Source organism: Scyliorhinus torazame, chromosome 14 (assembly GCF_047496885.1).
Source record: "Scyliorhinus torazame isolate Kashiwa2021f chromosome 14, sScyTor2.1, whole genome shotgun sequence".
Classification (NCBI taxonomy): domain Eukaryota; kingdom Metazoa; phylum Chordata; class Chondrichthyes; order Carcharhiniformes; family Scyliorhinidae; genus Scyliorhinus; species Scyliorhinus torazame.
Genome location: NC_092720.1, coordinates 25,427,429 through 25,715,786, shown reverse-complemented (window position 1 = coordinate 25,715,786; position 288,358 = coordinate 25,427,429). Strand labels below are relative to the sequence as shown.

Genomic DNA, 288,358 nt, shown 5'->3' with positions numbered 1-288,358 from the left:
ACCCCCACATTCTTGTACACTTCCGAAAGACTTTTCCCCCGAAGGTTGGAATCAATGCGCAGCTGCAGTAAGGGGATACAGAAGTGGAAGACAGAAACAGGTGGACATAGGCACTCAGCTACATTTCAAGTTTCTGACTCCCATCTCCATGAAGGTAGGCATTCAGAAGGAGGCTTCAATATCTTGACGAGTGGAAGCAAGAAGACATGCAGACAGTTCAGTGCTTTGTCTGGTGTTGATGGTGCTTTCAATGAGTTCACAATAATACTGACAACGCATGGGAGCAAGTCTCTAGCCTATTCTTCACCTAGGTAGTGAAGGAAGACATTGGGAAGGAAACAAAATAAGGAAATAAATTGAAGAAAACTGTTCTTCGGGTAATTTAGGTAGCACAGGATAGGTATACGGGAAGTATTTTACTTAAAGTACCGAATGATTACTCCCTCATACTCAATGGACAGTGTGTCATTTCGGTCCATTCTCCTGCACCCCCCCCCCCCCACCAAAATATTTACTACATAGAAACAGGAGTAGGCCATTCAACCCCTCCAGCATGTTCCAATATTCAATGGCTAATCTGTATCTCAACTCCATCTATCCATACTGACTCCATATTCTCTTCTGGTACGGCAAAATTCTGACAATCTCAAATTCAAAATTATTAACTGAGCTAGCATCTACTGCATTTTGAGAGTTCCACAACTCTACCTTGCTTTGTATAAAGAGGTGTTTCTGGTCTTCTCTCACGAATAACCAGGCTCTAATTTTAAGGTTTTGTCACTTGGTAGTACAACACTTTAGTATTGCACTGAGAAGAGAGACGTGTTGCACTGAGCAAGAGAGATGTTGCCAAAACTTTTCACCTTGCACTCACAGGGCATATGCAAGAATGCCAAATTTCAAACTATCACGACAATTTACTTGCCCCTTGCTTCAATCGCCCCCACCTGCGGAATAGTTTCTCTCATGCTGCCTTATCATTCCCTTTAAAATCCTTTTCTTTAAATTTAAAGTACCCAATTCTTTTATTTTCCAATTAAGGGGCAATTTAGCATGGCCAATCCACCTACCCTGCACATCTTTGGGTTGCGGGGTTGAGACCCACGCAAACATAGAGAGAATATGCAAACTCCATATGGACAGTGTGGATCGAACCCGGGTCCTCGGCGCTGTGAGACCACAGTGCTAACTACTGCGCCGCCGTGCTGCCCGTCCCTTTAGAATCCAAAATGCTTTGAGCAAGTCACCCCTTAACCTTCAGTATTCCAGGGAAAACAAATAACTTCATAGAATTTCTCAACAAATTTAACCCTGGGAGCCTGGATAACATTCCGATGAACTCATCCAAGGGGAAAGGTAACTGTTAGTTGGGTATGAAGAGATCTGCGAAAATGGCAGAAAGCTGAGCGTTTATTTGCAAATTATTTAATGTCGTAAGTATTTAGTTTGAAAAACAGCAAGCGAATACGTGGCAAAGCTGTTATATTGCATCCTGGACAGAGAACAAAAATATCAATAAAATAGCATATTTTGATAGGGTCAATGTGACCTTGTGTCCACAGCAGTGATGTTTGAACAGCAATGGGAAACCTCTGCCAATGAATACACATGACTGTTAAAAGGAGAACTCCTACTCTAATCACCAATGCCTCCAGCTCCTATTTTAACAGGTAAATTTTAACAGCCAAATCTTAACAGCCACTTCCTTGGTTTGAAGAAATTTGGTTTTATTAAAACACACTCCTGACAATAGCACTGACCCTTCCTTCAGGGTCTGCTTATTTCAATAGAAACTCAACAGTGGTGACACCTGCACAAATGCTCCTTCAAGGTGAGGTGACACTGCTAATATAAGTAAACAAAATATTATTAACTAAAATGAACTGAATTAACAATATTACTAGCATTGATGAGATACTATTCCCGACAATACCCACCAGTTTTATAAGGCTCCAAGAATACTGTAGGTTTCCTCTCCAATGCTACCCAAATATGAATTAGACAGCAGATAGGCAGTCAGAGTAACAATACCCCACAGGCCACATTCATCCTGAGCTCATGAATGGTGGTCTTTCGGGGTAGCACAGTGGTTAGGGCTGCTGCCTCATGGCGCTGGAGACCCGTGTTCGATCCCGACCCCAGGTCACTGTCTGTGTGGAGTTTGGACATTCTCTCCATACCTGCGTGGGTCTCAACCCCATAATTCAAAAGATGTGCAGGGTAGGTGGTTTGGCCATGCTAAATTGCCCCTTAAATGGTAAAGAAAACAAAAAATCCCCTCACACACCACCCCCACCCCAGTTCTTTCACAGAATGTGAGCATTGCTGGTAAGGCCAGGATTTGTTACCCATCACTAAGTCGGCATAGCTGAGCCACCTTTTGAGTCCATCGGGTGCAGGTAGACCAACAGTCCTGTTAGGAAGGGAACCCCAGGATATTGACCCAGTAACCGAGGATCGGTGATACAGCGCCAAGTCAAGATGGTCTGTGGCTTGGACGAGATTTTGCAGGTGGTGTTACAAGAAACAAACCAGAGAACACAGATTTAAGTAAGTGCAAAAGAATCAGCAGGGTAAAGTAGCATTTTTTTTAATGCAGCAAGTTATGATCTGGAATGTATTGCATGAAAGAATAGCAGAAGCATATTTAATAACTTTTCAGACAGGAAGTTTGACGAAACTTAGAAGAGGATAAACTAACAAAGCTACTGGGAAATATCAGGGAAGTGGAACTAATCAGACAACACTCTCCCTGCACTGGCAGCATGACCTCCTTATATGCTGCCTGAGTCAATGATAAATGTATTCAAAATGAAACCAGTTTGCAGTTGGTGGCAAAGAAAGAGCACTCGCCGCTGACTTCAAAGTCAGCCTCACAGAGAGATCCAGTGATCTCTGCTAAGAATGACACCCCTATTGTCATGCAATACTAGTGCAACTGATTTTGGTGTTCCGACTGGACCATCACAGCTTAGGACTTGTCCATGCAACCAACCACATTAAAGGTTTTTCCAAGGACACAAAGCCCTAAAATAAAATCACTTCAAATGTATTTAGTTTTTAGACTGAGCAATTTAAAGGTTGGAACATGGGTGAACGCTCTCAAATATCTGTGGGAGAAACAGAGTTAACGTTTCATGTTGACTCTTTCTCTTGACAGATGCTGTCTGATCTGCTGTGTTTTTGTAGCATTTTCTGTTATTTCAAATTAGCAGCAGCTACAGTATTTTGCTTTTGCATTCACCTTTGCAAACGTCCTTTAAAAAAAAAGATGAAAAATCTAAATCATCTTTCAATAGCACTCCACATTCATAAAGTTATTTTTTCAGGGCAAGCTCTGCTGTTGATCAAATTTCATTAATCACATCACCATTAAAAATCCAAGTACATCTGAAGGAATGAAGGAGGTTTCAAACAGCGATGTGAAAAGTGGGAACATTGAAATCCGCATGACTGATGGCTCTGGGGTCAGCCACAGAACAGCCCCAAGGGACAGGCTGCAACTTCAGGATTTCTGCACTAACCAGGCACGTCCAACATCCTGAAGTTGCAGTACGTTTCAGAGGGACAATGATAGATAATTTATTGTTACATGTACCGAAGTACAGTGAAAAGTATTTTTCTGCAGCCAAGGGAACGTACACAGCACGTACATAGTAGACAAAAGAATAATTGACAAGAGTACATTGACAAATGGTACATCAACAAATAGTGATTGGTTAGTGCGGAACAAGGGCCAAACAAGCAATACATGAGCAAGAGCAGCATAGGACAATGACAGATTGCCATCAATGCCCCTGGCGCCACCCAATCTCCACAAAATCAGGGATGTTAACCTATCTTTCTCTGGTCATCGACATCAAGAAGTGAAGCGTCATACACACCCGTCTGCATCAATGGTGCCGAGGGGGAGATGGTTGACAGCTTCAAATTCCTAGGTGTGCACATCACCAACAATCTGTCCTGGTCCACTCACGTCGATGCTACGACCAAGGAACCATAACAGTGTCTATACTTCCTCTGGAGACTAAGAAAATTTGGCATGTCCACATTGCCTCTTACCAATTTCGACAGATGCACCATAGATAGCATCCTATCTGGCTGCATCACAGCCTGGCATGGCAACTGCTCAGCCCAAACCATAAGAAACTATAGAGAGCCATGAACACAGCCCAGTCCATTACCAAACCTGCCTCCCATCCATTGACTCCAACTACACCTCCTGCTGCCTTGAGAAAGCGGGCAGCATAATCAAAGACCCCTTCCACCTGGGTTATTCTCTCTACCAACCTCTTCCATCAGGCAGAAGATACAAAAGTCTGAGAACACACACTAACAGGTTCAAAAACAGCTTCTTCGCCAATGTTACCAGATTCCTGAATGATCCTCTTATGGACTGAACTGATCGCTCCACGCATCTTCTCTACTGTTGTTAGCACTACACTCCGTATGCTTCATCCGATGTCTATGTATTTACATTGTGCATTTGTCGTATGTCCTATGGTTTTTAATGCATGCAACGATCTGCCTGGACTGTACGCAGAACAATACTTTTCACTGTACCTCGGTACACGTGACAATAAATCTAAATCTTTCAGATGCTGATCTGATGTCGAATGGAGGTTCAAATGCGGATCAATGCACACAGATCCACGTTAGCTAAAGCTGAAGGTTCATGGAATTGAAGGTAAATTATTGACCTGGCTAGAAAATTGCTTGAGCAGCCACAAGAGTAGGGATAGCAGACAGGCAGATATTGTAAATGGCAGGATGTGACTAGTGGTGTTCCATAAAGGTGTGTGTGTTGGGGCCTCAACTATTCACCATATTTAATAACTTTTTAAAAATTCATCTACAGATTGTGGATGCCGTTGGTTAGGCCAACATTTATTAAATAGAGTGACAAGCCACTTGCACAAGTTTGCCCATGACATAATGGGAGGTGGCACTGTAAATAGAATCACAGATGAATAGATATGAACAGATTGTGCAAATGGGCAAAACGGTGACAAATTGATTTCAATGTAGGTGAATGTGAGGTCATCCATTTTGGACCGAAGAAGAGATAGAATTGGGTACTTTCGAAATGGCAAAGCTAGAAACTGAAGCGGTCCAAAGGGACTTGGCAGTCCAGGTAAATAGATTAAAATATGCATAGGTACAAAAAAAACATCAAAATGTCTCATGGAATGCTGGGATTTCTATCTGGAGCACTAGAATACAAGTAGGAGTTACATTACAATTATGATCAGACCACACCTGGAGCACCATGAGCAGTTCAAGAGGCCACATCCCAGGAAGGATCTATAGACCTTGGAGGGAGTGTTGCATAGACTTACCAGAATGATCCCGGGATTCCAACGGTTAAATTAAGAGGACAAATTACACAAACTAGGAACATGTTCGCTGGTTCAGGGGCGATTTGATAGAAGTTCTCAAGATATACAAGAGATAGAAATAGGTAATCCCAATCTACCCCACGTTTGGGAATCTAGCACTGAGGGACATTATTGAATATAATAATAATAATCAGCTTTATTAGTGTCACAAGTAGGCTTACATTTCCACTGCAATGAAGTTACTGTGAAAATCCCCTAGTCACCACACTCCGTCGCCTGTCCGGAAACGCACGCAGACACAGAGACAACGTGCAGACTCCGCACACTGACCCAAGCCAGAAATTGAACCCGGGTCCCTGGCGTTGTGAAGCAACAGTGCTAACTGCTGTGCTGAGGTCCTAGCCTTTCAGGAGTGAGAGAAATTAGGAAAACTAATTTAAAATTGGATTTTTGTTGTGTGCACAGGTGGGTATGTGGAGTTTGGTCATTGATCAGTCACGATCTATTGAATGGCGGAATAGGCTTGCGGGGTTAAATGACCTACGCCTGTGCCCTTCGTCCTGATGCCCATCACTGGGATTTTGTATTTGTAATTAGTTGGGGCAATATTTTGTACAGCAGTTCCTGATTTTAAAGTGGATTCACTGATTAAGCAGGTATTTCTGGGAGGAGGAGCCCCTACCTTTGTGAAGAAAAACAGATGTTGTACAGAAGATATTTTTCGCAGGAACACAGAACACAAGACTAGAGCCACAACAAGTAAGCCTGTCAACATTCACCATTCCGAAACTGACTTAAGTATTTCCCCTCAAGGTCACTTTTAGATAAAGCTGGTGAAATCAGGAGGAAAAAAAGTCAAGGTGACCCATACATATTCCAAATGAAAACAGTGTCATATTTAATATCTATGTTAATTAGCCATAGAATTAGATCAGCTTAAGGAGTATTTGACATTAGCGGTGCTATCAGAAAGGCAGTCAAGCAGAAATTAAATACTTCCTCAGTGGGTTGGAATGCTGAAAAGAAAGGAATCAAATGATAAAAGTCACAGCACAGAAAGAGGCCATTTGGCCCATTACGTCCATACTTACTCCTTTAAAAATAAATCTAATTAGTCTCTCAGTCCCTTGCTCTCCCCCATAGTTGAACAAATCATTCCTTTTCACATATTTATCCAATTCCCTTTTGAAATTTACTGGAGAATCTACCACTTCTACCATCCCCAAATCATGAGATAGCGCTGCATAAACAAAATGCCTACCCTTCTGTTTTTTGTGTTAATTATCTTAAATAATTGGTTCTGATCGCTCCTGGGCAGCACAGTAGCACAGTGGTTAGCACTGTTGCTTCACAGTGCCAGGGACATGGTTTTGATTCCCGGCTTGGGTATGTCTATACAGAGTCTGCACGTTCTCCCCGTGTCTGTGTGGGCTTCCTCCGAGTGCTCTGGTTTCCTGTCATAGTCCAAAGATGTGCGGGTTAGGAGGACTGGTCATGCTTTTTGCCCGTAGGGTTACTGGGATAGGGTGGAGGTGTGGGCTTAGGCAGGGTGCTCTTTCAGGGCGTGGTGTAGACTCGATGGGCTGAATGGCCTCCTTCTGCACTATAATTTCTGTGTATACCATACGGACCTCCTGATCTAAGGGGAGGATTTTCTAAAGTCTGGTGTACCAGCCCAGCCTTTTATCCAAAGAATAGCACGTTTCCAGCTTGGAAAAATATCGAGAGGGTGGACGCCTGATAGTACAAGGGGAATAGAAGCGAAGACTCTAGGAATGTGGAGAAGGGAGGCAACTAATATCGTCACCAAACCTGTTGCCAGTTATTGCTGGTAGCTTCATTTCACAGTCCAGGTGAAAGGCTTATACTATCGAGATCTAGATAGCAAAATGGCAATCGAACAGCAATGCGTTAAAAGATGTGTAGAAGGTTCGGCAAGTTAATGGTTAAAGAAAAATTAACTGATTAAATTTTACGTAATCCTGGAACGGAACAATTTCCTCCGTTACCATTAAAACCTTTACATATTTAAAAAATGAAATGTCCATCAGCTCTAACTAAGTGCGATGTTTATCAGGATCCTCAGAGGGAAAAATGGCATGCACCAAAACCAACCTGCACTGCTGCCAAGTTTCAAACAGATTATATCATGTGTATGACCCAAGTATCCTGGTTAAAAAAATACAAATGTACTCTGTCATGCCAATTATTTACTTTAATGTCTTCCCAAGTCACATTGCAATGCAACGTGGCATAAGTCAGGAGCCAAAATAGCAAAAAAATGCAAAACAATTAAAAAATCTTAGGTCGTTTCAATTAACTTAGCTACACAGAGTTACAGGTACACAAAGATAAGTTTGGATGGGCAACAATTCCAAAACAGGCACAAACTACCACTTGAATGACTCTTTTAAACACAGAACATTTTTCCAGATAATAGCCAATGCAGGCAAAGAAGTGTTTTCCAATTTACTAGGGCGGCACAGTAGCACAGTGGTCAGCACATGTTGCTTCACAACGGCAGGGGTCTGGGTTTGATTCCGGCTTGGGTCACTGTCTGTGTGGAGTCTGCACGTTCTCTGCATGGGTTTCCTCCGGGTGCTCCAGTTTCCTCCCACAAGTCCCGAAAAATGTTAGGTGAATTGGACATTCTGAATTCTCCCGCAGAGTACACAAACAGGCACCGGAATGTGGCGACTAGGGGCTTTTCACAGTAACTTCATTGCAGTGTTAATGCAAGCCTGCTTGTGACACTGATAATGATTATCTTCTAAACTTACCTTTTATTGGTTTGCATCTATATCCCCATATACTGCAGTTATGCTTTAACTTGGAATAATGTTCAGGATTAATTTCTTACAGAATTGTAAAAGTCCTTGTTTCATACACCCCCTCCAAAGGCTCAGGGTAGAATTTTTGAATCAACCTCCGTAGCTTTGTTCACCTTTACTCTCTTTGTATCACTTCCACAGATTTTATGTTCATCTTTTTTGCCCAGACCTCAATTCAGTGTTCCTGGAATAGCCTAACTGGAATGATATACATCGCGCACGAGCACCTCAAACATTTCACTCTACTCTCAACCTCAGCTCATCCAGCATTGAAATCCTCATACAGCGCTTCGGCACCTCCAGAATTGACTATTCTAATACTCTCCTGGCCAGTCTCCCACCTTGGACCTTTTGTAAAACTTGAGCACATCCAAATCTCTGTTGCCCATATCCGATGTGCAGCAAGCCCATTTCACCCAGCGCTACAGTGCTTGCTGACCTAGGCTGGCTCCCCGTCCAGCAATGCCTTGATTTTAAAATTCTCATCTTAAGTTTTCAAATCCCTCCGTGGCCCTGCCCCTCACAACTCTGTAAACGTCTTCACAACCATCTGCAATTTCTGCTTTCCCCCCAGCCCTGGCCTCTTGTGCATCCCCAATTTTAAGTCGCTCCTCCATTAGTGGCGGCATCTTCTGCTCCGTACTAAGCTCTTGAATTCTCTTTTTAAACATTCCCCACTCTCTAACTCTTCTCCTTTAATATACTCGTTAAAACCTCCCTCTTTAACAAATGTTTATCCTAATGTCTCGTGTGTCTCAGTCAAATTTTGGTTGAAAACATTACCATGAAGTGTCTGGAAACCATTTAATACATTAAAGGTGTAATACAAATGTAACTAATTGCTGTAGATTTGGCCACATGCTCAGCATTCTGCTTGCTTTGGCAATTGCTGATTCTCGATAACTGGACATGGTTCATCTCATATCTCTTTAAGCCTCTCAATTTTTCATCACCATTCGTTAATTATGCTTCCTGTCCCCTTCTCCCCAATTTAGTACTTTCTAATACAGTGCAATATCTGAATCCAGGTGACTTATAGAGTTGAACAGCAAGACAAAAGAAAGTCCAAAATTAAAGGATCTAAATGCAAGTCAGAGACACCAATAAATGCAAAAGGAATTGAAGAGAAACTTCTTAACTACAGAGTGGTGAGAATGTGGAACTTGCTACCACAGAGAAAGAAGCAAATAACAGATGCATTTAAAAGGGAAGTTAAATAAGTACATGGAAGAGAAAGGAATGGAAGATTATGCGGATAGGATTTGTTGGAGGAGGAGTGGGAGGCTCATGTGGAGCAAAAAGACCAGGACAGACCTGTTGTGCAGAATGGCCTTTGCCCGTGCTGAAAAATTCTACTGCAGGTGCCCCTAGAAACTTAGAAAATAGGAGTAGGCCATTCGGCCCTTTGAGCCTGCTCCACCATTCATTATGATGGCTGATCATCCAACTCAGTAAGCTGTTCCCGCTTTCCCCCATATCCTTTGATCCCTTTCGCCCCAAGAGCTATATCTAACTCCTTCTTGAATACATACAATGTTTTGGCCTCAACTGCTTTCTGTGGTAGAGAATTCCACAGGATCACCACTCTCTGGGTGGAGAAATCTTTCCTTATTTCAGTTCTAAATGGTCTACCCCGTATCCTTAGACTGTGACCCCTGGTTCTGGGCACCCCCACCATCGAGAACATCCTTCCTACGTTTATCCTAATGTGTCAAGTTGGTCTCAGTCAAATTATCCTGTCTAGTTCGGTTCAAATTTTATATGTTGCATTTGGATTTTGTTTATTGTCACGTGTACCAAGGTACAGTGAAAAGTATTTTTTTGCGAGCAGCTCAACAGATCATTAAGTACATGAAAATAAAATAAAATACCTAATAGGGCAACACAAGGTACACCATGTAACTACATAGCACCGGCATCGGGTGAAGCATATAGGGGTGTAGTGTTAATGAGGTCAATCCATAAGAGGGTCGTTTAGGAGTCTGGGAACAGCGGGGAAGAAGCTGTTTTTCAGTTGGTTCATGCGTGTTCTCAGACTTTTGTATCTCCTGCCTGATGGAAGAAGTTATAATATAATCTTTATAATAATCCGGCATCTTTATTGTCACAAGTAGGCTTACATTAACACTGCAATGACGTTACTGTGAAAATCCCCTAGTCGCCACATTCTGGCACCTGTTTGGGTACAAGGAGGGGCAATTCAGAATGTCCAATTCACCTAACATCACGTCTTTCGGGACTTGTCGGAGCACCCAGAGGGAACCCACGCAGACACAGGGAGAATGTGCAAACATTCCGCACAGACAGTGGCCCAAGCCGGGAATCGAACCTGGGGCCCTGGCGCTGTGAAGCAACAGTGCTACGGGACCTTCTTCAATTCTTCAAAACTCCCAATGAATACAATCCTAACCAACTCAATTTCTCCTCATATGTCAGTCCTGCCATCCCAGGAATCAGTCGGGTAAATCTTTGCTGCACTCCCTCTACAGCAAGAACATCCTTTTTCAGATAAGACAACCAAAATTTCACACAATTTTCCAGGTGTGGTCGCACCAAGGTCCTGTATAATTGCAGCAAGACATCCCTGCTCCTGTACTCTATTCCTCTTGCTATTAAGGGCCAAAAAAAAACCATTTGACTTCTTTACCGCCTGCTGCTTCCCTGCAGTGACTGGTGTACGGGATCACCCAGGTCTCGTTGCACATTCCCTTCTCCCAATTTGTAGCTAATCAGATAATAGCCTGCCTTTCTGTTTTTGCTGCCAAAGTGGATAACCTCGCACTTACCTACATTATACTGCATCTGCAGTGGATTTGCCTACTCATTCACCTTGTCCAAATCATACTGAAGCATCTCTGCATCCGCTTCACAGCTCACTCTCCCACCCAGCTTTCAGCTGCAAATCTGGAGTTTTTACATATAGTTCCCTCAGTTAAATCATTATTATATATTGTGAATAGCTGGGGTCCCAGCATTAATTCTTGCAGTATCCCGCTAGTCACTGCCTACCACTTGGAAAAAGACCCAGTTATTCCTATTCTTTGATTCCTGTCTGTCAACCGGTTTTCTGTCCATCTAAATACACTATCCCAAATTCCATGCACTTTATTTTTACATGCTAATCTCTTACGTGGGACCTTATTCAAATAAACCACATCCACTGGCTACCCCTTACCAACTCTGCTAATTATATCCTCGAAGAATTCCAGTAGATTTGTAAAGCATGATTGTCCTTTTGTAAATCCATGATGACTGTCTGCCACTGTTTTCCACGTGCTCTGCTATTACATCTTTTATAAAGGACTCTAGCATTTTCCCCACTACCGACGCCAGGCTGACTCGTCTATAATTCCCAGTTTTCCCTCTACTGCTCTATTTAAATAGTGGGGTTACATTAGCTAGCCTCCAATCTGTAGGAACTGTTTTAGAGTCTATATTATCTTGGAAAATTACCACCAATGCATCCACTATTTCGAGGGCTAATTCCTTAAATATACTGGGATGTAGATTATTAGGTCCTGGGGATTTATCGGCCTTCAATCCCATCAATTTCCCCAACACCATTTCCCTACTAATACGGATTTCCTTCAGCCCCTCGTGCTCAGTAAACCCGGTGTTTCCCAATATTTCTGTAATGCTAGGTGTCCTCCTTTCTGAAGGCAAAACCAAAGTTTGTATCCAGTTTGTCAGCTATTTTTTTGTTCCCCGTTATAAAATTTCCCTGTTTCGGACTGCAAGGGAAATTAGTCTTCACCAATCTTTTTCTCTTCACATACCGAAAGAGGCTTTTATAGTCAGTTTTTATGTTCACCTTAAGCTTCCTCTCATGCTCTTATTTTCTCCTTCTTAATAAATTCCTTTTTCCTCCTTTGCTGAATTCTAAACTGCTCCCAATCCTCGGGTCTGCTGTTTTTCTGGCCAAATTTGCATGTCTCGTCCTTGGATCTAATACTATCTCTAATTTCCCTTGTAAGCCATGATTTTGTCAGCTTTCCAATTCTTTTTTTGCACCAGACAGGAATGAATAATTGTTGCAGTACACCCATTGTCTCTTTGAATGTTTGTCACTGCCCATCTACTATCATCCCTTTAAATAACGTTCCACAGTCCATCATAGTCAAAATAATGTTCCCCAATCCATCAGAGACAATTCGCACCTCATACCATCGTAGTTTCCTTAATTTAGATTCAGGACCCTGAATCAACGACATCACTCTCCAGCTTGATGAAGAATTCTATCATATTATGGTCACTCATCCCCAAGGGTATCGCACAACTGGATTGCCAATTATTCCTTTCTCATTACACAATATCCAGTCTAGGATGCTCTGTTCTCTAGTTGGTTCCTCAATGTATTAGTCCAGAAAACCATTCCGTAAACACTCCCGGAATTCCTCCTCTACGGTATTGTTACTAATCCTGCACCAATCCCTGACCACTCCATTCAATGTTTTTCCTCAGGCCATTGTGCCCTGACTAAGCTGTTGCAGAACAGCTACAACACTAGCATCCATTTAAAAACATGGATTCCTGCTCACGTATGTCTGATTCACGGATAAAAGGATAAATCTAACGCAGGCTGTTAATATCCTGTTAGCCGCTCCCGATGAGTAAAGAGACTGAAGGTGTCACCAACAGTCAAGTAGCTCAACAATGCTACGTTCAAGTTTCACCAGGACCACTCCACTCCAGAACTCATCCCAGCTTTCAACCAAATGTGATGCAAGAGCAGCGTATCAGAGCAAGAGGCAATAATACCTGCCGTTAACATCAAGGCCGCTTTCGACTCAGAAGCCTCAGAAAAAACAGGTCAATGGGCTTGTGGTGGCACAGCAAAGCTCTCCAGAATGGGTCAGGAAACATCACTCAGCCAAAATAATGACAAGATACTCCTGAAAACCATACGCAGGTTTCCAGGTAAAAAATGGCTGTCACCTAAATCAACAGAAATTAATTATAATTTTCTCTGAACTTTATCAATTTCTGATTCAAGCCAAGCTGCCCAAGAACAAACTACTGCCTATTAAGTACAAAACTACAATATCCAACCCAACATGCTCATCATCCATGAACACTTAATTTCATCGGCTATTTTAATCTGTCTTGTCTTCTACTCTTCTGTTTGAGGATTCGTGGCAGTTTTAGCCAAATTTAATGCACAAATGAGCAAAATTTCACACACTTTAAAATGTTAATTCAAACACCAGATGAGTTTTAAAGAATAAGGAAAGTTACCTGATCCACAAACAACAAAAATGAAAAGTGCCAATAGCCAAGGACCAACCGATGATTTTTCATCTGGTGTTGTTTTCTGTAATGACAGATACTTCACTAATTATTTCACAAAAGGGACTATGTACTCACTGAAATAAAACAGAGACTGGATAAGCTTACAATGCCAGATTCTCCGGAACAACTAGACAGGTTCAGTTACAAAACACATACTGCTAACTCATATTATTGAAATACACAGATTAGACAATAAAACAGGACAATTCAACACAGAGCATTTTGACTGCTCGAGATGATGATGATGGGCAAAAATACAAGATTACTGTCAGTTCATCGGAGAACCATTTTGGGAAGCATCAGGTTTTAACCGATGGGTATTGTGAAGAATGTGGCAGGGATGCAGCTGAAAATCTCACAAATTTTATTTAACTTCTTTCCACCCTCCTGCTTGTATGAGAAAGGGAATGCTGATGAAACAGTGACAAAAGTGACAAATGGGCACTGAGGGTCTTTGTTAGTGAGAAATTAATAACTATCTTTTCATAAGCATACTTTTCAGATGCTTTTAATTTAAATTTTTTGAATTATACTAGCATTTTTAGCCAGTACTTCAGTGCTGCCCGAAACTTCCTATGCGGCAGAAAATCCCTGTTGTGACATGGTATGAAAGGGGAAAGGAATTAGACTTAAAGCCCCAATTATTGCACAATCTAATTATTGAACCACTTTGGAGATGTAAATTTAATTGAGGCTTCTTTTATAATTAGCCAGAAATCACGCAATTCCACAGAACAAAGGATACACGTAAACGAGTGACTTAAAATCAACTTTTACGGCACATATGGAGAGAGAGACTCAAACCAATCCTTACCGAACTTTTGGGAACATTCCCTCGTTGTGTGATGTTTTTACTGTGCTTCTCATTTGCCATCCGGATTCTCTGTTTGGCCACCATTGTTTTGCAGGGCCAAAATGCCACACAAACTGACTAAAATTTAGCAAAGAAATTAATTAATTCCAAGTTTGAATGAAAGGAAACAAGGTTTAACATTTGAAGTGGTTATTTAGACTTGCAGTAGAAACTCAATGTATTTTGAAAAGGGAAATGGCAACCTCAAAAGACCCACACTAAACTAAAGTTTACTCTCATTCTGTTCTTTTCTTGGGTCCCCCCCCCCCCCCCCTTCCACTCTGAGCAGTTCCAAACATTTACTAAAGTTGCTCTAGAATCCACAATCAAATGCTCAAGGATGGTCTAATGATTTTTTTTTTCAACCCTCTTGGGAAAAGTGGCTGACCTTTTACTTGTCTTCCCCTACAGTGGCAGCAGAGGCTGGGAGCTAGGCAGGAAACAACCAAGTCTAATCCCAAAACCTATTTGCATGATGTGGAGAATTGCAGTGGGGGAGGGGGGTGGGGGACAACACCCCATCAGACTTTATTAACCTTCCTTCTACGAATGGAACCTCTCACACAATTCTGCTTCATGTCCTTTCTCGCTCTGCAGAATTCATTTGAATTTGCCCAGTTTTACTCAAGTCTACTGCACACAGGTAGTCAAATAAGTCACTGTTTTTCATGATGCAGATTGGTTAGTGTATGGAGATCAAAGGTAGCATTGTCAAAACTCAGTCTGGACATGACAAGGCAGTCAATGCGGTTGGGAAGTAGCAAGGAGGGAGGCAAATAACCCAGAATCAGTGAACAAATTACTCAAATAACCCAATAGTTTATAACAGACTGTAATTCCTCTTCCATTTTGTAGGACTGGTCTTATATGATTTAACTTCTAGAATTTAGAGAGCAAATTTAACATTAAAAAAGTCTCTAGGTGGTCAACAAAAGGTATAAAATAGGAGAAAAAAAATGGATAACGAGATAATGGTAAGAAGTAAAAAAAAATCCAAGATTTAGGGAAGAACATCACAGACTGAGCTCCAGACAGCTGGTGGCACAGTCACCAATTGAGGGGTGAGAAGAGGGTGCATGATGCACCAGAGACAAATGAGGACACTAGGGCCATAGTGAGATAACACCACAAAGGGATTTAATCATGAGAATGAAAATATAAAATGGGAGGCATGGGATTGGGAAGGGGAACCAAGAGCCAACACAGGTCACCAAAAAGAGGGTTGGGTCAGCAAAACTCATGGTAGGAAGAGTTTCGGGTGAATGAGAGGCATAGCGAGGAGCTGGCCAGGATAGCTATGAAGCAGTCAAAACTGGAGGTGACAAAGGCATGAATGAGCGCCTCGGTGACAATGTATCAGGAATTCTTATGTCAGAGGATATATGAGAAAAATACAGAGTACAGAGATTGCACTGTGTCTGGTTCAGCCTCAGTCTGTGACCGTGGAGAGGGGTGAGAAGGCAGTGAAGATATTCCACATTTTAACTGGAGGAAATTGCAGCTCATCCAGAACTGAATATTGGACAAGTGGTCAGATAACAATGGTAATGCAGGGCACAAGATTAGAAATTGGTGTCCCCAGTGTAGTTGTGGAAAGCGGGCCCGGGGTTGCAGATTGTGTTGCCAAGGGTCAGCCTGCAGCCACCGATTCATGTGGGACTCCAGAGGTAACAAAGATGGGTGGAAAGAGAAACCATTGCTAGAGATTCATTTATGATTGGGCATATGAGCGAAACTCTTTTTTTTTTTGTTCATTCATGGGATGTGGCTAGTTCAGCGTTTATTGTCAATCCCCAATTGCCTTTGAGAAGGTGGCGGTGAGCTGCCTTCTTGAACAGCTGCAGTCCAGGTGGTGTAGGTACATCCACAGTACTGTCACGGATTTTGATCCAGTGGAAACAAAGTAAGGATATCTCCACTGAGCTGGATGGATAATGAAAGAGCTGAATGAATGTTGTGTGCTCAACGATATCAAAGGTTGCAGAGGTCAAAGAAGGCTAATGCAGCATCCACAAGGGGCATAACATTTATCCTTGGTTCGGGTTGTTTCAGTGCTGTGACAAGGTCAGAAACCTGATTTGATAAGAGTTTATCCACCTTCACATGCAGCTGTTGCGTAAAAGGTGTTACATGCTAATCCATAGCTTTTTATTAAAACTCTTTATTTTGAAGCAGGTCACATTCTCTGCTTAGTGTTTATTTTAATGCCATTCACGGGCAGAAAAATATTGTCAATTTGAAAACAGCTCTTACAAACTAATCGAAGAAAGCAGGAATTAAACTTTAAAGCCAAGATCTTTCCAGATGAAGGTGGCATATTTCAATGGAGTTTAGTCACATGAGCTAAGCTGATTGACCCAAAGTAAGCATAAATCGCCAAGACTAAAAATAGGGATATACATCTCTCCAATTCCACGTGGCAAATTCCCATCTTCAATCAATTTCATGTTGGGCAGGGGAAGACATTCAAAACAGATTCCAAATGTCAGACAGACACTTTCTCCAGGTTTTCACCCTCCCACTTCCAAGCAACTGATTATAGAGCAGCAACAGCGCTCGGTGGGGAATGATACGTGGACATTTGAAGTGGGAAAGTAATTCATTTAAACATAAAATCTGCTAGCTTTCATTTCATTTGGTGAAATCTCCCCTGTTCTTCCAAAATAAAAATACCAGAAATGTGTTTCCTCTTCTGGGGAAGCTGGTTATTGTGCTAGGAGGTTCACAAAGTCGACAACCACAGACCATGTGGGCACACATCTTGGTTCAACCTCTAAACCACTGCACAGTTACAACTGACAGCTGCCGATAGCCAACTGTGTACAATACTCCATATGCGAAGAACACTCAAAAATCACACCTAGAAAAAGAGGAAATATGGTCACAACCTGATGCAGATTAACAGGTTTGGCTGAATTGGAAGGATATTTTTCCTCAGAAGCAGAAGGTTAAGACTCCAGGATCTGAGTATTTAAATACACTATTGAATAGTGCAGGTTATCAAAAGTTTCAATCATCGAGGTAATACAGTAAACCAAAGCCTCAAAGGGTTTTCTCGAGTGCCCTGACAACATTGCAACCAATACCCTCAAATAGCACTGACTGGTTATTCATCTTTTGTCATTTGTAGGATCTTGCGGTTGCCAAATAGTATTTGCTCACATTACAAGAGTAACAATCCAACAAAAACACATTCTACCTGAAACTTTCTCAAAATCAGGAGAAGGTAGCACACAAATACAAATTATTCAGTTTTGTCTTGCCTGCCTTGCCGCCTGCGCAAAAATACAGAAGACACTTATCAGTACACCCCTACTCTCAGCACTCTAATACAGAAAGATCCCAAAAGCATTGGGCAAAAGCAATTTCTAAACACAAGCAATGCAAAACAGAATGAAGATGTTAAAAAAACAATTGAACACACTGATCTCTAACCACAAACATGCTGTTAGTCAACATTAACACTGATATTAAGGAGTAAACTGGTTGACTAATTCCACTAGGAGAAAAACAAATTACGCGGATGCTAGAATATGAAACAAAAACAGAAAATGCTGGACAATCGCAGGAGGTCTGACAGCATCTGTGGAGAGAGAGCGGAGCTAATGTTGCAAGTCTGGGTGATTCTTCGTCAAAGAGTCATCCAGACTCAAAACGTTAGCTCTGTTCTCTCTCCGCAGATGTTGTCAGACCTGCTACGATTGTCCAACATTTGTTTTTGTATTTGTTGCAACTAATTCAACTATTGCACAAATAATTCACAACACGATGTCTTCATAGGCGGAGTGGGGAATTCATAAGGCATTATTTAAAAATCTGCCCAATTTTGGTTTCTATTGATTATTTGGACAGTCTCAGCCCCTGACCCTGATTTCAATTGATTATTTGGACAGTCTGAACACCTGGGCCCGGTGTCTATTGATTATTTGGACAGACTGAACACCTGAGCCCGGTGTCTATTGATTATTTGGACAGTGTGAGCCCCTGAGCCCGTGTCTGTTGATTATTTGGACAGTCTGAGCCCCTGAGCCCGGTGTCTATTGATTATTTGGACAGTGTGAGCTCCTGAGCCTGGTGTCTATTGATTATTTGGACAGTCTGAGCCCCTGACCCGGTGTCTATTGATTATTTGGACAGTCCCAGCCCCTGAGCCTGGTGTCTATTGATTATTTGGACAGTCTCAGCCCCTGAGCCCGGTGTCTATTGATTATTTGGACAGTCTGAGCCCCTGACCCGGTGTCTATTGATTATTTGGACAGTCCCAGCCCCTGACCCCAGTGTCTATTGATTATTTGGACAATCCCAGTCCCCGAGCCCGGTGACTATGATTATTTGGACAGTCTCAGTCCCTGAGCCCGGTGTCTATTGATTATTTGGACAGTCTGAGCCTCTGACTCGGTGTCAATTGATTATTTGGACAATCTGAGCCCCTGAGCCCGGTGTCTATTGATTATTTGGACAATCTGAGCCCCTGAGCCCGGTGTCTACTGATTATTTGGACAGTCTGAGCCCCGGAGCCCGGTGTCTATTGATTATTTGGACAGTCTGAGCCCCTGAGCCCGGTATCTATTGATTATATGGACAGTGTCAGTCCCTGAGCCCGGTGTCTATTGATTATTTGGACAGTCCCAGTCCCTGAGCCCGGTGTCTATTGATTATTTGGACAGTCTCAGTCCCTGAGCCCGGTGTCTATTGATTATTTGGACAGTCTCAGTCCCTGAGCCCGGTGTCTATTGATTATTTGGACAGTCTCAGTCCCTGAGCCCGGTGTCTATTGATTATTTGGACAGTCTCAGTCCCTGAGCCCGGCGTCTGTTGAATATTTGGACAGTCTCAGCCCATGAGCCCGGTGTCTATTGATTATTTGGACAGTCTCAGTCCCTGAGCACGGTGTCGATTGATTATTTTGGACAGTCTGAACACCTGAGCCCGGTGTCTATTGATTATTTGGACAGTCTCAGCCCCTGAGTCCGGTGTCTATTGATTATTTGGACAGTCTCAGTCCCTGAACCCGGTGTCTATTGATTATTTGGACAATCTCAGTCCCTGAGCCCGGGGTCTATTGATTATTTGGACAATCACAGTCCCTGAGCCCGGTATCTATTGATTTTTTGGACAGTCTCAGTCCCTGAACCCGGTGTCTATTGATTACTTGGACAGTCTCAGTCCCTGAGCCCGGTGTCTGTTGATAATTTGGACAATCTCAGTCCCTGAGCCCGGTGTCTATTGATTATTTGGACAGTCTCAGTCCCTGAGCCCGGTGTGTATTGATTATTTTGGACAGTCTGAACACCTGAGCCCGGTGTCTATTGATTATTTGGACAGACTGAACACCTGAGCCCGGTGTCTATTGATTATTTGGACAGTGTGAGCCCCTGAGCCCGTGTCTGTTGATTATTTGGACAGTGTGAGCCCCTGAGCCCGGTGTCTATTGATTATTTGGACAGTGTGAGCTCCTGAGCCTGGTGTCTATTGATTATTTGGACAGTCTGAGCCCCTGACCCGGTGTCTATTGATTATTTGGACAGTGTGAGCTCCTGAGCCTGGTGTCTATTGATTATTTGGACAGTCTGAGCCCCTGACCCGGTGTCTATTGATTATTTGGACAGTCCCAGCCCCTGAGCCTGGTGTCTATTGATTATTTGGACAGTCTCAGCCCCTGAGCCCGGTGTCTATTGATTATTTGGACAATCCCAGTCCCCGAGCCCGGTGACTATGATTATTTGGACAGTCTCAGTCCCTGAGCCCGGTGTCTATTGATTATTTGGACAGTCTGAGCCTCTGACTCGGTGTCAATTGATTATTTGGACAATCTGAGCCCCTGAGCCCGGTGTCTATTGATTATTTGGACAATCTGAGCCCCGGAGCCCGGTGTCTATTGATTATTTGGACAGTCTGAGCCCCGGAGCCCGGTGTCTATTGATTATTTCGACAGTCTGAGCCCCTGAGCCCGGTATCTATTGATTATATGGACAGTGTCAGTCCCTGAGCCCGGTGTCTATTGATTATTTGGACAGTCCCAGTCCCTGAGCCCGGTGTCTATTGATTATTTGGACAGTCTCAGTCCCTGAGCCCGGTGTCTATTGATTATTTGGACAGTCTCAGTCCCTGAGCCCGGTGTCTATTGATTAGTTGGACAGTCTCAGTCCCTGAGCCCGGTGTCTATTGATTATTTGGACAGTCTCAGTCCCTGAGCCCGGCGTCTGTTGAATATTTGGACAGTCTCAGCCCATGAGCCCGGTGTCTATTGATTATTTGGACAGTCTCAGTCCCTGAGCCCGGTGTCTGTTGATTATTTGGACAGTCTCAGCACCTGAGCCCGGTGTCTGTTGAATATTTGGACAGTCTCAGTCCCTGAGCACGATGTCGATTGATTATTTTGGACAGTCTGAACACCTGAGCCCGGTGTCTATTGATTATTTGGACAGTCTCAGCCCCTGAGTCCGGTGTCTATTGATTATTTGGACAGTCTCAGCCCCTGACCCCGGTGTCTGTTGATTATTTGGACAGTCTCAATCCATGAGCCCGGTGTCTATTGATTATTTGGACAGTCTCAGCCCCTGAACCCGGTGTCTGTTGATTATTTTGGACAGTCTCAGCCTCTGAGCCCCATGTCTATTGATTATTTGGACAATCTCAGTCCCTGAGCCTGGTGTATGTTAATTATTTGGACAGTCTCAGTCCCTGAGCCCGGCGTCTGTTGAATATTTGAACAGTCTCAGCCCATGAGCCCGGTGTCTATTGATTATTTGGACAGTCTCAGTCCCTGAGCACGGTGTTGATTGATTATTTTGGACAGTCTGAACACCTGAGCCCGGTGTGTATTGATTATTTGGACAGTCTCAGCCCGAGAGTCCGGTGTCTATTGATTATTTGGACAGTCTCAGTCCCTGAACCCGGTGTCTATTGATTATTTGGACAATCTCAGTCCCTGAGCCCGGTGTCTATTGATTATTTGGATAATCTCAGGCCCTGAGCCCGGTGTCTGTTGATTATTTGGACAATCACAGTCCCTGAGCCCGGTATCTATTGATTTTTTGGACAGTCTCAGTCCCTGAACCCGGTGTCTATTGATTACTTGGACAGTCTCAGTCCCTGAGCCCGGTGTCTGTTGATTATTTGGACAATCTCAGTCCCTGAGCCCGGTGTCTATTGATTATTTGGACAGTCTCAGTCCCTGAGCCCGGTGTCTATTGATTATTTTGGACAGTCTGAACACCTGAGCCCGGTGTCTATTGATTATTTGGACAGACTGAACACCTGAGCCCGGTGTCTATTGATTATTTGGACAGTGTGAGCCCCTGAGCCCGTGTCTGTTGATTATTTGGACAGTCTGAGCCCCTGAGCCCGGTGTCTATTGATTATTTGGACAGTGTGAGCTCCTGAGCCTGGTGTCTATTGATTATTTGGACAGTCTGAGCCCCTGACCCGGTGTCTATTGATTATTTGGACAGTGTGAGCTCCTGAGCCTGGTGTCTATTGATTATTTGGACAGTCTGAGCCCCTGACCCGGTGTCTATTGATTATTTGGACAGTCCCAGCCCCTGAGCCTGGTGTCTATTGATTATTTGGACAGTCTCAGCCCCTGAGCCCGGTGTCTATTGATTATTTGGACAGTCTGAGCCCCTGACCCGGTGTCTATTGATTATTTGGACAGTCCCAGCCCCTGACCCCGGTGTCTATTGATTATTTGGACAATCCCAGTCCCCGAGCCCGGTGACTATGATTATTTGGACAGTCTCAGTCCCCGAGCCCGGTGTCTATTGATTATTTGGACAGTCTGAGCCTCTGACTCGGTGTCAATTGATTATTTGGACAATCTGAGCCCCTGAGCCCGGTGTCTATTGATTATTTGGACAGTCTGAGCCCCGGAGCCCGGTGTCTATTGATTATTTCGACAGTCTGAGCCCCTGAGCCCGGTATCTATTGATTATATGGACAGTGTCAGTCCCTGAGCCCGGTGTCTATTGATTATTTGGACAGTCCCAGTCCCTGAGCCCGGTGTCTATTGATTATTTGGACAGTCTCAGTCCCTGAGCCCGGTGTCTTTGATTATTTGGACAGTCTCAGTCCCTGAGCCCGGTGTCTATTGATTATTTGGACAGTCTCAGTCCCTGAGCCCGGCGTCTGTTGAATATTTGGACAGTCTCAGCCCATGAGCCCGGTGTCTATTGATTATTTGGACAGTCTCAGTCCCTGAGCCCGGTGTCTGTTGATTATTTGGACAGTCTCAGCACCTGAGCCCGGTGTCTGTTGAATATTTGGACAGTCTCAGTCCCTGAGCACGGTGTCGATTGATTATTTTGGACAGTCTGAACACCTGAGCCCGGTGTCTATTGATTATTTGGACAGTCTCAGCCCCTCTGTCCGGTGTCTATTGATTATTTGGACAGTCTCAGCCCCTGACCCCGGTGTCTGTTGATTATTTGGACAGTCTCAATCCATGAGCCCGGTGTCTATTGATTATTTGGACAGTCTCAGCCCCTGAACCCGGTGTCTGTTGATTATTTTGGACAGTCTCAGCCTCTGAGCCCCATGTCTATTGATTATTTGGACAATCTCAGTCCCTGAGCCTGGTGTATGTTAATTATTTGGACAGTCTCAGTCCCTGAGCCCGGTGTCTATTGATTATTTGGACAGTCTCAGTCCCTGAGCCTGGTGTCTGTTAATTATTTGGACAGTCTCAGTCCCTGAGCCCGGTGTCTGTTAATTATTTGGACAATCTCAGTCCCTGAACCCGGTGTCTGTTGATTATTTTGGACAGTCTCAGCCCCTGAGCCCCGTGTCTATTGATTATTTGGACAATCTCAGTCCCTGAGCCCGGTGTCTGTTAATTATTTGGACAGTCTCTGTCCCTGAGCCCGGTGTCTATTGATTATTTGAACAGTCTCAGTCCCTGAGCCTGGTGTCTGTTAATTATTTGGACAGTCTCAGTCCCTGAGCCCGGTGTCTGTTAATTATTTGGACAATCTCAGTCCCTGAGCCCGGTGTCTGTTGATTATTTGGACAATCTCAGCCCCTGAACCCGGTGTCTGTTGATTATTTGGACAATCTCAGCACCTGAGCCTGGTGTCTGTTAATTATTTGGACAGTCTCAGCCCCTGAGCCCGGTGTCTATTGATTATTTGGACAATCTCAGCACCTGAGCCCGGTGTCTGTTGATTATTTGGACAATCTCAGCACCTGAGCCTGGTGTCTGTTAATTATTTGGACAGACTCCGTCCCTGAGCCCGGTGCCTGTTGATTATTTGGACAGTCTCAGCCCCTGAACCCGGTGTCTGTTGATTATTTGGACAATCTCAGCACCTGAGCCCGGTGTCTGTTAATTATTTGGACAGTCTCAGTCCCTGAGCCCGGTGTCTGTTGATTATTTGGACAGTCTCAGCCCCTGAGCCCGGTGTCTATTGATTATTTGGACAATCTCAGCACCTGAGCCCGGTGTCTGTTGATTATTTGGACAATCTCAGCACCTGAGCCCGGTGTCTGTTAATTATTTGGACAGTCTCAGCACCTGAGCCCGGTGTCTATTGATTATTTGGACAGTCTCAGTCCCTGAGCCAGGTGTCTATTGATTATTTGGACAATCTCAGCACCTGAGCCCGGTGTCTGTTGATTATTTGAACAATCTCAGCACCTGAGCCCGGTGTTTGTTGATTATTTGGACAATCTCAGCACCTGAACCCGGTGTCTGTTGATTATTTGGACAATCTCAGCCCCTGAGCCCGGTGTCTGTTGATTATTTGGACAATCTCAGCCCCTGAACCCGGTGTCTATTAATTATTTGGACAATCTCAGCCCCTGAGCCCGGTGTCTATTGATTATTTGGACAATCTCAGCACCTGAGCCCGGTGTCTATTGATTATTTGGACAATCTCAGTCCCTGAGCCCGGTGTCTGTTAATTATTTGGACAGTCTCTGTCCCTGAGCCCGGTGTCTATTGATTATTTGAACAGTCTCAGTCCCTGAGCCTGGTGTCTGTTAATTATTTGGACAGTCTCAGTCCCTGAGCCCGGTGTCTGTTAATTATTTGGACAATCTCAGTCCCTGAGCCCGGTGTCTGTTGATTATTTGGACAATCTCAGCCCCTGAACCCGGTGTCTGTTGATTATTTGGACAATCTCAGCACCTGAGCCTGGTGTCTGTTAATTATTTGGACAGTCTCAGCCCCTGAGCCCGGTGTCTATTGATTATTTGGACAATCTCAGCACCTGAGCCCGGTGTCTGTTGATTATTTGGACAATCTCAGCACCTGAGCCTGGTGTCTGTTAATTATTTGGACAGACTCCGTCCCTTAGCCCGGTGCCTGTTGATTATTTGGACAGTCTCAGCCCCTGAACCCGGTGTCTGTTGATTATTTGGACAATCTCAGCACCTGAGCCCGGTGTCTGTTAATTATTTGGACAGTCTCAGTCCCTGAGCCCGGTGTCTGTTGATTATTTGGACAGTCTCAGCCCCTGAGCCCGGTGTCTATTGATTATTTGGACAATCTCAGCACCTGAGCCCGGTGTCTGTTGATTATTTGGACAATCTCAGCACCTGAGCCCGGTGTCTGTTAATTATTTGGACAGTCTCAGCACCTGAGCCCGGTGTCTATTGATTATTTGGACAGTCTCAGTCCCTGAGCCCGGTGTCTATTGATTATTTGGACAGTCTCAGTCCCTGAGCCAGGTGTCTATTGATTATTTGGACAATCTCAGCACCTGAGCCCGGTGTCTGTTGATTATTTGAACAATCTCAGCACCTGAGCCCGGTGTTTGTTGATTATTTGGACAATCTCAGCACCTGAACCCGGTGTCTGTTGATTATTTGGACAATCTCAGCCCCTGAGCCCGGTGTCTGTTGATTATTTGGACAATCTCAGCCCCTGAACCCGGTGTCTATTAATTATTTGGACAATCTCAGCCCCTGAGCCCGGTGTCTATTGATTATTTGGACAATCTCAGCACCTGAGCCCGGTGTCTATTGATTATTTGGATAATCTCAGCACCTGAGCCCGGTGTCTATTGATTATTTGGACAATCTCAGCCCCTGAGCCCGGTGTCTGTTGATTATTTGGACAATCTCAGCCCCTGAGCCCGGTGTCTGTTGATTATTTGGACAATCTCAGCCCCTGAACCCGGTGTCTGTTGATTATTTGGACAATCTCAGCCCCTGAGCCCGGTGTCTATTGATTATTTGGACAATCTCAGCACCTGAGCCCGGTGTCTATTGATTATTTGGATAATCTCAGCACCTGAGCCCGGTGTCTATTGATTATTTGGACAATCTCAGCCCCTGAGCCCGGTGTCTGTTGATTATTTGGACAATCTCAGCCCCTGAGCCCGGTGTCTGTTGATTATTTGGACAATCTCAGCCCCTGAGCCCGGTGTCTGTTGATTATTTGGACAGTCTCAGCACCTGAGCCCGGTGTCTGTTGATTATTTGGACAATCTCAGCACCTGAGCCCGGTGTCTGTTGATTATTTGGACAATCTCAGCCCCTGAGCCCGGTGTCTGTTGATTATTTGGACAGTCTCAGCACCTGAGCCCGGTGTCTGTTGATTATTTGGACAATCTCAGCACCTGAGCCCGGTGTCTGTTGATTATTTGGACAATCTCAGCACCTGAGCCCGGTGTCTGTTGATTATTTGGACAATCTCAGCACCTGAGCCCGGTGTCTGTTGATTATTTGGACAGTCTCAGCACCTGAGCCCGGTGTCTATTAATTATTTGGATAATCTCAGCCCCTGAGCCCGGTGTCTGTTGATTATTTGGACAGTCGCAGCCCCTGAGCCCGGTGTCTGTTGATTATTTGGACAGTCGCAGCCCCTGAGCCCGGTGTCTATTGATTATTTGGACAGTCACAGTCCCTGAGCCCGGTGTCTGTTGATTATTTGGACAGTCGCAGCCCCTGAGCCCGGTGTCTGTTGATTATTTGGACAATCTCAGCACCTCACCTTAGTCTCTGCTGCCGCCGCCGCCGGAGCCCGAGGAGACTGAAAGCCGTGAGCCGCCGGAACCGGAAATATATACTCACCCTCCCTCCGCCGGGAGAAAATAGTCCCTTCCAGCCTCACTCAACATCTCCGGGCGCGTGATCGCATTTTAAAATCAACTCTGACTTATTTCGGACGGAATAATGTTTTGAAGGCTCTCCGCCTTCGGATGACGCGGACGCCGTTCCTTATCAGCCTTCCCCAAAGGGTTATCGGAAGAGGCGGATGGAGAGACAGAGAGTCGCCGCTGGAGCGACGTGTTGTTTAGCCTGGTGGAGGGGAGGCGGGCGTGACCTCTCAACCCGCGGATGGGGGGCCGGGCTTCAGGGAGGGGGCCGGGCCGCTGCGAGGGGGCGGGGCCACGTGGAAGGGGACGCGGCGGCTGGAGCGGCCGCGGAGACAGGGTGAGGGGGCGGGGCCGCGGTGAGAGGGGGCGGGGACGCGGCGGCTGGAGCGGCCGCGGGGGCAAGGTGAGGGGGCGGGGCCGCAGTCGAAGGGGCGGGGCGAAAGCTGGGCGCGTGGCAAGTCGGAGGGGAGGGCTCGAGCAGGCAAGGGAGGAAGCCGCGGAAGGAAGTCGGCTGAGGGGCGGAGCTGCGGGAAGGGGGCGGGCCGGTGGCAGGTGTGGGGGTCGCGACCTCGGAATCTGGCCGGGGGAGGGCGGGGTGAGTGACGATATTTCCGGTCAAAGATGGCGCACTCCACGCCGTTGTTGGCAGGTTGGTCATTTGAGTCAGTGCGGGTTTATTCAGCGAAACCGCCCGGCCCCAGCTTCCTGCAGTTATCTATGTCCATGCACCGTTTGTATTTTGTGAATGTCGGAGAGGTCGGCGAAAATGAAATATGTGTTTTAATTGAATATTTTTACAGCGGTTCTTCAATGCAGCGTTGTGGTCCGGGAGGTTGCAGCCTTGCAGTGGGGTTGAATCTTGATTGCGAGGCCTAAGGACCGGCTCGGGATGTCTTCGTGAATACAGGCGGGTCACTCTGGGCAGGCGGAAGGGACATCGAGTAGCCATTCAAACGTATAACGTTCTTCCAGGGGTTTGACAGGGTTGATGCGGGAGAGATGGTGTCCCCCTGGCTGGAGAATCTGGACCAGGGGGACACCGTCCCAGACGAAGGGGCATTCTCTTCAATGCTGAGATGAGGAATCTCTTTCAGCCAGAGGAGCAGTGCACCTTTAGAATTCTCCACCCGCATAAGACTCCGGGTGGCTCGGGCATTGAGTATGTTCAAGAGAGATAAATAGATGTCTCGATATTTGGGATGTCCAGACAGTGTGGGGAAATGGCATGGAGGTTGAAGATCAGCCAGAATCTTAGTTGAATGGTGGGGCCGGCTCGAGGGTTTGTATCTCCTGCTCCCTATGTTCCTATGATTAACCTGGGACAGGATGGGTGACATCTCATTTAGAGGCCTGATGTCTGGGTGGAGATTTGCTTTTTAAGAGGCAGAGGTGAGAAATAAGCTGCCTAAAGTTTGCCGAGTTGAAAAGAAAGCGGGCAACTAGAAGGAAAATAAATGCTGGAAATACGCAATAGGTCAGACAACATCTGTGGAGGGAGGGAGATGAATAAAGTTTCAAGTTGCCAACCTTTAATCGGAAGGAGAATTTTGTATCTTGGGTTAATTTTTCCCCCTATTTGTTTTTGATGTGAGTGAATTGAAATATTTTAATTCTTTCAGATCACCTGACAGAATAGTAAAGAAGCATAGCCAGGTTCTAGTTTTTAAAAATAAAATAATAAAGGCTTTGGCTTCATGTTTGCAATAAATTTCTGATCTGGTCAATCCTTTATCGAATAAAATGTCAGTCGCAATTACATTTTATGAGTCCAGCAAAGGTGTGTGTTCAGAATACATTACACTTTGAAACTAAATAAACTGTATAGGGCGTACAGGGATGCAGTGTAACCCAGAAATAAAATCAGTGTTACTGATCTATATTTAGCACACAAATTACAATGACAGGTCTACACTGATTGTGATGAAAGGTTTTTGGGCCATCTGTCTGACACTGGAACTTGCCTCTTATCACCCTCTGTCCCACTATTTAATGCTGCTTAAAATCCATCTGTTTGCTTTGGATCATCTCTTGAAATTCCTCTAATACTTATCTGCTCTTCCCTTATGTGATTCCTTGGGTTGTTTATGCTATATAAGTGTGAGTCATTACCTTTGTTCAAATGGTTTAGTGTAGGTATCACAGTTCTGATACGTGAAAAAAAACGTTTCCTGACTCCCAAATTGATAGATCACAATGTTTGTGATTTAAAAAATCATATTTGGAGATTTCCCATAGTTTGCTGGTGGTCTGGTGGCCTGCTTTGATGAAGATCAGCAAAGGCTGAGCCTTTCCATGCTACATGTTTGTGATTTTTTGTAGTCTGTAATTATAGTTGCTGTCCCACTGCCAGTAATGTCTGTACTCCAGAGACACTGGGTGGGATCTCTTTAAACATCAGGGGACCAATTCACTGACAATTGGCAGCAAGTGGTTTGAAGATTCATGTTTACTAGTTATAACCAGGCTCCCAAAGGTCCTTCGATTCTCTCTCGCTTCCCAGTCCAGATCCTTCAGGATCAGCTGATAAACCACAATGTTATTTTTCAAGAATGGGTGTAAAAATCAGAGGAACAGGTAGTATTGAGGAAGCAGGGGGGCTGCAGAAGGACTTGGACAGGCTACGAGAGTGGGCAAAGAAGTGGCAGATGGAATAAATGTGGAAAAGTGTGAGGTTATGCACTTTGGAAGGAGAAATGGAGGCATAGGGGGCAGCACGGTAGCATTGTGGATAGCACAATTGCTTCACAGCTCCAGGGTCCCAGGTTCGATTCCGGCTTGGGTCACTGTATGTGCGGAGTCTGCACATCCTCCCCGTGTGTGCGTGGGTTTCCTCCGGGTGCTCCGGTTTCCTCCCAAAGATGTGCAGGTTAGGTGGATTGGCCATGATAAATTGCCCTTAGTGTCCAAAATTGCCCTTGGTGTTGGGTGGGGTTACTGGATTGTGGGGATAGGGTGGAGGTGTTGACCTTGGGTAGGGTGCTCTTTCCAAGAGCCGGTGCAGACTCGATGGGCCGAATGGCCTCCTTCTGCACTGTAAATTCTATATCATCTATGACTTGGGAGTCCATGTTCAAGATTCTCTTAAGGTTAACGTGCAGGTTCAGTCGGCAGCGAGGAAGACAAACGCAATGTTGGCATTCATGTCGAGAGGGCTAGAGTACAAGAGCAGGAATGTACTTCTGAGGCTGTATAAGGCTCTGGTCAGACCCCATTTGGAGTATTGTGAGCAGTTTTGGGCCCCTTATTTAAGGAAGGATGTGCTGGCCTTGGAAAGGGTCCAGAGCAGGTTCACAAGAATGATCGCTGGAATTAAGAGCTTGTTGTATGAGGAACGGTTGAGGACTCTGGGTCTGTACCCCGAGTTTAGAAGGAGGAGGGGAGATCTTGTTGAACTTACAGAATACTGCGAAGGAGTAACCTTTAAAACAGAAATAAGGAGGAATTTCTTCAGCCAGTGGGTGGTGAATCTGTGGAACGTTTTGCCGCAGCAGGCTGTGGAGGCCAAATCACTGAGTGTCTTTAAGACAGAGGTAGATAGGTTCTTGATTAATAAGGGGATCAGCGGTTATGGGGAGAAGGCAGGAGAATGGGGATGAGAAAAATATCAGCCATGATTGAATGGCGGAGCAGACTCGATGGGCCGAGTGGCCTAATTCTGCTCCTATGTCTTATGGTCTTAAACATTGAGAGTGGTGTGATTTACCTCCGAAGTAGTTTGTATGTGACTGTTACAGATGTAGTAAAGAGGAAGTGGCAGTTGTATTGTTTTCGAGATAACATTTTGTACACTGCTTTCTTTAAAGAAAACAGAATTTGTAGAAGTGGTATTTGTACACACCTTAAGTTTCAAACTTTTGCATGCAGTGACTTATTTTCACAATCCAAATAAATAAATATTTTACGTCGACTGTTGAGGCAAGTTGTCTGTAGATAGTTTACAGTCATGTATTCATTCTGGTGAAGGGTCTGCATAGATGCTAACTGCTTCTGAGGAGCATGTGAACCCACAGTTAAGCAGTAGCTGTGCTCAATGTGGGCATAGGTTTCAAGCCATTTGATCACCTCAAAGTTTTTTTGACCAACTATAATTCTTTTGCAGGAGAAAGCTGTATTTTGGGGGAAAAAACACATGTCCCCTGGTGTGTTCGAGACAAAAATAGGTTTCTCTGCAAAGATTACCTGTCCTAGATGCAACCTGATTGATATTGAGCAACTTTAGAGAGTTTTTTTTGTACTCTTGAGATAAGAGGCTCATAATAATGCTCCTAAAATTGATAAGTTTAATCTTTTTTTGTATGTTTCTGTTGACTTTTTTTATTCGTTGGAAGTGTGCAGCTGACCTCATTGATTTTTAAAATAAATTTAGAGTACCCAATTCATTTTTTCCAATTAAGAGGCAATTTAGCATGTTCAATCCACCTACTTTGCACATCTTTGGGTTGTGGGGGCGAAACCCACGCAAACACGGGGAGAATGTGCAAACTCCACACGGTCAGTGACCCAGAGCTGGGATTGAACCTGGGACCTCAGCACCGTGAGACTGCAGTGCCACCACTGCGCCACCGTCCTGCCCACTGACCTCATTGATAAACTGAGTGGTAGGAACTGTCGCTGTTAGTTAAATGACTCCCAGTGAATGACTTAATTTTTACTGAAACTAATCCAGGTTCTGTACACTTTTGCACTTTTTGTCTTTAAAGATTACCTACAGTGCAGAAGGAGGCTATTCGGCCCATCAAGTCTGAACCAAACCTTTGAAACGCCAATCCCCCACTCTATTCCTGCAACCCCACCTGAGGGGCAATTTAGCATAGCCAATTCACCTAACCTGCACTGGGAGGGGGAGCACCCGGAGGAAACCCACGCAGACACGGGGAGAATGTGCAAACTCCACACAGTCACCCGAGGTTGGAATCAAACCCGCCCCATGCACTATGAGGCAGCAGTGCTAACCACTGGCACCATGCCGCCCACCTCCTTTGAATTAGTTCTTCCAGTGAGGTACTAAAACATTTTTTTTTATGAAACTGCAAAAATAGACTTGACTAGTCCAAAGCTCTCCTGGCCAACCTCACATTTTCCACCCTCTGTGAATTCGAGCCTTTCCAAAACTCTGCTGCCCACACCCTAACTCGCACAAGCTCGCTCACCTGTATTAGCTTCCTTATAGGCAACACCTCAATTTTACAATTCTCATACTTGTTTTTGAATCCCTCCATGGTCTTGCCTCTCAAGGCACGCATCAAACCTACTTGTTTGAACAAGCATTTAGTCACTTACCCTGTTATCTGCTGGGTGTCAAATTTTGTTCAGCAATCATTTCCACAAGGCACCTTGGGGTATTCTCCTACATTATGGGTTCTAATATAAATACAAGTTGTGATTGGAAAGTTGCTCCGGTTTCACCACAATTCTTTAGTTTAACCAACAAGCTGTTTAAAACAATATCGTGGATGGTGGAAATGCAGTGGATATAATGTACGTCGAGTTTCAGAATGCCTTTGAGAGGTTGCCACACAGAGGACTTGCGGAGAAGATTAGGAGTGGTGAAGCAAAGTAGATTAAAAACTGTTTTGAAGGGAAGAAATGGGTTGCAGTGATGGTCAGTTTCTGAGAGTACGTAGAAATGAGTAACTGTTGTTTAAGATTGCACCGTGTAGTGTTTTCCCATCTGGCTGGTTTAGCTCAGTGGGCTAGATAGCTCGTTTGTGGTGCAGAACAAGGCCAGCAGCGTGGATTCGATTCCCGTACCAGCTTACCCGAACAGACGTTGGAATGTGGCGGCTCTGGGCCTTTCACAGTACTTGTGACAATAAAAGTTTATTATTATGTTATCATAAACTGTATTCCTATAGCGTGAGAGGCTTACCCTACATTCATCTCACGCTATCTTTTTCCTCAAATCTGTTCGTTTTCCGTTTCCAATTTCCTTCCCTTTTCTACATTCCACAGTGCACTAACCCATTATGAGGTGTCTTTCCATGGGGACATGACTGGCCCTCCAATAGTTATACACTAGACCTCTGGGGGCATTATAAGTCTTTAGATTGATTTCTGGAAAGAGTGGATTATCCGATGAGGAGAATGGGTAATATTCTGCAGACTTTAGAAGAATGAGAGGTGATCTCAATGAAATGTATGGCATTTTTAGAGGGCTGCTTTCCCTGACTAGAAGGCTAGAGTCACAGGATATATTTAAGATTGAGGTAAGGAGAAAATTCTTCATTCACAGGGTTGTGAATCTTTAGAATTCACGATCCCAGTCGGCTCTGGATGCTCAGTTGGTGACTATGTCAAGATTGGTAGATCCTTGGACATGAAGGGAATCTAGACACAGTTGGTGGCACAGTGGTTAGCACTGCTGGCTTGGAGCACTAGGCACCTGGGTTCAATTCCGGCCTTGGGTGACTGCCTGTGTGGAGTTTGCATGTTCTCCCTATTTCTCTGTGGGTTTCCTCCCACAGTCAAAGATGTGCAGATGAGGTGGATTGGCCATGTTTTTTTTTTAAAAGCTGGAAACCGGAGCAGCCGGAGAAAATCTACGCAGACACGGGGAAGACATGCAAACTCCACACAAACGGGATCGCCTAAGGCCGGAATCGAACTGATGTCCCTGGTGCTAACCACTGTGCCGGCGTGCCACCCAGAATGAAAAAGTGGACTTTGTCACTGGAAACCATCAATGAATTATCCATAACTGATGAGCTGAACATCTGCAGTGCTAGTTTATTCTGAAATGTTGGATTAGGCCAGGAGGAATCATGAAGGTGAGGCTAATGTTCAACTGGAGTCAAACACTGCATTGACAACACTTTTACTATAGTCACTGCAGCCCAGAAGGTATGAGGTGGTTTGAGATGCTACAAGAAAATATATATTTTTATTTTCTATTTCCTCTTTACAATAATATTCCTAAAAGCAGAATACAATTTGCAAATGCTTTTTTGTTTTTAACCATATTTCCATCAGGATTTAGAGAACATTAATTAGATTACATAGAACATACAGTGCAGAAGGAGGCCATTCGGCCCATTGAGTCTGCATCGACCCACTTAAGCCCTCACTTCCACCCTATCCCCGTAACCCAATAACCTCTCCTAACCTTTTTGGACACCAAGGGCAATTTATCATGGCCAATCCACCTAACCTGCATGTCTTTGGCCTGTGGGAGGAAACCGGAGCACCCGGAGGAAACCCACGCAAACACGGGGAGAACGTGCAGACAGTGATCCAGCGGGGAATGGAACCTGGGACCTTGGCACTCTGAAGCCACAGTGCTAACCACTTGTGCTACGCGCAGATTCTAGTGAATGTTATTGGTTTGCTATTTTTCCACGCCTGGCTGATTTCCAGGTTATTGGATTGTACACATGCCTCTGAACAAATGTTTCTCAGAATTCACTTAGTAAAGCACAAGTGGTGAAAAGTAGAGATTGCCGGGGGGGGAGGAAGGGGGTCGTTGACAAGGGTTGCTTAACTGCGTCGAATATTATGCTGTTTAGTTTCTGGTAGAGTACCATCTTTCAAAGACACAAATCCACATTTTCTTTTGAAACCAATGGATAAAGTGCCAGACGTTGTTTTAAAAACAAAACTATGAGCAGGAGTTGCAGTATTCTGAAGAGAAAAAGTTTGAAATGAATACGTTTCAGAACTGGAATGACTTAGTGCTGCCCTGAATCTCCCAATCAATGAACCTCATATTGATAAATGACACGATCCTTGTCCTGTTAATGATCTTCTGACCAAACATATGTTATCACTCGACTTGAGGCCATATTGATTGCCAGTTTTCACCCTTTGCAATAGTTAAGCCATCATTTTACGAATGGAGTGTGAAATACTTTTACAGTGGATCTTTCTGATTTTGTATTACAGTTCGAGGCTCTGAAGGAATATATATGCTCAATGGTCCTCCAACGTACACAGAACATACCTCTTTCACAAGGTATTTTGGATAGCTTTCTCATTACACTGGTGAATCGCTCATGGATTGTGGCACATCTCGATGAAAATTGTAGCAAGCAAATGGCTTCAGTGTCAGCTGTGGGGCAGCACTCTGAGTCAGCTGACTGTGGGTTGGAATCCGCACTCCCAATGGCTTGAGCACAAAAATCTAAGCTCAGAGAGGACTGCACTGTCAGCTGTCCCATCTTTAACCGAGGCCTCATCTGCCCTCTTAGGTCCCTTGGCACTGTTTTGGAGACAAGTAGGGGAGTTCTTCCCAGTGTCCTAGCCAATATTTATCCCCACTTAAACATCACAAAAATGGATCATCAGATGGGGATAATCACATTGCTGTTTTGTGGAAGCTTGCTGCCCGCAAATTGGCTGCCCCATTTCCTACATTACAGTAGATAGAACAGTGATAACAGAAAGAAGTCTTACAACACCAGGTTAAAGTCCAAAAGGTTTATTTGGAATCACTAGCTTTCAGAGCGTAGCTTCTTCTTCAGGTGTGATTCCAAATAAACCTTTTGGACTTTAACCTGATGTTGTAAGACTTCCTACTGTGTTCACCCCAATCCAACACAGACATCTCCACATCAGTGATAACAGAGACAACACTATCTAAAATTACAAGTCTCCCTGTCTAGTTTTTTGAAGTTAAAACTTTGCCCAGTGGTACAGACCGTTTGTGTGCTTTAGCATCAAATAACTGGATAGCGGGAATTTTTTTTTTTTTTTTTCCAATTAAAGGGCAATTTCACATGGCCAATCCACCTACCCTGAACATCTTTGGGTTGTGGGAGTGAGACCCACACAAACACGGGGAGAATGTGCAAACTCCACATGGACAGTGATCCAGGGCTGGGATCGAACCCGGGTCCTCAGCACTATGAGAAAGCAGTGCTAATCATGCTGCCCCAATATGAGGAATTATAACCGTGGTCCCAAGCCACAAATTCCTAATAATGTGGGGACAGGGATTGCGCGGAAGATTCAGAGGGTGGTTTGCTCTACATCTCTTTGACCTAGTTACAGTCAGATAAATGACACAAGTTCACTGGCGGAAAGCTAAATTGGCGGGGCACTTAAACGCAGCCGGACTCGAAGAGGAATGGGTGACCGACAGGAGGAGGTGCAGAAGGGTGATCAGCCAACATTGTGGCGACGACGAGTAAAATTGGCGAAACCAAAAGTATGAGAAGAACGACAGAGGTCCAGAAGTAGACCAAGTGTCTTCCTGCCCCTCGGGCAGAAAATCATGGATTCTGTGGAATGCCACGTCCCGCTTTTGATCACAAGAAAGCCAGAATTAAATTAAGTTTGAGGATACATTTGTATTGATTGCTTATCATCTTACTTACAGCAAATCTGTGGAACTCTTTGTCGCAGAAGGATGTGGTGGCCAAATCACTGTCTTTAAAGCAGAGGTAGACAGGTTCTTGATTAATAAGAAGATCAGGAGTTATGGGGAGAAGGCAGGAGAATAGGGATGAGAAACATATCAGCCATGATTGAATGGCGGAGCAGACTAGATTGGCTGAATGGCCTAATGCTGCTCCTATGTTTTATGGTCTTATGGTCAAAATCATACATCGCCTTCCAGATGGCACTTCAATTGATTCCCTATTTTTTCAAATATATTGACATTTTAATGAATTTTCTTGGGAAAAATTGTTTCTCTAGAGGAGGAACTTGGGAGAATATTTTCAATGTGTCCCATTTTGAATTCTCCCGGTAATTATGTTTCTTTTGTATTTTGCAGAGATAACAGGAAGAATTGCAAAGGCTTCACTTTCAGCAAAGATGGTTCTTTGTTTGCTTGGTGCAATGGGGAAACGTTAGTAGCGACCTTCAATTTCTAGTCACAAAGCCTTCTGTCTGTAAAATAAGTCACATACTTCAACTGTCCTTTCTTTAACCATGTTCCAGCCGCACCAAAATAAGTACGAAAACTGTTGAGCCTTATGCTGATTAAACGTCTCAATTTTTGGGGCGAGCGCCGCTTGATCATGCCGCAAGGTTTTAAGGTGCTGTGTTGACATCTGAATGAGTAGAAGAAAATGAGACGTTGGCGAACTGACAGACAAGATAACATTAGATGGACAAGGAAACCACTCCGCATGCATGTAACACTATTGCATTTATATATTTCAACATGTTGTAAGCATCTACCAAACCAATTGGCCAAGCCCTTTCCTTTTTCAGTACCGTGTTATATTGATCACACTGCAACTAATTGTGATCATCTTTCTTTGACAAATTTCTCCTCTTTTTCTCCAGTGTCAATATCGTGGGTACCCTAGATGGTCAGTTGCTGCACACTCTTGACCTACCTCGAGTAGCTTTGCTGGCATTCTCTCCTCAGAGCCACGTCTTGGTGACATGGCAACCTTATATTAGTGAGTAATTCAGTCTACCAATAAGCCTGTGTTTGGCACTTTGTTGTGCCAACTAGATATTTGACATGATTGCTTGAAGGGAGGTGGGTTTCTTCAAAGGTAATTTTTCTTTTAGTTTCGGGAAGTGTCAAAGCAACTTTATTTCGATGCTGTCATGCTCCACCAGAATGGTAGAGTGTGACTGCCCCTTGAGGTGAATTCCTGACCTGTTGGGGAGAAAGTAATAAGCCAAGTGCTTCCACCAAGTGAGAGTGGGCAGCCAGAGAGCAAACGCCCTTGGCCACGGCTGTCCAAATATTTTGTTTCCATCGACCACATAAGTGGCTTGGGAGGGATATATAAAGTTGAAACCCATGTTCTCGTTAACTTGCACATGTCTCGGGGAGGCACGGTAGCGCAGTGGTCAGCTCTGCTGCCTACGTCGCTGAGGATCCGGGTTCGATCCCAGCCCTGGGTCACTGTATGTGCGGTGTTTGCACATTCTCCCAGTGTATGTGTGGGTTTCACCCCCCCCAACCCAAAGATGTGCAGGTTAGGTGGATTGGCCATGCTAAATTGCCCCTTAATTGGAAAAAAATTATTGGGTACTCTAAATTTTTTTTATTTTTTAAACTTGCACATGTCTCAAGTTGTCTGAGCTGACACAAATGGATCTGACTTCAGATTTGTGCAGCAATGAAACAACAATGTTTAAAAAAAAAAAAAATTTAGAGTACCCAATTCATTTGTTCCAATTAAGGGGCAATTTAGCGTGGCCAATCCACCTAACCTGCACATCTTTGGGTTGTGGGGATCGAACCTGGGACCTCGGCGCCGTGAGGCAGCAATGCTAACCACTGTGCCACCGTGCTGCCCCTTTGAACCAACAGTTTTTAAGAGCAGCACCTATCAAAGCCCAAAAAGTGCAGAACAGGGTTAGGATCAGGCTCAGCTGTGGTGGTGCCTGTAGTTGAAGTATCCACTTGTACACCCTTCAAAGTAAATGATTATAATGTTCAGTTGAGTAAGGCACTGTGGAATATATGTGAGCTGAGGAACTATACTCGAGCCCAAGGAATCCATGCCTTGAAGAAAGAGAAACCATTAACATGAAAATGAGAAACTTATTTTTGCTCTTCGTAACATGAAAGTATGAAAACATCACACCTGAGTCACCATCTAACAAATATTTTGAAGTCCAAACCCTGAGAAATGAATTGGTAACATTTTCAAAATCTTGTCAAAATTAAATGTATATGGCAAAGTGGCAACCTATTTATTAAGTGCACAGTACAGACTTTATCTTCTTGTGAAATCCAGTGTCCCTGAGCATTTCCAAGGTCATTTAATGGAAAAACAAACATTAGTTATAATTATTCACTTTAGAGCTGCTAAAACTTACAGCTTTTATATTTTGCGGGAATAGCATTGTTTACAGCACATTGTTATTTTAGATTTACCTTGTCAAGTGGCCAGACAGATTGTGCAATTTTATTCCTGTTATTTATTGCATGTAGCTTTTGATAGAAATGTGACAAAGATGTGAGTAGTATGAGGGAATTCCTAAATCATGAATCATTCCAGAATGATAGCATAGTGGTAATGTCATAGAATCATAGAATTTACAGTGCAGAAGGAGGCCATTCAGCCCATTTAGTCTGCACTAGCCTTTGGAAAGAGCACCCCACCTAGGCTGCTCCCCACCCTAATCCCATAACCCCACCTAACCTGCATATCTTTGGACACTAAGGGGCAATTTAGCATGGCCAATCCACCTAATCGGCACATCTTTGGACTGTGGGAGGAAACCGGAGCACCCGGAGGAAACCCACGCAGGCACGGGGAGAAAGTACCAACTCCACAAAGACAGTCACCGGAGGCCGGAATTGAACACGGGTCCCTGGAGCTGTGAGGTTGCAGTGCTAACCACTGTCACCGTGTGCCCATTACTGAATTAGTAATCCAGAGGCCCGGGTTGATGTCTTTGGGTGATTGATTTAAATTCCAACAGTGATTCTGTTGAGCTCAGAGAGGGCGATGGCGTGAAGAGTAAATAAATCAGCAGTGATTGCTTAGTAATGGGAGCTTTAAGGTTGAGATGTTTTAAGTTTTGATTTAGCTAATTTGATTGCAGTTGGAGATAGGTCGAGAGAGAAGGCTGCTCCCACAGCTCTGCTGGAGGCAGTTGGTTTTAGAAAGCTAAAGAGGAAACATCTCTCTCAGCCTTGCTAGAAGAAAAGCCAAGCTATGGAGTAATGGTCAAAAAATCAGATACTGGAAACCTAAAGTCCTGCTAGTTAAGGAAACTAGGGAAATCAAGAGAAGTTTCCAAGATGTTTGGAGTTAAAGGAACAGAGGAAACTGGGAAGCAGAAGTTTAGTGAAGTCACAGAGAGTTAGAAAGACAACGGATCATGAGAGGCTTGAAAGATATCTGCAGTAATGGTATGGTTTGAGAAATTACTGCAATTTGGGAGACAGTATTTGAAGTAATTGGGGAAATTGGTGGCTGGACCTCGGGTTTGTGTAAAAGACAAAGGAAACCTGAAGGAAGAGGTGTAAAACCTGAAAGCAAAACCTTAATGGAAGCAGTGGAGGGAAAGCATAATTTAAAAGAAGATTTGAAAGTGTCACCTTTGAAAGTGGAATTTGAAACCACTCGTGTTGAAGCAAGCGTTGAGTGAGACAAGGTGACTCAGTATAAGAATCATCTGGGAGGATTTTGAGGAGAAATCCACAGACGCTCACGTGGGTTCAGAGAGGAATGTGTCTTACCACAGTTATCCTGTGTGCTTAAAAGGGACTTTGTGTGTTAATGAGACAATTGTAGCTTAAAATGCACTTTGTAATCCATGCTAATCTTAAAATTTGTGTGCAATTGTTAAGATAAGGGGGGAGTAATGGAATATTGTGTCATAATCCAATTTTTTCATGTTTAATTTAACAAAATTCTCGTTGACAAAACTAATTCGCGGACCTGTAATTCTGTTCCTTCATGTTTTGTTTAAAAAAAAAGTTACAGTCCTTTGAGTCAGGATTCCATTCTGGGATCTTCCTGTCCAGTTAGAACAGCAACTGGGATTGTTACAGCAAGAGACGAAGATCTAGAATGCAGTTCCTGAAGAAGGGGGAGGGGTGGGTGGGATGTGGTAGATAAATCCTTGAAGAGGAGAAGGTTTTCCAAGTTAAGAGGAAAGAGCAAGGGTGTGGCCTTAATTGGAAAGGTTTATCACTGGTCTACTGGGTTACGGAGATGGGGTAGATACATGGGCTTGAGTAGGCTGCTCTTTGTAAGGGCCGGTGCAGACACGATGGGCCGAATGGCCTCCTTCTGCACTGTAAATTCTTTGATTCTATGGTCAAAGAGCTGCCACTGTGCTGGGTCATTCTATAAGACCAAGTGAATTAGGAAATAACAGTCGGGCGACACCAATACTGGGGGAACAGGTAAGGCCATTTACTTTCTGGAGTCCCTGGGAAATAATGAATGAAGGTAGGCATTGCTATATAAATAATGAAGTGGCGTTTTGCTACTGGTAAATTACTGCTGTGTGGCCATTTTAATCTTGCTGACAAATAGTGTGAGAAATAGCCGAGCCTTGAAGATAATGTTTTTTCCATTAGTGCAGAGAAGTAAATGGATTTTTTGAAGATTTCTTAAGTGCATAACTTTGATCGAAACCATAGGAATCCCATTTAAAACTTCATGACTGCAGATTTCCACTAATTACTATTTGTGTCTGGTATTATTCCACTTCAAATTAGACATGGAGGGTAGACAGGGTAAATAAATATTGAAATGATAAATCTAACTTTTTAGATTGTTCCATTTATTTGTTATTCGAAAATTTGTTAGGCGAAACAAAACCTGTTTATGGGTACATTATTAATCGGTTAACAACATAGTTGTTAAATATATTAATTAATGTTTCTTTGCATAGTTAGCATTTTTACCCTATCCTTGGGTAAAATAGTAACTTTATCTCGTGGCACTTATATTCATAAATATAAATTGTTCTTCTAAGTATCACACAGGAAAACAGTCAGTATATTTTACCAACTCTGCTGTGTCCTAACAGCACAGCAAAATGTCTACAATTTGCAAACCGTTCAATATTAGAAAGTTTTCCCAAGACTTTTACATTGCTGCATGTTTACCTGGGCAATTCAATTGCCATGACAACTTTTTGTAAGAGAAATCCTGAGCTCTACAGAAATTAAACGTTAAATTTGAATTCTTATATTGATATGAGATCTGTTGTATAAACTCTATGAATGCAATAATAATCTTTATTAGTGTCACAAGTAGACTTGCATTAACACTGCAATGAAGTCACTGGAAATCCCCTAGTCGCCACACTACAGCGCCTGTTCGGGGACACTGAGGGAGAATTCAGAATGTCCAATTCACCTAACAAGCACGTTTTTCGTGACTTGTGGTAGGAAACCAGAGCACCCGGAGGAAACCCATACTGACAAGGGGAGAACGTACAGACTCCGCACAGACAGTGAACCAAGCTGGGAATCAAACCCGGGTTCCTGGTGCTGTGAAGCAACAGTGCTAACCACTGTGCTACCGTGCATGTGTAGCTTGCTCCTTTCTCAGTGTTAATAAAGGTGCTTTACAAGCACACTACGGGGTGGCACGGTGACACAGTGGTTAGCACTGCTGCCTCACAGCACCAGGGACCTGGGTTCGATTCCATCCTCGGGTGACTGTCTGTGTGGAGTTTGTACTTTCTCCCCATGCCTCCGTGGGTTTCCTCCCACAGTCCAAAGATGTGCAGATTAGGTGGATTCGCCTTGCTAAATTGCCCCTTAGTGTCCAAAGATATGCAGGTTAGGTGGGGTTACAGGGTTAGAGTGGGGAGCAGCCTAGGTGGGGTGCTCTTTCCGAGGGTCAGTGCAGATTGATGGGCTCCTGCACTGTAGGGATTCTAAGATTCTCTGAATACCAGAACTAAGAGTTTATTTATCAGGATGGACTGAATTGGGCAGGGCTCATTTCTCTATAAACAAAAAGGTTGAAGGGAGCTCCTTAAAATTTGATAGAATAGATATGGCAACGGTGTTTCCACTTTTGGGAACGATCAAAATCTAGGAGCTGTAAGTCGGAGATGGCCACCAATACAAGCGAAACTATTTTACCCCAATAGTGGTAAGAATGCAGACTTCGGTGCCAGAGGACGTAGTTGAAGCAAGTGGCATTGATGCATTTAAGGGGCAGTTAGATAAAAATATGGGAGAGGAAGGAAGAGAATAATAAGTTGTGAGGGTGCAGTGTAGACCATAAATGGAGTAATATAGTCAACTCAATTTACTTGCGGTCAATATATTGAGAGTGTCCCCTGCTGTGTTAAGCAAGGGGGACTTCACAAGTATAAAAATGACTTGGAAATTTCTGTTTGCATTCATGTGTGGCAAAAGCACCGGAAGGGCCCAATATCCACTCCCCACCCTTCTATGACCAAGACTAGCTGAGTTGCACATGCAGGAAGATCCCAAACTTATTCTACGTTTGCTGAAGGCTTCATTTGGCCTCCACAGGCCTGTTTTCAGGAGAAAAACTTTGCCTGGGGTTCCTGCTCTCTCTCTCATCATTATCCAAGACACGCTTCTGGAAGTGCATGAGTGCAAACATTGATTGAGAGCAGGATCAGGCTCGATTGTAATTTACAAAGTGTATTATATTATCTCAGCATGTGCAAGGTACTTAAATGACGCCATGTGACTTAACTTGATTGCTTTCTTCAATTATGGTGGACAAATGAAAGATAGTTTATATAATCAACAAATAAGGTTATGTTGACTTCCGGTGCGGCAATGAGTGAGTGAGCTGCACATTCGGGGGCTCTCACGCCGGTGGGATTTGAGGACCTGGTTCCCCGGTTTTGCGGGGCTGTGAAAGGACGGCCACGGGGGGCTAAGGAGCGAGCAGAGCTGCATGGAACTGCGGTAGAGCAGAAAGCAGCGCAAACGGGAGAGGAAGGGACAAAGGCAAGGCGCAGGGGAAGCTAACCTGGGAGCAAAGATGGCGGACCTATGGACCTCGGACCTGCCGATCCAGCAGGCGCTGGAAAACATGCTTCAGGTGATAAAGAGCAGTTTTGAGTTGTTGAAGCGGGATAACTTGGACCCACTTCAGAAGGCAGTGGATCAGCTGAACCAGAGACTGGATGCCCAGGACGAAAAAGTTAAGGAGCTGGGGGAGGCGGTGGAGGAGCAGGCGGACGCGCAGACGATTGCTGCGCTAGAAGTCGACTGGTTGAAGGAGAGACAGAGAACACTGCTGGACAGAGCAGAGGAGCTGGAAAATAGAGCCCGTAGACAAAACCTGAGGATTATCGGCCTCCCAGAGGGGGCGGAGGGAGCTGATGCCACAGCGTTCGTGGCTGACCTGTTGATGCAGCTGATGGGGGCTGAAGCCTGTCCGCGACTGCCGGAGCTGGAGGAGGCACACAGAGTACAGGCGAGACAGGTGCGTCCAGGGGGTCCCCCCGTCCGATGGTGGTTAGGTTCCACAGGTTTGTGGAGAAGGAGCGGGTGCTGCAGTGGGCAAAGGGCGCTAAGAGCAGCACGTGGAATAACAGTGTCCTTCGCATTTACCAGGACCTAAGCCAGGAGGTGGCCAGGCGGCGAGCAGCCTTTAAACAAGTTAAGGAGGTGTTGTTCAAAAAGCACGTGAAGTTTGGTCTGCTCTTCCTGGCCCGTCTTTGGGTTGCGCATCAGGGCCAACACCACTACTTCTCCGAGCCCGAAGAAGCGATGGACTTTGTGAGGGATCGGGCTGGTCTCGAAAAAAGGACCCACGTACGCAAGCTAGGGTTCGTGAATTACTGGTTGAAGGGACGCCTACTGTGCCTGGACTGCAGGTCGACTGTTTACTGCTTTAAAGGTGCTTTGTGGTGTATTTTTTGTGGGCAGTTTTTGTCTGTGGGGGATGTGGGGGGAGTGTATCTCTCTCTCCTCCTTCTCTTCTCTCCCCCCCCCCCCCCCCCCCCCCCCCCCCCCCTCATAGTTTTTTTTTCTTCTGGTGTGGTGGGTACCTTTTGTTGGGCTCTCTGAGTGCGCTGGAGCCTGTATGGTAACAAAAGGGTGGCCGGTCAGCAATGGGGATTAAAGATGTTGGTTGGGGGCTTTTGTTTCATTTATGTCTATGGTTTTGATGTTTGTTTCGGATGGGGGATGTACGGGTACTGGGTCATTGCGGTGTTTGGTGCTCAGAAAGGGACGTGGGTTGACACTTTTCTGTGTACACAGCTGGAACTGTGTTGTACCTGGAGCAGCCTCGCGTTGCTGTTTGATGTTTACATATTGTTTGATCTTTCCCATCTTAGTGAGACTGCTCCAGTGGGTCGGAGTGGGGGATGGTGTGCTGGGGAGTGGGGAAACAATGGAAGTGAGACAAGGGGGCGCCGGAGCGATGAGTCACCGGGCTAGCAGATTGGCTAGTCAAGGGAGTGGGATTGGGGGGGGGGGGGAATACAGCCAGTGAATGGCAGGGGTGGGGTTATCGGGGGGATGTTGCTGGGGGGGGGGGGGGGGGGAGTTATTTTGCTGACGTGGTGGGGGGGGGGGGATCTAGTAGGTAATGGAAAGGAGGTCGGGGATGGAGGCAGCCAAGAGGCGAGCCAGGAATGGCACGGCGCATGGGTCGGGGGCGGGCCCAAGAAAGGTTATGGCTGACCGGTGGGGGGGGGGTTTGTGTCCCCCAACCAGGCTGATCACCTGGAATGTCAGGGGACTAAATGGGTCAGTTAAAAGGGCACGTGTGTTCGCGTATTTGCGGGCTCTAAAGGCGGATGTAATTATGTTGCAGGAGACACATCTTTTTTTTAAAATAAATATTTTATTGAAAATTTTTGGTCAACCAACACAGTACATTGTGCATCCTTTACACAATATTATAACAACACAAATAACAATGACCTATTTTATACACAAACAAAAAAAAAGAATAAATAATAAATAACAAAAATGAAAACTAACACTAATTGGCAACTGCCTTATCACAAGTAACACTCTCCAAAAATATAATTCAACAGTCCAGTATATAATTATCTGTAGCAACGACCTATACATATTATACAGTATATATTAACAACCCTGAGAGTCCTTCTGGTTCCTCTCTTCCCCCCCCCCCCCCCCCGATCCTGGGCTGCTGCTGCTGCCTTCTTTTTTCCATTCCATCTATCTTTCTGCGAGGTATTCGACGAACGGTTGCCACCGCCTGGTGAACCCTTGAGCCGACCCCCTTAGAACGAACTTAATCCGCTCTAGCTTTATAAACCCTGCCATGTCATTTATCCAGGTCTCCACCCCCGGGGGCTTGGCTTCTTTCCACATTAACAATATCCTGCTCCGGGCTACTAGGGACGCAAAGGCCAAAACATCGGCCTCTCTCGCCTCCTGCACTCCCGGCTCTTGTGCAACCCCAAATATAGCCAACCCCCAGCTTGGTTCGACCCGGACCCCCACTACTTTTGAAAGCACCTTTGTCACCCCCATCCAAAACCCCTGTAGTGCCGGGCATGACCAAAACATATGGGTATGATTCGCTGGGCTTCTCGAGCACCTCGCACACCTATCCTCCACCACAAAAAATTTACTGAGCCGTGCTCCAGTCATATGCGCCCTGTGTAATACCTTAAACTGAATCAGGCTTAGCCTGGCACACGAGGACGACGAGTTTACCCTGCTTAGGGCATCTGCCCACAGCCCCTCCTCGATCTCCTCCCCCAGCTCTTCTTCCCATTTCCCTTTTAGTTCATCTACCATAGTCTCCCCTTCGTCCCTCATTTCCCTATATATACCTGACACCTTACCATCCCCCACCCAAGTCTTTGAGATCACTCTGTCCTGCACCTCTTGTGTCGGGAGCTGCGGGAATTCCCTCACCTGTTGCCTCGCACAAGCCCTCAGTTGCATATACCTGAATGCATTCCCTTGGGGCAACCCATATTTCTCGGTCAGCGCTCCCAGACTCGCGAACTTCCCATCCACAAACAGATCTTTCAGTTGCGTTATTCCTTCTCTTTGCCATATTCCATATCCCCCATCCATTCCCCCCCGGGGCAAACCTATGGTTGTTTCTTATCGGGGACCCCCCCAAGGCTCCAGTCTTTCCCCTATGCCGTCTCCACTGTCCCCAAATCTTCAGTGTAGCCACCACCACCGGGCTTGTGGTGTAGTTCCTCGGTGAGAACGGCAATGGGGCTGTCACCATAGCCTGTAGGCTAGTCCCCCTACAGGACGCCCTCTCTAATCTCTTCCACGCCGCTCCCTCCTCCTCTCCCATCCACTTACCATTGAAATATTAGCGGCCCAATAATACTCACTTAGGCTCGGTAGTGCCCCCCCTATCCCTGCTACGCTGTAAGAATCCCTTCCTCACTCTCGGGGTCTTCCCGGCCCACACAAAACCCATGATGCTCTTTTCAATCCTTTTAAAAAAAGCCTTCGTGATCACCACCGGGAGGCACTGAAACACAAAGAGGAATCTCGGGAGGACCACCATCTTAACCGCCTGCACCCTCCCTGCCAGTGACAGGGATACCATATCCCATCTCTTGAAATCCTCCTCCATTTGTTCCACCAACCGCGTTAAATTTGACCTATGCAATGTGACCCAATTCTTGGCTATCTGGATCCCCAGGTAACGAAAGTCCCTTGTTACCTTCCTCAACGGTAGGTCCTCTATTTCTCTACTCTGCTCCCCTGGATGCACCACAAACAACTCACTTTTCCCCATGTTCAATTTATACCCTGAAAAATCCCCAAACTCCCCAAGTATCCGCATTATTTCTGGCATCCCCTCCGCCGGGTCTGCCACGTATAGTAGCAAATCGTCCGCATACAAAGATACCCGGTGTTCTTCTCCTCTAAGTACTCCCCTCCACTTCTTGGAACCCCTCAACGCTATCGCCAGGGGCTCAATCGCCAGTGCAAACAATAATGGGGACAGAGGGCATCCCTGCCTTGTCCCTCTATGGAGCCGAAAATATGCAGATCCCCGTCCATTCGTGACCACGCTCGCCATCGGGGCCCTATACAACAGCTGCACCCATCTAACATACCCCTCTCCAAAACCAAATCTCCTCAACACCTCCCACAAATAATCCCACTCCACTCTATCAAATGCTTTCTCGGCATCCATCGCCACTACTATCTCCGTTTCCCCCTCTGGTGGGGCCATCATCATTACCCCTAACAGCCTCCGTATATTCGTGTTCAGCTGTCTCCCCTTCACAAACCCAGTTTGGTCCTCGTGGACCACCCCCGGGACACATTCCTCTATTCTCATTGCCATTACCTTGGCCAGGATCTTGGCATCTACATTTAGGAGGGAAATAGGTCTATAGGACCCGCATTGTAGTGGGTCCTTTTCCTTCTTTAAGAGAAGCGATATCGTTGCTTCAGACATAGTCGGGGGCAGTTGTCCCCTTTCCTTTGCCTCATTAAAGGTCCTCGTCAGTACCGGGGCGAGCAAGTCCACATATTTTCTATAGAATTCGACTGGGAATCCATCCGGTCCCGGGGCCTTTCCCGCCTGCATGCTCCTAATTCCTTTCACCACTTCTTCTACCTCGATCTGTGCTCCCAGTCCCACCCTTTCCTGCTCTTCCACCTTGGGAAATTCCAGCCGATCCAAGAAGCCCATCATTCTCTCCCTCCCATCCGGGGGTTGAGCTTCATATAATTTTTTATGAAATGTCTTGAACACTCCATTCACTCTCTCCGCTCCCCGCTCCATCTCTCCTTCCTCATCCCTCACTCCCCCTATTTCCCTCGCTGCTCCCCTTTTCCTCAATTGGTGTGCCAGCAACCTGCTCGCCTTCTCCCCATATTCGTACTGTACACCCTGTGCCTTCCTCCATTGTGCCTCTGCAGTGCCCATAGTCAGCAAGTCAAATTCTACATGTAGCCTTTGCCTTTCCCTGTACAGTCCCTCCTCCGGTGCTTCCGCATATTGTCTGTCCACCCTCAAAAGTTCTTGCAGCAACCGCTCCCGTTCCTTACTCTCCTTCTTCCCTTTATGTGCCCTTATTGATATCAGCTCCCCTCTAACCACCGCCTTCAACGCCTCCCAGACCACTCCCACCTGGACCTCCCCATTATCATTGAGTTCCAAGTACTTTTCAATGCACCCCCTCACCCTTAGACACACCCCCTCATCTGCCATTAGTCCCATGTCCATTCTCCAGGGTGGGCGCCCTCCTGTTTCCTCCCCTATCTCCAAGTCTACCCAGTGTGGAGCGTGTATGGACATAGGAGAAATACGAGAACTCGTTACTCCTAGGTCTGCTAAATCTCCACGGGTCTACACCTCCCATCTGCTCCATAAAATCTTTAAGTACCTTGGCTGCTGCCGGCCTCCTTCCAGTCCTGGACTTCGACCTATCCAGCCCTGGTTCCAACACCGTATTAAAATCTCCCCCCATTATCAGCTTTCCCATCTCTCGGTCCGGAATGCGTCCGCCTCATAAAATTGGCATCATCCCAGTTCGGGGCATATACGTTTACCAAAACCACCGTCTCCCCCTGTAGTTTGCCACTCACCATCACGTATCTGCCCCCGTTATGCGCCACTATAGTCTTTGCCTCGAACATTACCCGCTTCCCCACTAATATAGCCACCCCCCTGTTTTTCGCATCTAGCCCCGAATGGAACACCTGCCCCACCCATCCTTTGCGTAGCCTAACCTGGTCTATCAGTTTCAGGTGCGTTTCCTGTAACATAACCACATCTGCCTTAAGTTTCTTCAGGTGTGCGAGTACAAGTGCCCTCTTTATCGGCCCGTTCAGCCCTCTCACGTTCCACGTGATCAGCCGGGTTGGGGGGCTTCCTACCTCCCCCCCCCCATGTCGATTAGCCATCCCCTTTTTCCAGCTCCTCACCCGGTTCTCACGCAGCTGTATCTCCCCCAGGCGGTGCCCCCCCGCCCATCCCCTCCCATACCAGCTCCCCCCTCTCCCCAGCAGCAGCAACCCAGTAATCCCCCCCCCCCCACCCCCCCGCTAGATCCCCCGCTAGCGTAATTACTCCCCCCATGTTGCTCCCAGAAGTCAGCAAACTCTGGCCGACCTCGGCTTCCCCCCGTGACCTCGGCTCGCACCGTGCGACGCCCCCTCCTTCCTGCTTCTCTATTCCCGCCATGATTATCATAGCGCGGGAACCAAGCCCGCGCTTCTCCCTTGGCCCCGCCCCCAATGGCCAACGCCCCATCTCCTCCACCTCCCCTCCTCCCCCCATCACCACCTGTGGAAGAGAGAAAAGTTACCACATCGCAGGATTAGTACATAAAACTCCTCTTTCCCCCCTTTTTAACCCCCCTCTTCGCCCCCCACATTCGCCCCGCCACTTTGTTCAAACGTTCTTTTTAATAACCCGCTCATTCCAGTTTTTCTTCCACAATAAAAGTCCACGCTTCATCCGCCGTCTCAAAGTAGTGGTGCCTCCCTCGATATGTGACCCACAGTCTTGCCGGTTGCAGCATTCCAAATTTTATCTTCTTTTTATGAAGCACCGCCTTGGCCCGATTAATGCTCGCCCTCCTTCTCGCCACCTCCGCACTCCAGTCTTGATAAACGCGGATCACCGCATTCTCCCATTTACTGCTCCGAGTTTTCTTTGCCCATCTAAGGACCATTTCTCTATCCTTAAAACGGAGGAATCTCACCACTATGGCTCTGGGAATTTCTCCTGCTCTCGGTCCTCGCGCCATCACTCGGTATGCTCCCTCCACCTCCAACGGACCCGCCGGGGCCTCCGCTCCCATTAACGAGTGCCGCATCGTGCTCACATATGCCCCGACGTCCGCTCCCTCCGCACCTTCAGGAAGACCAAGAATCCTCAGGTTGTTCCTCCTTGCGTTGTTCTCCAGTGCCTCCAACCTTTCCACACATCGTTTCTGATGTGCCTCATGCGTCTCTGTCTTCACCACCAGGCCCTGTATGTCGTCCTCATTCTCGGCTGCCTTTGCCTTCACGACCCGAAGCTCCCGCTCCTGGGTCTTTTGTTCCTCCTTTAGCCCTTCGATCGCCTGTAGTATCGGGGCCAACAGCTCTTTCTTCATTTCCTTTTTGAGCTCTTCCACACAGCATTTCAAGAACTCTTGTTGTTCAGGGCCCCATATTAAACTGCCACCTTCCGACGCCATCTTGGTTTTTGCTTGCCTTCCTTGCCGCTGTTCTAAAGGATCCACTGCAATCCGGCCACTTTCTCCTCCTTTTTTCATCCGTATCCAGGGGGGATTCCCTTCTGGTTTACCGCACAGTGTTTTTAGCCGTCAAAATTGCCGTTGGGGCTCCTATCAAGAGCCCAAAAGTCCGTTTCACCGGGAGCTGCCGAAACGTGCGACTCAGCTGGTCATCGCCGCACCCGGAAGTCCCGCAGGAGACACATCTGAAAGTGTCTGACCAGACTAGGCTAAGGAAGGGCTGGATCAGCCAGGTCTTCCACTCGGACTTGGATTCTAAGTCCAGGGGGGTAGCAATTATCATCAATAAGCGGGTTCAATTTGAGGTGGAGCACGTAGTCGCAGACGGCGGGGGCAGATTCCTTATGGTAAGGGGCAAGCTGGAGGGGAGAAGAGTGGTGCTGGTGAACATATATGCGCCGAACTGGGACAACGTTGACTTTATCAAAAGAGTGCTGGGGAAGATACCGGACCTAGACTCACGTAAGTTGATAATGGGGAGGGGACTTTAATACGGTCCTTGACCCGGGGCTGGACCGGTCATGTCTCAAAACGGGCAGACTCCCAGCAATGGCAAGGGAGCTGAAAGGGTTCATGGAGCAAATGGGGGCTGTGGACCCATGGAGAGCCAGACAGCCGACGGGAAGGGGCTACTCGTTCTACTCGCATGTTCATAATGTATATTCTAGGATTGATTTTTTTATCGTGAGCAGGGACTGTGTGGGGGAGGTAAAGAATACGGAATACTCGGCAATCACTATCTCGGACCATGCCCCGCTCTGGGTGGACCTGCAGGTCGGGGGGGGTGGCGAATTACCAACGCCCGCAATGGAGGTTAGATGCAGGATTGTTGTCGGAGGAGGGGATATGTGAGAGACTTCGGAAGTGTATGCAAAATTACTTGCAGCTGAACGATACGGGGGAGGTTTCAGCAGCGACCCTGTGTGAGGCCCTGAAGGCAGTAGTGAGGGGGGAGCTGATCTCAATTCGGGCTCACAGGGTCAGGGCGGACAGAGCAGAAATGGACAGATTGGTTTGGGAAATTCACTGGATAGACGAGGAGCATGCGGGGTCCCCGGGGGAGGACCTACTCAGGGAGAGACGAAGATTGCAGGCGGAACTGGGGGTGCTATCCACGAGTAGGGCCGTGGAACAACTTAGGAAGGCGAGGGGAGTGGTGTATGAGCATGGGGAGAAGGCCAGTAGATTGCTAGCGCCGCAACTCAGGAAGAGGGTGGCCGCCAGGGAAATAAGTAGAGTGGTTGATGGGGAGGGGAGCAGAGTGGAGGACCCGGCAGGACTGAATAAGGTATTTCGGGACTTCTATAGTAAGCTGTACACTTCAGAACCCCCGGAAGAGCCGTAGGAGATGAAAAGATTCCTGGATGGACTAACCTTCCCAAAAGTAGGCAGGGGACTAGTGGACCGGCTGGGGGCCCCGATTAGAGCGGAGGAAGTATTGGGGGGCCTAAAGGCCATGCAGTCGGGGAAAGCCCAGGGACCGGATGGATACCCAGTACAGTTTTACAAGAGGTTCTCGGAGATAGTGGGACCGGTCCTGACAAGGGTTTTTAATGAGGCAAGGGACAGAGGGACCCTGCCACCGACGATGTCGCAAGCCACCATCTCGCTGATACTGAAGCGGGACAAGGACCCGGAACCCTGAGGGTCATACAGGCCAATCTCCCTGATCAATGTGGATGCCAAGCTCCTGGCCAAGGTCCTGGTGATTAGAATTGAGGACTGCGTACCGGAGGTGATTGGGGGCGATCAGACAGGGTTTGTGAAAGGCAGGCAGCTGACAGCTAACTTGAGAAGATTGCTTAATGTGATCATGATGCCCCCGACGGGCAAGGAGGTGGAGGTAGTGTTGGCAATGGACGCTGAGAAGGCCTTCGACCGGGTGGAGTGGGGCTATTTCTGGGAGGTGCTTGGACGGTTTGGGTTCGGGAGGGACTGGTTAATTGGGTCAGACTGTTGTACGAGGCCCCAAAAGCTAGCGTTAGGTCGAGCAGGATAATGTCAGATTATTTCAGACTACACCGCGGGACCAGGCAGGGGTGCCTACTCTCCCCGTTGCTGTTCGCGCTGGCTATAGAGCCATTGGCAATGGCGTTGAGAGCTGCAAAGGGGTGGAAGGGAATGACTAGAGGGGGGGGGTGGGTGGATCATAGGGTCTCTCTCTATGCGGACGACCTTCTCCTGTACGTATCGGACCCACTGGCCGGGATGGAAAATATACTGGAAACATTGAGGAAGTTCGGCCGGTTTTCAGGGTACAAATTAAATATGGCCAAGAGTGAGATGTTTGTGGTGCAGGCAAGGGGCCAGGAGAATAGAGTGAAGGAGCTGCCATTTAGGCTGGTGGAGGAAAGTTTCCGGTACTTGGGGATACAGGTGGCACGAGACTGGGGCAGGTTACATAAGTTAAATTTGACTAGGGTGGTGGAACAAATGAAGAGGGAGTTTCGGAGATGGGATGCACTCCTGCTGTCACTGGCGGGGAAGGTGCAGACTGTAAAGATGACAATCCTCCCTGGATTTCTGTTCATCTTCCAGTGCCTCCCGATCTTTATCCCACTGTCCTTCTTCAAAAGGACTGGCAAAATCATCAGAGCTTTGTCTGGGCGGGAAAATCCCCGCGGGTGAAGAAGGCGAAGCTTGAAAGGAGCCGCAGCGAGGGGGGACTGGCATCGCCGAGTCTGATCAACTACTACTGGGCGGCTAACATAGCCATGATAAGGAAGTGGATGGTGGGTACGGGGTCTATCTGGGAGCGGGTGGAGGCGGCTTCGTGCAGGGGCACCAGTTTGGCAGCCCTGGTCACAGCTCCCCTACCGCTGTCGCCGGCCAGGTACTCCACCAGCCCGGTAGTGGGGGCGGCCCTGCCGATATGGGGCCAGTGGAGGAGGCACGTGGGGTGGGTGGGTGCGTCTGTCTGGGCTCCAATATGTGATAACCATCGATTCGCCCCCGGGAACATGGATGGAGGGTTTCGAACATGGCGGCGGGTGGGGGTGGGGAGGGTGGGCGATATGTTCCTGGAGGGGTGCTTTGCGAGTTTGAGGGGCTTGGAGGAGAAATTTGGGCTGGGATGGGGAAATGACTTTAGGTACTTACAGATGCGGGACTTTGTACGCAGACAGGTCCCATCCTTCCCACGCTTCCCGCCAATAGGGATCCAGGACAGAATAGTCTTTAGAGGAGAAGGAGGAGAAGATAGAGTCTCGGATATCTACAAGGTGCTCATGAAGGGGGAAGAGTCCCAGACGGAGGAACTGAAACTCAAATGGGAGGAGGAGCTCGGCGGGGAGATGGAGGACGGGGTATGGGCGGAAGCCCTGAGTAGGGTAAACTCAACCGCAACATGTGCCAGGCTCGGCCTGATTCAATTTAAGGTCATTCACCAGGCCCACATGACGGTAGCTCGGATGAGCAAATTCTTTGGGGTAGAGGACAAGTGCGCTAGATTAGATGCGCGAGAGTACCAGCGAACCATGTTCACATGTTTTGGGCATGTCCTAAGCTTAGGGGGTACTGGGAGGGATTTGCGGGGGTCACGTCCCGGGTGCTGAAAACAAGGGTGGTGATGATCCAGGGGTGGCAATTTTCGGGGTTTCGGAAGACTCAGGAATCCAGGGGGAGAAAGAGGCAGATGTTCTGGCCTTTACATCCCTAATAGCCCGGCGGCGAATACTGCTGGCATGGAGGGACTCAAAACCCCCGAAGACCGAACTATGGCTTTCGGACATGTCACGTTTTCTGGGTATGGAAAAAATTAAGTTCGCCTTGAGGGGATCTGTACTGGGGTTCGCCCGAAGGTGGCAACCATTCATCGACTTCTTCGCGGGAGAGTGAACGTCAGCAGGGGGGGCTGGGGCCGGAAGACGGGGGGAGGGGGGAGATTAGAGCAGAGTAGGAGGGATAAATAGGCGGGTAGTGTCTAGGGGAGAGGAGCGGGCATGTGCAGTATGGTTTGATTGAAGTATTGGTTTTATATCGATGTTTGCACATTTCTGTTATCTGTAACTGTTTACAATGCCAAAAAATACCTCAATAAAATTGTTTGTTAAAAAAAACACAAATAAGGTTATGTTGAACTCGTATAAGAAACTGGTTTGACCTCAGTCCTGGACACCACACTTTAAGAAGGATGTGAAGACATTGGAGAGAGTGCGGAAAAGATTCATTAAAGTGGTTTCTGGAGCGGGGAACTTTAATTATGAAGATAGATTGGAAAAGTTGGGACTTTTCCTTGGAGAAAATAAGGTTGAGAGGAGGTATTCAAAATCATGAGCGGTAGGAACAGCGTAGATAGAGAGAAACTTACCTCATGAAAAGCTCGAGCATAAGAGGGCACGCAGATTTAAAGTAATTGGCAAAAAAGCGATATGAGCAAAAAATGTTTGCACAGCGAGTGGTTAAGGCCTGGAATGCACTGCCTGAGAGTGTGATGGGGGCAGGTCCAATAGAAGCATTCAAAAGGCACTTAGATTGTTATCTGAACAGAAAGAATGTGTAGGGTTTCAGGGAGCAGGTAGGAGTATGGCACTAAAGGAATTGCTCAGTCAGAGAGCTAGTGCAGACTCAGTGGGCTGAATGGCCTCTTTCCGCAGTGTGACAATTCTATGATGCTCCCCTTGTCAACTTCCCTGTAACACTCATCTCCAAGGCAAATAATAGCCTCAACCCCAGCAACAAATCAAATATGGGGGTGAAAAGGGGGTGACAATTGGCAAAAAAAAAAAAGGTTTTTGAAAAGGTAGTACTGCTTAAAGCTTGATAACATTTTGGAGGTCTTCAGTTATGGGGAGATAAATGGTGTGCACGTGATAGAAATGTAGCTAAATGGAAGCTGTCAAAAATAGCAACATGCCTTTACACAGCAAGAGGTTTTAAAGTTCATTGTTCTGAAATGCTTTTCTTGTCTTTAGCAAGCAAAAATAATCCACAAGGAGAACCAAACCTGCAGATTTGGGATCTTAAAACTGGACAATGTCTCAAGTCATTCTTCCAAAAGAAAATGCAAGGCTGGTAAATATGATCGATTACGTATCGTAATTTAGTGTGTATTATGTTATCACAGCAGAAATTGTTGTCAATGTGCAAGGCACTTAAATGATATGGTGGGTCTTTAAACCTGATTGCTTTCCTCGGTTATGGTGTAGAAATGAAGGTTTATAATCTCCTGTGTTGATTATATGTTGAACCTCTGTAAGGCATTCCAAATTCATGCTTTGGATGACTATCTGTGTGGAGTTTCCACACACTCATGTCTGCGTGGGTTTCCTCCGGGCACCCTGATTTCCTCCCACGGTCCAGAGATGTGCAGGTTAGGTGGATTGGCCAAAGATGTGACGGTTAAGTGGATTCGCCATGATCAATGTTACGAGGATAGGCGAGGAATGGGCCACGTGCTCTTTCAGAGAGTCAGTGCAGACTCGATGGGCCAAATGGCTTCCTTTTGCACTGTATAGATATCATGAATATTCACCTGAGATTTCTTCAAGATGCGCATTTTGAGGAACAAAGGACCTGCTAGATGGAAAAGGCCAAAGCCCAAGATCCGTTTAGTTTGCCTTCTACCGGCCTGGTGGTTGCACGATTCAGTGATGGTTGAGTTGTGAAGTAATCAAAGCATTCGGTTTCAACCACGTTCCTCTATAACAGATACAGAAATTACACAGGAAAAATCTCTGGTTGTGCAGAGCTTTGGAAACCACAGGGCCTGTTTCCCCATAAACATGCTCAAATGGGGGCAGCGCGGTGGCGCAGTGGATAGCACTGCAGCCTCACGGCGCCGAGGTCCCAGGTTCGGTCCCAGCTCTGGGCCATTGCCCTTGTGGCGTTTGTAGTGATGTGCATCAATGTAAATGCATGTAGGCTAGCTTGACACTGGAGGGAGCACCAGAAACATCACACACACACGCTCAACCAATAGATCAATTAGATAGGACAGGACCAATAGACATTCACAATACACAAGGAGGTGACACAACCACAGGGGGGTATTACACCAACCCATATATAAAGGACACCACACACATGATCTGCCTCTTTCCAGTGGAGACAGTCAGTGAGTAGAGACGCAGGGTTGATTCAATATCACACCCGTGGATTGCAGCAGTTGGTTAGTCAGTCTGGGTAGCTATGGTAGGGCAGCACGGTAGCCTTGTGGATAGCACAATTGCTTCACAGCTCCAGGGTCCCAGGTTTGATTCCGGCTTGGGTCACTGTCTGTGCGGAGTCTGCACATCCTCCCCGTGTGTGCGTGGGTTTCCTCCGGGTGCTCCGGTTTCCTCCCACAGTCCAAAGATGTGCAGGTTAGGTGGATTGGCCATGATAAATTGCCCTTAGTGTCCAAAATTGCCCTTAGTGTTGGGTGGGGTTACTGGGTTCTGGGGATAGGGTGGAGGTGTTGACCTTGGGTAGGGTGCTCTTTCCAAGAGCCGGTGCAGACTCGATGGGCCGAATGGCCTCCTTCTGCACTGTAAATTCTATGATAATCTATGATTAGCAGTAGTGTCGAACCCGAGAAATGGAAGTGTAAATAGTTTAATAAACGTGTTGAAGTTATCGCCACGTCTGAACCTTTCTTTGTCAAGTGCACCACAAGGAAGCCGCTTATGTTACACCTCCAACATAACAAATCAGAGTTTGGACATTCTCCCCCTGTTTGCGTGGGTTTCGCCACCACAACCCAAAAGATATGCAAGGTAGGTGGATTGGACATGCTAAATTGCCCCTTAATTGGAAAAATGAATTGGGTACTATTAATTTTTTTTTTTTAAACATGCTCAAATTACCATATGCCATGGCTCAGATAGCATATGTACTACATTTAAAAAAAATGTACATGTGAAGTTACTTTTGTATTGGGAGGATGCTTTACATGACACTTTTGAAAGTCGCCTTTTACCTTCCCAAGTGCAATCCAGCACAAGTGCAGCACAATATAACTTGGTTGTAGAGCCTTACTTACTTGGAACATCAGTAACAATGGCTGTCCTTCCACAAGCTAAGGTGAAACTGACTGCCTGATGTGGGAACTTCAAAGTAGTGAAAGTTAGGTAGATTGCCAAAATATACATTGATTAGAGGACAATGAAATATCAACAGCAAAATCCAGATAGAAACTACATAGAGATTGCCAATTGACACACACTCTAAAACAACTTAGATAGTTTAAATTGATACCCATTCATATCTGTGGAGCCTAACTGACTGTAGCAATGTCCTTACTTACCTGGGTCAAAATAGTTGCTCCTTCTGACCGATTTGAGCATCCATTCGGTTTTGCTATTAAATGTGTGATTCTTCCACGTACTACAATAGAAAGCAAATTTTAAAAGATTTTAAAGAAATGGCGATTAGATAGCGGAGAATAATGACAGAAAAATGTAGAAAATGTTTAACAGTTCTTAGTACATAGCACTAGCTGAGCAATTTTGAAAACATAATCTCGGCTGTTTTAGCAGTCTGTGTTTTAGGTGTTAATAGCTGCTTTTTTACTGGGTTTAGGTGCCCTTGTTGGTCAGACGATGAAAATATTTGCGCTCGAAATGTGAACAACGAAGTGCAGTTTTTTGAAGGCAATGAATTTGGTATGTGACCTTCTCCAGTCGAATATTTGTGCAGAATATTAGTCAGTGAATATTATTGGTTCCTTGTAGAAGCGCCAGGTTTAGGTCCCCACCAGGGCTTATTGGCAATGGAAGAAGCATCTATGACACAGTCCAATCATTCCGCGATCCTGTCACCACTCCCACTATTCCCCAAAGGAAAACAAAGTGTGCGTGTGAAGATACTCTTAAAAGTAAATTGATGCATCTTGAAGTTCTTTTCAGAACTGTTCATTGTCGAAGATCCATTCCCTTAATTAATTGTTGGCTTTTAGATTTATTAAGAAGCACAAAGGAAAATTTGCATACTGAGATTGGTGAGCGGATCAGATGACTGAAGCTCCCAATAACGTTCCCATGTTTTGAATATTCCAATACTGCTGGGCTGTCGGAATTATTTGTACCTGATTCCTATTTTGAGGATGATGGGAAAGGACTCGTCACTATTAAACACAATGCAAGTTCTACCAATGTCTGCGTTTTTTAAATATATGTTTTTTTCCAATGATGATGTGGTCTCACTATAAAAATGCTGATATATTTAGTCATTTAATGGCCACCACCTTTTTTAAGTGTTTTTTTTCCCCAAAATATGCATTGTGAATTTTGTAAATATTCACCACTTGGCTCACTACAAAAATGGCCCAAACATCCTTAACAAAAACTATATGAGCATCGTTCCCTCAATTGTATCATCTGGTATAAACCATACGTAGCAGAAGATCGTTTAATTCAGTCCACAAAAGGGCGGCACGGTGGTGCAGTGGTTAGCACTGTTGCCTACGGCTCTGAGGACCTGGGTTCAATCCCGGCTCTGGGTCACTGTCCATGTGGAGTTTGCACGTTCTCCCCGTGTCTGCGTGGGTTTCACCCCCACAACCCAAAGATGTGCAGGTTAGGTGGATTGGCCACGCTAAATTGCCCCTTAATTGGGAAAAGAAAATGATTATGTACTCTTTTAAAACAAAATTTTGTCCACAATCTGCACCAAATTGGTTGATCGTGTTTGTCGGAACACCCTCTGGATACCTGGGTTTGAAGGAGGAACGCAAGCCATCAGCCAGGATTCCCATTGCTGTTTGAGATCCTGTTGATATTCACTGGCCGTCTCAAAGAGGACCTGGGAGCCTGAGTACCTCCACAAGAAACAGCAAACTTTAAAGCAAGGCTGGGAGAAAATGAAGATTTCTTTTAATGGTCACTCAGAAATAATTTTTTTTAATTCTAAAATTAACATGAATTTGTGTAGATAGGAGATTTGGTGGAAGCTGATGAGAGGCACATTAAAAATTATACATGTAAAAGACCTGATAATTCTCATTTGGATGGAGTAACCCATAATTCACTGATTCCCATCATCCACTCTATTCCATTTCTTCTCTCCTACAAAGTCCCTGCGGAGAATTTGAAACAATATGTATTATAAAGCTATTGGACAAAATTCACTTCTAGTAATAGTTAGCTTTATATGATTTAGTAAAACAATATTCGGTGGAGGATTTTAATTGATGTTGGTTTGCCCCCACCCAGGTAAAATAACGAACAAACTCCATTTACAGAAGGTGTCAGATTTTGCACTGTCGCTAGGACCCCAACCCTGCAAGGTACTTTTCCAGTAGTTTTGCGTGTCCGCTGTGTGTTTTGTCCTGGTATTTGTACTGATGATTGTTGCGGAAAGATATTTCTAAATAAAATAGCAATTAAAATTCTGATTGCCTTTAAGCTTGGCTGATTATTTCGATCAATTTAGCTGCCACATTCGTATTGATTAACTTGTTTATGTAGAAAATGTGGAAGGGAACTCGGGTCACCCCAGCTAAGATTACCCACCACCCCTCCCAATGCCCTCTCACCAGCCCAATCAGTTCCATCACAGCATCTAACTTCTAAGTTCATAAGATATCAGAGCAGAATTAACCATTTGGCCCATTGAGTCTGCTCCGCCATTCGACCATGGCTGATCTTATCCTGTCCTTAACCTCACTGTCCTGCCCATTTTCCATAACCCTTCAACCCATTACCAATTTAAAATCTGTCTAACTCCTTAAATTTACTCGCTGTCCCAGCATCCACAGCACTCTGGGATAGTGAATTCCACAGATTCGCAATCCATTAGGGGCTGGTTTAGCACAGGGCTAAAGAGCTGACTTTTAAAGCAGACCAAGGCAGGCCAGCAGCACGGTTCAATTCCCGTACCAGCCTCCCTGAACAGGCGCCGGAATGTGGCGACTAGGGCCTTTTCACAGTAACTTCATTTGAAGCCTACTTGTGACCAGAAGCGGTTTTCATTTCATTTCCTTTGGGAGAAGTAGTTTCTCCTCAACTCCATTGTAAATTTGCTACCTCTAATCCTAAGCCCATGACCTCTTGTTCTGGAATGCCCCACAAGAAGAAGCATCCGCTCCATGTCTACTTTATCCATATCTCTTCTCATCTTGTGTATCTTAATTTGATCTCCCCTCATTCTTTTAAACTCTAGACAATATAGGCCAAAATTCTTCATACGACAAACCCCTCATCTCTGGAATCAACCTAGTGAACCTCTTCTGAACTGCCTCCAATGCCACTACATCTTTCCTCAAATAAGGGGACCAAAACTGTGCACAATGCTCCAGGTGCAGTCTTACCAATACCTTCTATAGTTGCAACAACACCTCCTTACCGTTATACTTTATTCCTTTAGCTTTAAGTGCCAAAATATTATTCGCTTTTTTTGTTATCTGCTGTACCTGCATGCTAGCTTTCTGTGACTCATGAACGAGGACCCCCAGATCCCTCTGCAACGGAGCACCCTGAAGTGTCTCCCCATTTAAATAAGTTGCCGTCCCATTTTTCCGACCAAAGCCCTGCTGCCTCATGGTGCCTAGGTCCCAGGTTCGATCCTGGCTCTGGGTCACTGTCCGTGTGGAATTTGCACATTCTCCCCGGGTTTGCGTGGGTTTCGCCCCCGCAACCCAAAGATGTGCAGGCTCGGTGGATTGGCCACGCTAAATTGTCTCTTAATTGGAAAAAATTAATTGGGTACTCTAAATTTTTTTTTTTTAATTCCGACCAAGACATGACATGATCTCACACCTATTCACGTTAATCTCCATCTGTCACATTTTGACCCACTTTCCTAACCTATCTATATCCATTTGGAAGGTTCTTATACCCTCATTGCAACTTACTACCCCACCTATTTTTGTATCTTCTGCAAATTTGGCTATGGAACCTTCTATCCCTGTATCCATCCAAGTCATTTGTATAGATTGTAAATAGCTGGGGCCCAAGTACCGAATCCTGTGACACCCCACAAAAAAGACCGGTTTATCCAGACTCTCTGCCTTCTGTCCGTCAGCCAGACTTCTATCGAAGCTAATAAATTGCCCCTTATCCCATGAGATCTAACCTTGTGAATGAACCTTTTGTCGGCACCTTATCTTCCTTCCGGAAGTCCAGATATACTACATCTATGGATCCCCGTTATCCACTTTGCTTGTTACATCTTCGAAGAACTCAAGCAAATCAGTCAAACATAATTTGTCCTTCATAAAACCATGCTGACTCTGACGGATAGCGTTTTGACTTTCCAAATGTCCTGATATTACTTGATTCTAACAATTTCCCAACAATAGATGTTAAACTGACCGGTCTGTATTTTCCCACATTCCGTCTGTCCCCTTTTTGAATAAGGATGTTGCGTTAGCATTTTTCCAAACCACTGGAACCTTTCCCGTGTCCTGGGAATTTTGGTATATTGTAACCAAGGGATCAGTTATCTCCGCTGCCACTTTGGTTAATACTCCAGGATGTAGGCCAGCTTCCTGAAATTTTTGCCCAGGCGCTGGTCACTCTATGTGATGCATTCTCTAATGGCAATTTAATATTTTTGACAATTTGAACTTTTGTCGCCGAATGCAACTGCCACAATTTTAAAAAATAAATTTAGAGTATCCAATTCTTTTTTCTCCCATTTAAGGGGCAATTTAGCGTGGCCAATCCACCGACCCTGCACATCTTTTGGGTTGTGGGGGCGAGACCCATGCAGGCACAGGAAGAATGTGCAAACTCAACACGGACAGTGACCCGGGTCCTCGGCGCCATGAGGACCTACTACTGCAACAATTTAATGTGAAGAAGCCTTTTGTCTTTACCATTCCCATATTGTTGATATTTACAAACGTAATATTGACAGGACAGAAACAGACAATTTGGCTGAAGACATCCACTTTGTCCCCTCCAATTCAACAGCGGAAAATCCCAATTTTGCTGTTTCCCCTTATAATTTAATCTTGTAACGCCAAGGGCCAGCCTCATGGCTCTTCTCTGCACAACTGGCAGAACTTTAAAGAATCCTTATGTCTCAACAAGCAAATCTTATTCATGCTCACCTGGAAAAAGGCTAGGGTTTTTAATCAGTTAAAGAACCGAATTTGGAATAAAAATTCTATAGGTGACGTTAAACATTATAAAGCAATGCTTTTTTTTTAAAAAAAGAATTATAAGTTAGTATTAGAACTAGCCCTCATTTGGCTCTCTTTCACAAACTGCCTGCCTTTTCTTTATCTGGGCTTGAATGTTGATAGAAGTTTCCACAGCGTTTGTCAGACACATTTCAAATTGCCCATTTGGAACTGTGCTTTCCACGGCATTATTTGCCCTTTCATGATTGACATACTCCCAACACATTCACCTAGCATGACACATTTCACGTGGAGAACAAGAGGACGTTGCCTGTTGAAGTTGGTGACTTATGTCCACATGACAGAATTGCATTGAGCATAACATACTACAGATGAAAGCCAGAATGGAACGATGCTGATGTCTGTACGTGATGTGGTGATGTCTAGCATCTGTACACGAAGTAAGGATGTTTCGAAATAGAATGGAAGTGTCAAAATTGGGTGATGAAGTGGGGTGGTCTGTACATGAGATAGCAAATGCCTGTGTAGATGATACTTTGAAATACCAATTGAAGATTAACCAGAACCAACTTTTTTCTTTATTGTAAAAGGTTGCTGTTTATGTGCCTGGATCTAAAGGTGCGCCATCATTTGTTCGATTGTATCAGTACCCAAACTTTGAAGGTCCTGCCTCTGCCTTGGCAAATAAAAGTTTTTTCAAAGCTGACAAAGTGATTATGATTTGGAATAAGAAAGGTAAGGCTTACTTGAATTGGGACTAACACTTTTGAGTTGCCATCCTTGCAATTCTGGGTTGGAATAAACGCATATTACTTTAAGTTGAACTATTATATAGCCAGAATGAGTGCTCCATGTCACAGCATACAAAGTGGAGGGATAAACTCTGTACTTTAACTTCGCCCTTGAAGGAGTATGCACATAGAAAATAGCTGGATGCCGGGGTTTGCTTGATTGACTGGGATGATCCGTAGTAGTAATAATAATCTTTATTAGTGTAACAAGTAGGCTTACATTAGCACTGCAATGATGTTACTGTGAAAATTCCCGATAACTCTCAGAAGGGAGTAAGCACAGATTTTGGAAAGAATTGATAGTGTGCTTCACTTTAACATCCCCCAAGGCTTATTCTGAATATTCCGGCCTTTGTTGCGTTTCTTGAACTGCTTTGTGGCATGCATCGTACAATGAAAGAGAGGGTGGGGAAACAAGCTGTTTGTAGGTTGAGACGGCCAGCAGTAGATGTGCAGATTTGTCTTGCCCTCTGATATGACCTCCTTCATTTTTAATCACAGCCCCTCTCAAGCTGTCTTGCTGCGATTCATATCTGTGGAAATGGATCCACTTCTCCTTCCTCTGGTGCCCTGTCTATTGACCTTTTGTGGCCTCAAACCTAAATGAAATGAATTGAAAATCACTTATTGTCACAAGTAGGCTTCAAATTAAGTTACTGTGAAAAGCCCCTCGTCGCAACATTCCGGCGCCTGTTCGGGGAGGCTGGTACGGGAATTGAACCCCCGCTGCTGGCCTGCCTTGGTCTGCTTTAAAAGCCAGCTATTTAGCCCTGTGCTAAACCGGCCCCTTTTAAAGACTTAAGATTGCATCATTTTATTTCATTTTTGCCTGTGTTAATTGAGTATTGAATTTCTTAAACTAACAAAAGTTGCAGTTTTATGTAGTTACTTGTCTGGGGTTTTTGGTTTAGAGAAAGCAACCAGCAAGTGACCACTAAAACCTAATGGTGGAATAGTGGCTTTTTGAATGAAGCCATTCCCCCATTCTAGTACTGAACCACATGGACCGCAGGGTTCAACGACATGACAATGGGAGTGCTGCAATTGCCCATTGATTAGGGGAGAGAAAAACATGGCGGAATTCTTGCTGAACCTGCTCAAAAGTCCATGTGTGTAGATGGTGGATGAGAGGAGGATCAGGGTTAGGAGTTATGACTGGGATGTCTTCATTCCCTTCCCATTGTATTTTATTAGAGTACCCAATTCTATTTTTTTTTTTCCAATTAAGGGGCAATTTAATGTAGCCAATTCACCTACTCTGCATCTCTTTGGGTTGTGGGGATGAGACCCACGCAGACACGGGGAGAATGTGCAAACTCCACACGGACCCAGGGCTGGAATCGAACCCAGGTCCTCGGCGCCGTGAGACAGCAGTGCTAACTAGTGTGCCACCGTGCTGCCTTACCCTTTCCGTTGTTAAGTAGGCTGACAACACTGATTCAAACCAGAATGCCACCTTTGGTCAAGTGTTTCAGATACCCGAGTATGAGTCAACATCCTCAGTGCAGGAACAGGCTGTATTGAGCAGAGAGGAGGGAGAAATAGAGAGCAAAACAAAGTTTCTTTTGTGAGGTTTTTAACACATTGGAAGTGTCCCATGATTCCCTTTAGTCTTGTGAAAACATTGTGAAGGCTCAAAGCCATTGTCTTTGTTTCATGCCACGCACTGGGCTGTCTAGCCATTGGCTCCATTCATTGGGCGGCACGGTAGCATGGTGGTTAGCACAGTTGCTTCACACCTCCAGGGTCCCAGATTCGATTCCCGGCTTGGGTCACTATCTGTGCGGAGTCTGCATGCTCTCCCTGTGTATGCGTGGGTTTTCCTCTGGTTGCTCCGGTTTCCTCCCACAGTCCAAAGATGTGCAGGTTAGGTGGATTGGCCATTCTAAATTGCCATTAGTGTCCAAAAAGGTTAGGTGGGGTTATGGGGATAAAGGGGTTAGGGTGGAGGCGTGGGGTTAAGTAGGGTGCTCTTTCCAAGGGCCGGTGCAGACTCAATGTGCTGAATGGCCTCCTGCACTGTAAATTCTATGATTGCCTTGGTAACTGGTTGACAGTAAGCTAGACTGTGGTTGCTATCCTATTTGACAAAAAGGTATGATTTTTGCCACATACCTGCTCCGTCGCCAAGACCACCAACTTACATTTCCACAACATTGCCCATCTCTGCCACTAGCTGAGCACCTCTGCTGCTGCAAGTCGCACCCTTTGTCACCTCAGCCTGGGCAATTCCAATGATCTTCTGGTTGGTTTCCCATTTTCCATAAACTTGAACTCATCCAAAACTCTGCCACCTGGCCGAGGACCCGGATTCAATCCCGGCCCAGTGTCAGTGTCCGTGTGGAGTTTGCACATTCTCGCCGTGTCTGCGTGGGTTTAGCCCTCGCAACCCAAAAACATGTGCAGGATAGGTTAATTGGCCACCCTGAATCGTCCCTTAATTGGGGAAAAAAGAATTGGGTACTCTAAATTTATCTTTTAAAAAACTGTTTCTACCTTGCACCAAGTTTCATTCACCCATCACTTTTGTGCATTTTGTCCTACATTCATCCCGAAATAGGCAATACCTCCATGTTAAAATTCTCATCTTTATTTTCAAATCCTTCCATGGCTTCACCTCTTCCTACTTCAGTAACCTTTTCCAGGCCTACAACTCTCTCAGATCTCGTGCTCGTCCGATTCTGGCCTCTTGAGTAACCCCAATTTTAATTGTTCTACCATTATCGGTTGTACATTCAGCTACTGAGGCCTTAAACTCAGGAATTTCCTCTCTAAACCTTTCCAACTCTCTCTGTTATTTGTTTTTTAATTTAGAGTATCCAATTTATTTTTTCCAATTAAGGGGCAATTTACCTTGGCCAATCCACCTACACTGCACATCTTTTGGGTTGTGGGGGCGAAACCCACGCAAACACGGGGAGAATGTGTAAACTCCACACGGACAGTGACCCAAAGCCAGGATCAAACCTGGGACCTCGGCGCCGTGAGGCAACTGTGCTAACCACTTGCACCACCGTGCTGTCCTCTCTTTGTTATGACTTCTTAAAACTTATCTCTTTGACCAAGTTTAAGGTCACTTGTCCTAACATTTCCTATGTGTTTTAGTGTTTGATCAGGGCCATGTGAAGTTGGGATATTTTAATGGGTTACAGGTACAATATTAATATAAATTGTTGCAATTTTGAGACTTTTGTTAAGTGTTGTCTTCCTCCAGGAACTGCTGTATTGGTAATTGCCAGCACGGACGTGGATAAGTCTGGAGCATCGTATTACGGTGAACAAACCCTGCACTATATTGCATCCAATGGAGAAAGTGCATTGGTGCAGCTGCGTATGTATTCTTTTCACACACTTCTTAAATAAGTTACAAAAGCTACCGATGCCTGCCCACTGCTTGCGTAGTAAATACAATCAAGCTTTTTTATTTGCTTAAGTAAATTTTCCCAAAACTATGTCTAACATACTCTGTGAATGTCGAGTCTTCCCCTTAACAAATAAAACTTGCATGTTATTTGTAGATAACGGTTAACTTACTGGAAAAATAGGATTGTAGGAATGACAACGTTTGAGTGCTCGGACATTGTGTCCCCTCTACCAACGCACACATTTTGTCAAAACAAAATGCTCAGAGATATTTGAGCTGAGAGATATTTGGGTTGTGCTGGATTTTAATCCAATAATTAAAAAAAATTAGCGATTGCTAATTGATTACTGTATATATTCAAGTAGCATTAATATCCAGCATAAAAAGTGCAGCTTTTCTCTGAATGTATTAACATCAAGGTAAATGCCTTGCTTCACGCGCCAAGGACCCGGGTTCGATCCCGGCCCTGGATCACTGTCCATGTGGAGTTTGCACATTCTCCCCGTGTCTGCGTGGGTCTCACCTCCTGCAACCCAAAGATGTGCAGGGTAGGTGGATTGGCCACGCTAAATTGTCCCCTAATTGGGGGGGGGGGAAAGGGTAAATGCCCTGCAGCTTATTTATTTAATATTTTAATATGGTGGCAGAGTAGCTAGCCTCCTTAATTGCCTGGGAGTTTCTCAGAATTTTAAGGATTGTTCTCCCGAGCACGATTGCGTTTGTGGTCCACCACGGTTTCTTTGTAGTTAGTACTTGCAGTTCCCGCCCACAATCTGACCGTCTTCTGGCTCAGGTATTGCCTCCCTGCCTTGTGAGTGTTTCAGCGTTGTCCATTGTTTTATTTTTTTTAAATAGATTTTGAGTACCCAATTCATTTTTTCCAATTAAGGGGCAATTTAGCGTGGCCAATCCACCTAGCCTGCACATCTTTGGGTTGTGAGGGCGAAACCCACGCAAACACGGGGAGAATGTGCAAACGCCACACAGACAGTGACCCAGAGCCGGGATCGAACCTGGGACCTCGGCACTGTGAGGCAGCAGTGCTAACCGCTGTGCCACCGTGCTGCCCAGCGTTGTCCATTGTCAACAGTAACATTCACACATTGAGGTGATGTAAGTAAATTAAATCCTCCTGGTATTTGTTCATTTTGTTATGACTGCTAATGTTGCAACCTTTTAGTAATTTACTAAATGTAATAATTTAAAGCTGCTATCATCTCTGAATTAAGTTTTATTAAATTTGTTTAGTTTTTCATTACAAATAGAATGGATTTGTTGCTGATCACCAGAAATTGATATAATAATTTCCAAACAGTGCAGTTGGAATTTAATGGAAATACCTGGGCTTAGTATCAATATAGCAGATTCAATAAATTGGAGAGTGGTGGCACAGTGGTTGCCATTGTCGCCTCACAGCACAGGGACCCGGGTTCAATTCCGGCCTTAAGTGACTGTGGAGTTTGCACGTTCTCCTAGTGTCTGCGTGGGTTTCCTCCGGGTGCTCCGGTTTCCTCCCAACGGTCCACAGCTGTCAGGTGAGGTGGATTGGCTGTGCTAAATTGTCCCTTAGTGTCCAAAGGCTAGATAAGATTACAGGGGTAGGGCGAGTGAGTGGGTCTAGTTTAGGGTGCTCTTTCGGAGAGTTGGTGCAAACTCGATGGACCGAATGGCATCCTTCTGCACTAGAGCGATTCAATGAAATGTGTTGGTGATGACAAGGTGCTCAATCTTTATATAGTAAATGCAACAACATTTGCAATCTGCAGTAAAATCATGTGATCAGGTGTCACATGACCAACCCTCCAGGCATGTAACCAACCAGAGTTGGGAACCCTGTAAGTTTCCTGTGAGTGGATGGGATTAGTGCCCATGATTTCCCACTCAGCGAGTTCCCCATCCTCCTTTGCTGTCGGGGAAAACGTCAAACAAAATCAATGCACTCCCTTACAATAAGGAAAATGAAATGGAGGGCAAGTCATCTCAGTTTGACTTTGTCGACACCTAGAGGTTGGCTCAAGATTAGCATATTCAAGACCCAGTTCACTTGGACTTTAATGTTAGGGGGAAGAGGGGATTGCCCACTATTGTATTACTTCTTTAATTCAATAAAACTTGTGCTGAAGAGAGCAGTCATGCATTGGAGTTGAATGAGAAGTGAAATATTAAGATTGATTTTGCTTCATGCCAGAGGAGAATAGATATTCCTTGTTCAGCAAAAAAGTTCCTGATTCTACATCTGTATGCAAACGCCAGGGACCAGGCTATTTCGGATTATGTAAATATTATACAGTGTGGCCTGCAAAGAGCCATTTCTATGATCTGGTTACAGAGCAGTCTAGCAGAACTGTACAGGAACCTTAAATATAGAACATTGCTCCAATTAAAATGTGAGGGAAGGCAGAAGACATGTGCTCAAATGAGCAGCAGCCAGTGTTAGGATCAAGAAGCAGCTGGATGCTGTTATGAAGCTGGTCCATGAATGGGTGAGCAAGGATAGGCTGAGTGACTGTCCCTACCTGTAACTACCTTGTGAAATATGAATGACTTTACAGAAATGGTTCACCAGGATACTTTTGAGTGCAATATGTTCCATTGAACGGGCAAAAAAAAAAAGAGGAAGAATTGCCATATTGTTGGTTGTGATTTTCTTGCCCTATGCCACCGAGACAACTTGAGGCCTCCAGGAATTTACTGGTTGAGTCATGATGCCAGCTGTGCCTCTCGAACAGACCAACAGCCACTTCCTCTTCTCTGCCTCCCTTCCTCTTTAGCTGTATGGTGCCATTTGTCATTGGTTTTGGGTTGCTCTATAGCAAAGAACTTGGAACAGACCAATTTAGCCTGTTTGGGTGCTGCAAACCTCTAAAACTCGATGTACCTGTATAGCGTGTAATGCATTTTGCTGCTTCTCAAGCTGAATTTAGTAAAATGTCCCAAGATGCTGCAAAGTTTGGGCTCTGAGACACATGAGAGATAATAGGAAAATTGACCAAAGGCCCAGGTTTTAATACATTTCTTAGCGAGAGAGAGAGGTGGCGAGGCTAAGTAAGGGAGGGAATTCCAGAGCTTAAGCTCCAGCCAGCTGAAGACACAGCCACCCAAAGGTGGAGCAATCACATTCAGGGATGCACAAAAGGCCTGATTTAGAGGAGCACAAAAATCTGAGGGTCGTAGCGGTGAAGAGGGATTACAGAGATAGGGAGGGGGCGAGGCCATGGAGGAAATAAAAATGAATATTAAAATGAAGGTGTTGCCAGACTGGAAGCCAGTGTTGGCCAGCAAGCACAGGGGTGATGAGTGAACTGAACTTAATGCAAATTAGGATATGAGCAGCTTAGTTTTGGGTGAGTTCAAGTTTATGAAGAATGCAAGATGAGAGAGTAGAGAAGCATAAAAGTAGTTGTACCCAACAGGGTATAGATTGAATGATCCTTCATTTAGATTGTGCCTTCTCAAACCATTATAATGTCCCAAGGTGCTTCACAATTTATGGATTACTTTCGAAGTTCAGCCATTGTTGTTATTTACAAACCTGGGAACCAGTTAATGCAAAGCAGAAAGCCACTAATAACAACTGAATTGATGATCAGACAATCTGCTTTTCCTTACTGGTGGAGGGGTTAGTCAGAGCATTGGGAGAACTCCTTCTCTTCTGATAGCTAAATTGCCCTTAGTGTCCGAAAAGGTTAATTGGGGTTACTGGGTTAAGGGGATGGGGTGGAGGAGGTGTGTGCTTGGGTGAGGGGCTCTTTCCAAGGGCCGGTGCAGACTCGATGGTCTGAATGGCCTCCTTCTGCTCTGTAAATTCTATGAAATCTGTCATTGGATCTTTGACATGCAATTGAGCAGGCAAGACCTTTGTTCAACATTTAATCCCAATCTGGCATTTCTTTCGAGTACGTTTTTGAGGGTGTTCCAACCTCCAAATCCGTGAGTCTGCACTCACTTAATATTAATTTATTATTTTGGGACTTCCGTTCGGGCCATAGGAGACAATCTGGCGGTGCATCTCAGGAAATGTTTATTATGCAACAAAAGGTGATATTTAACAAATTTTGGCAACGATTTTCCTTGGGTCTTGCTTCCTTATTCACCATACGGTGCGAGGCAACACGTGATGCAGCATGATAAATTTGATTTAATAAGAGTCAAAGGACTACAAAGCTGTAAAAACTGATTACAGAACTTAATCCTAACTTGAAGGTGGTTTGAGGAGGAGCTGTTGTCAAGTGACACTTAAACCCGAAACACTTCTTCAGTGTTTCCCTCCCTACCCCCTCCTCTAACCCCCCAAAAAAACTGCTGTAAAGATCAAGAGGAAGGCTCGAGGGCAGGTAGCAGTAGAAAGAAGTTGAACTGCGAAGTCACAGCCTGCAGGTAAGGGATTGGCTGGTGACTGGTAAGTAGTTTTTCTTTTATTTTCCCTCAGGTGTTATCGTGCAGGGCGCAGAGGTTGCTGAGTGAGTGCTTGCTGAGAAGGGGAGTGAATAACAGGTAAGCTCTTTCTTTTTCTTTTTTTATCTAGAAGGGATGGTAGGGAAGGTAGTGCAATGTTTCTCCTGCAGAATGTTTGAGGTGAGGGACGCCGTCAGTGTCCCTGCTGATTTCATCTGTGGGAAGTGCACCCATCTCCAGCTCCTCCGAAACCGCGTTAGGGAACTGGAGCTGGAGCTGGATGAATTTCGGATCATTCGGGAGGCAGAGGTGGTCATAGATAGAAGCTTCAGGGATGTAGTTACTCTGAAGAATAAAGATAGATGGGTGACGGTGAGAGGGGCTGGGAGGAAGCAGTCAGTACAGGGATCCCCTGTGGTCGTTCCCCTTAGTAACAAGTATACCGCTTTGGATACTGTTTGGGGGGGGGGGGGACTTACCAGGGGTAAGCCATGGGGTACAGGTCTCTGGCACAGAGTCTGTCCCTCATTGGAGACTCCATAGTTAGGGGGATAGATAGGAGATTCTGTGGGAACAAGAGAGAGGTGTGTTGCCTCCCAAGTGCCAGGGTGCGTGATGTCTCGGATCGTGTTTTCAGGATCCTTAAGGGGGAGGGGGAGCAGCCCCAAGTCGTGGTCCACATAGGTATCAACGACATAGGTAGGAAAAGGGATAGGGATGTAAGTCAGGAATTCAGGGAGCTAGGGTGGAAACTTAGATCTAGGACAAACAGAGTTATTATCTCTGGGTTGTTACCCGTGCCACGTGATAGCGAGACGAGGAATAGGGAGAGAGAGCAGTTGAACACGTAGCTACAGGGATGGTGCAGGAGGGAGGGTTTCAGATTTCTGGATAATTGGGGCTCATTCTGGGGTCGGTGGGACCTCTACAAACGGGATGGTCTACACCTGGACCAGAGGGGTACCAATATCCTGGGGGGGAAATTTGCTAATGCTCTTCGGGAGGGTTTAAACTAGTTCAGCAGGGGCTTGGGAACCTGAATTGTAGCTCCAGTATACAGGAGGTTGAGAGTAGTGAGGTCATGAGTAAGGTTTCAAAGTTGCAGGAGTGTACCGGCAGGCAGGAAGGTGGTTTAAAGTGTGTCGTCTTCAATGCCAGGAGCATCCGAAATAAGGTGGGTGAACTTGCGGCATGGGTTGGTACCTGGGACTTCGATGTTGTGGCCATTTCGGAGACATGGATAGAGCAGGGACAGGAATGGTTGTTGCAGGTGCCAGGGTTTAGATATTTCAGTAAGCTCAGGGAAGGTGGTAAAAGAGGGGGAGGGGTGGCATTGTTAGTCAAGGACAGTATTACGGTGGCAGAAAGAATGTTTGATGAGGACTCGTCTACTGAGGTAGTATGGGCTGAGGTTAGGAACAGGAAAGGAGAGGTCACCCTGTTAGGGGTTGTCTATAGGCCTCCGAAAAGTTCCAGAGATGTAGCGGAAAGGATTGCAAAGATGATTCTGGATAGGAGCGAAAGCAACAGGGTAGGTGTGATGGGGGACTTTAACTTTCCAAATATTGACCGGAAACGCTATAGTTTGAGTACTTTAGATGGGTCCGTTTTAGTCCAATGTGTGCAGGAGGGTTTCCTGACACAGTATGTAGATAGGCCAACGAGAGGCGAGGCCATATTGGATTTGATACTGGGTAATGAACCAGGACAGGTGTTAGATTTGAAGGTAGGTGAGCACTTTGGTGATAGTGACCACAATTCGATTACGTTTACTTTAGTGATGGGAAGGGATAGGTATATACCGCAGGGCAAGAGTTATATCTGGGGGAAAGGCAATTATGATGTGATGAGGCAAGACTTAGGATGCATCGGATGGAGAGGAAAACTGCAGGGGATGAGCACAATGGAAATTTGGAGCTTGTTCAAGGAACAGCTACTGCGTGTCCTTGATATGTATGTACCTATCAGGCAGGGAGGAAGTGGTCGAGCAAGGGAACCATGGTTTACTAAAGCAGTCGAAACACTTGTCAAGAGGAAGAAGGAGGCTTATGTAAAGATGAGACATGAAGGTTCAGTTAGGGCGCTCAAGAGTTACAAGTTAGCTAGGAAGGACCTAAAGAGAGAGCTAAGAAGAGCCAGGAGGGGACATGAGAAGTCTTTGACAGGTAGGATCAAGGATAACCCTAAAGCTTTCTATAGATATGTCAGGACTAAATGAATGACTAGGGTAAGAGTAGGGTCAGTCAAGGACAGTAGTGGGAAGTTGTGCTTGGAGTCCGAGGAGATAGGAGAGATGCTAAATGAATATTTTTCATCAGTATTCACACAGGAAAAAGACAATGTTGTCGAGGAGAATACTGAGATTCAGGCTACTAGACTAGAAGGGCTTGAGGTACATAAGGAAGAGGTGTTAGCAGTTCTGGAAAGTGTGAAAATAGATAAGTCCCCTGGGCCGGATGGGATTTATCCTAGGATTCTCTGGGAAGCTAGGGAGGAGATTGCTGAGCCTTTGGCTTTGATCTTTAAGTCATCTTTGCCTACAGTAATAGTGCCAAAAGACTGGAGGATAGCAAATATTGTCCCCTTGTTCAAGAAGGGGAGTAGAGACAACCCAGGTAACTATAGACCAGTGAGCCTTACTTCTGTTGTGGGCAAAATCTTGGAAAGGTTTATAAGAGATAGGATGTATAATCATCTGGAAAGGAATAATTTGATTAGAGATAGTCAACACGGTTTTGTGAAGGGTAGGTCGTGCCTCACAAACCTTATTGAGTTCTTTGAGAAGGTGACCAAACAGGTGGATGAGAGTAAAGCAGTTGATGTGGTGTATATGGATTTCAGTAAAGCGTTTGATAAGGTTCCCCACGGTAGACTACTACAGAAAATATAGAGGGTGATTTAGCAGTTTGGATCAGAAATTGGCTAGCTGGAAGAAGACAAAGGGTGGTGGTTGATGGGAAATGTTCTGACTGGAGTCCAGTTACTAGTGGTGTACCACAAGGATCTGTTTTGGGGCCACTGCTGTTTGTCATTTTTATAAATGACCTGGAGGAGGGCGTAGAAGGATGGGTGAGTAAATTTGCAGATGACACTAAAGTCGGTGGAGTTGTGGACAGTGCGGAAGGATGTTACAAGTTACAGAGGGACATAGATAAGCTGCAGCACTGGGCTGAGAGGTGGCAAATGGAGTTTAATGCAGAAAAGTGTGAGGTGATTCATTTTGGAAGGAATAACAGGACAACAGAGTACTGGGCTAATGGTAAGATTCTTGGCAGTGTGGATGAGCAGAGAGATCTCGGTGTCCATTTACATAGATCCCTGAAAGTTGCCACTCAGGTTGAGAGGGTTTTAAGAAGGCATACGGTGTGTTAGCTTTTATTGGTAGAGGGATTGAGTTTCGGAGCCATGAGGTCATATTGCAGCTGTACAAAACTCTGGTGCGGCCGTATTTGGAGTATTGCGTGCAATTCTGGTCGCCGCATTATAGGAAGGATGTGGAAGCATTGGAAAGGGTGCAGAGGAGATTTACCAGAATGTTGCCTGGTATGGAGGGAAGATCTTATGAGGAAAGGCTGAGGGACTTGAGGCTGTTTTCGTTAGAGAGAAGAAGGTTAAGAGGTGACTTAATTGAGGCATACAAGATAATCAGAGGATTGGATAGGGTGGACAGTGAGAGCCTTTTTCCTCGGATGGTGATGTCTAGCACGAGGGGACATAGCTTTAAATTGAGGGGAGATAGATATAAGACAGATGTCAGAGGTAGGTTCTTTACTCAGAGAGTAGTAAGGGCGTGGAATGCCCTGCCTGCAACAGTAGTGGACTCGTCAATACTAAGGGCATTCAAATGGTCATTGGGTAGACATATGGACGATAAGGGAATAGTGTAGATGGGCTTTAGAGTGGTTTCACAGGTCGGCGCAACATCGAGGGCCGAAGGGCCTGTACTGCGCTGTAATGTTCTATGTTCTTTGGATACATGGGACTGTTATATAATTTAACATAAAGTAATTGCTTCTCTTTCAAAGCATTACAAGTTAACTACGACACTAATTGAGGACATAAGGCTGGATGTTCAACAATCCGCATCTGTTTCCTTACACGGTAGGCCTTTCTAACTCCCCTCTGAGTCGCAGGTATCGAGTACCACTGATGAGTTTTAATTACCAGGGAGTACGATGGTCGCACATTCGGACTGCTCAACCTCGATGGCTTTGCAACATTTATTATGTAATTAAACCATAAAAGTCTGGCTTGCAATGGCATGAGGCCATGTGGTGTGTCTCCCTTGTCACGACCAAGCGTCAGTCATATAGTATCTGGCATTGATTACAATTAAGCAGAACATAGTACTAGGTTAATTGATTAATATGCTTCAAGTACTTGATCCTCACACAAATCTAAGACAAAATCATTTGTTAAACATTGACTTCCGGGCGGCACGGTGGTGCAGTGGTTAGCACCGCTGCCTACGGCGCTGAGAACCTGGGTTCGATCCTGGCCCCGGGTCACTGTCCGTGTGGAGTTTGCACAGGTCGCACCCCCACAATCCAAAGATGTGGAAGTTAGGTGGATTGGACATGCTAAATTGCCCCTTAATTGGAAAATATAATTGGGTAATGTAAATTATTTTTAAAACATTGACGTTCTTGCAGACATGTCAATCTAAATTACGTGTCGAAGTAAACGAGGTGTCTTGAGCTCACAATCCTCTGATTCAAGCAAGAATGCTATTAACACACCCAAGTTTCTTCTTTAGCTCGACTTCTGTGAAGTGCCCTGGACCATGTTTTTCTCAGTTTAAGGTGCTGTGTGAATGGAAACCATTTTTACTGTCACAATGCAACTGAAGTAGAGTAACAGCATTTTATTGTTGAAACAATTCTTCTCTTTCAGCAAAAAATGGCCCAATCTATGATGTGGTCTGGAATCCAAACTCACTCGAATTTTGTGCAGTGTATGGTTTCATGCCTGCTAAAGCTACAGTCTTCAACCATAAGTGTGACCCAGTCTTTGACTTTGGCACTGGTCCTCGGAATGCGGCGTTCTACAGCCCTCAGGGACACATCCTCGTGCTGGCAGGCTTTGGAAACCTCCGAGGACAGATGGAAGTCTGGGACATAAAAAAATACCAGCAGATTTCTAAGCCCCAAGCCGCTGATACAACCTACTTCTCATGGTGCCCGGACGGGGAGCACATTGTAACCGCAACCTGCTCACCGAGACTACGGGTTAGCAACGGCTACAAGATCTGGCACTACAGTGGCGCAGTTCGTCACAAAATTGAAGTGCCGTCAGATTCTGAACTCTGGGAAGTGCAATGGCAGCCATTTGTAGAAGGCGCTTTCCCAGAAAAGGCTATCAAATATCAGAATGTTCCCAACGATGTTCTTAGTATTGACGTCAAACCTGCACAGGCCTACAGACCCCCAGCATTGAGAAACAAGCCAGTAACTAGCTCAAAATTGGTGAGTGTGATTCAATACATTGGCTTATTTGAGTTTGGGTATCCTTTTTAAAATTTGTGCCAACTTTTAGTACCCTTTTGCTTTGCTGTAAATCTCCCATCAGAAGTCTATTCTGACTTTTTTATTCTTTGGCGGAATGCGGGCACCGCTGGAAAGACCAATGTTTGCCCATCCCAAACAGCCCTCAAACCGAGTGGCTTGCTAGGCCATTTCAGAGGGCAATTAAGAGTCAACTAAACTGCTGTGGGTCTGAAGTCACATGTAGGACAGACCGGGTGAGGACGGCAGATTTCCTTCCCTAAAGGGCGTTCGTCACCGTTACTGAGGTGAGCTTTCAGTTCCAAGATTTTATTCATTGAATTTAAATTCCATCATCTGCCATGATGGGATTTGAACCCATGTCCCCAGAGCATTAGCCTGGGCCTTACCACTGTGCTGCAGTCTCCCGTATGTGTTGAAGTCAAATTAACATTTTAGAGCGTAGTATGAGAGATTCACAAAAATCTCCGGGATTTCTGGCCCTCCTGAATGTTGATGAGCAAGGTTTGAATGTAACGACACACAGGAAGCTCGACACCATTTAGGGCAAAGCAACCCTTGGCACCCTATCTGCCACCTTGAACATTGGCCTGCTGAGTTACCTGTGGGCGCGCACATCTTGAAGCCTGGAAGAAGTCATCCCCATTTCGAGGGACAAAGGACAATGATGAATGAACTAAACTTCGCTCTGAATGGGTTAAATCCATAGGATTGAGGGCAGCACGCGGCACAGTGGTTAACACTGCAGCTTCACGGCACTGAGGTCCCAGGTTCGATCCCGGCTCTGGGTCACTGTGTGGAGTTTGCACATTCTCCCCGTGTTTGCGTTGTTTCGGCCCCACAACCCAAAGATGTGCAGGCTAAGTGGATTGGCCAGGCTAAATTGCCCCTTAATTGGAAAAGATGAATTGGGTACTTTTAAAAAAATCCATAGGATTGTGTGGTGGAGGTAACGGCCGGAATTCGCCAATCGTTGCGAATTCACTTTTCCCGTCGGCACAGCCTGCAGTATGGGGTAGCTTCCTTGGAAAATCCCATTGACAAGCGGCGGGAAGACAGAATTCCGTCGCCAGAGAACCACGCACTGCCGAGAAACACATGGCTGGCGAACCTGAGAATCCAGCCCTTTATATCATGATTCTTTCAGGACATCTGTAGCAACAAGCTGGAGAGGATCAGGATAGTTTAGTATTCTGTATTATATGTTCACACATATTACAGCAATGGCAAATTAGTTCAGTTGTTGAAAAGCTTTTCACAGCCAAATGAAGTCGCCGCTCTGGTGTAGGAAGCTTGGCAGCCATTTTACGCTCCATTTTCCACAAAAGGTAACTCAACAATAGGGTACTATAACATTGTGGTCAGCTTCGTGGCGTGGTCATCCAGAGGGTGGGTGAATGCGCCAGAGACGTGAGTTCACTTCCACCATGGCAGTTTGGGAATTTAAATTCAGTTAATTGGATAAATCTGGAGTTTAAAATCACAAATTTCAGCAAAGGTGACTGTGAAAGTGCCAGGTTGTCATTTAAAAACCCATCTGGTTCACTGATGTCTTTTGGGGGAAGATAATTTGCCGTCTGCATTTGGTTTCACCAATACGTGGCGCAGACTCTCAGCAATGTGGTTGACTCTTAACTGCCGTCCAAAGTGTCCAGCAAGCCTCTCAATTGTATCAAACTGCAACAGAAAAGTCAAATAGGAATGAAACAGGATTGAAAACCCGGCATCAACCTAGGCACCGGAAGCAACAAAAGCAAGCCTGGCCAGTCAGTGCCACAAAGTCCTCCTCGTGAGCATCTTGGGACTTGTGCCAAACCTGGGAAAGCTGTCCCACAGAGTAATCGGGTAACATACCGACAGGCATACTCACCAAAACGTACCTTACAGGCAAAGTCCCTGACTCCACCATCATCATTATCACTGGATAGGTCCTGTCCCGTTAACAAGGGAGGATCACCAAAAGTGGCAGCACAGTGTATAGAATTGGGAGGGAGATCTTAACAGTTCACTCCGGATGCCATGAAGTTCATGGCATCAAACTTTGGGCATTGGCACCTCTTGCCAATCTTTTTGTTTTATTCGTTGCTGGGGTATGAGCGTCACTGGCAAGGCCGGCATTCGTTGCCCTTCTCTGATTGCCCTCGAGAAGGTGGTGATGAGCCACCTGCGTGTCCCATTGCAGTCTGTGAGGTGTATGTACAGCGCTCTCGGGAAGAGAGTACCAGGCTTTGTCCGAGAGACTGCGGGAACGATGAGCTACTTCCGAATCAGAATGGCATGTCACTTGAAAGGGAACTTACAATAGGCGGTGCCCCCATGCGCCTGCTGCCCTTGTCCTTCGAGGTTAGAGGTTGTGGATTTAGAAGATACTGTCGAAGGAAAGGGGCCAAGGTGAGGGAGAGCACAGAACTTACTCTTGGTCGGAAACTTCAATGTCCATCACACAGGGTGATTCAGTGGCACCATTACTGATGGAGCTGGCCAGTCCTGAAGCGTATACCTGCCGGATTGACCCTACTGGACCCCACATTCTCACCAGTATTTCCTCGCCTCTTGATTATCAGCAAAGTGATAGAAGTGTCGTTGACGCTACCATGAAGCGACACTTACTCACCAGAAATCGTCTCAACAGATAATCAGTTCTGCCAGGAGCAATGAATGAGCTGAATGGCCTCCTTCTGTGCTGTGAGAATCCTGTGATGGAAATCTGGGGAAAGCTCATTAACGAGCGCAAAGGAAGATGGTTGTGGTTGTTTGAGGTCAATCATCTCAGCTCCATGACATCGATGCAGGAATTCCACAGGAGAGTGGCATTTTCAGCTGCTTCAGCAATGACCTTCCTTCCAACATAAGGTCAGAAGTAAGGGTGTTTTCTGATTATTGCACAGTGTAAAACCGAATCATAGAATCACTACAGCGCAGAAGGAGGCCATTCGGCCCATCAAATCTGCACCAACTCTCTGAAAGAGCATCCTACCTAGTGGGCCTACCTAGGCCCACTCCCCAGCCCTATCCCCATAACCCCATCTAACCAGTACATCCCTGGACACTTGAGGGCCAATCCACCTAACCTGCACAACTTTGGACTGTGGGAGGATACCGGATCACCCGGAGGAAACCCTCGCAGACACGGATCCGGAAAGTGCAAACTCTACATAGTCACCCAAGGCCAGAATTGAACCCGGATCTCTGGCGTCGTGAGGCAGTAGTATTAACCACTGTGTCACTGTGCAGCCCCGTGTTCACTACCATTTGCAAGACCTCATATACTGAAGCAGTCCATGCCAGCGTGCAGCAAGACCTAAATGACATTCATGCTTAAGTTGGTAAGTGTTGATAAATATTCATGTTGCGCATGTGGCAGGCAATTCCAACAATGTAACCATCTCCCCATGACATTCGTGTGAAAGGGCAATGAGGTTCTATTCTACCGTGGTATGTCAAATGCAGAAGTTATTTTGATTCAGTCAAGTAAGATTACCTGCTGATGTGGGGTAGGCTAGCTTACTTATTACTACACAGTGTCATGCCCAGGCATGATGATATAACAAATTTTAATGCTATATTTCAATCTAGCTCAGTTGATAGAACATGCAACTCCTAATCTCAGGGTTGTGGGTTCAAGCCCCATTTAAGGAGGCATTGTTTATGGGCGGCGCAGTAGCACAGTGGTTAGCACTGCTATTTCACAGTGCCAGGGTCCCGGGTTTGATTCCCGGCTTTGGTCACTGTCTGTGCGGAGTCTGCGTGGGTTTTCTCCGGGTGCTCCGGTTTCCTCCCACAAGTCCCGAAAGACGTGCTTTTAGGTAATTTGGACATTCTGAATTCACCTTCTGTGTACCCGAACAGGTGCCGGAGTGTGACGACTAGGGGATTTTCACAGTAACTTCATTGCAGTGTTAATGTAAGACTACTTGTGACAATAAAGATTATGATTATTATCAAACACTGCACACCAAAAGCTGTTTATGGTGGCTGCTGTGTATCATGTGACTCGGCAACATTCAACTCCTACAGTCCTGAAACCCCAGCAAATACTTAATTTTAACAATGGCCTGTAGAGCCACTTGTTAAATTCATACAATCCTTTTTAATGTTACGCCCTCAACAGAATGGACTGCAACAGCAGCCAACTCATCTATGAAATGCCCATCTGAAATGCCTCTTACATTGTCGAGAATTTTGTACTCTGTCATTGAATAATTCATTTACACCTTTTTCCCTTCCCTTTTGAATTGAAGTAGCGTGCAGAAATGTTTTCCTTTGTTACAGCTTGCTGCATTTTCTTTATAATGTGAGGGTTACTGTAGCAGGCAGCTATGAAGCAAAGTCAGGTGATCACTATTAATGATAAGAAAGTAAAACCTATCGATTGAACACTGCCGGCGGAGTCAGGTGCTTTTAGCTCTTAGTTCCTGGATATCCCAACTGAGACTGATGCGAATGATCATGCCAGTGTTAAAGATTTCTGTACAACAGAGATACTCAACCTGCAGCACCTGGGCCACGTGGCCATTCAGTCCTAGTCACACTTTACTCACTGGCTTTTGACCTGTCTGAATCTGGTGTTTGTGGCGTTGTCTTTTAGGCTTGTTGCTCGTGGGTGTATAAATCCTAAATCAGAACACCCAAGATTTGTTAGTAATCCTGATTTGAGATGTATAAAAATTGATTGGAACACAAATTCGTATGTGACCCACAGAGCTCAGTGAAGTCACCGTCTCAGAATAAGGGGTCAGTCAGTGAAGCATACCCATATGGCCCACAAAAGCTTGCACATCGCTTCTATTTTAAAAAAATTAGTTTGTGAAATGAGGTGCTAAATTGTCGATTTCACTCCGAGGCTGTCTGAACGATCAGTGGGAATTGGAAAATGAGCCGGCTCGGGCAAAAGCGCTTGCTCCCAGTTTGTAATGATAATATTTTGTGTAATTAATATGACTTGTGACTCACCCTCTAATTTTAGTCCTCCTTGAGGGAAATATCAGGCCTGTGCCAATTCTGGCAAATTGAAGAGATCAATCAAAGCATAAGAAATCGGTGCAGAGGGCAGCACGGTGGTGCAGTGGTTAGCACTGCTGCCTCACGCCGCCGTGGTCCCAGGTTCGATCCCAGCTCTGGGTCACTGTCCGTATTGAGTTTGCACGTTCTCCCCGTGTTTGCGTGGGTAAGTGGATTGGCCACGCTAAATTGCCCCTTAATTGGAAAAATAAATTGGGTACTCCAAATTTATTTTTTAAAAGAAATAGGTGCAGGGGCTGGTTTAGCCCACTGGGCTAAATAGCTGGCTTTTAAAGCAGACCGAGGCAGGCCAGCAGCACGGTTCAATTTCCGTACCAGCCTCCCCGAACAGGAGCCGGAATGTGGCGACTAGGGGCTTTTCACAGTAACTTCATTTGAAGCCTACTTGTGACAATAAGCAATTTTCATTTTCATTTCATTTCATTTCAGGAGTCGGTCATTCTGCCCCTTGATTGGTGCCCTGTTAGTCAATAAGATCATGATCAACTCCACTTCCCACCTGATACCCATATCCCTTGATCCCCTTGAAATCCAAAATTCTATCAATCTCCGTCGTAGGTATACTCAGTAGCTAAGTATCCACTGCTTTCTGAAGCAGAGAATTTCAAAGATTGTAGGTTTGCTGATCTCAACTGGGACAACTGACCTGAATGCATTTGAGCCAGAACTTGGAGAGTCTCACAGGGATTTTGTGCCCCAGCGACGCCTGTTTGGTAGTAGGACAGGTGAGGACAGGTCCTGACTTAGCAATAATGCAGCCAAAGACCAAATAACCTGCCGACATTCAATGTCAAAAGTGAGGTGCTGGAGGACTACCTGGCATTTCAGCCAGCAAGAATTACCAGCAGGGGAAGGAAGGAAGTTGGGTTTAAAATAAAGTTGGTTTAGAAATGCTGCACAACCTGCTTGAGGTTGAAAAAGGGCACTGTGCTGGAACCATTTTCAGATGGAAGAATGAACATATGTTTTGACTCAAAAACTGTTGGTGGTGGATATAATAAAGGGCAAAAGTAATTACAATACCATGTACACCTGCATCTAATGCAGTGTTCTGTGAGGTTGCTGGGCTGAGATTTGATCTGGTGCATGACTTGTTTTCTTTCCCAATAGCACGAAGACGAGCTACCTCAGAACATGAAACCGCAAACTACAGATAAGCAACTTTCAAAAGCCGCTTTGAAAAATCAAAAGAAACGGGAGGCTCGGAAGGCCGCAAAGCAGGTATTTTCACATGCCAACTCAGTGTCCACAAAACACCATAACCTCCACTATTTCCCCAACTTTTCTTGAAACTGTTGCACCCAGTTTGTTGCAGTTTGTTAAACCGAGAACAGCATTGATTTACAGAGGGGGGGGAGGGGTGCGAAATGTGCTTGGAACAACTCCACTGATCGGCAAGCAAAGATTCTTGAGGTTAATGACCCTCTTTCCCTGCCTCCCACCCGCAGGAGAGCAAGTCCGAGATTATGCCGGAAGCAGCGTCTGACCAAGAACCGAGAGCTGTGCAATATTCTGAGGACCCAGAAGTCGATAAGAAAATCAAGAACATCAGAAAAGTAAGCTCGTGGGGGGAGGGAGAGAAACAGCAGCACAGACCTCTGTACATTTGTTGTCGTGTTTCTGTTTCGAAGAGCGAGTTCATTTATCACGGAAATGGGTTTCTGAAATTGTTGGTTACCTCGCAAAACCTGCGACTGTTCGCCACTTAACAAACTGATCTTTTTGTTGCAGAAACTTAAAGCAATTGAACAATTAAAAGAGCAAGAAGCATCTGGCAAGCAATTAGAAAAAAATCAGGTACTAAAAGAAGTTAATGTTTTACATCTAGGGGCTTGCATGCTGCTAGCAGGTAATACCAAAAACCCTCTGTTTGGTGTCTGCCCACATTAGGATGCTGCCTAACTCAACAAAGTGTCTCAATAATTTGAGGTGTTGAAACAGAAAACCCAGTGACATGTTGATTCCTCATTAGGGTGATCTGGGCTGCCATGAGGCACTCGTTTATCCCTCCAGGGAGCTGCAGAGGCACCAGAACAAGCTCCTTTGTGATGGCGAACCCCGCCCCATGAAGCTATTGTCCCTGTTCGGGAAGACCCTTCCAGAGAAGGGCATACCTGCTGCCTCATTCTTTCAGTTGGCCTTCCCCTGCACATCGTGTCTTATTCAGGGCCTGAGTTCTCGAGCTGTGATGACGGTGCAACGCTCAGGGGTGTCCATGAGGGTCCTAACATTCCAACTCCCAGACTTAATTTATTTTCAATTGCGTGCTTTCAAATAACCCAATAAATCCTCAGGGATGGTACAGTATAGAATAAATGCTTCCAGCGTAAATGAATACAGAAAAAGACTTACACGCATACACTTGAGAATGAGGGAAAGAGGATAAGGCCATGCAAACATGGTAAAGGGGCACACACCTTCACGTGTAGCGAATATTCATTCAGCAAAAGAAGGTATAGCGTACGAATTTATATTCAGATACGCACCAAGGCACGTCTCCCAAACCCCAATTATACCAGAGGGAACAACACGTTATAATACCTTTTTCTCGGATAAAGGCCTGCCGTACCTTTTTAGGAGCCAGTCAATGATTCTTTAACCTCAAAATAATGGGAAAATACAGAAAAAATTCGCGAAGACATTCGGTCTAAGAGGATATTTTACATATAACCGCAAGACTCAACAAATCCCCCAATATCGGCACAGTACAGATAAATCATCATCCCACATAGTTATATAGATACAGTTGGTTCAGATCAAAATCATTGTAGTCGGAGTCTTCTTTGTTAATAATCGTTTATTGTCACAAGTAGGCTTCAATGAAGTTACTGTGAAAAGTCGCCACATTCCGCCGTCTGTTCAGGGAGACCTTTACAATGACAGGGTAAAAGATACTACCAAGAGCAGCGGATCTCCGGATACTATGATCCACAAGACAAAAAAGAATAGGAAAAAGCTTCACACACACAACCTCACTCAGCCTCCCAAGCAAAGCGGAATGACAGGATACCGACCACAGTACAAACATGGTCCGGCACTGCACACTCTCTTATACACAAGCCAACCCAAGGATACCCATACCATGCCAAGATTCGCTGCACAACAGACCTCAGCCCTCTTGAGCCAAGTCAGAGGTACTGCTCCGGCTCCACCGACACTGGAAAATTGACACCATCCTCCACCAAGGAAATCCTACCAATGGGGAGAAAAATAGTCAAGGCACCCAACACCGGTGTCTCGGGAGGGTTAAGTAAGACAAAATAAACCGCATCGAAGCCCACCAGCACCCCTCCTACCTAACTAAAGAGAGGAGACCCCAACAAGAGAGGGACACCAGGATTAACCAGTAGACGCCAGACAAAGTTTTGCACCATCTACCTTCGCAAAATGGACACCAAGGACCAAACAGCATAGCCCCAGAAGAAACAAGGCACCACCTCCACAGGGGAGTCCAGGCCTCAAGAGTGAGGGCAACCTGGAAGTCCATATAAGACCACTTGGAGGAGGGCACCTCACTCTCCCGTCCAGCCCACCCTCTAACCGAATAACGTCCATACACAATACTCAGATTCACACTCAGACCTTGTAACTAACAAGTAACTACCTCCCCATCTCGAGAAGGGGACAGTCGAGTCCCCAAAAGGGTAAAACCAGGGAAATGGTGACCTGCTCGACCACCCATCATACCCTCCACTCGACCCAGCTAAACACAGGTACTACTGCCCCAGCCTACTCAATCAAGCAACCACTACCCACACAGCCAAGTAAATATTGAGGACCAACCCCAGAAAGGCTAGCCAATCAAGGCTTAAGTGACCACACCTGGGCATGCAAAATTACATATTTTCCCCTACTCCAACCATACCAGAGACACCAACAACAAAGGAATCCAGTCTTTAGGCTCCATGATCTGTCTACACCTTCGCAGGAGACACGCAAGGATTCCATAATCCCAACATAACAAAAAGACGAAAGAAAATCTCAAGACTGAAGATTATAACTGGGGGCTTTCCACATCCACAATGAGGACTTGAACATACCCACCACCCTTTTGTGGCGCTACTTATCTCTGTAAATGAAGTGAAGAGAACCTAAAATGAACTCCCTGCTTGTAAAAGCAAGGATTGCAACACATTAAAAAACCACACTAGGCAAGTATTGCACAGCCCTCGTGTCGCACTACCAACTCAGTGTGACCTTCACCATGTAACAGGACAGCAGGGCGACCATCGCCTCTGTGCTCACATATCCCACACCCTTGTCAGGATAAAAGGCAATAACATAAAAGTTCGGGATTATTGATGAACCGCAGGATAATATAACCGTCGGCTGTCCGACCTGGCGGAATTTCTCAGGCTGAGAAATTTTTCGGGGAGGGGCTTCCACACGACATAGAAGCCGTTCACCAACTTGTTCCAAGATCTGGTCATAGCCAGCAACCAGTAAGGTGTGGGTGGGGGGGGAGAGAGGCATGCAAAGAAAACGAGAGGGATAAAGAACAAGGCTGCAGGTCGGAGGACAAGCTGAAGCCCAAACTAAACTGTAAATAGACACTTTGTAAATACGTGCTCTGGCCGTACTGGGGATTATAACAGATGTATGCCGACTAAAGAGGGAACCGAGCCACAGCGGGAGGGGAGACAATTACCTGCAAATATATGTGCTGATTTCTTTTTATTTTCCTTTTTTTGCACGGAATGTAACATGTAACTTACGAGTCATGAAATATAAGGTGTAAAAACCCAATAAAAATATTTTTTAGAAAAAGAATAATATCACCGTTCTCGGAGCTTGAAAAGGCGAAAACCATTCCAGGATTGTTATTGTCGAGCCACATTCAGGATCCCTCCACCAGACCCGGCTAAAAGAGAGAATCCTCCTCAACAGGGAGGACACTGTGGAGACAAGGGAAAGGTCTTTCACACAAAGTTACGAATCTGGAAGTATCGGAACAAATTCGGCACAGAAAGTTGAAACTTTGCTGACAGCTCCTCAAAGCTGGCAAACCGCCCTCTCTTGAACAAGTCCCCAAACCTCTCCCACCACCTAAAGGTCGAGTCCAAACTTGACAGCTCAAAAAGATGGCGACCACAAATGGGGACCAACAATCGCATGGCGCTAAACTTAAAATGGTGTCTAAATGCTTCCATGTGCTCCAGGTAGACACCACCATCACCGGGTTGAAGAAAGCCTTGCAGGGGAGGGGAGAAAGGAAGCGAGGCAGTTGCCAAGGTGCCCAAACTGGAGCTTCTGCACGAACTCCCCTCCATCGGTCCCCATATGGAACCCGGATCAGGAACCCACCCCAACAGCTTCTCAATGTTGGCTGCCCAGTAATAAAACAGCAAGTTGGGTAACAGTAAACCCCCCAACTGTCTATTCCCCTGGAGAAAAGCCTTCCACAGTCTTGTGGTCTAGTCCGCCCAAATAAAGGAGGGTGCCAACTTGTTAACCCTAACAAAAAAGGACTTGCGGAGACCTTCAAAAAGAAATAAAAACCTCGGGAGGACATTAATTTTAATAGTCTGGATCCTACCCGCCAAGGACAGGGGGGAGGTTATCCCACTTTTGCAAGTCAGATTTAACCCCACTCACCAGACTTAGTATTGTTCAGATTATGAAGTGAGGCCCAATCATGGGCCCCCCAAGACTCCGTCAAATGTCTAAGACTCCACCATCTCCTCCACCGAGCAGCATTGTGATGTTGCTGAGTCCGTCAACAAATTTTTATCCGTGGTTTCTTTTCCCTGGCCATCCTTGGCATTTCTTTAATGTGGGCTCCTTATATTATCTTGTTGATCGGATTTTTTGAAAAAATAATCCCAGAAACGGGTCAGGACCCCCCCCCCCCCCTCTCTACCCCCCCCCACTTTCCCCTTCCCCCCCCCTTTCCCCTTCCCCCCCCCTAATCCCACCTTTCCCCCCTTCCCCCCCTCACCACCCTTTCCCCGCTCTCCCCCTTCCACCCGCCACCTTCTCCCCCCTCCTCCCCGCTCTCCCCTCCTCCCCCCGCTCTCCCCCATCTCCCCTTCCCCGCCCCTCCTCCCCTCCCCTCCAACGCCCCTCCCCCTCCCCTCTCCCCTCCCCCTCTCCTCCCCCCTCTCCCCTCTCCTCCCCCCTCTCCCCTCTCCTCCCCCCTCTCCCCTCTCCTCCCCCTCTCCCCTCTCCTCCCCCTCTCCCTTCCCCCTCCCCCTCTCCCCTCCCCCTCCCTCCCTCCCCTCTCCCCTCCCCCTCCCTCCCCCTCTCCCTCCCCCTCTCCCTCCCCACTCTCCTCCCCCTCTCCCTCCCCACTCTCCTCCCCACCCTGCCCCCACACTCCTCCCCACCCTCCTCCCCCCCTCTCCCCTCCCTCCCCCCTCTCCCCTCTCCTCTCCCTCCCCTCTCCCTCCACACCTCCCCTCTCCCTCCCCTCCCCTCCCTCCTCTCCCCTCCCCTCTCCCTCCCCCTCCCCTCTCCCTCCCCCTCCCCTCTCCCTCCCCCTCCCCTCTCCCTCCCCCTCCCCTCTCCCTCCCCCTCCCCTCTCCCTCCCCCTCCCCTCTCCCTCCCCTCCCCTCTCCCTCCCCTTCCCTCCCCCTCCCTGACCCCTCTCCCTCCCCCTCCCTCACCCCTCTCCCTCCCCCCTCCCCTCTCCCTCCCCCTCCCCCTCTCCCTCACCCTCTCCCCACCCCCTCTCCCCTCCCCCTCTCCCCTCTCCTCTCGCCCCTCTCCCCTCCCCTCCCCCTTCTCCCCTCCTCTACCCTCTCCTCCCCCCATCTCCCCCACCCTTTCCCCCCACCCTTTCCCCCATCTCCCCCCACCCTTTCCCCCATCTCCCCCCACCCTTTCCCCCATCTCCCCCCACCTTTTCCCCCCCTCTCCCCCCACCCTTTCCCCCCTCTCCCCCCACCCTTCCCCCCATCTCCCCCACCATTCCCCCCCATCTCCCCCCACCCTTTCCCCCCATCTCCCCCCCACCCTTTCCCCCCCATCTCCCCACCCTTCCCCCCCACATCTCCCCACCCTTCCTCCCCATCTCCCCCACCCTTCCCCCCCATCTCCCCCACCCTTCCCCCCATCTCCCCCACCCTTCCCCCCCCCATCTCCCCCACCCTTTCCCCCCCCATCTCCCCCACCCTTTCCCCCCCATCTCCCCCACCCTTTCCCCCAATCTCCCCCCACCCTTTCCCCCTCCTCTCCCCCACCCTTTCCCCCTCTCCCCCACCCTTTCCCCCTCTCCCCCACCTTTTCACCCCCTCTCCCCCCCACCTTTTCCCCACATCTCCCCGCACCCTTACCCCCCTCTCCCCCCACCATTTCCCCCCTATCTCCCCACCCTTTCCCCCCCATCTCCACCACCCTTTCCCCCCACCCTTTCCCCCCACCCTTTCCCCCCCATCTCCCCCACCCTTTCCCCCCCATCTCCCCACCCATCTCCCCCCACCCTTTCCCCCCTCTCCCCCCACCCTTCCCCCCCTCTCCCCCAACCTTTCCCCCTCCTCTCCCCCACCCTTTCCCCCTCCTCTCCCCCACCCTTTCCCCCCTCTCCCCCAGCTTTTCACCCCCTCTCCCCCCACCTTTTCCCCCCCATCTCCCCCCACCCTTTCCCCCCATCCCACCCCACCCTTTCCCCCCTCTCCCCGCACCCTTACTCCCCCCACCCTTTCCCCCTCTTCCCCCACCCTTTCCCCCTCTCCCCCCACCCTTTCCCCCCCATCCCCCCATCTCCCCCCACCCTTTCCCCCCATCTCCCCACCCTTTCACCCCCCCATCTCCCCCACCCTTTCCCCCCCTCTCCCCCCACCTTTTCACCCCCTCTCCCCCACCTTTTCACCCCCTCTCCCCCCACCTTTTCACCCCCTCTCCCCCCACCTTTTCACCCCCTCTCCCCCCACCTTTTCACCCCCTCTCCCCCCACCTTTTCACCCCCTTTCCCCCCTCTCCCCCCACCCTTCCCCCCCTTTCCCCCCTCTCCCCCCACCCTTCCCCCCCTCTCCCCCCACCCTTCCCCCCTCTACCCCCACCCTTTCCCCCCACCTCCCCCCACCCTTTCCCCTCTCTCCCCCACCCTTTTTCCACCCTTTCCCCCCCTCTCCCCCCACCCTTTCCCCCCTCTCCCCCCCACCCTTTCCCCCCTCTTCCCCACCTTTTCACCCCCTCTCCCCCCACCTTTTCACCCCCTCTCCCCCCACCTTTTCACCTCCTCTCCCCCACCTTTTCACCCCCTTTCCCCCCTCCCCCCACCCTTTCCCCCCTCTCCCCCCACCCTTTCCCCCCTCTCCCCCCACCCTTTCCCCCCTCTCCCCCCACCCTTTCCCCCCCTCTCCCCCACCCTTCCCCCCCTCTCCCCCACCCTTCCCCCCCTCTCCCCCACCCTTTCCCCCCACCCTTTCCCCCTCTCCCCCCCACCCTTTCCCCCCTCTCCCCCCACCCTTTCCCCCCTCTCCCCCCACCCTTTCCCCCCTCTCCCCCCACCCTTCCCCCCTTCTCCCCCACGCTTTCCACCCTTCCCCCCTCTCCCCCCACCCTTTCCCCCTCTCCCCCCACCCTTTCCCTCTTCTGCCCCCATTCTTTCCCCCCTCTGCCCCCACCCTTCTCCCCCCACCCTTTCCCCCCTCTGCCCCCACCCTTTCCCCCCACCCTTCCCCCCCCCTCTCTCCCCCACCCTTTCCCCCCCCTCTGCCCCCACCATTATCTTTCAATGTGCTAAATGACCATCAGCTCTGCTGTAACACTCAATGATTCTGTGATCTGTTTAATGGGATTGCATAGCTCTTAAAAATATATTATTTTAAAAAATAAATTTAGAGTACCCAATTCATTTTTTCCAATTAAGGGGCACTTTAGCGTGGCCAATCCACCTACCCTGCATATCTTTGGGTTGTGAGGGCGAAACCCACGCAAACACGGGGAGAATGTGCAAACTCCACACGGACAATGACCCAGAGCCGGGATTTAAACTGGGTCCTTGGCGCCGTGAGGCAGCAGGGCTAACCCACTGTGCCACCACGGTGCCCTTTAAAAATATATTATAATGTCCAGTAAAGAGCGGAACAATTTTAGTATATTTCCCCTTCTGATCTCTCCCCCCCCCCCCCTCTCTCCTTTTCACAACTTATCATGTGCAATCCTCAGGGTAGAGTATCCATTTTGGGCACAATTGAGAAACGGTGCTCAAAATCCTCCTTCGATTTGCTCCAGGGCTTGGTTACAGTTTGGAGTTTCTGCAAGAATTGATTTACATCACCGCAAAATGTAAAATTTTCCACGAGCCAGCTCAGTTGAACAGCGTGACCGAGGGTAATTTTAAAAAAAAATTTTAAGTACCCAATTCTTATTTTTTTTCCCAATTAAGGGGCCAATCCACCTACCCTGCACATATTTGGGTTGTGGGGATGAGACCCACGCAGGCGCTGGGAGAATGTGCAAACTCCACACGACAGTGACCCTGGGCCGGGATCAAACCCGGGTTCTTGGTGCCGTGAGGCAGCAGTGCTAACCACTGCATCGCCGTGTCGCCAAATGACCGAACGCAATTGATCATTCTTCAAACACATGGTTAAAATGGCTCTCGCTAGTGGTAGATATTTAGTTCTGCTGGGGTGCAGCTCGATGGATGCCAGGCATTTTATGTGTGACCTTAAACCGGTCAAGCTTTAATTTGGAGGTGACGTTGGTCTTCATCGAGAAGCTACAAATAAACACTTTTCAGCAGGCATCACTATCTAGCAACCAAAGATGAACTCCAGCTTACTTTTTCCACCTCTGGTCCTGGTATGTTAAGGTACATTGCGCATGCCGCCATCTTGGCTGCGACCAGTTTGTTCTGGGAAGATTAAAGATCAAATCTATCTGGTCTTTGTTTTTAATTCCCCAATTGAGCTTCTGGGGGAGCCAAATTTTACTTTACTTGAAAGGAGTTTTTCTGGCTACCTGACTATAATTGTATCATTACCATAAACTGTGATTTATTTAACTCTATCTCTGTCTATTTACAGATGGAGAAAATACAGAAAGAAGATGCTCTTTTGAAGGAGCTAGAAGACCTGGAACTGGGTCTGTAAATACACCCCAAAAGGAGCTGGTTTCACATCCCATTGGAAAATTATTTTCATTGTTAAATACTATGCAATGTAAAAGATTTGGAAAGTATTAAAATAAATTAGTATAAGAGAATAAAATAAACTGTGTCCTGTCAGTAAAATATACTTCTTTAGTCCTATGGTCAATGACTACCATTTAGGTGTTCAATATAAAAGGAACCTGTGTTTATATACCGCCTCTTGCAACGCGGCACGTTGCAGTGATTTTACAGCCATTAAAGGTTCGTCGTTGTTGTAATCCGTTTTGGTTGAGGATTGAATGTTTGGCAAGATATCAAGGAGAACTCTCCTGCTCTTCTTCAAATAGTACCATGGTCTCTTTTATATCCACTTGAGAGGGTAACTGACACCTGAGTCTAACATCTCATTGAAAAGTGGCACTGCATCAGTACTGCATTATAGTGTCAGCCTAGATGATGTGCTGATGGCTCTGGCAGTTATTGAACCCTCAACATTCTTGACTCTGAGGCAAGAGTGCTACCATTCAACTTACTGAAAAAGTAACAAATATTACATCCAATTCTTAGTATTTTTAAAGAATTCAATTTTATTTTTTTACAAGATTGCCTTATACTTACAAGCATCTGCCACTTGGTTTTTTTGCCATTCCACTGTCTTATCAATTTCCTCTTGCTGTTATGGGGGGTTTAAACTAATCTGACAGGGGAGTGGGATCCTGAGAGAAGGTTCAGTAGGGGGGAGATGCACAGCGAAAATTAGAAGATGATGTAGAGATGCCGGCGTTGGACTGGGGTGAGCACAGGAAGACGTCTTACAACACCAGGTTAAAGTCCAACAGGTTTGTTTCAATCTCTAGCTTTCGGAGCACTGCTCCTTCCTCAGGTGAGAATTAGAAGAGACAGCAAGTGAGACAGGAAGACAGAGAAGTTATAGATCAGTTAAGTCACAAGGGAGTTTGGCAAGATTGGATGGTATTTATTTCAATGCAAAGAGTCTGATGAACAAGAGTTGACGGCACAAATTAAAACATGGGGTATAATGTCATTGCTGTTATTGAGACATGGTTGAGAGAGTGGCAGGGTTGGCAGTTCAATATTCCAGTTGAGAGGATCTTTAAGCGAGGCAGGGAAGGAGGTAAAAGAGGAGAGGGTTTCGCAATTTTGATCAGGGAATCAATCACAGCAGTAAGGAGGACCGACATCTTAGAAAGCTCTTCAAATGAAGCCAAATGGGTAGAATTCAAAAACCGAAAAGGAACATTCACATTACTGGGAGTGTTCTATATGTTCCCTCAACAATCCGAGAGAAATAGAAGAGCAGATTTGTAGGCAATTATCAGAGAAGTGTAAAAGTAGTAAGGTAGTGATAGTGGGGGATTTCAACTTCCCCAACATTAACTGGGGTGATCGTGTGAAAGGTTTAGAGGGAGGGAAATTCTTAAAATGCGTCCAGGAGAACTTTTTAAGCCAGTGCGTAGAAGCTCCTACACATGAGGTGATGGCCCTGAACTTAATTTTAGGTTAGGGAGCCAGGCAAGTGGTTGAAGAATCAGTGGGGGACCATTTTGCAGACAGCGATCGTAGAATTTCTATTGCTCAGAAATAGGCTGTTCGGCCCATCAGGTCTGCACCAACTCTGAGAGATCACCTTACCTAGCCCCATGCATCGCACTAAACCTTAACCACACACAACCTAGACATCCTTGGACACTAAGGGCCATTTAGTGCAGCCAATCTACTTAACCTACACATCTTTGGAGTGAGGGAGGAAGGCGGAGCACCCGGAGGAAACCCATGCAGACATAGGAAGAATGTGCAAACTCCACGCAGACAGTGATCCAAATCTGGATGTTTCCTCCAGGTGCTCTGGTTTCCTTCCACGGTTCAAAGATGTGCAGGTTAGGTGGACTGGCCATGCTAAATTGCCCCTTAATGTCCAAAAGGTTAGGTGGGATTTCTAAGTTAAGGGAATAGGGTGGCGGCATGGGCTTTAGGGTGCTCTTTCCGAGGGCTGGTGCCGAATGGCCTCCATCAGCCCTGTAAATTCTATGATTCTACGATACAAACATTGGTGGGATGTTGCCTGGGTTGGAGAGTTTTACATATGAAGAGATGGGATTCTTTTCCTTGGAGCAGAGGAGACTGAGTGGGGACATGATTGAGATGTATAAAATTATGAGAGGCACAGATAGAGTAGATAGGAAGAAACCTTTCCCCTTGGAGGAGGGATCAATGAACAGGGGGCATAGATTTAAGGTAAAAGGCAGGAGGCTTAGAGGGGATGTAAGCGAAACCCTTTTCACCCAGAGAGTGGTGGGAGTCTGGAACTCGCTGCCTGAAAGGGTGGAGGAGGCAGAAACCCTCATACATAAGTACTGAGATGTGTACGTGCGAAGACAAGTGCTGGAAAATGTGAGAATAATTAGGTGGTTGTTTTTGGCCGACGCAGGCGTGATGGGTTGAAGCGCACACCTCTGTTCACTTGGGCTGTAGACCTCTGTGACTCATTAATCTGCAGTAATTTGGAAAAAAGTAAAATCGCTAAAGTAATGATTGATTAATTAAAAATAAATAGATTTGGGGGAATCATGATTCCTAACAACGGACTTCTGCAACATACGTAGTTTGCTTCATTTCACTGTGACTAAAGTGATGCCTCAAGGCGCCAAGGTCCCAGGTTGGATGTTGAATGAGGATTGGATTAAACTTTTCTGTACCAACTCTGCTCTTTGATAGTCCAATTGCCTGCTGACCCTGGCTGGGGATAGATTGAGAATTGCTGACATGTGAAGCCACTTAGCTGAGATACAGGATGGACATCGGCCACTGGTTGCGGAAACATGCATTGAGTCACCTAAATTCGGAGAGAAGCAGGGGGAAATATATAAAGGGTCTGCGGTTGTGCTATAGCTTCTTCCACACCATGGTAAAAACTGATTAAAGGTTCAGGGCATCTGAGGTTGAGAATCTCAGTTTTAACAATCCAAATACTACCAGCAGAATTTCTTCACATCGCTTCGAACAAAGTGTCATAATATCCACTCATGTATATAATGAGATGCAGACAGGCAGTGATTGACACACAGGATGACCAGTAAGCACACAACACAGTGCAGCCAATCACCAGACAGGACACTACCACTATAAAGCCAGAGGGCACTAGGTTTCCCGCTCTCTCGGGACCCAGCCAGAGAGACAGTCAGAGTCCACGAGCTAGCAAGTGCAAACACCATGCGGTAGCTAGTAAGCCTGGTCAGGCTACTACAAGGTCTCCACTCAGTTCAGTATAGTGTCGACCCACATCTGAATATGTATATTAGTTCTATCGTTGAATAAAAGTGTTGGATCTTCTCCAGTGTTTGACGTCTGTTTCTAGCTTCCCTGCATCGAGGGCAGTCCACATCAAACCTACCTGCCGAACATATGGTACCAGAGTGATACTGATCTTGACGGACCTACCTCGAGTGAATCAGCATTGACCAGCAAGCAGCCATCCGGTGAAATGGAAATCATCCAGCCTCCTCCGCAGCTCTGCATCTTCAGCAACCTCAGCACCAATTGGAAAATCTTCAAGCAAAAAGTTCCTCTTGTACATCGAGACCTCCGACCTCGAAGCAGCATCGGATGCCGGGAAGATCGCACTATTTCTCTCCACTGCGGGCTACCACGCCATCCACATCTACTCCCTTACGTTCGCTGACGGCGAAGACTAAACTAAATTCAAAACAGTCCTGCTGAAGTTTGACAGCCACTGCGACACTGAGGTGAATGAGAGCTTTCAACGGTACATTTTCCAGCAGAGGCTTCAGGGTAAGGATGAACCTTTTCAGTCCTTCGTGACCCATCTCCGCATCCTAGCGCAGTCATGTAACTATGACTCGACGGCTGATTCCATGATCCGGGATCAGATCGTTTTCGGGGTCCACTCCGACTCCCTTCGGCAGCAGCTCCTGAAAGTGAAACAGTTGACCCTCTCTGTCGCTATCGAGATGTGCGTTGTCCATGAGTATGCTAAGAATCGTTACTCCCACATCAGGGCGGCAGAAACTGCAAAGCTGGCCTCCCACGAGACGGAACGGGTGCAGGCCATTGCACAAATGCAGGGCCTGAGCATCGAGGAGAGTGGCCCTTGCGTGCACTCTTCCCGGGTCCCTGCGCATGCGCGCCACGACTGAGTGGGCGATGAGCCCGACAACCCAACTGCGCAGGTGCGTACGTCGACTGACCGCACTGCGCATGCGCGATGGCGCACGGAACGCGCTGACGTCGGAGTCATGCCGTGTCTGAATTGTGGCTCCGCCCATTTAAAGCGGCAATGTCTGGCAAAAGGACGCCGGTGTCTACAGTGTGGCAAGCTTGGCCACTACGCAGCCCTTTGCAGATCTCCACCGCTCAGCAGCCAGCGATCCCAGCTGCGGCGCAGAAGTGTCTGTTCAATACAATAAGGCATGCCAGATTCCGATCCCGACAGCCCAACAGACCCTGATGCTGAGTGCCTCAAGCCCCCATACCGGGTGGGCATCATAACTACACATGCGAAACGCCTCTCGCTCCTCAGTATGGATCCCGACGACGAGTGGTGTGCTGTCCTCACAGTTAACAAGGCTCGCATCCGATTTAAACTGGACACCGGCGCATCAGCGAACCTCATCTCAAAATCCGACCTTGACACTATCCACGCCAGACCAAGCATTCTTCCACCGGCTTGCCAGCTCCTTGACTACAATGGCAATGCCATAGCTGCCAGTGGCTCCTGTCAACTAGGGGTATCCAACAAGGCGATCAAGGCAACACTGCGGTTTGAAATCGTCGGGCCTGACAGAGCGTCCCTGCTCGGTGCTCGAGCCTGCAAGCTCCTGAACCTGGTTCAGCGAGTCCACACCATGTCAGAAGGCCTCGCCTGATGGAAACTTGCAAGCCGACATAGATGACATTATCACGCAGTACCACAGCATATTCGATGGAATGGGCACGCTCCCATACCGATATAAAATCCTGCTCAAGCCGAACGCCACCCCTGATATTCCTGCACCACGCCGGGTGCCGGCACCCCTCAAGGATCGTCTGAAGAAGCAATTACAGGACGTCCAAGACCAGGGCATCATATCGAAGGTCACAGAGCCAACAGACTGGGTCAGCTCCATGGTCTGCGTAAAGAAGCTGTCAGGGGAGCTTCACATTTGCATTGACACTAAGGATCTAAACCGCAACATCAAGCGGGAGCATTACCTGATACCAAAACGTGAAGAGTTGACCGGTGAGGTGGCTCATGCCAAATTCTTTACTAAGCTGGACGCCTCCAATGGTTTTTGGCAAATACAGCTGGACGCGTCCAGTCGCAAGCTGTGCACGTTCAACACCCCGTTCAGTCACTACTGCTACAACCGGATCCCTTTTGGGATCATTTCTGCCTCCGAAGTATTCACCGCATCATGGAGCAGATGATGGAGGGCATCGAGGGGGTGCGAGTATAAGTTGACGACATAATTATCTGGTCCACAACGCCCCAGGAACACATCGCTCCCCTCAAGAAGGTATTCCAGAGAATTCATGAACATGGTCTCCAGCTCAACAAGGCCAAGTGTTCATTTAGTCAATCGGATATTAAGTTCCTGGGTGACCACATCTCGCAGCAGGGCATGTGGCCAGATGCCTACAAGGTCTCGGCGATCAACGCCATGAAGACCCCGGAGGACAAGAAGGCGGTCCTCCGCTTCCTCGGAATGGTCAACTTCCTCGGGAAATTCATTCGCAATATGGCATCCCACACCACGGCCCTCCGCCATCTCGTCAAGAAGTCGACGGAATTCCAGTGGCTGCCCACGCATGAAGAGGAATGGCGTGAGCTGAAAGCAAAACTCACCACAGCCCCGGTTCGAGCGTTCTTCGACCCAACCAAGGAAACCAAGATATCGATTGATGCAAGCCAGGACTGCATTGGGACGGTGCACCTTCAGCGAGATGACTCCTCGTCCTGGGCTCCAGTGGCGTATGCCTCCAGGGCCATGACGCCCACTGAGCAACGGTACGCTCAGATTGAGAAGGAGTGTCTGGGCCTCCTGACAGGGATAGTCCCGTTTCACGACTACGTTTACGACCTGCCAAAACTCACGGTAGAAACGGACCACAGGCCTCTAGTCCATATAATCCAGAAGGATTTAAATGACATGACACCTCGGTTACAGCGAATTCTTCTTAAGCTACGTCGCTACGACTTCGAACTTGTCTACACGCCAGCCAAAGAGCTGATCGTTGCAGATGCCCTCTCCAGGTCCATCACCACACCGTGTGAACAAAGTGACTTCATCTGCCACATAGAAGCGCAAGTGCAGTTGTGTGCATCGAACCTTCCGGCCTCTGATGAACGGGTGGTCCAAATTCGTGAGGAGACGGCCAAGTATCCTCTGCTGCAGCGTGTGATGCAGCACCTTACCAATGGCTGGCAGAAGGGACAATGTCCCCAGTTCTAGAACGTAAAAGATGACCTGACGGTGGTGGAGGGAATCCTTCTGAAACTCGACAGGATCGTAATTCCTCAGAACATGCGGGCTATGGTGCTGGGCCAACTCCATGAGGGTCACCTTGAGGTCGAGAAATGCCGACGCAGAGCTCGGGAGGCAGTCTATTGGCCATGCATCAGCCAGGACATTGCCGACACAGTCCTCAACTACCCTACCCGTCAGAAGTTTCATCCAGGACTTCCGGGTGCGGCGATGACCAGCTAAGTCGCACGTTTCGGCAGCTCCCGGTGGAACGGACTTTTGGGCTCTTGATAGGAGCCCCAACGGCAATTTTAACGGCTAAAAACACCGTGCGGTAAACCAGAAGGGTATTCCCCCTGGACACGGATGGAAAAAGGAGAGGAAAGTGGCCGGATTGCAGCGGATCCTTTGGAACAGCGGCAAGGAAGGCAAGCAAAAACCAAGATGGCGTCGGAAGGTGGCAGTTTAACATGGGGCCCTGAACAACAAGAGTTCTTGAAATGCTGCGTGGAGGAGATAAAAAAGGAAATGAAGAAAGAGTTGTTGGCCCCGATACTACAGGCGATCGAAGGGCTAAAGGAGGAACAAAAGACCCAGGAGCAGGAGCTTCGGGTCGTGAAGGCGAAAGCAGCCGAGAATGAGAACGATATACAGGGCCTGGTGGTGAAGACGGAGATACAGGAGGCACATCAGAAACGATGTGTGGAGAGGTTGGAGGCACTGGAAAACAACGCAAGGAGGAACAACCTGAGGATTCTTGGCCTTCCTGAAGGTGTGGAGGGGGCGGACGTCGGGGCATATGTGAGCACGATGCTGCACTCGTTAATGGGAGCGGAGGCCCCGACGGGTCCGTTGGAGGTGGAGGGAGCGTACCGAGTTATGGTGCGAGGATCGAGAGCAGGAGAAACTCCCAGAGCCATAGTGGTGAGATTCCTCCGTTTTAAGGATAGAGAAATGGTCCTTAGATGGGCGAAGAAAACTCGGTGCAGTAAATGGGAGAACGCGGTGATCCGCGTTTATCAAGACTGGAGTGCGGAGGTGGCGAGAAGGAGGGCGAGCTTTAATCGGGCCAAGGCGGTGCTTCATAAAAGGAAGATAAAATTTGGAATGCTGCAACCGGCAAGACTGTGGGTCACATATCAAGGGAGGCACCACTACTTTGAGACGGCGGATGAAGCGTGGACTTTTATTGTAGAAGAAAAACTGGAATGAGTGGATTATTAAAAAGAACGTTTGGACAAAGTGGTGGGGCGAATGTGGGGGGCGAAGAGGGGTTTTATGTTCTAATCCTGCGGTATGGTAACTTTTCTTTCTCCCACAGGTGGTGATGGGGGGAGGTGGGGAGGGAGAGGAGATGGGGCGTTGGCCATGGGAGGCGGGGCCGAGGGAGAAGCGCGGGCTTGGTTCCCGCGCTATGATAATTATGGCGAGAATAGAGAAGCAGGAAGGAGGGGGCGTCGCACGGTGCGAGCCGTGGTCACGGGGGGAAGCCGAGGTCAGCCAGAGTTTGCTGACTTCTGGGAGCAACATGGGGGGAGTAATTACGCTAGCGGGGGGTCTAGCGGGGGGGGGGGAGGGGGGAATTACTGGGTTGCTGCTGCTGGGGAAAGGGGGGAGTGGGTACGGGAGAGGATGGGCGGGGGGGGCACCGCCTGGGGGAGATACAGCTGCGTGGGAACTGGGTGAGAAGCTGGAAAAAGATGATGGCTTACCGGCAAGGGGGGGGGGGGGGGGGGGGGTGGGAAGCCCCCCAACTCGGCTGATCACGTGGAACGTGAGAGGGCTCAACGGGCCGATAAAGAGGGCACGAGTACTCGCACACCTTAAGAAACTTAAAGCAGATGTGGTTATGTTACAGGAAACGCACCTGAAACTGATAGACCAGGTTAGGCTGCGCAAAGGATGGGTGGGGCTGGTGTTCCATTCGGGGCTGGATGCGAAAAACAGGGGGGTGGCTATATTAGTGGGGAAGCGGGTAATGTTCGAGGCAAAGACTATAGTGGCGGATAACGGGGGCAGATACGTGATGGTGAGTGGCAAACTACAGGGAGAGATGGTGGTTTTGGTAAACGTGTATGCCCCGAACTGGGATGATGCCAACTTTATGAGGCGAATGCTAGGACGCATCCCGGACCTAGAGACGGGAAAGCTGATAATGGGGGGAGACTTTAACACGGTGTTGGAACCAGGGCTGGATAGGTCGAAGTCCAGGACTGGTAGGAGGCCGGCAGCAGCCAAGGTGCTTAAAGATTTTATGGAGCAGATGGGAGGTGTGGACCCGTGGAGATTCAGTAGACCTAGGAGTAAGGAGTTCTCGTTTTTCTCCTATGTCCATAAAGTCTATTCGCGCATAGACTTTTTTGTGTTGGGTAGGGCATTGATCCCGAAGGTGAGGGGAACGGAATATACGGCTATAGCCATTTCGGATCATGCCCCACACTGGGTGGACTTGGAGATAGGGGAGGAAACAGGAGGGCGCCCACCCTGGAGAATGGACATGGGACTAATGGCGGATGAGGGGGTGTGCCTAAGGGTGAGGGGATGTATTGAAAAGTACTTGGAACTCAATGACAATGGGGAGGTTCAGGTGGGAGTGGTCTGGGAGGCGTTGAAGGCGGTGGTTAGGGGGGAGCTGATATCAATAAGGGCACATAAAGGGAAGCAGGAGAGTAAGGAACGGGAGCGGTTGCTGCAAGAACTTTTGAGGGTGGACAGACAATATGCGGAAGCACCGGAGGAGGGATTGTACAGGGAAAGGCAAAGGCTGCATGTGGAATTTGACTTGCTGACTACAGGCACTGCAGAGGCACAATGGAGGAAGGCGCAGGGTGTACAGTATGAATATGGGGAGAAGGCGAGCAGATTGCTGGCACACCAATTGAGGAAAAGGGGAGCAGCGAGGGAAATAGGGGGAGTGAGGGACGAGGAAGGAGAGATGGAGCGGGGAGCGGAGAGAGTGAATGAAGTGTTCAAGACATTTTATAAAAAATTATATGAAGCTCAACCCCCGGATGGGAGGGAGAGAATGATGGACTTTTTGATCGGCTGGAAATTCCCAAGGTGAAAGAGCAGGAAAGGGTGGGACTGGGAGCACAGATCAAGGTAGAAGAAGTGGTGAAAGGAATTAGGAACATGCAGACGGGAAAGGCCCCGGGACCGGACGGATTCCCAGTTGAATTTTACAGAAAATATTTGGACTTGCTCGCCCCGGTACTGACGAGGACCTTTAACGAGGCAAAGGAAAGGGGACAACTGCCCCCGACTATGTCTGAAGCAACGATATCGCTTCTCTTAAAGAAGGAAAAGGACCCGCTACAATGCGGGTCCTACAGACCAATTTCCCTCCTAAATGTGGATGCCAAGGTCCTGGCCAAGGTAATGGCAATGAGAATAGAGGAATGTGTCCCGGGGGTGGTTCACGAGGACCAAACTGGGTTTGTGAAGGGGAGACAGCTGAACACGAATATACGGAGGCTGTTAGGGGTAATGATGATGGCCCCACCAGAGGGTGAAACGGAGATAGTAGTGGCGATGGATGCCGAGAAAGCATTTGATAGAGTGGAATGGGATTATTTGTGGGAGGTGTTGAGGAGATTTGGTTTTGGAGAGGGGTATGTTAGATGGGTGCAGCTATTGTATAGGGCCCCAGTGGCGAGTGTGGTCACGAATGGACGGGGATCGGCATATTTTCGGCTCCATAGAGGGACAAGGCAGGGATGTCCTCTGTCCCCATTACTGTTTGCACTGGCGATTGAGCCCCTGGCGATAGCGCTGAGGGGTTCCAAGAGATGGAGGGGAGTACTTAGGGGAGGAGAAGAACACTGGGTATCTTTATATGCGGATGATTTGCTACTATATGTGGCGGATCCGGCGGAGGGGATGCCAGAAATAATGCGGATACTTGGGGAGTTTGGGGATTTTTCAGGGTATAAATTGAACATGGGGAAGAGTGAGCTGTTTGTGGTGCATCCAGGGGAGCAGAGTAGAGAAATAGAGGACCTACCGTTGAGGAAGGTAACAAGAGACTTTCGTTACCTGGGGATCCAGATAGCTAAGAATTGGGGCACATTGCACAGGCTAAATTTAACGCGGTTGGTGGAACAGATGGAGGAAGATTTCAAGAGATGGGATATGGTAGCACTGTCAATGGCAGGGAGGGTGCAGGCGGTTAAGATGGTGGTCCTCCCGAGATTCCTCTTTGTGTTTCAGTGCCTCCCGGTGGTGATCACGAAGGCTTTTTTTAAAAGGATAGAAAAGAGCATCATGGGTTTTGTTTGGGCCGGGAAGACTCCGAGAGTGAGGAAGGGACTCTTACAGCGTAGTAGGGATAGGGGGGGGCTGGCACTACCGAGCCTAAGTGAGTACTATTGGGCCGCTAATATTTCAATGGTGAGTAAGTGGATGGGAGAGGAGGAGGGAGCGGCGTGGAAGAGATTAGAGAGGGCGTCCTGTAGGGGGACCAGCCTGCAGGCTATGGTGACAGCCCCATTGCCGTTTTCACCGAGGAACTACACCACGAGCCCGGTGGTGGTAGCTACACTGAAGATTTGGGGACAGTGGAGACGACATAGGGGAAAGACCGGAGCATTGGGGGGGTCCCCGATAAGAAACAACCATAGGTTTGCCCCGGGGGGAATGGATGGGGGACATGGAATGTGGCAAAGAGCAGGAATAACGCAACTGAAAGATCTATTTGTGGATGGGAAGTTCGCAAGTCTGGGAGCGCTGACCGAGAAATATGGGTTGCCCCAAGGGAATGCATTCAGGTACATGCAATTGAGGGCTTTTGCGAGGCAACAGGTGAGGGAATTCCCGCAGCTCCCGTCACAAGAGGTGCAGGACAGAGTGATCTCAAAGAAATGGGTGGGGGATGGTAAGGTGTCGGATATATATAGGGAAATGAGGGACGAAGGGGAGACTATGGTGGATGAACTAAAAGGGAAATGGGAAGAAGAGCTAGGGGAGGAGATCGAGGAGGGGCTGTGGGCAGATGCCCTAAGCAGGGTAAACTCGTCGTCCTCGTGTGCCAGGCTAAGCCTGATTCAGTTTAAGGAATTACACAGGGCACATATGACTGGAACACGGCTCAGTAAATTTTTTGGGGTGGAGGATAGGTGTGCGAGGTGCTCGAGAAGCCCAGCGAATCATACCCATATGTTTTGGTCATGCCCGGCACTACAGGGGTTTTGGGTGGGGGTGACAAAGGCGCTTTCAAAAGTAGTAGGAGTCCGGGTCGAACCAAGCTGGGGGTTGGCTATATTTGGGGTTGCACAAGAGCCGTGAGTGCAGGAGGCGAGAGAGGCCGATGTTTTGGCCTTTGCGTCCCTAGTAGCCCGGCGCAGGCTATTGTTAATGTGGAAAGAAGCCAAGCCCCCGGGGGTGGAGACCTGGATAAATGACATGGCGGGGTTCATAAAGCTAGAGCGGATTAAGTTCGTCCTAAGGGGGTCGGCTCAAGGGTTCACCAGGCGGTGGCAACCGTTCGTCGAATATCTTGCGGAAAGATCGATGGGGGAAAAAAGAAGGCAGCAGCAGCAGCCCAGGATTTGGGGGGGGGGGGGGGGGGGGGGGGGGGGAGGGGGAGGGATGGGGGGGGGGGGGGCGGGGGGGGGGGGTGTAGCCTGTGACAAGGCAGTTGCCAATTAGGGCTAGTTTTCATTTTTGTTATTTAATATTTATTTATTTTTTGTTTTTTGTTTATATAAAATAGGTCATTGTTATCTGTATTGTTATAATGTTGTGTAAAGGATGCACAATGTACTGTGTTGGTTGACCAAAAATTTTCAATAAAATATTTATTAAAAAAAAAAGAAGTTTCATCCAGCTCAACCCAAGGAAACGCTGCAACAGCACGAGATCATGACCTCTCCGTGGTCCAAAGTAGGTGTAGACCTTTTCCACGCCAAAGGGCGTGACTATGTACTCCTGGTCGACTCCTTCTCCACTTACCCAGAAGTGGTGAAACTGTCCGACCTCACGTCGAAGGCGGTAATCAAAGCCTGCAAAGAAACGTTCGCCAGGCATGGGATTCCGCTCACGGTAATGAGCGACAACGGTCCTTGCTTTTACAGCCAGGAATGGTCTGATTTTGCACAGTTCTTCCAACTTCCGACACGTAACCTCCAGTCGCCACTACCCGCAGTCAAACAGGAAGGCCGAGAAAGGGGTCCATATTGTAAAGTGGTTGCTGTGCAAACCTGCAGATTCAGGCTCCGATTTTAACCTGGCGATGCTGGCATACAGGGCAATCCCACTGTCCACTGGGTTGTCTCCAGCGAGAATGCTCATGAATCGCACTCTGAGGACCACAGTTCCAGCCACCCATGTTCCAGACCTTGACCATCTCACAGTCTTACAGAAAATGCAGCAGTCACGGGCCCAACAGAAGGCCACATACGATGCTCATGCCACGGATATACCCGAGCTGGCCCCAACTGATCATGTTCGTGTCCAGTTGCCTGAGGGCGGCTGGTCAGCCACAGCTGTTGTGATCAAACAAGTGGCCCCAAGATTGTTCCTTGTCCGCATGGCTGATGCCTCCCTGCTATGGCGCAACAGATGGACATTGCGAAGAGTTCCACGCCTGCTACCTGACTGAAGTGCCCCGCCGCCTACGATGCTTCCTCCGGACGTACCCTGCCACGAGGCCACCGATCTTCCAGCAATCCTGCCGGCCCATGCAACCACCGCGATGGCAGCGATCCTGCCTATCCAAGTGTAGGCGGCTCCTGATCCACCTCTGCGGCAATCGACAAGAATTTGTCGCAGACCACAAAGACTGAATCTGTAGGATGAACGTTTGTATATTCTGTGACTTCGTCGATTTAACCTCCGTAAATATTGTTTTGTTTGCCATGTATCTGCACTATTGACATCTTCCTACGTATATACGTTCATTTAGACACCTTTTGTATATAGTCAGGTATATTGCACACCTTAGTATTTATTTATCTAAAAAAGAAAAAGGGGGGAGATGTCATAATATCCACTCATGTATATAATGAGATGCAGACAGGCAGTGATTGACACACAGGATGACCAGTAAGCACACAACACAGCACAGCCAATCACCAGACAGGACACTACCACTATAAAGACGGAGGGCACTAGGTTTCCCGCTCTCTCGGGACCCAGACACTGAGACAGTCAGAGTCCACGAGCTAGCAAGCACAATCACCATGCGGTAGCTAGTAAGTCTGGTCAGGCTACTACAAGGTCTCCAGTCAGTTCAGTATAGTGTCGACCCACAGCTGAACATGGATATCAGTTCTATCGTTGAATAAAACAGTGTTGGATTTTCTCCAGTGCCGAACTTCTGCAGCTATTATTGGGCGGCCAATGTGGCCATGATCAGGAAATGGATGATGGAGGAGGGGGCGGCGTGGGGGCTGTTGGAGGTGGCGTCGTGTAGAGGCACCAGTCTAGGGGCACTATTCACGGCTCCGCTGCCATTCTCACTGGCGCGATACACCACAAGTCCGGTGGTGACGGCGGCACTGAGGATTTGGGGGCAGTGGAAGAGACACAGGCAGGAGGAGGGGGCCTCTGTGTGGACCCCGATACGGAATAACCATGGAATTGCTCCGGGTAGGATGGATGGGGGGTTCCAAGGCTGGAATAGGGCAGGTATTAAGAGGATGGGGGACCTGTTTATAGACGGGACTTTCCACAGCATGCAGGCGCTGGAGGAGAAGTTCGGCCTGCCACCGGGGAATGTGTTCAGGTACTTCCAGGTTCTGGACTTTCTTAGAAAACAGGTGGGGACATTCCCGCTGCTGCCCCCGCGTAGGATCCAGCACAGGGTGGTGTCTGGCATCTGGGTAGGGGAGGGGAAGGTGTCGGACATATATCAGGATCTGCTGGAGGTGGAGGAAGCCTCAGTGGAGGAGTTGAAGGGAAAGTGGGAGGAGGAGCTGGGTGAGGACCTGGATGAGGGCCTGTGGGCCGACGCCCTGGGCAGGGTGAATGCCTCCTCATCATGTGCCAGGCTCAGCTTAATTCAGTTTAAGATGGTGCATCGGGCGCATATAACGGCGGCAAGAATGAGTACGTTTTTTGGGGTGGAGGACAGGTGCCCGAGGTGTGCAGGGAGTCCGGCGAACCATGCCCATATGTTTTGGGCACGCCCGGCGCTTAAAGAATTCTGGCAGGGGTTTGCGAGGGTGATGTCTAGGATTTTGGACACTCGGGTGAAGGCGAGTCCAGCAGTAGCGATATTTGGGGTGTCGGAGGATCCGGGAGTGCAGGAAGCGAAAGAGGCCGAGGTACTGGCCTTTGCCTCCCTGGTAGCCTGGAGACAGATCTTGTTAATGTGGAGGGACTCAAAACCCCCGAGCGTGGAGACTTGGGTTAGCGACATGGCGGGGTTCCTCAGCCTGGAGTGAATAAAGTTCGCCTTGAGAGGGTCCTTGATGGGGTTCTCCCGGCGGTGGCAACCTTTCCTTGACTTTCTAGGGGAGCAGTAACTGTCAGCAGCAACATCTTGGGGGGGAGGGGGGGGGGTTGCTCAGGTGGGGGGGGGGGAGGCTCAGGTGGGGGGGGAACTGTTGATGTAATGTAAGTTTTACATAGAGTTTACATAGAATTTACAGTGCAGAAGGAGGCCATTCGGCCCATCGAGTCCGCACCGGCTCTTGGAAAGAACACCCTACCCAAGTTCAACACCTCCACCCTATCCCCATAACCCAGTAACCCCACCTAATCCCCATAACCCATTAACTCCACCTAACACTCAGGGCAATTTTGGACACTATGGGCAATTTAGCATGGCCAATCCACCTAACCCGCACATCTTTTGTATGAAGACAACACCCACCTTGTTCTGTTTAATAATTCTTGTTTATTTTTATTTTTATTTGTATTATTATTTGTACTTCTATTTTTGTTATGTAAAAACATTGGTTGGAAAAGCTTTCATAAAACATTTTTTTTTTAAATTAAATGTCTCGTGGGCCGCACTCAGAACACTGAGGATCCGCACATGGCGCCCCTGGGCTGCAGATTGCCCACCACTGCTCTGGACAATAACAGGTAAGTGCAGTCTGGCTTTGTGTGAGGTGGAAAGAAAGATTATACATTTTTATTATAATGTGATATGCAGCTTTTGTACGCAGCTGCGCTGTTTTCGCTCAATGAAAAGAAGATTTAAATCTGCTCATCACAAGTTCATGTTCTGTGCTTTATTGCAGCCAATTTTACTTCTATTTTGCTTTTCTTTAAAAAACTAAACAAAATATAAAGCCCCGACCCATAAAGTATGGATTTGGTGCAACAAAGAGGCTAACTGGAGCTTTGAAAATCATAAAACAAAACCACTCTGTGATACTATGAGAAATGTACAGAATTGTAAGGGTTAATGTTATGTCCGAACCAACCACTAGAGGGAGCTAGATGCAGAACTATATAAAGCATCGGTGCTAAGCATTCTGGGAGAGTGTTGACGATAAGGCTGGAAGAAAGACTAGGAAAGCTAGTGTGAGTGAGAGCAGATCATAGTTATTGTATTAGTGTAGAGATGAGTGTAGATTGTATATTTATTGTCAATTGTTTGTATATTTATTGTCAATTGTTTGTTATATAGAAGTAAGAGGTTTGATTCAATTAAGTAGTGTAAATAAATCTTTAGCTTTGTTTAATACAAAAGCTAGTTCTGATCTTTGTGAACGCTATGTCAACCATACTCGGATCTGAACCACAAAGAACACTGCACACTCCACATTATTTATGTCCTTCCGTATTCAAAATGTCTGAAGGTAAGTGTAATAATGCCACTTTTAATTGTGCAACAAATGTGCCAAAGCTGTTCCCATCGGTGAGACTGGTCAGGCAAGTCTTTGACTATTGTTGATATTTAGCTGACAGGTTTGCAGTGGAGTTTGATTCCCTCAATGTTGGCCGGTTTCCATGTGCTGCTCTTCTGAAAACCAGCATTGAAATCAGTCCACAACTGTTGATCGGTTGCAGGTTGCAAAATTACCAGAATCGTTCAAATAAATGAGTGCTGCCAGGCCTGTGAAGTTTTAATTAATTTATTGATTCACAGGATGTGAGCTTCACTAATGAGGCTAGCATTTATTGCCATCACGAATTTTCCTCACGAGGGTTCCCTTTCAAGTCAGACACCATCCCGACTTGGAAATATAACACTGTTTTTTATTGTCGCTGAGTCAGACACTTGGAACTCCATTCCTAACTTGGATTGAAGTGGTTCAAGAAGGCAGCTCACCACCACTTTCTTGAAGGCAATCGGCTGGGCAGTTTATGCTACCCAAACCAGCAATTCACACGTCCCATGAATGAATTATTTTTAAAGTTGCCTTCTTGAATTGCTGCAGTGCATGCGATGAAAATAGTCCCACAGTGCCAGCAATATTTTGATACAACTTAAATTGCGAGGCCATTTAAGAGTCATCCACATTGCTTTGGATATGTGTCACATACAGGCCAGACTGGGTAAGGGCAGCAGATTTTCTTCCCCAAAGGGATGAGTCTACATGGGAATTAGGATCAGTAGTCCACTCGGCCCTTTGAGCCTGCTCTGTCATTCAATAAGATCATGGCTGATCTAATACCAACCTCTACTCCACCTTCCTGCCTATTCTCAATAATCTTTCATCCCTTTGCTTATCAAGAATCCATCTACCTCTAGGGGCGGCACGGTGGTGCAGTGGTTAGCACTGCTGCCTCACGGCGCTGAGGACCCGGGTTCGATCCCGGCCTTGGATCGCTGTACGTGTCGAGTTTGCACATTCTCCCCGTGTCCGTGGGGGTCTCACCCCCACAAACCAAAAAGGATGAGCAGGGTAGGTGAATTAGCCACGCTAAATTGCCCCTGAATTGGAAAAAAAAAATCTATCAACCTCTGCGTTAAAAATATTCAAACGCTCTGCTTCCACCACCTTTTGAGGAAGAGAGTTCTAAAGACTCTCATCTGCCTTATTTTCTTACTTCTAGATTCTCCCACAAGTGGAAACATCCTTTCCACATCCACCCTGTCAAGACCCTCTCAGGATCTGATCTGTTTCAATCAAGTCACCTCTTACTCTGCTATACGTCAGCAGTACAAGTGTAGTCTGTCCAGCATTTCCTCATCAGTCAACCCGCCCATTCCAGGTATTCATCCAGTAAACCTTCTCTGAATTGCTTTAAATGCATTTACATTATTTCTCAAATCAGGTGGACCGATACTGTACACTGTACTCCAGATGTAATCTCACCAATTTCCTGTATAACTGAAGCATGACCACCCTACCTTTATATTCAATTCCCCTCGCAATAGATGGCAACATTCCATTAGCATTGCTAATTACTCGCTGTACCTGCATACCAACATTTTGTGGTTCATGGATTGCCGTTTAGATAATATGTATATATTTTTTTTAAATTTAGAGCACTCAATTCATTTTTTTCCAATTAAGGGACAATTTAGTGTGGCCAATCCACCTACCCTGCACATCTGTGGGTCGTGGGGGTGAGACCCACATAGACATGGGAAGAATGTGCAAACTCCACACGGACAGTGATCCAGGGCCGGTATTGAACTCGGGTCCTCGGTGCCGTGAGGCAGCAGTGCTAACCACTGTGCCATCATGCTGCTCCTGCCGTTTAGGTAATATGCTTCTTTTTTATTCTTCCTGCCAAAATGAACAACTTCACATTTTCCCACATTATACTCCATTTACCAGATCTTTGCCAACTCACCTCGCCATTAGTATACCAGTTAAGTTTTTTGACAACCCAGTAGTTTCCTGGTCATCATTACAGATATCAACCTTTTATTCCAGAGACTTCCGCTGGCGTAATGTAAGGCAGTGTTTTTCAAACTTTATTTCCCGGGACCCACTTTTGCCAATTGGCCGACCTTTGGAACCCCTGCCACATTTGCTTACCTCGTCTAACCTGAGGCAAGTCAGTATTTGCAACTCTAAAGTTTTCTTGCTCCGGGCAAGGGAGGGAAAGAAAATAATTTAGTAAAATAAGTAACTATTCTGGTACTCCACCGCCAAAGAAACTTCAATCCATATTTCAGGTTATTCTCACTTCCCAAGTATGCTGGTCTGATGACGATTGCTCAGCCCCACGATGACCTTTTGTAGAAAAGGACCTGGTCATTTACCAGTTGGAGCTTTCTCAGGTTAGCAGGATCTCCGAGGAGGAGCTATACTCTCTTCCCACCCTTTCTCCTATTTCAAACCAGACTCCCAGAAAGAAACTTTTCCATTACTTGTTGCGATCCTTTTGGGGAAAAGAAAGCCCATTGCAAAAACAGAACGTGAATCAGAAATGCAAGCAGAAGATGTTGGAATTGCACGGAGCAGGTTAACCTGAAACTAGTGAGGTGCAGTACCTGGGTTCAGCCGCATATTCACCATTTCCCCCACCTGAAAGTTATTCTCATTTGAGTTAATAGTCAGTGTTCGCCTCTGGGAATTATAAAGCAGGGGTTTCAGCTTCTGTTAAGGATGTGTCCAAAATCAGAGAAAACAAATCATTTTAATGAAGCACACAGGGACAGCAGGAGGTGAAAGCGCCTCACACTTTTAAACTTACTCCCCCAGAGGGTTAGAAAGAACAAGGTGCAGAGTCTTTATCTGTGCCTATGAAAGTCTCGGTCCAGCTTAATTAACTGAACCTCTGACACAATCAAATTGTCTCTGGCCTGTCTGGAGGTGAACTTCTAAAATTAGGCAAAAAACCTAGGTTTTACAGATGCGTTTTCCGGATTGACTTACCCCCGCTGAGCTGGAACTTGAATTTCCTTCAGTATTGCCTTTATTACAGTTTCAGTGATATTAGCAAGAGTAAAGGATCACCACTGATGCGTGGCCACATAAATGCTGCTCGTCAGAAAAAAATCCCTGAAAATCTGGGACTCTGGCCATTCCACTAAAGGCCAAGGTGCTTTGGAGTACCTTGGTGAAGGATTATGATAAACACTGGCGGATTGTGTCAGAGGACCTCCGGAAATCAGTGGAGGAGGCCTTGGCCCCTGATGCACAATCAATTACTCTCAAGACAAGGTGAGTCATAACTAATAGGCTTTAATCAGCTAGAACTGTACCCAGCAGCTTCGATACAGAAAGTGAAGGCTGCTGGGATGGCATTGGTTCTTATACCCCGCCTCTCAGGGCGGAGCTATGTACGTTAGCCAATGGTAGACTCCTAGGTCTAGCCAATGGTCATCCACCTCTCAGGTACTGCAATACCTGGTATTACCACAGCCCCTATCCGAGCAGCTCTGGAGAAGACCTATGAAACCGTGAATGCCCATGGAACCATGATTGAAGATATGGAAGTGGCCCTTTCGAGTCACAGTGATCAGAAGTGGAGATGTCTTTGGTGGCCTAAACGAGTAAGTCATTGAAGGCCAAGGTGAATGATCTGGAGAATTGGTCCAAGAAGCAAAACATTTGAATGGTGGGACTGCCAGAAGGGATGGAAGGCCCAAAGCCCACATAATACTCCACAAATATGTTCAGCAAGGTGGTGGGGCAGGGTGGATTCACATCCCCCCCTGTTTTCGACCGAGCCCACTATGCTCTCCAGCAGTTGTCTCGGCCTGAGGATCCACCACGTGTGGTAATAGTGAAGTTCCATTGCTTGAAAGAGGAGGGCCGGGTTCTGGGATCGGCGAAGGAGCACCAAGGCTTCCAATGATAGGGCCACGCCATCAGGTTCTACCAAGAGCTGGGAACGGAGCTGGTGAAGAAGAGGGCTGCGTTCAATAAAGCCAAGGTTGCCCTGTATAAAAGTGAAATCCAGTTCGGGGTGGTGAAAACCCGGCTTGGTTTAGAGTTACTTTCAATAGAAGGGACTATTTATTTGATGCGCCGGGAGAGGCAGACTCCTTTGTTAAGAAACATAGATTGCACGCGGTGTGACTGAGTTTTTGGGTGTTGGGGACGGGCATGTTAAATTGTTGCATTGTTGGGGTTCCATATTTATTCTTGAATTTTCCTGATATTGTTGGGATTTAATTTAAAAGTTTGGGCTTAGGTTTGGGGTTAAGTTCCATGTGATGCTTTATTCTGTTTGTTCTGAAAATATATGGCTCCCTTTCAGAGCACGATGGTCTATGGGGTGTTAGTATTTTGTTGTTTGTAATTATTTTCTTAACTCTAGTTGGGAACCTCCTTGCTAACCTAAGAAGTAGCTAATGGTTTTGAAATGTTGGTGGGAAAGGGAACGGTGGCCAATCCATCGCTTATTAGGGAAATTAGAGATGGTATTCAATCCAAGGAAGAAGCATACAGATTGGCCAAGCAAAACAACAGACCTGAGGATTGGGAGCAGTTTAGAATTCAGCAAAGAAGGACCCAGGGATTGATTAAGAAGGGAAAGTAGTGTACAAGAGTAAGCTTACAGGGAACATAAAAACTGACAAACGTTTTTATAGATATGTGAAGAGAACAAGATTGATGAAGACATGCAGGTCCCTTACAGTCAGAAACAGGGGAATGTATAATATCATACAATCCCCACAGGCAGAAAGAGGCCATTTGGCCCATTGAGTCTGCACCGACACTTTGAATGACCACACTACCTAGGCCCAATGCCCCGTCCTATTCCTGCAACCCCACACTTAAGGGGCAATTTAGCATGACCAATCCACCTAACCTGCACATCTTTGGATTGTGTGAAGAAACTGGAGGAAACCCAAGTGGCCACAGGGAGAACGTGCAAATGTCACACATGTTCTTCCCGTGTCAGCGTGGCTTTCCTTCGTGTGCGAAGACGGGAAACATGGCCAACGCCATTGATGTCGTGTCGCAGCATAGCAAACTGCGCACACCGGCATTTTGATGATGGTGTCACGGGCGTCATGACGTGCACACACTGTGGAACCACCCACATGCAAAAAAAAATGTCCGGCGCTGGGCAGACAGTACAGGAACTACAACAGGTTGGATCACTTTGCAGCATAGTGCCGTTTTCCACAAGTTGTTCCAGGAAACAGATTTAGGAAGTCTTACACTGACTACAGGAAGATCCAAAGGAGAAGATAAAGAGTTTGAAAACTCAGCTAAAGACAGCGGACATGAGCAGTTGGGAGAAGAGGACATCTTCCTGATAGCAACAATCACAGAGGTTGCTCCAAGGGACTCGGGTGAGGAATCCACTACGCCTCTCCAACAAAAGACAAGCAAGAAATGGACTGTACATCTCAATCTGAATGGCATAGCAACACCATTTAGGATAGATACAGGTGCCTACGCGAATATGATATCGCGGAAGATTTTGTTGCAAGCTGATAAAATGGCAACCGTAGGGAAGTCTAGGTGTCAACTGCTGGACTACAGTGGGAACAGGGCCGTCACGGAAAGTTCATGTTGTCTTCTGGTGAAATGCCCCAAGAGTTCGAGGCGGTTAACGAGGGCAGATATTGGTAGTAGGCGTACAAGCTTGTGCAACATTGGATCTGGTCCGGCGAGTATATGCAACAGATACATCGACGGAAGAAGAAGACTGGGAAAGTCTATCATGTATATTTGATGATCCCGCAGAAGAAGACGATGAAAGTCTAACCGCTGTAGGTCACAGCAGAGACACCGATGAAGAATCAGATGATGCGGAACGTGAAGAGGACCAGGAAGGTCTAAGCAGGTTGTGTGCGACTAGTGAAGTAGCGACCACTACTGGCATTCAAGTTGTACAGGATAAAAGTGAGACTGACAGAAATCAGCTGGACTGTACAAAGGCTGATGATAGTAGTGCTGCAGTGAACAGGTCACTAGAGAGCACAGGAATTTAAGAACAGCCAACAATGAGATGAAGACCTCTTGGACAAGTTGGTTCCAGACGTGGAGCACCAAGTGGCTGGGCATACATTTGAACATCCGACAGGATCTGATGTTACAGAGCTTGATGGTACATCAGAGAACCCTGAGGGTGCGGATGGTAGACAAGTTGAATTTGAATCGATAAGGCATCAAGGAACTGATGCTAAGCGCACCAAGAATGGTTCGGGTACCACAGAATATACTCAGAGGAACGAGTGTGATACCAATGGACAATTCGATGACACATGGCACTTGCACGGCAGGCAAGTGTTGGATCTGGCTTGACAACAAGACAAGGAATTGCAGCACAGTGTGTGCAACACAACTACCATTCAAAGTAGAACAGTCGCAGGCTTGTGTTGACAAGGCCAAGTTCACGAATAATGGCACCAATGTCAGGAAGAACAGGACAGTGTTGGGGCCACAGCTGTTCTCTTTATATATTAACGATCTAGATGACGGGACTGAGGGCATTCTGGCTAAGTTTGCCGATGATACAAAGATAGGTGGAGGAGGTGGGGAGGCTGCAGAAAGATTTAGACAGTTTAGGAGAGTGGTCCAAGAAATGGCTGATGAAATTCAACGTGGGCAAGTGCGAGGTCTTGCACTTTGGAAAAAAGAATAGAGGCATGGACTATTTTCTAAACGGTGACAAAATTCATAATGCTGAAGTGCAAAGGGACTTGGGAGTCCTAGTCCAGGATTCTCTAAAGGTAAACGTGCAGGTTGAGTCCGTAATTAAGAAAGCAAATGCAATGTTGTCATTTATCTCAAGAGGCTTGCAATATAAAAGCAGGGATGTACTTCTGAAGCTTTATAAAGCATTAGTTAGGCCCCATTTAGAATACTGTGAGCAATTTTGGGCCCCACACCTCAGGAAGGACATACTGGCATTGGAGCGGGTCCAGCGGAAATTCACACGGATGATCCCAGGAATGGTAGGCCTAACATACGATGAACGTCTGAGGATCCTGGGATTATATTCATTGGAGTTTAGGAGGTTGAGGGGAGATCTAATAGAAACTTACAAGATAATGAATGGCTTAGATAGGGTGGAGGTAGGGAAGTTGTTTCCATTAGCAGGGGAGACTGGGACCCTGGGGCACAGCCTTAGAATAAAAGGGAGTCACTTTAGAACAGAGATGAGGAGAAATTTCTTCAGCCAGAGAGTGTGGGTCTGTGGAATTCATTGCCACAGAGGGCGATGGAGGCCGGGACGTTGAGTGTCTTTAAGACAGAAGTTGATCAATTCTTGATTTCTCGAGGAATTAAGGGCTATGGAGAGAGAGCGGGTAAATGGAGTTGAAATCAGCCATGATTGAATGGTGGAGTGGACTCGATGGGCTGAATGGCCTTACTTCCGCTCCTATGTCTTATGGTCTTCTGGATATTGTTTGCAAAACAACAACATTCCAATGGTCGGGAAGTGGCGATTCTTGCTGTCCAGCCAGATCCCAAACAGGTTTTGAAGGCACAGGAAATACGAAAGCAACATCACAAGCACAGAAAGAGACCAAATCAGACGATGAACATGGTTCAACCATTCAAACGTTTGACTGATTGATAGATAGTTTTGTTTGAAGAATAAAGGAATAAAGGGTTATGCTTTTCGGGCGGGAAAGTGGAGCTGAGTCCATAAAAGATCAGCTGTGATCTCATTGAATGGCGGAGCAGGTTCGAAGGGCCAGATCTTAAGTTCCTAGTTCTTATGTTCTTATGACTGGACTTATGATTTGTTGGTGACGTGACCATGAGCGCAGTGAGGATTGAGTGCTTACTCAAGGTTATGGATTGTAAAAAGTTTGAACAGTTTAAAAAAACAATTGTTAGCTAGTACTGAAACACTTGTAATGGCAAGACTATAATTTTGCTGTATTTGTTATTAATGATCTCTATTTGTCTTGAAGACAAGAATTAGAAAGATAGGGAGTTAGTAGTTTATGTAATTATTAACTATGGTACAGAACACTGCATGTCTGATTAATACTGCATGCTACAAGGATGTAACAAAAATACCTCAAAGGGTAATCATTTTTCTTTAGAAAAAAGGGGGATGTGGTATTATCATACATGAAGGTAATGTAAGGGTTAATGAAATGGATACAGACAGTCACTACAGGGAGCTAATCCTAGAAGTATATAAGGGATGATGCTGAGCCTTATGGACAGAAGGTTGGAGTAGGTGGTAGTGGTAGGAGCAGAATCGGGTTAGAAGCACTGAAGATAGTGAGAGAGCAAGAGAAGCTTATTAACTTAGAGAGTTAGATGTTAGAGGAATATAGTGAGTGTAGTTTATGAGTGATTAATCAATTGTTTAGTTTATTAGGGATAAGTGTCGAATCCAGTTATTCCTGTTCAATAAATAGTTTTGTTGGTTTACAAGACTTGTTGTTCTCTGATCAACGCAACACATCAAAGCCATCTGGTTAGAGCAAGGCAGGGAACCTTGTCCATGTCCTTGAAAAATGACTTGGGTAGAAAGACTGGCAGGCACTGAAACAAAACCAAAATTGCAGAGGCACATCCATTTTAACCGCCTGCACCTGGCCCGCCAACAACAGAGGGAGCTTGTCCCACCTTGCTAAGTTGGCCTTCACCCTCCCCACCAAGCTAGTGAAAGCCTCCCCAGTCCCGTGCCACCTGCACCCCCAAATACCTGAAGTGGGTTGCCGCCCTGCAAAATGGCAGCCCTCCCCACTCCCGCCCCCACTCATGACTGGGACACCATAAAATACTCACTCTTCTTTGTATAAGTATACACAGCAGGGCAAGAGTTATAGCTGGGGGAAGGGCAATTATGATGCCATTAGACGTGACTTGGGGGGGGATAAGGTGGAGAAGTAGGCTGCAAGTGTTGGGCACACTGGATAAGTGGGGCTTGTTCAAGGATCAGCTACTGCGTGTTCTTGATAAGTATGTACCGGTCAGGCAGGGAGGAAGGTGTCGAGCGAGGGAACCGTGGTTTACCAAGTAAGTGGAATCTCTTGTTAAGAGGAAGAAGGAGGCCTATGTGAAGATGAGGTGTGAAGTTTCAGTTGGGGCGATGGATAGTTACAAGGTAGCGAGGAAGGATCTAAAGAGAGAGCTAAGACGAGCAAGGAGGGGACATGAGAAGTATTTGGCAGGAAGGATCAAGGAAAACCCAAAAGCTTTCTATAGGTATGTCAGGAATAAGCGAATGACTAGGGAAAGAGTAGGACCAGTCAAGGACAGGGATGGGAAATTGTGTGTGGAGTCTGAAGAGATAGGCGAGATACTAAATGAATATTTTTCGTCAGTATTCACTCAGGAAAAAGATAATGTTGTGGAGGAGAATGCTGAGCCCCAGGCGAATAGAATAGATGGCATTGAGGTACGTAGGGAAGAGGTGTTGGCAATTCTGGACAGGCTGAAAATAGATAAGTCCCTGGGACCTGATGGGATTTATCCTAGGATTCTCTGGGAGGCCAGGGAAGAGATTGCTGGACCTTTGGCTTTGATTTTTATGTCATCATTGGCTACAGGAATAGTGCCAGAGGACTGGAGGACAGCAAATGTGGTCCCTTTGTTCAAAAAGGGGAGCAGAGACAACCCCGGCAACTATAGACCGGTGAGCCTCACGTCTGTAGTGGGTAAAGTCTTGGAGGGGATTATAAGAGACAAGATTTATAATCATCTAGATAGGAATAATATGATCAGGGATAGTCAGCATGGCTTTGTGAAGGGTAGGTCATGCCTCACAAACCTTATTGAATTCTTTGAGAAGGTGACTGAACAGGTAGATGAGGGTAGAGCAGTTGATGTGGTGTATATGGATTTCAGCAAAGCGTTTGATAAGGTTCCCCACGGTAGGCTATTGCAGAAAATACGGAGGCTGGGGATTGAGGGTGATTTAGAGATGTGGATCAGAAATTGGCTAGCTGAAAGAAGACAGAGGGTGGTGGTTGATGGGAAATGTTCAGAATGGAGTACAGTCACAAGTGGAGTACCACAAGGATCTGTTCTGGGGCCGTTGCTGTTTGTCATTTTTATCAATGACCTAGAGGAAGGGGCAGAAGGGTGGGTGAGTAAATTTGCAGACGATACTAAAGTCGGTGGTGTTGTCGATAGTGTGGAAGGATGTAGCAGGTTACAGAGGGATATAGATAAGCTGCAGAGCTGGGCTGAGAGGTGGCAAATGGAGTTTAATGTAGAGAAGTGTGAGGTGATTCACTTTGGAAGGAATAACAGGAATGCGGAATATTTGGCTAATGGTAAAGTTCTTGAAAGTGTGGATGAGCAGAGGGATCTAGGTGTCCATGTACATAGATCCCTGAAAGTTGCCACCCAGGTTGATAGGGTTGTGAAGAAGGCCTATGGAGTGTTGGCCTTTATTGGTAGAGGGATTGAGTTCCGGAGTCAGCAGGTCATGTTGCAGCTGTACAGAACTCTGGTTCAGCCGCATTTGGAGTATTGCGTACAGTTCTGGTCACCGCATTATAGGAAGGACGTGGAGGCTTTGGAGCGGGTGCAGAGGAGATTTACCAGGATGTTGCCTGGTATGGAGGGAAAATCTTATGAGGAAAGGCTGATGGACTTGAGGTTGTTTTCGTTGGAGAGAAGAAGGTTAAGAGGAGACTTAATAGAGGCATACAAAATGATCAGGGGGTTAGATAGGGTGGACAGTGAGAGCCTTCTCCCGCGGATGGAAATGGCTGGCACGAGGGGACATAACTTTAAACTGAGGGGTAATAGATATAGGACAGAGGTCAGAGGTAGGTTCTTTACGCAAAGAGTAGTGAGGCCGTGGAATGCCCTACCTGCTACAGTAGTGAACGCGCCAACATTGAGGGCATTTAAAAGTTTATTGGATAAACATATGGATGATAATGGCATAGTGTAGGTTAGATGGCTTTTGTTTCGGTGCAACATCGTGGGCCGAAGGGCCTGTACTGCGCTGTATTGTTCTATGTTCTATGTTCTTTAAATTGAAATTAAAATGAAAATGAAAATCACTTATTCTCACAAGTAGGCTTCAAGGAAGTTACTGTGAAAAGCCCCTAGTCGCCACATTCCGGCGCCTGTTCGGGGAGGCTGTTACGGGAATTTAAATTTATATAAATTTAATTTATATCCCGAGAACGACCTGAATCTTTGGAGTATCCCCATTATATTCCCCACCGACGCACTCGGCTCTGAGATATACAGCAGTAAATTGCCTGTATACAAGGATACCCTATGTTCCATTCCCCCTCTCACTGTGCCGAACTCCTTAGAGCGATGGCCAGTGGCTCTATCACGAATGCAAAAAGCAGGGTGGACATGGGACACCCCTGCCTAGTACCCCGGTGCAGAGAAAAGTACCCCAAATTCATGTTGTTCGTACGGACACTCGCTTTCGGCTCCCTATAGAGCAGCCTTAGTCTCAGAAGACTAAGGAAATTTGGCATGTCAGCTACGACCCTCACCAACTTCTACAGATGCACCATAGAAAGCATTCTTTCTGGTTGTATCACAGCTTGGTATGGAGCCTGCCCAGCCCAAGACCGCAGGAAACTACAAAAGGTCGTGAATGTAGCCCAGCCCATCACGCAAACAAGCCTCCCATCCATCGACTCTGCCTACAATTCCCGCTGCCTCGGAAAGGCAGCCAGCATAATTAAGGATCCCATGCACCCTGGACATACTCTCTTCCACCTTCTTCCATCAGGAAAAAGATACCAAAGTTTCAGGTCACGTACAAACCGACTCAAGAACAGCTTCTTCCCTATTGCCATCAGATTTTTGAATGGACCTACCTCGTATTAAGTTGATCCTTTCTCTATACCTTGCTGTAACTGTAACATTATATTCTGCAGTCTCTCCTTCCTTCCCTATGTACGGTATGCATTGTTTGTACAGCATGCAAGAAACAATACTTTTCACTGGATACTAATACATGTGTCAATAATAAATCAAATCAAATCAAATCAAAAGCCATACCCACGCCATAAACCTCGGCCCAATCCCAAATCTCTCTCGGACCATCATCAGATACCCCCTCTCTATCCGGTCAAAAGTCTCCGCATCTAGGGCCACCACCACCTCCGTCTCCTTTCCCTCGGCCAGGGTCATGATCACACTTAGCAACCTCCTAACTTCCTTTCACAAACCCTGTCTGATCTTCTCCTATCACCTTCGGGAGGCACCATGCAGCCTTGCCGCCAGCACCTTTGCAATATCTTGGCATTAACATTCAATAAGAATATGGGCCTATACGACCCACACTCTCTCGGGTCCTTGTCTTTTTTTTAACAGCTGTCCTAATGTTAGTGGTAATACCCTTACCTATCGCTTCCTCAAACATCCTCACCATCAACGACACCAACTTGTCTTTAAACATCTTGTAATACTCCACTGGGAACCATCCAGCCCTGCCACCTTCCCCCGATTACCCCCTTTACCTCCTGTTCCCCCACCGGCCCTTCCAAACCAACCTTATTCTCCTCCCCCAACCTCGGGTACTCCAACCTTTTTTTTCCCCTGAAATTTAGAGTACCCAATTCATTTTTTCCAATTAAGGGGCAATTTAACGTGGCCAATCCACCTACCCTGCACATCTTTGGGTTGTGGGGGTGAAACCCACGCAGACACGGGGAGAATGTGCAAACTCCACACGGACAGTGACCCAGAACCGGGATCGAACCTGGGACCTCGGCGCCGTGAGGCAGCAGTGCTACACACTGCGCCACCCTGCTGCCCGGGTACTCCAACCTGTCCAGGAACTCCCTCTTTCCTTGCTCCTCTCCCGGTGGCTCTGACCTATACAGCTTCTCTTAAAACTCTTCAAACACTTTATTAATCTGCTCCGGAGCCACCACCAATTTCCCCATCCTATCCTCGCTGCCGCCTTCCTCCGGAGCTGGCCAGCCCCTCCTTCTCCCCATATTCATAAACAGCTCCTTTCGCCCGCCTCAGTTAGTGCACCGCCTTGCCCATAGACAACCTGAAGCTCCTTCCTCTTTTCCAGAATGGGTGGATCGGCTTCTCCCGCATACCACCCGTTCACCTCCAACATCTCCTCTATCAACTTTTGCCACTCCTCCCTCACCTCTTTATCCAACTTGGCCTTAAATTATATCATCTCTCCCCTCACCACTGCCTTCAGGGCCTCCCACACCACCGCTTACGACACTTCCCCAGTACAATTAAATCCCACATACTCCTCAATCACTTTCCCAATCTTATCACAGAAACCTCCGTCTCGCAACAACCCCGCATCCATTCTCCACTCCGGCCTCTGGGCTACCCCTCCCTCCAGGACCACATCCACCCAATGCGGCGCATGGTCCGAGATCACTTTTGCAGACGACTCTGATCCATTGACTCCAGCCACTAACGCTTTCCCTACCACAAATAGCCTATCCTCGAATACACTTTGTGTACCGGGGAAAAAAAAGAATACTCTCGCCCCCTTGAGTGCAAAAGCCCTTACGGATCCACCCCTTCCATCTGTCCCATTAGCCCGGTCAGCGCCTCTGCCCCCCCCCCCCCCCCCCCCCCCCCCCCGGATTGGGCAAGTGAGTGCGGCTGTGACCTGTCCACCCTCGGCTCTTGCACCATATTCTAATCCCCTCCTACTATTAACTTGTATGTGTCCAAGTCCGGGATGTCCTCCAACACCTTCTGTGCAAACCCTGCATTGCCCCAATTGGGGCCATGTACACTTGCCAGTGCCACCAACCTCTCCTCTAATGCTCCTGTTACAATCACATATCTACCCCCCCACTGGTCCACTACCACCGTCTCCACCTGGAACCTCACCCTCTTGCCCACCAACAGCATTACCCCCCCGAGCCCTACCCTCGAACCCAGAGTGGAATACCTGACTCGCCCAGCCCTTCCTGAGCCTCACCTGGCCCTTCACCCTGAGGTGGGTCTCCTGCAGCATGACTACATCGGTCTTTAAGCTTTTTAAGTGCACAAACACCCCCGACCTCTTCACTGGTCCCCCCAGATCCCCCACGTTCCATGTTACTATTCTGACCGGGTGTCTCTCACATGCCCGTACCTCCTATTCACCACCATCATAACTCCGGGCCCTGCATACTGGACCCCCCATAATCCCCCCATCCATTTCCTCTTGAAAACACCTCTCCCAGTATCAATCCCATCCCCCTACATTTCACACCTCCCAGGCCCATCGAAATGTGTTCGACAAGGTTCCAATGACCGCGGCCCCTCCCCTCACGACACTCCCATTCACTAGCCAACCTACGCCTGCTAGTGTGGAGCCCCCTGGCCAGGCCCCCCTTCTCGCAATCCTCTCCCCCAAGCCCAGTCCCTGAAAAATAACCATCAGATAAACAAACCTGGTGCAAAACACCATCACGGAAAACCCCAAACCCTACCCTTCCTATACAAGCAACTTAATATCCTTAAACAACTAATAAGAAACTATATACAACATTTCACCCCCCCCTTCCCTCAGTCCAAAATCAAACCCCAGTCCCATTTCTCATTTCTGCCCCATTCCTCCAGCCTTCACGAAAGCCTCCACCGCTTCCACAGTCTCAAAGTAGAAATCCTTTAAATCGGAGGTCACCCTCAACTTTGGCGGGTACGCCACGCTGAACCTCGCACCGTTGCAGTAAAGTGCCGCCTTTACCCGAACGAAGGCCACCAGCCTTCTCGCCAGCTCCACGGTTAAGTCCTCGTATATACGTATATCACGCTTCTGTTTCGCCCAACGCAGGACCTTCTCTTTCACATGGTACCTGTGGATACCGGACAAGGAACGATCTTGGGGCCACTTGTTTGAGCACAACAGCTGTGGCTGGCCAGCCGCCCTCAGGCAACTGGACGCGAACATGATCAGTTGGGGCCAGCTCGGGCAGATCCGTGGCATGGGCATCGTATGTGGCTTTTTGTTGGGCCCGTGACTGCTACATTTTCTGTAAGACCGTGAGGTGGTCAAGGTCGGGAATGTTGATGGCTGGAACTGTGGTCCTCAGAGTGCGATTCATGAGCATCTGCGCTGGAGACAACCCAGTGGACAGTGGGGTTGCCCTGTATGCCAGGATCGGCAGGTTTTAATCGGAGCCTGAATCTGCAGCTTTGCACAGCAACCGCTTTACAATATGGACCCCTTTCTCGGCCTTCCCGTTTGACTGTGGGTGGCGGGGACTGGACTGGAGGTTATGTGACGGAAGTTGTAGGACTGTGCGAAGTCAGACCATTCCTGGCTGTAAAAGCATGGACCGTTGTCGCTCAATACCGTGAGCGGAATCCCATGCCTGGCGAATGTTTCTTTGCAGGCTTTGATTACCGCCTTCGACGTGAGGTCGGACAGTTTCACTACTTCTGGGTAACTGGAGAAGTAGTCGACCAGGAGTACGTAGTCACGCCCCTTGGCGTGGAAAAGGTCGACACCGACTTTGGACCACGGAGAGGTCACAATCTCATGCTGCTGCAACGTTTCTTTGCGTTGAGCTGGCTGAAACTTCTGACAGGTAGGGCAATTGAGGACTGTGTCGGCAATGTCCTGGCTGATGCCCGGCCAATAGACCGCCTCCTGAGCTCTGCATCAGCATTTCCTGACCCCAAGGTGACCTTCATGGAGTTGGCCCAGCACCATAGCACGCATACTCTGAGGAATTACGATCCTGTCGAGTTTCAGAAGGATTCCCTCCACCAGTGTCAGGTCGTCTTTTACGTTCTAGAATTGGGGACATTGTCCCTTCTGCCAGCCATTGTAAGGTGCTGCATCACACGCTGCAGCAGAGGATCCTTGGCTGTCTCCTCACGAATTTGGACCACCCGTTCGTCGGAGGCCGGAAGGTTCGAAGCACACAACTGCACTTGGGCTTCTATGTGGCAGATGAAGTCACTTTGTTCATGCGGTGTGGTAATGGACCTGGAGAGGGCATCTGCAATGATCAGCTCTTTACTTGGCGTGTAGACCAGTTCGAAGTCATAGCGGCGTAGCTTTAGAATAATACACTGTAACCGAGGTGTCATGTCGTTTAAATCCTTCTGGATTATGTGGACTAGAGGCCTGTTGTCCGTCTCTACCGTGAATTTCGACAGGCCATAAACATAGTCGTGGAACTTGACTATCCCTGTTAGGCGGCCCAGACACTCCTTCTCAATCTGAACGACCGTTGCTCAGTGGGCGTCATGGCCCTGGAGGCATAGGCCACTGGAGCCCAGGACGCGGAGTCATCCTGCTGAAGGAGCACCGTCCCAATGCCGTCCTGGCTTGCATCAGTTGATATCTTGGTTTCCTTGGTTGGGTCGAAGAACGCTAGGATCGGGGCTGTGGTGAGTTTTGCTTTCAGCTAGCGCCATTCCTCTTCATGCGTGGGCAGCCACTGGAATTCCGTCGACTTTTTGACGAGATGGCGGAGGGCCGTGGTTTGGGATGCCATATTGGGAATGAATTTCCCGAGGAAATTGACCATTCCGAGAAGGTCTTCTCCAGGGTCTTCATGCCGTTGATCGGTGAGACCTTGTCGGCGTCTGGCCGTACGCCCTGCTGCGAGATGTGGTCACCTCGGAATTTGATCTCTGATTGACCAAATGAGCACTTGGCCTTGTTGAGCTGAAGACCATGTTCATGGATTCTTTGGAATACCTCGTTGAGGCGAGCGATGTGTTCCTGGGGCGTTGTGGCCCAGATAATAACATCGTCAACGTACACTTGCACCCCCTCTATGCCCTCCATCATCTGTTCCATGATGCGATTAAATACTTCGGAGGCAGAAAAGATGCCAAAAGACATCCGGTTGTAGCAGTAGCGACCAAGCGGGGTGTTGAACGTGCACAGCTTGCGACTGGACACGTCCAGCTGTAGTTACCAAAAACCATTGGAGGCGTCCAGCTTAGTGAAGAATTTGGCATGAGCCATCTCTCTGGTCAACTCTTCTCATTTTGGTATCGGGTAATGCTCCCTCATGATGTTGCGGTTTAGATCCTTAGGGTCAATGCAAATGCGAAGCTCCCCTGACGGCTTTTTGACGCAGACCATGGAGCTGACCCAGTCTGTGGGCTCTGTGGCCTTTGATATGATGCCCTGGTTGTCATGATATTCAAACACACACATCATGATGGACACACTAATAGGCAAATCAGAGTACGCAACACCACAACCAATCACAGACAAGAACACCAACCACATAAAAAGCACGAGCACGACACCTGGAGGTCAGTAGGTCTGGGGAGAAGGAAACAAGACAGAGCTGTTGAAACACCACAAGCAGGGAGCCCCCCACGTGCAGAGTGCAAAGACCAAGTTGTAAATAGTGAGTTTAAATAAAGAAGCGTTGTACCATATGCAACTGTGTTGGCTCATCTGTGTGTCAGAACACCCAACACCACATGGTACAGGAGTGGATCGATACCTGCCTACCAACCTGCCATTCTGGACATGGACCACACCGGCAAACCGCAGCCGATGCAAGTCACGGGGAACCTAGGCACCAACTGGAAGCTCTACAGGCAGCGATTTGACCTGTACATCCGTGCCACCGAAAAACAGAATGCCTCGGATGATTCGAAGATTGCAATGCTCCTCTTCTACGCAGGCCAGCACCCAACCGATGTCTTTAATTCACTGGTGTTCGAAGAAGGCGAAAACCAGGCCAAATATGACACGGTCATCCTCAAACTGGACCAGCACTTTCAAGTTGAAGTAAACGAAAGTTTTGAAAGATACATCTTTCAGCAACGCCTGCAAGGTAAGGAGGAGCTTTTTCAACCCTTTTTGACGCACCTCCGGATTCTAGCGCAGTCCTGCGGTTACGGCACCACTACAGAGTCCATGATCAGGGACCAGATTGTTTTTGGCGTTGCCTCTAGTGGCCTACGCCAGCAGCTTCTTAAAATAAAAAGCCTCACCTTAGCGTCTGCTGTGGAAGCCTGTGTCCTCCATGAAAATGCTACCTGCCGTTTTGCCCGATTTCAGGCGTCCGAGTTGGCACGGAGGGGGTCCCCAGCCGTCGAATCGGCCAGCCAGGCCGCCCACGACGTCGAACGCATCCAGGCCGTCGATTTCTTCCCGCCCCACGGCCCGGACGACAGCGGCCGCTTCCCGCGCTTTTCGCGGTCTCCCGCGCAGGTGCGCGCCAAAAATAACGGCCACAACGAGGGACGCACTGCGCAGGCGCGCCCACCGCAAGATCGCACTGCGCATGCGCAGTGGCGCAACGAACGCCGTGACGTCATGACGTGCAGCAATTGTGGAGGTCTACACTTAAAAGGGCAATGTCCTGCAAAAAACCGACAGTGCAACAGATGTGGCACGATGGGCCACTACGCAGCCCGCTGTCGTGCGGCTCAACCCATGGATCCGGCGCATCCTCGACAACCTCGCGCACGAGTCAGGACCGTCCAGCCCACGCATCAAGACTTCCAGTTAAGTGATGCAGATGACCAGGATGCCTTCCGAGTTGCCGTCATTGATGTCAACAAGGTCAATGCCATCAATCCAGCCGATGAGTGGTGTGCCACCCTGACGGTCAACCGATCGCGCGTCGCCTTCCGTCTGGACACCGGCGCATCCGCCAACCTGATTGCTTACTCTGCAGTCCAGGCCATGAAGGTCAAACCACCCATCACACCATCCCGGCTTAAGATGGTTGACTATAACGGGAACGTTATCCCGTCCATAGGATCTTGCCAGCTACAGGTGACTCACAAGAGGTACACGGCCACACTCCCCTTCGAAGTTGTGGGCTCATCAAAGGACTCGTTACTGGGCGCACAAGCGTGTAAGGTCCTTCACCTGGTACAGCGCATTATGTCTCTCTCTCCAGATGAGATATCCGACTTCCCGGATGCTGAGTTCCACGCGAATCTCCATTCCCTCCTCGCTCACAATCAGGAGGTTTTTGAAGGCATGGGGACATTGCCACACACGTACAAGATTCGACTCAGACCGGACGCCATCCCTGTCGTTCACGCACCTCGCAGGGTTCCTGCGCCTCTCAAAGACCGCCTCAAGGCACAACTGCAGATTCTTCAGGACCAAGGGGTCCTATCCAAGGTCACGGAGCCCACGCCATGGGTCAGCTCTATGGTCTGTGTAAAGAAGCCCTCGGGCGAGCTCCGTATATGTATAGATCCAAAAGATCTGAACAACAACATCATGCGGGAACACTATCCCATCCCGAAACGAGAAGACCTCACCAGCGAGATGGCGCGAGCCAACATATTCACTAAATTGGATGCGTCCAAAGGATTCTGGCAGATCCAACTGGACCCGGCCAGCCGAAGACTATGCACATTCAACACCCCTTTTGGCAGATTCTGCTACAACCGGATGCCATTCGGCATCATTTCGGCATCTGAAGTATTCCACCGCATTATGGAGCAGATGATGGAAGGCATCGAAGGGGTACGTGTATATGTGGACGATATCATCATTTGGTCCACCACTCCGCAGGAACACATGCATCGTCTTTGACGTGTCTTTACCCGCATACGGCAAAATGGCCTGCGTCTCAACCGTGCGAAGTGTGCTTTCGGCCAGACGGAGCTGAAATTCCTCGGGGACCACATCTCAAGGTCCGGGGTCCGTCCCGATGCAGACAAGGTTAGCGCCATCACAGCCATGCCACGACCGGCTGACAAGAAGGCTGTCTTAAGATTCCTGGGCATGGTCAACTTCCTTGGAAAGTTCATTCCCAACCTGGCTTCTCATACATCAAACATGCGCCATCTCGTAAAAAAATCGACGGAATTCAACTGGCACCAATCGCATCAGCGGGAATGGGAGGAGCTCAAGCACAAACTGGTCACGGCACCAGTGCTGGCCTTCTTTGACACGACTCGCCCTACAAAGATCTCAACAGACGCCAGCCAATCTGGTATTGGAGCGGTACTCCTGCAAAAAGACAGCACGTCATCATGGGCCCCGGTTGCGTATGCCTCACGAGCCATGACCCCTACCGAACAGCGCTACGCGCAAATCGAAAAAGAATGCCTGGGCTTGTTAACTGGACTGGACAAGTTCCACGACTATGTGTATGGCCTGCCACGATTCACGGTCGAAACTGACCACCGCCCCCTGGTCAACATCATTAACAAAGACCTGAACGACATGACTCCTCGCCTCCAGCGCATCTTACTTAAACTCAGGAGGTACGATTTTGAACTGATCTACACTCCGGGGAAGGAACTCATCGTGGCGGACACTCTTTCCCGAGCAGTGAGCACACCACCAGATGCAGAGGGGTTCGTGCGTCAAATTGAGGCACACGTGACTCTGACAGCAGCAAATATGCCAGCTGATGATCCTAGTCTGGCCCACATACGCGCAGAGACGGCGACTGACCCTCTGCTGCAGCGAGTGATGCGCCACATGACGGAAGGGTGGCTAAAAGGGCAGTGCCCCCAGTTTTATAATGTGCGAGATGATCTCACCAATATAGACGGGGTCCTTATGAAATCGCATAGGATCGTTATTCCACACAGTGTGCGCCAGATGATTCTTCGTCAACTACACGAAGGCCACTTGGGCGTCGAAAAATGCAGACGAAGGGCCCGGGAGGCGGTATATTGGCCGGGTATTAATGAAGACATAGCCAACATGGTGCTCAACTGCACAACCTGTCAGAGGTTTCAGCCGGCGCAACCTCCGGAAACACTTCTACCACACGAGATGGTGACGTCCCCCTGGGCGAAGGTGGGTGTGGACCTATTTCACGCGCTCGGCAGAGATCACATTGTTATTATAGACTACTTCTCAAACTACCCGGAAGTCATGCCTCTCCATGATCTGACGTCGTCCGCAGTCATTGGGACCTGCAAGGAAACGTTTGCTCGCCATGGCATTCCAAGGACTGTCATGTCAGACAATGGACCTTGTTTCGCCAGCCGTGAATGGTCGTCCTTTGCCGCAGCATATGGTTTCACTCATGTGACATCCAGCCCTCTGCATCCACAATCGAACGGGAAGGCTGAAAAGGGTGTCCACATCGCAAAGCGGCTCCTGTGCAAGGCGGCTGATGCCGGATCGGACTTTAACCTTGCCTTGCTGGCCTATCGATCGGCCCCGTTATCCATGGGCCTCTCGCCAGCGCAGCTACTAATGGGTCGCTCCCTCAGGACGACGGTACCTTCCGTCCTGGCACCGACAACAGACAATGAGGCGGTTCTTCGGAACATGCAACTGCAGCGTGATCGCCAGAAAGGTCGGTACGACACACGAGCGACGGACCTGCCCCCCCTGTCCTCCGGAGACAAAGTACGCGTCCATCAACCGTATGGTGGCTGGTCAGCACCGGCCGAAGTCCTCCGACAAGTGGCTCCCCGCTCGTTCCTGGTTCGCATGCCGGATGGTTCCGTGCGTCGCCGCAATCGGCGCGCCCTTCGCCGACTTCCACGCTCACAGCCACACAACACGCCAGATCCTCAACAGGCTTCCGAGGATGACTTTGTGGAGCTGCCGCACATCACGCCCTTTCCATCGCCACCCATGGCCATGCCTGCACAGCAGCCGGTGGTTCTTGATCCACCCTTGAGGCGGTCAACCCGAATTCGTCGCAAACCCATTAGAATGGACTTATAATACAGTTCATATGTTTAATAAGTTGGACAATTTTACATGATAACCTGTTGTTGTTTATCGTTCCAGATGTCGTCTGACTGGACAACTGTTCAAAATTTTTTTTCTTCTTCTCTCGTTCGCATTTCTGTTATGTTATGGTACAACTGGATTCATGTGACGCACTCGACATCGCCCCATGTACATAGTTCCGTCATAGACACATGCTGCACACGACACACACACACTCTTAGATGCACTCACGTCACGATCATATTTATTACCACGTAGGCACATATCTTTGTAAAAAGGGGGGATGTCATGATATTCAAACACACACATCATGATGGACACACTAATAGGCAAATCAGAGTACGCAACACCACAACCAATCACAGACAAGAACACCAACCACATAAAAAGCACGAGCACGACACCTGGAGGTCAGTAGGTCTGGGGAGAAGGAAACAAGACAGAGCTGTTGAAACACCACAAGCAGGGAGCCCCCCACGTGCAGAGTGCAAAGACCAAGTTGTAAATAGTGAGTTTAAATAAAGAAGCGTTGTACCATATGCAACTGTGTTGGCTCATCTGTGTGTCAGAACACCCAACACCACACTGGTCTTGGAGGTCCTGTAATTGCTTCTTCAGCCGATCCTTGAGAGGCGCTGGCACCCGGCGAGGTGCATGAATTACAGGGGTGGCGTTCGGCTTGAGCAGGATTTTGTATCAGTATGGGAGCGTGCCCATTCCGTCGAACACGCTGTGGTTCTGCGTGATGATGTCATCTATGTCGGCTTGCAAGTTTCCATCGGGCGAGGCTGTCGCCGGTGATGATGACATGGTGAGGACTCGCTGAACCAGGTTCAGGAGCTTGCAGGCTCGAGCACCGAGCAGAGATGGTCTGTCAGGCTCAACGATTTCAAACCGCAGTGTTGCCTTGATCGCCTTATTGGATACCCCCAGTTGACACGAGCCACTGGCAGCTATGGCGTTGCCATTGTAGTCAAGGAGCTGGCAGGCCGGTGGAAGAATACTTGGTTTGGCGCGGATGGTGTCGAGGTTGGATTTCGAGATGAGGTTCGCCAATGCGCCGGTGTCCAGTTTGAACCGGATGCGAGCCTTGTTCACTGTGAGGACAGCAGACTGCTCGTCGTCGGGATCCACACTGAGGATCGAGAGGCTTTGCGTAGGTGTGGTGGAATACAGCGCATGTGTAGTTATGATGCCCACCCGGTATGGGGACTTGAGGCACTCAGCATCAGGGTCTGTTGGGCTGTCGGGATCGGAATCTGCCATGCCTTGTTGTATTGAGCGGACACTTCTGCGCCGCAGCTGGGATCGCTGGCTGCTGAGCGGTGGAGCAGATATGCAAAGGGCTGTGTAGTGGCCAAGCTTGCCACACTGTCGACACCAGCGTCCTTTTGCCAGACATTGCTGCTTTAAATGGGCGGAGCCACAATTCGGACACGTCATGACGCCGACGTCAGCACGTTCTGTGCGCCATTGCACATGCGCAGTGCGGTCGGTCGACATACGCACCTGCGCAGTTGGGTTGTTGGGCTCTCGGTCGTGGCGCGCATGCGCAGGGACCCGGGAAAAGCGCGTGAAACGGCCACTCTCCTCGATGCTCAGGCCCTGCATTTGGCAATGGCCTGCGCCCATTCTGCCTCGTGGGAGGCCAGCTTTGCAGTTTCTGATGTGGGAGTAACGATTCTTAGCATGCTCATGGAGAACGCACGTCTCGATAGCGACAGAGAGGGTCAACTGTTTGACTTTCAGGAGCTGCTGCCGAAGGGAGTCGGAGTGGACCTCGAAAACGATCTGATCCCGGATCATGGAATCAGCCATCGAGTCATAGTTACATGACTGCGCTAGGATGCGGAGATGGGTGACGAAGGACTGAAAAGGTTCATCCTTACCCTGAAGCCTCTGCTGGAAAATGTACCGTTCAAAGCTCTCATTCACCTCAATGTCGCAGTGGCTGTCAAACTTCAGCAGAACTGTTTTGAATTTTGTTTTGTCTTCGCCGTCAGCGAACGTGAGGGAGTTGTAGATGTGGATGGCGTGGTCCCCCGCGGTGGGGAGAAATAGCGCGATCTTCCTGGCATCGGATGCTGCTTTGAGGTCGGAGGCCTCGATGTACAAGAGGAACTTTTGCTTGAAGAGCTTCCAATTTGCGCCGAGGTTGCCGGAGATGCGGAGCTGCGGAGGAGGCTGGATGTTTTCTATGTCACCAGATGGCTGCTTGCTGGTTAATGCTGATTCACTCGAGGTAGGTCCATCAATTTTCAGTATCACTCCGTGGTACCATGATGTGTTAGGCAGGTCGGTTCGGTGTGGACTGCACTTGATGCAGCGATGCGAGAAACAGACCTTTAACAGTGTAGAAGATCCAACACGGTTTTATTGAACGATAGAACCAACATACATATTTAACTGTGGGTCGACACTATACTGAACAGAGTGGAGACCTTGTAGTCGCCTGACCAGACTTACTAGCTACCGCATGGTGTTTGCACTTGCTAGCTCGTGGACTCTGACTGTCTCAGTGGCTGGGTCCAGAGAGAGCGGGAATCTCTGGCTTTATAGTGGTGGTGTCCTGTCTGGTGATTGGCTGCACTGTGTTGTTTGATGTCGATGATCTGGCACGTCTTGCAGAGATTGCCATGGCAGGGTTGTGTGGTGTCGTGGTCACTGTTCTGAAGACTGGGTAGTTTGCTGCAAACAATGGTTTGTTTGAGGTTGCGCGGTTGTTTGAAGGCAAGTAGTGGGGGTGTGGGGATGACCTTGGCAAGATGTTCATCTTCATCAATGGATACCACCATTACACATGAGAATACCACCCACCAGGTACGCGGTACATACTCGTGCGACTCGGCCAACGTTGTCTGCCTCATACGCTGCAGGAAAGGATGTCCCGAAGCGTGGTACATTGGCGAGACCATGCAGACGTTGCGACAACGAATGAACAGACATCGCGCGACAATCACCAGGCAGGAATGTTCCCTTCCAGTCGGGGAACACTTCAGCAATTAAGGGCATTCAGCCTCTGATATCCGGGTAAGCGTTCTCCAAGGCGGCCTTCAGGACGCGCGACAACGCAGAATCGCTGAGCAGAAACTTATAGCCAAGTCCCGCAAACATGAGTGCGGCCTCAACCGGGACCTGGGATTCATGTTGCATTACATTCATCCCCCACCATCTGGCCTGCGAAATCCTACCAACTGTCCAGGCTTGACACAATTCACACCTCTTTAACCTGGGGTTACCCCATCTCTGGATCTGTAAAGATTTAATCACCTGCTAATGCTCGCATTCCAAGCATTGTCTGGCAGCTTTGAATTTGTCTATATATTTGTTTCTGGAACCTACCTCTTCATTCACCTGAGGAAGGAGCAGCGCTCCGAAAGCTAGTGACATCGAAACAAACGTGTTGGACTTTAACCTGGTGTTGTAAGACTTCGTACTCCTAACTTGTGCCTTGTAGATGGTGGACATGCTTTCGGGAGTCAGGGGGTGAGTTACTTTCTGTAGGATTCCTAGCCTTTGACCTGCCGTGGTAGCCACAGTATTAATGTGGCTAGCCCAGTTCAGTTTCTGAACTGGACTAGTGTGATCAATCCACCTAACCTGCACATCTTTGGGTTGTGGGGGTGAAACCCACCCAGACACGAGGAGAATGTGCAAACTCCACTTGGACAGTGATCCGGGGCCGGGATCAAACCTGGGTCCTCAGCGTTGTAGGCTGCAGTGCTAACCACTGAGCCATCGTACCGCCCTTTATCATTTCCTTTTGACCACCAGCTCTTTTCTGTAGAAGTCATACAGACTCGAAACATTAACTGTTTCTCTGTCCACAGATGCTGCTAGACCTGTTGAGTTTATCCAGCATGTTCTGTTTTTATTAACTATTTTTATGATATCTTTTTTTCCTCTCAGATAAAACTTCTGTATATCAGAAATCACTTTCTTTTTATTAAATAAATTTAGAGTACCCAATTAACTTTTTCCAATTAAGGGGCAATTTAGCGTGGCCAATCCACCTACCCTGCACATCTTTGGGTTGTGGGGGCGAGGCCCACACAAACACGGGGAGAATGTGCAAACTCCACACGGACAGTGACCCAGAGCCGGGATTGAACCTGGGACCTCAGCGCCGTGAGGCTGCAGTGCCAACCCACTGCACCACCGTGCCGCCTCAGAAATCACTTTCTGATTTTATTTTTCCATATTTAAATGTCATGGGAAATGTCCTGATGTGTTTTGTTTTAGCACCAGCATCTCTGATATGTAACTCCATAGGAATCATGGATACGAAGTTACATTAACAGATAGTAATCTGACCAAACATATTATGTGACATAATTAAGCACTGGAGGGAAGCCTGAGACATTTATAATGCTTGTTTGCGTCAGCATTTAATTGAACTCTGAGATTAGTTTACAGCCCAACCCAGTTAATTACTCATAAGTAGGAAACATGCATATGTGACAGATTATACATTTTATTGACCCCTTCATAAAACACACTGCGGTGTTAAAAAAAGAGGAAGCATTTGATTTAAAACCAAATCGATCCAGGTTGTGCCCATCCTGACTCTTTGTATGAGCAATTAAGCTAGTTCCGCTCTGTCGCCCTCACCTTGTAATCCTGCACAATGTTTTTATCATCAGGTGCTTAGCTAAATCCCTTTTGAAAGCCACAATTGAATCTGCTTGCACCGCACTCAACACATTCCAGATCCTAAACACTCATTGTGGAAATAAAGATGATTTCTTATGCTGCCTTTATTCCTTTTGCCATTCACCGTAAACCTGCGTCCTTTGGTTCTTGACCCCTCTACCAAAGGGAACCATTTTTATTCTGTACTCTACCTAGACCTTTCACAACTTTGAACCTGTATCAAATCTCCTCTTAACCTTCTCTAAGGAGAACCTTTAGAGTCAATCTCCTCCATGTGCTATTTGTAGTGAAAAGATGAACACAAATAGGTAAAATCATACCAAAGGCACAAACATCCTGTAAAGTCAAAGACTGCTTTAGATTTCCATAACTAATGAATTGCCACACAATTAATATATTCTGTTTGATAACAACATATACCAATTCCAGTGAATGGTCTGTACCCTAAATTCTTTGTTTGGATACTTATTTCCAGTACTCATAATCAAAAGCACCAAAGAAAGCCATTGTGTCTGCGCTGGCAAAAAAACTATCCAGCTTAATCCCACTTTCCAGTCGCTGGACCGTAGCTATTTAAATAATGGCACTTGCATATTCAAGTACTTTTTAAATGCGTGAAGGGTTTCTGCCTCCAGCACCCTTTCAGGAAGTGAGTTACAGACTCCCACCATCTACTGGGTGAAAATAAATTCTTAATTCGCTGATCCTTTAACCTAATCTCTTAAATCTATGCCACTTGGCTATTGCCGACTCTGCTTAGGGAAATGGGTATGTCCTATCCATACTATTTCAGCCCCACATATTTAGATATATCTATATTAAAATCTCGCCGCAACTTGCTGTTTTTTTTCAAATACCTGTGTGAATATAGAACCTATCGCAACTAAAAGCATGTACTGAAGTGCTTTACAGTCAATCGAGTCCATTTCAAGTATAGTCACTGTTGTAATTTTCATTTAAGTGAATTGACGGGATGTGGCATGGTTGGCTGGGCCAACATTTATTGCCCATGAGAAAGTGGTGGTAAGTCACCTTATTGAACCACTGCAGTCCCTGTAGTGTAGGTGCACCCACAGCGCTATTTGAGAGGGAGTTCCAGAATTTGGACCTTGCAACAGTGAAGGACCGATGATATATTTCCATGTCAGGATGGTGAGTAACTTGGAAGGGAACTTCCAGGTGGTGGTGTTCCCATATGCCAGCTGCCCTTGTCCTTCTAGATGGTGTTGGTCCTAGATTTGGAAGGTGCTGTCTAAGGAGACTTGATGAGTTCCTGCAGTGCATCTCGTAGATGGAGCACACTGCTGCCTCTGTTCATCAGTGGTGGAGGGAGTGAATGTTTGTGGAAGAAGAGCCAATCAAGTGGGCTGCTTTGTCCTGGATGGTGTTGGGCTTATTGATTTTTGTTGGAGCTGCACTCATCCAGGCAGGTGGAGAGTTGACTTGTGCCTTGCAGATAGTGGACAGACTTTGGGGAGTCAGGAGGTAAGGTTTAAAAAAAAAATTTAGCGTGCCCAATTCTTTTTATTTTCCAAATTAAGGGGCAATTTAGCATGGCCAATCCACCTAGCCTGCACATCTTTGGGTTGTGGGGGGTGAGACCCACGCAGACACGGGGAGAATGTGCAAACTCCACACGGACTGTGACCCAGGGCTAGGATCGAACCCGGGTCCTCGGCGCTGTGAGGCAGCAGTGCTAACCACTGCACCGCCGAGCCACCATCAGGAGGTGAGTTACCCACCACAGGATTCCTAGTTTCTGACCTGCTGTTGTAGTATCTATACGGCTAGCCCAGGATGTAGGGGATTCAGTGATGGTAATGCCATTGAATGTCAAGGGATGATGGTTAGATTCTCTCTTGTTAAGAGGAAGTTATTGCCTGTCTCTTGTGCAGCGTGAATGTTACTTGCCATACTTCAGTTCAACATGGATATTGTCCAGGTCTTTCTGCATTTGGACATAGACTGTTTCAATACCTGATTTGGATTTGTTTATTGTCACGTGTGCTGAGGTACAGTGAAAAGTATTTTTCTGCGAGCAACTCAAACAGATCATTTAGTACATGAAAATAAAATAAAATAAGAAGAAAATACATAATGTAAATACATAGACACCGGCATCGGGTGAAGCATATAGGAGTGTAGTATTAATAAGGTTAGTACATAAGAGGGTTGTTTAGGAGTGGGGAAGAAGCTGTTTTTGAATCTGTTTGTGCGTGTTCTCAGACTTTTGTATCTACCGCGCTGGCAGCATGCAAAACCGGCATGTGCACACATTTAGTGGGTTGGACACAGTCTGCTCCACCCTTCCACATGGCTCCACTCAGGCGGAAGACTCACGGTCATGGGTTTGTGGAAGTATTTACAAACGTGGACTGGGTGCCATGGCTGCAGAGGGGGAGCGGGAGGCTAAAAACACTGAAAAAACATTGAAAACCGTCGGGCTTGCTGGGGGATGGCAACCCCGGCTCTGGGCAGTAGCGGGTAGTTACTTGATGTCACGTCCGTAGATTTGGGATGCCCCCTCGGGATGGGGTGGCCTGGCTTGAACCATCATTGCTGCAGTCTTTCATTTAAACACACCCCTTTGGTGCTACTTACAGGGTACTGGCTGCTCACACTGCTAAGAACTGCCTGGTCTTTTAAATGCTCAGAATGCCTCTGGTCAACTGAGCCAACTCAGGCTGCCCCTCTGGACACCCTCATACCCCAGCCTTATCATCAAGGGCCAAGCTCAATCAGGAGTCCACTAGATGCTGTCACTCATCAGAAGCGCTGCCCCATTGCAGAGGAAGCAGGTAATCAGCGGAGCTCGCCATTGAAACTCTCCGAGGTTCTCTATCCCTCTCAGGGCATAGGACTCATCAGTTACCCCCACCCCTCCGGATCACCAGCTGTCCCCTCCTGGTGAAGCTGGCAGCGCTGATTGCCTCTGCCACCACTCCCAGGCACAGTTCAGGAAGGCAAGCTTGAGTCTGCAGCCCACACTGGGGAAAAAGGCGTCCCTCCACTCCTCACTGGCATGGAGCTGTGGGTCCACCTCGGGCTCCTGACCATGGGGGCAGTTTTTAAAATAATCTTTATTGTCACAAGTAGGCTGACATTAACAATGCAATGAAGTTACTGTGAAAAGACCCTAGTCGCCACATTCCGGTGTCTGTTTGTGTACATTGAGGGCGAATTCAGAATGTCCAAATTACCTAACAGCACGTCTTTCGGGACTTGTGGGAGGAAACTGGAGCAACCGGAGGAAACCCACGCAGACACGGGGAGAAGTTGGTGGCTGCAGTGAGTGTGTGATAAGTGGAGTGCTAACTCCGGCCCCAGCAGTTAGAGCGCCCGCTGGGCTGGGAATTGCTCTCAATTCGCGCCGGAAGAGTGCTGTCAATTTGCATGTCCTGACCCGTTTACCTAATAGCGCCCCCAATGAGAATGCGAACCGCACACAATTCAGTCCCAGCTTCAACACTTAGTCTCTCAAACGGAGAATTTCGCCCTCTGTTTTTATATCAGATTTCCAGCCTCTGCAGTATTTTTCTGTAATTTTGGCAGAGTCCATTCTGCCCATTGTGTCTGTACTGGTTCTTTGAAAGAACTATCCACTTGTCGCCTTTATTCATAGCTTGGCATTTTTGTTTCCTTTTCAAGTATTTATCCATTTCATTTACATACACAGATCAAGTTATTGAACAGTGAGACTGAGTGTGGAGGGGAGGGGGGTTCAAAGTGGCAGCTTTCTGGATTGAGTCACGTGCTGCCCGGCCAGCCGCGCAGACGCACCGCATCCCCTCTGGCTGGGCGGTGACGGCACCCACGCAGGCGCACCGACTCCCCTCCCTTCCAGCTCGGTGACGGCATTCGCGCCGGCGCACCTCCTCCAATCGGTCTCGGCAGCGACCGCATCCGCGCAGGCGCAACTTCCCTCCTCCGGCTCGGTCTGGGCGGCGACGGTAGCCGCGCAGGCGCACCGACTCCCCTCCGGCCCGGCGGTGACGGCACCCGCGCAGGCGCACCCCCTGCACCCCTCCGGCTCGGTCTCCGCGGTGACGGCACTGGATCCGCAGCGAGAATGGCGCCAGGCACTGTCGCGCTCCCTTTCCTGCTGCTCGCCTTCACCTGCCTGGGCAACCTGGGCCAAGGGCTGGCCGACAAGCGGCTGAAGATGCAATATGTCACCGGGCCGGTGTTGCGCTTCCAGATCTGGTGAGTGAGTGGTCTGGCTCCGGGGGGCGCGGGGATGTCTGGCGCGTCTTCAGGGCTCGCCCGGCACTCACTCACTCACTCAGAGGCCAGGTCTCAGCTTCAAGAGGCGCTAGGCCCGAGCCCCGGTAGGAAGTGGCTGAGTCTAAGTGGTGCTGACACTGGTCCTCGGGCAGGGCGGGGGAAGGGATTGCATAAGATGCTGACAGGAGGAGGGCTACAAATAAAATACTGAGCATGGAATTGAGTTTAGATTTCATATCTTGTCAACTGATTTTTATATTTTGCATTGTGTTGACTAAATTATTTTGCTCACTATAATTTTATTTAATATTTTGGGTAAAGATGTGTGTATTGTAAGATTTAACTTTTCTTTTAAATACGTCGATGCGTTATAACATTCCCCTGGCTAAAATTAATTATTTATCCAGTAAGTTTTGATTTTTCAATCAAACTGGTATACATGTGAACGTGGATGGTATGGTGGCAAGCACCAGCACTAAAGAATCTCTCACGGTAAAGTCGCCATAGTCCCAGATGACCATTGGCTGCTTTCCCCTTTGAGGAGGGAGAGCTGACCGGTGGTGATTTAACCTGCGGGTCACCACACCTCGGACAAGGGTCAAGGTTGAGAAGGTGAAGCTTTCAGCACAGTGGGCTAAATAGCTGGCTTGCCGTGCACAACAATGCCAGCAGCGTGGGTTCAATTCCCGTACCGGCCTCCCTGAACAGGCGACGGAATGTGGCGACGAGGGGCTTTTCACAGTAACTTCATTGAAGCCTACTTGTGACAATAAGTTATTATTATTTATGAATAACCTCAGCCAGTACGGGAATTGAACCCGCGCTCTACATCATGAACCAGCTGTCTAGCCAACCGAGCTAAACCAATCTCCGCAGTGCAGAGGGAGGCCATTCGGCCCATCAAGTCTGCACCGACCTTCTGAAAGCACGCCCAACCTAAACCCAGTCCCCTGTAACCACACCTCCCTTTAGACACAAAGGGGCAATTTAGAACAGACAATCCACCTAACCTGCACATCTTTGAACTGTGGGAGGAAACCAGAGTACCCAGAGGAAATCCACGCAGACACGGGAGAGAATGTGCAAGCTCCACAGTCACCCAAGGTCGGAATTGAACCTGGGTCCGTGGTGCTGTTGAGGCAACAGTGCTAACCACTGTGCCACCATGCTGCCCTTGTGGAAGACCTGATTCTTAACATGAGAGCTAAGTTGAAAGGTTGGAGTAACTTAATATTTGGAAATGTCCAAAGCATAATACATTCTAACACATCAGTATTATAACACATACAGACTAAAAATAAGAGCATGTGAAATTGGAGCAAGTGCAGGCAATTTGGTCCATCAGCCCTTCAACAAGATCACAGGCTGATCTGTCTGTGGCCTTAACTCCACTTTCCTGTCGGCCGCCCATAACCCTTGACTCCCTTGGCGATCACAAATCTGCCTAACTTCGCCTGAATAAATTCAATGACCCAGCCTCCACTCCCACTGGGGGAGAGAATGTCAAAGGCTAATGAGTCTCTGGGCTTCTCCAGGCCCCCAGCCAGGTGTTTCTCGGCCGTGCACAGTTTGCTGGCAGTGGGATTCTATCCTCCTGTCACTTGTCAATGTGATTTTTCCAGTCAAAGCACCCCCATGGTGCCTTGAAACCCGTGGGCGAGGCTGTGCTGCCAGCGGGAAAAGTAAATTCTGATGACTGCAACTCTGCAAGTCATTGGTGAGAACACACCTGGAGTATTGTGCAGTTTTGGGCCCCTTATTTGAGGAAAGATGTAGTGACATTGGAGGCAGTTCAGAGGAGCTTCACTAGATCAATCGCAGAGATGAGGGGATTGTCTTATGAAGAGAGCATAGAAGAATGAGGGGAGATCTAATTGAGGTATATAAGGAATGGATAAAGTAGGCGTGGAGCAGATGCTTCCTCTTGTGGGGCACTCTAAAATAGTCTCAGGACATAGGATAGCAAATTTTAGAGATGAGAAACTACTTCTCCCCAAGGGTTGTGCATCTGTGGAATTCTCTACCCCAGAGTGTGTGGTTGCTGGGGCAGTGAGTAAATTTAAGGAGGATTTAGACAGATTTTTAATTAGTAATGGGTTGAAGGGTTATTATAATCTTTAATCGTATCACAAGTAGGTTTACATTAACACTGCAATGAAGTTATTGTTAAAGTCTCCTAGTCGCATCACTAAGGCACCTGTTTGGGTACACAGGGAGAATTCAGAATGTCCAATTCACCTAACCAGCACGTCTTTCGGGCGGAAACCCACACAGACACTGGGAGAACGTGCAAACTCCGCACAGACAGTGACCCAAGCCGGGAATTGAACTCTCGTCCCTGGCGCGGTGAAGCTACCGTGTCGTCCTTACGGAGAAAGGGCAGGACGGTGGAGTTGAGGCCATGGTGAGATCTGCTATGATTGTATTGAATGATGGAGCAGGCTCGAGAGGCTTAATTGCCCACCCTTGTTTCTAGTTCTTATGTCCGAAGAAAGAACTATTCTGTCTAATTCCACCTTACAGCTCTTGGTCTGTAGCCCTGTAGGTAACAGCACCTCCAACAGAAATCAGGTGTTCTTGATTAATAAGGGAATTTCTAATTAATAAGGGGGTTTATGGGGAGAACGCAGGAGAATGGGGATGAGGAATATATCAGCCATGATTGAATGGTGGAGCAGATTCGATGGGCTGAATGGCCTAATTCTGCTCCTTTATCTTATGGACTGAGAATTCAGGACTCAAGAAGAAATTGCTCTGCAAAACTGCCTTAAATGGGAGACGCTGTATCACTTCCCCCGCCTGCCCAAGTTCTTGATTTCCCTCCCAGGGGAAACCTTTCTCAGCATCGTAAGTCTCCCCAGAATCGTTTATGTTTTAATCTAATACATTCTGATTCTTCTATCAGCCTTATCTTATAGACATAAACATTTCTGTCATGGTGGTAAACACGAGGAAAGAGCTAAAAAGCTGATTCTTAACATGAGAGCTATGTGCAAAGACCAGAGAAACTTTGACAGTGACTAATCACTAATCTGAAAAAGGCATATGAACGTTGGTAAAATGGTGAATTTGTGTACATAGATAGTGTGCCTATTTAAATAGTGGAATAAACTAGTTTGAATGCTGTACACATGTTTTGTATTGTGAAATCTGTTAACTGTTAGGCACCCACTAAATTAAGACAACAAAAACAGAAGAACATTTCCTCTTTCAACTTTTGGTGGGTTGGTATCATAATATTGCACAAATAGGCTTACATTAACACTGCAATGAAGTTACTGTGAAAAGCCCCTAGTCGCCACATTCCGGCGCCTGTTCGGGTACACTGAGGGAGAATTCAGAATGTCCAAATCACGTCTTTCCGGATTTATGGGAGGAAACCGGAGCACCCGGAGGAAACCCACGCAGACACGGGCAGAACATGCAGACTCCGCACAGACCCACGTCGGGAATTGAACGCGGGTCCCTGGCGCTGAGGCAGCAGTGCTAGCCACTGTGCCACCATGCCGCCCTTATTGTTTCTAATCAGATCTTCAATTAAATATGAATTTCTTATAGTTCATCCATCCAAGAAGGTCTATATTTGTTTCCTTCCCCTCCCTATTGCAGCATCCAGTTATAAATAATCCCAAAGTTTTCACTTCCACTACTCAACAACAGCTCAATTATTGTTGTACCATACAGTTACCAGAATATATCGGATAGAAGGTGACTAGATGACTATTAGTCATTATTTGTCCAGTAATTTCTGAACAAGTTTATTCCATTTGGTGTGTTTTTTTTGTACAAATAATTACTTCTGGCAGTGAATCTAAATTTACTTTTTATTAGTTTGAAGTTTCTATTCTTTTCATCTAGTTTGAAATGATTTCCATACCCTTTTTACCAGCTTTTGTGTGCCTCTTTCAGTTCTTTTTTCAAGCTACCTTTCTCCACTCTTTCTTCGTACTAATTACGCTAGGAATCGCTTATGTGTCTTCCCTCGGCTGTCTTCAGGTCTTGAATGTCACTTTTGTGCCTCAGTATTCAGAAAAGTCCACAGTATGGAAGGTGTGGTCTGACCAAAACAGTACGTGGTTTGAGTGTGACTTCCTGTGATTTGTGTTTCATGGAGTTGAGCATTCTGGTTTCTTTGACTGCCGCTGTAAAGTGCCTGGATGTATCAGCTAAAATCCGAATCTCTTAACTTGATCCCTGGCTTTTTTGACAACACTTTAGTGCATATTTTGTCCAGTTTTTCTTTGTGTGCAGTGCTTCCTATATTACGTTTCATTTTTTATATACAATTACATAGTTTGTATTTCCTGAATGGTGCTCTATGAATCAGGTAAATGATATCATCTGCAAATTTGACCAGCTTTTTATTTGGATTATGAATCAGTCGTTGATAAAGAATCTGTAGCTCACAAATTAAAATGCGGTGATGTTACTTGGGAAATGCAACAAACAGCCTTCATCAGCGATGGCCAGTTTATTACCTATTTTAAGGTTATATTGGTAGAGCAGGGCACATTGGTCAGGGTGCTGGAGGAGGTTTTGGCTCTTTTTTTGAATAATGCATTGTGATCATTAACATTCACCAGACCCTGCATGGTCCTGGTTGAATATCTCCATTGTGGTACCTTCAACATTGCTACCACTTTACAGACCATGAAAATGCCGGTCCTCCCCAGATTCCTATTTGTCTTTCAGTGCCTCCCCATCTTTATCCCGGGACCTTTTTTAAACGGGTGAATATGGTTTGGGCTTTGTGTGGGCGGGTAAAACCCCACGAGTGAAGTAAGTACTGTTGGAGCACAGTCGGAGGGGAGGGTGGGTTAGTGCTGGCGAACTTTTGTAACTACTACTGGGCGGCTAATATAGCCATGATTAGGAAGTGTGTGGTGTGTGTGTGTGTGTGTGTGTGTGGGGGGGGGCGTGTGTGGGTGGGGGGGGCGGGGGGGGGAGGCGGGGGGAGGCGGGGGCAGGGGGGGGGAGGCGGGGGCGGGGGGGGGAGCGTGGGAGCTTCAAACCTTGTAGAGGTGGCATCGTGCAAGAACACAAATTTGGGGACACTGATAACGGCATCTCTCCCGTTTCTGCCGGCCTGGTACTCCCCAAGCCCGGTGGTAGTGGCGGCTCTGCGAGTCTGGGGGCAGTGGAGGAAATACAGGAGAGTGGAGGGAGCATGGGTGTGTGCCCCAATCTATAACAACCATCGGTTTGTACCAGGTAGACTGGATGGAGGATTTCGGAGATAGAACACAGAACATTACAGCCCCTTCGGCCCTTGATGTTGCGCCGACCTGTGAAACCACTCTAAAGCCCATCTACACTATTCCCTTATTGTCCATATGTCTATCCAATGACCATTTGAATGTCCTTAGAGTTGGCGAGTCTATTACTGTTGCAGGCAGGGCATTCCACACCCTTACTACTCTCTGAGTAAAGAACCTACCTCTTCACATCTGTCTTGTATCTATCTCCCCTCAATTTAAAGCTATGTCCCCTCGTGCTAGACATCACCATCCTGAGGATCCAGTTGTTGTGGTCCATGTCGGTACCAACAGCATAGGCAAGTCTAGGAAAGAGGACCTGTTTAGAGATTATAAAGAGCTAGGATTCAAATTAAAAAACAGGTCCTCAAGGGTCATAATCTCTGGATTACTGCCCGAGCCACATGCAAATTAGCATAGGGAGGCAAGAATAAGGGAAGTTAACACGTGGCTGAAAGAGTGGTGTGGGAAAGAGGGGTTCCTTTTCATGGGACACTGGCATCAGTTTTGGGACAGGGGGGACCTATACCGTTGGGATGGTCTCCACTTGAACCGAGCTGGGACCAGTGTTCTGGCGAAAAGAATAAATAGGGTGGTCAATAGGACTTTAAACTAAAGATTGGGGGGGAAGGGAAAGTCAGGGAACCAAGAGGTGAAGTATTCAGAGGGAAGCGTAGCTGCTTAGGAATACAAAAAAGCACGAAAAGACAAAACTCAGGAGAGGTTACGATAGTCCCCATCCCACAAAATATGACACAGTGTATGGAAAGGCTCAGTAAACCAAGGTCCACCACACTAAGAAAACAAAAAGGGAGCTTGTGGCCCAGATTGTGACTGGCAGGTATGATGTGGTAGGCATCACAGAGACATGGTTGCAGGGGATTCAGGACTGACATTTAAACATCCAGGGATTCACAACCTATCGAAAAGACAGAGAGGTGGGCAGAGGGGGCGGGGTTGCCTTGTTAATTAGGAATTAAATTAAATCAATAGCACTAAACGACATAGGGTCAGATGATGTGGAGTCTGAGTGGGTAGAGTTGAGGAACCACAAAGGCAAAAAAACCATAATGGGAGTTATGTACAGGCCTCCTAACGTTTATGTGGTCAGGACCGGGGGCACAAAATGCACCACGAAATAGAAAGTGCATGTCAGAAAGGCAAGGTCACAGTGATCATGGGGGACTTCAATATGCAGGTGGACTGGGTAAATAATGCTGCCAGTGGACCCAAGGAAAGGGAATTCATTGAATGTTTACAGGAGGGCTTTTTGGAACAGCTTGTGATGGAGCCCACGAGGGAACAGGCCATTCTGGACTTAGTGTTATGTAATCATAGATGAGCCAGTCTTGATTAAAGATCTTAAAGTAAGGGAGCACTTAGGAGGCAGTGATCATAATATGGTAGAATTCATTCTCCAATTTGAAAGAAAGAAGGTAGAATCAGATGTAAAGGTGTTACAGTTAAATAAAGGTAACTACAGGGGCATGAGGGAGGAACTGACGAAAATCGACTGGGAGCAGAGCCTAGTGGGAAAGACAGTAGAACAGCAATGGCAGGAGTTTCTGGGAGTAATTGAGGACACAGTACAGAGGTTCATCCCAAAGAAAAGAAAGGTTGTCAGAGGGGGGATTAGGCAGCCATGGCTGACAAAGGAAGTTAGGGAATGCATCAAAACAAAAGAGAAAGCCTATAATGTGGCAAAGAGTAGCGGGAAGTCAGAAGATTGGGAAGGCTACAAAAACAAACAGAGGATAACAAAGAGAGAGATAAGGAAAGAGAGGATCAAATTTGAAGGTAGGCTAGCCAGTAACATTAGGAATGATAGTAAAAGTTTCTTTAAATACATTAAAAACAAACGGGAGGCAAAAGTTGGCATTGGGCCGCTCCAAAATGACGCTGGTAATTTTGTGATGGGAGACAAGGAAATAGCCGAGGAACTGAATAAGTACTTTGCGTCAGTCTTCACAGTAGAAGACATGAGTAATATCCCAACAATTCCGGAGAGACAGGGGACAGAGTTGAATATGGTAGCCATCACAAAGGAGAAAGTGCTAGAGAAACTAAGAGGTCTAAAAATTCACAAATCTCCGGGCCCAGATGGGCTACATCCTAGAGTTCTAAAGGAGATAGCTGAAGAAATAGTGGAGGCGTTAGTTATGATCTTTCAAAAGTCACTGGAGTCAGGGAAAGTCCCAGAGGATTGGAAAATCGCTGTTGTAACCCCCCTGTTCAAGAAGTTAACAAGGAAAAAGATGGAAAATTATAGGCCAATTAGCCTAACCTCGGTTGTTGGCAAGATTCTAGAATCCATTGTTAAGGATGAGATTTCTAAATTCTTCGAAGTGCAGGGTCGGATTAGGACAAGTCAGCATGGATTTAGTAAGGGGAGGTCGTGCCTGACAAACCTGTTAGAGTTCTTTGAAGAGATAACAAATAGGTTAGACCAAGGAGAGCCAATGGATGTTATCTATCTTGACTTCCAAAAGGCCTTTGATAAGGTGCCTCACGGGAGACTGCTGAGTAAAATAAGGGCCCATGGTATTCGAGGCAAGGTACTAACATGGATTGACGATTGGCTGTCAGGCAGAAGGCAGAGAGTTGGGATAAAAGGTTCTTTTTCGGAATGGCAACCGGTGACGAGTGGTGTCCCGCAGGGTTCAGTGTTGGGGCCACAGCTGTTCTCTTTATATATTAACGATCTAGATGACGGGACTGGGGGCATTCTGGCTAAGTTTGCCGATGATACAAAGATAGGTGGAGGGGCAGGTAGTATGGAGGAGGTGGGGAGGCTGCAGAAAGATTTAGACAGTTTAGGAGAGTGGTCCAAGAAATGGCTGATGAAATTCAACGTGGGCAAGTGCAAGGTCTTGCACTTTGGAAAAAAGAATAGAGGCATGGACTATTTTCTAAACGGTGACAAAATTCATAATGCTGAAGTGCAAAGGGACTTGGGAGTCCTAGTCCAGGATTCTCTAAAGGTAAACTTGCAAGTTGAGTCCGTAATTAAGAAAGCAAATGCAATATTGTCATTCATCTCAAGAGGCTTGGAATATAAAAGCAGGGATGTACTTCTGAAGCTTTATAAAGCATTAGTTAGGCCCCATTTAGAATACTGTGAGCAATTTTGGGCCCCGCACCTCAGGAAGGACATACTGGCACTGGAGCGGGTCCAGCGGAGATTCACACGGATGATCCCAGGAATGGTAGGCCTAACATACGATGAACGTCTGAGGATCCTGGGATTATATTCATTGGAGTTTAGGAGGTTGAGGGGAGATCTAATAGAAACTTACAAGATAATGAATGGCTTAGATAGGGTGGATGTAGGGAAGTTGTTTCCATTAGCAGGGGAGACTAGGACCCGGGGGCACAGCCTTAGAATAAAAGGGAGTTACTTTAGAACAGAGATGAGGAGAAATTTCTTCAGCCAGAGAGTGGTGTGTCTGTGGAATTCATTGCCACAGAGGGCGGTGGAGGCCGGGACGTTGAGTGTCTTTAAGACAGAAGTTGATCAATTCTTGATTTCTCGAGGAATTAAGTGTTATGGAGAGAGAGCGGGTAAATGGAGTTGAAATCAGTCATGATTGAATGGTGGAGTGGACTCGATGGGCCGAATGGCCTTACTTTCGCTCCTATGTCTTATGGTTTTATATCTATAGAAAGCTTTAGGGTTATCCTTGATCCTACCTGCCAAAGACTTCTCATGTCCCCTCCTGGCTCCTCTTAGCTCTCTCTTCAGGTCCTTCCTAGCTAACTTGTAACTCTCGAGTGCCCTAACTGAACCTTCATGTCTCATCTTTACTAAGTCTCCTTCTTCCTCTTAACAAGTGTTTCGACTGCTTTAGTAAACCACGGTTCCCTCACTCGACCACTTCCTCCCTGCCTGACAGGTACATACTTATCAAGGACACGCAGTAGCTGTTCCTTGAACAAGCTCCACATTTCCATTGTGCCCATCCCCTGCAGTTTTCCTCTCCATCCGATGCATCCTAAGTCTTGCCTCATCACATCATAATTGCCTTTCCCCCAGATATAACTCTTGCCCTGCGGTATATACCTATCCCATTCCATCACTAAAGTAAATGTAATCGAATTGTGGTCACTATCACCAAAGTACTCACCTACCTCCAAATCTAACACCTGTCCTGGTTCATTACCCACTACCAAATCCAATATGGCCTCGCCTCTCGTTGGCCTATCTACATACTGTGTCAGGAAACCCTCCTGCACACATTGAACAAAAACGGACCCATCTAATGTACTCGAACTATAGCGTTTCCAGTCAATATTTGGAAAGTTAAAGTCCCCCATAACAACTACCCTGTTGCTTTCGCTCCTATCCAGAATCATCTTTGCAATCCTCTCCTCTACATCTCTGGAACTTTTCGGAGGCCTATAGAAAACCCCTAACAGGGTGACCTCTCCTTTCCTGTTTCTAACCTCAGCCCATATTACCTCAGTAGACGAGTCCTCATCAAACGTCCTTTCTGCCACCGTAATACTGTCCTTGACTAACAATGCCACCCCTCCCCCTCTTTTACCACATTTCCTGAGCTTACTGAAATATCTAAATCCCGGCACCTGCAACAACCATTCCTGTCCCTGCTCTATCCATGTCTCCAAAATGGCCACAACACATCAAAGTCCCAGGTACCAACCCATGCCGCAAGTTCACCCACCTTATTCCGGATGCTCCTGGCATTGAAGAAGACTTTAAACCACCTTCCTGCCTGCTGGTACTCTCCTGCAACTTTGAAACCCTACTCATGACCTCACTACTCTCAACCTCCTGTATAGTGGAGCTACAATTCAGGTTCCCAAGCCCCTGCTGAACTAGTTTAAACCCTCCCAAAGAGCATTAGCAAATTTCCCCCCCAGAATATTGGTACCCCTCTGGTCCAGGTGCAGACCATCCCGTTTGTAGCGGTCCCACCGACCCCAGAATGAGCCCCAATTATCCAGAAATCTGAAACCCTCCCTCCTGCACCATCCCTGTAGCCACATATTCAACTCCTTTCTCTCCCTATTCCTCGTCTCACTATCACGTGGCACGGGTAACAACCCAGAGATAATAACTCTGTTTGTCCTAGATCTAAGTTTCCACCCTAGCTCCCTGAATTCCTGCCTTACATCCCCATCCCTTTTCCTACCTATGTCGTTGGTACCTATGTGGATCACGACTTGGGGTTGCTCCCCCTCCCCCTTAAGGATCCCGAAAACAATGGCAGAGAGCAGGAATTGAGAGGATGGGAAATCTATTTATAGACGGGAGCTTCCCTAGCTTGAAGGCTTTGGAGGAGAAATTTGAATTGCCAGCAGGGAATGGGTTTAGATATCTGCAGGTACAGGATTTTTTGAGAAGGCAGGTTCCGACCTTCCCACTCCTAGGAAAGTTTGCAGTGTGACTTTATTTTGCCAACTGAAGGAAATTGAGGCTTCTTGAGGTAGACAGTTATGCAGCGGTTCAAGAAGGCAGCTCATCACCACCTTCTAAAGGGAAACTAGGTATGGGCAGTAAATGCTGACCTAGCCGGTGATGCACACATCCCGTAAACAAATTTTAAAAACAGGCTGACACAGCCAGTGGTGGAATCCAAAGAGACGCTGAGCTACAGCTGGGGTCATTGGTGTACATGTAGAACCTAATATTGTGACTTGGATAATTATTTTTATTCATTCATGCGTAGGTTGCGAGCATTGATGTGAAGACCAGCATTGGTTGTCCATGTTGTTTGGGGTTGGGGGCGGGTGGGGGTGCAGAGTGGGGGGAGCAGGTGGGGTGGAAATAAGAGGGGCAACAGATAAGAAATAGGAGGGAGCCAAAGAGATCCTTGGAAGACTCCAGAAGTAATATAGGGGTGTAAGGGAAGTCATCCGGATGAGAGGCATTGAAGGAGGATGGTGTGCTCAATGTCTGTCAAAGGACAAGTACACCTCTGATACAGTCATGGAGGACTTTTATTCAAACCATTCCATATCCCAAATCAAACTGATTCGAGAATTTGAGAGCCATATGATAGATGGGTGTGGATTTGAGACGTACAAACGTTACATTTTTTTTAGAGTACCCAATTTTTCCCCCCCTCAATTAAGGAGCAAATTAGCGTGACCAATTCACCTATCCTGCACATCCTTTTGGGTTGTGGTGGCGACACCCACTAGACAGGGGAAGAATGAGCAAACTCCACGTGGACAGTGACCCAGGATCGAACCCGGGTCCTCGGCACCGAGAGGCAGCAGTGCTAACCACTGCGCCACCTTGCTGTCCAAGAGATGTACAAACATAAGGACTTCGGAGTTGAAAGAGAGGACACAAGTAGTGTGGTAATTTGAAAGTGTTGACAGCAAATTTAAAAGGGAGTGGGGAACCTTTAAAAGTGACTGGGAAGAAGGAACCATTTACAACTTTGGCAAGCAATTTCTCCGCCTTTTTTCTCAGAAAAAACACCGCATGCCAAATTATAGAATGGTTTTTGACCCAACAATTATTTCGGCATTGTGGCAAGAACATATTGCTGTCTTCCATGATGACATTGACGCAACTTAATTCCACTGGGTACAATTACCAGCGAGTATGTAGCTTCTTTGAGGCTTTCAGTTTCAGGTGCTGTTGTAGGCCTTGAGATGTTTTGGTTAGTGCAGCAGTATTGTGACAATGCTTACTTGTTTTTTCTTTCATGGCTCCGTCAGTAAGGTGAGAAAGTAGAAGGATTGTCCGGAGGTTAACTGAGCTGATTACGAATTGGCATAATTCTGTAGATTTATGCAAGAAACTTTGTTTCCAGTTCTCTAAATAGTCAGATTTCTTTCTTTGTAAGCGTGTACTTGAGTTTGCAAACTAAAATAAACACTATTGCCAAAAACGGGAATCTCTTTCTTGCCATAGTTACTCATTTCAGGAGGTTACATGAGTAAAATGTAGTGGCTGACCCAGTAGCTTTTATAAAAGGTTTCTCTCCCCATCCTCCACCTGGCAAAAAAAAACATTTTCCAATAGCTGAACCAGCAAAACATGACTAATGATGCGGAATGAAGTTCAAATAACAACCGAGACTCAGGCCTTCCATGCTTTTCAACACGAGCAACCAGATTGTTCTAATTACATTTTATGCCGCATCTACTTTAATCAGCCCATGAGGTGCCACCTTCATGCAGAATATTTACAAATTCTTTCCATACTTTGTACACGCAGAGAAAAAATGGTTAGAGTCCAGCAACACGTGGAGTCTCCCTCTGTGTGCTCCAGAACAGTAAACAGTCCCTCCGCAGCTGCACTGCAATCTGTGAGCAAGAGCCCCAACATTTCAGCTTGATTAAATATCGTGGAGCTTGCAGTTGGGGCTGCAATTTCAAGATCAAGAACATTTTTGCTCACTGAAATGGCAGCATATTTTCCTGTCACTTTGTACATGCTTAGCATGTCACATAAATTGGCCTTCTATTAATTTCGCAACATTTCTGAGCTTTATTCTTGTTCTTTCTTATTAATTTCAAACAGTTTCTCGAGCAGTCACAATGCATTGCACTAGTTTTTCAGTAAGGAGGCTGAATTGGGTCCATTTGCTGGACAGCTATCTTTTCAGAAAAAATTATTTCAAAAGTGTCACACGGGAGGGTTTAAACTAGTATGGCAGGGGGGTGGGCACGGGAGCAATAGGTCAGAAGGTGAGAGCATTGAGGGAGAACTAGGGAATAGGGACAGTGTGGCTCTGAGGCAGAGCAGACAGGGAGAAGGTGCTGAACACAGCGCGTCGGGTGGCCTGAAGTGCGTATGTTTTAATGCAAGAAGTATTACGGGTAAGGCAGATGAACTTAGAGCTTGGATTAGTACTTGGAACTATGATATTGTTGCCATTACAGAGACCTGGTTGAGGGAAGGGCAGGATTGGCAGCTAAACGTTCCAGGATTTAGATGTTTCAGGCGGGATAGAGGGGGATGTAAAAGGGGAGGCGGAGTTGCGCTACTGGTTCGGGAGAATATCACAGCTGTACTGCGAGAGGACACCTCAGAGGGCAGTGAGGCTATATGGGTAGAGATCAGGAATAAGAAGGGTGCAGTCACAATGTTGGGGGTTTACGACAGGCCTCCCAACAGCCAGCGGGAGATAGAGGAGCAGATAGGTAGACAGATTTTGGAAAAGAGTAAAAACAACAGGGTTGTGGTGATGGGAGACTTCAACTTCCCCAATATTGACTGGGACTCACTTAGTGCCAGGGGCTTAGATGGGGCGGAGTTTGTAAGGAGCATCCAGGAGGGCTTCTCAAAACAATATGTAGACAGTCCAACTAGGGAAGGGGCGGTACTGGACCTGGTATTGGGGAATGAGCCCGGCCAGGTGGTAGATGTTTCAGTAGGGGAGCATTTCGGTAACAGTGACCACAATTCAGTAAGTTTTAAAGTACTGGTGGGCAAGGATAAGAGTGGTCCTAGGATGAATGTGCTAAATTGGGGGAAGGCTAATTATAACAATATTAGGCGGGAACTGAAGAACATAGATTGGGGGCGGATGTTTGAGGGCAAATCAACATCTGACATGTGGGAGGCTTTCAAGTGGCAGTTGAAAGGGATTCAGGACCGGCATGTTCCTGTGAGGAAGAAGGATAAATACAGCAATTTTCGGGAACCTTGGATGACGAGAGATATTGTAGGCCTCGTCAAAAAGAAAAAGGAGGCATTTATCAGGGCTAAAAGGCTGGGAACAGACGAAGCCTGCGTGGAATATAAGTAAAGTAGGAAGGAACTTAAGCAAGGAGTCAGGAGGGCTAGAAGGGGTCACGAAAAGTCATTGGCAAATAGGGTTAAGGAAAATCCCAAGGCTTTTTACACGTACATAAAAAGCAAAAGGGTAGCCAGGGAAAGGGTTGGCCCACTGAAGGATAGGCAAGGGAATCTATGTGTGGAGCCAGAGGAAATGGGCGAGGTACTAAATGAATACTTTGCATCAGTATTCACCAAAGAGAAGGAATTGGTAGATGTTGTGTCTGGAGAAGGGTGCGTAGATAGCCTGGGTCACATTGAGATCCAAAAGACGAGGTGTTGGGTGTCTTAAAAAATATTAAGGTAGATAAGTCCCCAGGGCCTGATGGGATCTACCCCAGAATACTGAAGGAGGCTGGAGAGGAAATTGCTGAGACCTTGACGGAAATCTTTGGATCCTCGCTGCCTTTGGGGGATGTCCCGGAGGACTGGAGAATAGCCAATGTTGTTCCTCTGTTTAAGAAGGGTAGCAAGGATAATCCCGGGAACTACAGGCCGGTGAGCCTTACTTCAGTGGTAGGGAAATTACTGGAGAGAATTCTTCGAGACAGGATCTACTCCCATTTGGAAGCAAATGGACGTATTAGTGAGAGGCAGCACGGTTTTGTGAAGGGGAGGTCGTGTCTCACTAACTTGATAGAGTTTTTCGAGGAGGTCACTAAGATGATTGATGCAGGTAGGGCAGTGGATGTGGTCTATATGGACTTCAGTAAGGCCTTTGACAAGGTCCCTCATGGTAGACTAGTACAAAAGGTGAAGTCACACGGGATCAGGGGTGAGCTGGCAAGGTGGATACAGAACTGGCTAGGCCATAGAAGGCAGAGAGTAGCAATGGAAGGATGCTTTTCTAATTGGAGGGCTGTGACCAGTGGTGTTCCACAGGGATCAGTGCTGGGGCCTTTGCTCTTTGTAGTATATATAAATGATTTGGAGGAAAATGTAACTGGTCTGATTAGTAAGTTTGCAGACGACACAAAGGTTGGTGGAATTGCGGATAGCGATGAGGACTGTCGGAGGATACAGCAGGATTTAGATTGTCTGGAGACTTGGGCGGAGAGATGGCAGATGGAGTTTAATCCGGACAAATGTGAGGTAATGCATTTTGGAAGGTCTAATGCAGGTAGGGAATATACGGTGAATGGTAGAACCCTCAAGAGTATTGAAAGTCAAAGAGATCTAGGAGTACAGGTCCACAGGTCACTGAAAGGGGCAACACAGGTGGAGAAGGTAGTCAAGAAGGCATATGGCATGCTTGCCTTCATTGGCCGGGGCATTGAGTATAAGAATTGGCAAGTCATGTTGCAGCTGTATAGAATCTTAGTTAGGCCACACTTGGAGTATAGTGTTCAATTCTGGTCGCCACACTACCAGAAGGATGTGGAGGCTTTAGAGACGGTGCAGAAGAGATTTACCAGAATGTTGCCTGGTATGGAGGGCATTAGCTATGAGGAGCGGTTGAATAAACTCGGTTTGTTCTCACTGGAACGAAGGAGGTTGAGGGGAGACCTGATAGAGGTATACAAAATTATGAGGGGCATAGACAGAGTGAATAGTCAGAGGCTTTTCCCCAGGGTAGATGGGTCAATTACTAGGGGGCATAGGTTTAAGGTGAGAGGGGCAAGGTTTAGAGTAGATGTACGAGGCAAGTTTTTTACGCAGAGGGTAGTGGGTGCCTGGAACTCGCTACCGGAGGAGGTGGTGGAAGCAGGGACGATAGTGACGTTTAAGGGGCATCTTGACAAATACATGAATAGGATGGGAATAGAGGGATACGGACCCAGGAAGTGTAGAAGATTGTAGTTTAGTCGGGCAGCATGGTCGGCACGGGCTTGGAGGGCCGAAGGGCCTGTTCCTGTGCTGTACATTTCTTTGTTCTTTGAAAATGTATTTTGAAGACATCGGAGTTGTTTGGCTGGTGGATGTGACCGTGATGTAGATTCTGATGCATCACGCGTCAAATTGATTCTTGTTTATTTGTGGGAGTGTTGTTTTTAGCCTTCCCAAGAGATTGATGGGTTAAGGAATGGATAAATGGTACTTGTAGTTGCACCATATGTGCATAGGCCAGGTTTATATTACCCATCTTTTTAACATGTTTGTGCCATGGCAAGATGGTACTTTTAAACATTAAAAAAATACTTTATATGGTGCTTTTCGCAACCTTGAACATCCCAACTGGTGTTAGCGAAACTTTTGGAGATTTTGAGGTTGTAATTAGTGGGCCAGATGCTGGGGAACCACTGGATGTAGCATATCTGAACTTTCAAAAAGCAGTGGATAAGGTGCCACAAAATAGGTTGTTGTACAAGAGTAAGGTTCATGCGATTGGGGGTAGTATATTAGCATAGATTTAGAATTGGTTAACAGACAGAAAACAGTAGGAATAAATAGGTAATTTTCAGGCTGTCATGCTGCAACTAGTGGGGTACTGCAAGTACTTGGGCACCACCCATTTGCAAGTTCCATCAATAGCTTAAAGGAGGGGACTGAGTGTAATGTATCCAGGTTTGCTGCAGATGCAAAATTAGGTTGCATAAATAAACTGAGGGGAATGCATAGTCATTATGGCATAGGAGGAGGCATTCGGCCCATCGAGGTTGCAAAGACATATAACCAGATCATGTGAACAGGCTAGAACATGGCAGATCGAAAATTAGGTTCCAAAGTGTGAAATTATCCACTTCCAAAGAAAATTGGAAGAGCATAACCTTTGAATGGAGCAAAGAAAATTGGAAGAGCATAACCTTCTTTGAATGGAGATACTAAGAAAGGGTGGTATTGGGAGGCACCTGGATGGCATTTTTACAAGAATCACAATGTGCAGGTTTAGCAAGCAATTCGAAAAACATTACCACGGGATTGGAGTACCAAGAGTGAACAAGTCTTATGAGTACTGTGAAAAGTTTTAGTGTCCTTACCGAAAAGGAATATGCTTGCCTTTGGGAGGTACCTGGGATGGGGGGATTGTTGTTTGAGGAGCAATTGAGTAGATCGGCCCGATACTCGGTAGAATTTAGAAGCAAGGGATCTTTGGATGATATCAAATTATCAAAGGGCTAGATGCTGGGAGGGTGATTCTTCTGGTTAGGGAATCTAAAACTAGGGGTTACAGTTGAAGAGGTTTGGTGTTTAATATTGACGAGGTGAAATTTCTACACTCAAAAGGCTTTGAATTTTTGTTATTCTCCACTCTGGAAGACTGTTGAAGTTCAGTTGTTGATTAGAAGCCGATAATTATTTTGGATCTTTAAGAGATTTGGGAATAATGTAGGAAGGTGGAGTTGAGGTAGATGATTGGCCATAATTATATTGCACAGCAAAACAAGCTTGAAGAGCTGAATGGCCTAAATCAATTTTTTTAAAAAAAATTACTTTTTCAGAGTTACAAAGCCAGGGCTCAGAGTGTGGACAGGGGCAAACCCCTAATCCAGCTCCTTGCCTGCTCTAAAAACCAATTCAAATTGAATCCAATTCATGGTCCCCACAAGAGAGACATACCAGATCTTAGCCAAAAGTCCGAGTAGATACTACACTTGATCTTAGCCAAAAGGCCAAGAAGCGATCCTACTTCCATTTCTTATGTTCTTTACAGACAATTAAGTACTTCTAAAGTGTAGTTACTGTCGTAATATTGGCAATGTATTAAAGGTTCAGAACTCATTTGTTGAAAAGAAATCTCATTTTGAGCAGAAGCTGGGGGAAAAACAGCAAAATAGTTTGTGCTGATCCTCGCTCCATCACATTTCAAAGTAAACTTAGTTGTTGATTCTTGATGCCGCAATATAGTGGCAGAGTAAGACACAGCACAAGTTATGTTTAGGTATGCAGGGGCAGCACGGTGGCGCAGTGGGTTAGCCCTGATGCCTCACGGCGGCGAGGTCCCAGGTTCGATCCCGGCTCTGGGCCACTGTCCGTGTGGAGTTTGCACATTCTCCCCATGTTTGCGTGGGTTTTGCCCCCACAACCCAAAGGATGTGCAGGCTAGGTGGATTGACCATGCTAAATTGCCCCTTAATTGGAAAAAATGAATTGGGTATTCTAAATTTAAAAAAGAATGCTTAGGTATACAGGAAAGATATAAAGCTTAACAAAAGAAGCAATGCTTTTTCTCTGGTGCTATTTGAAAAGCAGAGAAATGTGTTGCAGCTGAACGCAGGGAGGAAGCATTTATAAATGTGTGAGAGTTTCTGTAATGTTGCCTAGGGCATACGCAGGATCTGAAACATCAACATTCTAATTGATTCTGTACCTAGTTTGTTCTTGCATCCCATAGGAAATCAAGCAAGTCAGGTCAGGCAGGGTGACTCGCTGTTGATCAGCCACTGTATCATATACATTATTTTGTATTATTGCATGTATCAAAGGAAGACCCTAAAGTTTGAGCGACTAGCCCTTTTTTCAGAACTGGTGATTCTGTCGACTTTGCGAGTAACATTTTTGTTCTCAAATTTCAATGTCACACCTGAACCCCAGTTTTTCAATCTCATATTCAACATTTCCTTTGATATTCAAATATCCATTTTTGAAAATGTCTTTTATTCGTTCACTGGTGTTTTATATTACTTATTTCTTGAAAAATCAAGAGTTCCTCGTGTCTGGTGAGCTGCCACTCCTGTTTCCTCCAGCAACTCCCTTTTGAGTCTACGTAAAAGACAGAAACATAGATTTCTGTTTCTTTTAAGCACTCGTTACATTTGGATCTTAGAAATGCAGTTTATCTTGTCACCATTTGTATCATCAGCAGTTATTCCACCATCTTGTGATTACCTCGCCCTCCTAAATTAAATGCAGATGAGACGGTTGCCTCACCAACCCCTGAAATGCTTGAGTCAGTCTCCTGCAATGTCTGGGGATCTCCATCTGTAGATGTGATACCTGTTAGCTGTTGGATTGTCTGTTACCTGGATCAAACCACTTTCAGACTGAAACCTATATGTGAACCAGAGCTACTCCAAATCTCACTTTTCTTATTCTCAGAAACATCTTGTACAAATGACATTTAAACATTTCTCATATATGGTCAGTAAATCTCTCGACATCTCTTAACGGTCTGCCCTGTCAGAAACTTCCTGGGATAATCTATTTCCCCAGTATTTTCAACACACATTTGCAATAAAAATATATTTTATAGAAAAAGAATATAATGCAGATTTTAGATTCTCAAATAAACCTGGATTTCACCTAACCGCATGTCTTTTGGAACTTGTGGGAGGAAACCCATGCAGACACAGGGAGAACGTGAAGACTCTGCACAAACAGTGACCCAAGCCGGGAACAGAACCTCGAACCCTGGTGCTGTGAAGCAACAGTGCTAACCACTATGGAGGCAGTGGTGCTTTCCACCGTGCTGCCCCAATGTCTGATGATTAGTTTGCCCTATCTTTAACCCTCAAATTACAGTTGAACTAAAGATTAAATAAGTGCCTTTTTGATCATTGGTATTAAACAACATTTAAGTTGTCAATTTTGGACCTGCAAAGTCAGGGGTCCAAATGATTTGATCATGATTATTAACATTAGCCCCCAATACTCTTCTACCCCCCTGAACCCTAAGCGGCATTGCCAATGGCTCGATTGCTAACGCAAAAAGCAACGGAGACTATGGCCATCCCTGCCTTGTTCCCTGGCTGAAATACCTCAAGTTAATATTCTTGAGAACACTTGTCATGGGGGCCCTGGACAACAACCTAATCCCTGCCCAAATCCAAACCGTCCCAATACCTTGAACAAATAATCCCACTCAACATGGCCTTCTACCCGTCCATAGATAATTTCACTTGCATTTTCTGACTCCCCTGGAGGCATCATAACCACATTTAAAAGCCTCCTAATGTTAGCCGCCCCTTCACGAACCCTGTTTTAAAAAAAAAATGTTTTTATTCTCCATTTTCACATTTTCCTTCAAAATTTACACCTCACCCACAAACAGTAAACGGTAACAGATACAGAATCAATCCCCTTAACAATACCAACGATCCCATCCTCCCACCACCCCAAACAACGGCCCACCTGTCAATATATGCATCCAATAAAACAAACCCTCCCACGGTGGAAACAAAAAACAAAAGAGAAAAAGAAAAAGGAGTCCGGGACCGCCCATGGTCACCATTGACCTATAGAGTCCACTCCCCCTCTCCCCTACACTCAACGCCATCCAGCCCCTGAAAGAGTACCGCACATGATACCCAAGAGTTGTACACCCCCCCCCGCCCCCCCCCCAGTCTCCACCTTCTCCCATCCACTACCTCTTGTAAAACCCCTCCCCCCCAACCTCAGTTCTTTGCCCCCCAATTTTCCACCCCGGCTAGACCACTCGGACCCTGTTCTGCCAGGCTCCGATGGCCGCAGCCCCTCCCCCCCCACCTCACTCCCGTTCTCTGGCCGGCTTAAACCAGCCAGTGTGGAGGCCCCTCCCCTGGTCCCTTTCCCGGCCCTAGGAAAGCCCAGAAATCCCCTTTTAGCACACAAACCCCACATATCCATCTACACCACAAAGAGCCCTCATTTCGAGTGAAAGTCCCATCACTTCCCTTGTCCAAAGATATACAACATTGGCTCCTTTAGCCCATACACCCGCACGCAGTGAAACAAAAAAGAAGAAAATACAGTCATGAGGTTACATCGGCACATGGCCATTTCTCAATTTGTCAGTTCTGCCACAGTCCTTCTGCCTTCACAAACTCCTCCGCTGCTTCCGCCGTTCCAAAATAAAAGTCCCTCAGCTTGTAAGTGACCCTCAGCTTCGCTGGATATACGATGCTGCACTGCACCTTGCTAATGTACAGTGCCCTCTTCACCCGGTTGAAGGCAGCCCGCCTCCTCGCCAGCTCCACCGTAAAGTCTTGGTATACACGTATACCAGCTCCAGCCCACTGCACCACCCGCTTCTGCTTGGCCCAGCTCAGGACCTTCTCTTTCACACTGTACCTACGGAAGCACAGAGTCACTACCCTTGGCGGCTCACTCGCCTTTGGTATAGGCCTCCACGACCGATGAGCCCGATCCAGTTCATATCGGGAGGGATCCACCCCCTCCCCCAATAGTTTTGCCAGCATCGCAGCAAAATACTCAGTCGGCTTTGGTCCTTCAACTCCTTCGGGCAGCCCCACAATCCTCAAATTCCGTCGCATGGATCTGTTTTCCAGGTCTTCCATTTTTCCTCGCAGGTCCATCACCTTCCGCATCTCCTGCCCCATCAAGGAAAGTTGATCACCGTGCTGCAATAACGTCGCCTCCACTTCCTTCAGTGCCTCGCCTTGCTCTTGCACCTCCGCCACCGCCGTCATCACCGGGGAAATCGCCTCCTCCACCAGCACACTCAAAACCTCTCTCACCTCCTTCCGCATTGTCTCCATGTATTTTGTAAACTGCCTTTCGAATTCCGCAGCCATCACCGTAGTTATTTCTTCAGCCGTAAGCAATGCGGCCTCCACTGGTGCTCCAGCCTCCATTTTCTTTAGAACAAAGAACAAAGAAATGTACAGCACAGGAACAGGCCCTTCGGCCCTCCAAGCCCGTGCCGACCATGCTGCCCGACTAAACTACAATCTTCTACACTTCCTGGGTCAAAGAACAAAGAAATGTACAGCACAGGAACAGGCCCTTCGGCCCTCCAAGCCCGTGCCGACCATGCTGCCCGACTAAACTACAATCTTCTACACTTCCTGGGTCCGTATCCTTCTATTCCCATCCTATTCATATATTTGTCAAGATGCCCCTTAAATGTCCCTATCGTCCCTGCTTCCACTACCTCCTCCGGTAGCGAGTTCCAGGCACCCACTACCCTCTGCGTAAAAAAACTTGCCTCGTATATCTACTCTAAACCTTGCCCCTCTCACCTTAAACCTATGCCCCCTAGTAATTGACCCCTCTACCCTGGGGAAAAGCCTCTGACTATCCACTCTGTCTATGCCCCTCATAATTTTGTATACCTCTATCAGGTCTCCCCTCAACCTCCTTCGTTCCAGTGAGAACAAACCGAGTTTATTCAACCGCTCCTCATAGCTAATGCCCTCCATACCAGGCAACATTCTGGTAAATCTCTTCTGCACCGTCTCTAAAGCCTCCACATCCTTCTGGTAGTGTGGCGACCAGAATTGAACACTATACTCCAAGTGTGGCCTAACTAAGGTTCTATACAGCTGCAACATGACTTGCCAATTCTTATACTCAGTGCCCCGGCCAATGAAGGCAAGCATGCCGTATGCCTTCTTGACTACCTTCTCCACCTGTGTTGCCCCTTTCAATGACCTGTGGACCTGTACTCCTAGATCTCTTTGACTTTCAATACTCTTGAGGGTTCTACCATTCACTGTATATTCCCTACCTGCATTAGACCTTCCAAAATGCATTACCTCACATTTGTCCGGATTAAACTCCATCTGCCATCTCTCCGCCCAAGTCTCCAGACAATCTAAATCCTGCTGTATCCTCCGACAGTCCTCATCGCTATCCGCAATTCCACCAACCTTTGTGTTGTCTGCAAACTTACTAATCAGACCAGTTACATTTTCCTCCAAATCATTTATATATACTACAAAGAGCAAAGGCCCCAGCACTGATCCCTGTGGAACACCACTGGTCACAGCCCTCCAATTAGAAAAGCATCCCTCCATTGCTACTCTCTGCCTTCTATGGCCTAGCCAGTTCTGTATCCACCTTGCCAGCTCACCCCTGATCCCGTGTGACTTCACCTTTTGTACTAGTCTACCATGAGGGACCTTGTCAAAGGCCTTACTGAAGTCCATATAGACAACACGGTGACCTTTCCACTCCCTGACGGACTTTCTGCTGCTTTTTTCACGGCCGTTTGTTTGCTGGTCTTAGCCATTTCCCTTCTCTGTGCTGTCTCCCGACTTTTACCCCCGACAATGCTGTTCCCGAACGGGGGCCCTCCAACGCGCGGCTGCCTCCCGCCCGCCGTCACCGGAAGTCCCTCACGGACCCTGTTTGGTCCTCATTTATTGTCCCTGGCACACAGTCCTCCATATGTCTCGCCAGCGCCTTAGCCGATAACTTCGCATCCACGTTCTACAGTGGTATCAGACGAATATTGTGCACAATTCTGGTTGCCACACTACCGGAAGGATGTGGAGGCTTTGGAGAGGGTGCAGGGGAGATTTACCAGGGTGTTGCCTGGTCTTGAGCGTGTTAGCTATGTGGAGAGTCTGAATAGACTCATGCTGTTTTCGTTAGAGCAACGGAGGTTGAGGGGCGGCCTGATGAGGGTCTACAAGATTGTGGTGGGCATGGATGGAGTGGATGGGCAGGCACTCTTTCCCAGGGTTGAGGGGTCGGTCACTAGGCGGCAAAGTTTACAGGAGATGTGCGAGGCAGGTTTTTTACACCGAGGGTGGTGAGTGTCTGGAATGCGCTGCAAGGGGATGTTGTGGAAGCAGATACATTAACGGCGTTCAAAAGGCATCTCGACGAATACATGGATAGGATGGATATGGAGGGATACGGCACTAGGAAATGCTGAGGGTTTTAGCCAAGGGTGGTATCAGGCTTGGAGGGCCAAAGGGTCTGTTCCTGTGCTATATTGTTCTTTGATACGATACACACCCCCCTGGGTCTTTATCCTGCTTCAAAATAAGTGAAATTGATGCCTGTTCCAATATGGGCAGAAGCTACCCCTTGCCAACCGACTTGTTGAACATCTCCACTAGAAGGACCTCAGTTCTGTTTTTATAAAACTCCACTGGGAACCAGCCCGGACCCAGAGCCTTCCCAGACTGCATCAAACCAACTCATCACATTAATTCCCCCAGCCCAATCGGAGCACCCAACCCCTCCCTCCTTCACCACCGGAAAATCCAGGCCACCCAAAGGCCACCACCCGAGTCTCTCCCCCGGGGATTCTGACCTGCATAGTCCACAGCAGAAGGCCTCAAATACCCCATTCACCTTCCCTGACTCCGTGACCACCCTAGCCTCTCAAATTCTTCATCCGCCCAATCTCCCTTGCCGCCACCTGCCGCCTCAACTGGTGCGCAAGGAACCTGCTGGCCTTCTCATTCTCGTATAGTGCCCCCATGGCCTGACGCAACTGCTCCACAGCCTTCCCATTACCATAAGCGTGAACTCCATCTTGAGCTTCTTCCTCTGCTTCAATCCTCCACAGGGGCCGCCGATACCTCTGATCCACTGCTAGATTGACCTTCACCAACCTCTGCCTTTCTAACCATTCCACCTTATCCCTATGTGCCTGGATCGAAATAAACCCCCTCCTAATTCCACCGTCAGCGCCTCCCACAGCATGGAGGCTGAGACTTCCTCGCTTTGATTGAGCTGAACATAAGTGCATATAGCCGCCCCTATCTTTTGACAAATCTCCTTTATCAGCCAGCAACCCCACATCCAGCCTCCACTGCGGTCACTGGGAGCCCCTTCTCAATGCACAGGTCCACAAGATGCGGCGCATGATTTGACACCATGATCACCGAGTACTCTGTCCCAACCAATACACCCAACATGCCTGAGAAATGAACGACAATTCCTGAAATGAACGACTGATCCAATCTAGGATCAAGAACAGTATTAAAATCCACCCCCCACCATCAAACGGTGCGTATCAAGGTCTGAAACTTCGCCAGCACTCTGTTCGTAAAATCTTCATCATCCCAGTTGGGGACATAGATGTTCACGAACACCATGGGTGCAGCCTCCCACTCCCCATCACATATTCTCTCCCCCCCCCCCCCCCCAATCACATACTATGATGCCTGCTGAAAAAGCCACCCTCTCACTAATCAGCATCTCAACCTCCTCTTCTTCATATCTAACCCTGAATAAAACGCCTGCTCCCATCCACCCTTTCCTCAAACTCGCCTGATCCGCAATGCTCAAATGCATCTTTTAAAGAACAAAGAAAAGTACAGCACAGGAACAGGCCCTTCGGCCCTCCAAGCCTGCACCGACCATGCTGCCCGTCTAAAGTAAAATCTACACTTTCTGGGTCCGTATCCCTCTATTCCCATCTTATTCATGTAAATAAACATATTTGCGTAAACAAACACCATATCTAACATTAAGCTGTTTAAGTGAGCGAAAACACAGGACCTTTTGATTGGCCCATTCAGTCCCCTGACATTCCAAGAGACCACCCCCACAACCAACCAAGTGCTCCAAAACAACACATTCAAAGTCAGCAACTCACCCCTTCCCAATCCCAACCACAAACATCCCCACCTCCCCAGGCCCCATCCCCACCCAAGCCACAAACCAAGAAAACCAACCCAACCCCTGCACCCATCAGGGTCCTTTCCCCCCCCCCCGAAAAAAAAACCTAGCATTCTGCAAGCAGGATGATCCCCACCGGAGGCAAAAGACCAACTTCCCCAGTACCAACCCCACGCTCCGCCAAGCCCCACACACTCTCTCTCAACCTTGGTTTATTTTTATCGCACCCTTGCATTGATTATGTGCCAGATCTGTTACTCTTAATATGAAGGATCCAAATGCCTGATTTACCAGCATTCTAATCAAGCAGTGACATGATGTGTGCGAAAGCAGCTTGTTAGTTTTCATGCTTCCTGATTCACTTCATCTCTTTTTAATTCTCCTCAGCTTTAGCAACCTGCCCACCAGCTTTCTCAAATTTTTAACTCAATAAAAAAAGGACCTACAGAAATAACTTTGTAAAATTGGAAAGTGCTGAGCAAAGGCTACGGATATGCATTTGAGTTTTCTTCCCCCATCACCTGGACACCAAGGCGATCATCTGTTTTCAGAAATAAAAGTGCAACTGCCGAGGGCAATTATCTCCGCCAGAATGGGCTTTTTCAATAAATAGAAAACATCACTTGGTCATTCATCTCTCCTCTGTCGATCGTGTTAGGAACTAGGCACAGGCTCAATGCTCTCAACATTAAATAATAATTTGGAGCCTAGGTTTTTTTCCACTTTCAGCATCTGTTGTGCTGCCATGCTGAGTGTTAGTCTTTGATGTGTGATTTAGATGGCTGTTTGCTATTTTTGCCACCGTGGCAATAAGAATCCAAGTGTTTTGTTTTCCATGTGTAATGTACTGGCAGAGCTTATTAATTTCAACTGTATTTTATCTTTTTTTTGCCTCTGTTCGTTTTTTGTGGTTTCATGATTAATGGAATCAAAAAACCCCTTCAGTTTGCTGCGTTGTCCATTTTCCCATAATGTAAACTGTGTAGTTCCCTTCTTTAGATTGTACTGCATTATGTCAGAGGTCAGAGCATGTGGCCGATAACTATAACCTATGCCATTTGTTCAATTTCTTCCCCATCCCCCTTTTCTGCAGATGCTTGATGCTTGATGGGACGTGCTGGCAGCTTCCTGGTGCATCGATATATTAGTCCATTCTCTTGACTATGTGGAAATGCAACTATGGAAAGCAGTGTAGCAGACTATCCAATTACCAGAATCAGTAATTAATGACCATCAGGATAGGAAACCCTTGTTAATATTTAAATCCAGGACATTGAGATCAGCAGACGCATCAAATCTGGCGCCTTCTGCTCCAGCCTTATGTTGTATTAAATGAGCAGTGTCATTATCTGCAAGTCTTTCAGCGGAGCTGCCAATTATAAAGCTAATGTTATAAAGCTGGTTTGATAGCTCAAAATCTTCAAAGTTTTGCATTGATGCCCAAAGAAAACAACATATAAAGAAGACATCCTACAGTGACAGATAATTTAGTCCATTCAACTAATTATATTTATTTTCTCACCAGTATCTCCTGAGGATACAGGAAGGTGTTTGAGGAGTACACGCGGGTTATTAGCCAGCGGTATCCCGACATCCGTATTGAAGGAGAAAATTACCTTCCACAACCTATCTACAGGTAATTTCTGTTTTATGTTTTTTTAAAATATGGATTAAGTTCTTTTGTTTGGAAAAGTGACTTCCCTTTCTCCAATGTCGACTGTGGTAGCTGTATCCCTGGATGGTGAGGGGCAAGTGCTATCCCCTTTGAGAGATAGCTGACTGGTGACGATTTAACTTGAGGGTCATCACATCTGAGACTAGGGCAAGGTTGAGAAGGCGAGGCCTTCATCGATCACGTCAGCCAATATGGGAATTGAACCCACGCTGTTGGTGTCACTCCACATCACGCACCGGCCATCCAGCCAACTGTTCAAGTATACACTCAGCATTGCAAGTATATTTAGTTTCTTTTTATATGAACACATGAATTTGTCTTTTGAGACATTGGCGTGATCAACTGGCCGCGTCCCGCCTGAATGGGGGCGTGGCCTGCAGATGCCAGGAGAGGCTTTCCGATGTTCATTGCACCCATGTCTCGCACGGCTAAATGGGTGTGAGAACCCACTGCTAAGGTGCTTGGGTGGCACTGCCAAAGGTCAGGGCCTGAAGGGGGCCATGCTCATGAAAGGAGGGATGAAGGGCCTCTGGAAGGTGGGGACCTGTTAGGAGGGGCCCGAAAGGGGCATGTGAAGGCATTAAAAGGGGGTCCCTCAGAGGAGTGTCCTCCCTTGGAGGGGATGTGGGATAATGCCTATGTGTGTGTGTGGGGTGTGGGGGACTCTCAAATTCACTTAGAGATCAGGGCACCCTTTCAAAATGGTGGCCTGATCACCGAGCAGCTGGTCTGGCAGCGAGTTCAGCTCCCCAGTGATGGAAAAAGTTGTCTAGCCCGGAGAGAAACTCCCAGGGCCCGTTAGATAGCAGTGGGGAACTCGCCGACAGCCGGGAAGAAACTCCCAGCTAAACCCACCTGAAATGACACGCAGAAACTTTTCCATTAAATCACACCCATTAATTCAGGGATATCTGTTAAGTGTTTGGATTATAATTTTACTAACTGTTTGAAGTGGAAGGTAATTGCCTCAGAAAATAAGTTTTGCCATTTAGTCAGACTGCAAAAAAAAAAAAAAAAAAAAAAAAAGTGGCTCTATAATGAAAACAAGGGTGACAGAGCATAAAATCTGCGGAAGGATTTTGACTGGCTGGGCCACTTGGTAAAGGCCTGGCTAATCTAACTGACTGATCAAAGAAATGTTTTGAATGTTGGTTTGAATCAAATTACCAAGAGGAACTTTTGAAACGATCATGTTCTTAGGGTGATAAATTTACTAAATGGTTTTTGTTAAAAAGGCGAAGATTTAGTGTCAAAAGAGTGAAATTTCCTGAGGCTATGCTTCGGCTTTGCCATTCACTGCCCAAACCCAGAGCAATGTGTTCATTTATAGTTACTGTCATGATAAACGTGCAGGGAAATGCAACCAGAGAGATTCTAGGTGTGAAGCTGCAACTGTAATAAATGGCTCATTGGAAATTTGCAAAAATACTAAATGCGATAAATGTCAAACATTACTTTCTAATGTAAGCCAGGAGTGTAAACCTGAGGACATATAAATTTAGTGGAGAGGAGATTTTAAATTCGTATGAAGAACGTTTTCGTTCAAAGTTGGCTAAATGCTTGAAATGTGGCACGCAGGATAGCAGAGACCGAAACGTAAAGATGTCCAAAATGCAGCCGGATGCTATATGGACAGAGTTGTGGGAAACAAAATGAAGCCTTGTCTTGGGATGTTGGAAGGCATTTCGTAGCCATTTTATTTGAAAAGGCAGTCACTTTCATGTTAGCAACCATCATAGCCAAATTCACACAGTAAGGTCATTCTAAATTTAGAGTACCCAATTATTTATTTTCCAAATTAAGGGGCAATTTAGCATGGCCAATCCACCTAACCTGCACATCTTTGGGTTGTGGGGGTGAAACCCACACAGACACGGGGAGAATGTGCATACTCCGCACAGACAGTGACCCGGGGCTGGGATTGAACCAGAGTCCTCAGTGCCATATGCAGCAGTGCTAACCACTGCGCCACTGTGCTGCCCTTCAAATAGCAAAGTTAAATAAATAATAAATTTCTTATTGCTACGGGATATTGTTGGCCAAGATACTGAGAACTGCTTCTTTGAATAGTGCCATGGGATCTTTTATGTCTAACCATTCAAGCAGATGGGATCTCTATACAATGCCTTGCCCTAAAGATAAAGCAGTGCAAATGCAGTATTGCTGTATTATTACTGTAGTGCCAACTTGGATAATGTTCTCAAGCCCAAAGTACGGATTAAACTCAGAACTTTGACTCCAAAATGAGGGTACTATCGCTGAGTCAAACTAGTGGTTGATGAGTGATGATTTGTTCCTCAATTTTTCATGGAATGTCTTATTAATCCAGTAGTTCAATGAACTGGCCGATGAGAAGCGTTGACTGTGCTCCAGCCGTCACTTGCAGCCTGTTTTTTTTCTTTTCTGATGGCTTAGCATTGATGTGACAGAGCACAGTATAGAAAGCAAGACCATGTAAATAACATGCAGCAAAGCATTTCACGTCAACTGTTTTGTATTTTCTTATTTACAGACACGTAGCATCCTTTCTATCAGTCTTCAAGCTGGTCTTAATAGGACTAATTATAGTTGGTAAAGACCCCTTTCCTAGTTTGGGCATGGAAGCACCTGGCATCTGGCACTGGAGTCAGCAGAACAAGGTAAAAGTAGTAGCAGAAAAAAACTGCTACACGTAGAAAATTTCTCCTCAAATGTAACGTTTAAAAACAATTTGGGCATCAGAATGTAAGTTGTGCTTGTATTGAAAAATACTCTACTTGTGCAACACGACTCGTCTGGATTGTTTAAGGAGACTTAACTAGGGTATTTTAAAAAAATTCCCAAATCATTCTTTTCATTGAGTTTTCATGCCAGGGGCAAACCGTGACTGGGGCGGTGGTGGTGTAATGGTATTGTCACTGGACTGGCAATCCAGAGATCAGGGGACCCAGATTTGAATTTGAATTCAATAAAATAAATCTGTGTCAAATAAATGTGTCCATGAAACCATCATCGATTGTTGTAAAAACCCATCTGGTTCACTCATCTCCTTTAGGGAAGGGAGCCTGTGTCCTTTCCTGGCCTTGCCTACATGTGACTCCAGATCCATCGCAATGTGATTGACTCTTGAATGCCCTCTGAAATGAACTAGGAAGCCACTCCGTTAAAGGGCAATTAGGGATGGACACCCACATCCCACGAATGAATTAAAAAAAAAAATAGAGATACAAATGTCCCTCTTGAGCCATTTGGTTGGAGGCACATGCCCACAGAAGCATAACTTAGACTGGTAACTCAGCAATTAACTTAGACTGGTAACTCAGCAGTTTACAGGATTGTGGATTCTACATGTTGTGCAACATGTTAGTTTTAGCATTTGAGAAGTAACTTTTGGTTACTCTTGCTCAATCTGCAAATAGCATTTGTGTTCATCTACTAACAAATCATTTACAAATTTCCTGTTACAGGTTATTGACTGGAAATTTGTTAAATTGCTACTCTAAGTCACTGAAACGATTCTTGTGGTATTGAGGTAGAAACTTAGAAAATTTACAGCACAGAAGGAGGCTGTTTGGCCCATCAACTCTGTGCCAGCCAAAAGCAAGTTGCCCAGCCTAATCCCAAACTTTGGGTTATAGCATCTGAAGTTCAAATCAACGTATTTTTAAAAATATGAGAGTTTCCGCCCTGACCACTTTCAGGTTATGACTGTGGAGCATGTTGGAATACTCTACACCTGTCTGGATGAGTGCAGCTCCAACAGCACTCGAGGTTCGACGTCCATCCACCTGATTGGCACTCTATTCAGATGCATTTGTTCCCTCCACCACTGACGCACACTGGCAGCAGTGTGCAACATCTACAAGTTGCACTGTAGGAACTCACCAAGGCTCCTTGGACAACAGCTTCCAAGCCGTCTAGAAGGACAAGGGTAGCATGGGAACACCACCACCTGGAAGTTCTCCTCCAAGTCACCCGCTGTCTTGATTTGGAAATGTATTTCTGTTTCTCCACTGTTGCTGGGTCAAAATCGTGGAACTCCCTCCCTAATGTGGGTGTACCTACACCCCATGGACTGCAGTGGGTGAAGAAGGCCTGCCACTTTAAAGGTAATTGGGGATTGACAATAAATGCTGGCTTAGACCGCGATGTCCACATCTCGTAAATGAGTAAAACATTTCCTTGCCGTAGCTGCTGCAAATTTGAGATCTTTTCCTGCCACAATCAGCGGATAATGGTAGGGCCACATGCATGGACATTCCTCCTTAAAAACCAGAGAAGACAGTCTGGTTTGTGTTGTAGAAGCAGAACAACACTCAACTAAACTTTTACTACTGTTGCCTACCACCGCCTGCTTTCCAGGCTTGAACAAAATGGACCGCTTCAGGCGAGGGGGCATGTAATTATTTATGTGAATAAGTATTTTTGATGGAACTTAAATATTTAAGGATATTAGACATTTGGGTCAGGACCTCTTGACAGAACATTTTTTTAAAACTTAGAGTATCCAATTCTCTCATTTAGCGAGGCCAAATCACCTACCCGGCACACCTTTTTTGGGTTGTGGTGGTGAGACCCATGCAGACACAGGGAGAATGTGCAAACTCCACAGAGATAATGACCTGGGCTCGACAGAACATATGGAGTTCTTCCCGTAAAACCTTATCGTTCTGAACTTTTTCATATGTGGGATGCTTTTGTGCCAAGATTTCTCTCTGATTTTAATGCATTTACATGATCAAAACATGACCCTGTCAACTTTTGAGTTTCTTTCCAAATCTTTTCTTTCTTCCTTCCACCATGCTTACTAGCTCTGAAGGTGCTGGCCAATGTTAGGACACAGTTACAGCAGAAATCATTATTCCTTTAAAAAATATATATATATTTTATTAAAGTTTTCAAACACAATTTTTTCCCTTACGAGTCAACAAAAATGGTAACATGATAACTGCTATATAACATTGTTTAACTAACATAGTAAACTAACCAAATAACACGAAGTAATGCTCCCCCCCTCCCCCTCTAAAAACACAAACAAGTCCCCCCCCCCCCCCCCCCGGGTTGCTGCTGCTGGCCATCTATCTTCCCCCTAACGTTCCGCTAGGTAGTCGAGGAACGGTTGCCACCGTCTGGTGAACCCTTGAGCCGATCCTCTCAGCGCAAACTTCATCCGCTCTAGTTTTATGAACCCCGCCATATCGTTTATCCAGGCCTCCAGTCCGGGGGGTTTCGCCTCCTTCCACAATGGTACAATCCTATGCCGGGCTACTAGGGACGCAAAGGCCACAACATCGGCCTCTTTCGCCTCCTGCACTCCCGGCTCATCCGCTACTCCAAATATAGCTAACCCCCAGCCTGGCTTGACCCGGACCTTCACCACCTTCGAGACCACTCCCGTCACTCCCCTCCAATACCCCTCCAGTGCCGGACACAACCAAAACATATGTGTCTGGTTCGCCGGGCTTCCCCCGCACCTCCCACACTTGTCCTCCACTCCGAAGAACCTGCTCAACCTTGCTCCCGTTATGTGTGCTCTATGCAGCACCTTAAATTGGATCAGGCTAAGCCTGGCACACGAGGAAGAGGAATTTACCCTGCTAGGGCATCAGCCCACAAACCCTCCTCAATCTCCTCCCCGAGCTCTTCTTCCCATTTTCCCTTCAGTTCGTCCCCCTCTTCTCTCATCTCCCGATATATCGGTATATCTCTGACACTTTGCCCTCCCCGACCCACACCCCCGAAAGCACCCTGTCCTGGATCCCTTGTGTCGGGAGCAGCGGAAATTCCCTCACCAGTTGCCTCGTGAACGCTCTCACCTGCATATATCTAAAGAAATTTCCCTGGGGCAGCTCATACTTTTCCTCAAGCGCTCCCAAGCTCACAAACGTCCCATCTATAAATAAGTCTTCCACTCTCCTGATTCCTGCCACCCGGTGCCAGCTCTGGAATCCTCCGTCCAGCCTCCCTGGGGCAAACCTATGGTTGTTCCTGATCGGAGACCACACCGAGGCTCCCAGCACACCCCTCTGTCGCCTCCATTGCCCCCAGATACTTAATGTTGCCGCCGCCACTGAGTTCGTGGTAAATTATTTTGGGGAGAGCGGTAGTGGCGTCGTCACCAGCGCTTTTAAGCTCGTTCCTTTGCAGGACACCATTTCCAGCCTTTTCCACGCCGCTCCCTCTCCCTCCATCATCCACCTACGAATCATCGCCACGTTGGCGGCCCAATAGTAATCGCCCAAATTCGGCAACGCCAGTCCCCCTCTGACTCTGCTACATTGTAGGAACCCCCTCCTTACCCTCGGGGCCTTCCCTGCCCACACGAAGCTCGTGATGTTTCTATCTATTTTTTTGAAAAAGGCCTTAGTGATCAGTATAGGGAGACATTGGAACACGAATAGGAACCTCGGGAGGACCATCATCTTAATCGCCTGCACTCTGCCTGCCAGTGACAGCGGCTGCATGTCCCACCTTTTGAAATCCTCTTCCATTTGTTCCACCAGTCGAGTCAGATTGAGTCTGTGTAAGGTTCCCCAACTCATGGCTATCTGAATCCCCAGGTATCGGAAGTTTCTTTCCACTCTCCTTAGCGGTAGGCCATCTATCCCTCTACTCTGGTCCCCAGGGTGTATCACAAAAAGCTCATTCTTTCCCATCTTAAGCCTTTATCCCGAGAAATCTCCAAACTCCCTCAATATCTGCATGACCTCGGTCATCCGCCCCACTGGGTCCATCACATACAGCAGTAGGTCATCCACGTAGAGTGACACTCGGTGTTCCTCTCCCCCTCTAATCACTCCTCTCCATTTTCTGGAGTCTCTCAGCGCTATGGCCAGTGGTTCAATTGCCAGCGCGAACAGTAATGGGGACAACGGGCATCCCTGTCTTGTTCCCCTGTGTAGTCGAAAATACTCCGATCTTTGCCGATTTGTGACCACACTTGCCGTTGGGGCCCCATATAGGAGTTTAACCCAGCTGACAAACCCCTCTCCGAACCTCCTCAACACCTCCCATAGATACTCCCACTCCACCCTAGCAAATGCCTTCTCTGCATCCATTGCCGCCACTATCTCTGCCTCCCCCTCTGCTGGGGGCATCATTATCACCCCTAATAGCCGTCGCACGTTGACATTTAATTGTCTCCCCTTTACGAACCCTGTCTGGTCTTCGTGCACCACCCCCGGGACACAATCCTCTATCCTCGTTGCCAGCACCTTTGCCAGCAACTTGGCGTCCACATTTAGCAGTGAGATAGGTCTATAGGACCCGCACTGCAGCGGATCTTTATCTCGCTTCAAGATTAGCGAACTCGTCGCCTCCGACATTGTCGAGGGTAGGGTCCCCCCTTCTCTGGCCTCGTTAAAGGTCCTTACCAGCAGCGGGGCCAACAAGTCCACATATTTTCTATAGAATTCCACCGGGAACCCATCTGGTCCCGGGGCCTTCCCTGCCTGCATGTTCCCAGCCCCTTGGTAACCTCGTCCACCCCAATCGGCGCCCCCAGGCCTTCCACCTCCTGCTCCTCCACCCTCGGGAACCTTAATTGGTCCAAAAACTGCTGCATCCCCTCTTTTCCCTCTGGGGGTTGGGACCTATATAGTCTCTCGTAAAAGGTCTTAAACACCTCGTTTATCTTCCCTGCTCTCCGCACCGTGGCTCCCATTTCATCCCTAATTCCCCCTGTCTCCCTCGCCGCTGTCCTCTTTCGCAGCTGGTGGGCCAACAGGCGACTCGCCTTTTCCCCATATTTATATCTCATCCCCTGTGCCTTCCTCCACTGTGCCTCTGCCCTCCCTGTGGTCAACAGGTCGAACTCCATCTGGAGTCGTCGCCTCTCCCTGTATAGTCCTTCATCCGGGGCCTCCGCATATTTTTTATCTACCCTCAAAACCTCCCCCAGTAATCTTTCCCTTTCCTTGGCCTCTGTTTTCCCCTTGTGGGCCCTGATGGAGATCAGCTCTCCTCTGACCACCGCCTTTAGTGCTTCCCATACTACTCCCACTCGGACCTCCCTGTCGTCATTGGCCTCCAGGTACCTTTCGATACATCCCCGCACCCTTCCGCAGACTCCCTCATCCGCCAATAATCCCACATCCAGTCGCCAGAGTGGACGCTGCTCCCTCTCCTCTCCTAATTCCAGGTCCACCCAGTGTGGGGCATGATCTGAAACAGCTATAGCTGAGTACTCAGTTCCTTCCACCCTCGAAATCAGTGACCTTCCCAAAACAAAGAAATCTATCCGGGAGTACACCTTGTGGACATGGGAGAAGAAGGAGAACTCTTTGGCCATCGGCCTAACAAATCGCCACGGATCCACTCCCCCCATTTGGTCCATAAACCCCCTAAGCACCTTGGCCGCTGCCGGCCTTCTTCCGGTCCTAGATCTCGATCTATCTAACCCTGGGTCCAGCACGGTGTTGAAGTCCCCCCCCCATTATCAGGTTTCCTACCTCCAGGTCCGGGATACGTCCCAGCATCCGCTTCATAAATCCCGCATCATCCCAATTCGGGGCATATACATTAACCAACACGATCTCCATTCCCTGCAGTCTGCCACTCACCATCACATATCTGCCACCGCTGTCTGCTACAATGTTCCTAGCCTCAAATGACACCCGTTTCCCCACCAGAATGGCCACCCCTCTATTCTTTGCATCCAGCCCTGAGTGGACCACCTGTCGCACCCATCCTTTCCTTAACCTAACTTGGTCCGCCACCTTCAGGTGCGTCTCCTGAAGCATGGCCACGTCTGCCTTCAGTCCTTTTAAGTGCGCGAACACTCCCCTGTCGACTAGCCATCACCCTTTCTGGGCCAGTCCCACGTCCCGGTTCCGCACACCCACCCGTCCCCCAGGCGGCGCATTCCCGCCCCGACCACCTTTACTTTTACCAGTTCCTTTTCGATCTCTGCAGCAGCAACCCAGTTATCCCCCCCCGCCCCCGCTAGATCCCCATCTAGCATGGTTACTCCCCCCATATTGCTTCCGAAAGTCAGCTGACTTCAACTGACCCCGGCTTCTCCCGCACTCTCCTTGACCCCCCCCCCCCCCCCCCCCCCCCCCCCGTGTGGGGAACTCCCATCCACCTTGCACCTATCTTCCTGCCATCATCTTTCTGGCGCGGGACCAAGAAAAATAAACCCCGTGTTCTCTAGAGCCGTCCCGCCCCTCGTGGCGCAGCTCCCTCTGCCGCACCACTCCCATTCCCCATCCCCCGCCTATGTCTCTTCTTCCCCCCCCCCCACCGGCGCCCACATTTCTCAGTGTCCCCCCTCCCCAATTTACATCTCTATATACATCAGCATTGTCGTTTCCCCTCCAACATCAGTCCCTCAGTTCTGATCCAGTTTCTCGTTTTTAATGAAGGTCCATGCTTCTTCCGCCGTTTCGACGTAGTGATGCCTCTCCTGGTGCGTGACCCACAGTCGCGCCGGCTGCAACATCCCGAACTTCACCACCTTGTGTAGCACCTCCTTGGCTCGATTAAAACTCGCCGCCCTCCTCGCCACCTCTACACTCCAATCCTGGTACACTCGTACCACCGCATTCTCCCATCTACTACTTCGTACCTTTTTGGCCCATCTCAGAACCACCTCTCTGTCATTGAAGCGGTGATATCGCACGATCATCGCCCAGGGTGGTTCTCCAGCGTTTGGTCTCCTCGCAGGGACCCGATGGGCCCCTTCCACTTCCAAGGGGCCCGAGGGGGCCTCAGCTCCCATTAGCGAGCGTAGCATCGTGCCCACGTAAGCCCCGCCGTCCGCTCCTTCCACTCCCTCGGGGAGACCCAGGATCCGGAGGTTCTTTCTCCGTGATCTGTTTTCTAGGACTTCAATACACTTTTTGTGGAGCGCCTCGTGCATCTGCATTTTGACCGCCAGGCCCAGGATCTCGTCCTCGTTGTCCGTTACCTTCTGCTCCACCACACTGAGCTCCATCTCCTGGGTCTTTTGTGTCTCCTTAAGCCCCTCAATTGCTTGTAGCATCGGGGCCAGCACCCTTTTTAAGCAGCTCCATACACCGTCTTAAAAATTCGACTTGGTCCGGTCCCCATGTCGCATGGGCTCCCTCCACCGCCATCTTGCTCCTTTTTTCCTTCTGCCCCTGTCCTCGAGGATTCTCCGAGATCTGGCCGCCGCCGCGGATATTTTTCTTTTTCGCTGGGGGAGTGGGGGGGGGGGGGGGGGGGCTCCCGGGGCTCCCTGGGCTCCCTGTTGTCTCACCCCACACCGGGTTTTGTCCCGAAAAAATTCCCCGTTGGGGCTCTTAAAAGAGCCTGAAGGTCCGTTTGAGCTGGAGCCGCCGAAACGTGCGGCTTAGCTGGTCATCGCCGCAACCAGAAGTCCCCAAAATCATCATTCCTTAACTGCCTAGGTGGTCACCCTTCTTGTGTGAGGTTAACAGGAAATATCTGATTATTGAGGGATGGCATCATGGCTGAGCATGGTGCCAACTACAACTGAACCCTTTTCTCACAGTAGTCACTGGAGTGTAATTAGCAGTGAGGTCCTGGGCTGATTGTCTTAGTCAGCCCTGAAATATTGACATCAATTGCTGCATCACTAGTTGTGATAATATACCACAAATTCAAATCTGTAATCTACTGTAAGTAGACTGTTCTGGATATCCCCATATTCTCCTTGCCCCTATTATTGGTGCCATTCATTTGCCTTGTGCAGTATCTACACTCCCAATAAATCATGGGAGTCTGTTTCAATGCATTTCTTGTGATCTATTTTTAACCTGACTTCAGACAACATAACTACAGAAGAAATGTGGAGCTGTGATATGTAATGGATATTGGGAAATATTTCAAATAGAACTATTGTACTAAAACTGACTGCATTTATTTTATTTTTTTATTCAGATCTATGCATGTATGATGGTATTCTTCCTTAGTAACATGATTGAAAATCAGTGTATGTCTACTGGTGCATTTGAGATTACATTAAATGGTAAGTCACAAGATTGACACTACTGTATATTTACTGCATTTGTTTCCTATTTAGATATGGCAGTCCAGCAGATGAAAATAATCCTAAAACTGAGCTAAATTGTACATCAATGAATAGCACAGGTCAACATCAATTAATGTCAAGTCATTTTAATGCCATTTAAAAAAAATTCCAGGAGTGCGAAAAGGAAGAAAAAGTTGATTGCTGTTTACATCACAATTTCATCCTGTTCTGCTGGTGTTCCAATATTTGTTTCTTTTTGTGTCTTTCCTGACTCACCATAAGGGTAATTCTCAATCACAGATCCACAAACATTTACCGTAACCCTTCAGTAACTCTCCGCTGAGTGTGTGCGCCTGTTCCTTGCTTTTCCTTCACAAAATGCATCATAGAAAATAGGAGCAGGAGGAGGCCATTCAGCCCTTCGAGCCTACTCCGCCATGCATGATAATCATGGCTGATCATCCAACTCCGTAGCCTAATCCTGCTTTTCCCCGATATCCTTTGATTCATTTTGCCCTAAGTGCTATATCTAACTGCTTCTTAAAAACATGCAATGTTTTGGCATCAACTACTCCCTGGGGTAACAAATTACACAGGCTGACCACTCTCTGGGTGACAAAATTTCTCCTCATCTCTGTCCTCAATGGTCTACCCGTATCAATGGTCTACCCGTATCATCAGACAGTGACCCCTGGTTCTGGAAACACCCACCATTGGGAACAACCATCCTGCATCTACCCTAAAGTTTGGCAGTGCCACCCCCCCCCCCCCCAACCCCCAACAGCACTTTCTTTACTCACAGGGTTTTACCCGCCCACAAACCCAGAGATCACCGCATTAACCCGCTTTAAAAAAGCCTTTGGTATAAAAATAAGGACACTGGAAAACAAACAAAAATCTTGGGAAAGCTGTCATCTTTCCAGTCTGTACTCTCCCCGCCAGCGACAATGGGAGCATGTCCCATCTTCGAAAGTCCTCCTTCATTTGCTCAACTAACCGGGCCAGATTTAATTTATGCAGCTATCCCAACCCCGTGCCACTGAGATTCCCAAGTATCGAAAACTCGCTCCCACCACTTTGAACGGTAACCCCCCCCCCCCCCAGCCTCCTCTCCTGTCCCTCGACTGGTTTACAAAATCCTCGCTTTCCCCATATTCAATTTATACCCCGAGAACCAACCAAATTCCCTTAAGATCTGCATAATCTCTCCCATCCCCCCTAACGGGTCAGAAATATACAGGAGTAGGTCGTCCGCATACAATGAGACCCTGTGCTCCTCCCCCTCCCGGACTATCCCCTTCCAGTCCTTTGACACTCTCAGCGTCATCGCTAATGGCTCTATAGCCAAGACAAACAACAGTAGGGAGTGTAGACATCCCTGCCTTGTCCCCCGGTGTAGTCTAATGTAGTCCGAACTCACCCGGTTCATCCGCACACTCGCCATTGGCGCCTGATACAGTGGCCTACAAACCCTGCCCAAACCCAAACCGCCCCAGGGCCTCCCACAAATACTCCCACTCCGCCAGGTCGAAGAACTTCTCCGCATCCATAGCGACCACTACCTTCACCTCCCTCCCCTAGGAGGGCATCATGATGACATTCATGAGCCTCCTGGCGTTGACCGTTAACTGCCTGCCTTTGACAAATCCCGTCTGGCTCTCCCCATCAACCCCCAGTACGCAAACCTCTATTCTCGAGGTCAGCATCTCGTCTTCTGACGAGGCACGTTAATAATAATAATCTTTAATGGTCACAAGTAGGTTTACATTAACACTGCAATGAAGTTACAGTGAAAAGCCCCGAGTCGCCACACTCAGGTGCCTGTTCGGAAACCCACGCAGACACGGGGAGAACGTGCAGACTCCGCACAGATAATGACCCAAGCTGGGAATCGAACTTGGGACCCTGGAGCTGTGAAACAACAGTGCTAACCACTGTGCTACCGTGCTGCCCATGAGGCTCAATGTTGGGTTCTGCAACTTTAGACTTTGACCTTATTTTCTTCAGTAATTTAGACTGCATCTCTTCGGGACACATTGACTTTCACGTTATTGCTAAAAGAATAGGCTAATAATGTAATCTGTCTCCCAAGTAATTAAAGCAAAAATTCTTTGATGTTCAAGATCTCTAATCTGATACATTTCAGTCGTGAAAGTAGATCCAATTTGATTAAGATTTTGTTTTGTACAATTGATGTTTTCTCTGCTGTACTACAATTTAAAAAAATATATAAACGGACGCCATCTGCAATAGAACTTGTCAATCACTCCCCTCATCGGGAACTTAACCTTTTCGAGATGCAAAAACCCAATTGTCACCCAGCTATGCTGCGGCACTGGGTGATGTCGCCTGCCTCCACCTCAGCAGGATCCGCCGCCAAGCCAGCAAGTAGGCAAAAGCAACAAACCCGCCATCACACCCATCCTCCATTCCGGCTGGTCTGACACCCCAAACTTAATACTCTGAGGGCATGATGGGTTAAGGAACTGCTATCCTTTTTTTTGGAAATTACTTTTTTGACCTAGCTGTCTGATGACACCAAAGGGAGACTCTCTTTGCGCCCCCCCCCCCCCATCATCTTCATTGCCAAGTATATCTGGGGAAACCACCAGTTTTCTTTGTTCTACACTTCAGGACTCAGCTGAAAAAGTGCCAATTGTGTATAATAGGGTGAGTGAAATTGTGTTGCAACATTCTATAGGATAACCTACCATCAATGCACAAGTGCCATCCCGGGGCATCAGTTGCAGAGCAATATTCAAACAGATTTTCTGATGAACCATTATTTATGCAAATTGTACCTGCATTTAGATGCAGGTAACGAATGATAAATGCCTTCTTCATAAAGTCATGTCTGTGAAGAATTAGGTTCAACTGTGTGATAAATCATGTTAGCACAAATTAGTGAGCAAAGTTTCCTGAACACAAAATGTCCACATGATCAGATCGATTCGTAACTCTCAGCAGTAGCTTCCCTTGTGAATTGGATGTTTTCTTCCAATATGTTTTTCTTCTTGTAGCATAATACTTGATTTGCACAGCAAAGCTTGGCCTCAGTGCAAAAACTTCATTACAGTATTGTGTGTTTGTATTAAAAGTCTATTTTGGGAAATAACTTCTACATTTTGTTTTGTGTTTGAACTAGTTATCCTATCAGGCCTAACGTTCTCCTTTTGGTCATATCTAAGGTACTGATAGTTATTGTTGAACAAGCTTTTTATTCTCCTCTTTTAGATGTCCCAGTGTGGTCCAAACTCGAGTCCGGCCACCTTCCATCCATGCAACAACTTGTGCAAATTCTGGACAATGAAATGAAACTCAATGTACACATGGATTCAATCCCACTTCATTGATCTTAGCTAGATCTTAAGGCATTAAAGCCTTTTCTGTGAGTAATCCTAACATTTTAATGTGTGACCTATATTTGGAAAAATATATTTTGTTAAGTACGGCACCCATTTCAGCCTACCATTGATTCCTTGGGATATTTTACTGAAATTACTTTTTATCATCAACTTTCTTAGGTACAAATGAAACAGAACTAACTGCTTTAAAAAGTCACCTACCCTGTACTTATTTAAAAAGTTGGATTTTGAGCAGGGGAAATCATCGCGAGGAATAGGGAAAACATTTGAAGTCATGGTCAAACATGGATTGTTGAATGTGTGGAGTGTAGAGACATCTATGGGGTTCTGACTGGATAAGTGGCCATGGATGGCATAGTAGAAGGGGGCAACGAATAAATTGCTGTTGCCAAAACGGGTTGCGTAGGCATGGTCATCGAGGTGTATGGAAGCAAGGATGAGAATCTTGAAATCAATTTACAGGGAATATGAAAGCCAAGTCATGGGATAGTACACCTTTGTGCGGGTGAGAACACAGGCTGCAATATATGAATGAATTATAGTTTGTCACCAATTGAGGGCCCCACTTAAGCAGAGTGGAGTAATATACAGAAGATGAATGACCAGTTAATCTAATTTTGCTCGTCATATTTGGGAACAATTGGCTCGGACCCAGGAAACAGCTTCCTGATTTCAAATGGTGCCATGAATCTTTTTATTAAAAAAAATTTAGAGTACCCAATTTTTTCCAATTAAGGGGCAATTTAGCGTAGCCAATCCACCTAACCTGCTCATCTTTTGGGTTGTGGGGTGAAACCTACGGCAGACAGGGGGAGAATGTGCAAACTGCACACGGACATTGACCCAGGGCCAGGATTCATAGAATCTACAGTGCAGAAGGAGGTCATTCAGCCCATCGAGTTTGCACCGGCCTTTTTTAGAAAGAACACCCTACCTAAGCCCACACCTATCCCTGTAACCCCACCCAACCTTTTTGGACACTAAGGGCAATTTAGCATGGCCAATCCACCTAACCTGCACATCTTTGGACTGTGGGAGGAAACCCACGCAGACACTGGGAGAAAAGTGGCAAACTCCCCACAGACAGTGACCCAAGCCGGGAATCGAACCTGGGACCCTGGAGCTGTGAAGCAACTGTGCTAATCACTATGCTACCGTGAGAACCCGAGTCCTGAGCACCATAGGCAGCAGTGCTAACCACTGCGCCACCATGCTGCCTCCAGATTTAGTATTTTATCCAAAGGACAGCACTTATAATCATTTTAGCACTCAGTATTGCATTAACCTAGATTCATAACCAAGTGAGTGTCGAACCCACTGCCTTTGACCCACAGGTGACCATACTACCAGTTGAGCTAAGCCGACAGTTGATTTGCAAACCTGGGGCGATGCATGAGAAATATTTTATATCGGTGACATAGATGATATAAATACCATGAAATTATTTGGCTACCTATTGGCATCTCATCACTATTTAAATGCATTAACAACGTCTTGTATTTTATAGTGTACGTAACTAGTTGTGTAACATCAGTTATTGAAAGGCGCAAGCAAATGTTCTCATTTCTTACTCTACCTTTTTTTAATCCTGCAGGTATTTTAGTGGACGTTTTCTGAGAAGGGTAAGGCTGATGGCTATGAAGGACTGCACTTAAAGCAGCTTTGACTGTTCGTGCAGACTGGATGTTCCCCACATCAGTCCTACCGAGCCTTTGAAAACTTCCCCTGAAAAATGGAAAGGACTTCAGTGCTCGGATACACTGATCATGTTCACCTTGCAGTGTACTGCACATATATCAAATTGTAATATGAAAATAGTTTCTTTTTTTATATGTATTTAATATGACTTTGTGGCAACAAATAATACAGATGGCAAATAACAGTACTGTTATTTTGTGTTTTAAATGAGTGGTATACTATAAATTTTATGTTTGATATTGTAATTTAGAATTTAATTATAATTTAAATGCAGGTGCCTTTTAACCTGTAGTCCGGGTGAAAATTTATTCAAGGCCCCTCGAGTCGGCTAAGGTTTATCTTGTACCGTAGTTACAAGTGTTGTTAATTTGAAACTATACCCTGAAATATTTGCCAACAAGGAAAACACTTTTTTAAAAAATGCCCTATCCAGAGCTTCCAAATAGCGTGAACACTGTTTTCATCGGATGGAGCAAATAACCATTTCTGTCTGTCTTTTTTTAAAGAAACTAAACTTGGGATTTAATTGTTTCAGTCATGCTTCAGGTGTAACAAGCCAGGTAGGAAAATTAACATCGGTGGAATGCCTAAAGTCAGTCTAAATATATCTTTGATTGTACATGGAATGATATAACCAGAGGAGAGAACACTCAGCTTAGGCAATTGGCAATTGGCAAACAGATACAAGAATCAAAATATCAAGTTTTAACACACTTTCGTGTTAGAAGTTGAAATTGGAATTTAAAAGGGCAGAGAGGAAGAAACCTGATTGGAATGCACAATTAGTCCGTGACAATTTTGAATCAACTATAAACTGGCCATTGAACTCATTTGTAAGGAGTAACAAAAGAATAAATCACGTGGCCAGCATTTCTGAATCTATTTTGAATTAAAATGGAGGACACATTTTTGTTGGCCAAAATTCAATTTGAGAATGCCACTGCTGCGCTTTGGGATTTTTTTTTTTTCCATCGGCTTTTGATTATTTGTGTATGTACGGCAGAATTTGATATGAACTTTTGCGAATGTGTCAGATATTTCTTTGTGAATCTCCTGATTCACATCTTATGTTTTGTTGGAAATGGAGATACCCACAACATTCCCTGAACACCTTGAAGGGTGCACATTTAGAACTTTGAGATGAGGCACACAATCCCAATTGATATTTTGAATACTTCTAAAATACCCCAGACCACTTCTAACAGTCTGTATCAATTTGCAATATCAAATGGAATATAAAATAAGTCAATTCAGTGAATTATTGGTTACCACTCCCGACACTTTGAGGGATAGATGGAAAGAAACCCGAGTAGCCCTAGGGCACTATGCCCTGTGGTGTCATAAATTCTCAACAGATCTTCTCATCCCGCCATCTAAGTTTTTTGAGGGGTGGGGGGGGGGGGGGGGGGGGGGGGGGGGAGATAGGGTGAGTGACGATGGTGAGAAACGAGGATAACATCACAAAATACAAAGTTATTTGTCTTACAGTAGAATCAGTTGCATTGTGATGCATTGGATTTTCAAACAGATTATTTGTACTTGGTCGCTGTGCTGAAAGACTTATCGTCGGCATGTGACTTTTGAAGCTTGAGTTTACTTGCTGTATAATATTTTCTTCAATATAGATGATTTCAAATAGCACGTATCTTTGCATTCTGTACTATCTTAAATCCATTAGAAAATGCACTTTATTTTTAAAGAGTATTTGATACCTTCCCTTTTTGAAAAAAAAAAACCTTTTAGTCATAGCTCCACATATGAAAATAAAGAAAAGTACCGTTATTCCTCATACTGCTGAAAGATTTGAATTGCTTTCAATCTTTGAGTACACATGATGCAAGAATGTCTTGTCAATGGAGTGTATTTTGAACTTTCATATGTTGTGTTGCTCTCCGTGGCAATTTACTTACACTTTATTTTCCCTCTGCTTCATCTGAAATAATGTTTTTTAAAAAAAAGTAATTTTATTAAAATTTTCACAAAATACCAACAAACAAAATACAAAAAGAAAAGAACAACCCCCCCCCCCCCCCACATATACATAAATAATAAATTAACAACCTTAATTTATTTATAATTATTAACAACCAGGGAACTCCACCACCTGCTGCCGAACAAACACCCTTACCTGCATATATCTAAAGGTGTTCCCTGGGGGGAGCCCAAATTTCTCCTCCAGCTCACCCAGGCTCGTGAACTTCCCGTCCACAAACAGGTCCCCCATCCTTCTAATGCCTTCCCTGTGCCAGCTCAGAAACCCTGCATCCATCCTCCCCGGGACAAACCGGTGGTTCCCCGAATCGGGGACCACACTGAGGTCCCCACTTCCCCCCCTGTGACGTCTCCATTGCCCCCAAATTTTGAGGGTAGCTGCCACCACCCGGGCTCGTCGTGTACCTCGTTGGAGGAAGCGGCAGCAGCGCCGTCACCAGCGCCTCCAGGCTCGTGCCCACACAGGACGCCATCTCCAGCCTCTTCCATGCCGCCTCATCCCCCTCCATCACCCACTTACGCACCATTGCCACGTTGGCAGCCCAATAATACCCACAGAGGTTGGGCAGCGCCAACCCACCCCCCCCATCCTGCACTGCTCCAGGAACACCCTTCTCACCCTCGGGGTCTTCTGCGCCCATACAAAACCCCATAACGCTCCTGTTAACCCGCTGAAGAAGGCCCTAGGGATCAGGATGGGGAGGCATTGGAACAGGAACAAAAACCTCGGGAGCACCGTCATTTTAACTGACTGCACCCTCCCCGCCAGGGAGAGTGGCAGCTCGTCCCACCTACTCTAAACTCCTCCCATCTGCTCCACCAGCCTCATGACGTTAAGCTTATGCAGGGCCCCCAGCTCCTAGCCACCTGGACCCCCAGGTACCTGAAACTCCTCTCCGCCCTTTTTAGCGGGAGCTCACCAATTCCCCTCTCCTGGTCCGCCGGGTGCACTACGAACAACTCGCTCTTCCCCATATTAAGCTTGTACCCGGAGAAATCTCCAAACTCCCTAATGATCCTCATCACCTCCGGCATTCCCCCTGCCGGGTCTGCCACATATAGCAGCAAATCATCCGCATAGTGACACCCGATGCTCCTCCCCACCCTGCACCAGCCCCCTCCAGTTCCTCGACTCCCTCAACGCCATGGCCAGAGGTTCAATCGCCAGTGCAAAGAGCAGGGGGACAGGGGACACCCCTGCCTCGTCCCCCGGTGTAGCCGGAAATACTCTGACCTCCTTCTGTTCGTCGCCACACTCGCCACCGGGGCCTCATACAGCAGCCTCACCCACCTGACGAACCCCTCCTTGAACCTTTCCAACACTCCCACAGGTATGCCCATTCCACCCTATCAAAGGCCTTCTCCGCATCCATCGCTGCCACTATCTCTGCCTCCCTTTCCATCATTATAACATTCAAGAGCCTCCGTACATTGGTATTCAACTGCCTCCCTTTCACGAACCCCGTCTGATCCTCGTGTGTGACCTGCGGCCTCTATCCTCATGGCCAAAATCCTTGCCAGCAACTTTGCGTCTACATTTAAGAGTGAGACCGGCCTGTATGACCCACACTGTAGGGGATCCTTGTCCCGCTTCAGGATCAGGGAAATCAGCGCTCTAGATATCGTCGGGGGCAGGGCCCCCCTTCCCTTGCCTCGTTAAAGGTCCTTACCAACAGCGGGCCCAGCAGGTCCACATACTTCTTATACAATTCAACCGGGAACCCATCTGCCCCGGCGCCTTCCCCACCAGCATGTTCCCTATCCCTTTGACCAACTCCTCCAACCCATCCGGCGCCGCCCAACCCGCCACCTGCCCCTCACCCTCGGAAACCCCAGCCGGTCCAGGAAGCGACCCATCCCTCCCTCTTCCAGTGGGGGCTCAGACCGGTACAGTTCCTCGTAGAAGTCCCTGAAGACCCCATTGATGCCCACCGCACTTCGCACCGTGTTCCCTCCTCCAACCCTAACTCGCCCGATCTCCCTAGCTGCCTCTCGCTTCCGAAGGTTGTGCACCAGCATACGGCTCGCCTTTTCTCCGTATTCATATACTGCCCCCTGCGCCTTCCTCCACTGCGCCTCCGCCTTCCTGGTGGTCAACAAATCAAACTCAGCCTGGAGGTTACGCCGCTCTCTAAGCAATCCCTCCTCCGGGGCCTTCGCGTACCTCCTATCCACCCTCACCATCTCCCCCACCAACCTCTCCCTCTCCTTTCAGCCCTCTCCTTGTGTGCCCTAATGGAGATCAGCTCTCCTCTGACCACCGCCTTCAGCGCCTCCCAGACCACCCCAACTTGCACCTCCCCATTATCATTAGCCTCCAGGTACCTCTCTATACACTTACGGACCTGCCCGCTCTCCTCCTCGTCTGCCAGCAACCCCACCTCTAGGCGCCACAGCGGGCGCTGGTCCCTCTCCTCCCCCAACTCGAGGTCCACCCAGTGCGGAGCGTGATCAGAAATGGCTATCGCCGAGTACTCTGTATCCTCCACCCTCGGAATCAGCGCCATGCTCATGACAAAAAAGTCAATCCGGAGTAGGCCTTGTGAACATGGAAGAATGAAAATTCCCTGCCCCCCGGCCTCGCAAACCTCCATGGAGCCACCCCTCCCATCTGGTCCATGAACCCCCTCAGCACCTTGGCCGCTGCCGGCCTCCTGCCCGTCCTAGACGGAGAGCGATCTAATGTCGGATCCAGCACCCGTGTTGAAATCCCCCCCCCCTGTCTCCAGGTCCGGAATCCGGCCCAGCATACGCCGCATGAACCCCGCATCGTCCCAATTCGGGGCATATACATTGACCAACACCACCCGCTCCCCCTGCCACTTACCATCACATACCTACCGCCATTGTCTGCCACAATGCTCGACGCCTCGAACGACACTCTTTCCCCACCAAGATCGCCACCCCCGATTTTTTGCATCCAAACCTGAATGAAACACCTGCCCTACACCTTTCTCAACCATACCTGATCCGCCACCCTCCGGTGCGTCTCCTGAAGCATGGCCACATCCGCCTTCAGCCCCTTCAGGTGCGCGAACACCTGGGCCCGTTTGACCGGCCCATTCAGTCCCCTTACATTCCAGGTTATCAGCCGGATCAGGGGGCTACCCGCCCGCCGACTAGCCATATCCCTTCCTAGGCCAGCCACGTGCCCGCACGGCCCGTTCCCCACAGTGGCAGACCCCCGCCCCGACCTCTATCAGCTCCAGCTTCCCCTTAGCCATTCCAGCAGCAACCCGGTTTTCACCTCTCCCCCCCCACCGGGCTAGGGCCCCACCTTGGCTGCATTACTCCACCCATTGCACTCCCGTAAGTCAGCTGACTCCTGACCCCGGCCACCCCCGCCGTTCCATCGACCCCCCCCCCCCGTGTGCAACTCTCTCCAACCCCCCCCACCCCCCCCCCTCCCCAAGCGGGATCTCGTCCATTCCACTCCCAGCGTGGGAGATAACGCCCCTGCTTCCCAGCTCCGGCCCTGCCCCTTCAGCCCTAAACGCGGGGGAAAAAAGCCCGCGCTTTCCACTCGCCCGTCCCGGCCTCCCCTGGCGCAGCACCCTTTCCAGGCCCGGTCCCACTACCCCCAACTCAGGACCCCCCCCCCCCCCCCCCCCCCCCGCGGGGCCCCACCTCCCCCATCGACCCCCCAAGCAGCCCACCCCCACAAGACCGCCCAGCGGACCTAATTAAAACAATGCCCAATCAACCCCCAAAAAACAAAGAACCCCCCCTCGAAACACAACCCAACCATCCCTCCACCGCGACCCCATATCCCCGACCCTTAGTCTGAGTCCAGTTTTTCGGCCTAAACAAAGGCCCACCCTCCTCCGGGGACTCAAAATAGTGGTGTCGATCCTTATAGGTGACCCACAGACGCGCCGGCTGCAGCATACCGAACTTCACCCCCTTCCTGTGCAGCACTGCCTTCGCCTGGTTGTAACCGGCCCTCCTTCTTCGCCACCTCCGCACTCCAATCCTGGTAGATCTGAACCTCTGCGTTCTCCCACCTGCTGCTCCGCTCCTTCTTGGCCCACCTTAACACACACTCTCGATCAGCAAACCAGTGGAACCGCATCAGCACCGCCCACGGCGGCTCGCTGGGCTTGGGCCCCCTCCAGTTCCAAGGGCCCCTAAAGGCCCCCGCTCCCATCAGCGAATTCAGCATGGTGACCACGTAGGCCCCCACGTCCGATCCCTCCAGCTCCTCCGGGAGACCCAGGATCCGCAGGTTTTTCTGCCTCGACCGGCTCTCCATCTCCTCGAACCTCGCCTGCCATTTCTTGTGGAGCGGATCGTGCGCCTCCACCTTCACCGCCTGGCCCAGGATCTCGTCCTCATTCTCCGAGGCCTTCTGTCGGACCTCCCGGTTCGCCGCCCCTTGGGCTGTCTGGGTCTCCAGCAGCTTATCGATTGAAGCCTTCATTGGCTCCAGCAGCTCTGCTTTCAGTTCCTTAAAATAGCGCTGGAGAAGCTCCTGCTGCTCTTGCGCCCACTGACTCCACGCTGCCTGGTCTCCGCCCGCCGCCATCTTGGTCCTCCTCCCTCGCACCTTTCTTTGCTTCAATGCCACTTTTTAAATCGCCCCACTCCTGGTCCACTCCCTACACTATCGGGGGAATGTTGCTGTCTCCTTTCCACACCGGGAAACGTCGAACAAGCGCCATTGCAGGCCCTAAAAAGAGTCCAAAGGTCCATTTTTAGTGGGAGCTGGCGAACGTGCGACTTAGCTCCGCATAGCCGCAACCGGAAGTCCATCTGAAATAATGTTTTGTGTCTCGCCTAGGCCATCTTAATTATCTTGTTGTTTTGAGTTCTCATCTTTTGCAGAACAAGTTATAAAATGTCATCCGTAGTAAATTTCTTCACAAACCTTTCAATAAAGTCAGCTTTTGAGACACAAGGGCATTGCTCTCACCAAGATGCTTGATTATGGTGATTTTTCCAAAACTAGTAAATTGAACAAGACTGTATTTACCGTTGTGTCCTTTCTTTCCGCCATCAGAAAGTTATGACGCAATACACTTTTCTTCGCTGATCTGGTATGAGCATAATTCAGTCTTAGGGCTTGATTAAAGCATAAATAAGCTGATTTACTAGATATCATGTTGAGATTTAGTGTAAATTGGTGTTTTATATTTAACCATGCAGGCGGAGTGTTCATTCTTAATGATATAGTCATGTATTATATTCAAAGACTATGTAGCATCTCAACCATTCTGCTTTTGTCCAGACAAGACAGTCAGGGTTTTGGTGGAAGTGTTCAGGCTGTAACAAGTTAATTAAAGCCAGTTTGTATTGGGTGAATCAATTCGGTGAGTCCAAACTGCCATGATTTTAATGGCACTGAAGTTTAAACTAGTTGTGCCCCCTCTATCAGATCTAAAACCTGAGCCCGTTTTTCTCTTCACAATTGCTATTTAGGTGTTATTTTTAAAAAGTCTTCTGGAGAATGACATCATTCCATTGCTGAAAATGTTGATCATTCTGCAATCTTCTAAAGTAAGGGTTTAAATTTTTAATGAACCAGTTCTCTTTGCATTTACTGATTTTGATGTTTTGAAGAGTCCATTCAAGAACAGTTTTAAAAGGTAGAAGGAGAAATGTCCTTGCACTATAACGCGTGCCTCTTTGCCACTAAATGCTCAGTGTTATGCATAATGAGTGTAATGAAAATGAAAATCGCTTGTCACAAGTAGGCTTCAAATGAAGTTACTGTGAAAAGCCCCTAGTCGCCACATTCCGGCGCCTGTTCAGGGAGGCTGTTACGGGAATTGAACCGTGCTGCTGGCCTGCCTTGGTCTGCTTTCAAAGCCAGCGATTTAGCCCTGTGCTAATGTGTGTAATAGAGGAGACTGCTTTGTGCCATCCACATCAGTACATCTGAAAAGCTTTGTGCCTGAAGGGATAATTTACTGGCTGTCTTTGTGTTCCTGTACGTTTGCATTCGTGCCCAGTGGTTCCTGGCCCCGAACAAATTTGCAGGAAAGTACTGTGTACACCCTTGTATGACCCTAAAATAAAACCGTCCATTCTGTCCAGTGCCTTTTTATGCTTGCAATTTATCAAAGGCTTTTAATTTATAAAAATCCCCAACCATAAAATAACTGAGTTGAATTATCTTTTCACAGTCAGCTATTTTGTGGATGCTGTTTCAAGCCTATGTTCTACTTAAATTTCTAATGTTAATGTAACATGTCCTTTCCGCCTGACACACAATTAACTAGACTAGGGTGAATAAGGCAGTTAATGACTTTGTACAATTCAGGCTGTTCCTTGTGTTCACAGCAAGGAGGCTCATCTCCCATGAAGAAAATCTAGAAAGCTTGTGTGGCTTCAATGGGATAAGTAAATATTTAACATTGCAATAGTATCTGCTGCCTACGGCGCTGAGGACCCAGGTTCGATCCCGGCCCTGGGTCACTGTCCGTGTGGGGTTTGCACATTCTCCCCGTGTCTGTGTGGGTTTCACCCCCACAACCCAAAGATGTGCAGGGTAGATTAGCCATGCTAAATTGCCCCTTAATTAGGGAAAAAAATAGAATTGGATACTCTAAATTTATTTTAAAAAACATTGCAATTGTATGGAAGATGACATGAGCTATCAAACATGCTTCTCTGTCCGCTTTGGAAGGCAGTCATTGTGCCTCTGCTATCAGTTCACTTAAAAATAAAAATGAACTTATTTACAAATGAAAGGTGGGAAGAAAGCTTGCATTTTTTTACCTCTTGGAAAGTCTCAATGAAGTAGTTTTGCACGGATACTGTGATTAGTGATGTCAATTGAGAGATAAATATTGGCCAGAACACACAAGTCGCCTGGTCACCTTTGATAGCACAAGATTGATTAAGTCCTCTGGAGAGGGCAGATTTGGGGGTGGGGGGGGTGCTCAGTTTAACATCACATCCAAAAGGTGGCACCTCTGACTCAGTATCCAGCACTGCACCAATGTCTGTGACCATATTTTGTGCTCAAGGCCTTGGAGCGGGATCCACAATATTCTGACGTCCAAGGCACATGTGCTCCCATCGAGCAGTTGCTAATGCCTGTAACTGTGACATGAAAGCAGAAACATTCTTGAATGTGTAAACTATTTTTGACAATGTTCAATCCCCCACTCCCAATGCAATCAATTGAACTGTAATTCAGATGAATTTGTTACTTGGCAAAGAAGTCTTATGGAACTCACCTGAGTCCCAAGGGAATAAGGAGAGAACTATGGATTCTAGGAAAAGCCAACACCGTTTGAATATATTCCTGGGATTTAAAGGGCTGAATTCCATTTGATTTGAATCTGCCTCCATTCCCCTTTCAGAGAGTGCATTCGGGATCATAATCTCTCGCTACATGTAAAAGCTTTCCTAATTTTACCTTTTTTTTTAACCAGTGAACGCAAATCTATCCTTTCTGGTTCTTAACCTGTCTGCCATTGAGGACAGTTTCACTCTACTCTGTCCAGAGCCCACATCACATCTCTCAATCTTCTCTACTTCAAGAACAATCGCAGTTCTCAAATTTATCCACATAACTGAAATCCCTCAATCCTTGCAACCATTCTCATCCTCCTCCTTCAGTACCATGCCTGAAATAGTGCTGGTGACCATGGACTTCCATAATTCCGTGATTATGCTTGGCTGCAGTGGTTTGCTGTTTCCTTCTGCAGTATGTTTTTTTTAATATAAATTTGGAGTACCCAATTAATATTTTCCAATTAAGGGGCAATTTAGCACAGCCAATCCACCGACCCTGCACATCTTTGGGTTGTGGGGGCGAAACCCACGCAAACACCGGGAGAACGTGCAAACTCCACACGGACAGTGATCCAGAGCCGGGATCGAACCTGGGACCTCGGCGCCGTGAGGCAGCGGGGTTAAGCACTTTGCCACCGTGCTGCCCGCCTTCTGCAGTATGGTTGACCAGGAAACTCCTGCCCTTACCATCTGCCATCAGGTGTATCGGAAGGATGTAAAGGCTGATAATCAACCTGTTTGGTCAAGTTATGAACATGGCTATCAAGTCCTAAAACAAGGCTTCTATTAATGATTGTGAAGCTGTTTGGTGTCTTTCAAATAATAAGTTCAAAATATATAATTTGAGTTGTGTAAAATAATCAGAAATGGTAAAAGAAAATGGGCATAAAACCTGGATTAAGCTTGATCGGTCCGAATGAAGTTTAGATATTCCATTGGTTGACTTGCTGAGGATCAGATATGCACTGTCATGAATGCTCACAGGCTGTCAGCAGCTACCTCTGCAAATCTGCCTGGTCATATTTCAGGGTCTTGTCTTTTGGCTATGGAATGCTAGCCTTTATAGCTAGAGGATTGAAGTATAAAGACACAGAAGTTATGCTGCAGCTAGTCAAAACCCTGGTTCGATCCCCTTGTAGGACAGTGAGCAGTTCTGGGCACCACATCATAGCAAGGATATTTTGGCCTTGGGAGGGAGTGCAATGTACTACAGGGGTTAAGTTATAAGGAGAGATTACACAAATTAGGCCTGTTTTCGCTAGAATTTAGACAGCCATGGAGTGATTTTATCAAAGTATTCAAGATATTAACAGGGAAAGACAGGGTAGATATATTTCCACTGGTTGGAGATTCTAAAACTAGGAGTCATAGCCTAAAACTTAGGGCCAGACTATTCAGGAGAGATGTTAGGAAGCACTTCTTCACGCAAAGGGTGATAGAGGTTTGGAACTCTCTCCCACATGCAGCAGTTGAAAATAAAAACTTAATTTAAAATCTGAGATGGGTAGATTTTTGTTAAACAGATACTAAGGGATATGGGCCCACGGCTGGTGTATGGAGAGATTGCGTTTCCCGATTTACCCCAACCCTTGTAGGTAATGTCACAATATTCATGCCCACAAAGGGCATGAACCTCATTTCAATACATTTAAATGCTATTAGTGCCCCCCTGCCAAATGATCCCCCTCACTAAATATTCATACCGTGCCAATGTGACATGTTGGCACGGTTTACGACAGATTTTGCCAGGCGTGATAGTGGGGGAAGATATAGTCCCTTTAAAAAGAGCTCCCGATATGTTTGGAGCGAGTTCCCAACTCTGAGGCCCCACCCCACCAGAATGATGGCACAAACCACATCCATTCAGTCAAAGTAAAAAGATTCTGTGAGAGAAATGGTCTGTGGAACTGGAGAGTTCCACACACATTCACTCTGTAAGCTTGACAGTTTCCCCAAATTCTGGTAAGATTCTGCCCATGATCTGAGGCTTCCTCCCAAACGTTTTTAATCAACAAATTGCTCAAAAACAGACCTGATGAGTCAATATCTCAAATGCCAACTATGGCTAAGCATGCCTGAAACTGCAATAATTGCATAAAAGAGGTGTATTTCTTCGCTGAAGTGCGTACTCCTTACTGGGATATGGCTACATTGATGTTGGATACCCTCTAGTGTCTTGTACAAATATGTATTATTCATGAGTTAACAGGCTATTTGATTCAAAGATTGTATTCTGGATCTTCTCCTGAAATGTGGTAAATAATGCACAGCCCAGTTCTTATATTCAGGCTAAAATAAGATTTATTACAAGTGATATGTTTCTACAGAAGCAAGAAATACAAGGTAGAAGATGGTAGAAATGATGATGGTTTAAAGTAATTTCTTCAGAACATATTTCTTATACAGTCTAAAAGATACTTGGAGGAAATGGACATTCATGAACTTGTCAATGGTGCTGTTTGGTATATGGGTCTTTAATGTATCGATGGTTACTTGCTCAAAGTTTTTTCATATTTCCTTGATGTGGAGATGCCAGCGTTGGACTGGGGTGAGCATAGTAAGAAGTCTTACAACACCAGGTTAAAGTCCAACAGGTTTGTTTCAAACACTAGCTTTCAGAGCACCTGAGGAAGGAGCAGTGCTCCGAAAGCTAGTGTTTGAAACAAACCTGTTGGACTTTAACCTGGTGTTAATATTTCCTGTTAGATGCTTCTAGTGAAATCATGTGAATATATTTAGCAGGGCCAATAATCTGGCAAAACTACAAACGCAGAAAACCCAGGATATGTATTTACTGCGTCACTACTACATGTGACAACCTGAGAATGACACCAGGTTTAGAGACTGTACAAATAGAAGAACAATTCTGTGCAAATATACAAAAAAATATTCCAGCAAATCAATTATAGGCTGTAAGTGGTTTAAGTTGGTTTCCTAATGGATCATTTGACCGATTCATAAACTATGAGCTATTCACTTTTTTAATGGCATTTAGATTATGACCTGGCTGGATGTTAATCCCAGTTTTCCACAAAGCATCATATAAAATTTAGGTGAAATAAAATGTCAAAGATTTGAGTCGGTGTGTATCACATGATAAAGGAGGCGAGGTGTACAGTTGGGCTGCATTAGAGCAAAGATCCTAATTTAAGAGCACTGCGAAAATTTACAAGCCAATGCCATCAGATTATCCACAATTTACATGATCATAGGTCACGCTTACAAGAAACGACTCCAATTTGAACCTAGCTGAAAATGAACGTTCATTTATATTACGCCTCTCTCAACCTCAGGACGTCTCAAAATTCTTTACAGCAGTGGTGGACAACCTGCACCCCGGGGGTCACATGCAGCCCACTTGGGTTCTGAGTGCAGCCCACGAGACATTTTGTTGTCCGTTGCCCACGAGCAGTATTACCACATTCCACTGATTTCAGTCTGTGTAGTTTTCTTCCCACCAGTATGACTGAAGTGATACGTAAAGCAAGGGCAAGTGAAGTGAGGTGGGTGCATGATTGCTCACATTGATCGTGAGAGGCGTGCACTCCCTCTGTGTCTAAAATGTAAGTATTTATTTTGTTTTTACCATTTGAAATTGATAGTTCTATTAATGTATAGATAATTGTGCATTTTCTCTAACTCGTTGTGAAATAACCATGTATTAAATGTATTTATTCTTATTTATGGGGGTCATGGTTAGTGAAGAAGCCTGATTTCAATGTTGCAGCCCACTGAGATGGAGGGCCATGTATGCGGTCCACTCACCAGCCTAGGTTTCCCATCACTGCTTTACAGTCAATGAAGCACTCCTCACTGTGTAGTCACGAATGAAATGAAGGAAATCAAACAGCCAATTTATCAATGGCAAGATTTCACAAAGGGCATTGAGATTATGACCAGATAATCTTTTATGGTAAGAGATAAATATTAACCAGGAAGAATCATGGAGCATTTACGGCACAGAAAGGGGCCACTTGGTCCATCGTGGATGAAAAACGAGACACCCAACCTAATGCCATTCTCCAGCATTTGGTGCATTGCCCTGCAGGTTGCAATACTTGAGGTGCACATCCAGACACCTATTAAATGAGTTGAGTTCCAGACCCCCCACAACCCTCTGGATGAAAAAATCTTTCAAAGAACAAAGAAAAGTACAGCACCGGAACAGGCCCTTTCGCCCTCCAAGCCTGTGCCGACCATGCTGCCCGACTAAACTACAATCTTCTGCACTTCCGGGGTCCGTATCTATCTATTCCCATCCTATTCATGTATTTGTCAAGATGCCCCATAAATGTCACTATCGTCCCTGCTTCCACCACCTCTTCCGGCAGCGAGTTCCAGGCATCCACTACCCTCTGTGTAAAAAAACTTGCCTCGTACATCTCCTCTAAACCTTGCCCCTCACACTTTAAACCTATGGCCCCGAGTAATTGACCCCTCTACCCTGGGAAAAAGCCTCTGACTATCCACTCTGTCTATGCCCCTCAATTTTGTAGACCTCTATCAGGTCACCCCTCAACCTCCGTTGTTCCAGTGAGAACAAACCGAGTTTATGCAACCTCTCCTCATAGCTGATGCCCTCCATACCAGGCATCATCCTGGTAAATCTCTTCTGTACCATCTCAAAAGCCTCCACATCCTTCTGGTAGTATGGCGACCAGAATTGAACACTATACTCTCAATTGTGGCCTAACTAAGGTTCTATACAGCTGCAACATGACTTGCCAATTTTTATACTCAATGCACCATGACTTGCCAATTTTAATACTCAAATTGGTGCCTTTCCTTACCTTCTCTCTAATCTTTCTAACAATCACTTTAAATATATGTTCCCTCGTCCCTGACCTCTAAAAGTAAATAAGCCCTTCCCACCCACACTATCCCAACCTCACAACTTTGCACATCTCAATTAAATCTCTCCCGAGATCAACCCGAGCCTATCTAATCTTTCCTCATAATTGCAACTTTCCAGTCCCGGTAATATCCTGGTAATCCTCCTCTGTACCCTCGGTAATACCTGCCAGGACCTCTGCTGGTCATCTTCGAAATAGCATTGCAAACCAGCTTTTTTTACATACTCCCAAGTGACAAATTGGGATGTTGGTTTAACCTCTCGTCTGAATGATGGCAGCTCCAACAGTGTAGCGCAGTTGTGCTAAGAAACGTACCACACACTGCAATGAATTAAATGAAATGAAAATCTCTTATTGTCACAAGTAGGCTTCAAATGAAGTTACTGTGAAAAGGCCCTAGTCGCCACATTCCGGCGCCTGTTCGGGGAGGCTGTTACGGGAATTGAACCGTGCTGCTGGCCTGCCTTGGTCTGCCTTCAAAGCCAGCGATTTAGCCTTGTGCTAAACCAGCCCCTGCAAGCGAGACGACTGATCAGCTAACCCGGCAGTAGTGGCCAAGGCATCGGGAGAATACCCTAGTTTTTGAGTCGTGCTATGAGATCTTTTACATTCTCCACTCTGGGATACAATATTGGACTTCAAAATGGAAAAATGAACTTCTGTATCTTGTATACAAACTTCCTAATATTGTGGCTTCTGCTGTACTGACTCTTCACAACATGATGATGCCTTTCACCTTACCCTGGGACCCTAATATAATATACATAATATATTACAGGGTTACTTCAAGGGATCCCCACGAATTGTGACTTGCAAAAGGATCTGAAGCCTCCTCAGGGGAAACCAGGTCGCTCCTCAAAACCTCTCATCTAGGTTTTTCAGACCAGCAAATATTAGCAGAACATTTTCTCGCTTCTTGGAAGAAATATGAGCCTTTGCTCAAACAATGCCAGCATCTGAAAGCACAAGTGAATCCTATAGAAAGGGTTTGGAAAAATAATTCCTCTGCAAGGAAATGTTGCTCCATCCTCACCTAGCAACTTTAAAACAGCCAAAACTCATTCATAAAGTTAGGAATATGATATAGGGGTTGATGGTGTGATATACTAGCTCTTCTTATCAAAGTGTTCAATGAGCAACAAAACTCTTGCTCTGCTTAATGAACACCAACAAGTTGTACTTCAGGAGGCAGTAATGTCTTAATTGGTAAATGTATTGTCCAGCATGCCAAGTTAGGATGGAGTCTGGACACTTCGGTTTCTTAGCCACGATGACCAGTGACATCCATTGTCTTGACAAAACCTCTGAAATTCGACCACATGTCTATACCCTAGCTTGTGTCAATGTCTTATCAGGAAGGAAAAACATCTGAGGTGGGAGCCAGGAACTACCAATATTTAATGGTAAACTCAAGACACACTGATGAAGGACAGATGACATTTACAATGGAAAATGTGTAAGTGATTAATTGAAATGGAAATAATGGTTAATATGAGATTGGCACTTTATGCACCCGCACCCCCACCCCCCATGTCTTTTCATCATTTTATTAGAAATAATTATTTATCTATTGTAAATGAGCCACCCTCTTGCTTCTGCTGGTGTTAGCATTAATCTAGTCGTTAATAAATGGCCAGTGTGTGATGCCACTGCAATTTCTCTCCTGCACGTTAGGAATCCCTTCCCTTCTCCCACTGCCATCCCTTGATACTCAAACTCAAAAGTGGAATACTACAAATGGAATTAATTTTCTATAATCAACTTTAGAAAGATAGAGTTTTATTAAGTTTTGTTTTAAACTGATGAACAAACAGTAGCATTAGATTAACACAGATCCAAAAATCGTTTTGAATAATAAATTGCCATTATTGTAATAAGAAAGATTTTCACTTGGTAGATTATAGATTGACGGGGCACAAATTGGGACACTGATTTAAGGTGATGCGTAAAAGTTGGAAGAGAGGACAATTGGATTTAACATCCTTCCACTATACTTTTCATTCACACTGTTATAGATCTGGTAAAATCAAAAATTGTTGTGGATGTAACTGGGAAAGGAGGGCTAGGATCTTCAACCAGCCTTCTTGCTTCAGCCAATGTCACTCCCAATACGTGTAATACTGGGAGAGCTATTCATACATATTTTCATTTTAATAATCCTTTAGTTCAAGTCAATTTTAAGAGCTTATTTCATGCATATAATAAACTACAAAATCCACTCCCCCCCCCCCAACGCACAAATTAACCTCAGCTAACTGCAGCGTCTTTTCATTTGTACACCTCAAGTTCCATTTTCCTCCTCGGTGCTTTCTTCCATTTTAATACTTGCATAGAGTTGGGAGAGCTTTTGTTGTTGAGACACAAGGTAAAGTGGAAGTGGGATTGTCTTTGGACTGTTTGGAAAGTTCAGGGCAGTGCACAATTTGTTGATTGCTGTTCGAACCTTTAGCTGACTGGCCTGAAGAAGAAGCTCGTCTTCAGTTATCCACGGGTTTGTAAGGAGTTCCTTTGATACTTTTTTTAACTGGGCGAAGAAAAGAAAGCAGCGAGATTCAATTTAACGGAACAAGTAGATTCAGATGATTGTAAAAGTTGAGGGATATTGCATTGTAAATGAGGGAGTAGATTGTCAACTTGTTGCCAGGATCTATAACTGATGAGGTGGATTGGCCACCTGTTCGTAAAACTGCCCAATGTTTCGATCCATTGAAATGATGGGCAGCTGGTCCACAACACTAGTTTTACACCTGGGTTGCACAAAGAAAAATCTACCGTAGGTAGGATTTTTCAGATGGTGGACCACCACTAAAAATGTCGGAGAGCATGCACCCCCACCTATGTTGGTTACCACGCAGCCAATTATCGCTCTTCAGTGCCCAGGTTCTGGGAACAGTACTGTAGCACAGTGGTTAGCACCAGCTTGGATCACTCACTATCTGTGCAGAGTCTGCACATTCTCTCCGTGTCTGCGTGGGTTTTCTCCGGGTCCCTCCCACAGGTCCTGAAAGACGTGCTTGTTAGGTGAATTGGACATTCTGAATTCTCCCTCTGTGTACCTGAACAGACACCGGAGTGTGGCGACGAGGGGATTTTCACAGTAAGCCTACTTGTGACAATGAAGATTATCATTATTGAGGGCTGGGAGCCCAGGAGTAGTTACATTCAGGGGTCTTGCGGCAGGGACCAGAGAGGAGCCTCCGGGGTGGGGGAGTAGAAAGGGTTGGGGATCTTGATGGGGTGGCTGAGAGCGAGCACTCAGGTAACCAACAGACCTTGGGGGCCTTTCTCACCCAAGGCCTGAGATGGGGAACTTGGGCTTCCCTTCCAATCTCGATCTTCTGCTGGGCCGCCCCAAATTGCGCTGCGCAGAAGGTGACACTTAAGTGGCCATTAATTAGCCACAGAAGGCAGGCTACCCTAAGCCTCACCTTCAGCCCTTCCCCTGTTAAATTTCAGACATCAGAAGTGAGTGGGATGTGGCAGGAAGGTCACCCATGGAATTTTGCAGGCCCTCCACCTGCAAACCTATTGACCATAAAATTCAGCCCGGTATTCTCTTTTGCTTATGTATTCGCTTCCGGTTGTGATTTTTTCCCCCCATGTCTTCGGGAAGATGCAAGATGGGACCACTTTCTCGCTGAGATATGCGTTCAACTTTTTTACTGGTAAAGAATATTCAATATTTTTCCCTCTTCTCCTGAAGGACCTGCAGAGATGTAATACTACCAACGTCCTTTCCCAAACTGCCAATTTGTACATGTGAGACCGTACAATATCCAGATGCACCATCCAACCAAGGGAATTAAGGGATTTGGAAGTAGCATGGGAAGGTAGAATTATGGTAGATTATTAGCCATGATATTGAATGACAGGGCAGCCTTGAAGGGCCAAATGGCACAGTCCTGCTCCTATTGCCACCTTAACTCAGGAGGTGATAGAGGGGAGGGGCAGGAAGCATTATTCACAATCAAGACTGTCCCTGCTGTCCCTCAACCGCCATCATAATAACTCACAATCCATAAGCCTGGTATCTGGATAGTGATGAGCAGTAGGAACCACTCGTCCGCTATTTAGTCTGATCATATCTAAGCAGGCTCTTTGGAAGAGCTGTGCAGTTAGCCCCAATCATCGACTTCTTTTCCCCCTGTAGCCTGACAAATCTTTTCTCTTACAAAATACGGTGCATTGTATAACCTACATCCTTTACAAAGTTCCTCAATGCCCGCCAGATAGTGCTTTCCAGGTTGTAACAACTTGCTGTATGAAGAAACTCCTCGTCTGGATTTTATTTTGGCCAACTATTTTAAATTGAACCTGAGCACTTGTTAGGAGGTGTAAGATAGCAGCTCTGAGTGACCAGTCTTCCAGCTGGTTCAGTGGCTATCCTCAGCCCCTTCAGCCTGAGACTGCACTACTGGGACCTCCAAAGACAATCCTGGCTGCAGTATAGGATGGAGTTATATAGGGCGTTTCCATGACCAATAGGCCCGATAAGACAGGAGGAACTTATCACTGAAAATAACAGTGGAAACCTGTCATTTTCCTTCTGTCAAAGTTATAACACGTGGAAAATTGTGTGGTGATTTCCTGATACAATATGTGCTTCCAGTGGGTAATACTCCCAGCTGGAAGCAATGGATTGCAGAATCACCTTGGAATTTATTAAATAAATTGTAAGTTTCTTTCTTTCCGACCTTAACTTTCAAATCAGTGGACCGCCTGATGATTCAAACTATTGAGGGAAATGAGGGTCTGTTATTGGGAGAAATGAACACGGGAGAAAATCATACAAGAGGATTAAACATGCCGACTACTTTACCTTCAGTTTCGTTCCCACTTTAAATTTTGCTTGCTTCCCCATAGCCAGAAAAGTAATAGAAATCTGTTCCTGCTCTAAAATTCTGACACCAATGTTCTCATTTAATGATATGAAGATTGGTTTAAAAGGTGCAAAGAGGAGAGGGCTTAGATGGTCCCTCCAGCACCAGCGCTTTACTCGGGTGCCTCGCTCATCCAAATACAGACCGCCCACGGCATTAATATTTATCCTGTGTATAAAACGAGAGATAGGAGACATTACCTAGAGATACGATCATCAGTCAAATGTTAGAACTTCAACAAGAATGGCGTATATTTATTGGAAACCAATTTGAACGGCGCACAATCCCACTAATGGCAATGCGATAATGATTTGACAATCTGGGCGGCACGGGAGCACAGTGGTTAGCACAATTGTTGCACAGCTCTAGGATCCCAGGTTCGATTCCCGGCTTGGGTCACTGTCTGTGTGGAGTCTGCATGTTCTCCCCGTTCCCTCCGGGTGCTCTGGTTTCCTCCCACAGGTCCCGAAAGATGTGCTGTTAAGTATTTTGGACATTCTGAATTCTCCCTCAGTGTACCCGAACAGGTGCCGGAATGTGGCCACTGGGGGATTTTCACAGTAACTTCATTGCAGTGTTAATGTAAGCCTACTTGTGACAATAATAAAGATTATTATTATTATCTGCTTTCTGACATGTTGATTGGGAGATTAACAATAGCCTGGGCATGGGGAGAACTCCGCTGTTTGTTGAAGTTGTACCCCGTAGTCTTTTGCATCCGACTGAAAGGACAGCAGACTACCTGTACAATAACTGTGGTGATATGCATCACTAAGTACACAAGGGGTTAATGTAGATACACTAGAACTAGCTAAACACTAGAGGGAGCAGCAGAGACATCATGACACACAGACATTCAACCAATAGGTCAGTAAGATAGGACACGACCAATGGGCAGTCAAGACACACCCAGAGGTGACACTACCACAAGGGGGCTACCCATACAAAAGGACAGGGCACACATGCTCTTCCTCTTTCCATAGGCGACATTCAGAGAGACGGGGCAGATCAGGAAGCATCACACCCACCGCATGGATTAGAGCAGACTGGTTAATTAGATTGAGTTACTATAGCAAGATTAGCAGGAGAGTCGAACTCAAGTAGGAGAATTGTTAACTGTTCAATAAATGTGTTAAACCTATCTCCAAGTCTGAACCTTCCTTTGTCAGAGTATACGTCAAGGAAGCAGCTTCTGCTACATAAAGAAGCATAACACAACATGGTACCAGTAGTGGCCTGTTGAATCTCTATAGTTCAACTCAACAAATCTGTGACTATCAGCAACAGCACCCAGGCAAGATTTTCGAGATTCCGGTTCCGCAGCAGTTCAGGTACCACGGCAATCTCTGCAAACTGGCGTGCGTTCAGGCAGAGATTTGAGATCTACCTGGTAGCGTCCGACCTAGATGGTGTGGCAGATGCAGAGAAAATAAAGCTTCTGCGGGTGAAACTGCAGCAGATATCTTCCAGACCTTCAAGTACCCCAAAGGGCAAGACAAGAGAGACCTCCAGACAGTCCTGGACAAGTTTCAAACATCCTGCGAGGAAAACACAAGAGAGAACGGTAAAAGAGGCGCCAATACTCACCACAAGGCAAAGGTCGGCTTAAAGGAGCTGCACATGCGCAGTTGCCCAGAAGACACGAACCGGCAAAACAGTGTTTTGCGCATGCGTGAGAAGCTGCGCATGTGCGAGAAGCGCACAGTAAAGGGCCAGCGATCTGCGCATGCGCGATCCATTCCTACGCTCTACGTCACCAGCATCATGACATCAGAGGCCCCGGACCACGCTCACTTAAAGGGGAAATGTCCCAAAATAGTGGGAAGAAATGTTAAAACTGGAAAACACAATTCTTTCACCTGGAAAGACAGCACAATGCCTGAACTTCGACCAGTAGCTGAAAGTAACCTCTGCAGAACCCTGCAACAAGCAGTTAGCACCGCCCAAATAAATGATTTGGGCCTTGAAGACTACGACTCAGACATTGATTACTTCTTTGGACATCGCGAGCACAATGACAGCTCCGACACAAAGTAATGATATGGTCCTTGAAGACTACGATTCGGAAGATGATTTCATCATTGGACGCGACCTCAGTACCAAATCCGAACCGCCACGCGATGTGTTGTACAATGAAGAATCCGACACAGACATGGACGAGTTCTTCGGATTTGAGGGTCCTCAGCCCAGCACAGACGACATCCTAACCCAGAAGTACAGGATTCTGCTGCGGCCTGACACCAAGAGATAGAGAGCGGTACAAGCCCACAGAGAGCGGCCTGATGCCACACCAGTGGTCCACACACCACGAAGAGTCCCCGACTCCACAGAGTGGTCCACGCACCACGAAGAGTCCCGACTCCACACAAAAGGTGGTCCACGCACCACGAAGTGTCCCCGACTCCGCACAAAAAGCGATGACAGACTCCACAGCGAGACCACCACACAGAGAACACAGGAAGATTCCAGAGTGAGACCACTGCACGAATCTGTTGAGAGCGCACAGACCACTGCATGACTGCACACAGGGAACGATGCCAGACCCCACAGAGCGAGCGATACAAGCCTCCACAGCGAGCTCGTTGACAGACTCCACGATGGAAGCAACACAAGACTCCAGAGCGCAGTCCTTGCATGAACAAGACCACGAAGGTCTAGCAACCTCATCTGAGCAACCAGCAGCAGACGATGCAAGTCTGCCACGCTCTAGCGAACAGCAAGAAGACTCTGACAGTCTACAACGCTCACGTGAACAACAAAGCAACTATGACAGTTCACCCAGATTATTTGAGCCACCAGAAGAAGACTCTGACAGTCTACACAGCTCAATTAACCGACAAGAAGACACAGAAGATTTTCCCACTGTATGTGTGACAAGTGACGAAGGCATCTCAATTCCCATACAGGATGTGCAACATGACAACGAGACTGACTGTTCTCCGCTAGTGTGTACAGAGGCACTTTGCAATCAAAGTGAGGCTACTGGTGACTCCAGTGACACCACGTTAATTCAAACCTCATCCACTCGCGCCCCTCCACAAAAAACTGCAATCCTGAACATTTTGACTCCGGACGGGGAGCAACAAGACACCTCAGATGATTCAAGTGAACCTGAAATGACTCCGGACGGGGAGTGTCAAGAAACCAAAGCTGATTTAGGTGAACCAGAAAGGACTCCAGACGGGGAGAATCGACAAGCTAAAGATAATTTCAGTGAACCGGACATGACTCCAGATGGGGAGCGCCAAGGAATCAGAGATGGCGCGCTCAATGAAACAGCAGATGCCACAAAGGACACTGACGCAAGTAACTTTGTGAAGAACCCGGATTCTCCACTCTGTGTGGTCATTGAGCGCAACAAACACAACAAAACCTACGAAGACAACAACAAGCGTACCAAAGGCACCTACGTCAACACCAAGCATGACAAAACCAACAACACTGGAACGACTTGTACGACATGGTACAACTCTGCGAATGCAGGACAATGTAACAGCACAGCTCCTAACACTGGCGAGAGTACAGCCATACTATGGCATGACAGCAAATCTCACCGATCCAAGTTTGTTCCACTGCATACCAACTTTCAAGGCAGATAAGTTTGCTCCACTACGAACAAGCAAACCAGCTTTCAAGGCAGGTGACATACTGCATCAATATTGCAATCACAAGAAACAGTCCAGGCCGGACCTCACAGATTACATACTACATCGCTACCACAAACATTAAAAAAAGAGTCCAAATCAGACAACGGAGTGATTTGACCACTTCTTGGTTCCTTAAGCACAGGGACACAAGGAAATGCCACCATCAACATCACCATGTCACCAACAAAACAAGAAAACCACTCGACCATATTCATTCATGAACTTTGGACTCGTACATATTATTTGGTATTGTGTAATCATTACTGTCAACATGATTTGTACATGTCATTACTTATCCAACTATTTGTTCAATTTTCTTTAACACAGTACAGAAAATATGTAACACGAAAAAAGGGTGGATGTGGTGATACGTATCACTGTAAATACACAAGGGGTTAATGTAAATACACTAGAACTAGGTAAACACTAGGGGGAGCACCAGAGACATCATGACACACAGACATTCAACCAATAGGTCAGTAAGATAGGACATGACCAATGGGCAGTCAAGACACCCAGAGATGACACCACCACAAGGGGGCTACCCATATAAAAGGACAGGGCACACATGCTCTTCCTCTTTCCATAGGTGACACTCAGAGAGACGGGCAGATCAGGAAGCATCACACTCACCGCATGGATTAGAGCAGACTGGTTAATTAGATTGAGTTACTATAGCAAGATTAGCAGGAGAGTCGAACTCAAGTAGGAGAATTGTTAACTGTTCAATAAATGTGTTAAACCTATCTCCAAGTCTGAACCTTCCTTTGTCAGAGTATGGAAATGAAATGAAATGATAATCGCTCATTGTCACAAGTAGGCTTCAAATGAAGTTACTGTGAAAAGCCCCTAGTCGCCACATTCCGGCGCCTGTTTGGGGAGGCCGGTGCGGGAATTGAACCGTGCTGCTGGCCTGCCTTGGTCTGCTGTCAAAGCCAGCGATTTAGCCCAGTGCTAAACCAGCCCCAAGTATACATCAAGGAAGCAGCTTATGGACTTCCGGGTGTGGCTATGTAGAGCTAGGTCACATATTCGGTAGCTCCCGCTTAGAACGGACTTTTGGGCTCTTTTACAGGGCCCCCACGGCATTTGTTTGACATTTCCCGGTGTGGGAAGACTGCAGCATTCCCCTGACGGTGTCCCCCAGGAGTGTTGTGTCTTTTGGCTACCAGACCCGGCAGAAACAGTAAAAGATTTGGCTTGTGCAGCAGGAATAGACAAAGGCATCTTCCGGCATGCAGGCGGGGGAAGGGCAAGCTTAAAGCTGCAATCTGACTTGACTCTATCAAAGGTGAATTCCAGCAGCAGAGGGAACAACTGTGAAAAGATCTACCAAGGCCATTGAAGAAGCAGGGACAAGGCTTTCGGTGGCGGCCATGGGACCCCTCCAACTTCTATGAAACGGACCAGAAGTGTAATGGCCAAAGGAGCGGCACTGGAGCAACGGGAGAAGCAAGGGAAAGAAAACAAAATGGCAGCGGCCAGGGACAAAGGGGAGCTGCAGGAGTTCATCAAGCGCTGCTTCGAGGAGCAGCGCGAGGAGATGTTGGCGCCTATGCTTTCGGCAATTGAAGGACTCTGGATCACCCAGAAGGCCCACAAAGCTAAGATTCAGGAGGTACAGAAAAGAGTCAGTCAGAACGAGGATGAGCTCGTGGGCCTGGCGGTGAGAGTGGAGCAGAACGAGGCGCTACACAAGAGGTGGGCGGAAAGACTCGAAGACCTGGAGAACAGGTCGAGGAGAAAGAATCTGCAAATCCTGGGTCTCCCTGAGGGGGTGGAGGAGGCTGATGCCGGGGCATCCGCAAGCACGATGCTCGAGGCGATGATGGGCACGAAGGCCCCTTCGAGGCCGCTGGAGTTGGACGGGGCACATCGGGTGCTGGCGAAGAAGCCCCAGGCAAATGAGCCGCCAAGAGCGATGGTGGTGAGGTTCCACCGGTTCACGGACAGAGAGTGGGTCCTGAGATGGGCCAAGAAGGAGCGGAGCAGTAAGTGGGGCAATGCAGAGATCCGAATATACCCGGACTGGCGCACGGAGGTTGCAAAGCGGAGAGCGGGTTTCAACCGGGCCAAAGCGGCGTTGTACCAGAAAGAAGTGAAATTCGGAATGCTGCAGCCAGCGCGACTGTGGGTCACATACAAGGGCCAACACTATTACTTTGAAACGCCTGAAGAGGCGTGGACCTTTGTACAAGCCAAAAAGTTGGACTCTAACTGAGGGTTTGTGAGGGTGGGGGGGGATGTTTTGGGGTTTGATGTGTGATGGTTGTTGTATATAGGGGGTCAATCACACGCAGGAAATGTTACATGGGCTGGGGGAGAGAGACAAGGCCGTGACAGGAGCTGCGCCAGAAGGGGCGGAGCGGGCTTTGGAAAGGCAGGAAGGGGAACGAAGGAATGCATATGGATTGGGAGACTCCCACGCGGCGAGGTCAATGGGACGGCGGGGGAAGCCGGGGTCAGCAGGCGTCAGCTGACTTACGGGAGTGACATGGGGGGAGCAAAAAAGCTAGACAGGGGTCTAGCGGGGGGGGGGGGGGGGGAAAGGGTTGCTGCTGCACTGGCCAAAAGGGAATGGGACACAAGAGGTGGTCGGGACGGGGGTCCCCCCTCTGGGGGACTGGAGGGTGAGGGAGGCGTGGACACGGGACTGGTCCAGAAAAGGAGATGGCTAGTCGGCGGGGCGTGGGGGGGGGAGGGGGGGGGGGGGGGTGAGAGCCCCTCCAATCCGGCTGATAACGTGGAATGTGAGGGGCCTGAATGGGCCGGTGAAGAGGGCTTGCGTGTTCGCGCACTTAAAGGGACTGAAGGCGGACATGGCCATGCTCCAAGAGACACACCTGAAGGTGGCGGACCAGGTCAGGCTAAGAAAGGGATGGGTAGGACAGGTATTCCACTCGGGACTGGACGCAAAGAATAGAGGGGTGGCAATATTGGCAAGCGGGTGTCATTTGAGGCCAAGACTATTGTAACGGACAATGGAGGGCGATATGTAACGGTGAGCGGTAGGCTGCAAGGGACGTGGGTGGTGTTGGTAAACGTATACGCCCCGAACTGGGATGATGCAGGATTCATGAAGCACATGTTGGGGCGCTTTCCGGACCTGGAGATAGGAGGCCTGATAATGGGAGGGGACTTCAATACAGTGTTGGATCCAGCACTGGACCGCTCCAAATCAAGGACTGGAAAGAGGCCGGCGGCAGCCAAGGTACTTAAGGGGTTTATGGATCAGATGGGGGGGGAGTGGACCCATGGTGGTTTGCAAGGCCGCAGGCCAGGGAATTTTCTTTCTTCTCCCATGTACACAAAGCCTACTCCCGGATAGATTTCTTTGTTCTGGGTAGGGCGCTCATCCCGAGGGTGGAGGGGACAGAGTATTCGGCTATAGCCGTTTCGGACCATGCCCCGCACTGGGTGGAACTGGAGCTTGGAGAGGAGAGGGACCAACGCCCGTTGTGGCGGCTGGATGTGGGACTGCTGGCGGACGAGGTGGGGTGTGGGAAGGGGAGGGGGTGTATCGAAAGGTACTTGGAGGCCAACGACAACGGGGAGGTGCGGGTGGGGGTGGTATGGGAGGCGTTGAAGGCAGTGATCAGGGGAGAGCTAATTTCCATTAGGGCTCATAGGGAGAAGACCGAGGGTATGGAAAGGGAGAGGTTAGTGGGGGAGATTTTGAGAGTGGACAGGAGATACGCAGAGGCCCCGGAGGAAAGATTACTTGGGGAAAGACGACGGCTCCAGACGGAGTTTGACCTGTTGACCACAGGGAAGGCGGAGGCACAGTGGAGGAAAGCACAGGGGGCGACCTACGAGTATGGGGAAAAGGCTGGTCGGATGCTGGCACACCAGCTCCGTAAGAGGATGGCAGCGAGGGAAATAGGGGGAGTCAAAGATGGAAGGGGAGCCACGGTTCGGAGTGCGACAAAAATAAACAAGGTATTCAAGGCCTTTTATGAAGTGCTGTACAGATCCCAGCCCCCAGCGGGGGAAGAGGGGATGAGACGATTCCTAGATCAGCTGAGATTCCCGAGGATGGAGGAGCAAGAGGTGGCTGGTTTGGGGGCACCAATTGGGTTGGAGGAGCTGAGCAAGGGTTTGGGGAGCATGCAGGCGGGGAAGGCCCCGGGACCGGACGGATTCCCGGTGGAGTTCTACAGGAAGTATGCAGACCTGTTGGCCCCGCTGCTGGTGAGGACCTTTAATGAGGCAAGCGAGGAGGGGACCCTGCCCCCAACAATGTCGGAAGCGACAATTTCTTTGATCCTAAAGCGGGACAAGGACCCACTGCAATGTGGATCGTACAGGCCGATCTCGCTCCTCAATGTGGATGCAAAGTTGCTGGCAAAAGTGCTGGCCACGAGGATCGAGGACTGTGTCCCGGGGGTAATCCACGAGGACCAGACGGGATTTGTAAAGGGCAGGCAACTAAACACCAATGTGCGGCGGCTCTTAAACGTGATAATGATGCCATCGGAGGAGGGAGAGGCGGAGATAGTGGCAGCTATGGACGCGGAGAAGGCCTTTGATCGAGTAGAGTGGGAGTACCTCTGGGAGGTGCTGCGTAGGTTTGGGTTCGGGGTAGGGTTTATCAATTGGGTTAAGCTCCTTTACAGAGCCCCGATGGCGAGTGTAGTGACGAACCGGCGGAGGTCGGAGTACTTTCGACTGTACCGAGGGACGAGGCAGGGGTGCCCCCTGTCCCCCCTGTTCGCATTGGCGATCGAACCATTGGCCATGTCATTGAGGGAGTCTAATAAATGGAGGGGGGTGGTCCGAGGGGGAGAAGAGCATCGGGTGTCGCTATATGCGGATGACCTGTTGCTGTACGTGGCGGATCCAATGGAGGGGATGGTAAGGTCATGCAGACTCTAAGGGAGTTTGGGGAGTTTTCGGGCTATAAGCTCAATGTAGGGAAGAGTGAGCTCTTTGTATTACAGGCGGGGGACCAAGATAGGGGACCTACCGCTGAGGAGGGTGGAGGGGAGCTTTCGGTATCTGGGGATCCAGATAGCCAGGAGTTGGGGGACCCTACATAAACTGAATCTGACGAGGTTGGTGGAGCAAATGGAGGAGGATTTCAAAAGATGGGACATGTTACCACTCTCGCTGGCGGGTAGTGTGCAGTCGGTCAAAATGGTGGTCCTTCCGAGGTTTCTGTTTGTGTTTCAGTGCCTTCCCATCGTGATCACTAAGGCCTTTTTTAAGAGAGTAGGCAGGAGTATTATGGGGTTTGTGTGGGCGAATAAGACCCCGAGAATAAGGAGAGGGTTCCTGGAACGCATAGGGACCGAGGAGGGTTGGCGCTGCCAAACGTGGGGAGCTACTACTGGGCAGCAAATGTGGCGATGATCCGCAAGTGGGTTATGGAGAGAGGGGGCGGCATGGAAGAGGATGGAGATGGCGTCCTGTAAAGGAACGAACCTGGGGGCGTTGGTGACGCACCGCTGCCGCTCTCGCCAACAAAGTATACCACGAGCCCGGTGGTGGCGGCAACGCTAAGGGTCTGGGGCCAGTGGAGACGGCACCGGGGTGCAATGGGAGCATCGGTGTGGTCCCCGATCAGGGGTAACCACCGGTTTGTCCCGGGGAAGATGGACGGGGGTTCCAGAGCTGGCATCGGGCGGGGATTGGAAGAATGGGGGACCTGTTCATCGACGGGACGTTTGTGAGCCTAGGGGCACTGGAGGAGAAGTTCGAGTTACCCCCGGGAAATACCTTTAGATATATGCAGGTGAGGGCTTTTGTGAGGCGACAGGTGAGGGAATTCCCGTTGCTCCCGGCACAAGAAGTTCAAGATCGGGTGATCTCGGGTGTATGGGTCGGGGAGGGCAAGGTGTCGGAAATACACCAGGAGTTGAAAGAAGAGGGGGAAGCGCTGGTAGAAGAGTTGAAGGGTAAATGGGAGGGGGAGCTGGGGGAGGAGATCGAGGAAGGTCTGTGGGCTGATGCCCTAGGTAGGGTTAATTCCTCCTCCTCGTGTGCCAGGCTCAGCCTGATACAATTTAAGGTGGTCCACAGAGCGCACTTGATGGGGGCGAGGTTGAGTAGGTTCTTTGGGGTGGAGGACAGATGTGGGAGGTGCTCAGGAAGTCTGTCGAACCATGTCCATATGTTTTGGTCATGCCCGACACCGGAGGGGTTCTGGAGAGGTGTGGCAGGAGCAATATCTCAGGTGGTGAAAGTCCGGGTCAAGCCAAGCTGGGGGCTAGCAATATTTGGAGTAGTGGACGAACCGGGAGTGCAGGAAGCGAAAGAGGCCGGCATTCTGGCCTTTGCGTCCCTAGTAGCCCGGCGAAGGATCTTGCTAATTTGGAAGGAGGCAAAGTCCCCCAGCCTGGAGGCCTGGATAAATGATATGGCTGGGTTCATAAAGTTGGAGAGGATTAAGTTCGCCTTGAGAGGGTCTGCGCAGGGGTTCTACAGGCGGTGGCAACCGTTCTTAGACTATCTCGCGGAGTGTTAGAGGAAGGTCGGTCAGCAGCAACCTTGGGGGGGGGGGGGGTAAAAGGGGACGTCCTGGGAGGGGAAGGGGGAGGGGGGGGAAGGGGGGGACTGCCTGGGAGGGTGGATGAGCAAGAGATAACATGAAGGGTTGGGGAAACTGGCACGTACGGGTGAGGGCCAGTGTACAAAGCTGTGTAAATATATCATTTTGCCATGTATATATCTTGCTCTGCGTGATTTCTCGTTTATTTTGTTACGGGGGTGGGGGGGGGGGGGTTATTTGTAAGGGAGAAAAATTGTGTTAAAAAACTTTAATAAATATATTTTTTTTATAAAGGAAGCAGCTTATGCTACATGAAGAAGCATAACACAACAATAACCTTATAAAGTCTTGAGAGGTTCATTGAGTATTAAAGAAATCTCCCACAGCAGTGTGCTGGCTAAAGAAACCCAGGACCAACCAAGGACATTTCTCTGGCACAAACGTTCCCGGTGAGGTAGGATTTCATCACCCCAAATGTAAACCAATCATCTCAGAAAAGGTTAAAAACAGGTTTTTGAGAAGGGGGAAAAATAGTCCCTTTGGACAGGAAAGTATATTTAATGGGGTGAGGGGAAGCACTCAGATCCACATGTTCACCAATTACTTTGAAAACAGTACTTCGGAAAAGAGACACAACTGGAATTAGGAATCAAATGGTTTGGTATCTAATTTGCAACAATCGATTAAGCTGACTATTTTAGCAGAGGAGGTTCAGCAGCAGGTCAGCTCACCTGGAATGAACAACTAATCCAAAGATTGTGTTCAGCTTTGAAACGGATAAGCATTTGAATGAGGTTTAATTATGAGGTTAGAATGACTTACCATAGGGGTGGCACGGTGGCACAGTGGTTAGCACTGCTGCCTCACGGCGCCAAGGACCCGGAGTCGATCCCGGCTCTGGGTCACTGACCGTGTGCAGTTGGCACATTCTCTCCATGTCTGCATGGGTCTCACCCCAACAACCCAAAGATGTGCAGGGTCGGTGAATTGGTCACGCTAAATTGCCCCTTAATTGGAAAATAAATTATAATTGGTACTCTAAATTAAAAAAAAAATGACTTACCAGATCACCCCATTTGGATGATAGCAGGTGCACCTCCCGTAGGAACTAAAGACTGCTTGAATTGCTGGTTCATCTGCTCTGTCTTCTTGCACGATACAGGTAATCCTCTGGCGGTAAGTAAAAATCAGAATGGCCAAATTTCCGGAGGGGTAGCTTATTGTTAAGGAAATAAAGCAATCCAACCTTAAAGGTTTTCGACTGAAACAAAGAATTCAAGCCCCTGGAAAGGATTAACAAGGTTAATACATTCTCCGGGCCTTCAGTCTGGGGTATGTGAGCCACTCCGCCAGTACTACACCCAGCCAGCATCAGGGAAGAACAATAATCCTGAGCGCCGACCCTTTGTCTGCTCTGACAATCTGTTTCATTCTCCAGCGATGCTGATTACTTCCAGTATTTCTGCTTTCATTTCACATTTCCAGCTTCCGTAGTCTGCTGTCTAGTGAGTCTTGGTGGAAAGCGGTCATCAGTGGGTGATGATTTGAGTGCAGACTCATGCTGTGCTCCTTGACTGCCCTAGCAGCCTGCTGTGTGCATCCACACACTCCCAGTGGGAAATACCACTTGGGCAGATGCTTGTGAAAAGTCCCTATCCCCCGCATGAGTCAATGAGGTGGGAGGCAGGTTGGCAAAGGATTGTCAGCCTATCGAACCGTGTGCCCAAATTTCTTTGCCATTGATATCAGTGGCTAAGACAAATGGGACGTAATATAAAAGCAGAGTACAGATTTGTTTGGAGCCTGTTTTGTGCTACTGCTTTAGATCAGCTTCACCTTCTCTGCCCCTGAGGTGTGGAGAAACATCTGCATAAAATAACCAGCTTAACCACAACTGGATCCTCCAGATACATCTTTTATTTCTTAACACCATTCTCTTTACTCTTGCACCACAAAACCTTCTGTCATTTAATCTCCCCTCGCCTCCCTATCACAGATCTTCCCTTTTGTTCTTCTCAATTTGTCACTTGTTCAAAATCTATTATATTTCCAACTTTTTTCAGCTTGGATGAAAGATCACTGAGCTGTTATAAAATTTGCTTTTCTCCCCACAGATACTCCAGACCTGCTGAGCATTTCCAGGGTTTTCATTTTTTATTCACAATTTTGTTAATGTAGCGCACAAAGAATTTTATCTTCTGTGTTTATCAGAGCTTTTGCATCACGTTGAGGAGACTATTACACATCCTGTTGTACCCAATGAATTACAATCTGCATCCACTATGCTTCAATTTCAGCACTTTTCACAAAGGATACAATATCTGAGCCATTCCATCTGGAAAAGCCGTAAGAAACTTATTCCCATTCTTGTAGTGCTTCACCGTGAAAGAGGACGGAAAATCCTTGACAAAAGGGTAAAGATCAAACAAAGGTGAATGTTGCAGTCTATTCCCCAAAGCTTCACTAGGGAATATCAATGAGGGAGGGCTCAATTGGTTTGTTTGCATACTTTCTGGCGAGCACTAACATCACTGTTTATTTTGTGCTGCAACACTAGAGGGAGCACTTGCTGCATGTGCATAGTGTTAGACTCGATGTCAGAATGTCAGCTGCTGCATTCAAACAAGTTGGCTAGACACAGACTAACACTGAGCAGTTCTTAACCAATTGAAAGTTCTTGTATCCACTTTACCTATTGTTTGCAAACAGTTCCTACTGTAAAACCTGCTTCTGACAAGTCAGCTCAGCAGCAGGAGTGACTGTATGGTAACATAGTAAGGAAGGTCAGGCAAAAGGCCACCCTGCCAATTCCTGTGAGACATTCAAAAGAATTTTCAATATTTAATAACTGACAATCTCTTGAGCTGCAGGAGGTTGTGGGGGCGGCACAGTGGTTAGCACTGCTGCCTCACAGTGCCAGAGACCCGGGTTCAATTCCAACGTTGGGTAACTGTGTGGAGTTTGCACATTCTTCATGTGTCTGTGTGTGTTTCCTCCGGGTGCTGCGGTTTCCTCCCACAGTCCAAAGATGTGCAGGTTAGGTGGATTGGCTGCGCTAAATTGCCTCCAGGTGGGGTTACAGGGATTGGGCCTAGGCAGAGTGCCCTTTAAGAAGGTCAGTGCAGACTCAAAGGGGCCAAATGGCCTCCTTCTGCCATATCATGTGATTCTATTTCAAATTCCCTGTGAGTTTTCTGCACATAGTACTACTCATCCTTTTTGCTAAACAAATTCTGTACGATCTGTGTATTTACTTGAGCTTTCCATGTCCTCCATCTACACTTTCTGACTTTGGAAATATGAGGGTGGGTGATAGAAATATAGATTGATTCATCACCCTGATTCTTTCATGGGATGTGGGCGACATTGGCTAGGACAACAAAGTCAACCACATTGCTGTGGGTCGAGTCTTCTAAGTGAAACATGTTGCATTACATGGAGGGGACTACTGTGTGCCTCCTAAGGAGTGCTCTTACCGTAGACTAGTTTTGAAGGTTATGCTGATAAGGATATAGGATGAGTGGGAGAGAGGAAGCTCGCATGGAGTTGGAACACTGCCATGGCCTCCTTCTGCAAGGTACATTGTGTGATATTACGTAGAATTCTCTCCATAGTCTCAATAAACACAGTAATATGTTAAACCTACAAAATATCTCCACATACCTTGTGCCATTTGAATGTATCATCCCCTTCTACTGTAAAAGTATTCTCCCATTCATCCTCATCCTCTTTGATTTCTTTCAAGGTGACGAAATCCAATGAAGTTGATAAGTGAAAAGCAATTGTAGTGACCTTTTTTGGTGCTTGAGTTAAGATGGTGGATGGGCATCAGAGAAAAGAAATGAGAGATCATTCAAAACAGCGATGTATACTCCTGTTCCTTTGTTCCATAAAACATGGAACTTATCTCTACTCCCATTTCTGGCCAAAGGTTATTAGTCCATCAGAGAGCGCAACATGATGTACAACTCCTGATCCCCTCAGGTGGAAAACCGTGAGGTTGTGATTCCCTGAGATTCTCTCCCGCCAAGTCGCCATTCCCAAAGTGAAAGATAAATCCAGCAACCCTGTGCTTCCGGAGCGTGACATTCCTAACTTCAGTCTGTATTTCCAAGTAGCAAGTCTCAGTTGTAAGAGCACAATCTCTTGGAATGTGCTTTTAAGTTGCTGGTCCTACTGAAATTGCGTCTGTGTCTTGGAACTGCTCTGGAATCCATCCCATTTACACTGCAATGCAGTTTCAGCTGCAAGCAATAATTAACCAAGCTCTTTGACACATAAGATCATAAGAACTAGTAGTTGGAGTAGATCATAAGGTTTTTCGAGCCTGTTCCGACATTCAATAACATCATGGCTGTTTGACTTCAATTGTATTTTCCAGCCTTATCCCCGTATCCCACAACAAAGTCCAAAGATCTATCCATCTCAGTCTTGGAAGCGGAGCATCCAAATGCCATCTGGGATAGAGACTTCCTTGAGTGAAGAAATTCCTCCTCATCTCAACCAACTCAACCCTGAGACTGTGCCACCTTGTTCTAGACTCTCCAACCAGGGCAACAACTTCTTGGCATCTATCCTATCAAACCTCAGAAGAATCTGAGATCATCTCACCTAAATTCTCCAGAGAGTAAAGACCCAACCTACTTAACCTCTCGTCAGAGCGAGAGAGAGGACCCAGCGACAGACAGCAGCACGTAAAATAGCGGGAGAGAGGACAGACTAGAAAAGTTTCTGTAGGAATCTTAAAAGGAAATGATCGGCAAAGTAAATGTGAGCCCACTATAGGCAGAGACAAGGGAACTTATAATGGGAATAAGAAAATGGCAGAGTCGGTCTTCATGGAGAAGGATACACAAAAACTCCCAAAAATACTGAAGAACCAAGGGACCAGCGAGAATGAGAAACTGAACAAATCCGTATTAGTATAAAAGTAAAACTAGAGAATTAAAAAAAAAAAAAGTTTTTATTGGTTTTACAATTATTTACAGTAACATTTGTTATGGATCACACACAATAGTAAAAACAACGAAGAAAAAAAAACTGGAATCTACAAAATGGGTATACAAATGGGAATAATGAGGGACAGGCAGACCTTTAGATATTCACGCAAATGGACCTATGTACAGGAATGGGGGCCTCTTATTTACGCCCCTGCTGCCCCTGGTACGAGGGTGTACTGGGTAGAGGGTGGTGTTTAGCGTTGGCCTTGTGTGCTTCGGGTTTGCTGCTGTGGTCGCCCCCATGTGTGCCTTCGCCCTTTGTCCTATCTGGCTCTCCTGTCTTGCTGGCCTTGATGTCTTCATCCCCCCCCTCCCCCATCTCTCCCTCCGTTGTCCTGTTCGGTCCATCGTCCATCCCCCTTGCTCATTGGTTATTGGTCATGAACCGGTCTTGGAATAGGCTGGTGAATAGCCTCCACGTGCTGTGGAAGTCTTCCTCCGATTCCCCCAATGGCATATTTCATTAAAAGCAAATTACTGCGGATGCTGGAATCTGAAACGAAAGAGAAAATGCTGGAAAATCTCAACAGGTCTGGCAGCATCTGTAGGGAGAGAAAAGAGCTAACGTTTTGAGTCCAATGACTCTTGTCAAAGCTAACAGAGAAAGTGGGAAATATATATACTGAGGAGTGAGAATGAAAGATGAGTCATAGCCACAGAAACCCAAGGAAACCGGGTGCTAATGCCCACCGAGACCAAGGGGAAAGAGTGCTGATGGCAGTCCCCAGAGAGAACAAAAGATGTGAAAGGCTAAACAGCAGAGAAACTAACATCAGAGGGTGAACTGTGACAAATGTAGATTTGAGGGAGGGGAAGGGGGAAGCAAAGAGGAGAAAGGGTAAGGAAAGGTGGATAAGATGGTGGGGGGGGGGGGTTAATATATATTAAGAAAGACAGAAATGGTAAAGGACAGTTAAAATGAAATGGGATGAAAACAAATGGTCGAGGTGGGCTGGTGCTAATCATCTGAAGTTGTTGAATTCGATGTTGAGACCGGAAGGCTGTAGCGTGCCTAACCAGAAGATGAGATGTTGTTCCTCCAGTTTGCGTTGAGCTTCACTGGAACATTGCAGCAGGGCAAGGACAGACATGTGGACATGGGAGCAGGGTCTTTTGTTAAAATGACAAGCAACGGGAAAATCAGGGTCCTGAATGCTCACCGACCGAAGATGCTCAGCAAAGCATATTTTATTATTTCTAATTTGGGATACTGTCAAGTCCGACATCCAGTCTGCGGCCTTGGGTGGCGCTGCTGATCAACAGCCATGCAGGAGTCTTCGGTGGGCGATAAGGGAGGTAAAGGCTAGGGGTGTCTGTTCTCCCCATAAAGAGGTCTGGCTGTTCCGAAACTCTGAAGGCTGCCATGAGCAGGCACGGCACTACCCTTGCCCCAACCATCTTAGACATGGCCTCGAAGAAAGCTGTCCAGTACCCGACAAGTGTGGGCCAAGACCAGAACATGTGGATATGGATGGCCGGGCCTCTCTGGCACTGTTCACATTTGAACTCTGCCTCCGGGAAGATCCCATTTATTCATGTTCTAGTTAAGTGCACCCTGTGCACCATCTTTAGCTGCGTAAGCTCAGCCTTGCACATGAGGAGGTGGAGTTTGCCTTGGGCAGTGCTTCGATCCAGAGTCCTCTTTCTATCTCATCCCTAACTCTTCCTCCTACTTCTCCGCATCTTGTCCAGTGGTGACCATACTAGTAGCCGTACGTACGTGTCCGCGCAGTTCCCGTCCCCTAGCTCGCCCACGGTTAGAAGTCTGTCCAGTAGGGAGTGTCCTGGTAGCTGAGGGAACATTGCAGTTTCCTTTCGGAGGAAGTTCCTTATTGTATCGTAGCTCATTCTCTTTTGGGAGCTGGTGCTTATCCATGAATTCCCCCAGGGTCACTACTCTAACATCTATGTATAAGTCCCCTACTGTCAGTCCTGCCTCCATCTTTTAAAGGCGACGTCCATAGTTGCCAGCAGGAACATATGGTCCTTGGAGATGAGGGCCATGGTGGACAAAGTGGTGACTCAGTTTGTTCCACATTCTCAGTGTGGCCACTACCACTGGGCTTCTTGAGTATCTGGCTGGGAGGAATGGGAGTGGAGCCACAGCCAGTGCTCGCAGGAATATTCCCATGCAGGAAGTCTTCATTTTGACCCATTCCACTCTCGGCTCCTTGACCCATCCCGTACTCTTTCTGCGGTAGTTGCCCCGTTGTAGAATAGGGTATTTGGGAGAGTCTGGCCTCCCATGTTCCTCCTTCTTTGCAGCACATTCTTTCTGATCCTTGGGTTCCTCCCCGTCACACAAATGAATCCGTGTCCAGTTATGGCCTATTTGAACCCCAGGGTATAACAAATCCTTCCCCCCCCCCCTGCCCCCGGTGGGTTCACAGAGAAGATTTTGCTCTTATTCAGCTTAAGTTTGTAACCTAAGAAGGTTCTGAATTCCCTTCGGAGTTCCATTATTCCTTCCAATTTCCCCCAAACCATTTCTTTACTAAAACACTTTTCTGTTTTCTTGAGCCTCGGGGAGCCTCTGTTAAACCCAGCAGGAAAGGCGCCTCGCATATTGGGCCGCCATATTGACTGGCTGTCAAAAGCTTCACCCCTCCCCTTCCCCCATTTTTGACCCCCACAACCTCGGGGAGGCCCCAGGAACATCCCCTCATCTCCCCCTCAACCTGGGCCCGATCCCTGGCAATGCCAACCGGTCTCATAGTGAGCATATGGACAAACACCATCAGGGAGCCAGCCTAACAGTTCCCCTGCCAGGATGGCACTGCCAGGAAGCCAGAGGGAATGCCAGGGTGTCACCCTGCCTTGTCCCCAACCACCCGGGGGTCTCTAACGGCCTGGGAGACCCCCTAGGTGCCATTACGTCTGAAATGAAATTGAAAATCGCTTATTGTCACAAGTAGGCTTCAATGAAGTTACTGTGAAAAGCCCCTAGTCGCCACATTCCGGCGCCTGTTCGGGGAGGCTGGTACGGGAATTGAACCATGCTGCTGGCCTGCTTGGTCTGCTTTAAAAGCCAGCGATTTAGCCCAGTGTGCTAAACCAGCCCCTAAAATCGCTTATTGTCACATTTGTGGAAACCAGCACTAAACGGCGCCATGGCGATACCTCCCAGGTACGGCCGTTTGGTCCTGAGCACCAGAAAATCCTGCGAATGTATATTTAAATTAGCCCCTTGGCTCATTTAAATATGCAGATCTGGATCACGCCCAATGAGGGCGTGATGAAGATTGCGACGACCTGTGAGATTTTGTTTAATATTGCGAGGCATATTAAGCTTCGCAAATCTCATGAGTGGCCTCTTGTGAGATTCAACGGCGTCGGCCCGACACCAAGTCGGGTGCGGCAAGGCCGCTAAATTGCGCCCCATGTGACAACTGGCTAATTGCTTGCTGTGCCAGCATGCTAACTTGCCATGTTGTTTGTATGAGGTCATCCAAGTTTCTCTGAAAATCTACATTTAAATGTTTCTCACCATCTAAAAAATATTCTGCCCTTCTATTTTTCCCACAAAAGTGAACAACCTTATATTTCACCATGTTCTACTCCATCTGCCACCTTATTGTCCACCAGATCCCACTGCAGCCTCTGTGTCCTCCTCGCAGTTCACTGTTCCACATAGATTTATATTTTCAGCAAACTTAGATACATTACTCTTGGTTTCTTCGACTAATTCATGAATATAAATTATAAATAGCCGAGGCCTCAGCACTGATCAGTGGCACCCCACTTGTTACAGCCTGGCAACTTGAAAATGTCCCGTTTACCCCTACCCTTGCACTTCCTGACCACGAACCAATCCTCAATTCAGACTAATAAATAATCCCCAACTCTCTGAACCCTTACTGGAGGCCCAATGTTCAAATATACAAACAAAATGGAACACTTAAACCACACGAGGAAGTTAAAATAAAAATCTGAACCACATGAAGAAAACTTACCGACAGAAAGTCGCCGCTGATTTTCTTTTGCCTTTTTCAGAAACTTTTCCATTTCTCTGTCACGTAACCTGGCAAAGCATAACAAAAACATTAAGGTCTGACCAAGTAACATAAAAAGATACACACATGAACATACGAATTAGGAGCAGGATTAGGCCACTCGGCCCCTTGGGCCTGTTGCACCATTCAATAAGATTGTGGCTGTTCTGATTGTAACTTTAACCCCACAGTCCTCTCGACCCTCGATAACCTTTCACTCCCGGTGTTAATCGAGGATCTATCTCGCCCTGCCGTAAAAATATTTAAAGATTTTGCTTCCACTGCCTTTTGAGGAAGAGAGTTCCAGAAACTTACCACCCTCTGAGAAAATAATTCTCCTCCTCTCCGTCTTAAATGGGTTACCCCGGATTTTTGAACAGTAACCCCTAATTCTAGATTCTCCCACAAGAGGAAACATCCTCTCCATGTCCACCCCGTCGACACCCCTCAGGATTTTAAAGTTTTAGGATCAAGTCGCCTCTTACTCTTCTAAGCTCTAGTGGAAACAAACCTGACCTCCAACCTTTCCTCATAAGACAACCCAGCCATTCCTGGTATTATCAAGTAAATCATCACTGAACTGCTTTGAACGTATTAACACCTCTTTAAATAAGGAGACCAACACTGAACACAATACTCCTGATGTGGTCTCAAAGCCATTTGGGTAGCAGTAAAATTGACTAAAGTTATCGGCAAGCAAAAAATGTTTCCACTTGAGTCAGAGGTTTATCTTAAAATTAAAAATCTAGGCTGCAACCCCCCCCCTCTTCCCACATGTTTAGCGGTGGTAGAGGCAGCCTGCCATTGGCTGGTGATGGGATCCTCTAGTCCCATCGTTGACAATTGCGTGTCCTGTTGTTTGCACCCTCCCTTCCCCCCCCGGTAACACCTGGAAAATCCTGCCTCTCGTCTGAATCTAGGGCGCGATTCTCCCAAAAGGGAACAAAGTCTCTTAGTGAGCGCGTTTAGTCGCGTGACTCCAGGCGTTCGCAGTGCCAAGAAACACATGGCTATTCAACGGCACTTGCGTTGTATAAGGGGCCTGAACGGGGAACGTGCGGCCGAGGCTGCACATAGCACCCATTGCACAGTGAGCGAGCGGAGCCCCCAGTGTAGTGAGACATCGGGATGCCATTTTTAAATGGTGTCCCAATCTCTGAGGCCCCCAAAGTGATCCACGGCCCCAGCCCAAACGCACTATGGAGGGGTCCCCAGCCCCCCATGCAGCGCCCACGCAGGGCATCCCCGGCTTGATCGCGCACATGCACACACTGCCAGCTTGGCACCTTTGCAGCGCCAACCTGGCACCTTGGCAGTGCCTATGCCAGCTGGCAGTGCCAGGCTGCCACCCAGGTGTCACTGCCAGAATGCCCTTGTGCTACCAACAGTGTCTGGGCACCACCCTACCCAAAGGGCAAGCAGCTGGGGACCTCCGATCCCCTGGGAGACCCCCATCACGTCTGGTCCCCGTTTGTGGGCACCAGTGCTGAATGGCGCTCACCCAAGGTCTCTGAGGCGAAGGGGATGAATCCAAAAGCCCCAGGTATCTCGGGAATCTGCACATTAGAGTAATACTAACTGCCCCACTCTAATATGCAGATTTGCCAAAATGTGTTCCCGCCCATTGTGGGCAGGATTTACACTGTAACGTCTTGCGAGATCGCGTTGGATCTTGCGAGGTGCTGCGAGCCGCTTTGATTCTGGGAGGGGGGTGTCCCGGCTTTTACCGGCCACGCTGCGCTGCGTCGAGCTGCTTTTCTGGCGCAGCGTGGCCATTGGATTGCGCCCCTAACTTCTGGTCGTCATGGTTTTGGTCATACATTTGTGTCAACCTTTCTCCATTTCACTTTTGCCACGCTGTAATTAGCACCACCAGCGACAGCACTCCAGTATTTCCCACGATTCGGTCCACAGAAAGTTGTGCTCCAAATAACCTTGCTTCCAAAATTGCTGTCAGCTTTGCTATTCAGTTATAAGTAATGTAAGATTACATTATTGTACAAAAATAAGCGTGTATGACATTAAAATGGGAACGGAATTATTTTAGCACACTGGCCACTGAGTACTACCTTTGGTCTTGAATCTTTCTACTTTTTAAACAAAAACTTTCACAATTAAGGAGCCAATTTAGTGTGACCAATCCACCTACCCTACACATCTTTGGGTTGTGGGGGTGAGACCCATGCAGACGGACAGTGACCCGGGGCCGGGATCAAACCCAGGTCCTCTCCGCTGTGAGGCAGCAGTGCTAACCACCATGCCGGCCTCTGAATCTTTCTGTGAAAAAAAAACTATGGGAGATGGACTAATCTCCATCCAAACGCAACAAAAATGATGCTTTTAAAGGACTGGTGAGCAAATTCATCAGCCAGTGTTGATGACGTAGGCATCTAGTCTGCATCGTTTTATAACAATCAAATTGGCTGCGGCGAATCACATGATTGGGCTGATTATCCTGCATTTTATTGACAATGAGGAACATTCCTGCAAGCTGAGCTTTCAAAATAAAACTAAAACAAACACTAGCGGCAGGATATTACCTCATTGCTGCTCTCTCCTTGGCTTGTTCCCTCTCGAGTAGACTGCTAAACGGAAGGTGAGGTGAGATATCAATCATTTCCAAACCAGCCTTCAGTCTCAAGAAATCTTCTTCTCTCATGAGGAACTCAAACAAGTCCTGATACTGTTTACAGCAAAAGAGCTGCGAAGGAAAGAAACTAAATCACGCACCGCGAAAGGTTTAAAAGATTCACCATGTACAGTATTAGCTGCAGTGTTTTCTTTCCATCCCCCCAAAAAAGAGCCTCTTCAGAACAAAACATCACATTATTCTGTAACACATTTGTGAGGCTGGTGGGGTAGGATCTATACGCATGGGTCTCGCATGTTTGTTTTGCGGATCTGGGATCTGAGACACCAAGCAACAGGGAATGTTTCATCAACCAGGAAAACAAATCCCAGGGGAGTAAGTCACCAAAGAAACTTTCATATTTCTCCTGAAGGCTAGATTGAGATCGATGTTGGGGGTGAAAGGGGGTGGAGGTCATCGGGGGTAGGTGGGAATGTGGCGCATGATCCGGTCAGCCACGGTCTTATTGAATGGTGGAGCAGGCTCGATGGGCCGAATGGTCTACCCCTGCTCCTGATTTGTATGTTTAATTACCTTTTTTTATTCTTTCACGGCACGTGGGCGTCGCTGGCAAGGCCTGCAATTATTGCCCAGCCCTGATTGCCGTTGAGAAGAGAGGAAACATCAAGAAAGATTGTATGTACATAAGAACTGCAGAAACTGTAAATATCGGTCGCAAAGTTTCATTATGTAAAATTAAAAGTACCATTTAAAGAAAAAAGAATCTGGTGATGAACCACCTTCTTGAGCCGCTGCAGTCCACGTGGTGTAGGTACACCCACAATGCTGTTAGGGAGGGAGTTCCGGGTTTTTGACCCAGAGACAGTGAAGGAACGGCAATATGTTTTCAAGCCAGGATGGCGAGTAGCTTTGAGGTGAATTTGCAGATGGTGATATCTCCATGCATCTGCTGCCTTCTAGGTGGTAGAGGTCACAGGTTTAGAAGGTGCTGTTGATGGAGCCTTGGCGAGTCTGCAGCGCAACTTGTAAATAGTGCACACTGCTGTCACTGTGCATCGGCAATGGAGAGAGCAAATGTTTGTGGAAGGGGTGCTAACCAAAGGGGCTGTTCTGTCCTGGGTGGTGTCGAGCTTCTTGAGTGTTGTCGGAGTTGCATTCATCCAGTCAACGGAGAGTCTTTCATCACACTCCTCACTTGTGCCTTGTAAATGGTGGACAGGCTTTGGCTAGTCTGTAGACAGAGTTACTGTCTAAAGAATTCCCAGCCTCTGACCTGCTCTTGTAACCACAATATTTATATGGCTGGTCCAGTTCAATGTGTGTGAATGTACGAATATACAAATTAGGAACAGACATTGGCCATTTGGCCCCTTGAGCCCGCTCCACCATTCAATAAAATCATGGCTGATCTGATTTTAACCTCTGCTCCACATTTCCACCTTCCCCGATAACCTTCCTATCAATGGGAATCTCCAGGATGTTTATACATTAAAGAAGCCGTCCCCTATGGACAAGCCCTCCGTATACACAGGGTCTGCTCAGACGAGGAGGAACGTAACAGACATCTACAGACACTGAAAGATGCCCTTGTACGAACGGGATATGGCGCTCGACTCATCGATCGACAGTTCCAACGCGCCACAGCAAAAGACCGCAGCGACCGCCTCAGAAGACAAACACGGGACACAACCGACAGAGTACCTTCGTCGTCCAGTACTTCCCCGATTCAGTGATGGTAATGGCATTGAATGTTAAAGGGAAATGGTTAGATTCTCTCTTGTTGTAGATGGTCTTTGCCTGGCCCTCGTGTGGTACAAATGTTGTTTGTCATTTATCAACTCAAGCCTGAACATCCAGATCTTTCTGCATGTGGGAGTGGACTGCTTCAGAATCTGTGGAGTCGTCAGCAGACATCTCCACTTCTTACTTTATGAAGGTGAGAAGGGCATTGTTGAAGCAGCTGAAACTGCAGGAAGTCACCAAAACCCATTGGATATCACCTTCCAAACCCACGACCACTACCATCTAGAAGGACAAGGGCAGCAGATACCTGGGAACCCCACCGCCTGCAAATTTCCATCCAAGTCACTCACCATCCTGACTTGGAAATATATTGCCGCTCCTTCACTGTCGCTGGAACTGCTTTCATAACAACACAGTGGGTGTACTTACACCATAAGGACTGCAATGGTTCAAGAAGACAGCTCACCATCATCTTCTCATGGGAAATTAGGGATCAGCCATAAATGCTGACCTAGCCAGTGAATCCAATATCTCTTGATTGAATAAAAAAAATAGTTGGGTCAAGGACACTACCCTGAGGAACTCCTGCAGTGATACCCTGGGACTGACCTCCAACAATCACAGTCATCTTCCTATGTTCTTTGTATGACTCCAATCAGTTGAAAGTTCCCGCTTTGACAAAGAGTCATCGGACTCGAAACGTTAACTCTTTTCTCTCCCTACAGATGCTGCCAGACCTGTTGAGATTTTCCAGCATTTTCTCTTTTGTTTCAGATTCCAGCATCCGCAGTAATTTGCTTTTATTATTTATGAAAGTTCCCCCCACTGGTTCCAGTTTTACTGGCTTCCGTGATGCCACATTGGGTCAATTGTGACCTTTAATGTTAAGAGCAGTCACTCTCACCTCTCAGTGAATTCAGCCCTTTTGTCCATGTTTGAACCAAAGCTGCAATGAGGACAGGAGCTGAATGCCCTGGCAGAACCCTAACTGAGCATCAGTGAGCAGGTTATTGCTGAGTAAGTGCCGCTTGATAGCTCTGTCAATTATATCTTCCATCACTTTGCTGATGATCTAAACTGATGGGGTGGGAATTGGCCAGGTTAAATTTGTCCATTTTTTGTGGACAGGACATACCTGAGCAATTTATCGCATTGTTGGGTTGATGCCAGTGTTGTAGCTGTATCGGAACAGCTTGGCTGAGGGCGCAGCAAGTTCTGGTTCACAAGGTTTCAGTACTATTGCCGGAACATCGTCAGGGTCCATAGCCTTTGAAGTATACAGTGCCTTCAGCCGTTTCTTGACATCACGTGGAGTGAACCAAATTGACAGAAGTCGAAGATCAGTGCTTGGGGTCCTCCGGAGGAGGCTGAAATAGATCATCCACTCGGCACTTCTAGCTGAAGATTATTGTAAATGTTTCAGTGTTGTCTCTTGCATTGGTGAGCTGAGCTCCCCCACCATTGAGGATGGGGATATCAGTGAAGCCTTCTGCTCCAGTAAGTTATTTAATTGTCCACTGCCATTCACAACTTGATGTGGCAACTGGATGTGGCAGGACTGCAAAGCTTAGATTTGATCAGTTGGTTGTGGGATTGCTTAGCCCTCTGTTTATTACTTGCTGCTTTCATTGTTTGGCAAGCAAGTAGTCCTATGTTGGAGCTTCACCAGGCTGCCACTTCATTTTTCAGCATGCCTGGTGCTGTTCCTGGCATGCCCACCAGCACTCTTCATTGAGCAAGGTTGATCCCCTGGCTTGGTGGTAATGGTAGAGTGGGGGGGGTGCAGAGCAATGAGGTTGCAGATTGTGGTCGAGTACAATTCTGCTGCTGCTGATGTCCCACTGCGCCTCATGGATGCCCAGACTTGAGTTGCTAGATCTGTTCAAAGTCTATCCCATTTAGCACAGTGGTAGTGCCACACAACACGATGGAGGGTATCCTCGATGTGAAAATGATGGGACTACAACTCCACAAGGACCGGTACCGATACTGTCATGGGTATTTGCAGATTGCGGAGGATGAGGCCTAGTAGATTTTTCCCTTGTGCTGGTTCCCTCGCCGGTCTGCCCCAGGCCCAGTAAAGCAGCTTTATGTCCTTTAGGATTCAGCCGACTCCGTAGTGGTGCTACTGAGCAACTTTTGGTGATGGACATTGTAGACCCCACCCAAAGTACATTCTATGCCCAGCCGCCCTCAGTGCTTCCTCCAAGTAGTGTTTAACATGGAGGAGTCCTGATTCATCAGCTGAGGGTGTGTGGCAGGTGGTAACCTGCAGGAGATTTCCTTGCCCATGTTTGACCTGACACCATGAGACTTCATGGGGGTCCAGAGTGGATGTTGAGAACTCCCAGGAAAATTCCCTCCTGACTGTATACCACCACGTTGCCACCTCTGCAGAGTTTGACCTGGGATGGAACATCATCCTGGCTTATTGCTGTTCCATTGGGCCAAGATCCTGCACTCTCTCCCTAATAGCACCTTGAGTGTAGTTCCACTACTTGCCCACAACGCTTTAAGAAGGCAGTGCAGCACCACCCCACCTCCTAAAGAGTAATTCGGGATGGGCTATAAAAGCTGGCCTTGCCGGCGAAGTCCACATCCCATGAATTAATTAAAAAAGAAAAGTCAATTTTGGAGGTGAACCAGCATCAGATAGTTTGCTGACGCTCACCGTATAGGCTCACAAAGAATGGCTACTTGGGTTCAGCGCTGGAGGGCGACTAGATATCGTGGGTCCATTAGACTTGGATGATTGCTTTCATTCAATCACAAATTGAAGTACGTGGAGAAATAAATGTAAAATGGGAGAAGGCCGAGTGTACTCACCGTTTCAGTTGCTTCTGTGCTCAGTTGTTTGGGTGTAGGTAAGGGTTTTAGGTTTTTGCCACAAAATTGGCACAGATCAAATCCAACTGATACCTGCAGAAAAAATCAGATGGGTCAGTTCCAATTCTTACTCAGCATGTTGAGGTCTGTAACAGACAGACACACGTAGCAGTGTTGGAATAATGCAGCGGACTGGAACTTTGCTGCTCTATATTACAGGGTGCAGGGACCTGGGGCGAAATTCTCTGGTATTGGCCCGATGTCCGCCGACTGGTGCCCAAAACGGCGCAAATCAGTCGGGCATCACGCCGCCCCAAAGGTGCAGAATGCTCCGCATCTTGGGGGGCCGAGCCCCAACCTTAAGGGGCTAGGCCCGCGCCGGACGAATTTCCGCCCTGCCAGCTGGTGGAAAAGGCCTTTGGTGCCCCACCAGCTGGCGCGGAAATGACATCTCCGGGCGGTGCATGCGCGGGAGCGTTAGCGGCCGCTGACGGCATTCCTGCGCATGCGCAGTGGAGGGGGTCTCTTCCGCCTCCGCCATGGTGGAGACCGTGGCGAAGGCGGAAGGAAAAGAGTGCCCCCACGGCACAGGTCCACCCGTGGATCGGTGGGCCCCGATCGCGGGCCAGGCCACCGTGGGGGCACCCCCCCGGGGCCAGATCGCCCCGTGCCCCCCCCAGGACCCCGGAGCCCACCTGCACCACCTTGTCCCGCCGGTAAGGTAGGTGGTTTAATCTACGCCGGCGGGACAGGCATTTTAGCAGCGGGACTTCGGCCCATCCGGGCCAGAGAATCGGGGGGGGGGGGGGGGGGGGGGGGGCAACCGGCGCGGCGCGATTCCCTCCCCCGCCGAATATCCGGTGCCGGAGAATTCGGCAACCGGCGGGGGCGGGATTCACGCCAGCCCCCGGCAATTCTCCGACCCGGCGGGGGGTCGGAGAATCTCGCCCCAGGTTCTTGGAATGTATTAAGAGTTACTTGGCTCTGCACAGATGCTGCCAGACCTGCCGAATATTTCCAGAACGTGCTGCTGTTATATCAGGTTTCTACCAGCTGAGGTATTGTGCTTTTCAACTAGGGATACCTTGATGGGAGAGTAGTTGATGTCTCAGGAATAACATGTTTAAAACTAATGCTTAACCTTGGTCCAAAGCTTGCACGGAGAGGTATATTTGAAGATAGCTTCCCACTGTTTTGAAATCATTTAATTTGCAGAATAAGGTATTTTATTAACCAGTCCTGTTCTTGGTGGATGTAAGAAGTTGTGTTGTGCCTTCAGACAGGGGCTTGTACTTACCACAGATTCTCTGAACTGGTCCCACTTGTGCTCCCTGGTAGGTTTTGAAGGTTGCAGTGGCTCAACCTAGGGAAGTAAGATATTTCTATTAATAATGCCGGCCACAGGAGAGGTGCTGGGCGATTGGAGTATAGCCAATATGGTGCCATTATTCAAGAAGGAAGGCAGGGATAAACCAGGAAACTACAGGCCAGTCGGTCTAACCTCAGTGGGGAAACTATTGGAAGCAATTCTGAGAGACAGAATTAACCTGCATTTGGAGAGGCAGCAATTAATCAAGAACAGTCAGCATGGTTTTGTTAAGGGCAGATCATGTCTGACCAACTTGATTGAATTTTTCGAAGAGGTGACCAGGTGTGTAGATGACAGCAATACATTTGACGCAGCCTGCTTGGACTTCAGCAAGACTTTTCATGGGAGGTCTGTAACAGACAGGCACACACAACAGTGTTGGAATAATGCAGCGGACTGGAATTCAGCTGCTCTGTGTTACTGAAATAAGTAAATTTTCATATCATAAAATTTACAGTACAGGAGGCCATTTGGCCCATCGAGCCTGCATCGGCCCTTGGAAAGAGCACCCCACTTAAGTGCACACCTCCACCATATCCCTGTAACCCCACCTAACATTTTTTTGGGGACCTTAAGGGCAATTTATCCTGGCCAATCCACCAAACCTGCACATCTTTGGACTGTGGGAGGAAACCGGAGCACCCGGAGGAAACCCACGCAGACACGGGGAGGACGTGCAGACTCCGCACAGACAGTGACCCAAGCCGGGAATCGAACCTGGGACCTTGGAGCTGTGAAGCAACTGTGCTACCGTGCTGCTCACGGGTGCAGGGACCTGGTTCTCGGAATGTCTTCGGGTCTGCACAGATGCTGCCAGATCTGCTGAGTCTTTACAGTGCTTGCTGCTTTTATTTCAGGTTTCTAGCAGCTGCAGTATTGTGCTTTTCCATTGTGCTTTTCCATCAGGGATACCTTAATGGGAGGGTAGTTGATGTCTCAGGAATAACATGTTTGAAACTAATGTTCATCTTTGGTCCAAAGCTTGCACGGAGAGGTATATTTGAAGATAGCTTCCTCCTGTTTTGAATTCATTTAATTTGCAGAATAAGGTATTTTAATAACCAGTCCTGTTCTTGCTGAATGTGAGAAGTTGCACTGTGCTTTCTGACAGGGGGCTTGTACTTACCACAGACTCTCTGAACTGGTCCCACTTGTACTCCCTGGTAGGTTTAGAAGGTTGCACTGGCTCAACCTAGGGAAGTAAGATATTTCTATTAATAGTGACAGAAGTATCTCTGGCCGGGCGACTCGAGAGTAGCCAATATGGTGCCATTATTCAAGAATGAAGGCAGGGATAAATAAGGAAACTATAGGCCAGTCAGTCTAACTTTAGTGGGGAAACTATTGGAAGCCATTCTGAGAGACAGAATTAATTAACATTTGGAGAGGCAGGGATTAATCGAAGAGTCAGCATGGTTTTGTTAAGGGCAGGTCAAGTCTGACCGACTTGATTGAATTTTTCGAAGAGGTGACCAGGTGTGTAGAAGACGGCAATACATAATAATAATAATCTTTATTTGTCAAAAGTAGGCTTACATTAACATTGCAAGGAAGTTAGTGTGAAAAGCCCCTAGTAGCCACATCCGGCGCCTGTTCGGGTACATAGAGGGAGAATTCAGAATGTGCAATTCACCTAACAGCACGTCTTTTGGGAGGAAACTGGAGCACCCGGAGGAAACACACGCAGACACGGGGGAGGAAACGCACGCAGACACGGGGAGAAAGTGCTGACTCCGCACAGACAGTGACCCAAGCCGGGAATTGAATCTGGTACCCTGGCGTTGTGAAGCAACTGTGCTACCATGCTGCTCTATTGACGTAGTCTGCTTAGACTTCAGCAAGGCTTTTCATAAGGTCCCACATGGTGGACTGTTTGTGAAGATAAGGGCCCATGGGATCCAAGGAAATTTTGCAAATTGGATCCAGAATTGGCCGAGTGGCAGGAAGCAGAGGGTGATGGTGGAGGGGTGTTTTTCTGACGGGAAGCCTGTGTCCAGTTGGGGTTCTTGCTGTTTGTGGTTTACATAAATTATATAGATATGAATGTCGGAGGGTTGATCAGCAGATGATACAAAAATTGGTGGGATGATAAACAGTGAGGAGGATAGACTTAGAGTACAGGAGGATATGGAGGGGCTGATCAGTGGCAAATGGGATTCAATTTGGATAAGCGTGAGGTGATGCAATTGGGCAGGACAAACACGGCTAGGAAATACATGCTAAAGGGCAGGACCCTGGGAAACACCGAGGATCAGAGGGACCTTGGTGTGGATGTTCAATGGTCCTCTAAGGTAGCAGAGCAGGTGGATACAGTGGTTAAGAAGGCATATAGTGGGGCGGCATGAGGCACAGTGGATAGCACTGGGACTGAGGCGCTGAGGACCCGGCCCTGGGTCACTCTCCATGTGGAGTTTGCACATTCTCCCCATGTCTGTGTGGTTTTCACCCCACAACCCAAAGATGTGCAAGTTAGGTGGACTGTTCACGCTAAGTTGCCCCTTAATTGGAAAAATATATATAATTGGGTACTCTAAATTTATATTTTTAAAAAAGGCATATAGTGTATTTGCTTTTATTAACCAAGACGTAGAATTTAAGAGCAGGGGGTTATGCTGGAACTGTATATAATGTTGGTTAGGCCACAGCTAGAGTATTGTGTGCAGTTCTGGAATCCACATTACAGGAGGGATGTGATAGCACTGGAAAGGGTGCAGAGAAGATTTACCAGGAGGTTGTCTAGGCTGAAGAGTTTTAGTCCAGAGACTGAATAGACTGGGATTATTTTCCTTGAAGCAGAGGATCATTGGGATCGTTTCTGGGGCAGATGGGACCTGTATAAGCGGGATGGGTGCATCTAAATTGGAGGGGGACAAATATCCCAGCAGGGAGGTTTGTTCATGCTACTGGACAGGGTTTAAACTAATTTGGTAGGGGGGGGTGGGATCCAAAGTAACAGTGCAGTGGGTGGGAATATGGAGTCAAATTTAGAGGATAAAACAGGTAGGTCCAGTGGGCAGAGCAGACAGGGGTATGGAAGGCACATGGGAGGATTGGTAGGCTAAACTGAATTTATTTCAATGCAAGGAGCCTGACGAGCAAGACTGATGAGCTCAGGGTGTCGATCAGCACACGGAATTATGACATTATTACAATCACGAAAACTTGGTTGAATTAAGGCCAGGACTGGCAGCTGAACGTCCCAAGGTAGAGAGGTTCCAGACGTGATAGAGGGGGACATAGATAGAGTAGACACAAAGAAACTTTTCCCCTTAGTGGAAGGATCAATGACCAGGGGGCATATATTTAAGGTAAAGGGCAGGAGGATTAGAGGGGATTTGAGGAAAAGTTTTCTCACCCAGAGGGAGGTGGGAGTTTAGAACTAACTGCCTGAAAGGGTGGTGGAGGCAGAGACCCTCATAACATTTATGAAGCATTTAGATGTGCACTTGTGATGCCAAGGCAAATATGGCTCTGGGCCAAGTGCTGGAAAATGGAATTAGAATATTTAGGTGGTTGTTTTTGACCGGTGCAGAACATGCAGACTCCGCACAGACAGTGACCCAAGCCGGGAATTGAACCCAGGTCTCTGGTACTGTGAAGCAAAAGTGCTAACCACTGTGCTACCTTGCCATTCATAGAGTTGAGGAAAAGATTGGTCACATTATAATCACAGAATCTCTGCCATGTAGAAGGAGGCCATTCAGCCTATTGAGTCTGCACCGACCGTCCGAAAGAGCACTATACTTAGTCCACTCCTCCATCTACCCCACCCTATCTCGGTAACCTTGTAACCTAACCTGCACATCGCTGGTCACTAAAGGGCAATTTAGCATGGCCAATCCACCGAACCTGCACATCTTTGGACTGTGGGAGGAAACCGGAGCATCCGGGGAGGAAGTGACCCAAGGTCGGAATTGAACCCGGGTCTCAGGCGCTGTGAGCGGTGCTAAGCACTGTGCTACCATGGTGCCCAATTACAGGCTCGAGGCTCAATGGCCTACTTCTGTTTCAAACCAAAATTAAAGGGGGGGAGCATTTGGGGTCAGTGGTTTATAAAACAATGAAAGAGAACCAGACAATTTAAGAAAGGAGGGTAGGAGATTAGGGAAGCAAAGAGGTAGGAGGGAATGTCAAAAAGTATCACAGAACTGTTTTGGTGCAGAAGGTGGCCATTTGGCCCATCTCGTCTGCACCAGCTCTCCGAGTGAATAATTCACAGAGTGCCACTCTCCCACTCGGATAACAGATAACAGTCTAATTCCGTTTCTGATGCTTCGATTGAACCTGCCTCCACCACCCTCTCAGGCTGTGCATTCCAAACCCTAACCACTCACTGTGTAAAAATATTTTCCTCATATCACTTTTGCTTCATTGACGATATACTTTAAATCTTTAATAATAATAATCTTTATTGTCACAAGTGGGCTTACATTAACACTGCAATGAAGTTACTGTGAAAATCCCCTAGTCACCACATTCCGGCGCCTGTTCGGGTTCATGGATGGAGAATTCAGAATGTCCAAATTGCCTAACAGCATGCCTTTCGGGACATGTGGGAGGAAACTGGAGCACCCTGAGGAAACCCACGCAGACACAGGGAGAACGTGCAGACTCCGCACAGACAGTGACCCAAGGCGGGTATCGAACCTGGGACCCTGGCACTGTCAAGCAACAGTGCTATCCACTGTGCTACCGTGCCACCCCAAAGAGTTGCCTTGCATTGGCCCCTCTTGTTCTTGAATGGTTTCTCCTATCTACTCTGCCCCAACCCCTCCTGATTTTGAATGCCTATCAAATCTCTCAGAATCATAGAATCCCTACAGTGCAGAAAGAGCCATTTGGCCCATCGAGTCTGCGCCAACCCGCTGAAAGAGCACTCTATCTAGGCCCACTCCCCATCCTAGTCTCATAACCCAGTAACCCCACCTAACGTTTCTTTTGGACACTAAGGGGCACTTTAGCATGGCCAATCCACCTAACCTGTACATCTTTGGACTGTGGGAGGAAACCGGAGCACCCGGAGGAAACCCACGCAGACACGGGGAGAACGTGCAGACTCCACACAGACATACTAGAATTGAACCCGGCTTCCTGGCGCTGTGAGGCAGCAGTGCTAACCACTGTGCTACCGTGTCCCCCAGGAAGAAAACAGTCCTTGTCCAATCTATCTTCAATACTGAAGTGAATATGAAACAGAACAGTAAAGTACCCTACAGTTAGGGTAAAAAGTGAATAGTTAGCTGAGAGAGTGAGTTAATTGAGAACGCACAGAAATCATCTGGGGCACCTAGTAAGTAATTCACTTTGGCGTTTACAAAATAGAGCAGAAGGACCAATTTGGCGAGAAGATAGTCCAGAATTTGGCAAAAGCGAGATGAAAATATTATGAGAAGTCAAAGTAAATGAGTTGATTTAGTTAAACCAAAGGGGAACAAGGTGTTGGTACTGATGAAATATGTCGAAGGATTCCGTGGGAAATTGGGAAAGAATTGATGGAGGTCCAGGAATTATATATTCATGGTCCTGCTCAGGATGACTAGGGGTGAGGATGGTGGATGGGTGGCCAATGTGACACCCATTCTCAAAAAGAGAGACTGTCTACATTGCTCATGATTTCCTTTAGTGTCGTTGAATATAGTCTAATTAGTTTCAGTTTGATGCTAATCCCTCTTGTTGGCTCCTGTCCCTATTTGATGCCGGTAGGATATTAATAAGAAGCCCTGGTGATAGCTGAATGGCAGCCAGTTTTACATTGCGCGATTTAACCTCTTCATAGGGCTGCATATTCACCACTAACTTGCTGATGTGGCTGAGCTGTTTCTCACTGCTGAGATGTGAATGTTCGTCTTGTATCTGATTGTACGACAAAAAACAACTTTTATTAGTACAATAGGAGTGGAAACTTTGCATTTGTATTTGCAACACAATAAAAAAAAGAGTCCTTAGAGAATGAGTAGGAAATCTGACCTGGATCCCACCCTTGTGCAGCCAACTTGGGTCACACTCTTACTCTGTGGAGCAATATCCCACCTGCTGCTCACATTGGCAGTCTGGCTGATGCTGGGAACCAACCTTGTGGATGGGGTAATTTGCCTGAATTGAATCCACTCTGGCATGTGATGCTGGAGTTTGGAATAATGAACTGTTATCTGTTGTGTTCTGTGATATAATTGTTGTAATGATGTACACAAAACATATAGTTGTTTAACTATAAAGATGATTTATTAACAAACATGTGGAAAAGATAACTAATAAACTACAATACAGACGATGGCTACTGAATGAATTCAGTGAATTCTCCTGGAGCTACTTTAAGTGCGACTGTCTTCTTGTACAACTTACTACCAACTGCCGAGTGTCCCGAGTCATGTGGTAGATCTCTAACGCCACTTGCTGGTTGGAGGTCGTACCGATTGATATGTACATGCATATCACCACATTATTCACCCACTTTTATTATCTCATTCTTCTTGGGGAGGGGGCAGAGGGAGGTTGTGGTGGCAGGTGAGTTAGGCAGTGTTTATTGTTGTGTAGTGCTAGAAAGTGGAACGCTTCTCCACATTCTCCATCGCAAATCACAACAAAACCTCCAACACTGCTCTCAGTGTTAGAGACCCCACTAATACATCAACTTAACATTTGCAACCTCTCTGTGCGATTTTTCAAACTGATATTAAAGGCTAACAGTGTCAAGTAAGCTGAATGCTTCTCTTTTCCGGCTAAAACCATGGTTGTTCGAAGGTTTTGTTGAACTGCCTTCACCATGCACTCAATCCCAACATCAAAGAGGCAGAATAATAAAGGACTTGATAAACTCAGAAACAAAACAGGCCTTTCATTTTGACCAAATACACACCCTCTCCTCCCAAAATGTCCCTTCCCTATTTTCCCTTACATCATCATTTCCTCGCCATTACTCCCATATTCTCCCACCAGTTAAATCAAGCTGGTGGAGTGGTCGGCAGCCTGGCTGCTGCCACCTCTGAGGGGAGCCAACAGGGGTGACATGAGAGCATACTGTGGGAAAACAACTTGGGACAATTTTAATCCCCCTTTCCCAACAGGAACTCACCGGATTGGGTGGAATGTCAAATTGCCCCCCCATTGCCTCTGCTCACACCTCCGTTTGACCAAAATGAGAATCTCGCCCTGTAGGGAAATGATGAGCCTGAACTCAAGTCACACAATGAAAAACAACACACTCAGTGCCATTTTAATCACCTTATTCTCGGAGGTGGGGGAAAACCAGGGGATTTAAAGTCACCGTGAAGATTATTCCTGCTGGAGAACGGAAGACTTTTACATCCATTCTGGATAATGCACCCTCCCCTACCTTCACAAGAGAAGAAAACCTTTTCCGAGACAATGTGCGTTTCCATTTCTCACACCAACCTCCCTGTGCCCTAAACGTTCTGCCATGAAATGTGACGGCTGCTATCATTTTCAAATACCTTTGCCAACACAAGAGTTAAAATGCCAAAGGGGGAATCCTTAAGAATCCCATCCTTAGAGGCATAAGAGCCTTTAATATGCACTCCAGACTGGTAACAAAGATAGCTCTGCTGTTTTCAGCTGGAAGCGAGATATATTTGTACTGAGCTGTGTAGGAAGTGAAATGAATTATTACTACAATGAACAGACAGTTAAATGCATTGGTGTGCTGGTATAGAGCTGAACTAATAGTGAAACAGCTACATTCAGTCTCAGCATCAGAGACCATCATACTTACTAACATGTTCCTTTTCCACAGCCAATACTCCTTAACATCTTGAAGTTCCCCAAGATTGTGTAACCAATCACTCATTTCCTAAATTTAAGACAGCAACATTATATGGTTAAGAGTTTGAATAAACATTGTTTTAAAAAAAAATTTCCCCCATGTGCACCTTTCTCCTCCTGCTTAGTTTTGGGCAGTGTTGCTGGATTAAATGACTATCCCTTCCGAGACTTCTATTCCTTGTTGCTAAGAGGTGTAGAATTGTGAAATAGACTCACAGACTTATTTGTCAGTATGCCTTCCTGATTGGTCCCTTGTTCGACAGCTCAACGATGAGCCATGGGAATAAACTGAGCAGGTGAGCCAGTCTTCCGATTAGGCACGTTACAGCTGTTAAGGAATGGGTACACAGCACTCGGGAATCATCGTCAACTTCAACAAATTTAGACTGTGACCTGTCCGAAACGTGTATTGCCTCAATGCAAAACAATCCCTCCCCCGCCCTCCCCCTGGAGTATCAGTCTAGATCTTTGTGCTCACATCCTCACAGTGAGATGGAACCCACAACCTTTTGAGTCGGAGATGAGAGCACTACCAATTGTTGCACGGCTGAAGAATTCTCCTGGTGTCGTTGGCCAACATTAAACCCTTAAATAACACCATTTAAAAAAAAGAGCTTGTAATGATCTATTTCTGTTTATGGGAGCTTGCGCTTGCCCTGTGAACACTGGCTGCTGTGTTTCCTACAATAGCGACTATGCTTCAAACAAATTGGATGGAAATTTGGGGTAATTAAATTGGGGTAATTAATTGGTGTGAAGTTCGACTCTTTCTTTCTTCTACACATAAGAAATTAATTTCTCACATTTCATTAATCTGACATAGCCTCAACTTCCTGAGGTATAATTCAATGCAAAACGTATTGCTGGGATGAACATGGAACTGAAAATACCTTGGCTGTTATAGTTTTGTAGTCAATCGGTTTCTGTTTGGATTCCTGTTTATATGCCAGGATAGTAGGTAGTCCAACACTGGACAGCGTGTAAAGAGGAGGCCGAAACAACTTCTCAGAATCTTGATCAATAAACTTCAATAAAGAGACACTAGTTACTATCAGGAAAAAAAACACATGCAAAGAGACTGTGGAGCAAATTAACAGTTGATGTGTTTGGTGAACGTGTAATGATGAGGAGGCATGACTATATGTCACTGTGAGACTTGAGTGACCTCCCACACCAGCTCTTGTGGATCTCTTGTAACCCTACATCTGCAACTCGCATTGCTGTGCCTTGGGGAATTGTGCAAGATGTTCTACTTGGGTTGACCATCGATGAAAATCCTAATAAATGTAGCACTAGGAGTATCTTTAACTGCCCAATATCTAGAGTACCCAATTCATTTTTTTTCCAATTAAGGGGCAATTTAGCGGGCCAATCCACCTACCCTGCACACCTTTGGGCTGTGGAGGCGAAATCCACGCGAACACAGGGAGAAGGTGCAAACTCCATATGGACAGTGACCCAGGGCCGGGATCGAACCTGGGACCTCGGCGCTGTGAGGCAGCAGTGCTAACCACTGCACCACCGTGCTGCCCTTAAACACGTTTTTTAAGGTAAAACAGGAAAACATGTTTTGGCTTCAATATGAACCAGGAACTGTTTCAGTCAACTTTGCAATCCTCTACGTATTTAAGTATTAATTATACTTTATACATAAAATGTACCAAAGTACAATACATGGCTGTTCAAAGTTGCCATTACATAAAGTGCAAAACAGATGTTCCTTTCAATACAGTATGCTACTCACCACATTTAAATTACAGTTAATATCTACAATATTCATCACATGTCAAACATACGGCACAATTTCCAGGTTTTCCATAATTTCCAATCCTTTGTTATACTATGGGAGAGGGACCATGGACCATAAGGCCACAAGACATAGGAGCAGAATTTGGCCACTCGGCCCATCGAGTCTGCTCCTCCATTCAATCATGGCTGAAATTTTTCTGATCACCATTCTCTTGTCTTCTCCCCATAACCCCTATTCCTCTTATTAATCAAGAACCTATCTTCTATGTTTTAAAGACACTCCGTGATTTTGCCTCCACAGCCTTCTTGTAAACTAAAATGGGAAAGATGTAATTTGAAACATGAAGGTCTGATAAAACCCGAAGGAATATGAGAAAAAGTAAGCAAAAATCCCACAAAGGGTTAACAGCATTCAGAAAAGAGGGTTTGAAATGTAGACAGCCTTTATCACACAGGCGTTAAGGGAACAGCTCGAAAACAGATTATGCTGTAATCTGGTACCTTTCTTTCAAATTAGAGAAATTCTAGCAAATTAAGTTTTTAGTTACATAAAGGGAACGGTATTCCACCCTTTTATAGAAGTTAATTAGTTTAGCAAACAAGTGATTAGAATTGCCAGAATCTTAAGTGAATTACGTGAAATAATGTGCATTTGTGAATAATAGAAACTTCATGTCATCAGTTAAAAGTGGAAGTCTGGAGATAACGGTTGAGTCTACTAAGGCATAAATTAACACCAAGCAGGAATCAGTTTAAACATGACGAGAATCGGATGTATCACTCTAAGATTTGACAAGTATCAAAGCATTTTTTTTACCAATGCTTATCATTGAAACATCCTCTTGTTAGGCATGATGGAAATTAGATTATTACAATGGACAAACAAAATTACATAAATAAGCAGAAGATATTACTTGAAGATAATATCTCGTAACCAGCACGGCTGTTAGAAGGGTAATAAATATCCTGAATCGCTAGCAGTCAAACATTTCCAGCTCTCAGAGCTGCTTCGGTAGATGGGAATGACTGAATGCAGGAGCCGAACAGGGGATCGAAGTTACTGAGAACACCCACAGATAAGAAGAGATTGTCAAGGGGGCCACGAAGGTCTGAACAACTGGAACGGAAATTCCAGACGCAAGATTTTTTAAAAACTTGTTGTAAAGACAGTGATGTTATCTTCTAAAGTAAAATAAAGTAAGTTATAAACTCACTTTAACCTGAAATAGTGGTTATTACAAAATATCGAAAAGTATACTGTACTATTATGTCAGAAAGGCTGGACTCAGGATCGAAGCTATTGATTGTAAGTAGATAAAATCTTCTTTGTAGATATAGGTTATACCGGGAATAACTTGAAATATTAGTTTGACCTGAATAGCACCTTCTTAAGTCTGCATTAAGGAGTCAGGGAGTGAAAATCCTTGTACACCATTTAGAAAATCATTTTGACCCTTTTTTGGTTTAGGGGGAGATTTCTAATAAAAGTGGTGATTTAAATTGATTCTGCGGCATACAGTTCCACAGATTCACCACCCTCCGGTTGAATAAATGCCTCCTCATCTCAGCTTCAAAGGATCATCCCTTTAGTCTGAGGTTGTCCTCTGGTTCCAATTTTTTCTACAAGTGGAAACATCCTCTCCACATCCACTCTATCCAGACCATGCAGTATTTTGTAAGTTTCAATAAGATTCCCTCTCATCCTTCTAAATTCCAACGAGTACAGACCCAGAGTCCTCAACCGTTCCTCATATGACAAACTCTTCATTCCAGGGATCATTCTTGTGAACCTCCTCTGGACCCTTTCCAAGGCCAGCACATCCTTCCTTAGATAGGGGGCCCAAAACTGCTCACATACTCCAAATGGAGTCTGACCATACAGCCTCCAAAGTACATCCCTGCTCTTGTATTCTAGCCCTCTCAACCTGAATGCTAACTTTACATTTACCTTTCTAATTGCCAACTGAACCTGCACGTTAACCTTAAGAGAATGTTGAACAAGGACTCCCAAGTCCCTTTGTGCTTCTGATTTCCTAAGCATTTCCCCAGTTAGAAAATAGTCTATGCCTCCATTCCTCCTTCCAAAGTGCATAACCTCGCACATTTCCACATTGTATTCCATCTGCCACTTCTTTGCCCATTCTCCTAGCCTTCTGGCTAGGTCCAGGTCCTTCTGCAGCTCCCCTGCTTCCTCAATACTACCTGTCCCTCTACAGATCTTTGTACCATCTGCAAACTTAACAACAGTGCCCTCAGTTATTTCTTCCAGATCGTTAATGTGTATTATGAAATATGGTGGTCCCAGCAATGACCCCTGAGGCACACAGAACTTACAGTGCAGAAGGAGGCAATTCAACCCATCGAGTCTGCACCAGCCCTTGGAAAGAGAACCCTAATTAAGCCCACACCTCCACCTTATCCCCTTAATCCAGTAACCCCACCTAACCTTTTTGGACACCAACGGCAATTGATCATGGCCAATCCGCCTAACCGGCACATCTTTGGACTTGTGGGAGGAAACCGGAGCACCCGGAGGAAACCCACGCAAGCACGAGGAGAACGTGCAGACTCCGCACAGTCAGTGACCCAAGCCGGGAATCGAACCTGGGACACTGGAGTTGTGAAGCAACAGTGCTAACCACTGTGCTACTGTGCCGCCCTAAGTCACCAGTAGTCACCCTGAAAAAGACCTTTATCCCCACTCTCTGCCTTCTGCCAGCCAGCCAATCCTCTATATATGCCAGGATCTTACCCTTAACACTATGGGCTCTTAACTTATTTAACCGTCTCCTATGTGGCACCTTGTCAAAGGACTTCTGGAAATCTAAATAAATCACATCCACTGCTTCTCCTTTGTCTAACTTCCTTGTTACCTCCTCAAAGAACTCTTAACAGATTTGTCAGACATGACCTCCACTTGACGAAGCCGTGCTGACTCAGTCCTATTTTATCATGCACTTCCAAGTACTCCGCGATCTCATCTTTAATAATGGACTCTAAAATCTTGCCAATGACCGAAGTCAGGCCAGAAGTTTCCCATCTTCTGCCTCCCACCCTTCTTGAATAGCTGTGTAACGTTAGCCACTTTCCAGTCCTCTGGGACCCTCCCTGCCTCCAGCGATTCCTGAAAGATCACAGACAATGCCTCCACAATCTCCTGAGCTACCTCTTTTAGAACCCTGGAGTGTAGTCCATCTGGTCCAGGTGATTTATCCACCTTCAGACCTTTCAGATTCCCCAGAACCTTCTCATTAGTGATGGCCACTACACTCACCTTTGCCCCCTGATTCTCCTAGAACTCCGGCATCCCACTGGTGGCTCCACCATGAAGACAATACAAAATAACTATTCAGACCAGAGTATGGAGTGAGGCACTGCATAGGGTAAACGGGACCACCACTTGTGCAAGGATGAGCCTGCTGCAGTTTAAGGTGGTGCACAGGGTGCATATGACTCGGGCTATGATGAGTGGGTTCTTTCAGGGGGGTAGCAGATGAGTGTGTGAGGTGCTGGCAGGGGCCAGCAAATCACGCGCAGATGTTTTGGGGTTGCAAAAAAGATTCTGGGCGGGAGTGTTCGCGGTCTTAGCCAGGGTAGTGGAGGAGGAGGTGGACCATACCCTTTGGTGGGGATATTTGGGGTTTCAGATAAGCAGGAGCTCATGGAGAGGAGGAAGGCCTATGTCGTGGTCTTCGCCTCTCTGATTGCACGGCTGCGAATCTTGCTGGAGTGACGGTCGGCATCGCCACCAGGGGTAGCGGCTTGATTGGGTGATCTGTACAACTTCCTGCGGTTAGAGAAGATAAAGTAGGAGTTAAGGGGCTCAGCAGGGGGTTTGAGAAAATGTGGGGGATGTTTGTGACCATGTTTGTGGAGCTGTTCGTCGCGGGGGGCGGGGGGCGGGGGGGGGGGGGGGGGGAAAGAGGAGAAAAATCTGTAGACTGTATAGTTAATTGTTGGGAAGTATGTTTCCCGGGGTGTTTATTTGCTGTAACCTGTTTTGATACATGTTTGTAACAAAATACATATATCGAAGAAAAGCGTGAAGGCCATCTTGCCAATTGGCCTACCCGCCAACTTTTAAAAAATTTTTAAAAATATGTTTTATTGAAAATTTTTTCCCAAACAACAATTTTTCCCCTCTTACAAAGCAAACGCAACAATAACAATACAGAAATTTTTAACAATACACAAGTAACAAAACCCCTTTATCTTTGACCTAAACTAAACTAAACCCCCCCCTTCCCCCTGGGTTGCTGCTGCTGGTCATCTGTCTTCCCTCTAACGTTCCCCTAGGTAGTCGAGAAATGGCTGCCACCGCCTGGTGAACCCTTGAGCCGATCCTCTCAGGGCAAACTTTATCTGCTCCAGTTTAATGAACCCCGCCATATCATTTACCCAGGCCTCCAGTCCGGGGGAAAGAGGCCTCCTGCCACATGAGTAGGATCCTGCGCCGGGCTACTAGGGACGCAAAGGCCACAACGTCGGCCTCTTTCGCCTCCTGCACTCCCGGCTCTTCCGCAACTCCAAATAGAGCTAACCCCCAGCCTGGTTTGACCCGGGCCTTCACCACCCGCGAAATCACTCCCGTCACTCCCTTCCAATACCCTTCCAGTGCCGGGCACGCCCAAAACATATGTGCGTGGTTTGCCGGGCTCCCGCCACACCTCCCACATTTGTCCTCCACTCCAAAGAACCTGCTCAATCTTGCTCCCGTTATGTGTGCTCTATGTAGCACCTTAAATTGAATCAGGCTAAGCCTGGCGCATGAGGAAGAGGAATTTACCCTGCTTAGGGCATCAGCCCACATACCCTCCTCTATCTCCTCCCCTAGTTCTTCTTCCCACTTTCCTTTTAGTTCGCCCACCGACTCCTCCCCCTCTTCCCTCATCTCTCGGTAAATCTCTGACACCTTGCCCTCTCCGACCCACACCCCTGAAAGCACCCTGTCCTGTATCCCCTGTGTCCTACCCGCCAACTTTAAAGGCAGATGGCCAACGTAAACTCTCGGTCAATTGGTGTTTAATTCATTTGAATTGGGTTCTTGATTGTTGGCAGGTGAGCTTCCGACTCGCATGTCCGACTCACGTGAGCGCCTCCTTATGGTGGCCATAATCGCATAAGGCCGTGATGACGTTGGGACACACACCTGCCGTCATCTCGCATGATCTTATGCGCTTCTGGACTGGGCGCGCACCCAAAATCTATCGGTAAATTTCTGTCCTTGCAAATCCTTGCAATTTTGGAGACTTGACTATATCAATTCACTCCTGACTGGTATCCCACATTCTGCCCTCTGTAAATTTGAAGTCACCCAAAACCCTGATGCCAGTGTCCTTACTCACACTAAACCCATTCCCCGATCACCCCTCATGCACACTGACCTATATTGGCTTCCGGTCAAGCTGCAACTTGATTTTAAAATTCACATCCTTATTTTCAAATTCCTCCAGGGCCTTTTCCTATCTTTGTAATCGGCTCCATCCCGCCAAACCTTGGATCTCAAAGGTGCCCTTTTTCAAACATTTAAATGTAATATGTAGCAATGCAGAAACATATCCATGGTATTTGCCCATAATGATGAACGGCTGTCTGACTTTTCTACTTTCCCAGATGCAGTTTGAAACATGATGTGACAGATGTATGAAAAATATATGCATCTTATTATAGATTGTCTTAATGTTTTTTTTTGCTGATGCAAGACCAGAAATAGCTGCCAGCCATTTAACTTGTAGGGAAGAGCAAATGAGCAGTAGATGATCTATCACTTGTAGCACACCAGATAACTGCACAAAAAGAATGGGTTGAAAGAATAAGAGGATCAAGGGTTATGGGGAGAAGGCAGGAGAATGGGGATGAAAAAAATATCAGCCATGACTGAATGACGGAGCAGACTCGATGGGCTGAGTGGCCTAATTCTGCTCCTATGTCTTATGGTCTTATATATCTGCGCTCCTCAGATTCCAGCCTCTTGAGCACCCCTACTTTAATCGCTTCATTGTGGGCCATGCCTTCAAACTGCCTGGTCCTAAACTCTAGAATTCTCTCCTTTAACCTCCCCATCACCTCACCTCATTTTCGTCCTTTAAGACACTTCTTGAAACCTACCTTTTTGACCCAACATTTGGACATCTGCCCTAATATCTCCTGACATGGCTTAGTGTCTAGTTTTGACCATATAATGCTCCAGTGGGATCTTTTAGTAGGTTATTGGCACTACATAAGTAACTTAAGTTGCCGTTATTTCTGGTCGCTATTCAGAGGACATTGGCTGGACAGAGCATCTCTCCCTCTGCTCGATCGGAGAAACACGTGCTTCACACAGACAGGAACATGTCGTCTTGGTCGATATGGCAGAGCCACTGAGGGAATTTAAATTTAATCGTGTCTGGATACAAAATCAGATCATAGAGAATAATAAACAAGATGTTGGCTTTATTAACTAACGATGTAAAGTGAAGATGTAAATATTTCATCACAATGGAAGCTTCCAGCGATTGTTCTGCTGTTCTTGCTTTTATTATCAGGAGCACCCTTAAATACAAAATGAAGAAGGAGCATAGATTGGGAGTGGATGTGTGGGGTAGATTTGAAGGAAGATACCGTGTAGCATGTTCTCGGCTGATTCTTGAAATGGATGTGCTATTCTGAAGAAAGGTTGTAAAACTGCAGCCTGTCGCAGATCAAGGGAATACGTGCATCTGAATCAGTTCACCGTGTATAAAACCTATGCGGTATTGAAAGACTGGCCGAACTGAGGGAGCACAGAGTTTTTGTAGCCTATTATCTGTCAGTGAATTGAGGTACTGATCTGAAGCAGTGCACAGCATGAGAAACATGCTGTCTGCTGAAGTCAGATGGGTCCATTTAAAGGGCGCAATGTATACAGCCTGCACTATATTGGAGGAACAGCATGTCAGACCCACACTGTACTGTATATTAGTGCATCTATCAGACGGTGTGCACAGGAGGATGTGGGGTGGCACGGTGGCACAGTGGTTAGCACTGCTGCCTTACTGTGCCATGGATCCAGATTCAATTCCAGCCTGGGCCACTGTCTATGTGGAGTTTTTCCATCTCCCCATGTCTGCGTGGTTTCCTCTGGGTGCTCCGGTTTCCTCCCACAATCCAAAGATGTGCAGGTTAGATGGATTGGCAGTGCTAAATTGCCCCTTAGTGTCCAGGGATGTGCGGGTAAGTGGGGTTACAGGGATAGGGCGGGAGCCGGGTTAGGATGCTCTTTCAGAGGGCTAATGTAGACTCGATAGACCGAATGGTCTCCTTCGGCACTGTAGGGATTCTTTGTGCATTGTGGATATATTAAAGTTAGATGTGTCAATCTGAAGCCATCCATAATGTGTGCAGCTGATGATAGAAGGATACACAATCCCTTTATTCTGAAAGGGTTTAATGTGAACCCCGAGCAGCAGTGAGTCACATTGCATACCTCAGAATGAACAATCAGGCCGTCAAGGCTCCCTTTTGAGGTTGCGTCACTGACATCACCTTCCAAGATTGAATCAGTCTCTTTCTCTGAAACCAATACAGAACAATAAGTGTCCCAACCTCTGCTTTCTAGGCAACACAAGCTGGGCGGTGTTTTACTAAAACTTAACAATTCTTGAGTTGCATCATTCAATGAGACTGCACAGCTACACTTGACTCACCAGTTAATCTACTTATTGAACTGTTAATAGAAGTGATTTAAAATCCGTTTGTGACTACAGTAATCACCATGCAAGCAAATAGGGAAATTTCCCCCGTCTATAAGCACCCTGTAGAGACTACTGAAGGATCTGGAGATGAGGAAACACACTTAGGTGGGCTCGTGCCCTCACATGTTCATTCGAATTGCCAGTACAAAATACCTTTAATGCTATTTTGTTGCTGGAAAACGTGCCTGTGCTTTTGTATGGTACTCATCATCAAAGATGCAGCTGTTACAGCTCTTCTGGCACTAACCAGTTGGGATGTAACAATGGAAATTCAGGACAAAAATCAGATTTCCCTGACAGTTCATGGACAATGCTTCAGCTTCTGTGAGCAAGTGGGTCGGCAGCTTCTGTGAGCAAGTGAAACTCCATCTAGTGGTAGAAATGCATAGCTGTGTGTGTGACAGTTCTGTCACAGAATAGTGATGCCCAAATTAGACTTGCGTGCAACATATATTGCAAATCTATCATCAGTTCTGGTCTCCGGATCAAAAAAAACCATATAGAGGTACCAGAGAAAATGATTTTGAAGAGTGAGACCGGAACTGGAAGGTTATACTTGTCAGGAGCAATTAAACGAGCTGGAGCTCTTTTCGCTAGAGAGGAGAAGGTGGAGGTGGCCCCAGATAGGGAGATTGTTAAAAATGTAAGGGGCTTTGGTAGGATATACATGGAGATTATGTTTCCACTTGTGGGGGAATTCAAAACTAGGGGTCATAAATATTCAGGAGAAACTCCTCTACCTAGAGAGTGGTTAAAATGTGGATCTTGCTCCCATGTGGCGTAGTTCAGACGATTCATCTTTAAGGCGTAATTAGGTAAGAGCATGAAGAGCTGGAACAGAGGGAGGTTATTCCCAAGGATGAAATGAAGTAGGGTAGGAGGAGGCTTGTGTAGAGCATAAATACTGTACTGTTGGGTCAAACAAAGCGTTTTTGTGCTGGAAATTCTATGTAATATAATAGGGATTGTTAGAAGGTTAAGTTGGCGCTTATCATGCTGTGGACCGTTTTAGGAACCACATGAACAGCCGGGTATGTGTTAGACAGACCTGAAATTCCCCAGTTTAATGCTGAGCGATGGCCGATCTCAGCTAAGTCGCAATGTTAAGGGGTTTGCAATTGACCCCAGTGCCTTGAGCTAGTGAGAACAAAATAGTTGAGATTCGTAATACTTTATATAAACATGATCCCCTGATGCCTGTTGTGTTGCAGGATTGGTGATCAATCACAGAACTGATTTTGAGATTGAGGTGTGATTCAAATATCAAGTTTGAATCTTTGTGGTAATCTCTGCTCTGAGCCACTTGATTGTGGGTTTCACGCACTCTCCTTATGACATCTCAGTGGGCATTTCAGTGCAGTCTTTTGGTGGAGGTATTAAACCGAGACCCCGCCTGCTCTCTCAGGTGGCATTATTTGAAAAAATAAAGCAAGGGACTCATTGCAGGTGTCCTGGCCAACATGTAACCATCAACCAACATCGTTAAAACAGACTGTCCAATTTTAGAGAGTGCGTGCTACACATTTTACCACAGTTACAGGTCGAGACCTCGGAAACTTGTACACTTCCTTACATAAGAACGAGGAGCTCAATGGCAGGTCCGAGGTCAATCCTGTTGGAGGACAAGGAAGTTGGCTGGGACGAAGCGTTACAGCGGCAATAGGTCCTGGTCAACATAGTACATTGCTGGGCCTGTTACCTTATTGGGTCGTCCTGGGTTTAGTTTGGTTGTGGGTGCTGAGGGTGAGCAGGGGTGGGTCGTTTTGCTGCACTTATATCTGCCACTTACTCCGCCTGACAGGTGTTCCATTCATGTTGAGACTACCTTGGTTCTTGAGGATGTTGGATACTACCCCATTGGTGGGATGGGGTGGATGGGTTGGTGGGTGGCACTGGGGGTGGTTAGTGGGTGGCAGTGGGGTGGTTGAGTGAGGACGGTTGAATGATAGCCCCTTAAAATTGGTCAACTAGTGACAGAATATTAATTTATATCTATCGACGTACCTTCGTTCGCAGAGCTAAAATATGCTGATAGTTGGCTAAAGAATTCTGATTCACTTTTGTCCAATTTCCCTTGAGGCACGATCAAAAAAAAGGATTAAATTCAAATGAAAAAATATGTTAAAAAGCAGATTTTGTAGAAAGGAATTACTGCATTATATTCATGTCAAATTCCCCACATAACTCTGCTTCCATTGAACTGCTGTATCCCTTTTTGGAACTAATACACAATTAAAGGATCTGGCACTTACATACAATTTATAAATACACAAATTTTATATTTTAAGGCGATAACAGGACATGAAACTTTGTGTGCCAAAAAAACCTCATTTGAAAAAAACATTTCAGAAAATTACTTGTTGCTTGAGTACTTGCCAATGTGGGACTGAAAAGGGCGTGCGTAGTCTGCTATAAAAACCAGGATCCATCCACCACAGAGTGCCACTGCTGACCCTTGTCAAAGTCAAAGGGGGTCGGACATCATCTGGTTTAAGAGCACCTGGCAGAGATCTAGAGTCACTTGTGGTCCATTCCAGGAACAGTGTGCCTAGTCTCGGAAAAACCTTTCTAAGGGGACAAAATAAATGGCAAGGCTGAAATCCATAAATTGTTGGATTAATGGGCCATGATAGCTCAATAGTACACAGGCCAGCAATGGCAGGGACGTGGTGAAAACGTGCCTTAGAAAGAGCGCAATGCAGCCTTCCTAAATGGATACCTGTAATGAGGGCATTTGTCTGAGGAGAAATTTGAGCAACATTCCCTGGAATTTAAAATAGGAGCTGACTTCTTGAAATGCATACGATTCTTAAAGGGTTTGAAATGGTAGATGCTGGGAAGCTGTTCCCCCTGGCTGGACAATCTAGAACATGGGGTCAGAGTCTCAGAATACGAGGTTGGCAATATGGGACTGAGTTGAGGAGAATTTCTTTCACTCGGTTGTGAATCTTTGGAATTCTTTAACCCAGAAAGCTATGGATGCTCATTGTTGTGGACAGAGATCAAACGGTGAGTGAAGATAAGATCCAGCAGCTTATTAATTAAAGGAATTCAGACACCGCAAGTCTCAATCGTGTGACGGGGTGGGTTTGAGTTGAGAGCCATTGTGTTTTGGAACAGGTAAATGGTCAGGCCATTAATGCTTCATTGGGTACCAGGAGTCACAAACAGCTGCCTATGTCCTTGGAGACACAGTGGCCGGGTTTCTCCGTTCCAGAGCCAAAATGGAGAATTGGGACTGGCCCCAACAGGCAGAAGGAGCATCCCCGACATGCCATTCCATGTCATGGCAAAAAATAGGGTTTTCCGTGTTTTCCATGGCACACCGGGATCCGTTCTGGAATCAAAAGGGGGGGGGGGGGGGGGGGGGATCTAATCTCTTGGACAGTTCTTGCACCTCGGAGATCGGTAAAGGTGCTCCGATCTCCATTAGCTGCTGCAGCCCCCCTACCGCCCCCCCCCCCCCCCCCCCCCCCCCCCCCCGCCTGAATTGCAGGCAGGGCACCACCCACTCTATTCGCTGGCAAGGAACGCTCCCCACCGGGCCCACGTTCAGCCCCCCCTCTCCCAGATCCCCCATTCAGCCTCCCACTCATCCAGCAGACCTCCATTTCAGCCCACCTGACCCCCACAGACCGCCCCTTCATTCCCCCCTCATTCTGCCCCTTCAGGCCTTGCCCCTTGGCAGTGCCAACCTGGCACCTTGCACACCAAGGGCTGGCACAGTGGTAAGTACTCTCCCAAAAATATCACCCAGGGTGCTTTCTTCCTGGGAGGTGGGGAGTCAGATGGCTTCTGCCGGGGTGGAGGTCCCACAGTTGGAGCTCCTTTGGCTGCTCTCCCCATCCGCAGCCTTTAAAACCATTAAACAGTCACTCGGTATGTAAAAAATATGTCGACGTATGTATAAGGTTTTCCCATAATAAAGTGAAAATGGAGTCTTAGAGGTCTGCAGCACAGAAAAGATCCTTTGGCCCATTGCTTATGTATCAATCAAAAACACCCAACTATTATAATCCTATTTTCTAGCACTTGTCCCAAAGCCTTGTATGCCCTGGCATTGCAAGTGCACATCTAAATGCTTCTTAAATGTTATGAGGGTCTCTGCCTCCAGTCCCCTTTCAGGCAACGAATTCCAGACTCCCACCACCCTCTGGGTGAAAAGGTTTTCCTCATATCACCTCGAAACCTCCTGCCCATTTACTTAAATTTATGTTCCGCTGGTCATTGATCACTCCACCAAGGGGAAAGGTTTCTTCCTGTCTCCTCTACCTATGCCCCACATAATTTTATGCATCTCAATCATGGCCCCCCTCAGCTTCCTCTGCTCCAAGGAAAACAACCCCAGTCTAACCAGTCTCTCTTCATAGCTAAAACTCTCCAGCTCAGGCGACATCCTGGTAAATCTCCTCAGCACCCTGTCCAGTGCTGTGGATTCCACAACTGCACACAATACTCTAGCTGTGGCCCAACCACCATTTTATACAGTTCCAGCATAACCTCCCTGTTCTTAAACTCTAAGCCTCGCCTAATAAAGGCACTTAAATATTTTAATTTAAACAAAATAAATTTAGTGTACCCAATTCATTTTTTTTCCAATTAAGGGGCAATTTAGCGTGTTCAATCCACCTACCTTGCACATCTTTGGGTTGTGGGAGCAAAACCCACGCAGACACGGGGAGAGTGTGCCAACTCCACACGGACAGTGACCTAGAGCCAGGATCGAACCTGGGTCCTCGGCGCCGTGAGGCAACAGGGCTAACCCACTGCGCCACCGTGCTGCCCATAAATAAACATTTTATTGAGGTATTTTTTGGTTTTACAACAACGACAAAATAAACAATATACGTAAGTCTAGAAACATAGTGCAAAAAACCCCCAAAAAACCTGCTGCCTCCCTTGCAGGTCCTACCTTTATTAACCCCCTACTCTAAACTAAACTAACCCCCCCCCGCCCCTCTTCTGCTGACGATTAATTTTCTGCAAAGAAGTCGACGAACGGTTGTCACCTCCGGGCGAACCCTAACAGTGACCCTCTCAAGGCGAACTTGATTTTCTCCAAACAGAGAAAGCTAGCCATGTCAGTAAGCCAGGTGTCCGACTTCGGGGGCTTTGAGTCCCTCCAAGCTAATAGTATCTGTCTCTGGGCTACCAGGGAAGCAAAGGCCAGAACGTCTGCCTCTTTCTCCTCCTGGATTCCCGGATCTTCCGACACCCCGAAAACCGCCACCTCCGGATTCGGTGCCACCCTTGTTTTTATCACCGTGGACATGACGTCTGCAAACCCCTGCCAGAATCCTGAGCTTTGGGCATGTCCAGAACATATGGACATGGTTCGCTGGCCCTCCCGTGCACTTTGCACACCTGTCTTCTACACCAAAGAACCTGCCCATCCGGGCCACTGTCATGTGAGCCTGGTGAACGACCTAGAACAGCATCAGGCTGAGCCTGGCACAAGTTGTGGACGCGTTGATTCTACTCAACGCATCTGCCCGGAGACCATTCTCTATCTCTCCTCCTAACTCTTCTTCCCATTTGCACTTCAGCTCCTCTGTCTGTGTGTCCTCTGACCCCATGAGCTCCTTATAGATGTCAGAGACCTTCCCTTCTCCCACCCTCACTCTGGAAACTACCCTATCCTGAATCCCCTTTGGTGGTAGGAGCAGGAAGGTTGAGACCTGTCTACGTAGGAAGTCCCGCACCTGCAGGAACCTAAGTTTGTTTCCCCTCGCCAATCCAAATTTCTCCTCCAGCTCCCTCAAGCTAGTAAAGCTCCCTTCTATAAACATACCCCCATCCTCTCAATTCCTGCCCCCTGCCATCTCCGGAAACCCCCGTCCATCTTTCCCGGGGCAAACCGGTGGTTATTACAAATTGGGGACCAGACCGATGCTCCCTCTACTCCCACATGCTTCCTCCATTGTCCCCAGACTCTCAGAGCTGCCACCATCACGGGGCTGGTGGAGTACCGTGCCGGCAGGAATGGCAGAGGCGCCGTTATCAGCGCCCCCAAACTGGTGCCCTTACATGAAGCTGCCTCCATAGGCTCACATGCTGACCCTCCCCCCACCACCCACTTCCTTATCATGGCTATATTCGCCGCCCAATAATAGTTACTGAAATTTGGCAGCGCCAGCCCACCCTCTCCCTGGCTCCGCTCAATCATCCCCTTTTTTACTTGCGGGGTCTTGCCCGCCCATACAAAACCAGTGATAACTTTGTTAACCTGTTTAAAGAAGGAGCGCGTAATAAAGATGGGGAGGCACTGGAACACAAACAGGAATCTTGGAAGGGCTGTCATCTTCGCCGTCTGGACCCTCCCTGCTAGTGACAGCGGGAGCGCGTCCCACCTCCGAAAATCGTCCTTCATTTGGTCCACCAGACGGGCCAGATTAAGTTTGTGTAACTGTTCCCATTCCTGCGCCACTTGGATGCCTAGATACCTAAAACTTACCCCTACCACTCTAAACGGCAGTTCCCCCAATCGCCTCTCCTGTCCCCTTGCCTGGATCACAAACATCTCGCTTTTCCCCATATTCACTTTGTACCCCGAGAACCAGCCAAATTCCCCCAGAATCCTCATGATTTCTTCCATCCCCCCACTGGGTCCGACACATACAGGAGCAGGACGTCTGCGTAAAGTGAGACTCTGTGTTCCACTCCCCCCCCGGACCAACCCCTTCCAGCCCCTTGAGGCTCTCAGTGCAATTGCCAGCGGCTCTATAGCTAGCGCGAACAGTGGGGAGAGGGGGCACCCCTACCTCGTCCCCTGGTGTAGCCTAAAATAGTCCGATGTCGTCCTATTTGTCCGTATGGTCACCACAGGAGCCTGACACAACAAACTGACCCAGTCAATAAAGCCCCGTCCAAATCCGAACTGTCGCAGCACCTCCCACAAATATTCCCATTCTACTCGATCAAAAACCTTCTCTGCGTCCATTGCAACTACTACCTCCACCTCCCTACCTTCTGGGGGCATCATGATCGCATTTAGCAACCTTCTTACATTGGACACCAACTGCCTTCCCTTAATGTCTGGTCCTCCTCAATCACGTCTGGAACACAATCTTCAATCCTAGAGGGCAAAGTTTTGGCCAGCAGTTTGGCGTCCACATTCAATAGGGATATAGGCCTGTAGGACCCTCACAGCTCCAGATCCTTATCCCGCTTCAGAATCAGCGAGATCGTGGCCTGTGACATCGTCAGGGGAAGCACCCCTCTCTTCCTTGCCTCATTGAATGTCCTCGTCAACAATTGCCCCAATATCCCAGAGAACTTTTTTGTAGAACTCCACTGGGTACCTGTCCGGCCCCGGGGCTTTACCCGACTGCATGGCCTTCAGACCCTCCACTATCTCTTTGATCCCGATCGGGGCCCCCAGCCTTTCTACCAGTACCCTGTCCACCTTCGGGAAATTCAGTCCCCCCAGGAGGTGCCTCATCCCCTCGGCCCCGGTGGGGGTTCCGACCCATACAGCCTACTTTAAAAATCCTTAAACGCCTTATTCACCCCTGCTGAGTCTCCCACCAGGTTCCCGTCTCCATCCTTTACTTTCCCTATCTCCCTGGCTGCCTCCCTCTTTTTAAGCTGCTGTGCAAGCATTCTGCTGGCCTTCTCTCCATGCTCATAGATCTCCCCTCTCGCCTTTCTCAGCTGCTCCACCGTCCTCCCTGTGGTTAACAAGCCGAACTCCGCCTGTAGCCTCCGCCGTTCCCTTAGAAGCCCTGCCTCTGGGGTCTCCGCGTACATCCTGTCGACCTGTAGTATCTCCTTTACCAGTCGGTCCGTCTCTGTCCTGTCTACCTTCTCCCTGTGGGCCCATATCGAGATCAGCTCCCCTCTAACCACCGCCTTCAATGCCTCCCAGACCACCGCTGCTGAAATTTCCCCCGTGTCACTGACCTCCAGGTAATTCTGAATACATTTCCTCAACTGCCCGCATACCTCCTCGTCCAGGGCAGCACGGTAGCATTGTGGATAGCACAATTGCTTCACAGCTCCAGGGTCCCAGGTTCGATTCCGGCTTGGGTCACTGTCTGTGCGGAGTTTTCACATCCTCCCCGTGTGTGAGTGGGTTTCCTCCGGGTGCTCCGGTTTCCTCCCACAGTCCAAAGATGTGCAGGTTAGGTGGATTGGCCATGCTAAATTGCCCTTAGTGTCCAAAATTGCCCTTAGTGTTGGGTGGGGTTAATGGGTTATGGGGATAGGGTGGAGGTGTGGGTTTCGGTAGGGTGCTCTTTCCAAGAGCCGGTGCAGGCTCGATGGGCCTAATGGCCTCCTTCTGCACTGTAAATTCTATGATCTAAGAGCCCCACGTCTAACCTCCAGTGCAGGCGCTGATTACTGTCTTTACTAACCTGTAGGTCAACCCAGTGCGGAGCATGGTCTGAGATTGTAATCGCTGAGTACCCCGTGTCCACTACCGTGTCAGTAGAGCCCTGCTCAGAATGAAGAAATCAATCCGGGAGTACACTTTATGTACGTGTGAGTAGAAGAACTCCTTTACTCTTGGCTGCCCAAATCTCCATGGGTCCACCCCCCGCGCCACCCCCCCCCCCCCACCCCCCCATCTGCTCCATGAACCCTTTTAGTTCCTTAGCCATTGCTGGCACCCTGCCCGTTTTGGAACTTGACCGGTCTAAACCAGGGTCAATAACTGTATTGAAGTCCCCTCCCATGACCAGCTTATGCGATTCCAGGTCCGGTATCTTCCCCAGCATCCTATTTATAAACTCCACATCATCCCAGTGTGGCACATATACATTTACTAATACCACCTGCACCCCCTCCAATTTCCCACTGACCATAATGTACCAGCCTCCCCCATCTGAAATTATTCTACCCGCCTCAAACACCACTCGCTTGTTGATCAGGATCGCGACCCCTCTGGTCTTTGAGTCCAGTCCCGAGTGGAAAACCTGTCCGACCCAACCTTTCCTTAACCTAATCTGATCAGCTACTCTAAGGTGCGTCTCCTGCAGCATTACCACGTCTGCCTTCAGTCCCCTCAGATGCATGAACATGCGTGCCCTCTTGACTGGCCCATTGAGCCCTCTTACATTCCAGGTAATCAGTCTAGTTGGGGAGCTCATCGCCCACCCCCCCCCTTCGCCGATCAGCCATCCCCTCTCTTGGGCCAGTCACCAGCCCGCGCCCCGTGCCTCCACCGGCCCGCCCCCAAGGCAGCCTCCGCCCCTGACTTCCTCTCTGTCCCTCAGCAACAGTCCCTCTCTCGTCAGCAGAACATTTCCCTCCCCCCCCCTAGTAACAGCACTAAATAAATTAACTCCTTTGATAAGCCTAACATCTGTTCACCCCCCACGACGCTTCCGTAAGCTAGCCCGCCCAGCTAGCTGGGGGCCCTCACCCCTGGCGCCAGACAATCTCCCACCAATTGCCCTTCCCCACCCACCCCCCGCTCATACATACATATTCAAATGAAAAACAATCCCAACACAATTGTCCGACAGAGATGAAAAAATAACCCTAGTTGAACTCAAACAAAGGAAAAGGTCAAGCAAAAGATCCAGCATCTGAACAAACACACCTCCATCCCCCAACAGTGCAAATACAAACTTTTACCTCACTCAGTTCTGCAGCTGGTCCCAGATCCATACAGCATGCATTACAAATAATGTCCGAAAAAAACCTCACAAGAAACAAGAAACTTTTTTGTTGCAAAACATAAACGCTACAGCCAAATTCTAAGTTCAAAGTTCTCAGTCCGACACCAGTCCTTTCCTTTTTGCGAAGTCCAGCGCTTTCACTGCCGACTTGAAATAGAAATGCTGTTCCTCGTATGTGACCCAGAAGCGGGCCGGGTACAACAGCCCGAGCTTCACCTTTTTCTTGAAAAGGGTCGACCTGATCTGACGGAATCCCGCTCTTCTCCTGGCCACCTCCGCACTCGTGTCTTGATAGATCCCCAGGATACTGTTGTCCCACTTGCAACTCCGTGTCTGCTTGGCCCACTGTAAAACACGCTCCTTATCCAGATATCTGCAGAATCTCACCACCATTGCCCTCGGGGGGGTCTCCCATTCGCGGCTTCCTCGTAAGCGCTCTGTGAGCCCTGTCCACCTCCAAGGGTTGGGGGAATGCCCCATTCCCTAGCAGCTTCTCGAACATGGCCGCTATATATGCCCCGCTCCTTCGGATCCCTCCGGGAGCCCAATGATCCTCAGGCTCTACCGGCGGGACCTGTTCTCTAGGTCCTCCACCTTCTCCAGGAGCCTTTTCTGCTGTTCTCTTAACATCCCCACCTCCAACTCCACCGCTGTTTGATGTTACTCCTGGTCAGCTAGCGCCTTCTCTACTTTCTGGATCGCCCGATCTTGGGCATCCAATCCAAGTTCCAGCCGCAAAATTGCCTCTTTAATCGGGTCCAAGCAGTCCTGCTTCTGCCTGGCGAAGCCCTCCTGGATAACTTGCATCAACTGCTCCATTGACCGCTGGGTCGACAAGCCAGAGGTCCGGTCCTCCGCCATGATTTCTCCCACTGCAGCTTCAGCCCAAGCCTTCTCTGTCTTTCTGTTTCTGCCTTTACGAGCACCTCTAGTCCTCCTCTCCATGCACCGATGTGGGAATTCAGTTCACAATTGCCTCTATCATCAATTTTTCAACTCAAGTCCGGGAAAAAAATCGGGGGAAAAGGTCCAAATGTCCGACCCGAGCGAGAGCCACCAAATGTGCAACTTACTCTTTCATAACCGCCACCAGAAGTCACCATATGCCCACTTAACCACTGGGACTTCCGGGGCAGCCATGGAGAGAGCGGGCCCATATTCGGTGGTTCCCACACAAGGCGGATGTTTTAAGTCTTTTCCCAGTACGAAGGGTGAAGTATTTGAGAGAAAGGGGTGCAGGAGCGCCTGGGGAAGTTACTACTCCTCTGGTGTGGCTGGCGGATGGATCCATGGTGCAAGAAAGAAAGAGCTGCGGGAGCAGGAGAGTCTCCGTGGTGCGCCACAGATAAAGATGGTGGAGGACAAGGGGGCTGCTCTGCCAGCTTAGTGGTCGATGGAGCAGTTGGTAGAGTGCCTGAATAACAAGTTTCAGCAACAGAGGAAAGAGGTCCTGGAAGACCTCGCCAAGGTGGTGGAACTGCTGAGATCTGGGATCAAGCGAGTTGAGCAAAGGCTGGAGTCCCAGGGCCCTGCGATCCAGAAAGTGGAAGAGGCGATGGAGCACGAGCAGTAGTTGGCCTCATTGGTGGCTGAGACGGGAGTGATGCGGGAGATGCAGAAAAGACTGAGGGAGAAGGTGAAGGATTTGGAGAATCGCTCCAGAAGGCAAAACCTAAGGATTGTCAGGATGCCTGAAGCATTGAAGGTGCGGAAGCTGCGGTGTATGTGGCAAGGATGCTGGAGAAATTGATGGGGGAGGGGCCATTCAAGTGGCCCCTGGAAATCGACCGAGCACTCAGGGCCCTGAGGAGGAGGCCACAGGTGGGCGAGTCGTCAACGGTGATGATGGTGCTGTTGCACCACTTTCTGGACAAGGAGAAGATGCTTTGATAGGCGAGGCAGTCGAGGAAATGTACCTGGGAAGGGCAGGAGCTGCTGTTGTATCAGGACCTGGGTGAGGAACTGGCGAAGAGAAGGGCCGGGTTTTACTGGATTAAGGCGGCCCTCTTTGCAAAGGGGGTGTAGTTTGGGGTACTGTACCCGGCCACCTGTGGGTGACCTTTGAGAAGCAAGGGCTTTATTTTGACATGCCAGAGGAGGCGATGGAATTTATGAGGGACAATGGACTGGGAGGAGTGTGAGGACATTGAACTTTCGAGGAGTGTTGTGTGCTCTTTAAAGCATTTGGTGGTGTTTTTTGGGGGGCAGGTTCTCACAGGGGAGCAACGATGGCGAGTGTGCCTTTTGTTACTCTTTTGGGATTGAGGGGAGAGAAACTGGAGGGAGGAAGGATGGCGGGAGGCTTTGGGCGGGGGCCATCATGCTACCTGGACAGACTAGTCAATGGAAGTGAACTGGGGGTTGCCAGGAGGAAGGCATGGCGGAGCTGGAGTTGTTTTTTTTTGTTTGAGGATGGGGGTGGGTGGGGTTGTTGACATGCGTGTGGTTGGTTGGCGCATTTGGGAAGAGATCGATGACAGTGGACATCTAAGGGAGGGCCTTGAGGATCGCGTCATGTGGGCCGGCTCAAAAAGGGGTCTGGCTTATCGGTAGGGGAAGGGAGGCAGGTCAAGTGGAACGTGGGGGCGCCGAATGGGCCGGTTAAACGATCATGTGTGTTCACGCATCAGAGGTGTTTGAAGGTGGACATGGCTTTTTTGCAAAGAGATGGGGAGGGGTGGAAGGTGTTTCATTCTGGGCTAGATATGAAGATGAGGGGAGTGGCGGTGTTGGTCAATAAGAGGGTTGCGTTTGAGGTGGGGAGTATTGTGGCCGATCCGGTGGGGGGGTGGGGGGGAGAAAATTAGGTGTAAACGGGTCTTTTACCAAATGGCAGGGAGCGACTAGTGGGCACTGCAAGGATCGGTGCTGGGACCCCAACTATTTACAATAGATATTAATGATTTTGATGAGGGGTAGATGAGGGAATTAAATGTCATATCTCCAAATTTGCACAGGACACAAAGTTGGGTGGGAGGGTGAGCTGTGAGGAGGATGCAGAGATCCTTCAGTGTGATTTGGACAAGTTGAGTGGACAAATGAGTGGCAGATGCAGTATAATTTGAATAAATGTGAGGTTATTGACTTCAGTAGTAAAAACAAGACCGATTATCTGAATGGCCATAAACTGAGAGAGTGGAATGTGCAACAACACCTGGGTGTCCTCGTACACCTGTTGCTGAAAGTAGGCATGCAGTTGTAGCAGGCGGTAACGAAGGCAAATGGTATGTTGGTCTTCAAAGCGAGAGGATTCGAGTACAGGAGTAGGAATGTCTTGCTGCAATTGTACAGGGCCTTGGTGAGGCCAGACCTGGAATATTGTCTGCAGTTTTGGTCCCCTTATCTGAGGAAGGATGATCCAGAGGGAGTGCAGTGAAGGTTTACCAGACTGATTCCTGGGATGGCGGGTTTGCCGTATGAAGAGAGATTGAATCAGTTAGGATTGTATTTGCTGGAGTTTAGAAGAATGAGGGGGGATCTCATAGAAACTTACAAAATTCTGACAGGACTACACAGGGTAGATGCAAGAAGGATGTACCCAATGATGAGGGTGTCCAGAACCAGGGATCACATTCTGAAGATATGGGGTAGACCATTTAGGATAGAGATGAGGAGAAATGTCTTTACCCAGAGAGAGTTGCTACCACAACTTCCCGTACCAGCCTCCCCGAACAGGCGCTGGAATGTGGCGACTAGGGGCTTTTCACAGTAACTTCATTTGAAGCCTACTTGTGACGATAAGCGATTTTCATTTAATTTCAGGAAGGTGGCCTCGCCCTGGAATGTGGGCACATTGGCACTGCCAGGCTGGCATCTTGGCAACGTGAAATGAAAATGAAATGAAAATCGCTTATTGTCACAAGTAGGCTTCAAATGAAGTTACTGTGAAAAGCCCCTAGTCGCCACATTCCGGCGCCTGTTCGGAGAGGTTGGTACGGGAATTGAACCGCGCTGCTGGCCTGCCTTGGTCTGCTTTCAAAGCCAGCGATTTAGCCCTGTGCTAAACAGCCCCTGGCACTGCCAAGGTGCCTGGATGGCACTGCCAAGCTAGCAAGAGCACTGCCTGGGTGCCAGGCACTGACAAGGCTCAGGGGACAAGGGGGCCATGCCCATGAAATGAGAGTGGAGGGGGGTTTGAAGGGTGGGGGAGTGCAGGGCAGGTAAGTAGGGGCCTCTGGAAGGTTGGCGGGGGTGACCCCCGGGGACCCCATAGCAGGGTGTCTTCACTTAGGGGAGCGTGGGGTAGTGTCCATGTATGTGTGGGGGAGGGGGGGGGGCTGACATTGCCCATGGGTGGGGGATGTTACCCACATGCTCACTTAGAGATCGGGGCACCCTTTCAAAATGATGCCCGATCTCGGAGTTGAGCTCCCCAGCGCTAAAAAAATGCTTAAGTGTTCCGGAAACCGGCGAGAAACTCCGTAGGGCCCAAAAAATGACTTAGTGTCATTGAATAGCGGTGGGGAACGCACTGCCAAAGCTGGCGGGAAACTCCCCGAAAATCCCATCACAAATGAACTCAGACATGTTTCCGGAGAATCGCGCCCTGTAGGTTTTCATGAAACAGTTAGATATAGTACTTGGGGATCAAAGGATATGGGGGGGGGAGGCGAGATCAAGCTATTAAGTGGGATGATCTGTCATGATCATAATGAATGGTGGAGCAAGTTTGAAGGGCAAAATGGCCTCCTCTTGCTCCTATTTTCTAAGTTTCTATGTAACTTTATTTCATACTTACTGTCATGTGAGAGTACCTTTAAGAAATGGGTGTTTAAGAAATGTACCTTTAAGAAATGGGTGTTTATCAGTGATGTCAGAATGTGGGTGGAGCTGGGCTGTCTGTCAGCTTTTTACTTTTGTTCTAGGCTGTTTGCTGCACGGTGTGTTTTAGTTTCGTTTTCTGAGCTGGATAGCCACAGTCACAGCCAGAAGGTGTATGAGTCTCTCTCTCTGTAATCTAAAAACTGTAAATCGATCCTTTGGTGATTTAAAACTAATAACGGCTCTTAGTAGTGACTTTAACCTGATGTGCTTCTGTTAAAATTTATTTTTTAAGTCTTATGGATGATAAAAGGACAGCTTAAGGATTACTTAGTGTTGTATTCTTTGGGGGTTGTATTTGAATTAATGGTTGCTAAGATGTTCACTGTATGTTTTAAAAAGGTTAACTTGAGTTCATAGAATAAACATTGTTTTGCTTTAAAAAATACTTTTCCATTTCTGCTGTACCACGTGTAGAGTGGGCCGTGTGCTCCCCATACCACAATCTATTAAAAGTTGTGGGTCAGGTGAACTCCATGATACATTTTGTGGTTCTCTAAACCCTGGCCCATAACAATACTGACTTACTGTTTAAACGGTATGGGTGCAGCTACGAACACATTCACTTTATGATTAGAGTTTGTGTATTTATGGAAAAATGAATGTCTGTCTAAATGGTAGAGGGGTACAGATGAGCACATTTTCACTTTATTATGGCAAAGTTTCAACTATTGCATACTAGCTAACTTTATTGGTTAAATGACTGCAGACGGGGAAGCGCAGTGAAGAAAGACCCCTGGATCTGAGCCCCACCAGCCCAGTACAAGCCCCCATAACCCCACCTTTCAGGAAAGACCGCCACGCCTCCAATTGTAACCCAAGCTGGGAATCGAACCTGGACCCTGGCGCTGTGGAGCAACAGTGCTAACCACGGTGCTACCGTGCAGCCTATCTGACTCTCTCTCTCTCTCCTCCTTCAAGTTATTTTTTGAAACCTCCCTCTCTGACCAAGCTTTTGACCGCCTGTGGCTCAATGTTCTATTTTGTCTGACTGTGCTCCTTGGGAAGCCTTGCCACATTCTGCACTGTAAATTCTACGACATTGAAGGCACCATATAAATGCCAATTGCTGTTGTTTAAGCAACGCGATTAATTGGGACTGTCTGACCTGGGCACCTATCAGGTTTGTGGCAGATGGACAGAGAGGCATTTGGGAATATAGTGGGACCAGTTTCTCGTAGATCCAGTCCATCTCACATCTTGCTGAAATGCTTACAGGGAAATGTGTCATAATACTGTAGACTACCGCATAAATAACAAGCACATTGAAGGAACGTGTCAGAAAATGACAGCAAAGAACAAAATGTCTGAGTTCACCCAAAGTGCCACATTGTCCTAAATGTTATGGAGGAGGGGATTCTATAACCTTTACCAGGTTTCTCAATATTAATTTGTTCCTGTATTTTTTTTGGAGGGGGTGGGATTGGCTTCTTTGTTACATTTGGCACAACGTAGCAATTGGGGTGAACAGCAATTTTATTTTTACTTCTCTCTGTGTCACCTTCCAGCTTTTGCTTTCAGGGTCAGCAGAGTACTTTACCTTTTTTGCGATTGTGGAGCCAGCTGTAATCTGTCTGTGTGCGAACTGAAGCTTGTGTGTTCGCGAAAAGAGCAGGGCTTACGTGAAAAGAAGAGTTCAAAAAGGATGGAGTTCCACTGGCCCTGGTTAATGAAGACACAAGTCAACACTCAGACAGACTCACAATTTAAAGAGCAAACCTACAAGGGGCTGGTTTAGCACAGGGCCAAATCGCTGGCTTTCAAATCAGACCAAGGCAGTCCAGCAGCACGGTTCAATTCCCGTACCAGCCTCCCCGACCAGGTGCCGGAATGTGGCGGCTAGGGGCTTTTCCCAGTAACTTCATTTGAAGCCTACTTGTGACACTAAGCGATTTTCATTTCATTTCATTTCATTTTCATTTCTGCGGTAAGGCACTGACGGACCATTACCCTCGTGCTGTACAGGGAATCTGTGAAATATTGATGAGCTCAGGTCAGGTCCCATTTGCTGTATTGTGAGCAGTTCTGGGCCCCGTATCTAAGGAAGGATGTGCTGGCCTTGGAAAGGGTCCAGAGGAGGTTCCCAAGAATGATCCCTGGAATGAAGAGCTTGTCATATAAGGAGCAGTTGAGGACTCTGGGTCTGTACTCGTTGGAGTTTAGAAGGATGAAGGAGGATCTTATTACAGTATACTACGAGGCCTAGATAGAGTGGACGTGTAGAGGATGTTTCCACTCGTAGGAAAAACTAGAACCAGAGGCCACAGCCTCAGACTGAAGGGACGATCCTTTAAAACTGAGATGAGGAGGATTTCTTCAGCCAGAGGGTGGTGAATCTGTGGAACTTTTTGCCGCAGAAGGAGGCCAAATCACTGAGTGTCTTTAATACAGAGATAGATAGGTTCTTTGTTAAGGGGATCTGGGGTTATGGGGAGAAGGCAGGAGAATGGCCATGATTGAATGGCGGAGCAGACTCGATGGGCCGAATGGCCTAATTCAGCTCGTATGTCTTATGGTCTTATGGGGAGGTGCTGGAGGGTATTGGGGCAATGCAGGCAGGGAAGGCCCCGGGTCTGGAGGGTTCCCAGTGGAATTTTATAAGATATTTTCGGGGATCCTGGGCCGCTGATGGTAAGGGCATATAGTGAATCGAGGGAGAAGAGGGAACTTCCGCTCACGCTATCGCAGGCCTCAATATCCTTAAATCTGAAGAAGAAGGATAAGGACCTGGAGCAGTGTGGGTCTTATCTCGCTGCTGAATGTGGACGCCAAACGGCTGGCAAAGATCTTGGTCTCTCAGATCGAGGACTGTGTGCCGGGGGTGATAGGGGAGCCTCAGACGTGATTTGTAAAGGGGAGGCATCTGTCGGCAAACATCAGCCGCTTATTGAATGTGACTATGTTCTGCAACTACTACTGGGTGGCTAACATAGCCATGATTAGGAAGTGGGTAATGGGGAGGGGTCGGCATGGGAGCCGTTGGAGGCAGCGTCATGTAAAGGCACCAGTCTGGGAGCATTGGTAACGCCACCTCTGCCGTTCTCGCCGGCCCGATGCTCCACAAGTCCGGTAGTAGTGGCAGCACTGAGGATCTGGGGGCAATGGAGGAGGTATAAGAAGGTGGAGGGTACGTCAGTCTAGACCCTGATTTGCAACAACCACAGGTTTGCACCGGGCAGGCTGGATGGCGGGTTCCAGAGCTGGCAGAGGGCAGGAATTAGAAGGATGGGGGGATCTGTTTATAGATGTGAGCTTTCCCAGCGTGAAGGCGCTGGAGGATAAATTTAAATTGCCGCCAGAGAATAGTTTTAGATATTTGCAAGTGCGAGACTTCCTGGGAAAGCAGGTGCCGGCCTTTCCACTGCTGCCGCCACGGGGGACACAGGATAGAGTAGTTTCCGGTACCTGGGTGGGGAAGGGAAGGTGTTGGATATCTACCAGGAGCTGTTGGAGGCAGAGGAAACCCCAGTGGAGGAGCTTAAGGGCAAGTGGGAGGACGAGCTAGGTGGAGAGTTAGAGGCGGGTCTATGGGCGGACATCCTAAGCAGGGTCAATTCCTCCTCTTCATGTGCCAAGCTTAGCCTAATACAATTTAAGGTGGTCCACCGGGCACACATGACGGCGGCGAGGATGAGTACGTTTTTCAGGGTAGAAGACAGATGTGTGAAGGGCGCGGGAACCCAGCAAACCATGTCCACATGTTCTAGGCATACCTGAAGCTCAGAGGGCTTTGGCAGAGGTTTTACGAAGGCAATGTCCACGGTGCTAGGAACTCGGGTGGTGCCGAGTCCAGAGGTAGCGGTTTTTAGAGTGTCGGAAGAGCCGGGAGTTCATGGAGTGAAAGAGGCCGACGTCTTGGCCTTTGCCTCCCAGTAGCCCAGAGACGGATCCTTTTAATGTGGAGGGACTCGAAGCCCCCGAGTGTAGAGACCTGGGTCAGTGACATGGCTGGGTTTCTCAGTCTCGAGAAAATAAAGTTTGCCTTAAGAGGGTCAATGTTGGGGTTCTCTCAGAGATGGCAGCCATGCGTCAACTTTCTCGGGGAAAATTAAAATGTCGGCAGAAGCAGCATTCTGAAGGGGGGGCGGGCGGATAGGTGTTAGTTGGTTGAGGTGTGTGAAGATTGGGTCGGGTGGGGAAATGTTTATTTTACCATGTCAATGTTATTGTTTTTGTTATTGTTATAAAAATTTTGCAAATACCTTAATAAAATATATATTTTTTTAAATGAATGTGACTATGTTGCCCCTGGTGGAACAGGAAGTGGAGGTGGCGGTCACTATGGATGCAGAGAAAGCGGTTGAATGGGAATATTTGTGGGAAGTTCCAGAACATTTTGGGTTTGGGCAGGGGTTTGTGGATTGAGTCCGGTTACTATATAAGGGGTCGGTAGCAAGTGTAAGGACGAATCGGGTGAACTTGGGTATTTTGGGCTACATCGTGGGAAAGGGCAGGGATGCCCACTCTCCCCTTTGCTTTTTGCCCTGGCGATAGAGCCACTGGCAATGGTGATTAGAGCGTCAAGGAGTTGGAAAGGGATAGTGCGGGGGGGGGGGGGGGGGAGCATACAATTTCATTATAAGCAGACGTCTTACTACTTTACATTTCCGACCCATTGGTTGGCATCAGGGGGATTATGAACATCTTGGAAGAGTTTAGCCGGTTTTCCGGGTATAAATTAAATATGGGGAACAGTGAGGTTTTCCCGATTCAAGCAAAGGGGCAGGAGGGGAGGCTGGGGGAGCTGCCGTTTAAAGTAGTGGGGACGAACTTTAGATACCTGGGCATTCAGGTGGCGCGGGAATGGGAACATTTGCACAAACTGAACACGGCGCGGTTGGTGGAGCTGAAGAAGAGAGATTAGCTCGTGTTGCCCCTTGCGGGGTGGGTGCAAACTGTGATAATGACGGTGCTCCTGAGGTTCCTATTCATTTTTCAGAATCTCATGATTTTTATCCCAAAGGCCTTTTTACGCCCTGTTGTTTGGGTGGGGAAATCCTCCCACGTAAAGAAGGTGCTGCTGGAGCGGGGACGTGAGAGAGAGGGGGGGGGAGGGGCCGGCCGGCCCTGCCAAATTTAATGAACTACTACTGGGCAGCGTATATAGCCATGGTTAGGAAGTGGATAGTGAGGATGGGGTCGGTATGGGAGCGGATGGAGGCAGCTTCTTGTAAGGGTACTAGCCTCGGGGCACTTTTGACGGCGCCTCTGCCATTCTCGCCGGCCAGATACTCCTCGAGCCTGATGGTGGTGGTGACCCTGAGCGTGTGGGTTCAGTGACGGCAGCATCTGGGGTTGGAGGATGCCTTGGTTTGGCAACCGATTTGTGGGACTCACAGGTTTGCCCCGGGGCGGTTGGGGGGGTGGGGGGTGGGGTGGGGCGCTGGATGCTGGATTCCGGGGGTCACCGCGGGCGGGGATTGAACGGTTTGGGGGACCTATTTGTGGAGGGACAGCTTTCCGAGCTTTAAGGAACTAGTGAGGAGTCTGAGCTGCCCAGCGGGAATGGGCTCCGGTATTTGTGGGTAGGGGATTATGTTAGGAAGCAGGTGTTGTCCTTTCTGGACCTTCCGCCCCCAGGATTGCAGGACAAGGTGATGTCGAAAACAGGGGTTGGTGAGGGTAGGGTGTCAGAGATTCAAAAGAAATTGATGGACTGGGAGGGTGCCCCAATAAGGGCAGTTAAGCGGAAGTATGAGGAAGAGATGGAGGCTGGGTTATGGGAGGAGGCTCGGAGGAGAGTGAACACATCCTCTTTGTGTGCTAGGCTTAGCCTCATTCAATTTAAAGCAGTCCATAGGGCACATATGCACTGTAAATTCTACGATTCTATATGACAGTGGCCAGATTGAGCAGTTTCTTTGAGGGGGCGGAGGACAGGTGTGCGGGGGGGGGGGGGGGGGGGGGGGGGGGGGGCGCCAAACCATACCCATATGTTCTGGGCTTGTCCGAAACTGGAAGTATTCTGGCGGGGTTTGCTGACGTTAATTCTGAGGTACTGAGGGTGAAGGTCCCGAGTCCAGAAGTGCCGATTTTCAGAGAGAAGGAGGCGAGAGGCCGACGTCTTGGCCTTTGCCTCCCTGATAGCCTGGAGACGGATCTTGTTGTAATGGAGGGACTCGGGGCCGCCAAAATTGGAGGTGTGGGGGGGTTCATCCTGGGATGGAAACCGGGGGGGGGGGGGGGGGGGGGGGGGGGGGGGAGAAAGAGGGGTTATAGGGGATAAAAAGGGGGGGGAGGCAGGGTGAGTGGAGGGGAATGGCAGGGAGGATGTGGTGGTGGGGTGTTATTTATTGGCTATGCGGTTTCCTGCTTGTTCTCTTTTTCTTGGTTTTGGATTATGTTTTATGTATATATTTATAAATGCCTCAATAAAAATAAATATTTTTTAAACTCTGAGGGGGCCTGCAGAGTGAGGCACCCTCCCCCTTCCTGTCAGAGATGGGGGAGAGGTTTAAATGTCACTTTCTGACCTTACCCACACCTGCTCCTGCCAGCTTACAAATTGAAGCTGGGTGGGAAAAGGCCCTTAAGTGGCCACTTAAGTGTCTCAATATGTGAAAGGGTGGGTTTCCTGCCCGAGGCCCTGCCCGCCCATGTGTGAAATTGTGTCTGTATTCAGGTGGGTGGTTTCCTGGAGGGAATCTCGTCCATTCAATTTTACGCTCACCCATCATCAACAACCATCCACCCCCCCGAATTCTGCCCATTGTGAGTTTCCAGAATTTTTGTTACAGTATTTTAAATATCAATATCACCTGCTTGTGTTTTCTTGCCGCTGTGACGATTCTGTCTGGGAGGAATCATCAAATAATAAAACTGAAAAACAAAATCATAAAGTGGTCAGATATGGTCACTGATGGTTGGGTCTTAATAATGAACAGATGATGGCTGGGATGCTATGCTTCCCCTATATAGGTATAATCACCAATTTAACCTCATTTTAACGACAATGACAGGCTCAAACTGGGAATTAAGAACATTAATCTTCAAGCAACCTTTAATGTTAGTTTTAGGGTGGCGTCAATGGAAATCGGCTGAGCGCCTCATCCATTAACGTCCTCTTACACTATCGTCCATACTTAAAAATGATCCCCCCCACCCCCCCATCATCATAACCCATTACAAGGTCCACTATTGACTCCCCGTGTGGAGTATGAGCTTCCTCGGTAGTGGGCGGAGGCCCACTCAGCAGGGGCCTGTAAAGCGGAGCATAAAAGCCAGCCTGAACAGGGATTGGCATGTTCCCAACTGGGACTGTGATTGTGTATAGTTACTGCCGTGGGCAGGCTTTATGTTATAGAGTCAAAGAACAAAGAAAAGTACATCACAGGAACAGGCCCTTCGGCCCTCCAAGCCTGCGCCGACCATGCTGCCTGTCTAAACTAAAATCTTCTACACTTCCGTTGTCCGTATTCCTCTATTCCCATCCTATTCATGTATTTGTCAAGGTGCCCCTCAAACGTCACTATCGTCCCTACTTCCACCATCTCCTCCGGCAGCGAGTTCCAGGCACCCACTACCCTCTGTGAAAAAAACTTGCCTCGTACATCTCCTCTAAACCTTGCCCCTCGCACCTTAACTAACTAAGGTTCTATCCAGCTACAACATGACTTGCCAATTTTTATACTCAATGCCCCGGCCAATGAAGGCAAGCATGCCGTATGCCTTCTTGACTATCTTCTCCACCTGTATTGCCCTTTCAGTGGCCTATGGACCTGTACACCTAGATCTCTCTGACTGTCAATACTCTTGAGGGTTCTACCATTCACTGTATATTCCCTACCTGCATTAGACCTTCCAAAATGCATTACCTCACATTTGTCCAGATTAAACTCCATCTGCCATCTCTCCGCCCAAGTCTCCAAACGATCTAAATCCTGCTGTATATTCTGACAGTCCTCATCGCTATCTGCAATTCCACCAACCTTTGTGTCGTCCGCACCTTACTAATCAGACCAGTTACATTTTCCTCCAAATCATTTATATATACTATAAACAACAAAGGTCCCAGCACTGATCCCTGCGGAACACCACTAGTCACAGCCCTCCAATTAGAAAAGCATCCTTCCATTGCTACTCTCTGCCTTCTATAACCTAGCCAGTTCTGTATCCATCTTGCCAGCTCACCTCTGACTTTGGACTTCACCTTTTGTACCAGTCTGCCATGAGGGATCTTGGCAAAGGCCTTTCTGAAGTCCATATAGAAAACATGAACTGCCCTACCTGCATCAATCATCCTTATGAACTCCTCGAAAAACTCTTATCAAGTTAGTGAGACATGACCTCCCCTTCACAAAACCGTGCTGCCTCTCGCTAATACGTCCACTTGCTTCCAAATGGGAGTAGATCCTGTCTCGAAGAATTCTCTCCAGTAATTTCCCTACCACTTACGTAAGGCTCACCGGCCTGTTGTTCCCTGGATTATCCTTGCTACCCTTCTTAAACAAAAGAACAACATTGGCTATTCTCCAGTCCTCCGGGACATCACCTGAAGATAGTGAGGATCCAAAGATTTCTGTCAAGGCCTCAGCAATTTCCTCTCTTGCCTTCTTCAGTATTCTGGGGTAGATCCCATCAGGCCCTGGGGACTTATCCACCTTAATATTTTTCAAGACCTCTTCTTTTTGGATCTCAATGTGACCCAGGCTATCTACACACCCTTCTCCAGACTCAACACCCACAAGTTCCTTCTTTTTGGTGAATACTGATGCAAAGTATTCATTTAGTACCTCACCCATTTCCTCTGACTCCACACATAGATTCCCTCCCCTGTCCTTCAGTGGGCCAGACGTTTACAGCATGGATACAGGCCCTTCGGCCCAACTTGTCCATGGCACCCATCACATAGATTCCCTCCCCAGTCTTTAGGTGGGCCAGAGGTTTACAGCATGAATACAGGCCCTTTGGCCCAACTTGTCCATGCCGCCCAGTTTTTACCACTAAGGATATGTCCCAATTGCCCACATTTGGCACGTATCCCTCTCTACCCATATAACTGTCTAAATGCTTTCTAAAATACAAATTGTACCCGCCTCTACTACTGCCTCTGGCAGCCCGTTCCAGACACTCACCACTGAATCAATGAAAACATTGCCCCTCTGGACCCTTTCATATCTCTCCCCACTCACCTTAAACCTATGCCCTCTAGTTTTAGAATCATAGAATTTACAGTGCAGAAGGAGCCCATTCGGCCCATTGAGTCTGCACCTGCCCTTGGAAAGAACACCCTACCTCCACCCTATCCCTGTAACCCAGTAACCCCACCTGACCTTCTTGTCACTAAAGGCAATTTATCATGGCCAATCCACCTAACCTGCACATCTTTTGGACTGTGGGAGGAAACCGGAGCACCCGGAGGAAACCCACGCAGACACGGGGAGAACATGCAAACTCCACACAATCAGTCACCCGAGGCCGGAATTGATCCTGGGACCCTGGAGCTGTGAAGCAACAGTGCTACCCATTGTGCTACCATGACGCCTAGACTCCCCTACCTTTGGGAAAAGATGCGTTTCCGACGGCGTGGACAATCTGCCGCCGAATGGGAAAATCCCACCCCCGATGTTTAGGCCTTTTACTTCCTGAGATAATGAATTCCACAGGCTCACCACTCTCTGGGTGAAGAAATTTCTCCTCGGGCAGTACGGTGGCGCAGTGGTAGCACTGCAGTCCCACGGCGCCGAGGTCCCAGGTTCGTTCCCGGTTCTGGGTCACTGTCCGTGTGGAGTTTGCACATTCTCCCGTGCTTGCGTGGGTTTCGCCCCCACAACCCAAAGATATGCAAGGTAGGTGGATTGAACACGCTAAATTGCCCCTTAATTGGAAAAAATGAATTGGGTACTCTAAATTTATTGTTTTTTTTTAAAAGAAATTTCTCCTCAACTCTGTTCTATATGGTTTATGACATATCCTCAGACTGTGACCCCTGGTTCTGGACACGTTCACCTTGGGAACATTCTTCTAGACTACCCTGTCTCGTCCTATTAGAATTTTATTGGTTTCTATGAGATTCCCCCTCATTCTTCTGAACTCCAGGAAATACAATCCTAACTGACTTAATCTCCCCTCACATGTCAGTCCTGCCACTCCAGGAATCAGTCTGGTAAACCTTCCCTGCATTCCTTCTATAGCAAGAACATCCTTCCTCAGATTAGGAGTCCAAAACTGCACACAATATTACAGGTGTTGCCTCACAAAGGCCCTGTATAATTGCAGCAAGACATCCCTGCTCCTGTACTTGAAAATGCTCTCGCTATGAAGGCCAACATATCATTTCCCTTCTTTACCGCCTGCTGCACCTGCATGCTTACCTTCAGTGACTGGTGTACGTGGACACCTAGGTCTCGTTGCACATTCCCCTCTCCTAATTTTTGGCCATTCATATAATAGTCTGCCTGCTCGCTTTTGCTACCAAAGTGGATAACCTCACATTTATCCAAATTATACTGCAACTGCCATTCATTTGCCCACTCACTTGTCCAAATCACACTGAAGGATCTCTGCAGCCTCCTCACAGCTCACCCTCCCCCCCAACTTGGTGTCATCTGTAAATTTGAAGATATTACATTTTGTTCCCTCTTCTAAGTCATTAATGTATATTGTGAATAACTGGGGTCCAACAACGATCCCTGCGGTGCCCCATTAGTCACTGCTTGCCAATTTGAAAAAGACCCGTTAATTCATACTCTTTTTTTTTTTCCCTGTCTGCCAACCAGTTTTCTATCCATCTCACTACACTACATTTAATCCCATGCACTTTAATTTTACACATGTCCGTGGCCGAGAGACTGGAAATAGCCCTCCAGATGTCGGCCACGAAAAGACAGTCGACCAGCCAGTAAACACCACCTGACCCACACCCACTGCAGGCAGAATCTCAGCCTCGGTTAAAACGGTGCAGAAGGACTCCTCAGACAACTGTATAGGAGGAACATTTGGACTTGGGAGGAAGAGCGTCAACAACTTCAGACCATGAACTCTGTCTTCCATTTTGAATCCCACCCTCCAAGTGCCAATGTGTATCTTGTTCTCATGAAGTGCCATTCAGACAGCGCTGACCTTAATTCTGCTATTAACACCTACTATGGATCAATGTTTTTGTCTTTAATACTATCGTTACCACTCCCTTTGCCTCATGTTTCATGACATCTTTGTTATTTCATCTCCCCTGCCCTCTAACCTATTCCTGATCTTTCCTTTTGCTCCAGCTGACCCTCCCCAGCTCACCTTTTTCAACAGCATAAAACCCATCACATTTCTATCTCTCTTCAGTCACATTGGATTTGCAACATTAACTCTGTTTCTTTCTCCATAGATGCTGCCAGACCTGCTGTGTTTTTCTGGCACTTTGTTTAATTCCTGAAGACTCCAGTGATAACCCTGGAGGGTTGACAGCCCGACTTCAGCAGAAAGCTGAACCCCGGACTCCAGTTTCAGGCTACACCCTAACAACAGCATTGATGTAAATCAAAGGAGAGGTGGTGTAGGTTGGGCTGGTACTCATTGGAGTTTCAAAGAATGAAAGGTGACCTTACTGAGACATATCGGATTCTCAAGGGGCTTGACAGAGTAGAGGCTGAGAGGTTGTTTCCCCATGTGGGAGAGTCCAGGACCAGAGGGTGCAATCTCAGATAAGGGCCACAAATGTATGACAGAGATGAGGAGGAATTTTGTTTCTCAGAAGTTGGTTGGCATGGCATGGTATGGGCGGCACGGTAGCACAGTGGTTAGCACTGTTGCTTCACAGCGCTAGGGCCCCAGATTCGATTCCCGGCTTGGGTCACTGACTGTGTGGAGTATGCATGTTCTCCCCGTGTCTGCGTGGGCCTCCTCCGGGTGCTCCGGTTTCCTCCCACAAGTCCTGAAAGACGTGCTTGTTAGGTGAATTGGACATTCTGAATTCTCCCGCAGTGTACCCGAACAGGTGCCGGAATGTGGCGACTAGGGGATTTTCACAGTAACTTAATTGCAGTGTTAATGTAAACCTACTTGTGATACAAATAAAGATTATTATAATGGCAAATCTGTGAATTGTTTATCGCAGAGGGCTGTAGAAGCGGGATAATTAAGTATGTTCAAGGCTGAGATGGACAGATTTTTAATCAGTAAGGAATCGAGGGTCATAGGGATAAGGACGGAAAGTGGAATAGAGGGTTACCATTTCAGATCAGTCGTGATTCCATTGAATTGATGGACCGAATGGCCTGCTTCTGCTGCCACATCTTGTGGCCTTAAACTGCTTTGCGTTTTGGAATTACATCCTTCAATGCTGTTGTGGGACAACCCTCAGAGGCCAGAGTGCTACCAGCTAAGCCCGCCAATTTGTCTTCCCTCAGAGAGATGAGGTAGAGTGAGGAGGGAGATAGGTAGAATGAGGAGGGGGATGATGTAGAGTGAGGAGGTGGAGTGAGGAGGGAGATGAGGTGGAGCGAGGAGGGAGATGAGGTGGAGTGAGGAGGGAGGGGAGGTGGAGGGAGGGGAGGTGGAGTGAGGAGGGAGATAGGTAGAATGAGGAGGGGGATGATGTAGAGTGAGGAGGTGGAGCGAGGAGGGAGATGAGGTGGAGCGAGGAGGGAGGGGAGGTGGAGGGAGGGGAGGTGGAGTGAGGAGGGAAGGCTGGCGTGGAGGGTAACCTTTTGTAGAGGGTGGTCTGGGGAGGGCTGTGAACGGCCTCCCCCGGCCCCTGGCTGGGCTGTGCAGCTCCAGTTACCCTCCGCGGGAGGAGGGCTTCGTGTCACCGGTTCGCCTCCCCGCGTTTACCTGCGATTTCCTGGTCCGGGCTGGGGGTGCGTGGCCTCTCCGGCTCGCCCTCCTCGCTCATGGTGCGATGTCTCTCGGGCGGATCCCAGGTCAGTAATAACTAATGCGGGGCCCTGGCTTTGGCCTTCCCTTTGCCCGCGGGCCTGGCTTCACCAACACAGCCGCTCCCGCATTGTTATGGCGCGTTGCCATGGTGACCGCCGCTTGCCCAGCGCCTGCGCGCACTCTCTCGATGACAGAATCCACCTCTCGACCATTCGGCCCAACCGGTGCCTACTACTTTTTTTTTTTTTAAAAAGAGTACCCAATTCTCTTCCCCCCCCCCCCCCCCCCCAAAAAAAAAAATTAAGGGGTAATTTAGCCTGGCTGATGCACCTACCCCCGCACATCTTTTCTGGGCACAGTAAGAAGTCTTACAACACCAGGTTCAAGTCCCAACAGGTTTGTTTCTAACCACTAGCTTTCGGAGCTCAGCTCCTTCCTCAGGTGAATCTTTTTTGGGTTGTGTGGGAGTGAGAGCCACGCAGACACGGGGAACTGGTGCCCACTACTGTTTCTGCTCTGACACCAGCCTTCCTGGAAGCACTTGACGTTATCCCCAACATCAAACAAACATATTTTTTAAAAGGGGGGATAGCCCCCCCCCCCCCCACCCCCACAACTCAAAAGATGTGGTTAGGTGGATTGGCCACTCTTTTGAGGTCCACCGACAAAAAAGAAAGGAAACAAACTGAGGGACAAAGCAAAAAAGGGCCACTCCTGTTAGGGGCACTGCCCGAACATAACAAAGATCAACGGAAACTTAAAAACATCAAATAAGAGTGCAGTTAAAGGGGTCAATAAAGCACCCCGACTGGGCACACAAGGCCTCGATGGTGCCCATGGACACTGCATGTTCCCTTTCCAGGGGCACCCTGCCGCGAATGTAAGGTGGATTGGCCAAGCATGTACTCCGTTGCATGTACTGCCTTACCAAAACAGGCCTTGCTCTGTTTTCTTTTAGTATCCAGTTTAACAGCGGCTGCTAACTGAGCCGTTTTTACATTTGCAAGTAATTGCTCAACGGCTTTCTCATGGGTGAGGGCCGTAACTTCAGGGCTGGTCAGGTCTAAACCCAACAAGTACTCTGTCCCTTTCATGGGGCGTCCGGTCATGAGGGTGTGTGGGGTGAAACCTGTGGAGGTGGAAACAGTGTTACGCAAAAACATCAGCGCAAAGGGGAGGGCAGAATCCCAAGTGGTGTTGTTCTGCTGGACCATTTTTCTAAGGGTGGTTTTTAGGGTCCGATTCATGCCCTCCACTATACCACTCGACTGGGTGGTACGCAATGTGAAATTTTTGGGTTATGCCAAATATCGTGAGGACGTTCTGCATGACCCGTCCCGTAAAGTGAGTACCTTGGTCCGACTCAATACTGCGGGGGAGTCCCCATTTTGTGAAGATGTGGTGGGTTAGGATTTTGGCAGTGGTTTTCGCGGTGTTGGTGCAGCCTGGAAATGCTTCCACCCACTTTGTAAAAGTGTCTATGACCACCAGAACATAGCCATTCCTGCAAGGGGGCATTGGACCTATAAAATCGATCTGGAGGTTAGTCGAGGGGCCGTTAACGGGTCGGGTGTGGCTGAGATGTGCCTTTTTGGCATATCTATCTGGGTTGTTCTGAGTGCAGATGAGGCAATTCTCAATGTAATGGGATTAGACCACCAACAAAGCTGTTTGAGGTGGGCTGCGGTGAATTCGATTCCCTGGTGTCCATGACCATCATGGAATAAACAGATTATTTGGTTCCTATCCTGCTGAGGAACTACATAAAGGGTGTCCTTTAGCACCACACCGTCATGTATGGTTATTGCATTTCTGTACCTCTCGTATGAGGCTGGAAACTTCCCTTTCACGATTTCAGTGAGAGCGCTATCCTGCTTCTGGGCCTCTACTAGATCTTCGATCCTAGTCTGCGCGACCGGAACTGCACTCACTGGCGCACTCACTGGGGCGCTCTCGGAGGGCTTCCAAAAGTACCCATGCCTGGATCCTGCCTTAGCCAGCACGTCGGCTTTTACATTTCCAGGGGGGGAGGAAAGATGGTGTCTGCGGACATCTATAATGCCAAAGGTCCGGTTCTTGGCTTTTTTCAAAATATGGTGGAGTAATGGGGCTGAGGGATGGGGTTTCCCATCCGCGGAAACAAATCCCCTTGTTTCCCAGAGGGGCAGAAATTCAGTGAGGCTGTTGCACACGTATAGACTGTCTGAATATATGTCTGCTGGGCTGGGGAAGGAATCTGGGTGCTCTACGATGTAAGCGATGGCCGCAAGCTCTGCTGCCTGTGCGCCTAAGTATCCGGGTAATTTTAATGCGATTTCCTCGAGGGCGCGTCCTCCACATAAATCCCACAACCTGTTATGCGTTGCCCATCCAGGACTGTGGAAGATCCATCCACATAGATCCTAATGGGATCACACGTGTCCGGGTGAGAGGGGTTCTGAGATGGAGTGGCTAGTTTTCTGGGGGGTGTTTTAGTTAAAAAGGGGCCTGTATTATGGTAGGGCGAGATGATTTCACACTCATGGGGGTTCCAGGGTACTGTAGATTGTCCGTTAAGTATGTGCGTGTCTTGGTCCGTTTGACTGTGATGTCCCGCCCTTGTAAGAGAAGAGTCCATCTAGCAGGACGGATTTGGCTGACGGTACCGTCTTTAAGTCGTCCGTCTAGTAAAAGTTGGGTGGGGGTGTGCTCGGTCAAAATGGTGATGGGGTTCAGTCTGGTAATGTATGAGAAGTACTGGACTGCCCAGAAAACTGCGAGCAGGTGCCTCTCACAGGCTGAGAATCCCTGCTCCACAGCATCTAAAATTCGGGAGGCATAAGCCACGGGTCTTAGCTGGTCGTGCCGTTCCTGCAGGAGCACGGCTGAGAGGGTGCGGTCTGTGGTCGCTACCTCTATTGCGTAAGGGGAAAGCGGGTCGGGAACTTGTAGTGCGGGGGCGGCTATGAGCGCCTGTTTTAATGATTCCACAGCATCCGTATGCTGCGGAAGCCATTCCCAAGGGGCTCCTTTCTTTAGGAGGTCTGAGAGGGGCGCTGCCTTGATGGCGAAACCGTCAATGTGGTTTCGGCAGAAGCCAACCAGTCCTAAAAACGACCGGAGGGCTGAAACGTGTTGGGGAAGGGGCAATTTAGCGATCGAGTCAATTCTTTTGTGCTCGATCTCGCGTTTGCCGTGTGTGATAATAGTACCCAAATATACCACTTTCTGTTCCAATATCTGGGCCTTTTTGGGGTTTACTTTACAGCCAATGGATGGTATAATTCCAGGAGTTCGGACAGAAGCTCAATGTGCTCTTCCTTCGTGTCTGTCTGCAGTAGTAGATCATCTACATACCATACCAGACATTCGGGGCGAGAAAATTTCGCTAGTCCATTTGCCAGCTGTCGGTGGAAAATGGAGGGGGAGTTGTGGAAGCCTTGTGGCAGGCATGTCCACGTGTACTGCTGAGCTCGGAAAGTGAAGGCAAATTTATACTGGCACGCCTTTGCCAATGGAATGGACCAGAACCCATTACTGACGTCCAAAACCGTGAAATATCAGGCATGGAGTCCCTGTTTGAGCATGGTCTCGGGACTTGTTGCAACGGTGGGGGCTGCTACGGGGGTGACTTTATTGAGTTCCCGATAATCTATGGTCAAGCGCCATTATCCGTCGGGCTTCCTTACTGGCCAAATTGGGGCATTATTAGTTGAGGCTACCGATCTTAGGACGCCCTGCTCTAATAAACTTTCTATAACCTTTAGGATTTCTCCCTCTGCTTCTAGGGGGAATCCGTACTGCTTGTCTAGGGTCCGGTCCTGTTATTTGTACGGAACCAGTCATCCGTCCACAGTTGTGCTTGTGGGTCGCGAATACTGCCCTGTTCTTTTGCAGGACTGCCCTAACCTGTCGGTCCGTGCTGAGTGTGGTGGGGTTGAACCAAAACTCGCCCACTGCGCTAATTTTGTTCATATAGTCCCCTATGGTGAGCATTGCGGGGGCTCTCGCGGATTTCGCCATCTTCCAGACACACTGGATCGAAAGAGAGGTGGTGAGAATTCATGAAGTCGATCCCTAAAATGTGCTCTGCTGTTGGGGGCAGGTCGACTAACACTACGGGGTGTTTTGTATTAATGGTTCCGATTTGGATGGGTACAGGGGTTGTGATGTGTCCCTGCTGTGAGTGGCCTGTGAAGCCGCTGAGGGTGATAGTGGCTGTAGTGGGCCACGTGTCCTTACCAAGGGTGGAGGAATTTAAGGTTGTGCGGGACCCTCCTGTGTCCCAGAGAAGCTCGATTGGCCGTCCCCTAACCTTTGCTGCGACTACGGGTCATCCTGACCTATCCCAAAGGGTATCGCAGACCCAACTGGGGGAGCCTGTACACCGTCAGTCCGTTCCGGTCAAGTCTGTCTGATCCGATCGGGCGCTAACGCTATGTAGGGGTTCTGTTTTTTTCTTATTGATAGTGCCTGTCTGTTGGGCTCTCTGTGGCTTTTTAGGGCCATTGCATTCTTTGGCAAAATGTCCCAACTGTCCGCAATTGTAGCATTCTTGCGGTTTTGCTGGGGGGCTGCTCTTTCCCTCGTTTACCCAGGTAGGGTTGTAAAGACTGGTTCTTACTGCCTGCACGTTTGCGGCGGCTTGTTTTTCCTCGGGGGTTCTAGCGGCGGGTTTATTGTGAGCCGACTGTTCCCAAACGCGGGACAATCTTTTGACCACCCACTTCTCATTATGAGCCTCCTCTGAGGGGTCATAATTACTACAGGCATTCTGTCCTGCTTCCGTGGCATGGGAGATAAGGGTGCGGGTCCATTTGGCCATATTGTCTGCGGACAAATGGGCACGGTCTACGTTTCCGAAAATGGCTTCAAAGTGAATCCACAAGCATCCTGCAAATGCTGTGGGGTGTTCAGACTTTTTCTGTCTGCACTTATTTAGGCCATCCACGGGGTCGCCCCGGTTATACTCGATCGCATCCAGGATCGCGGTATGCATTTCTGCAAGGGTGCCTCCTCCTACATTCTGTGGGTCGGGAAGGGCTGCTGCGACCGATGGGTCTAAGCTGAGGACCGTGAGCTTTACCTGCTCTTTCTCATCTTGGCTTTTTAGGGCCATTGCATTCTTTGGCAAAATGTCCCAACTGTCCGCAATTGTAGCATTCTTGCGGTTTTGCTGGGGGGCTGCTCTTTCCCTCGTTTACCCAGGTAGGGTTGTAAAGACTGGTTCTTACTGCCTGCACGTTTGCGGCGGCTTGTTTTTCCTCGGGGGTTCTAGCGGCGGGTTTATTGTGAGCCGACTGTTCCCAAACGCGGGACAATCTTTTGACCACCCACTTCTCATTATGAGCCTCCTCCGAGGGGTCATAATTACTACAGGCATTCTGTCCTGCTTCCGTGGCATGGGAGATAAGGGTGCGGGTCCATTTGGCCATATTGTCTGCGGACAAATGGGCACGGTCTACGTTTCCGAAAATGGCTTCAAAGTGAATCCACAAGCATCCTGCAAATGCTGTGGGGTGTTCAGACTTTTTCTGTCTGCACTTATTTAGGCCATCCACGGGGTCGCCCCGGTTATACTCGATCGCATCCAGGATCGCGGTATGCATTTCTGCAAGGGTGCCTCCTCCTACATTCTGTGGGTCGGGAAGGGCTGCTGCGACCGATGGGTCTAAGCTGAGGACCGTGAGCTTTACCTGCTCTTTCTCATCCAGGCTGTACAAGGTCGCCTGGTGTTTGACGGTGGCAAAGAAATGATGTGGGTCTGAAGCGGGGAGGAACGGTGTGATTTTAGCACACGCGTCCCGTAATTGGGTCACTGTGAGGGGGGTGGAATATAAGACTTCCGCCTCGTCTGCTGTGGCGGTGCGGTGGGTTGTTACAGGATTCATGGGAGCCTGTACTACCTGCTGTGTGGGGGGTGGGGGTGCTTTTCTCCTTTGGGGCTTTCCCTGCGCACATGTTCCCTGAACATATCTCTGCACTGTCTCCTGCAATTCTTCCCAATCAGGGCCGTCTTCCTGTTCTAAACTTTCCCTAAAGGTGTCTTGGAATCCCTTTTGGACAGAAAGCATTGATTGCAGGTCTGCAATTTGCTTTCGGCACTTTGCATGGTCTAAGGTACTCTGCCTTTACATAAGAACATAAGAACTAGGAGCAGGAGTAGGCCATCTGGCCCCTCGAGCCTGCTCCACCGTTCAATGAGATCATGGCTGATCTTTTGTGGACTCAGCTCCACTTTCCGGCCCGAACACCATAACCCTTAATCCCTTTATTCTTCAAAAAACTATCTATCTTTATCTTAAAAACATTTAATGAAGGAGCCTCTACTGCTTCACTGGGCAAGGAATTCCATAGATTCACAACCCTTTGGGTGAAGAAGTTCCTCCTAAACTCAGTCCTAAATCTACTTCCCCTTATTTTGAGGCTATGCCCCCTAGTTCTGCTTTCACCCGCCAGTGGAAACAACCTGCCCGCATCTATCCTATCTATTCCCTTCATAATCTTATATGTTTCTATAAGATCCCCCCTCATCCTTCTAAATTCCAACGAGTACAGTGCCAGTCTACTCAACCTCTCCTCGTAATCCAACCCCTTCAGTTCTGGGATTAACCTAGTGAATCTCCTCTGCACACCCTCCAGTGCCAGTACGTCCTTTCTCAAGTAAGGAGACCAAAACTGAACATAATACTCCAGGTGTGGCCTCACTAACACCTTATACAATTGCAGCAGAACCTCCCTAGTCTTAAACTCCATCCCTCGAGCAATGAAGGACAAAATTCCATTTGACTTCTTTTTTTTAAATTAAATATTTTATTGAAAATATTTGGTCAACCAACACAGTACATTGTGCATCCTTTACACAATATTATAACAACACAAATAACAATGACCTATTTTATAAACAAAAAATGAATAAATAATAAATAACAAAAATGAAAACTAGCCCTAATTGGCAACTGCCTTGTCACAAGTAACACTCTCCAAAATTATAATTTAACAGTCCAATATATAATTATCTGTAGCAACGACCTATACATACTATACAGTATATATTAACAACCCTGAGAGTCCTTCTGGTTCCTCCTCCCCCCCCCTCCCCCCCCCCCTCGATCCTGGGCTGCTGCTGCTGCCTTCTTTTTTCCATTCCGTCTATCTTTCTGCGAGGTATTCGACGAACGGTTGCCACTGCCTGGTGAACCCTTGAGCCGACCCCCTTAGGACGAACTTAATCCGCTCGAGCTTGAATACCCCGCCATGTCATTTATCCAGGTCTCCACCCCCGGGGTGGCTTCTTTCCACATTAGCAATATCCTGCGCCGGGCTACTAGGGACGCAAAGGCCAAAACATCGGCCTCTCTCGCCTCCTGCACTCCCGGCTCTTGTGCAACCCCAAATATAGCCAACCCCCAGCTTGGTTCGACCCGGACTCCTATTACTTTTGAAAGCACTTTTGTCACCCCCATCCAAAACCCCTGTAGTGCCGGGCATGACCAAAACATATGGGTATGATTCGCTGGGCTTCTCGAGCACCTCGCACACCTATCCTCCACCCCAAAAAATTTACTGAGCCGTGCTCCAGTCACATGTGCCCTGTGTAATACCTTAAACTGAATCAGGCTTAGCCTGGCACACGAGGACGACGGGTTTACCCTGCTTAGGGCATCTGCCCACAGCCCCTCCTCAATCTCCTCCCCCAGCTCTTCTTCCCATTTCCCTTTTAGTTCATCTACCATAGTCTCCCCTTCGTCCCTCATTTCCCTATATATATCTGACACCTTACCAACCCCCACCCATGTCTTTGAGATCACTCTGTCCTGCACCTCTTGTGTCGGGAGCTGCGGGAATTCCCTCACCTGTTGCCTCGCAAAAGCCCTCAGTTGCATATACCTGAATGCATTCCCTTGGGGCAACCCATATTTCTCGGTCAGCGCTCCCAGACTCGCGAACTTCCCATCCACAAACAGATCTTTCAGTTGCGTTATTCCTGCTCTTTGCCACATTCCATATCCCCCATCCATTCCCCCCGGGGCAAACCTATGATTGTTTCTTATCGGGGACCCCCCCAAGGCTCCAGTCTTTCCCCTATGCCGTCTCCACTGTCCCCAGATCTTCAGTGCAGCCACCACCACCGGGCTTGTCGTGTAGTTCCTCGGTGAGAACGGCAATGGGGCTGTCACCATAGCCTGTAGGCTAGTCCCCCTACAGGACGCCCTCTCTAATCTCTTCCACGCCGCTCCCTCCTCCTCTCCCATCCACTTACTCACCATTGAAATATTAGCGGCCCAATAATACTCACTAAGGCTCGGGAGTGCCAGCCCCCCCCGATCCCTGCTACGCTGTAAGAATCCCTTCCTCACTCTCGGGGTCTTTCCGGCCCACACAAAACCCATGATGCTCTTTTCAATCCTTTTTAAAAAAGCCTTCGTGATCACCACCAGAAGGCACTGAAACACAAAGAGGAATCTCGGGAGGACCACCATCTTAACCGCCTGCACCCTCCCTGCCAGTGACAGGGATACCATATCCCATCTCTTAAAATCCTCCTCCATCTGTTCCACCAACCGCGTTAAATTTAACCTATGCAATGTGCCCCAATTCTTAGCTATCTGGATCCCCAGGTAACGAAAGTCCCTTGTTACCTTCCTCAACGGTAGGTCCTCTATTTCTCTACTCTGCTCCCCTGGATGCACCACAAACAACTCACTTTTCCCCATGTTCAATTTATACCCTGAAAAACCCCCAAACTCCCCAAGTATCCGCATTATTTCTGGCATCCCCTCCGCCGGGTCCGCCACGTATAGTAGCAAATCGTCCGCATACAAAGATACCCGGTGTTCTTCTCCTCCCCTAAGTACTCCCCTCCACTTCTTGGAACCCCTCAACGCTATCGCCAGGGGCTCAATCGCCAGTGCAAACAATAATGGGGACAGAGGGCATCCCTGCCTTGTCCCTCTATGGAGCCGAAAATATGCAGATCCCCGTCCATTCGTGACCACGCTCGCCACTGGGGCCCTATACAACAGCTGCACCCATCTAACATACCCCTCTCCAAAACCAAATCTCCTCAACACCTCCCACAAATAATCCCACTCCACTCTATCAAATGCTTTCTCGACATCCATCGCCACTACTATCTCCGTTTCTCCCTCTGGTGGGGCCATCATCATTACCCCTAACAACCTCCGTATATTCGTGTTCAGCTGTCTCCCCTTCACAAACCCAGTTTGGTCCTCGTGGACCACCCCCGGGACACATTCCTCTATTCTCATTGCCATTACCTTGGCCAGGATCTTGGCATCTACATTTAGGAGGGAAATAGGTCTATAGGACCCGCATTGTAGCGGGTCCTTTTCCTTCTTTAAGAGAAGCGATATCGTTGCTTCAGACATAGTCGGGGGCAGTTGTCCCCTTTCCTTTGCCTCATTAAAGGTCCTCGTCAGTACCGGGGCGAGCAAGTCCACATATTTTCTATAGAATTCGACTGGGAATCCATCCGGTCCCGGGGCCTTTCCCGCCTGCATGCTCCTAATTCCTTTCACCACTTCTTCTACCTCGATCTGTGCTCCCAGTCCCACCCTTTCCTGCTCTTCCACCTTGGGAAATTCCAGCCGATCCAAGAAGCCCATCATTCTCTCCCTCCCATCCGGGGGTTGAGCTTCATATAATTTTTTATAAAATGTCTTGAACACTCCATTCACTCTCTCCGCTCCCCGCTCCATCTCTCCTTCCTCATCCCTCACTCCCCCTATTTCCCTCGCTGCTCCCCTTTTCCTCAATTGGTGTGCCAGCAACCTGCTCGCCTTCTCCCCATATTCGTACTGTACACCCTGTGCCTTCCTCCATTGTGCCTCTGCAGTGCCCGTAGTCAGCAAGTCAAATTCTACATGTAGCCTTTGCCTTTCCCTGTACAGTCCCTCCTCCGGTGCTTCCGCATATTGTCTGTCCACCCTCAAAAGCTCTTGCAGCAACCGCTCCCGTTCCTTACTCTCCTGCTTCCCTTTATGTGCCCTTATTGATATCAGCTCCCCTCTAACCACCGCCTTCAACGCCTCCCAGATCACTCCCACCTGGACCTCCCCATTATCATTGAGTTCCAAGTACTTTTCAATGCACCCCCTCACCCTTCGACACACACCCTCAAATGCCATTAGTCCCATGTCCATTCTCCAGGGTGGGCGCCCTCCTGTTTCCTCCCCTATCTCCAAGTCCACCCAGTGTGGAGCGTGATCCGAAATGGCTATAGCCGTATACTCCGTTCCCCTCACCTTCGGGATCAATGCCCTACCCAGCACAAAAAAGTCTATTCGCGAGTAGACTTTATGGACATAGGAGAAAAACGAGAACTCCTTACTCCTAGGTCTGCTAAATCTCCACGGGTCTGCACCTCCCATCTGCTCCATAAAATCTTTAAGTACCTTGGCTGCTGCCGGCCTCCTTCCAGTCCTGGACTTCGACCTATCCAGCCCTGGTTCCAACACCGTATTAAAATCTCCCCCCATTATCAGCTTTCCCATCTCGAGGTCCGGAATACGTCCTAGCATCCGCCTCATAAAATTGGCATCATCCCAATTCGGGGCATATACGTTTACCAAAACCACCGTCTCCCCCTGTCGTTTGCCACTCACCATCACGTATCTGCCCCCGTTATCCGCCACTATAGTCTTTGCGTCGAACATTACCCGCTTCCCCACTAATATAGCCACCCCCCTGTTTTTCGCATCTAGCCCCGAATGGAACACCTGCCCCACCCATCCTTTGCGTAGCCTAACCTGGTCTATCAGTTTCAGGTGCGTTTCATGTAACATAACCACATCTGCCTTAAGTTTCTTAAGGTGTGCGAGTACCCGTGCCCTCTTTATCGGCCCCGTTCAACCCTCTCACGTTCCACGTGATCAGCCGAGTTGGGGGGCTTCCTACCCGCCCCCCCCTTTGTCGATTAGCCATCACCTTTTTCCAGCTCCTCACCCGGTTCCCACGCAGCTGTATCTCCACCAGGCGGTGCCCCCCCCGCCCATCCTCTCCCATACCAGCTCCCCCCTCTCCCCAGCAGCAGCAACCCAGTAATTCCCCCCTCCCACCCCCCCCCGCTAGATCCCCCGCTAGCGTAATTACTCCCCCCATGTTGCTCCCAGAAGTCAGCAAACTCTGGCCGACCTCGGCTTCCCCCCGTGACCTCGGCTCGCACCGTGCGACGCCCCCTCCTTCCTGCTTCTCTATTCCCGCCATGATTATCATAGCGCGGGAACCAAGCCCGCGCTTCTCCCTTGGCCCCGCCCCCAATGGCCAACGCCCCATCTCCTCCACCTCCCCTCCTCCCCCCATCACCACCTGTGGAAGAGAGAAAAGTTACCACATCGCAGGATTAGTACATAAAACTCCTCTTTTCCTCCTTTTTAACCCCCCTCTTTGCCCCCCACATTCGCCCCACCACTTTGTTCAAACGTTCATTTTAATAACCCGCTCATTCCAGTTTTTCTTCCACAATAAAAGTCCACGCTTCATCCGCCGTCTTAAAGTAGTGGTGCCTCCCTCGATATGTGACCCACAGTCTTGCAGGTTGCAGCATTCCAAATTTTATCTTCTTTTTATGAAGCACCGCCTTGGCCCGATTAAAGCTCGCCCTCCTTCTCGCCACCTCCGCACTCCAGTCTTGATAAACGCGGATCACCGCGTTCTCCCATTTACTGCTCCGAGTTTTCTTCGCCCATCTAAGGACCATTTCTCTATCCTTAAAACGGAGGAATCTCACCACTATGGCTCTGGGAATTTCTCCTGCTCTCGGTCCTTGCGCCATCACTCGGTATGCTCCCTCCACCTCCAACGGACCCGCCGGGGCCTCCGCTCCCATTAACGAGTGCAGCATCGTGCTCACATATGCCCCGACGTCCGCTCCCTCCACACCTTCAGGAAGACCAAGAATCCTCAGGTTGTTCCTCCTTGCGTTGTTTTCCAGTGCCTCCAACCTTTCCACACATCGTTTCTGATGTGCCTCCTGCGTCTCCGTCTTCACCACCAGGCCCTGTATGTCGTCCTCATTCTCGGCTGCCTTTGCCTTCACGACCCGAAGCTCCCGCTCCTGGGTCTTTTGTTCCTCCTTTAGCCCTTCGGTCGCCTGTAGTATCGGGGCCAACAGCTCTTTCTTCATTTCCTTTTTGATCTCTTCTACACAGCATTTCAAGAACTCTTGTTGTTCAGGGCCCCATGTTCAACTGCCACCTTCCGACGCCATCTTGGTTTTTGCTTGCCTTCCTTGCCGCTGTTCTAAAGGATCCACTGCAATCCGGCCACTTTCTCCTCCTTTTTCCATCCGTATCCAGGGGGGATTCCCTTCTGGTTTACCGCACAGTGTTTTTAGCCGTCAAAATTGCCTTTGGGGCTCCTATCAAGAGCCCAACAGTCCGTTTCACCGGGAGCTGCCGAAACGTGCGACTCAGCTGGTCATCGCCGCACCCGGAAGTCCCTCTCCATTTGCCTTCTTAATCACCTGTTGCACCTGAAAACCAACTTTTTGCGACTCATGCACTAGCACACCCAGGTCTCTCTGCACAGCAGCATGTTTTAATATTTTATCATTTAAATAATAATCCCTTTTGCTGTTATTCCTACCAAAGTGGATAACCTCACATTTGTCAACATTGTATTCCATCTGCCAGACCCTAGCCCATTCACTTAGTCTATCCAAATCCCTCTGCAGACTTCCAGTATCCTCTGCACTTTTTGCTTTCCCACTTATCTTAGTGTCGTCTGCAAACTTGGACACATTGCCCTTGGTCCCAACTCCAAATCATCTATGTAAATTGTGAACAGTTGTGGGCCCAACACTGATCCCTGAGGGACACCACTAGCTACTGATTGCCAACCAGAGAAACACCCATTAATCCCCACTCTTTGCTTTCTATTAATTAACCAATCCTCTATCCATGCTACTACTTTCCCCTTAATGCCATGCATCTTTATCTTATGCAACAACCTTTTGTGTGGCACCTTGTCAAAGGCTTTCTGGAAATCCAGATATACCACATCCATTGGCTCCCCGTTATCTACCGCACTGTTAATGTCCTCAAAAAATTCCACTAAATTAGTTAGGCACGACTTGCCCTTTATGAACCCATGCTGCGTCTGTCCAATGGGACAATTTCCATCCAGATGCCTCGCTATTTCTTCCTTGATGATAGATTCCAGCATCTTCCCTACTACCGAAGTTAAGCTCACTGGCCTATAGTTACCTGCTTTCTGCCTACCTCCTTTTTTGAACAGTGGTGTCACGTTTGCTAATTTCCAATCCGCCGGGACCACCCCAGAGTCTAGTGAATTTTGGTAAATTATCACTAGTGCATTTGCAATTTCCCTAGCCATCTCTTTTAGCACTCTGGGATGCATTCCATCAGGGCCTGGAGACTTGTCTACCTTTAGCCCCATTAGCTTGCCCATCACTACCTCCTTGGTGATATCAATCCTCTTGAGGTCCTCACCTGTCATAGCCTCATTTCCATCAGTCACTGGCATGTTATTTGTGTCTTCCACTGTGAAGACCGACCCAAAAAACCTGTTCAGTTCCTCAGCCATTTCCTCATCTCCCATTATTAAATCTCCCTTCTCATCCTCTAAAGGACCAATATTTACCTTAGCCACTCTTTTTTGTTTTATGTATTTGTAGAAACTTTTACTATCTGTTTTAATATTCTGAGCAAGTTTACTCTTATAATCTATCTTACTCTTCTTTATAGCTTTTTTAGTAGCTTTCTGTTGCCCCCTAAAGATTTCCCAGTCCTCTAGTCTCCCACTGATCTTTGTTCCGTGGTTGCAGCGTGGAGCGCTCTCAAGGCTGCCTTGAGATCACTACATTGCTTCTGTAGCGTCTCCACCTGCTTCTCTGTCTCTTTCTTAACCAGGACTGCGCGCTGCGTGTCCTGATAAGCCTTCTCATACTGGGATTGAAAACTGCTTAAATGCGCCAGACAAGACTGGTGACCCCGTTTGGCGTCACCCACCTCTTCGTCCTTGGCTTCTAACTGCCTTTTCAGTTCCAGGTTCTCTTTTTCCATCTCGCATACATCGATTTTACTCATACAATGTATGCCTTCTATTTCTTTTCGGAGCGTCCTGACGACCTCCTCTGTGCCTCGCAATTGTGCCATACAGGACACGATTGCCATCGGCTTGCCCGCATTTACTAAGCTTTTCTTATGAATTTCACTCATGTTCTCCCACCAAGTATGCCCTATACTTCCGGGACCTGAGTCGTCATTATTACAGAAACCGCTCCACACGGGCCATCCTTTGCCCTGTAGAAATTTCCGAATTTCCACTTCCCAAATGGGACACTGTCCCACTTTAATGCTGCTGATCGGTGCGACCACAAATTCTTTGGGGTTCATGAGGCGTTGCATTGCCTGCATGGCCATTTCTCTTATCTGCTCGCTACGTTCAAATTTGGAACGGGGGCTAAGGTGGTGTCGTAGATGCGGGTACGGCTTGCGCTAATTTCCGAAAATACAGACTTCCGACAGTTTTGACGCAACAAAATCTAACAGTTTTACCTTACAACCCTGTTAGTTACGCATGCATACACACACTTCCGAATTGTGAATTATTAACCAGAGCCGCTTGAACACTTGTGTTTTTTTTTTGTTTTTGCTTCCAATTGGATTCTATTCAAATTTCTGGGGTTCTCCCGGAGTGGTTTTCCACTTCTATGTCGGGTCCCGGCGGAGTCGCTAATTATGTTGCTCTTTTTAGCCTTAGTTTATTAGCTCTGATTATGTCACCTTTGCTCATGAGTCGCCAGGTATCTTTCTGATACCGCCACGTGGTTCAAGCTCGAGTTATGATTAATAAGTCAGCACACCGCTTAGTAAGATTGAAATCAACGGTCATTTATTATATACAGCAATTAATATTTATACAATAATGCTACTTCTAGACTAATACCTATAACTAACAGGCCAATACTTAACTTTAGGAGATGGCCCACCCGGTCAGGGAAACAAATAGTTTATCGAATTGGATCTGGCCTGCGGGATTCAAAAGGCTGATACGGGTCGATGGCTAGGAATCTCTATCGGGTAGCGATCGCTGGAGTCAGACTTATGGTTCTTTGTTGAAGGTTCTTGCGAAGTTTGTGAGCAGGTGAAGAAGGGAGAGAGAGCGAGATCTGAACTTGGCCCCTTACTTTATAGGGTCCAGGGGCTTCCCGCCTCTCGGGGCGGCCCTTGACCCTGAGTCCCAAGTGATTGGACTTGTTCCCAATCACTGGGTTCGATATGCTCCAATAATGGGGCGATTTCTCGATCGGGGGGGTGGTCGTTCACCTGTCTTTGTTTCGGCCACTGCAGGCGCCGACAGGTCTGGCCTGGCATTCAATTGCTAATATGTTGCACTTGTTCCTGGGGATAGCCGATTAAACTGCAAATGTCTGGGTTGATGTGCTGCTAATAGTCTTGAGTATCGATCTGGGCCGACTTCCCCAGAGCCGAATACGCTATTGTGTCTGCAGCTGTCCGTTTGTGTCCTGTTGGCTGCTTTTCCCATCAGCCTTTTCGGTTAGCCGTTTTAAATCGGGTTTTGGCCAAATCAATAGGGAATCAGCCATTTTAGGTGGCGACAGTACTCTAAATTAAAAAAATAAAAATAAAAGGGGGGACAGGCCAGGCAGATAAGAAAACATCGGAGAAGCTCTCCTTTATTGGCTGATGCCCCAGCAGGCTACGAGGGCAGGTCATGCTGGAACTATGATAAAGCACCGGTTAGGCCTCAGCTGGAGACAGTACTGCAAGCAGTCCCGGTCACCACATTACAAGAAGGGTGTAATATTGTCGCGTCCACAGCACAGAAACAGCCCACACTCAGCTCAATAGGTCACAACAGGTCATGCTGGCTTCATGAGCCGCCCCCTCACCCCTTTTCATTTCACCCTTTGCAGAGGAAAGGCAGGCGGAGCGATTAACCCCTTCGGTCATGCAAAGCCTGGACCCATTGCTGACCATCTTGGCCAGGCCCAGTAGCAGATCCCCATGCTGCCATATTTCCAACATCACACCAGTGAGTATCTCTTTATTGATACCAACTAAAATTAGCCAAATGTTTCAAAACTGCCCCAAAAGATCAACACCTAGGTGTTTTATCATGCTAAATTGCCCCTTAATTTGAAAAAATAAATGGGGTACTCTAAATTTATTTTTAAAAATGAAACTGAGAATACAGTGAAGAATGTATCTGTCCATCACTTGCATCGGCACAGAATTGTGGTAAAAGCTTTGCTCTCATCTCTTTCAGAGAAATTGTGCATACATACTCCATCCCTGTTGCTATATCGCATTGTTAAATTAGCTAAAACTTGATTGTCACAATGATATGGTGCTTACAATCTCCAGCTAACATTAGCATGTGGGATGACAGTGGCACAGTGGCTAGCACTGCTGCCTCACGGCGCTGTGGACCGGGTTCGATCCCGGCCCCCGGGTCACTGTCCGTGTGGAGTTTGCGCATTCTCCTCATGTCTGCCTACATCTCACTCCCACAGCCTAAAGATGTGTAGCGTAGGTGGATTGGCCACGCTAAATTGCCCCTTAATTGGAAAGAAAAAGAATCGGATACTTTAAATTAGAAAAAAGCATGTTGTTCTGCAGTTCCTTTTGGGGACTCTTCTGCTTCTCCGCCTCTCTCTCTCTTGGTCACAATAGCATCAGCTCATTCACACACTTC

General features: G+C 47.6%; 4 protein-coding genes and 1 non-coding gene across 15 annotated transcripts in view; 2 read left to right on the top strand and 3 right to left on the bottom strand.

The window, feature by feature from the left end:
- Window positions 1-26,556, bottom strand: part of LOC140389592 (stress-associated endoplasmic reticulum protein 1) — a 41,764-nt gene extending 15,208 nt beyond the window's left edge. The window contains exons 1-3 of one of the 3 annotated variants that reach the window (XM_072473856.1): window positions 26,328-26,556; window positions 14,274-14,390; window positions 13,406-13,481 (exon numbers count right to left, since the gene is read on the bottom strand). In XM_072473856.1, coding sequence (XP_072329957.1) covers window positions 13,406-13,481; window positions 14,274-14,357 — 160 coding nt within the window. In that variant the 5' untranslated portion in view covers window positions 14,358-14,390; window positions 26,328-26,556. Of the gene's footprint in view, window positions 1-13,405; window positions 13,482-14,273; window positions 14,391-16,985; window positions 17,150-26,247 lie in introns of those variants that run through there. The other 2 variants (XM_072473854.1, XM_072473853.1) reach the window with 2 other exon arrangements.
- Window positions 26,557-26,644: 88 nt separating this feature from the next.
- On the top strand, window positions 26,645-91,300 carry eif2a (eukaryotic translation initiation factor 2A). Of its 4 annotated transcripts, none has more exons than XM_072473852.1 (14): window positions 26,645-26,690; window positions 34,232-34,301; window positions 36,066-36,140; window positions 36,584-36,702; window positions 54,814-54,913; window positions 57,401-57,483; window positions 59,032-59,105; window positions 62,498-62,642; window positions 65,913-66,029; window positions 75,351-75,922; window positions 82,094-82,204; window positions 82,432-82,539; window positions 82,715-82,780; window positions 90,958-91,300. In XM_072473852.1, exons 2-14 carry the CDS (start codon window positions 34,255-34,257, stop codon window positions 91,021-91,023), a joined length of 1,683 nt encoding a protein of 560 aa, XP_072329953.1. In that variant the 5' UTR covers window positions 26,645-26,690; window positions 34,232-34,254; the 3' UTR covers window positions 91,024-91,300. The 4 variants fall into 4 exon arrangements, with proteins under 4 accessions (XP_072329953.1, XP_072329950.1, XP_072329952.1 ...); XM_072473849.1 differs by lacking the exon at window positions 26,645-26,690 and adding an exon at window positions 26,938-27,002; XM_072473851.1 differs by lacking the exon at window positions 26,645-26,690 and adding an exon at window positions 27,016-27,109.
- A 46,176-nt stretch (window positions 91,301-137,476) lies between these two features.
- Window positions 137,477-180,833, top strand: LOC140389589 (thioredoxin reductase-like selenoprotein T). The gene is made up of 6 exons (XM_072473848.1): window positions 137,477-137,656; window positions 164,400-164,510; window positions 167,062-167,188; window positions 175,395-175,482; window positions 178,720-178,873; window positions 180,445-180,833. The coding sequence occupies exons 1-5, from the start codon at window positions 137,523-137,525 to the stop codon at window positions 178,836-178,838; spliced, it is 579 nt and encodes a 192-aa protein (XP_072329949.1). The 5' UTR covers window positions 137,477-137,522; the 3' UTR covers window positions 178,839-178,873; window positions 180,445-180,833.
- On the bottom strand, window positions 155,057-155,256 carry LOC140390921 (U2 spliceosomal RNA). The gene has a single exon (XR_011934958.1). It is a non-coding gene; the product is annotated as a U2 spliceosomal RNA (small nuclear RNA).
- A 477-nt stretch (window positions 180,834-181,310) lies between the features above and the next one.
- LOC140389586 (glutamate-rich protein 6) lies at window positions 181,311-271,812 on the bottom strand. 6 transcript variants are annotated; one of them, XM_072473841.1, is made up of 18 exons: window positions 271,628-271,812; window positions 265,624-265,684; window positions 260,406-260,527; window positions 246,423-246,491; window positions 244,151-244,236; window positions 235,845-235,979; window positions 234,905-234,982; window positions 232,942-233,028; window positions 228,302-228,367; window positions 227,104-227,169; window positions 225,807-225,899; window positions 221,188-221,348; window positions 218,609-218,676; window positions 213,319-213,458; window positions 211,972-212,057; window positions 210,719-210,871; window positions 199,458-199,686; window positions 196,867-197,162 (listed from the first exon to the last, which is right to left on the bottom strand). In XM_072473841.1, the coding sequence occupies exons 1-18, from the start codon at window positions 271,686-271,688 to the stop codon at window positions 196,920-196,922; spliced, it is 2,004 nt and encodes a 667-aa protein (XP_072329942.1). In that variant the 5' UTR covers window positions 271,689-271,812; the 3' UTR covers window positions 196,867-196,919. The 6 variants fall into 6 exon arrangements, with proteins under 6 accessions (XP_072329947.1, XP_072329942.1, XP_072329943.1 ...); XM_072473842.1 differs by having other exon boundaries at window positions 232,966-233,028; XM_072473846.1 differs by lacking the exons at window positions 196,867-197,162; window positions 199,458-199,686 and adding an exon at window positions 181,311-182,481.
- Between the last annotated feature and the right edge of the window lie 16,546 nt (window positions 271,813-288,358).

What these genes read in the sequence shown, in the direction of transcription:
- eif2a (XM_072473849.1), top strand. Translation starts at nt 26,975, where the DNA reads ATGGCGCACTCCACGCCGTTGTTGGCAG. An exon ending in GAACATACCTCTTTCACAAG is followed by an intron (nt 34,302 to 36,065) that starts GTATTTTGGATA and finishes TGTATTTTGCAG; the next exon opens with AGATAACAGGAAGAATTGCA. An exon ending in AAATCAAGAACATCAGAAAA is followed by an intron (nt 82,540 to 82,714) that starts GTAAGCTCGTGG and finishes TTTTTGTTGCAG; the next exon opens with AAACTTAAAGCAATTGAACA.
- LOC140389586 (XM_072473841.1), bottom strand. Translation starts at nt 271,688, where the DNA reads ATGAGCGAGGAGGGCGAGCCGGAGAGGCCACGCACCCCCAGCCCGGAC. An exon ending in GCTCCACAATCGCAAAAAAG is followed by an intron (nt 246,492 to 260,405) that starts GTAAAGTACTCT and finishes TCGTGCCTCAAG; the next exon opens with GGAAATTGGACAAAAGTGAA. An exon ending in TCAGCGGCGACTTTCTGTCG is followed by an intron (nt 213,459 to 218,608) that starts GTAAGTTTTCTT and finishes TCTTAACTCAAG; the next exon opens with CACCAAAAAAGGTCACTACA.